General features: G+C 43.2%; 5 protein-coding genes and 3 long non-coding RNA genes across 16 annotated transcripts; 4 read left to right on the top strand and 4 right to left on the bottom strand.

Annotated features, from left to right (window-relative positions):
- The first annotated feature begins 34,185 nt into the window (after window positions 1-34,185).
- Window positions 34,186-41,615, top strand: LOC147653903 (uncharacterized). Its single transcript, XR_015284042.1, has 2 exons — window positions 34,186-34,619; window positions 37,839-41,615. It is a non-coding gene; the product is annotated as an uncharacterized LOC147653903 (long non-coding RNA).
- An 11,665-nt stretch (window positions 41,616-53,280) lies between these two features.
- Window positions 53,281-63,207, bottom strand: LOC147653902 (uncharacterized). 3 transcript variants are annotated; one of them, XR_015284041.1, is made up of 4 exons: window positions 62,398-63,207; window positions 56,666-56,868; window positions 55,857-56,237; window positions 53,281-54,189 (listed from the first exon to the last, which is right to left on the bottom strand). XR_015284041.1 is itself a non-coding variant. In XM_086879620.1 (4 exons), the coding sequence occupies exons 1-4, from the start codon at window positions 62,453-62,455 to the stop codon at window positions 54,185-54,187; spliced, it is 543 nt and encodes a 180-aa protein (XP_086735746.1). In that variant the 5' UTR covers window positions 62,456-63,207; the 3' UTR covers window positions 53,281-54,184. The 3 variants fall into 3 exon arrangements, 1 of the variants encoding a protein (XP_086735746.1); XR_015284040.1 differs by having other exon boundaries at window positions 55,857-56,058; XM_086879620.1 differs by having other exon boundaries at window positions 56,666-56,764.
- Window positions 63,208-71,217: 8,010 nt separating this feature from the next.
- PDXK (pyridoxal kinase) lies at window positions 71,218-112,523 on the bottom strand. Of its 3 annotated transcripts, none has more exons than XM_086879619.1 (11): window positions 112,183-112,523; window positions 93,475-93,529; window positions 86,903-87,007; window positions 83,842-83,925; window positions 82,134-82,180; window positions 81,177-81,262; window positions 80,345-80,390; window positions 77,843-77,954; window positions 76,717-76,853; window positions 76,091-76,157; window positions 71,218-75,362 (listed from the first exon to the last, which is right to left on the bottom strand). In XM_086879619.1, exons 1-11 carry the CDS (start codon window positions 112,267-112,269, stop codon window positions 75,250-75,252), a joined length of 939 nt encoding a protein of 312 aa, XP_086735745.1. In that variant the 5' UTR covers window positions 112,270-112,523; the 3' UTR covers window positions 71,218-75,249. The 3 variants fall into 3 exon arrangements, with proteins under 3 accessions (XP_086735745.1, XP_023779926.1, XP_023779921.1); XM_023924158.2 differs by lacking the exon at window positions 112,183-112,523 and adding an exon at window positions 107,529-107,660 and having other exon boundaries at window positions 72,646-75,362; XM_023924153.2 differs by lacking the exon at window positions 112,183-112,523 and adding an exon at window positions 97,516-98,951 and having other exon boundaries at window positions 72,646-75,362.
- Window positions 112,524-121,859: 9,336 nt separating this feature from the next.
- LOC147653901 (uncharacterized) lies at window positions 121,860-125,219 on the bottom strand. The gene is made up of 2 exons (XM_086879616.1): window positions 124,432-125,219; window positions 121,860-124,364 (listed from the first exon to the last, which is right to left on the bottom strand). Exon 2 carries the CDS (start codon window positions 124,047-124,049, stop codon window positions 122,700-122,702), a length of 1,350 nt encoding a protein of 449 aa, XP_086735742.1. The 5' UTR covers window positions 124,050-124,364; window positions 124,432-125,219; the 3' UTR covers window positions 121,860-122,699.
- LOC147653900 (uncharacterized) lies at window positions 125,183-127,340 on the top strand. The gene is made up of 3 exons (XR_015284039.1): window positions 125,183-125,274; window positions 125,988-126,044; window positions 127,138-127,340. It is a non-coding gene; the product is annotated as an uncharacterized LOC147653900 (long non-coding RNA).
- RRP1B (ribosomal RNA processing 1B) lies at window positions 127,003-149,732 on the bottom strand. Its single transcript, XM_086879615.1, has 16 exons — window positions 149,551-149,732; window positions 145,339-145,421; window positions 144,401-144,458; window positions 143,562-143,647; window positions 142,514-142,575; window positions 141,018-141,147; window positions 139,593-139,657; window positions 138,924-139,087; window positions 138,607-138,701; window positions 137,691-137,788; window positions 137,246-137,265; window positions 136,695-136,820; window positions 135,226-135,956; window positions 132,230-132,376; window positions 131,427-131,493; window positions 127,003-130,359 (listed from the first exon to the last, which is right to left on the bottom strand). Exons 1-16 carry the CDS (start codon window positions 149,681-149,683, stop codon window positions 130,169-130,171), a joined length of 2,256 nt encoding a protein of 751 aa, XP_086735741.1. The 5' UTR covers window positions 149,684-149,732; the 3' UTR covers window positions 127,003-130,168.
- LOC111927352 (uncharacterized) lies at window positions 142,537-147,754 on the top strand. The gene is made up of 3 exons (XR_002863537.2): window positions 142,537-142,619; window positions 147,286-147,361; window positions 147,461-147,754. It is a non-coding gene; the product is annotated as an uncharacterized LOC111927352 (long non-coding RNA).
- A 24-nt stretch (window positions 149,733-149,756) lies between the features above and the next one.
- HSF2BP (heat shock transcription factor 2 binding protein) lies at window positions 149,757-181,409 on the top strand. Of its 5 annotated transcripts, none has more exons than XM_023924190.2 (8): window positions 149,757-150,756; window positions 152,899-153,049; window positions 157,526-157,629; window positions 161,370-161,519; window positions 165,389-165,527; window positions 166,891-167,008; window positions 171,473-171,576; window positions 180,708-181,409. In XM_023924190.2, exons 1-8 carry the CDS (start codon window positions 150,721-150,723, stop codon window positions 180,914-180,916), a joined length of 1,011 nt encoding a protein of 336 aa, XP_023779958.1. In that variant the 5' UTR covers window positions 149,757-150,720; the 3' UTR covers window positions 180,917-181,409. The 5 variants fall into 5 exon arrangements, with proteins under 5 accessions (XP_023779958.1, XP_086735744.1, XP_023779967.1 ...); XM_023924199.2 differs by having other exon boundaries at window positions 149,808-150,756; window positions 152,902-153,049; XM_023924207.2 differs by having other exon boundaries at window positions 149,811-151,454; window positions 152,902-153,049.
- The last annotated feature ends 56,954 nt before the right edge of the window (window positions 181,410-238,363 follow it).

Raw genomic sequence — 238,363 nt, 5'->3', positions numbered from 1 at the left:
AGAGCTCCGCAGGAAGCAGCCCTGGCTCACCCACTGCAGGGAGAGCTGCTCCAGGACAGGGGAACCGCACGCTGTCCGCACCAAGAATTCAGGCACAGCCAGAGGAGCAGCTTCCCTGACTTCCCCAGCACCTTCTGCTCTCACAGCTCACCAGATTCACCTCAGGTTCAGTGCCCCAAAGGGATGGCCAGCTCCACGTTCATGCCCTCTCTTTAATCCAGGGATCCTTCGGCAGAGAAGCGCCCGCGGTATCCCCGGCACAGAGCACGGCTGGCCAGATGCCCTGCTGCCTCCAGATGTGTCCAGCTGCACGTCAGAAGATCAGGGAGGCACTGCTGGAATGGCCTGTGCTGCTCAGAGCAGGCTCAGAGAGGAAGAGCCAGCACGTTCTGACCACCTCGTGCACCTCACGTCCTTCACGGGTCCAGCCGCAATCTCATGTTGCTTAAAATATAAATACCCCTTGGAAAAGGCACACAACCAGGGTAAAGTGCACAGGTAAAGCAAACACACAGCTGCCCTCTGAACCTCTGGTGGCTTTTTTTTATGATCACAGGGGAGGGTTTTGATTCCTCACCAGTGCATTTTGCCAAGAGCCAGAATTGGCTTTTCAGCCCCGTGTCCTGCCCCACTGCCCAGCCCTGACCACAGCGCTGCAGGCACTGCCTCCTTCCCAAGCTAAATCCTGCAAACTTCACCAGCCCTGCTGCCAGTGGTCTGTCACACCACAAAGCAGCATTTCATTACAACCCTCAAACGTAATTTGAAATATTTAGAAAGCACAAACTACAGTATTACTTATCCAATTCTATGATACACTGCTGTGAGGCTCTTTGCTTTTCGATGTACATACTGGCAAACAGAATATATTTTGACCCATATTCGAAGTTGTGGCTGAATTTTAGACCAAGAAAAATAGCCAAAAATAAGCAGAATGCCTTCTGAAATCAGGCACATTAACCACTACTGCAACAAGCATTTGATGCACTTCAAAGGAAAAAATGTTACTTTCAGCAGTGTAATAACCTGGATGAAGCATCATTCTAAATGCTTGTCACTAGAGATGGGCACAAGTTACTCATCTGCAGGGAAGGTTTCTAGTTATTAATTTCTAGGTATAAGGTTCTGCTTATCACATGATTCTTAAAATCAGCCAACTCTGCTCCTTTCTCTTGGACTTAGAAAAAAAAAACTAAGAATATAAATATGTATGTAAACTCCCCCCATGCAACTTTTCCCCTTCCATTCTATGCCTTGCCTCCCAGAAGGGTATTCAAAACCAGGAAATACTTACTCAAAATACTAAACAACTGAATCTATACAGACCTCTGTAAAAGGAGCCATAACAAAAACAGAGTCTTAGTGACCAAATAACCTGCACCACCTTAATATCCGAGAGATATTCAGACAACAAGAACAGCACCATTCAGAGACTCCCTGAACCTTACCCCAGTTTGCACTGCTGATGTGGCTGCTTTCCAGAGACTGGATTTTCTCCTAGTATCTACACTCATCCCTCTTTCCACAGCTCAGGATGCTTGTCATATTTTTTGTTCTAAGGCAATTTGCAACAACAGCCCCTTTTGTAAGTCCAAATCACTCTTCAGGAATGATGACAGAATTAAAAATAATGAAGCAACTTCACTCAGGACACATGGGAATCTTGAAATCAAAAGGATTTAAACATTTATCAGAGTGTTATCCTCTGGATAACAGAGGATTGGAAAGCACAGAGGTGCAAGTAATTTTTGCTAGGGAATGACTTCTCTCTTCATGGGACAAATATTTTTCCAAAGCCGCTAATCACTGGAGTTTATTTTATTATATATATTTTTATATTTTATTATTAATTTATTTTTTCTTTTCATATTTTATTATTTATTCATATTTATTATTTTTATATTTTATTATTTATTCATATTTATTATTTTTTATATTTTATTATATATTTTATTTTGTTTCTTTAGACCATCAGAGCCACCACAAAGCTACCACACAGTGTTTAGTTTGGAAGTACTGTGTTAAAAGACAATGGCAAAGTAGTGGGAGGAAAAAAAAAAATCTCACCATACCAATCACTACCTTACTCCTTCTGCCTTGATCAGAGGAACTGTATTTCACTGAAATGGGGATAATGCTGGGGGCCAGAAACAGGGAAGACAGCAAGCAAGCAGACACTACATTGCTCAGCTGCCTATAAACTGTTTAATGCATAATAAAACTCTAGATCACAACAATAATGAAAATATTAAGTCTTACAGCACTTGCAGGTCCATAAGTATCTGTTTTTCAAGGCAAATTATTCCTACTCCGATGCACCCGCATTTTTACAATGTTCCTCTATTCCAGATTAAAATTACTCTGAAATTAAGGTCTCTGAGTAAAGTCATATAGCCATGAAATCACATCTTCAAAAGAGTCAGATAATCTCAAACTGAATTCATGCACTGACCTGTGGGTGCATTTGCATATTGGCACTTAAAGCTTTTGGCTTTGAACACATTGACACTGAGGCAGGGAGATGAAAAGGTGACTGAGGTTTGGGGAAAAGGCTTCCAGGTAAACAGGCAGAGAAAAGCTGCTCCTTGAACTTCTAACCAACACTTTTGGAAAAGAGCTGGGTTTCTAAACATAGCGCCAAGAGATGTTTTTAGATGTTTCCAAGACACATCCACAACATCCACACAGGACTGGCAGATGCCACATTAGACCATTGGGAAATCAGTGCCCTTTGAGAGTGGTGGCTCCAGGCCAGGAGAAACACCCTAAATTACCTAAAGAGACATGAGATGTTCAGCTAGACAAGCTGCCCCACAAGTCTCTACAACGTTTAATTAAAGCAGAGGTAACAATTTAGAACCAGCCTGGTCCCTCCATCCTGTCCCCTTCCAGACAGTTCATTTGGTGGACATGTGATTTCAGTGTGCAGAAAAAATGCTGCTGTCCCAGTGTAAATATTTTCAGTATTTTGCATGGTACCAGTCTGTCTGAAGAAATTTTTGAGAATAGTGACTATGAGAGAAAGAGCACATAATAAAAAGCCTGAGCTGCACAGGAGGAAAATAGAAGGGAGCAACAGGAAAGGTCTGGGCTTTCACAACATATAAAGGGATTTATAATACTGTTTCCCTCTATTACTTTGTGAGAGATCATGGCAGTTTTTCTCCCTCTTAAAAAAAAAAAAAAAAAAAATCAATAAAGCTCTAATATGAAAAAGCATACATTATCAACTCAAAAACCTCCCAAGTTTTAGATATCAGACATTAGAGATATTAACTACCTGATATGCAGTTTTTGAGAAGTGTTTTCTAACTTCATAGAGCCATCCTGTTCTCCAAAGCCACAATGACTGCCAACAGGAACCACCATAATACGGTGAACAAAGTTGACATCTTTTAGACTCCAAATACTCTGCCTTAATCTGCTTGAGTGCTTTTTAAGTTTACTCTGCTCAGTGGCAAGAACTTTAAATTTCAAGTTCATACTAGCAATGAAACAGGTCAAAACAAAATGCATCCATGTTTGATCTACAGAAAAAAACACTATGTCAAGAGGAAAAGGTTCTGTTACCCTTTGGGCTTTATTACTTTCCCCAGCACATTTCTGTTAGTCAAAAGTACATTTAATACAAAACAGAAATTAGTGTTTCAAAGTCTGAAATGAAACCATGTCAGGAAAGCCAATCATTGCCAGTGGGAAAGACCTAGTAAAAATTAGTTTGAACACTCCAATTCTTCCAACTTCTATTGTGAGCAATGCCCAGCAACCAAAACATGCCCATACAAAATGAATCAGCCCTGACTGAAATTTGATTTTTGACCCGATTACATTCTTCCTCCCAAAATAACCTCTCATTAAAGAACTAAAAAGGCTGCAGTGAAGAACTGGCCAACATAACCAGAATCTCTAGTGAGTTAGCACAGCCCCCTCCACATGCAGAAACTCTCACTTCCATCACAAGAACTGCAAAGCTGTCTGTGGTAAGCTAACAGCTGAACAAGTTTTAACATAGGATTTCTACATAAATTAGGACTGAATCCAGACCCGAGGTAGAAAACTAGGACTCCTCAAAAGGAAGAGATAATGCATCCTAAAATATGGCCAGCAGCTCTTAAATGGCTGTAAAAGCCCTCCAGAGAATAGTCTGAGCCTCTTGGCCTCTGAAAAAACAGCACAAAGTGCCTTGGTGGGACACAGGGGGGAAGAAGGAGCAGGAACAACTCCACAAGTTCCTAGTGGAGAAAATAAGGAATTTGACAAGCAGCACATTCAAGATGTGACAGAGCCCAAGGAGCAGAAAAGCAAGGCCAGAAGAGAAGTGCCACAGGAATTTAGAACAGGCAACAGGAGTCCCAGAAAGCAACAGGCTGAACAGATGATGCTGCACAGGCCCCACAGCATCTCCCTGACACATTCCTCTCCTCCAAGCCAGACCAGCCTCTAGACATGCTGGCTTGCTTCACAGCTTAAAAAACAGCAGTAGGTGCCCAAATGTGGACCTGTTACATTCAGGTCTGCTGGTTGCCTACAGATGGACTTGGCAGAGAGCAGCAGCCCCCACCCCATGGCAACATAAATATTAAACCCAAGAAAAACCAGGAATAAAGTTCATTTCCACTCCCTTCAAGCTGCTCCTCTTTCCCCCACACACAACTTGTACCAAAAAATAGAGGTACAGGAAAGAAAACTTGATCTGAGTATACTGGAAGCACAAAAATGCAACCCACAAAGATGAAGCGTTGCTAGTACAATTACTGCATCTATCACGCTGTGCAGTGCTCAGCTTACCTGCTTGTTATTGTAATTGGGCAACTGATTCTAAATGCCAAAAAAAGGGCCCTGACAAAACCCACAATAAGTGGGATGAAACAAGGAAGAGAAGGAGGAGGAGGTGAACAAGAGAAAATTATACCAAGATAAGTTGGAGATGCACAATTTCACCTGTCTGAGAAGATCCACCCTCTCCTAGAGAAGACATGCAAGTTAAAATTTCAAGAAAAAAAAACTCAATGCAGGAAAAAAAAAAACCACTTTGTAATCAGGTTGTATCCTCCTGATACTGCTGTAACTTGTTAAACACTATTTCTGTCAGCCAGGCACCCCTGCAGAGGACCTGTATCAGTGTAGTGGGGATTTTAATTTGTGTAACAATTATTTACAGCTAATGAGGACTCACTGGCTATCCAGAGCAAATATGGACTGTGGAGTACAGGTAACTGGCTTTCTGCTGCTCATTCCCTCTCTCACATGTGTAATTCCACCAGATTTGTGAACTGCAAACACTGTATTATCTGCAAAAGACAGTCTTCCACAATGGAACGTCCATTTACATCACAGTAACGTCCAAAATGCTTCCAGTGGACAGAACCCCACCTCAATGTTGTCCTGGAATCAAGGCAGAAACACAGCAGGGCTCCCCTCCCAGAAGCCCTGGGTATTTTGGAATCTGGTATTTTGAACACCAGCAAGTTGGAGATTCCCCCAACAGGTACTGAGTTATTAAATGCAAGCTCAGTTGATCTCAGTTCTGTCTGCCCTGTGTAGGCACGGGCCCCAAGGTGAGACTGAATTTCCTTGTGGTCAGGAGGCAAGTTGTGCCTCATTTACATTAGAGATACACACATTTTGGATGCTTTTTAAAACACAGCTGATGAGAGCTCAGCACTGCCAAGGTCACATGTTGGTCACTGCTGGGAAGAGAACTCCAAGAACAAGATGCTCCACTTGCACTTCCTTGCATGGAGCATCCCAGATCGCCCGTGTTTCACCAACACACAAAGACCATATGTCCTGCCAAACAATTTTAGGCTCACCACACACCAAAGAAATCAATTCAGGAAGCTGGATGGTATTTCTTTTCTGCTCTCACAGAGTGACAGACCATCACAGTCCATAAATTTTCTGGTACTTCGTCTCAGATGCTTGCTAGCAAAGCCTTCGCTGGTACAGGGAGCCAGGAACTTGACTCAGATTTTAATTCAGTGCTTATGGTTCTGCAAAACTACTTCAGCACCCACCAGCTCTCTGCAATGGCTGCAATACCAAAAAGGCAAGCAGGACTGTGCTGTAGAGAGAACCAGCACCTGAATTTAAATTCTGCCTGCACTTACCCTGCCTTTCAGCTTTTGTTTAGTGTCCTCCATGCATTCCTGTTAGCTACGACTCTCCTTTGGCTGGTCATCAGGAATTAATTGTGCCACAGAAACTCACTGAGAGCCCAAAGGCTGAAAAAAATAGCAAACTGGAGGCACCATGGTTTTTCTGGTGGCTGGGTCCAAGCACCTGTTTTGAGTCTGGTCACCACCTTCAAGGCTTTGCTCCACCTTCTCCATGGAACACACGCGGATTGCAAGTGAATTTCTTCACGTTCTCAAAGAGGAAGATAAGAAGCAGCCCCTATCTGAAAGGACCACCTGACAGAAATACCACAAAAATACCAATATCCTTCCCAGGGTCATTTGATCTGACACTCAGATAGGTCAGTGTTGCCCTGTGCTGGAATTCACAGCACGTGAGGCTCCTAGAGCAGAGCAGGGCTGGAACACAAGTCTCTCCCAATATAAAATTGCAGAGCGTGCAGCTAAAGGAGATTTCTGTAAGCCACCTAACCCAGCTGTCCCCAACCTGTGACAGCAAAGCTTCTTCATCACATTTTACTTCTCTTCATTGTGACTACTAATTTCTTGTCCCCCACCCTCTCCTAGCTTTTTGTTTTTTCTTTTTCACAACAACATAAGGGATGAGCAGGGAAGGCCAGAACTTACATTCTTTAGATCTCCCCTGCCTTTAAAACATCTTCTAAGGGCTCATTTCCCACCAGGGACCAGGCACTCCACTCCCCAGTGCAGAAATACCAAACCCCAAGTCTTCTCCAGCATTTGCCAGGATGTTTTCTTTTTGAGTTCCTTCCAGCAACATCAATTTTACAACTCCTGCTTGGCAACAGAAAGCTTTTTCCAAAGTTTTGCCGCTCTCCATTCTGCATCTTAAATCCTTAAGCTGTCCTCTCTACAGCAGGCACAGACAGCAGTTCACTCCCTTCTGCTCCTGCAGCAGGCTTTCAGGTGTTCTCTACACAGAACCATCTTGATTATTTAAACCTTCCCTTTATTACTGTTTTCTAGACATCTCTGTGATTTTTTTTTTTCCCCCCTCAGTTTTTCTTCTTTTTTACAGCTTGGTCCACAGGAAAAGGTGCCTTCAGCTGCATGCCACAGTCCAGCTCATGCCAAGGAGAACCATTCTGCAGGGGTGTGTGTGTGCACCCTCATCTAGGGTGCCTGCTTTTTCCTTCTGGAGGCAGACAGCAAGGAAGGGTTTGCTCTTCTTGGTGTTTTTTTGCAGTCTGACCTGCATTCAAGTTTCACACTTCTAAGTGTAAGCACTACATTTTTGGTTATTATCAGCCAGGTATTTGGTAGGAATATAAGAAAGGCTAGAGCTTTTTTCCCCCTTTAGATGCTTTGCCAACCTTGCTGTGTTAATAAACAGCATTGAAGAAAAGCCTCCAGAGTAAACACAGAGGCACAAATGAATGTAGGCAATGGCATCACCAAAAATTGAGGCTGTTGTGATTATCTTATTCAAAGGGAGAGTTCAAGAGTACCAGCAGACTCCTCTGTCCCAGATTAAACTGCAATCTCTCTATATATGATTGTGCCAACCTTTTTTTTCCCAGTGTTGGTATTCCTACTGCACTGGGGAAGAGCAAGGAGACAACTAGATAGGAGGTGGCCAGTTTTTATGCTCAGTGACAAAATCCTGCTGCCCAGGAATACTCCACCATTCCACACACTGGATTTTGAGGCAGAAACCTCAAAAGAGGGGAACATGGCTCTGTTTTCTCTTTAGGGATCCAGGACAGTTAATGCTGGCCAACAAGAAAGGACAGGCCTGTGAGAGGAATGGGGGGTGAAAAAAGGGAGGAAAACTCTAAGTTGGTTATTTTAGGTCACCCAGTAAAACCAAGACATCTGTGCAATGCTGCAAGGCTCATATTTAGAATTAAATTCATGAGGTTCAGAAAGGCAGCTTTACAAACACCACAGTATGCTTCAGACCATTCTTAATGCTTTTTGGCCTGAACCCATCACTTTAAAAGTCAGCAATTTTTTTTTTCACCAAGCCTACCCCTCCCACATACCTCCCTGCCACAGGGCAGCGATACAACAGACATTTCTCTCCAAATTAAATCCACTTCTTCTTGAATGAAGAGGGTCATGTGGATGAGGGCACTACACTTTTAAAAAGGACATTAAAAAATAATTATGCTAAACCACGTATCAGCACAAATTAAAGAGAGACAGTAAAATGCCTGCTTTCAGCTTGCTTAAATATTCAATTAAAAAAGCCATCTAGGCAAAATTTTATTCAAATAAATCAACGGAGGAAATGCCTGTTAAACCAATGTGAAACCACATTCTTTTGGATGTTCTTTCACTGAGAAGGAAGTCTTCACTGTCATTATCAACCTGATCATGTTCTCAAAGGCTGTGCCTTCCTTCACAGCAGCAGTGGTGTGAAGAGCAACCAGTGCTAGTTTCAAATGCAACACCAAGTGCAGTAAAGCTTTTGCTGGCCTCCCTCGTACAAAACCACATCCTCCTGCTCTCTCAGGCCCAGCAAGCCAAGTTACCCACAGATAAACCTTCACAACAGTTCATAGCTTCCTTTGGGAGCCGTCAGAGCAGGTTTAGAATTGGTGCTGGAAGAGTTAGTGTAGATGGATGTAAAGCACAGCCTTGGCATCCTTCAGTGCCTTGGAGGAAAACCAAAGGTTCAACCTGCAGACCAGATCTACTGACAAACATGATCACTGCAGATACAGAACATGTCAGAAAATGTTCAAGGTTTAGGACACTAAAAAATTGATGGAATACAAACAGCAGGAGAAAAAAGAAAGGCAAGAAAGGATTGTAGCACTTTCTTTTGCTGTAGAGAAAGGTAGGCACTCATTACCTGAATGAAGCAAGGCTCATAGTGGGTTGCATACAGCAGGTCCTGTTATTTCAAAGATGAACAGTGTCTACCTGGTTTTTACTGTGAAATATAACTGAGGTGATGCTGTGAGTGCCCCAGGACTCATCACCACCATTTGGGTCAGCTCTTGTTCTCCAGCATGATACTGCTTCTGAAAAGCCAACACACTACTCCAGCAGTGCGCTGGAATACACCAGAAAAAAACTATAGTATCCAGACAAAAATTAAACTTCTTATTGGAAAGTTGTTGGCAAAAGCTTCAAAGTTAAAAAAAACAAACAGAAGTACCATCAAGAGGGCTTTGGTATAGGCAGAGCTGCACTCAGGAGAGCTTGCCAGTAGCAGTATTCATCTAACACCATACACATACATATTTAATGGCCATGTCTTCATTCTTAGACTCTGTGCTCCAAAAACCTTTACCATAAGTCATGGTCCTCAATTCACAGCCACAGCTCCAGCTGCAACAAACGAGCTGAAGCAATGGCACTTTAAACCAAAGCTTTCAAAGGCGAGGTTAAATGGCTTTTCTGGGGGCTGAGCAGGACCCTGGCAGCAAACAAACACGTCTGTAGCAGGTCAGAGCCAAGGTCCAGCCCATCTCACAACACATCCCTGGCAGCAGACAGCAACTGATGGCCAGGGAAGAGCAGAGGAGCAAGGCAAGCACACTGTGACCCTGCTGCCCAACATCCCAGTGACCTGCACTTCCCTGCTGCTGCCTTCTAAGTTCAGTTTAAGGCATCACTGCTGTTAAGCAATGAATGCAAACTCACTCTTTTCAGAGCAGGCAGAGGGAAAGGGCTGAGTGTTTTCTAATGAATATTTGGGCAGGAAAGCTTGAAAGGAATCAGCAGTGTTTGGCAGCAATAGGTCTTGTACCATCACAGAAGACACTGGGGGAAAATGCAGCTGGAGTGTTAGGCCAGCCAGTTCAGCTTCCACTGAGAGAAACAACTCAAAACAATAGAAAGCAAACTGAGTTACTTAAAGTACATCCTACCTCATCTCAATTCCTAAAAGATTACACAAACAACATCCTTGCTACAGGGCTAGCTAAATATGATATACTTCTTTTTCCAAGAATTTGTCCTCTCCACAAGTAAGAGCAACACCACAGGCTAATTCAACGTGAAAACCTTTTACAAGTTTCAGAATAGTTGTGAGCAGAGACTGCAGAAAAGCATGGCCCTGTCCCCTTGCCATGAGTGGCCAGGAAAGCAAAAGACAAGATAAAAACCATAAAACACAAAAGCCACCTCAATCCCATGATCCCAGTGATGATGCTCCACTGGAAACAGAGATCAGTAACAACCTGCAATCTGGCCCAAACTCACATTGATACTTATACATTTAGCCAAATGTACTTTACAAACAAAGCAAGCTTTAAAAAAATTTTAAAAATCCCTGAAATAGAAAGGGGCTCAACCCTCTGTACCAAAAATAATCACAGAAAGTTGTCTGAGGAACCAGAGGCACCACCTCTGCTGTGACCACCAGAAGGAGAAAACATTGCTCAGGGCGTGATTTGGGTCACAGCCTCTTCACTGGCCTCAGGAAATGAAAACCTTTCTTTCCCTTTGGCTTCAGCCCTCTCATAATTCAAACCTGGCTAGCTATATGGTTAAAAACCCAAGGGCCATCAGCATCAGAGAGATGCAAGAGGAGAAAATTCAGCTCAGACACACTGGTAAGGAGATCAAGACTTCAGAAAGGTATTTGGAGCAAGGAGCCCACAGAAAAGAAGACACTGCAGCACAACCTTGGGTCAATCAATCACAGCTGCAACTGGGAGACGAGCTCTTGCATCAGGCATTAGAGATGTGTCAAACCTAGAGCTGCACATCCCTGCTCAGATGGGAGAACATTGACACTGAGACCTGCTGGAAGGTTACCTACCTTTGTCAAATACCCTGATTATGACTGTGTTATTTAGCAGTATGTCAGCTGTTACCACGACTTGGGTCCATGAGCAGCCCAGCCCATATCACTACCAGGAACATGAAAGCTGACCCAGCAAGAGAAGACTGAAAACTGGTAACACTAAAGCATGATATGAATTATGTCAAGAGGAAAGACAGGCTGCTTTTGAACCAGCACATAAATCACACATTTCCTCCATCGTGTTCCCCTGAAAAGACCAAATCTGCATTTGAAGTACCAACAACTTTGAATCTCCAGGGGGAAAAAAAAGCGTTCTTTGTGCAGAGTCAAGCTTCGGCAAATCTTGCAGCAGTAATTACAGACACTGCCTCCCCAAGCCATCTGCTGTGGCATTTATGACTCCTGGAAGGGCAGCAGGCAGAGCTGGTGGAGGAGAAGAGGAGCATCTCAAGTATCTCAGCAGCCCCAGCCAGGCTGCACAGGAAAGCTGTGACACTGCTCTGACCCAAACAGGAACTCATGTCCTGGTTATCCAGAGCTCCTTCAGCTGCCAGACACAGCTGGTGTTCACACAGCAGAGGGAACAGCGGGGTCTGCACCCTTTTCACATCAAAGGAGATTAGACCACCCTCAAGTCAAACTAAGCCAACCCAGGCTGGCCAGAATCTCACCCCACAAATGAGGAAACTTGTGCTTGGATTCAGTCTGAGCAGCTTTCCCGTTCAGATGGACACTCCAGCTCACAGCACAGACAACAGCCCCACACCCCTCTCCTCCAAGAGGCAATGCCAGGGGCACGGTCAGAATAACCTGGAACAAGTTAAATCCATCCTTTATCAGGACATGCAGGCTCCACCCTGACCTACACACCTTCATGCTGATGACTGCAGTACCTGCAGGTTGTTTTTATCAGCACAGGTCCAGAGAGAAGAGGCAGCAGGACAGGCTCACCCACCCTTTGCTCACACAAGCAGGAGCTCCAGCAGCAGGCCAAGCCTGCAAATCCCACCTTCCCAGTACAGCTGGAGACAATGCCCATTAATTGTTTTGCCATCCATACAAAATTACTACAATACTCACTTCATAGGGTTGTCACAAGGATTATTTAACATCTCTGAAGAGCTTTGACGAAGAAACAGCGGCTATTGTTCTCAGTACCATGGAACTGGGAACTATCTCACATGAATTTTGCATGACTGTGCATGTGTGACAGTTGCAGCACCAATAGATTATTTTTCTTCACAAAAAAAAAAAAAAACACCTCACAGAAGCTCATTTACTCTGGGCAACATTTTAGTCAGAAATGTATTTTGTTTTGCTTGTTAATATATCCTAAATAGAAATCAACTTTGACTATTTAATTAATAGATTCAGGTGCTGCTTCCAGTCTCTCTTAATTAAGGGAAACACCACGTTTTTTACAAAGAACTCAGTTTAGGCTGTCAGGGCTTCTAGAGAGCACAACTATAATTACCTAAGCAATGCTAACACACAAGAACAACAAGATGAGAAAAAAAAAGGAACTAAAAATGTCACTGGAATCTCATTTAATTTGCAGCAAATGAGAAAGTCTGCATGGAGAAGAGCTGCTACACACAGAGTCCAGTGTCATACCACTTAGGCCTGACCATTGAACAGCTCTTAGCATTGATGCAGAATATTGTAGCAGTTTAAATAGTTGGGTTTTTTCCCCTGAATCCACAGGAGCTGTTGGATTCTAAATGTTCTGCAATACACTTGGATCCACCTCATTGCTATGGAAAACTTCTGCCATTTTAGTCCAAATGTATCAGGAACCTATATGCCTTTTCTTTCTCATAAAATACAGGGAAATCAACGTCTACTTCACTGATAAGCATTTTCTTTTTTTCTTTTTTTTTTTCTGAGCAGTCTGAAACTCCAGCAGCAATCACACAATTAGGCAACAAGGTTGCAACCCAGGGCACAGCCAGTTTGGCAGAGAAAACTACCATTTCCACTTCTCCAGGCTTCAAATGATCTTCAAACTCTTTGGGACACAAAACCACATCTTTTGTTTGGAAAGCAAACACCACTTTATTGATACTACTTCAAGATAAATGACAGTATTAAGACTAGTCAGCACACCAGCTTTCATTCCCCATCCAAGTAGGAACAGAAAGCTCATTCTCTTTATTTGTGCTGGCTCTCTACAGAGGAACTGGCACCTATGGGTGCACAAAAAATTCAGCATTGCAGCAGCAAACCTCACAGAACCTAGGTCCCAAGTTCCCCAATTCACAGGGGAGGCACAAGAATTAAATTTGCTTGTTAAATGTAAAGTTTAATGTTGCATGCCTCAGAATAGCCACAAGGGCTGGGGGGGAAAAAAAAAAAATTAAAAAGATAATACCAAAAAAACCCAGGAGACAAAAAAGCAACGGGAGCAACTGGGCTGTTTTACCAACAGCAAGATGTGCTACCAATTCCTGCTTTCTCCAGGTTTGTCTCATAGAGATCAACAACTTTGGAAAGTTCAAGGTGCAAGACAACACTGACACAGAACAGGCATGAAACAGAAAGGCCACTCTGGTGTCTCCTCTGCCCATCAGTCCAGTGTGAGGTGTCCTCATGTACCCTGAGCTGTGCATTATTTCAATACCTTCCAGGGAAAAGGCCAGGAAAGCTTTATCAAAATTGCCACCCAGCACTTCCTCAGTCAATGCACTGTCCTCCTAAAACTTTTTTGGGTTTTACTTACTGCAAACAAGATCCCCATAGGCTCTCGGTTCTTTCTTGCAACACTGAATACTCATTTGGACAAGTACAAAAGCCCAAGTCTCCTGCTTCCCAAGACAAATGTCCCATCCAGCACAGTTATGCTGCTTAAACAGCTTCAAATACACTCACAGCAAAAGGAGGAGCTGCTGCAAAGGGCTGGATCCAAAGGCAGCACTTACAGATTGGTCTTCACAAAATAGACAAATATTTCTTTCATCTTTGCTATGACTTGTGTGTAACACGTCTGAGTGCTCATCTTCTCATCACTGTCACATCTTGCATACTCCTAAACGTGTCCAGACTCACAGGCACAAGGAAATGTTACAGACAAATCATAAATATATACTGACCTTGGATAAAAAAAAATACATAAATCAACAAAAAAATACATAAGCAAGGGCTTGCTTCCTTTTTAACCATTTGAAATTTAGACCTCTGCAATTAATAAACCAAGTTTGGTACACCAGCAAATTGAACACGTCCTAGATTATGCTGATTTTGCCCACAGGTGCCCATGTCCTAGTGATAATCAGTCCCTAACTTAGGTGCTGACTCACGCCTGGAATCCTACCAGGATCCTGCATCAGATGGCAAACTGATTTTCATGCAACACATTGAAGAGTTTCTTCATCAAGCACACAGCAGAGGCCTGGGGATTAGTGTTCTTTTTTCTTATTTTATCTTGGCTAATATCATGGGTAAAGAAGAGCTTTGGATAACGCCTTCAAATATCTCTCTGTTCCCTTCCTTTTCATTTTGGTAAAAAAAAAATTATCAATTACTTGTTAAGAGCTAGCAAGAGTAGACAGAGAGTACTTATTACTGATGTCTCTGCACCAGAAGGGAGTAGAACAGTCTGAGAAACAATGAAACCCCAGGTTCTCTTTGGGTTTTGTCATTTCTTTTGTTCTTTATCTCCCAGCAATCTGGGATTGCCAAGACACCTGGTCTTTGTTCAGGCACTGACTATAACCAGGCTATGCATGCAATAACCAAGTATGAGCACTAAAAACACCCAGTGAAAGAACAGGACATTTTTAGACCCTGCAGATGATAATTAAGTATCTTCATCAGTACCCTGCCCATTCTTATCAAGAATTATGTTCTCATAATCCAAAGCAGCAAGACTGAATGCAACCTTTCTTGGTTTTTTTTGTTTTTTTAATTTGCATAGAGTGTAGAAGCAGCCTCCCCAAATTTACAGCTATCATAAATTTAGAATAGGTGAACTCATTACAGTTTACAGCAATACCTTATTCACACTGATACCCCAAAATATGTAAGCCTCAAATTAATCATTCTGTAATAGTTTTGTGAGTAAACAAAACACCATTTAGGATTTGAAAACAATGCATCTTTCTGCTAACAGAGGCAGAAAGGAGAAAAAAAAAAAAAGAAAAAAAAAAGAATCCAGCACAGGACTATGCAATAATTTCATTTTGTAAGAAGATTAACACAGAGCAGAAAGCTTTAGCTCTGGCTGGGAAAAGAACATATACTTTGTGCTAGTAGAGTTCCCTGTAACTGTAAGTGGAATTTTGTCCAGTTTGTTAATGCACCTCTTCAGAGATAAAAGAAACCACAAGAGGAAGAGGAAATAACATTCTTTTTTTTCTGCCCAACATTACCTCAACTAAAGCCCATTCTGATTTCAGCCCTTGTCAGGCACAACTCGAGCACTCTCAGCGGAGCTATCTGCAATGCACTGTTAAACTGCACCACAAAGTTTTGATAAGTGGTCCTGCCATTTTTATCATGCTCAGTGGGGACAATCTGGTCAGGTGTTTTTCCTGTGCTTGTTGAATTCCAGCTATATTTGGAGACCAACTGTTCTCTGTCCTGCTTTCTCCAATTAACTGTGTGTATAAGGGTGGAGAGGTGAAGGTGGGAATTAGGCAAGAAAGAGATAATGAGACTTTCTTAAGAGTACATAAAACTGCTCTTAGAAAAGGCTGAAAACCGTACAGAAAGTAATGAGCATAATCTTAGTCATGAAGGCTCAGTAACAATAGATGTGAAAGGGAAAGAAGAGTAGAGTACACAGAAGGAAACCAAAAGTCAAGGCTCCTATGAAAGTTACAGGAACTATTAGCACATTTACGGTTAAAATCGAAGGGTCAGAACCATTCACAGCACAAGGAGCTCTGTAACAGCCCAGTGCTCAACTACAACTCCATTTAACTTCATCATCTCCTACACAGCTGCAGTCTTGCAAGAAAATTAATGGAAACTCTGCAAGTTCTACCGCCTGTAGACTCAAACTTGGGAAAAAAACCCCCACATATACCTGAGATTATGCTGAACTTCACCCAAATGACCTGTGGTTCAAGCACAGTCTCAAGTGAAGAGCATCACCACAAGAGAAAGTGCCAAGTCAAGAGGAGAGCTTTACCACTCTGCTCCCAAACACGCTTGTCACATCAGCAATTCACTGACAGCAAACATGCCATCTTGGACTCCAGCCTATTTCCCTCAGAGCAGGAGAGGGGAAAGGCCATGAAGTTTATTTTGGCCTTGAAATTTATGAGTAAGGTAACATGATGAGCTAATGAGATTATTACTGCTTTGAAGAATGAGCAGCAAGATTCCTGGGAACTCTTGACACTTTCCTTTCTCATACCACACAAGCTCTCTGCCTAATCAATGAGGAAATATGAAGATTAAAAGAGGAAAAAATACTGAAGGAGAAGAACATACAAGTGTGGCATCAAACAGGTAACCATCTCAACACAAAGATTTCCATCAGAATACAGTGTATTAAAAGCTCTAAGGGGATAATCAGCATATTTATTCATTTATATGCCTAACACCTTAATATATCCATCAACACCCTCTGAACAGGCACAACAGCATCCCATTTGCCTCTCTCAGATCAATAGGGTTTGCTCTTCTCCATTTTGCACTCGCAAGCCGTGCACCCAGGCACAGCCCGGCTCATCCGAAACGGGCTTTCCTTCTTTCTTTCTTTTTGTTTTAAACCGCTGCCCCACGTTTTGCCTGCCCATCCATCCATCCATCCATCCATCCATCCATCCATCCTTCCCTCCTTCCCTCCATCCCTCCATCCATCCTCCTCCCGGCAGCGAGCCGCCAGCCTGCGCCTCCCGGGACGGCGTCCATCTCACCCGGGATGGGCAGGATGCGTTCCAGCCGGGACCATTGTGCCCTTCCCCGCACCGCCGCCGTCCCCTCGCCCCGGTACCGCCCGGGCGCACAAAGCGCTGCCCCCGCCGGCGGCACCGGCACCGCCGGACCGAGCCGGGCTGGGCCCGGTGCGGCTCCTCCCGAGCCGCCGCAGCGGGGGCGGCGCGCCGGGGCCTTTCCCAAGGGGCTCCCGGCCGAGCCCCCGGCGTGCGGCAGCGCCGGGCGGGGGATGCTGCCCCGGCCGCCGAGGGGCCGCCGCCCGCATCCCCCCCGCATCCCGGTACCCGCGCCTCGCCGGCGGAGCGGCACCAACCTGCAGTCCCCGCCGCCGCCTCCTCCTCCTCCTCCTCCTCCTGGGGAAGAGCCGGAGCTGCCTGTGCCCGCTTCAGCCTCCAGCCCCCGGCGGCGGCGGGCTGGCTCGGCGCCGCTGCCCTCGGGAGGCGGGGAAGGGGCGAGCGGGGCGGGCGGCTGCGGGAGCGTCGCTCATTGAGTGCGGCAGCCCCGGCTGTCGCTGCCGCCGCTCCCCGCAGCCGCTACTTCCTGTGCGGCGATGGTTCAGTTCCTCCCGGGCCGCTGGGGGCAGGAGAGCCGGGGGGCGGAGGAGGAGGAGGAGAGGGGGGAGGTCGGGTCAGATAGCGGGGGCGGCAGCGGCCGCTCCTCCCGCCCGGTTCGGCTCCGCCCCGCAGCGCCCGGCCGGGGCTCCGCGCCGCCCGAGCCGCAGCGGGACGCGATGCGGCGGGGCCGCCCCCCTTCGCCCGCACCGCGCCCGCCCCCGCTCTCCCTGTGCCGCTGCTGGCCCTGGGGACACCACCCGGCCCGGGGACGGCAGCGGCCCCCGCTCGCCCGGCAGCGCTCACCGGAGACATGGCTGTGGCTGCCGCCGCCGCCCCCGGGGAGCGCGGTCCGTGTGCGCCCGGCCGGCCGGCAGCGCATCCCGCGGCACGCACGGAGGGATGCAGGGATGCGGCGAGGGAGGTGCCCGCGGGCCCGGCCCCGCCGCAGCCGCCCCGCGGGGCCGGGAGGGAGCGGGCGGCCGCCGGCTGCGCTGGGAGAAGCTCCCGGGCACGGGCGATCTGCCTGGGAGAACGGCGGAGATGGAGCCGTGGGGGATCGATGACGGAAACTCTCAGTAAGGCAGGAGACGGGCACGGAAGGGTGTTAATAAGTGGCACGGTCCCGGGGCGGGATGCAGGAGAAGCGATGGAGGGGGTGGGAGCTCGGTCGCAGGCGCTCCATGCGCTGTAAATCCGTGCCCTACCAAGGACCGGACGTGGTGGAAGCGCTCCATGAAAGGAGCAGCATCTCACCTCGGCTATTTGCTTGGTATTTGGTTGGTACAAATGTGACACCAACAGACTGACGGGGTCTTTTTGTTCCTACACATAAACATAAAGGAGCAGGTCGGAACACATCGAAGGCAGTACAAATTCGGTCCGTTTTTCAGAGTAAGTTTGAAAAGATGATGGATTTGTTTGGAATCGTACTCATTCTCCTCAGGCTGTGACGGGATTGCATGCAGGGTCTGTCCTGGCCAGAGAAATTCAGCATGAAGAGGTATTTATGGGCAATAATGAGTTGAGATAGGGACGTCTTCCTCCGCTTTCTTGGATGCAGCATAGGAAGTGTCAAAGCTTGGAAGTCAAAACGAGAAGAGAAGAGAAGAGAAGAGAAGAGAAGAGAAGAGAAGAGAAGAGAAGAGAAGAGAAGAGAAGAGAAGAGAAGAGAAGAGAAGAGAAGAGAAGAGAAGAGAAGAGAAGAGAAGAGAAGAGAAGAGAAGAGAAGAGAAGAGAAGAGAAGAGAAGAGAAGAGAAGAGAATCATAACAACATTTTTAAATACCAGTTCCTAGTTTTATCTTGCAGACACCTTACTGGTGCTACTGAATAATTAGGTATAATCTCCAGAATGGTGAGTGCATGCAGCTCATAAAGCTTTTTCCTCAAGATCACATGTGTTCATTACCTCTGAAAGTTCCAGAATACAGATTTTGAGGAGATTAACATTAGACAGTCACATGGAAAGAGGGTCATAGTGTTCTCTGAATCTTCACAATAAAGCAAATGTTACCCTCAGCAGCCATGCTAGAGCTATATAATAAAAGTAAAATAAAATGTGGATTTAACTGTGATTTAGGTTTCAAATGTTGTCCCTCTTTTGCCTGTGATAGATGACATTCAGAACATCAAAACTCCACCTACTTTAGTAAAGTACACACAAGGAATATCTAAACATTTATGTTCTGTGTTGATTTGAAGAGCCATTAAATCCCTTTATTGCTGTGCTTTTATTGCCATCACAGAACCCTCAGCTGGTTTCCAGTTGTAGTAGGAGGCAGAGATTCTGCCCTTAGGTCAGGTGGGTGTGTTGCTTTTCCTTCCCTCTCTCTCCTCCTGGCAGTTCTGATCAGCCTCAGCTAATGCTGCTCACCCCACGCCGCCTTGGCCAACCACAAACCCTTTGGCTGATCTCCTGTGCTGGTGCAGCTTTACAGGAGGCTGCCATAAATTCCAGCAGCCTCCCTGGCTTCCTGGAGAACACCACAGGTGTATTTCAGTCCTCCCATGGAATGGAGACAGGACAAAGGCAATTCCCCTGAGGTTCCTCTGAAGTGCTGAACCTCCTCTTTGTTTTCCACACAGGTATTTGCAGCTCATTTTTTTCTGCAACTTTTGTGTTTGGACAAGGATGTTTATAGAGTAGTGCTTCAATTTTTTTTTTTTTTTTTCCTCTGTGTGAATTTTCGTGTATCTCACAAGTTTTCAGATAAGAAATAGCTCATTCAGAGAAATGATCTCATAGAAGTGGTTCATGGCAGTTTGACTGCAGAAACAAAGCATGATGTAATTCTTTAGTCAGAAAAATACTCAGATTCTATCACCAACAGGACGACAGTTAAGCTTGCCTGACCTGTTTCTGGTCTACCCAAATTTTAACTACAGCAAAGTATAAATTCCCTATATTATTATATACTGGCAGTCCTACTTTGCAGTGCTTATTGTGTCCAGTGAGGGTGTTGTGCACATACAAATCAAATGATCAAAACCAAAATCTGAAAGGATGATGCATTCATGGGGTATTTTAACATGAGACAGAGAAAAAAAAAACCAAAACCAAACAAACAAAAGGAAGTACTTCTAAAGTTTAGAAATAAAAATGCTGAATGCAGAAACAGCATTCTAAAAATCCCCAAAGGTAGCACTTACAAAGTTTGCCAAGAAATGAGTTTCCATATTCGTGCTCTGCTGTGTTCTGACATCTTCTGGCAAATGACATCTCTTTTTCAGCACTTAAGAGAGCTCTCTGAAGTTCTGGCCATTACCTCTGGGGTGAAACCAAGAGCAACTGTCCTGTTACTTATCCATTGTCATCCCCAGGATTAAAATAAACTCTTGCACAGAAGAGTTTGCTGTGTGCATGAAGCAGGATTTCAAATAAAGCACTGCTAACCTTTTCAATTGAACAAAATCCACTTAACACATCAAAGCAGCTGAAATCTACTTAAGAGCATGAGTGAAGCAGCTGTTTCAGAGAACCCTGGCAGGTCTGCAGGGCATCCTGGAAAGAAAGTCTCCTGCACTGATCTTCACAGGTCAATTTTTCTGAAAGTCTGAAAATAATCAGATGCAGATTTCTCTCTCTACCTGGAGACTCTCTCAGTACCCATTTCACCTGCTCGAGCCCCTCCCTCCCCAGATCTCATTCTGGCTTCTCAAACCATTGGGTAGAAGTCACTGGAGAAGGTTTTCACATGAATTTTCAGTACTGAGCTGTGTCTAAGCCATGTTCAACACCCTGGTGCAAAGGCAGCTCCTCGTTGTATCCAGTCAAGTGCAGAGAAGTCCCAATTCCCTCCTGGGGCGAGCAGAATCGGGACAACCACTTGCTTATTGATACAGCAGGTCCTGCACGAGCTGCTGAAGGGTCAAGGAGACTTGAAGCTGACACTGAACTGGGGCTCATCCATTCTTAAAAATTCAGGGATGCTCCAGCAAGCGCAGATGCACAGCTTTGGTCACATGTGTGAAGCACGACAGCAACAACACTCATTTTCTACTGTTGACACATCCTGTCCTAAATTTAAGCTCTAATTAATTTGAGGTCTCAAGAAAAAAAACACATGCTGACACAATGCATTAACGTGCATGTGATACAAAAGATGGAGAAGGCCAGAATTCATCTCCCGAAGAGGTTAATGCTGTAAATCCAACCTAACTGAATATCCGCTTAGCTTACCAAATGTTCAGCATTGCCTTCTCCTCATTACTGCAATATTCCCTGTCCTGCTGTGTTCCTGGCAGTGTTGTGCTGCTGTTGATGACAAATGAACAGAAACCTGTGCTATGAGAGCAGCTTTCTACCAGTTACCTGAAAACTAATTGCTGTTAGAGCTGAAATTTCTTAATGCATAAAACTTTTTATTTATTTATTTTTTCATTTTTTTTCCTTTGGGAAAGTGTGGTCAGCTTTCATTTGGTCATTTCTGAGTTACACAAGCATTTAAAAAAAAAACTTCTTATCACCATAATTACAAAGGCTTCCAAGTATGGTAGAAGAAATGACTAGAAATAAAGAAGCTGCAAGCTAAAAATACATATATAGAGGGCATTTCAGAAGGGACTGCTGATTTGGAGTGTCTGTGTATACTTCAAGTGCCCAGCTTTTCAAAAGCTGTTGAGTTTGTAAAAACAGTTCCCTTCCAGATGTCTCTGGAATTATATTTATGCTTGTTATTTTTCTCTCTCTCCTCTCAGATTTAGTGTTAGCTCAATTAGGAATGAACTCAGAAAGTCTGATAGGGTTGCTTATGAGACTGGACCAGAGGAATTCCTGTTTTAGGAATGCCAGATGATTTTAGCCAGAGGTGACATCTCTAAATTTTCATCTCCATATGCAGAATTTAAAAAACTTTAAGTAAGCAGGAAACTTAGACACCTCTGTGAGGTAGAAGGTGTGGGAAGCAGCTTAAATTCCTTTTGTGCACTTTAAATGCCTAAGTGCTTTGCTGCTGTTGTGGTAGGAAATGGACTTTAAACCATATTAAATACTAGTGTAGTTTAATTTGGATTTTCCTGATGCCTTGTACATTTCTTTGAATGAAATCTTAACAAAACTACATATTGCAACAGATAAGTACGTGTATATATATTTTACTTGTCTGTATCTTTTAAAAGGATGATGAAGTTAAATATATATATATATATATATATATATATATATATATATATATAAAGTAATGTTAAACTGTGTCATTGGTCTGAACTAGGGAAAATCAGTATTGTCTCTTTTCCACTGGAAAATTAATTCTACTTCTTTACAGAAGAGTCTTCCAATACAAAAATCACATGATGCTGGGAAATAGGTCATGCTGCTCAGCAAAGAACAAAACCTTGCACAATACAAACACACACAATACACATTTTGCTGTAACTACAATCCCTACACTTTCTCTCAAAATTTTATTTGTTGTCTTTGGATGCCCTGAAGTGAATTTTAGTTCTGTTCTTCTCGCACGGCACTTGGAGCTGAACCAAACACTCTTGATTTATATTGAAATTGCTTATTTTTGCCTGTAGTCTAGGAGCTGTGTTTTGTACATCTTTTTAAGGGAAAAAAAGTACCCATTAATGTTAGTGGGAGCTTTTCTGTACAAAGGAAGCAGAATCACAGTCCTATACATAATAGAATCTGAGGAAATACTGGGAAAACACCATTTTTATTTAACCCCTCTTAGCAGTATTTATTCAGCCCCTCTCTTTGCAGTTTATTTTCAGCCTCAGGAGCCTGAGCAAGGCTCTGTGTCCCAGCCAGGCCTGTTTCCCACTGATAACACTGGAGCCCAGGGAGTGCAAACATCTGTACTTTAGATGCTGAATGGGAAATGAATCCAGCACATGCTGTGCTGTGTGGCTGCAGAAGTGTGGATCTGGAAGGGACCCTGGAGATCACTTAGCTCAGTGCTGATTTATCTGGTCCAAGTGCTACACAACCACTTTAGATAAAATCCAGGGGTCTTGAAATGCACCCATGAAGGTTTTCATTGTAGAAAGCCTTGGGTTCAGCTTTGTGTGACTCTTTACTTGGTTTCCTTTAATGAACTGATTTTCTTGTTTGCATGCATGTAGGTTTGATCCTGAGTTTTAGTGTCCTGATCCATCACCCAGCTTCTGACAGATTATGAGCTGTGCACAGTCCCCAAATCACAGAGTGAAAAAGAGCTCCTCTATGGAAAACATCTATACAGAGAAGTAGGATGTGGTAATGAAAACCCTACCAAACACATGTGATGGAGGAAACAGAGTGGAGTTCACTGGGGATTCTTAATTCTGAATTTCCTGGTGTTTGCCACAGACACAGGAAATTGATTTGACACTGTTTGAGTCTCTAAAGTAATTCTGGAAGCTTAGTCAATTGATTTCCCTTCACATTGCTGGAATGGTGGACCTGGGCCAAAATGTGAATGTAAATTAGGTCCCTCAGCTTTGGGAATGCATCAGGAGAGGTTCTCTGCCAACCACAGTACCTTGCTCTCTAGAGACACTCACACACTGCTCGGTTTTGCTGTGTTTATGGTGGTGGTCAGCACTGCAGGCAGTGCCTCCAGATTTACAGCTGAGTGCTGACAAACCAGCACACCTATTTCATGCTCTGCTCCAGTAAAAACCTCCTCACTCAGAGCTAAGCTGTCTCTTCTGGTTTTGGCCAGAGCTGCTGGCAGGCTGCCCTGCTATGTATAAACATGTAAGCCACAAAAAGATAAAAGGCTGCAGCGTGCCAGGTCCCTAATATAGATGAAAACTTGATTTCTTACCTCTGTGAGGAAGAAGTTTCTTTTTTCCTGGTTTTGGAAACATTTGAAGTTCAGTAAGCTGCTGTTACATGGAAGGGGATGTGCTTTCCCATCATGGTTTTGATTTACTTCAAAATGCTTTTCTGGAGTAATCGATTGCTTTGCCAGCCTGAAACTCAATAAACATGGTTTTAAAAGGGCAAAGATTTAGTGGTGCTGCAGTCTGCACCATAAATCTCAGATGATTTATTAATGAATGAATGAGGCCAGAGATGATTGTCCAATATTATCTACCATCATTGTTTACAGTCCCTGATTTATGGACCTGACTCCTTTTCTCAGGTGTGGTTTGGTGATGCTTCTGGAGTCAGACTGGTGTTGTGACAATAAACCCAAGAGGAAAACCAGCTCCTATTTCTGCCACCAATTAATGTTGTAGGTACAGGTACTAGATAAGCCCCCAGGCTCAAGTGGGAACTAGTGACCAAGTTGTGGCAACATTTCTCTTAGTCAGGCTTATTTATATGGTTTTCTCTGTGTGTTAATCTCTACACATGAGTAATTTTTCCCACACAATGAAATGAAAATTGAGTGTCATGCTATCTGCTTGCTCTGTACATCTGTTACTGGTGCTCTGTTTTGCAGAATGGTGAAATTCTCTGCTGTTTAGAGTACATACATATTTTATTGCAGATTTCAATGTCATTGTCACATTTCTGAGGCTAAGAGGAGGAAAGGAGCCAGTGGACATCCCTCCCTGCAGGAGCATGAAGGCATTTGTAATTCACACAGTCTTACAGATCCCATGTCTGAAGTATTGCTGTGGTGCATTCCTGCTTCAAAATCTACATTCACAAAATGCAAGTTTGGAGAAAGGCCAGTTCCACAGTCATGTCACAACCAGGGCTTGCCAGAGCTGGGAATGGTAGCAGGGAATGGCAGATTTGGTGTCATCAGCAGTGCTTCAGCACATCTACAGCTGGGAAGAAATGTTTGGTATTTGTGTCAGAAGAGAAAAGCAGCAATTACTGATAGGGAATCTCTGAGGCACATCCAAGTGCATCATCAAATGAAACAGACTGTCTCCTCTCAGATGAAAAAAAAAAACCAAAACAAACCAAAACCCCCAAACCAACCATATTTGAAAGAACCAGGGATTCTTCAAGCACTCCTAAGTATAATGCAGAATGACCAAATGCCTGAAAGGAAATGAACAATTTGTGCTTCCCAAGTTTCCTGTGAGAGATTTGGGCTGTAAAAGCCTGTTGTGATTGTCCTTGCTCCCATGTATACACTGAGAATGAAGAGGTCATTATAGCAATATATAACAGGGACTGTTAGTCTGGAGTCTAGATTAGAATGTGCCCCTTAATGCAAACATTTCCTGGTCAGAAATAGGATATCCATTAATCCAAGTGCAAGGGCTGTGACTGACTTCACAGTGAGACCTATACCTCTGTGAATTCATATATATGTCAGTATTTAGAGGATTCATGGAAGAAACACTTCCCATTGTAAATGAGGAAATGAATTTGAGGAGCTACCAAACACCCTTGTTAAGACAGGAAAAAAAGTTACTTTCAGGTCACTTCTTTGGAAAATATTTGCTATTGGTAATCTGCTGGTAAAAATGTAGCTGACATTTCAGAGCTCAAACCAAGCAAATGCAAAGCACAGAGGCAATAGATTTTGAGCAGAGCAGCATCATGGCAAAGAGCTGGCTTCTCTAGTAACACCCTGTGAATCACTGTGAGGAAAAGGACAGGCAGAAGGGAACAGGAGGCCAGCTGAAACCACCCCAGGAAATCGCTGTGCAGTACAAACTGAATCAAAGCAAAAGGATGAGTGGATATGTGCAGACCTTCCAGAAGTGTATTAATGTTCCAGGAGGGAAGTGGTAGATTTCACATGGCATTTGATATCTGCCAGGAGATACCAATAAAGGCACTGCAAGAAGCAAAGGAAATTCCTCTTCTGTGTCACACCTGCAAGCACACTGTCCAGGAGCAGAGACCTTTTGTGTGTAGCCCTATTTACAATCCAGGAGTCATCAAATTATCACTTGAGAATGGAGAAGATTCTAGTGAGAAGCTGCATGGCAAAGATCACTGTCCCAGACATGGAACCTCAATCAGACTCACCAAAAACCACTGAGAGCAAGCTGAGCTGCTGAAATCAGCACAGGAGACACACAGATGTGTCCTCCAGGATGAATGACCAAATCAACCCTCACTAAAGGCACAGAAGCCTTGGATTCAGCAATGCTGTGCTGCACTGGAATATTGGGGAAGTGCTGCTGCTTTCTTCCTGTTTTTCTGAAACACAATCTTGGGCAAGACTCCCTGCCAACAACAATAATAATAACAACAACAATAACAACAACAACAATAATACATGTTCCCTGAGGAGTGGCTTTTGGGATGAGACACAGCTTGTGCATGTTTCTGCAGTCAGCAGAGCCTCAGGAGCCCTGCTACTGACAGAATTCTTGCAGGCCTGGATGTCAGGGGAGTTCCCAGTGGGAAGTGTGGCAGTGCAAAGTGCAGTGGATGGTGCTTCTGGGCACTGCAAGACTCCTGCCTGTGCCAAATGTGGGTGCAGGTGAAGCCAGGAGACAGAGATTATCTCCAGACACTTATTCCACACAGCAGCCACCAGTGCTAGGAAGTGAGAATCTGGATAACGCTGCGTAGCGTTATTTTAATAGTTAATAGCGTAAATATTTATTTTCTATTCAGGTGGGGAGAAGAAGAAAAACAGTATTGCTGGAATTATGCATCTTGTATCATAATAGTGTCTTGCAGGGTACATCATGGGCATCCATCATCAAAGAGTAATATTCCATTTGTTTATGGAGCATTTAAGCAATGAATATTGGTACTTGTATTGCAACTTTATCTGCTAACTATAACTTTGTGAAGTTCAAGCGTTTTTGCACCAAATACACTTGTCACAGATGGGAGGAGGTTGCCATAAATACATTAATTACTAGCTGATAGACTGCTACAAAGAGAAGGTTGTTATATCTAAAACAAGCCTAAAAATATAGATGTCTCCAACAAAGCATCTTTAGAATTTGCTGCCTTCAGTGATGCCAAGAGCTGATATTTCCAAATTTGTCTCACTGGCTGTATGACCCTTAAAGAGTGAAAGAAGCAGTGTGCTCTGGCTTTGCTGTAATTGTATTGTCATCTCAACAGAATTCCACACCATCACAACATGAAACAGGTAAAAAAAGTGAATACCTCCAAAATAGTCAAATCAGCAGATGTTCAGTACTAGATTATGTGTAGTTGAAAGATTTTCTTACCCAGTAACTGAATAAAGTCTTGGCAAAATTTAAAAATATGAAGGATTCCAATTACTTGAGCAATCAGAATATCTGAAAAATACTTTCTGAAGCTTTTAAGCTTCAGGGAAAGGAGTGAGTAATCATTTGTTTGTCTAATAATTTAAATGCAGACAGGTACCAGAGAAGGTTCTAAGCAAATAAATCACAGATGTGAAATATTGACTTCCCACATATCTTTCAGTTTCATTCTTTATCAAAAGTGCTTGGCATTAGTTCATATCAAAATATTTAATTTTTTTTTACTGTCATTATATCACCCAGCACATTCAGAATGCAAAAATTAAGCATTTGGATAAATGTATGTTAGAGCAGGTAATTAATTTAGTAAGTATATACACAGATCTTGTTTGCAAGAAAAACACCTGACAATGTAAAATTATATATGATTGCAAAGCAACCTGTTTTAATGGCTTTGATGCAATAATAACAAGTTCTCCAAATGAAAATAGCAAAAAGATGAAGGGCCAAAAAAATAGCTTAAAACTGAGTATATAAAATCTGGGTGTATAAATCAGTGAATGTCCAACCACTTAAAGGATGATTGAAGTGACTATGGATTCAAAATTAGAGTTCTTGAGTACTACAATTTCCAATACATTAAAAACTTTTGCATATAAGAAAGGGCTTTTTTTTCCCTCACACAGAAATTGAAATGGGAATATTCCTGAGAGCAGAGCTTTTAAAACTCTAGTTGTTGAAATGTAAAGGTAGGATACAGGCACACACACAGCCCTGAAAATATGCAGGTACAATTTGCCTGATTCACAGCTGCCCAGTTGCAGTTCAAGGGAGAAAAAAATATGTATTTAAGTGTCAACAAAACACAAAAGAGAAGCAAATCCTTCTGGTTTAGAACCTGAAACAAAAAAAATCCTAATATTAAAAAAAATCCTGTCATAGATCAGCATGCATTTGTTGCCTGAGTATACAGACCAGCTTTCCAGTCATAGGTTTAACTGAAAGTATGAGAAAGGAAGAGAGCAGAGATTAATATATTGATTTTTCTTTTTGCCAATCAACAAGATATTACCTCCTTACAATATATTCCATCCACCACGCAGCTTACAGAACAAGTACTGATGATTAGAGTGTTTCATAAGACAGTCTGAACATGGGTTTTTGGGAAAAACTGTAAAAGTTGCCATTTCCAACTGGGAGACAGCTCATTAGAAGGCATGAGATCAGCTCAAATTATGCCAAGAGGGAGAAAGAAAAAGGCAAAAAGATCCCAAGGTAGGCTGTTACAAGTACGGATTATTTGCCTTGCCTTGAATTCAAGACATATTTAACAAAGGGGATGTTTTCTGTTACTCCTTGGAGACTTTAAAAATAAATCTTCTCTGCTTTCTGTAATTTTTCCTTGGTTTTAATTGCTCAGGACTCCGGGGTTCTGCTGTGGTAGCAGTCTTTAAATCAGCAACTGAGGCACATCAACATCTCAGTGTTTATTTACCTACCTCTGAACTCGGTTAGAGGAAGGTAAACAGCCTTCCTAGGTTTTCCTGGGTGCTAATTATTTGATTGTAAAGCACAGTGAGGTATCTTTGCCTGAAAAAAATGCCTCCTGTGCCTTTGGAGTGTAAATCCTCCCACATCTCCCCAGTGAGGCAGCCTCACTAGTTAAGTGGAAAGGCGATCCTAAATTCACTCCAGGATGTTCAGTGTGCTGAACCCACCCTGCCCTTCATTTCCAGCTGTGCCCACAGCCCTGCCTCTGCCTCCAGTCCGTGCACACAGCCCTGTTTTTTGGGAAGGGGGTTGCAGACACTCTAACCATGGATGTCTCCATGGAAGGGGTTTTTTTACCTTATTTTACCTTCATTTAGCTGGTTTTTACTCAAACTTGCTCCGTGGCACTGACTGTGATTAGGAGGTGCAGCAGGCTCGGGTGGTTTGGGTTTGGGTTTTTTATAGGTTTTCAAAGCTTCAGCAGAAATGTTGGACAGCCCAGTGCTCTACCTGTGTCAGGAGGTTCTGGCCATCACCATCAGATGACACAGAAGAGAGGAGTTTTCCTAAAGATATGCTTTTAAATGTCACCAAGATAAGGGAAAAGTCCTGCAATCTTGAATTAAAGGTTTTTTACGCTCACTGTCTCAAGATCATATGCGTTTATGATCATAATAGATAGACACACTTAACTACTGCCTTTGCAGCATTAAATTTTACAGCTGCTGCTTGCAAAATCTGCTGTTCAAAGTAGTCTGAATTTATTAAGTCAAGGGTTTAAGTGTAGCTTCTCTCCAGGAAAAAAAAACAACCCAAAACAGAACAACTAAAACCCAGCAAAACAGCCAGAAAATTATAAAGACAGGTCTTAAGAAAGCTTACTTCAGTGTAATTGCCTTGTCAGAGAGAGGAAGGGAAAGTCATGTTCATGTTGCTTCCTCTTCCCCTAAATCAAGAAATGGAATTAAGTGAAACTGATGCAATCAGGGCTCGGATTTGGCCGTGTTTGTGCAGCTGTGTCAAGCAGTGGCAGCTCTGATCTCTGCATTGCTGTGACACAGCACAGGCTGTGCAGGAGCCAGCTCCAAGGAGCTCTACACTGCACCTCTCTCTGCAGGAAATTTTCCCCCTTCTCCCCTACTTTCTTCTCCCTTTTGCCTACATTAATCACTTTGCCTGGTAGTGTTATATCCTATAATACCTCAGAAAATATGCAAAAAACATTTACAGTAAGTCTACACAGTATGTGGCAGTTTTGTTGCCATTTCCCTAAATTCTCCCACTAGTTAAAGTCAAGGTAAAGTCCCCATTAAATGGAAGGGCAGAGGATGCTTTCTAAACACCAGTGTCCTCCCAAATTCAAGTTGCAGAGGAATGAATCACAAAGAGAGGAGGGCAGGGAGGTGGCCTTGGGGACAAGGTGATGTTTTGTGTGGTGGGAGTGACCAGAGGCCCACATGCTGAGGTGGTCTGGGGAATTCTGCACAGCCAGAAGTCATTATTAGGGAGCAAATAATAACTGATGACACATTTGATCAAAAAAGAGGGGAGGGTGGTATGGGATAGAACTGTTGACTGCTCAAGGGAAACCTTGAGACCGTCATGACTCCTTTCAAAACAGCAATCTGACCACCCAAGAGAGGTGGTTGGTGTTGCAAAGCTCACTCTGTGAAAAAGGAAACCAATTTCCTTCCCAAGACAAGCACAGGGACCACAGAAAGTCCTGCTCTCCTCCTCCTGGGGCTCAGCCTCCTGCTGTAAGTCTTCCACCCAGCCTTCCAAGCTGCCCTGGTACACACCAACAGCAGTCTCACATGACATTTAGAAAATTTCAGTACCTTTGAGGAATTTGGAGGCTACTGAATAAAAATCATTTCTGAATCAGGAACAGGAGTGCAGACATGCACACCTAGCAAGTGAGGGATTCAGTTTAGATGCTCCAGCTTGCATGCAGACAGAAACCTGTGAAGAGTGGCTTCATTGCAGCTGAAGGAGAACCTTCCCCCAAAGGAAGCAAACCTGACTGAATTGTTCAGGAGGGCAACGTGGTATCAACTAATGGCAAAGAGGAACCACCAAATAAGCATTGGTTTAGCATAAATTTGTGTCTGAAGAGAAATTTAATCAAGGCACCAAGGACATGACAGGAAGAATGTCTCATTTTCTATAAATGAGCACTTGATGACTGGGTAATAAACGAGATTTGGGATTTCTTACGTAGCTCAGCCTGTTTAGCTTAATAAGGAGAGAGTGATGATTATATGATAGGCTGTAAATATCTACCTACAGGGGAGCAGAAATCTGATTAGTGAGAGCTCTTCCACCTACCAAACAAAAAAGTCCAATTGTCTAGATGAAGCTATAAACACAAACTAAAAATGACATGCAAAATCTGAAATGTGAGGACAGGTAACTATTACCAAGCTGTACTAATGCTGAATTCCCATTTCTTTAACCCATTAGAAAGCTGTAGCAATGGAATAGTGGTTTTCCTATTTCTGATAATCGTAAAACTAAAAAAAAAAAACAAAGGTTATGTTTCTTTGTAGTTTTGTTGGGGTTTTTAAAGTGATTTTTTTTCCTCCAAAATAAGTTGTTTTAAAAAGATTTTTGGGAAGAGATTGTGTTGTAGAGATGATCACCCTACATAATCAAACTCCATGTTATTTATGATCTGCAAATCCCTTTTTTGTGCAAACTCATCTTTTCAAGGTGCTTAGCAGGGTGTACCACAAAATTAAGGAATAAATTTTTCTGGGAACTTCTTGCCAAAACATTGGTAGCCCCTTAGCATGGCATCCTCATGGAATCCTCACCTTGAAATCACAAATTTGTGTGAGAAAAAGACCCAGAGCTCTGCAGAGCAGCACCGGTAAAATTACAGTGTTCTGGAGAGATTTTTCTCAAGTATATCTAAACAGAAAGGAACTGAAATGATTCACACGACAAAGGGAAATATCTGCAGTTGAAATTAACTGTCCCATCCATCAAATCTTGGATTTAAGCCTGGCACTTTACACTAAGCAAGAATTGCTTCCAGATTTCCACCAGTCACGAATTGACAGTCTGGGCTGAACAGATCATAATGTGAGCGCTAAGAGAATTTTGATGGAATTGGACAAAGGGTGAAGAGCATTCTAAAAGCTCCACATCTGGTGGCTTAGAAAAAGAAGAGTTTCAGCAGAGAAAAGTTTTATTCAGTCCTGTTATAAGTGAAGACATCTTTGGTGTGCAGTGGACGATGCAAACAGCAAGATGGACCAGCAGCACTGCCCTGTCACAGTGTGAGCCTCTCTGGGATCTGCCTCTGTTTTTAAAAAATCGGGGCAAAGATCCAATAAAAGAACATTTCTGCTCCTATTCTCCCCCTCCATCCAAGGCAGGTAGAAGAACTTTGCTACAGAGTCTGGTGCCCAAGGGTTTGGGCAAACATGAGTGACCATGGCTGGGATATGAATTATATATCCACACATAAAAGTGAACTACCAAGACCTGGAGAGGATTCCTTGGGTTATTACCAAACCTTATTTTTGCAGCTTTTCAGAGCAGCAGCAGAGTTTGGTCACTTCTAAGTAACACAAATAGCCTTCTTCTGCACATGGTTTAGGTCAAAAGCAAACTGCTTTTATTTGGTTTTATTTCTGTGGGAGAAGGATTTCTCATCTGAATTTTAGGCAAACGGATCTGAAATCTCAAACTGGAGTCACTCTCCACGAGATTTGCTTCCAGACTTTATTGATTGTGTAGCAAGGTTTAAAATCAAATTAAATGCAGTAATTTGCCCACAGGAAAATTGTGTACAAAAGATGTTTCTCCAAGCAAATCTCCTAAAGGAAAAAAAAAAAAGGAAAAAAAAAAGGAAAAAAAGGAAACAAAACAAAATAAATCTCCATTGCTTAATTAAATCCCTTCCTATGTGAAAACATGTTTTTCTCTTTAGAGAGAATTATTTTTAACTTTGATTTTGAAGAATGCTGGTGGAACAGCTCTCGTGTGAGCCACAGCAAGTAGCAGCAGTGCCAAAAGAATAGCTAGGATTTCACTGGGTTGCTGGGACAGTAGTGAAACTGCTGTTGTGTCACCTAGAAAGATAAGAATTATGCACTTTTCACAAATTCAGACAAAAATGTGATAGCAGTCGGATTTTGAGAAGGAACATTTCCATCCATTGTATCAAAATGAAGCTCATTTTCTACCCTAGTACACTCTGATGTATTTTGGGATATTTTCTAGCATATCTTTTTTCCTCATCTCCCAGGATTGCATCAAACCCATCAGCTTACAGCATTATACATCAACAGCCAAGGAGAGAAGAGGGAATAAGACATTTCTGCCAGCTCCATTTGCAAAGTTCACATGAATCAAAATCAAGCACTGTGGTACTTCTAAGCAGCCCTCACTGCTGAACCCTGGAGCTTTGAGCTGTCATTTCAACAGTGGGGTTACTGCTTGTGTAAGCAATCAGGTCTGAGCCCTCTGGAATTTGAGGAGGGGGGAAAAGTAAAGTCAAACTCCCCTTTTTCTGTCTCAATTAAAAATGCTGTGATTCCCAGGGTGAGAGCCTGTTGGGCAATACCTTAATGGTATTTTCTTTTCATTTAGCGCAATTAAAAGGTGATTTGCAGCAATCCCTGCTGATGAGGGCAAGTTCCTCCCTGCTCACTGCCCCAGATCTTGGCCTAGGCAGCATCCCTGTCTCTTGGATGCTGAGCCCCTAGAGCATGCTGCTGTTAGGGTATGAGCCATCCTTTCTCAGGGATATGAGAACCTCTGCCCCAGCTGCCAGAAAATCCCAGCTGGAAGGAGCTCTGGTGGGGAAGGGATCAGCTGGAGAGGGTTCCCACTGAGGGCAAGGCACAGAGACCTGTTTGGAGGAGGCCTTGGTAGGAGAGCTTGCCTTTGGGAGCTGATGGATAGAGGGAGAGCAGCGCATGAGCACACGAGGGGCAGCTGCAGAATCACAGAGCAGTTTGGGTTGGAAGGGACCTTTAAAGGTCAACCAGTCCAAACCCCCAGGAGGGAGGTTCCAGGAGGACACAGAGGAATGGGTGGCTGATGTGGGATGAGATTGCTGTGGCATATTAAAAAGGATGGGGAAATGCTCATGGATTGTGCCCAGAAGCAGCCCAAGTCCTTGGCATTTATCCCTGATCTGTCCCAGCTCCTCTGGGCTGTGCCCTCAGCAGGGACAATGCAGCACACCCAAGCAAAAGGCAATTAAACCTCCTTCTGTACAGCAGCAGGGACTCTCTTTTTAGCTTTAGAAAGCTGCTCTCCAGGGCTTAAATCGAACTTCAGTCTACAATTGAGCAGCACTATGGGGGCTCTGCTCTCAACTGGAGTACCTGGGAATTACTGCAATGTAAATAATAATTTCATAATATTCATGTAAGCCTGTTGCTGGATTGCAGAGTCACACGTTAGCTTTAACATGCCTGGCAGAAGGTTTGCAGAGGGTGTAACTGGGAGGGCTAAATAGCTATGAAGGGGTTACTCTGACATTTCTTCTGAGGGTGATACGGGTTTCACTGCCTACAACTCAGTAGATCCATATGGAGGATTCTGCTTTAAAACTGGCTTTTATTCAAGGCTCTTCAGAGAATATCCCTGCTTTGCTTTTCAAATGCAGTCACAAGAGGAAAATAAAAACAGATGAAAAATTTCACTTCTGTGGGATTTTTTTTCTTTATCTTTGCTATAGCTGCATATTATTTCCCTCCTAAAAAGGGCAGAGAACATTTATTTTTATTTAGTATTACTATTTACTGCAGAGAGATTATAATTTGGGTAAATTTTCCAGGTGCAACCATAGCCTTACTCTCAATAACAGCTCTCCACTGCCTTTGTGGGATGAGTGAAGGGGTGTCTCCTCTTCTCCAGAGATACTACTCAACTCAAATCTAAACAAACCTTGGTTTGACTTTTAGTTTTATGCTTGAAGGTCACAAGTCTCAGTTTTGTTTAGGCTGCACATGGACCTGCTTCTACAAACAGTGGACTTTTCTCACAAGTACATCTGGTGTCTTATCTCTGGTGTCCAGGAAACGAACCTCCTATCACATGGCTATGATGAGAAGGAGGTTTTGTAATATATTGAGAGTAAAAACCATGCAGGACTTTGTTAATTCAAAAAGAAGATCTTGCACTGGGACCATAAATAAAATACTCCATCAGGGTATAGTTCATCCTCGTGCCAAGAGATACTGAAGGACTGCTGAAATCAAAGGACTCCAGAGGACACCACAGTTTTCAAACTGCAAAATTGATGGATGTCAGGATGATACAGGTTGGTCTTTTTCTCACCTGTGATGATGACTTTCTGGTGGCAGATATTCCCAAATTTCAGTAACAAACTAGAAAACCATCCTGAACTGCAAGGACTGCAGCTGTACTTAGTAAGATTGTATTTCTACACTTTGCCTGTTTTGCATTGAAATAATTTTGCATTAATTTCTCTGGCTGCTTAACTGCTCCTTTTTCTAATGAGTTAATTCACCTAATTTGGCAAAATACACGTGCACATTCCAATTTCTACTTATTTACAGCACTGATCATATAATTCCATAAATGTCCAGCTTAATTTTGTGGTGAGTTATATGTGGTGGAGGCCACCACAAGAATTTCATGAGCCTCAGCTCTAAAGCAGTGGCAGTAATTGCTGTAAGGCTGTAAAGATTGAGGAGGATGTCATAAAAACACAGCAGTGGCAATAAAAAATGTAAATATTTTTGATACCTGGAGACCAGTTAATCTGTGCAGGCAATGTATCGTGTTCTATGTATTTGTAATATTTCTCTCTGTGCATCCTGTTGGAAGCAAGAAACTTTAAACTGCAGAGAACTTGACTCTAACTCTCAGCAGGTCACTCATCTCCAGAACTGCAGCATTAATTTGTGCTGCTAATAGTGAATCAATAGCTCCTTGAAGAAAACAACTATCAAAAGTGGAAATGTTTGAGTGGAGGCTGGGGAACAACCCACAGTGGCACTCACAGTCTTTACAAAAATGACCTGTCCAGAACCTCTCTGGGCAACCAGAGCCTCACCAGCCTCACAGCAAAGAATTTCTTCTTAATACCTGATCTAAAGTTCCCTTTCACCTTAAGGTCATTCCCACTTGTCCTGTCACTCCATGCTCTTGCAAAAAATCCTTCTCCAGCTTTCCTGGAAGGCTCTTAAGGCTGCTCTCCTTAATATAATTTGTGCTTTTCAGCAGACACCAGAATCTCATCACTCCCTTCTTTTCAAGGTGTGTCAGTGGTAGTTCTCTACCCACACTGTCCTGCACAAGCCCTGACAAGTCAGTCTCTTCTTCCTGATGCAGCAAAGTGCATCCTAGGGAAGATGAAAATGCAGGAACTTGTTTCTAGCTCCAAACTTGCCATCCTATTGCAAGACAAGCAGTCCTCTGCCAGAGCTCAAAGGGTGCCTGCACACATGTAGACAAACCTTGGTGATGTTAGAGACCAAACACCTCCATTTCAATGTGCCTCTGAGTCATCATCCCTGATGAGGCACAGGCTGCGTGGCTGCAGTTCCCTGAGCTGACAGTAAGGAAAATAAACACTGCTCTGAGAGAAGCAGAGCTGGGGAAGCTCAGTTTTCGGGAAGTTTTTAGGAAGCTACATCTTTTCTCTCTACTCTTCACTCAGTGTCCCCCTCTACCTTTGTCTCCTGCAATTCAACCTTTTTCTCTGATTACTCCAGCACCCCTCACATCTCCTCATCACTGCATCCCATGGATGTGCTCATCCTGCTTTCAACCTCTTCCCTTGCACTAAGTCAGGGGCAATTTCTGCTGTGGTCAGTCCCAAGCCACAGATGTGCTGCTTGTCTGGACATCTGACCACAGGCTGACCCTCTCTCAGGTCAAACAGACCCCGTGGCTGCCAGCACAGGCTTCCCCAGAGGACACACATGGGAGCTTCACTACTCTGTCTTCAACTCACCTCTCAAATTTGGGTGAAACTGGTCGGTTTTGAGCAGGAAATCTGCAGACCAGTGTGATCTCATGGTCTTTGGAGAAAGCAGCAGGGTTTTTGCTGTTATGGTGGTACAAGTGGGCAGCACCAAGGCCCAAGGCTGTGGGACATCATGTGGCCAAACTCTCTGGCTCTCTTTTGCCTCTCTTGCTCTCCTCTTTCCTATAAAGCTCCAGTGTCCATACCAAAACTACCAAAAGCCTCTGGGGCCACGGTTGCACAAGCTGCTCTTGATCCTCTCTCTTGCTGTCTGTCCTTTTGCAGCAGCCCCTCAGGCAGGGCTGACTCAAGTGTCCTCACGGCCTCCTGAGAGACAGAAACTGGAAACTGATCTGACTGCAGGGAAGAAAAAAAGGCAAAGTGGGGGTAGGCATGGTAGCATTAGAGATCATGGCAGTAATGCTTAAACCAGCACCACTTCTAGGAGGTCATTTATGTGATACACCCTGAATTTAGGGTAGGGGCCACTGCATCCACAGCTTGAAACTGAGGTGACAACCCTTGACAGGGGTAAAAAACAGACATTGAACCAATAAAACAAGCAAACAAAACCCAAACCCCCCCACAAAATACAGGAAGCCCAGGGACATCTTAAAACATCTTCTGGGAAATGGTAGGGAAACCAAATGTACACAGCATGTCTGCCTCCAAGGAAAAATTATTCCTATGTGGAAATTTGTAAGAGAGATAAGCCTGGTTGGAACAAAGCAGGGATGAAAATGTGGTTTTTAAATCACCAGGAAAAGAAAAACCAAAACAACAAAACAAGGAATAAAAGAGTAGCCTCTGCCAGTAGCCAAAATCAGCCAGATAGCTGTGATACACTAATGAAGGTGTTTATGCCAAGACCAGGTCTGTGCTCAGATAAAAGCACAGCTGGGATTGTTCCTCAGCAGGATCCCACAGGAGGAGGGCAACAAGATTACAGGTACCTCTAAGAATCCCAGAATAGGGAAGGACAGACAAAGCACAGCAGGTTTTGCTAACAATCATGAGGGATGAAATGAGCAAAATTCTGAGGCAAATTATTGCTGGCTGTAATTTCTGGCTTCTAAAAGGTATTAAAGGCCCATCCAAACCCAACTGGCCATCACCAATGAAGAGGAGCTGCCTGTGTCTCTTATTCCCCACGTTACACACGAGTGGTCCTTGGCCAAACTGCTTGAGCTCACACCTCTGCCTCCCTGTGAGTGACTGTAACAGGCTGTGAGTGTGGAGGGAGAAATCTGCAGTGCAAAAATCCCTTACATCTCCCTCAGACATCACTCTGAGCTCTGCTGCTCTGGTTTCCTGCGCCTGAAAGCACAGAGACAAACAAATAAAGAGGTTCATAGCTCTGAGGCCTGATCTGTTTGCAGCCCAGCCCCCTCACTCATGATTTTATGTGCTCCTGAAAGGATTGCACTTACCAGCTGATTTTTTAAATTTTTTTTTATTAGCACTTACCTTTATCTGAAGTAGCTGAGCAGGTGGAAAGGGTTTAACAGTTGGCAGCTTTCCAAATCCATCTCTCTCACCTTCCAGGTCTCCTCTTCCTCCTGCTGCTGCTGCTTTACTGGAATGGGTGAGCTGTGTCCCTTGTTCCTGCTTCTCCTCCCTGATCCCAGCTACAGACCACTGTGTTTGGGAAGTGTCACAGCAATGAGGTAACTCATCCATTTCTCCTGAGCACTTCCCATTCCTGCCTTCATCTGGTGACAGCAGCAAAAAACAGAGCACCAAGAAGCTTGAATTCCATCAAGATGACTGAAGCATCAGGCTGTGACCTGTCAAATCCCTCTGAAACCTTCTTTCATTGTCCTCAAAACAAGCCCTTCTGCAGAGTCCCTTCCTATGTTCAGAGCCTTCTCTGTTTTGACCTGACTCTTAATGATTAATGTCATTTCCAATATTCCATTCACATAAGACATGCATCCCATTTATTTGGTTATTGGCCATATTTCTCCACTTAATAGGCACAGAGTACTCAGATTCAGAGGCTCTTCTCTGTTCTTCAGGAAGCTGAAATTCAGAGCCATTAGAGACACAGCTACCATCTTGCTGGGCACCTTCCCATATTTTAATGCAAGGCATGAAAGGGCTCTTACAATGAAGGAGTTAAAGCAGAGTCATGGCATGGCTGGAGCAGGGCAAAGGTATTTAGAACTGACTGTGCTGTGCCCTGCTGCTCACCAGAGCTCCCTGGCTCCTTCATGGCTCTTTTCCCTCCTGCCTTTGGATGATCCAGGATTAACCATCTTTCTCCTCTTTTTGCTGGAACTATGCCATCTCCCCATCCTTCCCTGTGCTCTTGAAGAGTTCCATGACTAATCTGGGACCTGGAAGTTTCCTGCTCTACCTGTAAACTTAAGCTGAGGGTTCCACTTGCTGCCCAGTGGAGTACAACAGTGAGGAGATGAGCCAAAGTCCAGGCAGAAAATCACCTGTGCAAATCCTTATTTGTGTGCCTGCTTGGGGGATGTTCAGCTTTTTATCTGTGCTGCAACTTCATGAAAATAAAAATAATAGGAGCAGGGGAAAAGCCTCCTGATTTGATCCCACCATTTTCCCAGATTTACTTTGTGATTGTGTAGAATCACCTCCATCTGCCACCCCTTTGGTAAGAAGAGACAAATAACAAAAATAACAAAAGCTATTTGGTCTGCAACCAGCACAAGTGCAGAAGTGTGAGCAGCCTGGTTAAGGGAAAGGTTGTGTAATGCAAACTTACGGTTTACAGTAGTCAGCAAGAAGTGGTTTATGGCTTTACTTGCCAGGGGCTTTGTAGAAACAATTTCTGGCCTTGAAAATTCCTGTCTGCCCAGAAGGCGAGGAGCATTTCTATCACAGCAATGATAGACGTTCCTGAAAAAAAATGGTAACTTTCATGTTTCATCTCAAATATTTATATGTATGAGTGATAATGCATCACTTCAGAAGAAAAGGTTGATAAATATTATAAAACCAAGGTGTAGCCAGGGCTCAGCTTGGCCAATAATGCCTCAGCAAACTGAAGGCACTTCTACCTCCTTTTATCTGAACCCGTGTAAATTATGGAATAGTTCAGCTAAACAATAAAATTACTGAGTTCTCATCATCTGTATTATCACTTTGGATCTGTGGCAGCTCTTATGCTTCTGGCTAAACTGAGATCTTCTTCCCTCACATATTATTCATGTTGTATGGAAGGAAAAAAAAAAAATCTTTGTGCTTCTCCAATAATTTTTAGAAGGTGAGAACTCCTCTGAAGCACAAAAAAGGGAATCATCCTTTCAGCACTCACATTTCTGGAATAATAGCATGAATATTTTATTTCTTGAAACTGTTTTACACCATGTGTTAGCAAACCCACTTAAGAGGAAGTTGATTATTCAAAATATCAGAGACACAATGTGGGCTTGCTGGTACAATGAGAGACATCTTTCTGTGTCTGAGGGGTTGTTTTTTGGTTTTGTTTTGCTTTTTGTTGTTGTTGTTTGGGTTTTTGGTTTGGTTTTGTTTGATTTTTGGTTTTTTATTTGGTTTTTGTTGTTTGGTTTTTTGTTGTTTTTATGTTTTGGTTTTGTTTTTTTGTTTGTTTGGGGTTTTTTTTTTTTTTGCTTTTTTTTAACTGCCAAGCAACATTTGGATGCTAAATGGGAGAACTCTGGACAGAATGTTTTCTGTAGCTGAGTTGTTGGTGGCTTTGCTACTGTAGAAATCACAGGTGGTCTTCAGGAAAACCTGTCTGGCAGAGGGTCAGCGACATAAAAACCCAGAATACAGAGATGCTCTGCCTCCCTCCTCCCCATGTGCTACACAGAGCAACAGAATATCCCACACTCATTTGCAACCCAAATCAGTTTCCTCTCACTGGAGACTCACACAGGTGCTGCTCAATATTTTTTAATTAAAAGACTTCTTCACCTTCTGGGAAGAAAAACACCCCAAACCACAAAAAACCAAACAAGCACCTGGGCAGGATCTTTAATTTCCAGCAAAACTAAAATGCACCTATTTCTCTTTTTTTCCCCACTGATTTTTTCAGCTTACTAAAAGACATTGGTGCACACATGTTTTATTTTACTTTAAATAATCTAAACCCATTCAATCTCACCACCTTTGCACAGCCACCAGTGACCTGGCCTGAATTTACACAATTTGGCCATTTCACAGTCTGAACATTGAGATTATCAGAATATTTCTCAGAATGAATCTGTGCAAGCCACACACAACTCTCTGAAGAAAATGAGTACTTGGCTGCTCCAGCTCTCATCACCATCCCAGAAAACTTCCCCTTACACCAGCTGGGTTTCATCTATGATCAGTCAAACTGGAACCTCAGAAAAGTCACTATTTTTTGCAAAATTCTATTCTTTGTAGAGAAGATAAGGGGTTTTTTTTCAGGTAAAGGAAAATTAAGAGAGACTCATTACATAACCTCTGAGTGTTTTCTCCACTACAGATAATTTTGTCTTCTTTAAAATGCATCAGGAATTAACTAAAGCCTAGAAAATTAACATCTTTGGCATGGGGTAGAGGGACTAGCCTTATAATTTAGTTTTAAAAAAACCCAATCAACAGAGCAGTGGCAAATCATGAATGGTATTACTGCATATCATGGAAAAGCAGAACCATTTCAAGATCCTGCTGAGCTGGGTAACACCCAGCGAGGGAGACACCAGGCAGGAACCCTGAGAGCCAGCAGGATCAGCCTGATTCAGCCTCCTGGGAGAGGAAAAAGCTGTGTGGTCACATTTGCCATCATGTGAGTGCAAACCATAGAGCCTCCTGCTGGAAATGCTCTCAGGGTGACCCCTGTGCTGTGGCCCCTGCTCTGACAGCTTTTGATTCTCCAGAGCTGCCTCAAACTGGTGGGGAAAAAAGGCCAAATGTGAAGCAATGGTAAAACATTTCTGCAAAGTTTTGATAGTCTCTTGCAACAGAGGATTCCTGAAGCACTAGGCTCTCAAAACCTGTGGCTCTTGGAAGAAATTCTTCAAGACTTCTAAAACCACTTCTAAAAGCATCCAGTTCTCCCTTCAGCTCACTGCTGGGCTGAGCCACCTCAAGTCCTGTGCACTGCAATGCCAGATCATTTCTTTTTGTTTTGCCTTTGCCTTGAGGAGGGATGTTCAGAGTTGGTGTCATTCCTTCACCTACCTCAGACAGCACTGTTCCCAACTTTTCCTGGGAATAAACATGCTGAGCAACTCCTAATTTGCTTTCATCTGAGAAATTGCAGTCTTCTGCTCCCGTTCCCACCCATCACCCTGCTTTGTTCCTGTTTGTATATCTCACTGGTTCTTCTGAGAACTAAAATAAAGCAAAACATTTTTAGCATTTTGGTGACAAAATGGCTATATTTATTTCCATCCTGCCCTCACCATGTGGCAGACCCACTTCTTCACTTTCCTGATGCCAAAAGTATTTAATATTGGTTTTTTTCTGGGTTTTGTTTGGTTGGTTTGTTGTTTGTTTGGGGTTTCTTACTATTTCTATTAATATCCTTTGCAATACCTATCTCAGCTTGATTCTTGGCCATTTAGCTGTTATTCTCTCCAGCTGACCATAGCCTGTTCCTAAACACCCTTCCTCATTTACTCAGATCCAAAGTCCCCATTGTCATGAACTAAAAGATGCAAAAACTTTCGAAGCCCACTCTTGAACTGAGCTTTTAAGCACACCACAACAGCTGACTCCACAAAGATTTTTTAAATCAAAAGCCTGTTACTCCTTTCATTTAGTTTGAAGAATTCACTTGATACAAATTTAATTTCCAAAACGAATGTATTATAATGTTCTTATTTTTTACCAAATCAAAATTTCAGTGTATCCACACAATTTGTTCAGTAGCTGTGTGGGAAAAAATAGATTGATTTTCACTTCCCAAAATATTTGGGATACATAAATACCTACTAAATTACCAACATATACCTTAATGTCTCAGGTTAGCAACAGCTCTCATTAGTATTAATCCATGCAATCCTAGAGACACAATTAGCATCATCCAGGTCTAGACCTAGGGATATTTATTGCATGGAACTTCTCTAGCAAAGCCCCAGAAATTTTTCTAGCACTTCCTTGCATCCCTAGGGTGATATGGCTTAATCTGAAATTGAGTTGTTTCCTCCTCTTCTCTATGACTACTTTTTATTGAGAATTCTCCATGTTTAACATATTAGATTAAGGTCCTCAAGTTCTATTTTTTACAATATTGATACATTAGATCCGTAACTTCTCTGAGAGGAAATCATACAAACAACAAAAATCAGTGTTTTTTCTGATGTGAACTCACAGAATTATTGGAGGAAAATCTCTTTGTCAGACTTATTTTTGATTCTGGACATCCTGCAGTTCTTTCCCTGGATACATCTGAAGTCACAGAGCTCTTCAGAGGCAGCACTGGAATTTGAGAATTCAAATCAAACTTGGTTAAAACGATAACCTGCAGTGTATCTTGGAAACCCATCTGTTTCTGACTGCTCTTTGCTCCTCTCATCATGCACACAGCACTCTGTGTGCCCAAGATTAGCCTCAATCAGAAAGCATGAGCATCACTCAGTGCCTGAAAATCTGAGTTTGGACCTGGATGTGACTTCTGAGTGGCACAAATCTGCCTTTCCTTGAGCTGAACTGAGCCTCAACCCCCACTGAGTCGTGCTGATCTGAACAGAGCCCTGAATGAGAAAGGCAATTTTCAGAGTAAAGGGAAATAAGGACAGAGAGGGGATGATTTAGGTTAGAAGGGACTTTAAAGACCATCTTGTTCCAAACCCCCTGCCATGGGCAGGGACACCTTCCACTAGACCAGGTTGCTCAAATCTCTGTTTTGTTCACACAACAATGCCTCATCCCTTCCAGCTATGGAAATCTTAATCTGATTTCAGGAGGCTGAAGCAGCACAAATAAAATGTTCCAGAATGGAAAAAAAAAAAAAAAAAGAAAAAAAAAATGCAGCATGAAAACCCTCCCCCAAACTGCCAAAAAGAAACATTGATTTCAAGACTACACAAGATAGCATCTAATGACCACAAATGCCATCAGACACTCTGCTTAAACAGGATTTCAGATTACTGTTCTTGCTAAATGAACAGTCATAATGAAAGTCATAACCCACTGAACCTTAACAGAGCAAACAAAAAGATCTCCTATTCTGGAGACAACCTGCAGAAAATATTGTAATGGAAATACTTTGAGCAGCTGAAAATTTTTCCTTAGAAAACGTATTCTATCCTCACTGGGCAGAAATCACACTGAAAATATGCAGGAAAATCAGTGGTGACCCTGTAAACCATGACTTTGTGCCATGACTTTGTGGTGGTCACAGTGCTCACAACTCAACATTTAAAGCATCACTGAATTGCAAGAGGAGGAAAAAAAAGAAGATTTGGGGGGGAGAAAAAGGCCTTTGCAGTGCTGCTGGGAATGACGGTGTAAATTTGTCAGGATGGGATGCTCTGAGTGCAGGGATGTGAGTGGCTGCTCCTCTTGTTCAGGGCAAAGGGCTGACAAATTCACCCACACCTCTGGGAAGGGGCAGCAGTGTGAGTGATTCGGCTGCCAAGTGCAGGCAGAGCAGGTAATCGCCCCTGATCGCTCCTTCTGTGCTGTGTGTGATTCCACATCCCCTGTCACACATTCTCTCTCCAGCTGTCTCCATCAGACTGAACTCTCCCTGCCTTTTTCATTTCTACCCATGCAGCAATTGCTTCAAAGCTCTCACCAGCTTTTCCCCTTTTTTCTCTGATTTTTCTGGTTCTCCTGAAATCTTTCCTGTTGTGCCATGAGCAGCCCAACATGAACCTTTCAAAATGAAAGCTCATTGTAGGTCTACAGAGTGGCAAAACATCCTGCTTTATTCCCTCATTTCTTTCCTGCTGGTTTTTAATTATCCATTTACCTTTCTGACAGCTGCTGTGGGTTTAGCTGAAACTTTCTTGAACACCAAGATAGTTTCCTTCAGTGGCAATTCTTCGGGGCCCACCACTGTGCACATAGAGTTATGTGCACTGAATTAAATCTACTCCTCTGCACTTGATAACACTGACATCCAGTATTTTCTTCTCAAGCCATTCAGCACTGTGAGATCTTTCTGTAACTCTTTACAGTTAGTTTTCATTTTGATTACTCCAGGTCACTGAAAGTTGGGTTTTTTTAGGCAAATTTTGTCACCCCCAATAATTTTTCAGGTCACTTATGCGTACGTGGAGCTGCCATGTGGCCACCACGGATCCCTGAGAGACCCTGGCTAGTGACCTTGTCCTATTGTACAGGTCTTCCTGCCCTTAGCTTCCTTTCTTTAAACTGATTGCTAGTCCATAAGACAACTTTCATCCTAATGAAAATTTAGTTTATTTAAGGAAGAGACTTCACCAGGAGCTTGGAGGAATCCAAGTACGTGGATTTTACTGGATCAGCTTCATCCACGTGTGTGCTGATTCTCAAAAAAATCCCTTAACAACAGATTTATGAGCTGTGGTTTCTAAGCTGTGCTGATTCTTCTCCATTATTTTGAATTTCTCCATATGCCCACTAATTTTCATTTTCATAATTCTTCTCACAAATCCCTCTAAAATGAAAACCAAGGTTATATGTATGAAGCTGTTTGAGTTCTTCCAGGGACCTTTACGGGAGTGGGCATCACGTGTCCCACTTCCTCTGACCTTGAGGCTAATTTGAGCAAAGCCAATTTCAGCAGTAGGTTACTCACCACAGTTAATAGTTTGGCAATTTCACATCAGAGCTGCTCTGAAGCTCCTGTGTGAGTGCCATCTGGTCCTGTTGATCTGTTGTTATCTGTTTTAGTGGTTTGTTTTAAAAAGGCTTTTAATGTCACTGCAGTTTGAGACCTTTCATTAGACCTGCCCAAGTAAAGTTTTCATTATGGCAACTCCATTGACCTCTTAAATGGGAACACCAGGACAAATAATCCATTTGGCATTCCTGCTACTGCTTTGCCTTCCTTTTACACTTTGATCATTTATCAGCTATACTGAGTTTCTGACTGTGACCTTCTGTTTCTGACATGTTTGAAAATTTTCTTCTTATTATTTGTATGCATTTAGTGTGCTGCTAGCAAGAACCTTTTCACTATCCATTGCTTTTTTATGGTTTTACATTTCCTTTCCCAGAACATGTATTCTCTTCTATTTGTACCTTCCCCTCTGTTTTGTAAACTAATTCTTTTTTTTGTGGTTTCTTTTACTTTGCTTTTTACATGTCCTAACTTTGGAAGTATTTTTTGAACAAAGTACATCCCTGCTCTGAACTTCCAATGTCAGTAAGTGTGTCTATGACACCTGCGTGCATTTTACCTTTTTTAACTGTGCTGTTAATCCCTAAAATGTTTTCTCATTTGCACATTTTTGCCATTTCTGAAGCTCTGCACTGGGGTTTTTGTGGGTTTTTTTTTTGTTTCCTGTGGATATGTTGCATTTGAGTGTGCTGTGGTCACCCTGCTAAGATGTTTGTGTGACACTTGTCCACAGCAACTCTCTGCTCATGGCTCAGTCAGAACCAGGCGCTGGTTTTTCTCAGCCATGTTCCTTGTTCTGCAAAAAAGCACATACTCATGGCATCTGCCAATATAATCTCTGCCTCATCCTTTCTCATAGCCTTCACCCACTCTGCAGGACATCACTGAGACCTCCAACCTCCATTGTTTTCTGCCATTTCCCACTATCTCATTGCTATTGCCATTTCTCAGTCAAGGTCAGGTGGCTGAGAGCATCCCTCTGTCCTCCCTCTTAGGCACAGTATTTCAAACCACAGGGATTCTTCGTTACCTGCATGCACAGATGACTTATTTACCTGGTTTGATGCCAAGTTTTTTTATAAACACAGAGTAGCACAACGTAATCTGCAATTTCTTCATCAGCTGCAGCCTACAACTGTGCTATCCCATGGCTCAGCTTGTTTTCTAAGTTTCTGGTATGTCCATTGCATCAATAACTTAAAAGTCCATACATTTTAATTTTGAGTCTCTTGCCATTTAAATTTTGTACTTCCAGCTTTATAGAAAACCCAGCACTTATCTGTTCTTGGCTTTGATAAGCAAGATTTGGGTTTTTTTATTCATGACTGCTCCTTGCTGTGGCCCTCATTAAATGAATCAGAATTTAAAAAGCCCCACCTTTTTTAGTTGCTGCTGGTTTTTTTTGTTTCGGTTTTGTTGTTTGTTTGTTTGGGGTTTTTTTGTACGTAGGGATGTTATTGAGCACTGTATATGGTCAGGAAAGATCTTCAAGTAAATCAAGATTGCTGCAGGATGTTTGGCCACTGATACCTAAAAAAAGCTGGGGAGCATTCTGCCAGTGCCTGGCTCCTGCAGTGGGAGCTGTTACACTTTTGTGCTGTTACTTATTAATTAATAGCACAGAACTGGGCAAAATCAGTCACATCAAGAAGCAAACGAAGCAAAGCAAGGATACAGCTCGTGCTTTATCCTTAAAATGAGCTGCTAATGAAAACCTGCTCACCAAGCAGAGCTGTACCCCCGAGCTCTGTGCTCCCAGCAACAGAGCCTTGGAAAGCTGGCAGATGCATGACAGGGACCTGAGCAGAGCTGGAGAGCTGATGGTTTGACAGGTCATCATCCTAAACAGGAGTCAGAGTGCTTGCTCAGTCAGAAAATCTCTCTGGAGTTTGGGTCACTGAAAAATAGAAAGGATTAAATGTCCAAGGAACCCCACTTAACACCAGAGACACGATCACACAGCACTTGCTATCCTGCCAGATCTCATTGCCCCAAGGCAAAAACGTATTATTTACCCTTAGACGACAAACCCTACAGATTTTAACAGATTACTCTCTCTCCAGCAGCAGGAACTCGTTTTGTTCACCATCTGTCGCCCTCGCCTCCTGCTCACGCCGTCACGAGCACGTTACCAATTATTCACCTTCCATGTCACCACCACAGCAGTGACCCTCCCACTGACCCAAAGCCCACCACAATGGGGGCTGAATAAACACAGAATTATAGTGACAGCCTCCCCCTTCCCACCCCCCAGCCAAGTTTGCAAACTGTGAAGAATTCAGGCTTTTTTACGGGTCAGAGAACTGTAGCATGTAATGCCCTTTAAATTATGCAGCTCCTTAGCTGGCCTTGACCAAGCTCAGCTTGGGATGCAGATGGCCCTGAGAAACTCTGCAAGAGCTCGGGGTGGTTGAACCACACGAGTGATGTGGTTGTTCTGCTCAGGAGGAGCAGCAGCTCAGAGCTGGCCCAGCTTGGTCACATCACACCCAGCTGAGAGCACAACGTCCCTCCAGGTGCTCCATGGTCACACACAGGATGAGAGCAGGCCATCAAACACATCTGGCAGTCATCCCTGAAGTGTAGTTATCTGCTCCTTGTCCAGTCCATTTTTGGCTGAAGAGACTTTGCAGAGGACAGAATGGATCTGTGTGTGTTTCCTGGGCATGGTTCCTTACTGTGCAGAGAGTTATGGGGAATAAAACACATGAAGGGAAGGGATGTGTGTTTATAAACTACTGAGATTAGGTAATGTGTACCAGCAAGTATCATGACTCATAAAATTTCATTAACAATCTCAAAAGCTGGCAATAAAACAGTTTTCTATGGAGACAGAGGGGCTGAACCTGCACCTTAACAGTTTTTTCACCCTCCAATAATGAAACAATTCCTCCTTCAGGTCCAGACACTTGTGTGACCTCCACAGCTTGTGAAATTACTTACTTTTACAGAGTAAAAAAAAGACAGGGGAGAAAGAGGGAAGAAGGGGGAGAAATAAAGGAGCTGACCTTTTATCATCCCACCCATCCTACAACAGGAATACCTCCATGAAGGAAAACCACTGACTGGGAGGATTCCAGCTCAGAGCTCTCATGGGTTACCCACAGCCCAGTTGTGGTTCTGGGTGTGCAGGGACTTTCTGTCAGCGCAGAACCAATCTGCTAAGGGACCTCCTGGAGACCACAACAAGCAGGACTTGCTCCAGGCTTTTGAGCTGCCCTCTCTCCTGTGGTGAAACCTCAACCCCAGAGAGGGGCTTGTCCCAGCTCTGCTGTTGAGGGGGTTGTTTAACTGTAGGAAGATGTTAAACTTCCCTCTCCAAGCCATCATCCTCCCAAGTGCCTTGTAAAGAGACTCCACATCTTCGTTTTTACTGCCAGACGTAAGTACAGATAATTTAGAGTCTTCCAGTTATTATTTCTCATTAGTTTTTAATTCAGGAGGAGAAGCTCACACAGTCTGTTAAGTGCTTTACTCAGTGCCTTGCTGAGACTCTCCTCTGATTTACTGATGGCTTGTGAAGACCTTCTCATTGATTTTTCTTTCCCTTTCATTGTATTACTCTAATACAGGAGTAAAAAGATTAACTGGGATTGGTGGGTGGCAGGATGAATGTGCTGGCAGAGGAAAGAGAGGCCAGGCTAGGAGAAGACAAAGCAGTTCTGGGGCCACCAGGGGAGTTGTTTGAGGCACCTCATGGCTCTTATCATGTACTTTTGAGAATCCATCAGTGAGAGGTGGGAGGCACCATGAACACAAAAAATTCTTACCTCTCCGTGACAAAAAGGGAAGGAGAGAAGCCAGGGACTGGCCAAACCTTCACTTTACTGAAATAAATGATAAAAGCCTGGAAAAAAATGTTACAACCCTTTGAGGAAATAAAAATCAGAAGGCTGATGAAATAAAATTACATTCTCCCCCGCCCCCAAAAAATATACATATTTATAAATTTAAGTCTCACAGCTTTGATTCATAGCTTTGGTTGTGAGGGGAGCACAAACCATTGAAATCACCCCAAGAGACAGAGTCAGAGCACCAACAAAGGAAGAGGCAAGGGAAGGACCCACTTGGGGCACAGAAGACAAACCTGAGGCAATTAAAACAGACACTTCCTCTGCCTGCAATAGGCAGCTGATCCATACCAACAAATCAGGAAATCAGGGAAAACGGGGAGAAAGGGAGTTTTAGATGGAGGTAAATTAAAGTAAGGCAGTACGCAGCAATTACTGAACTCTCTGACCAAATAATATTGTTTTTCTAGATCAATTAGTATTCTATCTATCACACTGGAAAAAAAAAAAACCAACTCTGACATGCCCTCCACTTCAAGCTCTGTTTGGCTATTTATAGGCTCTCCATTTTCAGGAGAGCACCAGTTACAGCAGTTCTGCCACAGCCTCCGAGTTTCAGCAGAGCTGTGAGGGGAAGCTGGCCAAAACACAGCCTCACAAATCCTGCAGCCTTTGCTCTGCCTGGCCCCATTAGTGGGGGGTATATTTTATCCCAACTCTTTCCTGAAATAAAGGATGCTTTGTCCAAACCCTGCAAGGCAAAGGAGGAGACCTGTCCCCTTGGTTTTGGCTCAGGCTCTGCTCTCCAGTTTTTGCTCTCCACCGCTGAGCCCATCTGAAGGCTGCCAAGAGCAGCTGATGGGGAGACAGGCCAAGGCTCCAGAAATCTCTTTTTACTCCCCTTTTCCCTCTTCATTTCCTTGCACAGACCTAGAGATGGTGCATGGGGCCAGGGCAGCTGCTGCGGCAGTGCTTGAAGCTTCATTGTTAAAATCAAACTAAAGAGAGCTCCGAGAAAGGCAGGAATTCTTTCTTACCCATACCCCCGGGCCAGAAATTGGAAAGCATCTTGAGACACAACTGAAAGCTGTACAGAGCTTTGTGAATAAAAGCCTGGTGGACAGCTTCATTCTATGAGCATCTTGTTCCTCAGAGAAAAGCAGCAGGTACTGATTAGGGGCAGTAACACTCCCAAGGAGAAACAAAGCTTGCATCTTTTGACTTATTCATCAATAGAACTGGCCTCTATCTCAAAGGCAAAGAGCTTTGCTATAGACTCTGTGATTTAAGGTATATTCTTATTTCTTTTGCAATGTTTTTTTTCTGGGGTGGGAAATGTGCACACAAACACCCCCAGTCTGCAGACCTGTGAACACCAGTTGCTCAGCAGCACCGTGTCCAGCACGTCTTGGAGGATAAAACACAGCTGGATCTTGACTATCAGGGCAACTACTCTTTTTAGTGCCCAGAGCACCCCCAGACCTGACTGTGAACATTGGAATTAATCTTTCTTATAGTCAGTTTTTGGGGCAGCATCCCAGTCCTCACAGCAGGAAGCAGCTTGCCATGGAACCTTAGAAAAGATCACCACAAAATACGCAGCAGCAGTTCTCCAGATGTAATATTTGGCAACAGGCTTTTTTAGCATTCCAGCTCACTCCAGCCCAGAAAAATCTGAGTCCTTTCACCAAATAATTGTTAATTTGACAGAGCCACTTATGCTCACTTCATTCAGCATTTTGTGAGCTATTCACTTTGGAAAGACATTTGTCTTCTTTTTGCAGATGGAGAATCCTGTAGCCAAATAGTTCTGGATGTTATCCCAGGCCTTTTCTTCTCCATTCCTCATTCCCCTTCTTCCCTACCTCTTCCCCAGACTGAAGCAGACTTTGCACAGATTTGGAGGATTTTTAATTTCACAGAGTGTTTGAAAAATAGGAGTGACTCAGGGGATACAAAACATATGCAAAGATGTGGTGATTTTAACTATAAAATTTTGAAATCCAGTGTCTTCTTATTCCATGCCTGCATTTGTTTGGTTAGACAAGTTATATTCCTACAGATGTCTTCCCATCTCAATTCCCAAGAAGGAGCACAAATAAGAATATGAATTTTCACTCATCATTTAAAGTACCTGTGCCCATCTCAAATTTCTCAGGGCCATTTCAGGATACATTCCTTTGGAATCTTTGTTTCCCAGGTGCATTTTAATATTTAAATATTATTTATTAATTAAATAGTTATTAATTAATTATTATTAATACTTAATATTTAATATTTAAAAATAAAAATAACTGAGAAACCATTTACCTCTACATACCTCACTTAATGCCCTCCTCACTCAAATCTTTGAATATTGTATTCAACCTTGCTAAAGAGTAAGGACAAATTATTTTTTTGTCCAGTGAACAGACTCTGAAACTAAAAGCTTTTGTTTTCAACTTCTTTTTCTCTCCCTTTTTTTTTAACAGAAAATTGGCAAACCAACCAATCTAGGAAAGAACAAAAAAAAGACAAAACAAAGTGGGGAGAACATCCCAGAAGGACAAAGAGCCAAGAAAATACTTTTTACTTGAGCACAAGTGATTTTTAACAATATGTTACTGACATTCTCTAGCTCTGGCTGGAGGACTGTCAGGAGGAACTGACTGTGATCCTCCAAGGAATGCAAGCAGACACGTCCAGCATCTGCAGCAGGAACCTTTCTTGGTCAGTCCCTGACTATAACACAGTGACTGTAACACTCTCCTCACCTGTTAAAAATCATATCATGCAGATATTGAAAACCATCCCACCAGCACACAACACACCTCCTCCTCCCTCCCAAAGCTCCTAAAAAATAAAAGGTTTAGCAAATGAAATGAGTATTGCTTCTGGAGGTAGTTATTCCCACACACCTGTACAGTTTCCCCCTTCCAGAGACAAGTTTCTTCCAAAAGGACATTCCCAGATGCCCAGAAGCCAGGACAGTCAAAGCTCCAGTCTGTGCTTTCCATATTTGTTTTGCTCCCTTATTTTCACCAACAGGATAAATTCCTTTTCTTTCCCTCTTGTTACAAGTGCCCTGTCACAAAGGCAAGGTGTGAACAGCAGGGGATGGAGATTGAATTGTGGCTGGTCCCTTCCCCAGGACTCTGTGCTACATCAGGAGGTAGAAAAGAGGGCAGAAGGAAAAGAAAGAAAAAACAATTATTCTGAATTTACCAGCTGACCACTACCTGAGGGGGAGGATGCAGACAAGCAGGCTGCTCTTTAGGAACAAATCTGTTAAGTTGGTCGTGGTGGGAACCCTGCCTAAATGCCCCAAAATTTGGATAGGAAAGAGAGGACCTGAAGGTGGGTACCATTAGGACAAAAAAACCACTAGGCACTGTAAAGTCAAAAAGGATGATACTCCCATGTTTCTGTCCCAGTTTTTAAGTGCTGTAGTCAGTATTCAGTAGTTTAGAACAGAGTGTGAGTGACACTGTAAGGGCTTGCAGTGTGTGCCAGGCTCTCGCTGCTGCTGGGATTTAAGTGTCCAGGGTGGCTTCATATGGGAGCTGACAGTGGTCAAATAAGAGATTTTTAGGCTTCAGGCATTAGCTTGAGCCTGTGTGAAACTAAGTCACACAACTTTTTCACTCTGGCCTGAGAAATCATAGAGAGGAATGCAAACAGTCCTTGGTGAGAGAAAACAACCTTTGCAGGTGTTGTTTGTTCCTTGCTGTTTACCCATAAGAAATGATCAAGGGGTGTTGTTCCCAATTGTCCAGTGATGGTGATGTGTTGGTTTGATGGCCAATGAGAGTTTTACCTTTTTGGACCTTCTTGAAACTGTCTATAAAAGAAGATCTGGAAGAATAAAACTTGCTCTCTTGTGCAACCCAGCTAGAGCGTCTGTGTCGTCACTTTGCTGCTCCTAATACAGTGTGACAGCTTCATTGCGTCTTACCTGGGCCAGAAGTCACCCTGAGGAGGAGTTGTGGGGTCTGTGGCAGCCCCAAAACAGCCTCCTGCTCACTCCCTCTGAGCTGGGATGAGGGTGAGAATCAGAAGGGTAAGAGTGAGAAAACTCCTGGGTTGAGATAAAGGAACAACAGGAAGAGCTGCTGATGAAAACAAAGCAAAACAAAATTCACTCCTCACTTCCTGTGGGCAGGCAGGAGTTCAGCCAGGCCAGCAGGGTTTCACCACAGGTAACAGTGACTTGGGAAGACAAATTAATCATTCCAAACATCTCCTCCTTCCTCCTCCTCCCCCCAGTTCTCTCTGCTGAGCATGGTCCCATGTGGTGTGGGACATCCCTGGGGTCCTGGCTGTGCCCCCTCCCCTCTCCTTGTGCACCCCCAGCCCCCTGGCTGGGCTGAGGGGCAGAAAAGGCCTGGGCTCTGTGTGAGAGCTGCTCAGCAACAGCTGAAACACCCCTGTGCTATCACCACTGCTTCCAGCACAAACCCAAAACACAGCCCCACACCAGCCACTGCCGAGAAAAGTAACTCTACCCCAGCCCAAACCAGCACAGTCACGGGAAATACATCGTTCTTATCATGAGCTATCATTTCCCAAGGAAGCAGGACAAATGCTTTTACAAAAGAATTAAGATTACAGCTGAGTAAAAGGCGAGCATGGCCTGACTCCCTGTGCGCAGCCGTGGCCTCCTGGCGTGGGACAGAGGGAACAATTCTTTCCTTTATAGGAAGCCAGTGTGAATCCAAGAGTGGAGAAAGGGTCTGTGTGTGGAAAATAACTCACAGCTATTTTAATAAAAGCCTGGTTCAACGCTTGCTGAGCTCTATGCTGAGGAAAAAACAACCTTGTTCCTCCTGCATGCTGCCCACCGAGGAGCCCAGCGAGGAAACACAGGATAACAAATAATTGTTTCCTTGACCTCGAGGTTTAATGGCAAAAAATAGCTTCAAATGCATTATGCAGCCCTCCTCTTTAGTCCTGCCTTTTAAATTTCCTCAGGCATATTTATCTGCAGCTACTCCATTGATTTCAGTGCTGGGGAAAGGTGTCAGAGGGATATCTGTGGGAAACTGGGGAGCAGTACTCGTGTAGCCATTCCCTCAGTGCAGGATCAGTGAGTACCCCAAAGGAGGGATGAGAACCACCAGTGTCAATGAGGGTGTCTCACTGCCTCTGCTCACATGTTCCTTGCCTTCCTACCTGAGGTAAAAAGGAAGAATCCCAGAGAAAATCTGGCAAACAGGTTGTTTTCTCAAGGCCTGGTTTGCTGATAGCTCAGCTGCTGGAGCTTGCTGTTTGCTCCAGGGAGTCAGGCCCTGGGTTTGCTTTTGGCAAAGGTTTCCTTCATGGGTTTATTCCAGCAACAGCATAGGAATTTTCTGGAAGTTACTTGAAATGCAAATGGCTTCTATTCACCCTGCAAAATATTTTAGTAATGGAGAGGAGTATCAGAAAATAGCTCATTCTGATAATTTGTAGAATTTTCTAAGTTAATTATACAAAGATTCCTGTACCTGATCAGTCAGTTTTGATCTTTCATTGTTTAGACAAACATTCATTGAAACAGGTCAGTTTTGTGCAGTTGTGGCCACAGACACTCATGCAGAATTTCCTGATCAAGTCAGGAAAGAAAACCTCTCTTTCAGAAAACAAGAAAATGCTGCTATTGAACCAGAAATTAGGAAATGTTTTTGAAACGTTTCAAAATTTGATTTTACATTTTGTTTTGACATGCTTTTTTTTTTTCCTTCTTTTAAATATACTGCAAAAATCTCTCCCAAGATCCTCATTTTTACACATCTTAGGAGAACAGTTACCTTTTGTTCTGGTTATCCTCCAGGAGAGCTGAAGGTGAATTTATAAGAATAGTATATAACACATAAAATCAGCTTATACTTACAGTACATTTGACTGTAACCAGCTGTCTAATATGCACACAGGACCAGTTCACTTTCTAAAGTAGATGATTTATTTTGTTTCACTTAGCTAGCTCTCCCCCAAAAAAGAAAAATAATTTTGTACATTGAAATACCTCAACCATATTAAAATACAGCTCAACATTCTGACCCCACTGAATCCAGTGGCAGATTTCCACATCAGATTCTAATAGCACCAATATTTCATTTCCAGGTGGAAAAAACAAAAACAAAACAAAAACAAACCCAGCCAGCCTTTAGCGAGATAAAAACACCTCTGTTTTAAGTCAGATGCTTTTAAGGACCCAGAAGGTGGGTTAGAAGAAAAAAAAGAAAAAAAAAAAAAAAAAAAAAAGAGCAAAAAGGAAAAAGAAAAAGAGAAAAACAAGTGAATACTAGTGCATCAGATTTATGCCATATGGCAAAGTGATGAACAAAGCTTGTTGTTTCTGAGGCTGCCATAAACTTGCTCATTCACATCCCCTGGAGATGCTCTGCAGGGGCATTCCCAGAGAAGAAGGGAGGAGAGCATGTCCCCGTGTGAATGGCCTGATGGTGACACCTCCTTCTCCACAGGCACCGCGTTATTAGGAGGGCAGGTAGTGTGAAAATGCAGAAATAAGTCAAAAAAAGGCCAGAGGAGTAGATAGGGAAACCTCTCCCAGGTCTGCAGCCTGGCCAGCAGAGGTGTAAAAACCCACAGGGTTTAAAGTATGAGCTGGCAGCGAGGGAAGGAATTTTCCCCTTTCATTCTGGAGGTCAGAACAATGTTGGCCAACCACAACCAGGTGAAATGCAGTGAAATGCAGTGAAATGAAATGCAGTGAAATGAAATGCAGCGAAATGCAGTGAAATGCAGTGGGGGCTCCTGGGGAAGCTTTTGGAAATGCCATTCTTTGGGAATTTTTCAGGGCAGCTCTGGGCACAGCCTTGAGCATCACAGCTTTGGCAGCCTCAGGAGGCACTGGGGCATAGAAGGGGAGAAGGGTGGGCTGGGGAGGGGATGGGGCAGAGACAGAAGCAGTTTTAATTAAGCCTTTTTTTTTCTAGTGAGCAGCTGTCCTTGGGTTTTTGCATCTTTATGGGCTTATAAAGAAAAAAACAAAAACAAACAGGAAAAAAACCCATATTTGGGCACCCTGATGAAAAGACCTGTTATTAAACATACCAGAGGTCACAGAAAAAGGCATTTTGAAGCTGTCCAGGCTGTCCTGCTGTAAAAGCTGCCAGATTTTTTGCCAGGTTTTGCGACTGTGCCGAGGCACCACTGGCAGGCTGAGCCTCCCAAGCTCCTTGTGGGCAACTTGGCAGTGACGGGAGGTTTCTGGCAGGTAAACAAAGCTCTGGTGGTTGGCAGGCCTCTCTGGAGACTGTGGAAGCAGGGGATATAAAAAGAAGGATGATTTTGGATCAGCTGAAGTCCCAGGTCTGTGCTTGCAGAGGAGCTGCAGGTCACCCTGGGGTGGGGGAGAGCTGCTCCCAGGGATGCCAGCAGGAGCAGGGTGAGGCATCCACTCTCCATGGAGGCAGGGCTGGGTCATAAGGGGCTCTTCTCAGGAAAAAAAATAGAAATAAAAAGTTAAATACTCCTCCAAAGTAGCTGATGTACCTTGAAACCAGTTATGAAAGCACTCTTCATTTTATGTAACAAAACCTTTTACTTTAATCTCCTCGTTTCAAAGTGCCTGGGGTATAAAAAATTGAGCTATTCTGATGAATGCTTCAGATTTCACAGCAGCTTCATTGGGAATTTAAGTCCAGTTTACTTCATACAAGGTAAGAAAATTTCCAGTGACACTGGATTAATTTTGTTCCCCTTTGGTGCCCAGTCTGTGCTGTACGAGTTTAGTGTACACTGAAAGAAAAATCTCCTGCAGACTTGTGAGGGAGGCAGAAATCTTTGGTTGGAAAAGATAATTTTTTTGTAAAAGGCAGCCTTTCCCCCAGCTGAACCCTGAATCAGTTAGTGGTACTCACCATCCTCAGCTGGCTGAAGAACCCTCCTGGATGTGGGTGTATCATTGCATTTCGTTATTTCTCTGACTGATATCACGGGAAAGGCTTGGGGTTCCATCACTGAGTAAAGCAGACTGCTATTAGGCTCCTGGATATCCAGAATTCTGGGGTTTTTTCCACCTTTTTTGCTGTCTTTTTTGATCAAATGACATGCTCATATTATTCTAGGTGTGAGAAGAGAGGCAGACCAGCATCAGATGATTTTGATACCAGTTCATTTGTTAACAAAACCACACAAAATCCAGCTTTGATGGAGAAATCATCAAGTTTTCCTGCTACCAATGTTAAATATCCCCTAGCTGGCATTCCTGCCCCTCTCAGGAGGCCTATCCTTTGGGTCACAAAAGCTTGTTCAACCCCTTTTCACATCTTCATATATGTACACTTACACATCCCAACCTCCAAAAAATACTCAGCTTAAAAAAAGGTCTGCGCAAAGTAGGTTAGAATTCACAATTATTTTCCTTAACTAAACCCATCAAGTGGGCCAAACCCAGTTTGGCCAGTAAACCCTGGATAAGAGGGTTTGAACTCCAAGTCAGGGAGCCATCCAGCCTCTAACAACACTGAATACAAAAGGTCTAAGCTCTCCCCTATTAATGAGCACATGCATCAGGAGGCAGAGCAGTGGCCTGTGCTACCTGTCACTCTGACTGTTGCTAATGAACAGTCCTGATTAAAAACTGTTCTCTCCTCTTCTGTCCATATTAGCATTCTGAAGGAAGTTCCTCTAGTAAATTAAATCTTAAGTGAAATGTTTGTTAGAGGGTGTAGGTCGTTAAAGCATATTGGAAATCTGTTAGAATGGGGCTAGATTTGAAAGTACTTTTAATTCATTTAGGGTCAAATCGTCCCTGGGATGTCAAAATGGCCTCTCATTATACCCCCTCAAAACTACACTTCCAAGAGGCAGGTGAGAAAGGTGGCAGGATTTACAGGGTAACAAGTGGCAGGAGGTAATTAGCAGCTCCGAGTGTGAAGATGAAGCAGGGAGGGCAGCACACAAACAGTCTCACCAGCAGAAGGTGAGCCAGCACCGACAGCTGGGCTGTGTCTGCTCAGGTTACCATGAGCTTCTTGCTTCAAAGCCTGCCAGTAACACTCAGGGTGCCAGAAAGCTCCCAGAGCTGATTTGGGCTCCCAGCACCCTGGGGCTGAGCACAGCAGTGCAAAATGAGAGCCTTGAAATGGGAACGAGCTGCAGAGCTGACACTGCCTGCAGCCACAGCTCACTGTGCCAAGGGATGTGCCTGAGAAAGGGCCCTTCTCTTGTAAGAGAACCAGCTGAAATGATGGAAAAAGCAGGAACTAAAGCTGACCTTTCATTCCCCAACATAGCCAGCACTGCCCCATCTTCTCCAGGTATAAAGGGATGGGTTGGTACAGACTCCAGAAATCAAGCTCATCCGTCATGCATGTTTGAGATCTGAGGGAAAGGTGATTCAAATGCCTAGGTTTTTAGAGATTTGAAGAAAGTAGCTAATCCTACATTGCAGGATAGGTTCTGGGTTACCCTGGGAGAGGCTGGGAGCCTGCCTGAGTTGCAGCCCAGCGTTATGTCAAGGAAGGGAAAACCAGCAATGTCTGTCCCATGGCAGGCAGGGAGTGCTCCCATCCTCTGGTCCTTTACCCAGATAACACATTAATCACTCAGGCTTTACAGAACAGAAGGAATTCGCTTGCCTCACACTGATTATTGGGATATGCTAATGAGTTCTCAGTCATAGCTAGATAATTACAGGAAGCATCTGAGACCTTAAGAATTGCATCTCTAAAACCAGATGTTTAGATAATGAGGTCCTCAAGAAACCCAGCTAACAGTAATTAAACAGATAACAAATTTAACATTCAACAGCACCAATTACTATTTTTTTTCCCCTTAGCAAATTACCACTAAATTAGAAATCACCATTTCTTTGCCCTGTGGCTATTTTTTAACTCAAAATGACAATGGGGGGAAAAATACAGCGTCTCACAAAGCCTTTATTTCTCTCTGTTTTCACTGTGGATCCAAAGCAGGGAAAAGAGGGAAGGCAAATAAATGTCACTGAATTAAAGTAATGAGTACTGGGACACAGAGAGGAGTATGTGGAAAAGATCAAATAAGAAATTTCAGGGATGTATTAAAGAACTACAGTAAATTGGGTGGTGGTGACTCAAGGAAAACAAGATCTAAATGCTCCTTATAGGAATTACCAGTGCTTGACAACAAATGTATCCTCAGGCAAAGGTGATTGCACAAAGAGAGAAGTCAGGGACCCCTCTGAGGCTGGAGAAGCTGCAAAACACATCAGGGCACCTGCTTGGCAACAGGGTTTCAAATCCCTGCCCCTAAATACACACCTGCCCTGGTAAAGCTGGAGGGCAGCCATGGGAGAGCAGGAATATAAAAATTCAGATTTAAATTCAGAATATGTCAGCATTACAAGGGCAAAGAACAGCACTAATGCTGCTCTCTATGGACAGATAAAAGCACAACTCAGAGAATATGACTTGCAATTTTTTTCCTATTTCTGTAACTGTCTAATACTCTTGGGACCCTTCTGGGATGTTATTATATCATTGGAGGCTATTACTGAGAAGGTAAGAAACCTAGGGAATTTCAGGAATGAGGGAAAGGCTGTGCTGAACAATGGATTGGAGTTTTTGCTGCCAAATATCCCACAAAGGCTGAGAAAGAAGCAAGCAAAGGCCCCTGAGTTAATGTTTGAGTACAGCAGGGACTGTTAATTAATGCCTTTAGCATGTCATGAGCCACATTTGCTGAAATGGGAATATCAGGAGGGAATACCATGCACAGCCTGGATACAGGCAGCATTTGTACCAGCTGTGGAGAGCTCACTCAAGGGTTTAATGTGCCTGGACAGAGGCTCTCTTCTCTCCAGTTTATCTGCTCCACCAGCCCAGGATGTCATCCTGTTTGTTATCAGATTGAATGGGGTGGGGTTTGGGGCACGATTGTCCCACTCCACCCCAAGGTCCTGTAGTTTCTTCTGGTTTTATATTGAATTTGTCTTCACATTCATTTTGTTATTGTCAGGGTCACCCTGTATATTTCCATCCATTATGCAGGGGATGTTATTTCTCTAATCTGTGCAGTGTCTGGGGGATCAGGACGCTGCATATTCATCACCTCAAACTTTCCTTCCAACTTTTTGTTTTTACTCCTTCTCTTCCTGTTTCTGCAGCTGCCCAGTTTTCAAAGAGATGTAACTCAGCTGCTTTCCTGCCTTCCTTTTCTTCCTTTAGGTCCTGTCCCCTTTTATTATCATTCTTCAGGAACTGACAAGCAGCTGTTGGGTGGCTGCCTAACATTTTACAAATCATTCCATTTCCCTCCTGCGTGTGATCCCTGGCCACCTTCAGGTATTCTTCCACAGCTTTCCAGTCCTGCCAGCCATCACAGGTGCTCTCTTCTGGGGGTTCAGGACTTGGATCCCTTCCATGCTCTTGTAAGGAATCAGGGATATCACTTGCCATCCTGCCCACTCTGCCGATTTGTTATGCATTAGTGGTTTTGGGTTGCTTGAAGTTTCACCATCAAAGGTATTAGCAGAAGTAGGTTAAATATGAATTTGTAAAAGTGGGACTTAACAAAATTTGATGGCAAGGGTCACTCTATTACTTACTACACTGATGAAGCACACAAAGGAAAACTGAGTTAAAATTGATTTAGGATGATTTACATGCAGACTGCAAAATGTTAAGGGCAATCCTCCCATTCATCAGATCTTTCTAAACCCCTGATAAAGCTTAGGTGAGCTAGGTCCAGCCTTAGTCTCAGACTTCATCAACAGTTTTTATCTAAAAAACTTTATTTAGCAGCACTTAATCATTGACTAAACATTCATGGAGTGAATCAATAGGATTTACTGCAGTCACAAGAGTGATTTAATTATAGATCTGAGATTCCAATGTTTACACTATACTTGCTATAGGGATTTAAATCAATTAACACATGCACACACAAAGGGAAAAAAATAAAGAGAAATATATGTATGAAGGATTAAATACATAAAGGTATTCCTGTTAAAAATTCCCCTTGAGTTCAGTGAAATACTTCAAATGTCTTGGTATTTCTCAATGGGTGATGATGGAGCCTTGAGGAGTGAGGCATTTCATCCCAAGCCTTGTTGTCAGCTTTTGACAACCATCCTCTGAGTGTGGAAAAGCTGAGGGTTGGAGAACTCCAGAGATCTCCTGATCTCTTGCTCTTCATGCTAATCTGGCCCACATTCTTTAGTCATTTTATCATTTTTCTCTCAAACAGGGAGTTCCCAACTTCCCAGGCCTTTATCTCCTCTCTATCTTCTGGTTACCTCAACATTCTTGAAAGGTCATAAATTTAAGATCCCAGATATCCAATCTTCAACTCCCTTTGGTTTTGTTTATTAAAGCTTGTTAGGGTCAGTTTCAGCAAACCTAAGCTTTGGGTGATTTCATGATCAAAGTAACAATAAAGATCTGTGAAGAAACTGCCAAGTGCTCACACAGGCAAGATGATGTAAATTGAGATGATTTCTGGCTGCTCCATTTTCCCTCCCCAGGGCTTATAAAAGATTTCCCCAGGCTGACCTCACAATTCTGAGGTGGAGTAAGAGCCTTCAAGAAAAATGATGATGAAAACCCCAGTCATTTAATAATAAATCAAGACCAAAATGAATTTGTGATAATTGAGGCAATGAGTTAACACTTTGGATTGAATCTCCTAATTTTAGAATGGGAACCACTTTGCAGATTTTCTCTCTCAGCCTTTCCTTGGCCTTTTGCAAGCCCCCACAGGCCGTGTACAGCTAATTAAAAATGTCACTTAGGGATGCTAAAAGGATAAAAGTGCTTTCCAAGAGCCAGCTGCTCTCTTCCTGCCCAGATCTCTCATTCTGTGCTGCAGCTCCTGTGCTCAGGACAGCACCCAGCACTGTCCTGTGTCCTCAAAATCAGCATTTCAGGATTTCAGCCCATTAATTGCTGAAGCACAGCCTGAAGTTCTTGCCTACACAGCAGCCTGGGGGGAGATGTGCCTTCCCAGCACCATCCAGGCCTGGGATTCCCATGGGGCTGAAGCTTTAGACAGCTTGGTGCAGCTTTGCACAGCAAGGTCGTACTTGATAGACTCGAGGGAGCTTTCTCAAAAGGAGAGGAGCCTTTTATTTTATTCTGATTTGTCCTGCGTTTCTGCATCTCTATTACAGTGACAATTGGCAATTTTTAGATTAATTTTGTTTAGTCTGGGGCAATTTCCCCTTATGGCTGGGAAGAGTCATTCGCTTCTCAGGGGAAAACTCACCAGCTTCAGTTCAAATATTTGTGAGAGACTTTGGGAGGAAGGGAGAAGGGGTAGATGGCAATGGCCTGGACATCACTTTTAGCAAGGAGGGGAAAACTCCAGTGTCCTGCTTTGCTTTGGAAGAGTTGCCCAGCTGAGGTGCCTGGAGGGAGCTCTGAGCCCAGGCATGAGTGCAGCACTACTGAAAATGCAAATAACTCTCCTGTTACATTTTCTAGTTATTAAATACACCACAATAAATTTTAATTTTATTTTGGAAACAAAACTCAGGCTTTTCTTTCCATTTAAAACTGCCTTTTTTTTTTTTTTTCCCCACTTTGCATTTTTGTCCGACTAACACCATGGGTATTTTCCTCCACATTTCCAGTGCACCATACCCTTGTTTCAAAAGGTTTTTCCCACTCACCTTCAACAGTTCTGGGTTTCCAAGTAGGCACCTCTTGGAGATACCCACAGCCCTCCATCTCAGGCAGTGAGGAGCACTCTTCACCTCAGAGAGGGGAGGAGCAGTCCAGTATTTGGGGGGTTCCTGGGGGTCTCTGGGAAGGGGGAAACAGAGGGAGAAGTTCCCTCTCCTGGAGCACTGGGACCAAAGCAGGGAATCCATTCACTGCCAGGGTGTTTGCAGGGCTGGTTAGCCCAGGTTTGGCCACCATCAGAGCACTTCAGCAGGGCAAAGGGGAAGTCAAACATTTCCTACCGACCCAATAAATCAGCAGCTGTGCTATTTCCCAGCTATTGCATCATTATTACTTCATGCCTTCCCCTGCTCTGCAGGAAGCCATTTGACAGGCAATAAAACAGTCCCTGTGGAGTCTGGTGGGGTAAATCAGCTCCACCCAGACTCTCTCAGTATATTCCCCAAAGGCAGGGCCTGCGGGACAAGTCACCTCCCTCCTCCAGCATCATTCCAAGATCACCACATCCCTGGTCCCAAGAGAAAGGCAGGAACAACCCACTCCTTAACCTCATTTATCTGTCTGTATGAAGTGAGGACCTCACTATCTGTCATTACAAGGTCCCAAGCAATTTCTTAAATATCTGTGCCCTCCTTCCAGCCCTTTGCCCCTGCACTATTCCTGGCAGCCTGGTGGCTCAGGAACTGATCCATGTGAAAAGCAATCCCATTTTTGGCTAGCTGTGGTTTCCAGCAGGAGCAGCTCCTTGGCAGCTGAAGAGAGGACTCTGGAATGCCCTGCACTAAATCCACCCCCCCAGCTGCTTTGAACCATGTGTATTTAACCAGCAGCAGGTGGAAATTTCACCACACACCTGAAAACCTCAGCTGTGCCTGCCCTGTCACCCTGACCCATCCAAGGCACCTCAGTTGCTGCCAGTGCTGCTTAACTGTCTGCTGCAAGAACCTGAATTGTGTCAAGGAGGTAAAAAAGCCTCAAGAACACTGGAGAATTATTCAGATCCAGGGAATAATGCAGGTGACCTCTAAAGGTGGGCCTCAGATTATTTGGGGGTGTTTGCTCTTACTGACAAGGGCACCTGGGGTTTTTTGGTAGCGGTGATTTAGCAAACTGTCATTTAAATATTAAACACAAAGCTCAACCTTTACTAGCATAATAAATATAATAAAGTTATAATAGTTTATTATAAACCTTAATAAAGCTGGGTTTTGCACTCAGCCTTGCTGGTCAACAGCACAGCCCCAAATCCCCAGCTGGAGGAGCCCAGGCTGAAGAAGGCACCTGAATGTGTTGATGCTGCATCTGCAGCCAGGACCCAGCTGTGAAATGCTGGTACCAGTGCAGGGGGATGTTAAAGCACTCCCTGGTTTCCCTGCAGCTGAGGTATTGCTGACAGCAGATTTAATTGCCTTTGTCCTAGCAGGCAGCTAATGAGCATTATGAATAATGCTGTGGCTTTCCAGCCCTTCTGAAGGCATTTGTGGCACCTGACTCATAATTCAGCTCGAATCAAAAGGCTGCCAACCTTGTGTATTACCCTTCTGTTCATATTTTATGATTATTATTCAGGCTAGTCTTTGGAATTAAAAGGGGACGATGGGACTGGGAGGTGGTTTTAGCTTTTATTATTTCACCAGAATTCCTCTTGGTTATGTGGCCTGTCATGATCTCCTGTTGTGTTTGCAACTAAACTTATTTATCCAAGGAAAACAGGGGTGAAAAGGAGTCCAGCAGGGGTAACCAGCCTGTTCCATGGAGAGGGCTGGGCTTTGGGCAGTCACAGTCCATGGACAGGAACGTGAGGACTCCAGCCCCTTTCATCCCCAGCAGCACTCCTGGGGCACGGACAGGGCATGCAGAGCTCAGAGGCACACGAGACCTTTCTGTAGCAGGTAAATTCCCTGTTCAGAAGCTGAGTTACATCCAAAAATTCTCCCCGGAGTCACACCCACCTCCTAAGTCTTTTCCTCCTTGCATTTTGCTCCCCCTGGCTGTCTGGTCTCTGCAGCACCCCAGCAGCATTCAAGCCCGTCACAAGGGGTCAGCAAGAGCAGTGTTTTCCACTCAGTTCCTGATTCTCAGCTCTCCCGGCTGACTCAGGGAAAGACCTGGCTGCCCCAGGAGCATTTGTTTCCAGGAGAAACTCCTTTTCTTTCAGGACACGTGAGTGTCTCCCACCACAGATCCCCTGGGGTATGAGGTAAATACAGATAGAGACAGATACAGACAAATAGATGACATGGAATGGTTTGGGTTGGAAGGGATGTCAAATATCATCCATTTCCAACCCCCTGCCATGGGCAGTGACACCTTTCACTAGACCAGGCTCAAAGCCACATCCAGCCTGGCTCTGAACACTTCCAGACTGGACGGAGCCCTGAGCATCCTGTGGAGATGGATGGAGCTGGACAGAGCTCTGTACACATCTCCATTTAAACACTGATGTATGCATCTCTTTGCCTGTGTGCACCCATGTGAATTGACTATGGTGTCATTGCTATCATGAATCTGTAATTAAGTCACTGTTATAATTGTAGCTACTCCTATTGAGTCACTTTTTAAATGTTAAATTAGTTGATGATTAAGAGTTGCTAACCCCTTCTGAACCTTTGCCTTCTCGTATCCATATACTTTACCCCCTTACCCTTCTGCATCTCTGGTCTTTGTGTAAATCATCCTAAATTGACTCTAATCAGATTTTCTTACGTGTGCTTCATCCATGTCCTAAGTAACAGAGTCACCTTTGCCACTGAACTCTAATAAAAGTTGCACTCTCATAAATTCATATTAAAACCTGCTTCTTGCCAACTCCTCTGACAGTGCTTCTTCGAGTGGCTCAACTGCTCATTCTCACAGGGCTGTGAGACTTTCCCCTAAAATATCCAAATATTTTCAGGCCCTTCCCCAGCTGCTGTTTGTATGAGCAATAGGAGAAACAAACTGATTAAATGGAAGCATTGGGCAGCTTCCAGAGCTCTGATATCTGGTTTTGGTGAGACTTGGAATGTGTCCCACATTGGGAGTGCTGGGAAGGAGGGTACAGGCTCAGGACAGGCAGGTGAGGTGTAAGGGAGAGGTTGCACAGCCCCTGCAGTCAGTGATGATGTGGTTCAGAGCCTTGGAGTGAGAACTGGGGGGATGGAAGAGAGGAAATTTGTAGTGGGTGTGTGTTACTGATGGCCCAGCATCAATGAGTTATTCTACAGGCACTTAGGAGAAATTTCTGGATCTTCATCCCTGTGAAAGATTTCAACTTCCCAGATACCAGCTGGGAATATCATTCTGCTGAGCAAATCTTGGAAATTCCCAACTTTGGTAGGAGGTAACTTCTTATTGCAGACACTCAGTGAGACAACTCACGGAGATGCTCTCCTGGACTTGCCCTTTGTGGAGAGCACAGGACTTGTGTGGGATGTGGTGTTTTGTGGCTGCCTTGGCCACAGCGATCCTGAAATGGCCGAGTATAAAATTTTCAGTGTAATGAGAAAAAAGGACAGCAGAGTTGCTGCCCTGGACTGCAGGAGAGCAGATTTCAGGCTATGCAGGGAGCTGTTTTAGTGGAGTACACCCAGAATCTGCCTCTGAGGGTTTAGGGAGCCCACAAGGGTGGGTCAGACTTTAGGAATCACCTTTTAGAACCACTGGAGCAGATGATTCCACTGCAGTTTGAGTGAAGCATGTGGAGCTTGGCCAGCTTGGCTGAGCAGGGAGCTCCTCGTGGAGCTCAAGAGGAAAAAGAAATTATGTGAACTCTGGAAGCAAGGTCAGGCTGCACAGAAAGAGCACAGAGCTGTGGTTCACATATGTAGGGAGAAGACACAAAAAACCAAAGCTCCATTAAGAGTTAAAAGAGAAACATCACCAAGGGAAAAAACCAGAGACCCATGCTTAGGAAAGGAGATGTATTTTATTGAAAAAAAAAATTACATTTCACTTATACACCATGAAAATACTGAGTTGTGTGTTATTTTCATAAGAAGAGGTCAAGACTTGCACAAGAAAACCACATTCTTTATTACAGCATTACTCCACAAGATGAGGCTCTGGTGGCATCTGCACTGGGCATTTTCACTAAACAGTAGAGCAGGGCTAAATGTGCTTTGGGCAAAAACCCTAAATATTGGCCTCTTCCAGGTGCTACTGCCTGTTGAAGACATGGCACTCATTTGGTCAATACTGAATTATTTCTGACTTAGAGACAAATCTTACAGTTTCTCTACTCACATAGGTCCTAGGCAAATTCATAGCTATCCCTCCCCTCCACTTTTTACAATTTTGATTAATTTTTCACATTCAGCCAGATAAAAGCATGTTAAAGCAGTGTATGGGCTGCCAAACTCCCAGAAAGGAAACAACACTGAAAGGAGATGCAGCACACTAACAAACACTGACAGCAAATGGCAGGATCATTGGATGGTGCTGAATTCTCCAGTTTCCTCCCATCACTGCAGCTCCAGCAACAAGCCCAAGTTTCCTCCCCACCAAGGCATGTGTGTTCACATCCAGCACCTCTCAGGCACTGAACACAGGAGCTGTACCAAATGCAGGACAGGTGACATCCCAGTGCCATCTGTCACAGCTGTGTCCCAAGGACTGTGCTCTAAGCCAGCTGGGACAGGCTCTATCACACCTCTGAAAACCCCTTGTGAACTAGAGACCTCTTATCAATCTGTCAATGAAAATTAATACTAATGCCACATAAATTCCCAGGTAACTGCCCTTATTTATTGATTGATTTAGTGATTTTTTTTCCCTGCTTAAAGCTGGTGGGAAGGAAAAGGTCATGACCTGGACAACTCTGACACCATTCAAGTGCTGTGAAATCAAACTTGACATTTTCTCCACTTGGATCTCCCTATTATATTCCCTATTTAGAGCACTGATTTATTCAACGCTATTTTCTACTCTGCTAGACACAAGTATCACTAAGATCATGAAGAACAGCCACACCAAATTTTTTAGTATTATAGTATTTTTGTAACACGGGATGGATTGAGAACACCAAACTCTGCTGAATCGCCAGCTCTTCTTTCAAGTACTTCACTCAAAAAAATTTCTTTTCTTTACCACTCACCATGCAGCTCTGCAATTAGGTCCTGCTCACCCAGCACCTCGCTGCCAGGGGGAGAGGCAACTCCACTCTCCCTCATTTTCAGCAGCTGCATTGTCCCAGACCCTCTCTAGGAGCAGCACGGGCACTTATCTGTTCCCAGGATGAGGAGGTTAAGGGAACTAAAGAAAATTAAAACTTCAAGGGGTTTGACTGGATGAATTCCCCATTGATTTTAGCTCCTTCATGTCCCTTGTTATGGGGACAGGCATATCAGGGACAGCAGAGATGATGGGAGAGGAAGGTTAGGGTGCAGTTTTATGGTGTAGTTGAGATGGACGAGTTACATCTACGACAGCAGCTGATAATTCTCCACCTTTCTTTTCAAAAGCACAAAAGCCAAGCCTGAATCATCTGAATAACGCACTTCCAGAGTCTCTTGGTTCTCCATGGCCTGCAGAAGAAATCTAAGGGAATTATTACGCTGTGGCCAGGGAAACAGGGGGCTGTACACCAGGAGCTTTTGGGTGCACAGAGTTGTGCTGAACCACAGCCTCGGTCCAGCACTGCCCAACAAACCCAACAGCTCCCCACTTGCTCAGAGTAACTCCTCCACATTTCCCCCATGGGAGGATGCAGGCAAAACTCTGCCAACACCACGGGGATGCTGCACCCACAGATTCCCAGGGGAGGAAAAGCCAGGCACAACATTTCCCCAGCACTGCTTCTCCCTGCCACAGCCTCCCTCCTCAGCAATTCATTATTTGTCTCGGTGACATTTCTCCTGCTAACTTTGCAAAGCAAAGAAGGGCTTCTTTTTTAACACATCCAGAAATCAGGAACTCTCTGGAGAAAAACTCATGATAAATTCTCCTCTACTTTTTGCTGTGGTGATTTATTCACAAGAGTGGTGAGGATGCTGCCACGTTAATTAAAAGGGACGTGACAAGTGACCCTCAGTTTTGCCAATCACCAACTGCTCTGGTAGGTAATGACATTTATCATAGGATAATGCTCCAAAAACTCTTTTATGATGCAGACCCTTGTGCTTTTTACAGAGACCCTGAAGTTCAGCCAAAAAAAATTAATCTGGACAGTATGTGGCCAGTTGTGCTTTTGCCCTGGTCTCCCAGCCATAAGAAACAGACTCAGTGTGTTTAGCAAGATGAAAAAAAATCCTGCTCTGGTTTTGAACCTTGTGAGCAGCTTTGCCTTTTGACTGAATGGGATTTTATTAATAACTCAGCTCTCCTGTAAAGTATTTATGAATTTGAATTCAGAACAAACAACTAAAATTCTTCATTCTATTACAGCTGACAAACCACAAGGAAAAAAAAAATATTTACTTTCCCCATTTGACTATTCACCTGCCTGTGCACAGGGTTAGCACAAGCTATGAATTAGCTTGGTCAGCTCCATACAATGGGAACAAGCCATTTCTGTTCCATCGTTTGGCTTGTCCATCTATATGTCACTATTAAGCACTTTTAAGACCTCCCTGTCTTATTTAGTTAAATAAACAAACCCATCCCAAATTTTTAATCTAACCTAGATGTATTCAAAACTTCTTTCCAATGCAAAATTTCAAGCTTATGATGCAAAGCTTACCTGATTTTAAAATGGATAAGGTAGCAATATTTAGGGTTTTCTTTTTAAACAATGGTTATCTACCATCCTATTGCCTCTCTCTACAATCAAGCGTACAAGCCTTACTGCAGGAAGGATACAACTTGTAATGGCCAACCAGAAAAATACACAAACACTAGAAAGCCTACAGTTTCATCAGAAATTAAATCATTTGCTATTACACAGAACTTCATTGTTTTTCTGGCACAGAAGTCGTTGAATTACTACACATGCCTCAAGGACAATCATTTAAGATGTGTAAACAGATAACAGGTCCACCTAGTCAGTACAAAGCACCACACAAACTTTAAGTACATAGAAAGTTTGCTCATAAATATTTCTTTGTTTAACAATTCAGCACTAAAAAAATATTACTTAAAAAGGCATCTTTTATTAAGTTATTCAGTTTGTCCAGGGCTGGTGGGGTTGTACTATCCCTACTATATTACAGCCACCTGACTCTCTTTCCAAACCATTTTACTTCTCTGGAAGAAAAGGCTATGTGTGGCTGGGACCCAAAGCTTCAGCACAATCTATAAAAATATAATTCTTTAAGACCTTCTGCTCACATCCTGAAGGCCTACTCAGCCAGCCCCCCAAATTCTGTTTCCCACCCCTACCACATTGCAAATAAAGCTTCAACACACACACACACACACACACACACAGAGTACGTAAATTACACTCTTCTACACACAGATTTTTTTTCTAAACAGCAATGCAACCACGAGGGCAATAGGTAAGTGTGATTCCAGTGGTAACATATGGCACAGCCTTCTCATATTGCTGGTTTTCTCTCTCTGAATAATGTGCTGCCTTATTCACTGCTCTGCATGTTGGGGGATTTATTACCATTATTTGCACTGTGGAGGCACTGAGTCAGGAATGCACATTTAGGAGCATCCCATCTGCCTCGAGGTCCTCTGCTGCCACAGCAGTAAAAGCATCAAACTGGTGGCACTGGGGCTGTCACCTGGCACTGGTTTCCTGGTGAAGCAGATGGGAGTTTTCCTTGGCTGTTGAGTGCCACACCACATTCCTCCCTTCTGGAAATGGGTCTCTCCTGAAGCAGTGCCCTAACAGCAGCAGCCCTTTGCTCAGGGCACACTCCTCCAGTAGCTGACAGAACCTCGGGGATTTACCTGAAATCTGCTCCTGCATGCATAAACTCACTGGTTTCCTCATTTATTGACAATAATGCACTTTCAAGAGTTTTCATTTATTTGAAAGGGCTATTTTTGGGCTGTCATTGAACATCTCGAAGCTTGGTTTCCACGGCAGACAAATGTCTTTAATGGACAGGTTTTAGAAAGCTACAGAACTGCTCAGCAGGCTCTCACTTACCAGGAACATGAAGAACATGTGCTTTCAGCAAGAACATCTCTCTGGGTAACTAATCCTGGGATTCTAAACAGGAGTGGGATGACTGCAGTCAATAAACCAGTAAGGCAGCAAGGGGATGTAAAAGGGACGTGTTTCTCTTTATGAAGAAATATTTTAGTATCAGAGTGACCAAAATTTGTAACGTGTCTCAACTTTTCAAAGCATTCTTCGACTGGACAAGAACCTTTACTTGGGAGAGCTTCTTTAGTATAAAACCAAACCTGTCCAGGACACAAGTGTAATGACACAGCACTTTCTGCTCTCCTTAACCTGGATCCCTGCTCTCCTCCTGCTGCAAACCACCACCCTGGCATGGACACTGCTGAGTGCTGGCAGAAGCTCTTGTTCCCACACGAGAAACATTTGTTTCCCACTCTACAGCCCTGTGTGCTCTACCCTACACAGCGAAGGTAAAAACTCAGTGGAGTGCTGTTAAATGCTGGACAAGAAACAGATCTCAAAATGAGTTATGGTTCTTATTCCAAGACCCTCTTCTCACCTTATTTGCAGGAAAAAAAGAGCACAACACAATGAGGTCCATATAAAATGTAAGAGGAATGCAAGGGAGTGGTGAAGAATGCCAGCAATTTTCTTCCTATGAACCATCTTTAAGAAAAATAAAAATTAAGACAACAAGCACATTACTCACTTCCACATCCATATCTTACAGTAAGATGATTACAGGGCATAAATGTGCTCTCTGCCATTAACTACCCTTTCTCTATCCTAGGACATAACTAAGGAAACATTTAATTACATCCACTTTATTCAGCAAGACTATCAAACCATTCTTGTGCTGTTTAATTCTGAAATGATTAACATATTTAAAAATAGGATCTAACAATTTGTGTGTGCACAGTATAATAAATGTAGATGCTTTTATTACAATCTTCCTTGCCACATATTTTAAAATAAAATTAATCAATACAATCACCGTAACAGTCTCAGACAAAAAAATTAACACCATCCAATCAAGACACAGTTAAGATACTCAAAAGGCAGTATGAGTAGCTGGAAACCTTGGTCCTCTGATTCTTTTGTATAACACATGGATTATTCTCCCCACTTGAGATAAAAATCAGCACACAAACATTAATAATTCATACTGCAGGTTTCTGAAGTGTTTCTATCGAGTGTGAATAGCACTGCTTTTAGCACAATGTCTTTATGCACGTCTCAATTCTCAGCATGTAGAGACTAATCCAGGCCCAGAGTAGACAGTCTGTAAACAACTTTTGGTCTCTCCTGAACAGGTGGCTCCAAAAACGAGTGGACTTGAGCAGTGGCCACAGGCACTGCAAATCACTCCAGGAAAAGGGGATCCAACACAAATTAATTCCAGAATGGAGAAAGATTGTTAGGGAAGTTGAGTGGACACAAGCACAAAGCATTCACCTCTCCCATGCCTCCATGTGCTGCAGCAGGAGAAGCCTCACTCTGGCCTCACACATGTGGCAGTGAAACCACCAGTCCCCAGCTGGTAGTGCTGGACTGCTGGGTTACACCTTTCCTGCTCTCAGGATGGCCAGGGAAGATTATCCATGTTACAGACTCCACTCTCTGGGCTAAAGTGCTTGTTCTCCTCTCATCAATTAGTACCTAAGCTAGTTTGACCTTTTATGTTTAACTAAAGGTTTGCAAGTCAACAACGCTGCAAACACCAGACAATGCTGGTCAGTCTCCTCCAAGGCCCTGAATAAATAGTGGGCACTGTCTGACTGAGACGCTTTCCAGCTGCATCAGACAGCAGGAACTCAGAAAAAGATACAGGTATTATATGCAGGAGGAGAGGAGGGAATTAAATATTAGACAGGACTGTGCTGAGTCTTTGAATTTTGTTCTGCACATAAGCTTTGTGTAACTCTAAACAAATAAAAAATGTGTACCTTGACATTCAAAAATACCTGTTAGACTGCTGTGGCTACAAAATGTTAGCTACAGAATGTATTTACAGATAATTTCTGATGTTTGTTACTGGCAAGAGATGTTAAGCCCAATTCTTCACTGAAGACATAAACCTGACCTAATTTAGATCAGGTCAGTGGGAGTTTAAAACAGGCATCACATGAATAACCGTCAGGGACTCAAGCAGATGAAGCCAGCAGCCCATTGCTACAGGATCCAACTACTGTGAAATAGGAACTTTTGCAAATTGAGCACATTAGTATGAATATTCTTTTCTTTTTTTTTAAACATGGGTGTGTCACAGATTCTAAGGAAGGTGTGAATTATTGAATGGATCCATTCTCTGAGGGAAAGATTACACCTGACAGGTATAAACTGCTCCAACAAATATATCACTTTGTCTTTTATGTCAAGATCATGGCTCATCATGGTTTACAATTAAAACCTTGTTTGCAAGGTAGCTCCAAGCTTCTTTATTTCAGAGAAAACAGTCCTTGCCTTTCTCCTTATCCTCTTGTGAAGTCTCTTTATTCTAATGGCAAAATAAAATTGTGCTGTCTCACACTTACTAAAAGGGCATTGACCACTGTCTGTACAGGCAGGGAAGTTCAGGAAGTTGATCCCTTCTTCCTAAGAGGATGGCAGGGATTATGCACTTCCACATGAAATACTCTAATTTTAAAAGATTAATAAACTCATAGTTATGTTTGGAATATGGCATGCAGCACTTGGTTAATCAATGTCAGAAACAATTAAAATCCTTTTTGTGTTCAACTGTTGAAACATATCACCAGCTATAGTATTTAAATATCTTTCCTGAAAGCAAGTTTCTCAAAAGAGGTTAATTGTCCTCCTGGCACAGCCACCCAAGCAAACAGCAACTTATCTAAAAAAGGGGGGAATATCAGTATGAGTATTTTCCAGCCCATCTGGAAGTTGGTGTTGCAGGGAGAACAAAATTTTAAAATCCAGTGCTGCAAAGAAAGGCAGTTCAATGTGCTCAGAGAATCATGGAATGGCTGAGGTTGGAAGGGACCTCTGGAGATCCTCTGGCCCAGCCTCTGAGCAAACAGGGCCAAGTACAGCAGGTTTACTCAGGGCCATGTTCAGTCAGCATCTGAGAATCTTCAAGAACGGAGACTCCACAACCTCTCCGTGCAACCTGTGCCAGTGTCTGATCACCTTCACAGTGAATTTTATTTTTCTAATGTTTAAATGGATTTTCCTGTAATTTTGTGCTACAGTCTATTTATCACTTCTTAGGCACCACTGAGAGGAGCCTGGTTCCCTCTGCACTGCTTCCCATCACCCATTTGTACACACTGTCAAGGTAGTTCACATCCTTTTACAGGCTGGGTATCAGCCATGAGCTCGTATCTCTGACTGCTAATTTTAGCAGCTGTTCACAACACCAAAAATATTATTGCTAGAAAGGTATTTCATGACACTGGTTAATAAAAACTGTGGCAGTAGAGTCACATTTTGTAGATAAATTCCTGCTAATTTTTTCCCTTAAATTGTCAAGTAACATGATTTTTTTTTCACTTTTGATGCCAAATGCAGGAGAGGAAATCAATCAGAAATGCAATTTCCATCCCCTTATGCAGTCTGAGACAAGTAAAGCTCATCAATTTGATCTGGATTTAACTTCACACTAGATTTTATCTTGGGACAAGCAAGAACATGGATCCCAGACAGAAGTCCTATGGAAGTGTGAGTGGCCAATACCTGTCAGCAGACCTGCCCTGTTGCTTCAGTATGTGGCTGTGATCCATAGGACACTGAAATGATTAAAAATCCCATTTTGAAGCCTTATCAAGCAGAATTGTGAATTAAGAATAACATTAATAATAATGTATTTCTGTAATCTCTAATTGGTGTTGCTTGCAGAGACATTATGAACAATTATTCCATTTCATTGCAATTGGTAAGCCAATCCAGACCAGATCTTACTAAACCAAAAGTACTACTTTTGTCACATTGCTTCATTGCTAAGGCTGCCAGCAGTGCTCAATATTGTAAGTCAAGTGCCCATGTAGTTTGTAAGTAAATCCACCCACAATGAACAAACCAAAGCAGCCAACTTCCAGGGTAAGAGCTGCTTCCTCTTTTGCCCTTAGTTAAAAGAGAATCAAACCTGGCCTCAGAGGCCACACTCCTAACCAGTGCTATGGAATAAAGGCATGATCTTGTTAATCAAGATGTTTCTGGAGCAGTTTTTGGAGGAAAATCACGTGGGCATCCACAGACATGAGAAATAAGCAGCAGGAACCTGTGACAACTGAAACTGTGCAGCTGTTCATGGACAAGAAACAGGAGCAGAGATCAGCAACATGAATGACATCTCAAGGTCACTTCAGAGTACTGAACATGCCAAACATCTTCAAAGTACTCCTACACACAACCAGAACTGTGTGTGTAGCTTTAACCCTGCTTAGTTTCATAGCAGCTGAGATACTGAATACCAGAGTAGGTAACCAGGTACCTCCAGGAAAAGGGAGCATGGAGCCAGCTCCATTGGCACTAGATGCCATCTTGAAATACATTTTCCAGTCAGTCAAGCATTCCACTAGCAAATTCACATCTACAGTCTTTGGCAAGGCAGGAACATTGCTCTCTTGCCCTGGGTAATCACACAGACTAAGTGAATCTGACAGACATTGGGATACCTGGGAATATGCTTCAATGCACACTAACTGTTCTGTTTTTAAAACTGAGCAAGGCCAGCACATATGTTTGAGAGTGGATATCTGCCTATGCTGGGCACTATTTCATGAAAGTCAGGTTTCTGTCACAGATCTAAGGCAAATATTACAATTTACAGGAAAGAAATGAGGACATCGATACATTGTGCGTTATTGGAGACGTGGAGCCTTTATAACACGGTGGCTTTCACTATGATCTCTGGGTTTTCTATGTCCTTTTTGCTTTGGACCATTCTCAGTTCCAGCTGGGCTGAGTTTGGTTTGTTTCCTTCTCCAGCTTGCACTAAAAAGATGACATCAGAATGTCATTAAAAACAGCAGTTTAAAAAGAAACAAGTTACATTGTTGTGTTACCCCACTATTTTCTCCACCTTCCTCCCTCCCCCATTCTCCCTTACTGCTCCCTGCCAAAGGCTGCCAAGGTGGAAAATCCAGATCAGCACTGTGATTTGTTATCACCACTGTTCCACACCTCTCTCAGGAAAGAAACACAGCTCTGCTGTTAATTAGGAAGTCACACAGACATGCTCAGAGAACCCACAGATTTCATTAAGAACTGAAACACAGGAACTCCATGGGGAGAGAAGCCGAAAAAAAAATGCTCCTCACATGGGTGAACACAGCAAACAAACTATTTTGTTGATAAACCCCTCTCAGTGCTAAGCATGCACGCAGAGAGACAGTGGGTGAGCTACACTGAAGCAGGAGCTCTTTGGCACACCAAACTCAGCATCTCCTCAAGTTCTGCCAGACTTGCAGAGCTGAGTCAGGCACAGTCAGCACGATTGTCACCCACCACAAGCTAAACAGTGACATCTGCAGTCGGCTCTCGTCAGCAATGGGCTGGGAGGACACAGCAGCAACATGCAGACAAACTACCAAGCTCCCATTCTGTAAATTCTCTGCCTGCTTCTGCAGTGAGGGGATGCTTCAGGCAGGAAAGCCAAAAAAGCCCCTTGAGTATTTCTTCTGATGGCAATCCAGACAGAACACGGGTCTGAATGAATTTACCTTTTGCACTCTTAATGGTCCTTTGCAGAACATGCTGCATGGCTGACACAGTCTTTTCACATGCCACCTGCATCAACACAACATATTCAGGGTTTAGTAAAACTTCAGCTACCTACTTTAATATTACTTAATATTAATTATTTTTAAAACACTGCTATTAGAGGAAAACATGACTGACAAAACAAACATGATGATAACTATGCAATGCAGAGTTTGGGCAATTCTTTTTTTCACTTAATTCTCCCCAGACAGGTATTAGAAATCATAAGTGTATCAAGGACTTTGTGTCCTTAAGGGAAAGAAACAGAAAAATGGATTTGAGAAATTATTTTCAATACTTATTATGAAGTGAGGATAAAAAAATCTAATTATAAACATGCATACAGTCTGTCTCTCTAGAAAGTACAACATCTTATTTGGCAAAATCAAAAAATTAATCTAACTGAAATATGACTGTTTGATGTCCCTTTTGGCAAAAAGGAAACTGTGGCTTTTTCTCTGAGGTGAGCGAAAAAAAAGCCAAAACAGAAGACAGTATTTAAATAATGTCACAGATTAGAAGTTTTAAAAAAAACTCAAGAGAAACAAGGTCTAACTTGCATAGAGATGAGTAACTTCTCCCCCACCTTCAAATTGTTTGGGTGCTTGTGTGTCCATGCCAGAAGCATAGCAGCAAACAAGTCTCCTGTTCCAACAAAGACAGCATCCACTTTAGGAGACTCCACTCGAATTCTTTGTGTTATCCTGGTACCATCTGCTTTAGCTACAACACAAAACCACAGTTAAGTGACAGACCTAGCAACTAATACAATAGCAATCACTAGAATTTAAAAAGAAATGTTTTTAAAAGTCATCATCAGATTTGAATTCCTTTGCTGCTTGGAACATAAAGGATGATTGTAAACTTTGTACCAGCTCTTTTAAAAGGCACAGCCTTCCGAAACTTGGCCAGTTTGGAATAGCATTTACAACTTCTGTACTGTACATGCTCCATTTAAGAGGGAGGAGGGAGGAACCACCTTCATTTTTCATCCCTCATAACTGTGTCCTTCTCAGGTGGAAACTGTGTGACAGTGAACACACAGCGAATCCTGGTGACAGTATAGAAGGGGATACAGAAAAGAAGCAGAAGGATATTTGATAACCTATCAAGGGAGGCACAATCTGCTAACAGGACAGTGTGATTTCAGGAAAGCATTCAAACATGCCAAGCTCCTGTTTTATATCCTTACTACGAGGGTCACCACCAGGGGCTGTAAGAGTCCTGATAAACCTCGCCTAGGACATCATCCTCTGCCCAGGAGGTGCACGAAGCTCAGGCCTGGGCACAAGAATCCCTGCCTGAGATATGGTGCAGTTATTCCTGTGTACAGCCCTGCTGTCCTGATGTACTTACTGAATTTTCCAGATTAATCTCAGACCTGGCTTGTCTCCCTAACTCTGGATTGTCACTGGGACCTGTCTGCCACCAATCCCCTGTCCTGCTCACCATATTCAGGTCCTCTGGGTCTGTTCCCAGTGGGTGGGGACAGAGTCTTGCCTGTGCTATGGTCACACTCAGCTCTTGTCTTCCCTCATGGAGCAGCCCCAGTCTTACCACTCCTGCTATTACTGCAGGACAAGGTGCTCTCTTAGGAATCTGCTCCTTCCATGCACTACAGATAGGCCTGATGAAACTGCTTCTTCAAGGAGTAACTGCAAGCACAGACAGCTTTAATGAGAGCACAGAGAAGGAAGGAGCTCTTGACTTACTTTTTCTGTGGCTTCCCAGAGCAATCAGGTAGTCGTTTCCTAGAGGTGCCTGTAGGTCTGAGCTTGTTATCACCACAGTCTCTGGTCCCATGGCATGGAGCATATCCATTACCTTTCAGCATGCAAAAAAGCAGGAATCACTGACTGCAATATGTGTTGATTAAACTTCCATTCATAGTACTGAGGATTTTTAACAAACATCTTATTTTCGCATCTTTTGTAAAGAGAAAGAGACTCTATTCAAACAATCCACTTGAATTAGGGGCATTACTTTGAAACAGGGGAATCAAAACATCCACATTTAAACGTACACACTTGTTAAAATATACAAGCACTTCTGTTTGTGTTATCTTTGGATGTTCTTTTGGAAAGAATACTGTTTCAGCTGTGCTCAGAATTTTTGCCTGCATCATGTTTTCAAAACATATTATCAAAAGAATAAGAGATTAAACATACAGACATGTGCACCTGAGCTGGCATCTTGAAGCATTTACTAGAAAGACAATAATTCCAGGTCATGAAATCTTATTTAGCTACTACTTTTAGAGTTACCAAAAATTAAAAAACCTAAATCAGAGGCACAAGTGTGTCTATCTCAATTTTCTTCTCTCATTCTGTTTCAACCTCCAAACTAGAGCTGTAAATTATATACCTTTGCAGATGTATTTCCACTCTGCGTTCCTCACTTAAACTCATTAATACTGTACTTCTGACATCACAATTGGTTGTTACAGACAGAACTGATTTTGATTTCACAGAAAAAAGAATCACTTCAATAATGAGTTTAGTATAAAACATGAATAAAATATTAATTCTCCCAGAAGTGTTTAACTAAAAACCTTCTTAGGCTAGCTATGACTCATGAGCAGATGAATGATAAGGATTTATTTCTGCTATTTTTTTAATACTTCGGGTTTTTTTCATGTCTAAGCCTCCAAGTTTCTTCAGCTGTCAAACCTCTTTGCACAGACATCAGCTGGGTTTTGAAGAAGCAATAAATCCACCAGCATACACTGACACAATCAGTCTGTGCAGTAATACTAAACTGAATTTCATTTCTCAGTCACAATTCACCAGGATCCTAATCTCCACTATTCCTAGCTGTAGGACTTAGTCCTTTTTATGTTAATATTACATCATACTTAATTTTATGCTAGAAGACAGTACTGTCATCACAGGTCTTGCTAAGGAAAGGAAAGCCAGCATGAAATCATGGAAATCTATGCAAGAATTCCTACCACGTTTAAAGGAGACAAATTCCAGCATGGATTACTACACAGACCCATACATGACATGCAGCTGGAAAGACAGATTAAAATATAATATCCTGCTAACAACTTCTTTAAAAATGTTTCTATTTCTAAACATAATTCTGTCTCTTGGGGAGAGGTTTTTTGTAAAGCCCATCACAAATCAGAGCTATGGCATGAATCAGTCAGAAGACTAACTGGCAAAACTGATTAGCACATGCAACTCATGTTTGCAGCTGAAATATGCAAATTTAAAACTAATGGCTGCTCAGCTAATTATGTTCTTCTCAAGACTGGTTCCACTGGGAAGGATGAGAACAGAAGAGTTGAGCTGCAGTCACTGCCATGAAGCACAGCTCATCAGCCTCACCCAGCATGGTGGGGTCATGTAAAACTGGGGGCAGTGGAAATTCAGAGATGAGATCTCTGCTTCCTGCTGTGAAGTGATGGTGACCAACTTGTGTTGTTTGACGTTGCTGAAGCAAAAAAACAACAAACATTTGGGCTGACAGGCCCCCAGCTACTCTCCAGGATGCCACTGCAGTTGCTGCTTGTTTAAAGATTTTGTGTTCTTTTGAAGTTCAAAACTGAACTGGAGGGAGTCCATCATGAAAGTACTTGACTAGCCAACAAAACAAAGAGCTCAACCTTCCTCAAGACATCAATAAAACTGTATTTCTATTTTGTCCTTCACCACCAAGCCCTACAGCTTTTTATTTTCTTCACTTTGTGTGAAAGAACAAATCTTTACGCCTCGATGCAATATATTTGCAGGCCATCTATCAGCTCTATATGGCAATGACAGCAGCTGTCAATGCTGTGGATTTATCTGGGAGAATGAGGCAAAGCTGTCCTCACACCCAGCATTGCTGAATGTGGACAGCAGAGCCCCAAACAGTTTCCTAATGCCCAGAGTCCCCTGGGGTTTTCACCCCAGCCAAATAATATCCCCAGAGCTGGCAGTGTCTGGGTATTTGCCACGTGTGCTGTTGCCACTCCTTCACTGCAGAAAGCAAGTTCAGAGAGATGTACTCATTACCACTGCAATCCCTTAATGTGGAGCTCTTCTGGGAAGTTTCTTTGGAATTCTGACACTAGTACAGGAAATCTTTTCTGCCTGAATCGTACAAGCTTTAATGATAAACACATGAAAAGGACAGAGGCCAAAGTGACTCCAAGGTTGAAGGCAAACTGCAGCACTGCAGGCAGGAATGCAGACAGAGATGTCACGTCCCAGCCTTTGCCTACTTACCTCCAGTGCATCTTTTTCCGTGTAAATCTTCCTGCCTGTGAGTAACCTGAGAATGAAACAGAAGCTTTAAAATAGCAAGAGTTCTCCAGGCAGTGACTGTTTGTCTGCCCTTTCAAAGGAGGAAAGCTGGGACTGCACAAACAGGCCAAACCCATCTGTAGCTCCACGGTCTGCTGGACCAGACCTCTACGTGCACAGACACACAGCGCTGATGAGGTGCACTCACACCAGTCCTACCCTGCCTCTTCCAGAGATCCCTGCATCACAAAAATTCCCTCACTAGTGCTTCTCTCCCTCTCCCATGTAGCTGCTCCCTCCCATTAAGGGGACAGCCTGTGCTGCACCACCTCAGATTATCAACTGACCAAAGAGTCACAACTATGTAGACAGGACAGGCAGGAGGCATTTAAATTCTTAGCTCCTATGAGATGCTGCTGTGGTGGTACTTCTGAATTTTGGGTCTGGTGGGGGTTGAACCAAGATATTTCAGCTCTGATACTCTGGCACATAATAAAAATTTTCATAGTAATAGAGAAGGATGGGGAAGGTACATTTTTAACCTGTCCAAGAAACAGGCCTCTGGTGATAACAAGAAATAATCAAGAAAATGAGACACTGGAGAAAATGAGAAGAAACTTTTCTGTACACAACTCCTGGATTTTTTATTGGTTTCAACATATGAAAAACACCACTTGAAACTAACAGCTAAAACCCAAAACCCAACACAGACATACATAAGGCACTATATTGAGACAAGTAAAATTAATGGGTATCAGTCTTCCCTGCTTTTTTCCACAAGTTTATTTGGCTAGTAAAGGAAATAAGCACTTACTCAGCTTCAAACTGGTTAGGAGTGATTATATCTGCAACAGGTACAACTTTGTCCCTGTAGACTGGCAGGAGATCCTTGGGCACATACTGGGGATAAAACAGAGTGTCAGAAGTTGTCAGCAGTGTCTGAGATGTGGGACTGCAATTCTCCTTCCCTCAACCACCACTGCTGCTGCTGCTGAGAGACCTGACGGCTTCAAGCTCTGCACCTGCAGGGTCAGAGCATCGTCTAGCTGGGGACACTGTCACCAACAGCTGTCTCTTCCCTGGAGGTGATGCAAAGCACCATTTTTAAGCAGATGAACCTAAACTGGCAGCATTAAAAGGAAATGATGCCTGGGTGCAGAACCTTTGAGTTCTCTCTCACCAAGGTGACACAGCAGCATGAGGAAATACAGTCCCAGCTCACTCATGTCCTTACCTCCAAACCAAACTATATTGCTCATAAATTTCTGATCAAAAAGGAATGGTTTTTTGTCAGTGTGCAGCCTGGTATTGGCACCCTGACCTTTCTGTCACCCATCACAGCCCAGTGCCCAACAGCTGTCAGATCCCACATGAAATAAGACATCTTCATTTAGGTTCCAGGGCTGGGTCAATTCCCAGGAGGACTGACAATGGCAGCCAGGCTACCAGCCAGAACACAGCTCTTGACACATGATGAGAGAACTCCAGAGAGACAAGGATGGGGAGCAGGGGGATATTTCCCTGTGGACAGGGTCTGTATAGCCTCTGTAGCCTCAGGAGAGAGCCAGAAATGATCCCAGGGCTGGGAAGCTGTCATTCTTTCCAGATACCAATCTCATTCAAAACCAAGAAATCTAAGTAGAAACTTACTTGATGCTGGGATCCAAAGTCACGCTTAGGTAAAGCACCTTTGTTTTGTTGTTTAAAAAACAATAAATCTTTATATAACAAACCCTCACTACACCAAGAATCCAAACAGAAGAGTACTCACCATAGAGCCTTCTCCATTCCACTTGTCACCCATCACTGGATCACACACTGTAAAATAGTTTAGGTTTAGAAATAGGGTACAGTTATAAAGACCCTGGTGGGAGGGAAAAATTTTAGGTTATAGTTTGTAGTAGTGGCTACAGAACAGCACTGAGCACCTCAAAGCTTACACACTCTCACAGCTCTTGTAGCACACTGAAATTTGTATCTGGTGGCTGCCAATTTTGAAAGAGTAGATCATGTGTCTTAAAAAGTTGTCTGGAATGGTAGTATGGAGGGGAGAAGCATGGGAGAAGCTAACATCTCTGAAAAGAGTCCTATTTTTACTTCAGTGTATGCTGTGTGTATATTAAATAAAGGAAGTATTATAATGAAACAATAAGAAAATTCATGCCAAAGTACTTGGTGTAATGATATTAACACGTTTGGCACAGGTTCTGGATCACCAGCAGTATTAACAACACATTCCAAGTGTCCTCAGTGAGGATGGAAACAGCCTAGCATTGCACTTCAAAAAGGAACATTGTTCATTGTATTAAAAGATCTTTAGGCAAGATCAAAAAGAAACACAAATCCAAAGATATCAAATCAATGTCAGTATTTCAGGAAGTTTCTATGAGTGAAAAGAGGGCAATTTGTTTTACATTTTAAAAATATTTTCTTTACGTTATAATCTATTTATTAAACATAAAGGATCTTAGAAGCCTCGCTGTGATCTCACCACCTGACCATTTCCTTCCTGTTCTACACGGTGAGATGTCTCTTTCTGTTCATACTCCAAAAGAGACTTTGGCTTTCACACAAGGCTGTGAAGAATTCAACAATCCAATAGTATAAATAAAGGCTAAAAAGCAACAAAACCCAGACAAGATTTCTCTGCTGTATTTTGTTAATTAAGACCTATGTTTTGTTAATTTTAAGTCAGGTATCACTGCTCAGTACAACACCCTGCAAATCCTGCCAATCATTCTAGATGTTTCATGGCCACGCTGTTTACTGAAGATGACAGCTCAAAACATCATTCCTAGCTTTTTATCCCACTAAATCCTCACTGACTTTGCCCTACCACTCTGAAAGCTTTGCTAAATTCAAGCCTATGCTGGTTATGTTCAAAATTGCTGAAACACTCAGGAAAGGAAGGAAAGGAAGAGAAGAAATCTTTTCTCACAGGTGGAAGCCTGATGTGACATATTAGTGACAACAGCTGCTGGAGCCTCTTGCTCCCTGGATAGTCCTAGGGAATATTAGAAAGCACCAGAGCTAAAAAAGCCCTGGAATTCAAGGTAAATCATGAAACTTATGAGGCAAAGGTCAGGGATGATACATGAAACCATGGCAGGGCAGCATGGGAAAGCCTGTCCTGCTTTGCCTGACTTGGCAATCAAGGAGAGGCTTCATCTGTCAGTGCACACAGCCTCTGAACCAGCAGCAGCTGGCTGGGATTTTTAGCTTTTCCTGGATACAGACAACCAGTCCTCAAGGCACACTCTCCTTTGGATGGCATAATGCAAGAAACACACTGAAAGGCAGCAAAGAGAGAGAGAAAAACCCAACACCTAAAGCTGCAGTGAAACGTCACTGGAGGCCCAGCTGGCTCCAGACAGACCAGAAATGTTGTGTAACATCCGAACAGTGTTTCCATCCTAAAATGTGAAAATGATGAACATACTCAGTGAGGAAGCAGAAAGGATTATAATGCACATCCTTACCATACACGAGGTTAGAATTCTGTTGCTTCAACTCCTGGACAATATCCACCACCATTGCAAGAAATGATGTGTCTCTTGTATACCCTTTCAGGAAAAAAAAAACAAAACACCTTTGAAGTCAAATTTCATTAACATTTTTGCTGGTTTTAGTTTTGGATAGGAATGCTACACACTTCCCATTCTTTGGATAAATGCATTTTTAGAACAAAGGCATTTCAGTAGTTGACTTGGGAATAATAGGTTGGAATACAAATTGAGGCAGTGCTTGCACAACTACAAGTATGACCTTAAAAATCCATTTACTAAGAATGTTGTATATTAAAGGCTCATATAACTTCAAAATGCTTGAACATATATAAACAAAGGTCAGGCTAGAAGGAAAAAAAACAATCCTTTTAGTAAAACCAGTATTTTGATCAATATTATCTTTCATGCAGTAAACGAGAATTTTTTTAAATTCCATATACTTTTCTCATACTCTGTCTTGAAGCAATTTTTTATTTATAGTGCTCATGCTGATAGAATCCAACATATTAATGCAGTAGAGATTTAACCTTGATAATTTTAGAGTAATTTCCAAAATACCAATAAAGTTCCTATTTTTCAGGCTTAGTAGTAACATAAACTGGAAATGAGTTTTACTGTATTTCAAGGCCCCAATCACAATGCTAGCTAGCATCATATTCCTCTTTAATCATTAGTTCTTGAATTTTATAGATGTTCCTTAATTTATATATTTATGTATTAACTTTAGTTACAACATTTATGAATTGTCAATTTGACTTTAATTTATTGCAGTTAATTTCTTGGGGATGGTGCTGTGCAGGGCCAGGAGCTGAACTCGATACTTGTGGGTCCCTTCCAACTCATCATATTTTGTGATTCTGTGATTTAATTCTATTATTTTTAGCAAGGTAGCATCTTTCAATGTCCTTGGAAATGTCCACTCTATAAAATATTTTAAAGTACATTTAAAAAGTAGATTTTGGAGATTATTTTTAAACTTGAAAAATTGATCAGTTCTTGGGTGCTACAGAGAAATGGAAAAGATTTTTTGCCAAAATGCTGGATTTTATCCATGAAATGCTGATAATCACTCAAAAGATCCAAGCAAAGATTCTTTTTTTAAATGACCTGTGATTTAAATGACCAGCAGACTGGCTGGAAAACAGTACTGGGTTTGATAAACATCATGGACAGAGGTGTTTAAAACAGTTACACTGAACTGCAATTTATCTCTTACCTCAACTGTCTTACTGTAAATGAAACAAATACAAGAAGATCTACAAATAACTAACAGTCACAAAAAGTCCATGGAGTGTTACTCTGTACAAATGGCTTAAATATAATAATTTTAATCTCAGCTGAGATCCCTACAGCCATCAGACAATTAACAGTCAAATCCCACCTGCTGATAAATTGCTTTTCAGTGTTTAAATAATCATATCCAGGTTGTTTGAGGTACAAAGTAGTTGTGCACTATAGGGAATGTCTGTTTGAAGAAAAAAATCTGACTTTCGGCCCTGAATGAAAAAAAAATAATTGTATTTTAAGTTCAGCCACAGTGCAGCTGAAGACAAACACAAAAAGTGTTATTAGAAGTTCAGAAATTACTGGTCTTTCTACCCATGCCTTCTTTTTTGTTCATACTGAAAATGGCTGCAGCAAATCAGATATTAAAACAGACTTTAACAACACACAAAAATCCTATTTTAAAATGATTTTATTAATAAATATTCCCTTTTTCTCCAAAATTCCTTTTTGCTGAAGATTTCTATTTTCCTTTTTCAAGGAATCTTTTATAATCTCTTACATCCATTTTGCCAGTGACTGGAAAGGAGTAGAGGTCTTTTCCAAGAGTTGGAAGTGAAATAAAAAAGGAACATTTCAGCTAAAAGAATACTCAAATATTATTTACAAATTTTCCAAACGAATATCTCCTGAATATGACAGTGTGCTTTTCCTGGAAATGTCCTCTGAGTTCCTTCAAGAAAGAAAGGGTGTTTAGCTATTTCTCAATAACAAAGAACCCATTTTTGCCAAAATTAATTCCTTAACCTTACTTCAATCTATTTGCTATTCAGTCTCCTTTATTTTGGAGCTATTCCTTGAAAAAAAACCTTAACAATAACTCTCTGGACATGCCACACCCTTTAAGCCAGAAGGACAGCTTTGGAGTTATAATCCATGCACTTAAAGTTTCCAGTTTTCCCTGTGTATAAAAAGCTTTCCTATATGCAGAAGTCATGAAATCAATCAAATCTGGTGATGTATTTCTGCTTACCTTCAGAAAGTCCCTGTTCACTGCTGAAAGAAATTGATACTGTTATCCAAACCAGATGCACAGCTCTTACTGAGGTGAAATCTGATCAGTAACCTACTTTTGAAAAGCAGGAATTGGGTGAGAAGAAATTTTTAATAAAAACTTCTTGTAGAATCTCTCCTTTCTATGCAGTATTCTACAAGAAGTTCTCTTTGCCTGTATTTATCAACACTTAGTATATAGTGCAAACACAGGAAAACACTGCAGAACTGTATTCACTCAGATGACCTACAGAGTAACAACCAAAAAAATCAAGATACATGACAGTCAAAACCAAAACCCAACTCTACTCATACTTTACTCACTGTCCAAAGCACTAAGCCTTAAAGACCAAGTAAAAAAATCAAGGACAGACACCAGTTTATAAAATCATTCTGCAGTACCACAGAGTTCTAGTACTGCACACTCAGGAGAAAGCATTAAACTCATGTCTCCTAATAAATTTAAAAATAACACTCTGACATTCCTCATGTATTGTTCCAGTAAAGGCACTCCCAAAATATTAAGTGTGCCTGTACATGACTGGCCTGTACAAGTCTGTAAATTGTACAAGGGGATCAATTTACCTGCCCAGTTACAACCTCCTGGCTGTTCCAAATTAAACAGCCTGAGACAGTTCAGACTATAATATACAGGTGACATTTTAATTGCTTGGTTTGCAACAAGGAGGGATATGTTTTACATTTCCTTAGCCCTATTTTTATCTCCTGGGTACTCCAGGGAACAAGCTCTTCTTACCTGTGAGCACATAATCGTACCGGTTGACCATGTTCAGCTTAAGTCCTTCGTAAAGTTCATGAAGCTCATCTGAATTCAACACCTGACCCTTCCAGTGGGCATAGCCTGCAAAGCAAATAGCAGGTCATTTTTCAAGGGATGGATTTTCTGTTTCAGATCACACAGATGATACATGTGGAGGGACCATGCCAAATATCAGCACCAGGAAGCATTTTCACCTCCTCTCCTGTGAAATGCTGCTGATGAATAAAAGCTGCTGTCAGCAGAACAGTTTATGTGCTCAACTTCTCCTTAGCACCTGTGCCTCCCAAAGGAACTGGAGTGACTGCACTGCAGTCTCAGAGTGTCTATTTACCAGCAAATCAAGCTGAGCACACACAGGCTCCTGCAAGATTTCCCATGGAGCTTTTGCAACTATCCCTTTCCTGTGTGGAGGAGGAAAAACATATGCTTTAGACTTTACTGGAGGAGGGTGTCCGTATAATCTATTTTTGTTATTTTATACTATTAACAAAAAAAGGAAACATTGACAGTTAGATGACAATATTAACAGGTTTATAGATTTGTCTGGGCATAGGCCTGTACCCATCAGACACAGCATCCACTGGGACCTGCATGTCAGAGTGACCACAGCAGAACATTGCCATGGATGCTCTTTAAACATCTAGTGTCACCTGACAGACTTTCTTCCAAAAATAGCACAGCTTCAGTGCTGAGGATCCTGGAGGAGGAAAAGAGTAGCAGAAAGACGCTACAAACAGAAAAATAATATCCATATACTCATCCTTGAATGATCTTTAAGAATTGCAAGCAAATACGCTCAGCTGAGAGAAGCAGATGGAAAGTGGAAGTTACTTGGGATAAACTCAACTGATTTAAGCAAATAGAGGACCAAGGTCCATAGTAGTCAATTCCATGGGAAAAAAAGAAATGTATCTCCCTTAACAGGACCTAAACATTTGCTGAAAAATGTAAATGCACTTTGCATGTTGTCATCAAAGCCTGTCCATCTAGATGGCACCAATCACTCCTTTGTATGTAGGAATGGGACTTCCTCCAGGACATTAAATGAGGCATCCACAATTCAACTCCTTCAATCTCCATAAATTCAGAGTTTGTTAAAAAGCTTGTATTTTTATTAACTGGAATTAGGAAACATGAAAGGTTAAATGAGGTATCTTCTCCTGTACCTCCCCTGTGTAAAGACAATGGTATTTCATTTAACTTCTGCTCTTGCAGTTAGAAAATTCTGTGATGAAAACTGTTGGCTTTGATTATCACTCTAAACTGACTTATTAGAGTGACTGCCAAAAGGTGCCTAAAGCCTGGGATAAGCACAATTTTCAGTTTTCCTTCTTATGAATGAAAATACACCCACGGAATGGTGAGCAGATGGATCATTTTGCTCTCCTCAGCTCACAAAGGCCAAGCCTCTAAAACACGACTGGCTGCCAGCTGGCTGGGGGCCTGACTCACATCAGCCACCACAACTCCCTCCCAGGAAAATGCTTTTCACAAAGTCCCTGGGAAGAAGGGCACAAAGTAAGGGATTTCTCTAGTTTCACTGTAACACTTGCCCACCTTGGCACAGGCCCAGCCCCAAGTGTATGAAGAACCCCTGAGTGCACGTAAATCCAGTATTTGGTTTATTTAACAAATATTTGTTTTGTCACATCTGCAGCATCACAGAGGAATAATCTGCTCTCTCTTCTCCCCCAGCCCCTGTAGCACTGAAAAGCCAGTAAAGAAACACAACAGTGTCCTTCCATTGTGGCCATCAAGGAAATTGGGTGCACTTTTTTTACCTTGAATCAAGGCAAAAAATGCTGACATTTATCTTACACATGGCCATAAAAATAACTATGATAGATGGCCCAGGCAACCCAGATACTTTCAGGAGCCATTCCTACAGTAAATTCATTACTTAACCAGAAGTTCACCTTCCCAAGGCAAGCTGTCTTAAATGGTCAGTGCACAGGGTTCATGTTACACTGATCCTCCAATGAGGGAGAGAAATAAATACAAAAACTCAACTTTAGGCAGCAGCCCAGCTTATCTCTGGAGCTGGTGTTGCCCACATGGGGTAGGGACATTGTCTGAACTCTGCAGCAATGACTTCCACAGGTAACTTGAGGATTAATTACCCTGTAATGTGTAATACAACCTAAAGTCTAACTCCAAGACAGCCAGAGTTAAAGCCCTAGGGGAAGCTCTGATGGAAGCCCCAGCTACTGAGACACTAAAAAAAGGGGAATGCCTTCACTGGAGCTGCAGAGAACTGTGATGTCACTAGGAATTGAATCATGTACATGTAATGATCAAACCAAATCAAAACTGGCAGCTAGATGGGAACCCCCCTATGAGCTTTCCCTAGGGTAATTCCATGTAAAATGACAAACAAAAGAGGCAAACCCCAGGACCCTGCATTTATCCTACTTTCCTGGCAGAATATAACGCCAAAAAGCAGAAAGACAGAAGAAAAAGCCAATTATCCATGTTCAAAAAGGGTTTCACAAACTGGAGGATGGGGTCCCAGGAAGAGGGACTGTCTTGAAAGGGGAAAAGCAGAAAAGGAAGAAAGCTGAGTCCTTCTTTTGGGTACAAAACCACCAAATAATTCCCCTCAGTGCTGGTCTGAGAGAGCAGAGAGAACACTGCAAATCATGACAAAGCTCTTCAAAACTCTACTTGGCTCAAACTGCATTAGTCTCCCACATTTGTAATAATTTAAAATAAACAGATGAACATAAACACTTAAACAACATTATACCCCTTCTGCCTATCTGTGTTATGATCTTTTATTGCAATTACATGTTATCTATTTGCTTTTAGCAGATAAGGCAATGATAAACAAGTAAAATACAATGCCTCATCTCACTAAAATGATGAACATATTCAGTCTCCAAGGAAATGTCTTGGTTCATTCGTATGAAAAATAAACAAAAATGTAAAAAATAAAATAAAATAAAAATTAAATACAATAATAAATTAAATAATATAAAATAATATATAACCAATATATAAATATTATGTAATATTCTATAATAATATATTATATATATTATACAGTAACATATAATTGTGTATACATAATAATAAATATATAAATAGTAAATAAATAATATAATATAATGTAATAAAAATAAATTTAAATTAAATTAAATTTTAAAAAACCCACAAGAGAGGCAGTTAATACTTCACCCAAGATGAATTTACATACTTGCCTTCCTCTGCTTCTTTTTTCCCACCCCCTCTGGAATTTGTTTACAATCCTCCTATTGACTTTCAAAAACAAGGATGAAAGGAAATGAAAGTACGAGGAATATCAGAAGGAAGAAAAAAACCCAACTGACCAACACATAAAAACAAAAACAAACTACCATTTTAGTGGAGCAAAACATGTAAGATTCTTTTGTTTTCCAATCCAGAACATTCTGTTCCTGGGTTTGAGTTCCTCCTGTGTTGCTCTCTACAAAACTATTCCAAGTGGCTCCAGGAACAAAGAATTTCACATGGAAAAATGGAAGAAAGTTGTAGTGTTTAAAGCTCATGATGGACAGGCAATCTAGGCCCAGCTGTGTCACAAAATTCACATTGCAAACTCCGGCAGACAACCTGGTCTGAACACATGATTCATCTGTAGCTACCAGGAGGCCTTCAACAAAGCCAGAAATTAAGTACCAAATTCCCCACTGGACTTTTTACAGCTGGCCACAGTGTGGGAGTAAAATGCTACCAGTGTCAGGCACAAGTGGAGATCTTTTCTTTTTGCCCTGCACACACAGGGGTGAATGAATCACCTGGGTGGGCAGGCTGTGCAGAATCACATCAGGACGTAACTGTAATTTCTCATGTGTTAGACCTACCAGCCAACCCAACCACCTACTACACACCCCCTAAGTGGAAGTCAAACGTGCTCAAGAATAAAAGGAAAAGTAACATTAAAAAACCCCAGCCTGTTTGTTCCAGAGCTGTTTCAAAGGTAGGATCTGGATGGCAGAGTAAGCACATTATTGTTTAAAATTAACCTACCGATGAGGAACAAAACTGGAAATCACTGAAGAATTAAAAAGGCACCCCCACAAAAATCAATTATACAATTAAAAATAAATCTAGATTTTTATTTTTGCCCATCATATGAGGAGATGCTTCTGCAAAAAAAATATATTAAAGTACATTAATACAGGACAAAGAGCACAGTCTTAATAGGCTGCATGACAGCTTCTTTTATTTGTATGTGAAGCATGATGCCACTCAAGTGTGAGTCACTCTAATCACTGAAGTTCCTCACGAAGCAATGACAAACTATTCTCCCAGGGGCACTGATTCAAAGCACATTTTCCAAATTTCAGCATTATCAGAAACTAAAGAAAGATGAATTTTCTGAGCAGGAGTCAGCAGAAAGAGGCCTGTGGTATCTTACTCATTTGTAGACAGGGCAAAAAAAGAGCAATAATGATTCACCAAAGTCTGTTAGTCATAAATTCTCTCTGCATTTTATTTGCTGCTAATTCCAAATTTAAAAACAGGGAAAGAAGGGAAGAAAGTATACCAAATCCAAAACTCCACACATTCTTCCACCTCTGCTCCTCTGGCATTCTTTCAGAAACTAAAAGTTCACAGATTTTGAAGGAGGAGTTTGTCCACCAGCTTTAATGATGATGACAGAAATGACTCTTGTAAAATTTTGTTTATACAGGAAAATCAAGTTAACTTCACTCACAATGCCTGTGTACTGCAGGACAGTGCCAGACATGAGCTCTGCTTCCCAAAACCATGAGGTTGTGTGGCACACGTTAGGATTTTTAACAGATTTAGTGAAAAATTAAAAAAAATTTAAAAAATATATATACACAGAAAAAAAGTCAAAAAATGAAAAAATGTGAATCCTAGACATTGGGAGTAGTTCCAGTATTTTAAAGACTTGTGATATTTGAGATATTTTTGGGTTTGGGATGCTCATTTTGGTCTTCCTGTGGGAGGAGGAATCACTAATTTACGGTTCCTTCCAGAGGTTGTATGCCAAACCCTGAATGAAACACTGATACTCTCTCCTTGGCTGTGAAACTATTAAAAACAAATTTAAAATCTTCTCTCTTTTTTCTTTTACGAACCTGGTCACCCTACTGATAATGCAATTTTCCCACCTTCAGACACATTCAGTTTATGGTCAATAAAACCTCTATTAAGGTCTTTCGTGCCCTATAAAGCTGATTTGATCTTGAAACAGAAAGCCAACAAACCACACTTGCTAAGGCATTTCAAGTACCAAATAATTTGACATGAGAAAATTTCTTCATTTCTGGAAGATTACAACAGTTTTATCCCACTACTGAAACTAAACAACAGAAAATCCCAAATTGCGAAACTAAATACATTCTTTAAGTAAACAGAAGTCACACCTAAGCATTTTTGAAAAATATAAGAGAACCTTTGTACTGTGCCAAAGGGTACAAGCAAAATAAGCAAATTTTTGCCTAAGCTAGGAAAGGCCTCATTCCCTTGTTTAATTTTTACCTTTTTTGTGCCCCTCCTCAATAAGTGGAGATAGCTTTCAAGCCACCTTTGAAACACTAATTTTCTATTTCCAAGGTGACACTAAATTCCCTCCATGATAGGCATCTTACAACCTTATGAAGGCTGCATGAACTTCAACAGAGTCTGATCTCTGTTCCAAAAGTTAGTAGTTTATTAATAGAGGTGTATCTGTAGAGGTATTAGAGAAGTACCTCAACTTTTGCCTTCTTTTTTCTTTGTCACAAACAGCTTTTGCTCTTTTCCAAGATGTTAAAGCCAGAGTTTGCTCCCACATTATTTTCTGAAGACACTTAGAGATCTTCTCTATCTAGAGTAGCTCTCCCCTCAAACAGCCTGACACCACCAAGACAGCAGGTGTGTCTCCAGTGATCCAAAAATAGCAAGTCGCTTGGAGCTTCTTCATGGGTGAAAGATATCGCTAAAATAAACATAAATTTCAGCTTTCTTTTAAAAAATAGCACTGTGAGTATTAGGAAGTCTGAATGTATTAGGTGAGTGCATTCCATTCAGGCTTAGAGCTTAAATAAAAATACACCCAAATGTATCAACACCCTTCTTTCCACCAAAATGAGATTTTTGGATACTTGATAGTACCTGGATGGGCACATAGCAAGGAAATACTGCATCTACTTTCAGTATTTTTCTGATGTTTGGGTTGGTAATTTGACTATGACTCTCACAGAGCCGTAATTCACTGAAAGCCATTTTGAAGACTCCCTTATTTGCATGCCTGGCTGTGTAAATGGCTGTATTTGTGTTATTTCACTATCTGACTTAATTAGATTACTCCCTAACAAAAGAAACTCACACTCTGAAGAGCAGAAGGGGACATTAGCACCATCATATCAATGCCCCGCTCCCATATTCAGACTTCTGTAAGACTTGAATCAAAACGTGAAAATTACATTTCCATCCTATATCATGAAAATGTGAGTGAAAACGTAAGACAAATGTCCTCTCCACTACCATGGGATGAGGTGAGCCCCATGCTGAGTGAGTTCAGTGACTGTGGAGTAGTATCTGTAAAATTTTACCTGTGTGGTTTGAAAACTGGACAGAGTTCACCGTATCAACTTCAAATCCCAAAACCTGTAATAGAACACAGGAATAGGAAAAGTTCTTTTACTAACACAGCTTCATTAATACATTACCCACACCACAAAACAGGGGGAAGAACCCCTGGCTTTCCAATGCATACTTAAAAATCTTGGGGGCTGAGTCAACAAACATGCAAAATAAACAGCACAGTGCTCTACTACAGCAACAAACAGGGAACAAAAGTGCCGCTGGCAACAGCACCAGAAAAACAGCTCGGGATCCTCAAGCTGGAGTTCAGCTGGGGATAAGGGCAGAGAGGCTGGTCCAGCAGCAAGCACTGAAACCTTGAAGAAAGCCTTGGCTGGCCTTTCTTGGCAAGAAAAGAAGTACAAGGTACTAAATTAAAGCACAATATGGAGGGATGATGCTGTTGGCATTCCAGAAAACCATTTTTTCTTAAAGGAGGACAGAAGGGTCTTAAAAGGGATCGATATTACAAGCCATACTCAGATGTCACAATCAGTTCCTTTACAACTAATTGAGAATAGAAAGAAGTCATGGAGAATTAATTTGGTATATGACTGGGCAATAACAGGGAGAAACAAACACAGAATAAAAAAGCCTAAAGCATGCTCTGAAAGCCACCTGCTACACTGCATTACCAGCAATCCAAATACTGAAATACCCAATGATTTCCTAGTGCAATTAACAAATATTCTTGTTGCCCAAAAATATATAAATACGAAAATAACAGCATCCAATCAGGAGAAAATTAATGAGAATTTTTAACCTGACAATACCTGTTTAATACAGACAGGCACTGCTAGTCAAGCCATTTTTAGACATTTTTATGTGTCATGCAAGGAATTCTAATGCAAAAGTGACATTAACAGTCTGACGCCAGGTCTTTGTTTCCACATCCAGCTTGCTCTGAGTAAGAAATCTCCTCAAAAGAAGTGCTGCTATGTATGGCTCAGTGAGTCATAGTGGGAGATAACAGGAATGATGCACCACTGTGTATGATCCTCTTTCAGGCAATTTGCTGGGAGGGGGAGCGGGCGAACAAAGCTTTTCCAGTCACGTTTTCCAGTGAGACTCACGCCTCTCCCTTTTTGTCGTGAAGGCAACTCCTCTGCACAGATTAAAACCCTTTTGGGTGCCTGGTGCCAGACATCAGGCTTTCTCTGTGCCTGTACTTTCCCTGTGATAAGCCCTTTATTCCAATACCTGGCTACAAAATGAAGCTATGTGCTGTGACAGGTCATTCCTTCTGCCTGCAGGTGCTACTCTTCTGTTGTGTCACAGTTCACGTCCATGTAGATCTCCATAGAATAAATCTAATTTCAATATTTAATAAAGCATTCTGCTCCTTCCTCACCAGACCGCAAAGTAATTTCGGATTAATGGTACACAGAATGGTGGGTTACCTCAACCTGACCAGGTTCAAATTAAGCTCAGCACCTATGCTCCCCCCAGGTTCTTGTTTCACCTTGGTGGATTTTATTTTAAAGGCACAGGAACTGAATGGTTGAAAACATGACAACACTTTTATGACCTTATCCTTGATGTCTGAACATGCTCTTCAAGGAAATAAATGGGAATATGGCCTCTAACCAGACTGTCATCCCATAATCAATTACCCTCCTGTAATGAACAGACCTAAGTTGCTACTTCCTTAAAGTATCTTGGCAATAACTGTGAATTAATCTATTTCTCTGCAATATTCAGATCATGTCTCTCCAAGTGCTCAACCCCTGAGACTACAGCACACACTTACTGTGATTTACTCACTAATCAGGTTTACACTCAGTGCTTTAGGGAAGGAGAACAGGCACAGCGCTGCAGAAAGGGCAGCTCAACAACACTGGTCAGCACTGGCCCAGGCGATGGCCACCAAAATGAGCAGTCCTTATTTTGTGTTTTCCCCAGCACTAGTCATCATTTGATTTCTCAACCAAGTTTTCCACAGGATTAGGGATTTTTGGTTTGTTTTGGCCATTTCGTCTACTTCAACCAAAAGATGGAAAAGTACAAGGGAGGCCACCTCTCTTGGAGATAGACAGGTGCCAGGTTAGCTCGGCTGTACACTTGGTAAAACATAAATAAAATGCTTTGGAGAGTGGATGAAAAGCCACAGCTCAAATTCTGCAAGGGACCTTGATATTCTCACTTTTCTCACTGGTCCAAAACAGGCTAAAAAAAAAACCCCTTTAAGGTTCTCCATAAAAATCACTTACTGGTGTTAGTCTATTCTGTCACAGCTTCCAATTTCCTCCAAAGTTCTGTTTTGAATAAACATGTAAGACCGAAATCTAATACATCTAATTTTGAAACCTGATTCAACCCTCAAAATAACTCCGTTACTCCAAAGCATTTCCTTTTATGAAGGTGCTCACTAAGGCCTAGGCTTAGCATTAGTAATAGAATAATCAAAAACAACATTGAAGCCATGTCAAACCAAGTTGTGTTTGTTTTCAAGGCAAACTGCCTTGAAAAGTCCTATAGAGTTTAGTCACCAGAAGACAACCTGAAAACAGGATTGAGGTGATAAAAGCAGCTTTTCACAGCAATCACCTCTTCTAGGACTAGAGAAAAAAAACGGTATCTTTATTTTGGTTTGCATAATTCATTTTAACAACCTGATCGTTCCTAGTGGATAAGGAAGTGTTGTTTTCTTCCTCCAAATAACAATTAAAAACCAGTGTTAGTGACTGTTACGCTTCACACCTAAAGGACATTAGAGACAGTTTCTGATGCACTGAATGATGGATATTTTCCTTGCTTACAAAGGGAATTTTGTTCAAAAGATGTCTTGTTAAACCTTTTTAATACGTACTCATACTTTAAATTCTGTGGGCAAAGCTAACTAAAAGTACTGTTTTTGAGGGTTTTAATTAATTAAAATTTTCTACCCCAACCAGAGTTTAAATAAATATTAAGTGATAGTTAACTAATTAGAAATACATTATTTTTGTATGTACAGACCTAGAAAACTGAGATCAAAGCAAATTAATTGAATGACACTAATATTAAAAAGAAGAGTCAATCTTTCATATTTGCACACAAAAAAAAACCTATGACCTGAAAATATGTATTTCATAGGATATAACAATTCTCCTACTGCAATAAACAAGTAAGAATAAATTTTTTCTTCAGAAAACTAACAGAAAGTAAACATTCAAATCAGGACTAAACTCAATACATAAAATTTCTTGCTTCTATACACACATGTGCTCCTTGTACCTCTGTGTAACTAAACTGAAGCACTCATCTCATTTGGATTTTGCCTGTGGCAGAACAAGTCGTATTTGATCAACATCAGGATTGAGCTCACAAAGAAATGAACTTTCAATGTTTAATTTCTGCTTCTCTACACCAGCTTTAGTCCATACCTGTGCCACCTCCCCTGCTCCTTACAGCAAGGGCCCTGTGGTGATATTGCTGCCTCTGGTTTGAGACGTGTAGGGGACATCAGACACTGTGCAAGTGTCCAGGGGCTCCAGCTGCCAGGGACACACATCCCCTACACTGCCACCATCCCCTGACCTGCAGGGTCTGCTCTCCCCTTCCTATAGCCCCTCCAAGAGAGAACAATTCCAAGTTTCCACACTCTCCTGTCACCCTGTGTAAGTGTCATTTGCTCACAGATCTGGAAACCTTGGGCGAATCTAAACCCAACACCAGGGTGGGTAAGGATGGTAAACACTCTTCCAAGGAAAAAGATCACTGAGTCCATTCTAAATCTCTCAGCCTGCAGTCTAAGCACATGCCAGATGTTGTTCTTCTTAAGACCCAAACCATAGTTACCAGGATCACATCATACAGTGATACTTGCAACTGAAATCTTACAGGAAAAGGAGAAAATTCAATATATTTTTCAAGTATCTTCAAATAAAAGAGACAGAACTCTTAAACTTCTAAAATTAAATCACAAAACATTAAAACTGGAGGAGTTCTGTGCTCTGAAGGCATGGCTGGCAGATCGGAGTGACACATTTCAGAAAAATATTTGCAAGACTAAATCCAAGTACACATACCAGAGCAGAACACATTAGAAGAAACAATCAGCATGTAGCACGTTATGCATGACATCAAATTCAGCAGAGTTCTTCATCACAGGTAGCTGAAGGAAATGAACAAATGTCATCCAGTTCTTCCCCCAAGTGCTTTCCCAGCCTTGCAAAGAGAAAGTGGGACCAGGGCAGGGACATGGTCTAGAGAACTATCCAAATGCACCTCTTCAAAATGGCAAATACTCAAGGGAAAAATCAAAACACAGGAAAGGAAGAGATTTCAAAATTCATGGACAACCTCTAAAGGTGCTGGCTTTTTTGGAAAAAGAGGTAAAAGAGGATAGACAGCCTTGTTTTCCTAAAAGCACGGAAGTCACTTAAACTTATATCCAGCTATTAAGCCCTAAATAGAAAGCCAAGAAATTAAAATTGCCAGGATTAACACTGCACAAGAAATACCAGTTGTTTCACTAGTAGAGCAACCTAAAGGCCCAGACAGACAGAAAATGTTTTGAATTGGGTAAGTTACATAAACAGCTGGATCGTTATGGTTCACCTCTAATCATGCAACCCTTTGGACTTTGCCACTGTGCTGTGGTAATTACAGCTTTGTTTAAAATTTACAGTCTCTTCCCATTCTTTTCTGAAAACATTTCAACCACATAAACACTAAAATGTGTTACTTCATCACCACAACAAACTATTGCCTAAGATTGTTAGAAATTAAATATTCAAACATATATTCCAGAGGAAAGTCTCAGTTGTTATGTAAAAGGGAGGATGAAAAACAAGAAGAAAACTATTGCACAATATGGGAAATTGTGAGTGTAGCAACAGAGAAATGAGCAGGAAGATTTTGAAGCAAATGCAACATCTTGAATTCAGTTTTAATGATTGCCAACGTTCATATTTATATTTGTGTAATCTACATTATGTACCAATGGAGTACATTGGAGACAAATAAAGGCATTCATTTTTACCTCCTAATCCTATTTGGTATCTCATTATTAACACCACTTGAGTTACAGAACTGTTAACTTCAAAGATTAGCTCTGCCTCCGAGTAAATATTAATATAATTTCTCATTTAATAATTTTATTTACTATGAGAAATGTGAAGAGCTGTTACTGAACTGCTTCTGTTTAAATTTGTAATGCAGCTTTACTGTGTTCTGCTGGGGAAAAAGGTGTATTTCCAGAAGTGTCACACACTTTGTAGTACTCAAGAAATTCTTTCTTTGTTGTTTGTATGCAGTTTGGGAATGAAAAAAGTTTGTTTTTTTTTTTTTTTTTAAGAGAGAAATATCTTACATCTCCTAAGTGTATGAGAGAAACTCACCTGAATTACAGAAACACCTGAACTGAACTAAGTTTTAGTGGTTTACAGGATACTAAACATTAGAAAAAACAAAAAAAATTTCCCAATTTCCAATGCATTATATGCACATATTCAGAGAAAGGGGGCTTAGAGGGGGCTGAGATGCTCTGGGAATTGCTGTCATTGGAGGTTTTCAAGATCCAAGGAGGATAAACCCCTGAGTAGCCTGGGCTGAACTTAGCGCTGCCCAAGCTTTGAGCCAGAGGCTCCTGAGGTCCCTTCCAGCCTGGGTCACTCCAACATCCAGTGACACAATTACCTACAAAAAGCTCAGTTTTATCCATTGTAGAACTCCATGTGTAAAATCACACAAAATACCACAGCCCCAACCTGAAGTTCTGGCTCTAAGGATAAAGCCCAGGAGTATTCTATGTTTATTAACTACACCAGCTTTGATAATAAAGATAATACATCCTTTACTGTTAAATGACCAGTAGACCAATTTAACTAGAATGCTTTAGTTTGTACTTAATTTAAACAACCTTGGAGAACAATGACCTAGTTTTGCAAGAAAGAAATTCAATTAAAACCACCTCTCTACTCTGCAACATGACCAATATATATTGCCCTCAAAGGGCACTGGCTTTGTGCTTCCAGTGGCAATTCATTTTAAGGTTTGAAATTAAAACCACAAAGCAGTAATGCAGCTCAAGTTAGAGGAAAAATCTGGAATGAGGAAAAGGCAGAGGGGAAAAAAACCAGAATAGTGTCAGAAAAGAAAAAATGTAAAGTTTGTTTAAAACCACCGTGTGTAGACCTGCATACATGTTTCTTCCATAGTATTTATGTTCCTGATATATGTTCACAGGCTGCTACCTAAATTTCATGGAATGAAATATTTCATGGAATAAAAGACTTCCATCTGAATTCTTCAGTTCCTTCAAAGTTCTTAGTTTTGGAAAACATTAGCTTTACCATACCAGAACACATCAAAACCCATTTTCTCAGATAAGCCCCCAGATGAAACAGTTTCTAAACCACAAATCCAGGGAAAGTATCAGTAGCTGACGTTGTAAACCAAGCTCAGCCATTCATACCTATTCTTTTATTGTGAACACAAGGCATCTTGATTTTTTATGATCTGAGCTACAAATGTGCCACAGGTAAAAATCTCACAACTCTAAAAGATGAGTTTATATCTAAGGGAAACACAGTTTGACAGGAAAAGGGCACAGAAAAATGGTTAAAAGATAAGAAGGAACAAAGTTCTGCTAATCAGGAGAAGAGAACCTTTGAGACTCCACTTCTGAAAGGAGGATTTGATTTTCATGCATCCAGTTCTCCCCTAAATAAATGCAGCCTTGTATTACAACACCTAAATTCCTTGCATGTCAACTCTTCTGCTTTGTAGCAAGATACCTTTTATTGCAAGTAAAACTTCCATGGAAAAAGGATGACTCTCCTTCTAATTAATAATCAAATGATGAAATATCCAAGGCAGGCATATCCTGTCCTTTGTGCCAATAAATGGTAACAGACTGATGAATTAGTGCAAAGTAGGAGTAAATACTGAAAAAAAGTATTACACACATCATCAAATGAACCAAAACCACCCAGCTCTCTGAGCCTGTCCTTGTAAGAGAGATGATCCAGTCCTCTCATCACCGAACTGTGAAGTTGTGTCTAATTTTCAAAAATTAATAGCTGCACATAACAAGCCACTGGGCTCTATAGAAAGGAAAAAAAAAGTCCTCAGCTTCAAAAGCCAGTCATGCTTTCTAAGCACTGGGGACTACTTTGATTTATATCCTTTAAAGCACACAGCAGCTTTTTAAAAAACAAGTGAATATTTAAAAGCAAATACAAATACACAAAATACAAATATTCTCCCCCCCCCAACTGTTTTATTAACACCCTGTGAGGTTTATCCCAACTGTGGCATCAGTCAAAGGATGATTTTCAAGAAATCCTGTGGTAAGACTCCAAATTGCTGACTTTCAGCAGAGCATGTGTGCAGTTCACAAACTGAATTATCCAGGAATTTTTCATGTAAAAAATTTTGCTGTATTACATAAACCAAATCCATTCTATTCCTTCCAACTTTTTTATATATATTAAACTCAATCTTAATTGAAGGACATTAACAGAATTGACTTTACTACCACTGTTAAAATTACCTTGTCAAACAAGGTATTTCAGGTTTGGGGTGTTTTTTGCCAAGAAGTAATGGCAGCAATACTTTCCATTAAGAAAGTCTGTGTGTCAGGCCATGAATTGCTCTATGTATGAATTGTATTACAAGCTGTTTGCATTAATGTCCTAGGGTTTGGAACTTCATCTCACACAACCATCACTGCAGCTCCAGTGAACACCATTGCTCCACTGTATTCCTCTGGAGATGGCATAGAAACATGTTTTAAAAGGCTGAACTTCTGTAATCAAACTAATTTGGACTGGGAGAAAGAGAAAAATTTCCCAGTTGCAGCTTGTGCCTCTCGCTGTGTGCCAGCTCTTTCACTTAACTGCATTCCCTTCCTTTTGCTGCTGAACCAAAAAAACACACATTGTAGTGGGTGCAGAAAAGTAAAAACACTAATTCAGTTTGAGAAATAGGAACTTGGGAAAAAGAAAAGGCATGTCCTGACAATTAGCAAAGCAGGAATAATTGCTGGCGTGGGCTGATAAACCGAACTGAAACTGCTATTGACTAACAGTCTCTTTTTTTCTCTGAGCTTTTAATAAAGCACACCAAATATCTAAAGAGAACTTTGTTCTTATAATATAGTTGTATTTTAGTGCAGCTTTTGACAAGGCACTGCAAAGAAAAATCTTTAGGATATTGGGGATATTGTGCCAGGATGAAAAGACTAGAGCAAATAAACTGGGGACAGGGATGCTGGACATATTATTGATGATTTATGAACTGACCACTTCAAATTCTGAGGTTAGAAATAGAAAATTACAAAACAGACAGTAAAAAATATACACAGGATGACCTTGAATAAAAGACACAACAATGGAAGAAGGATATTAAGCTATTGGAGAACATCCAAAGGAGGGCTACGAAGATGGTGAGGGGTCTGGAGGGGAAGCCTTATGAGGAGCATCTGAAAGGGCTGGGGTTGTTCAGCCTGGAGGAGACAAAGTGGAAACCTCACTGCAGTTACAACTTGCTTGTAGGGGCAGAGGAGGGGCAGGCACTGATCTCTGCTCTGTGATGACAGTGACCCCAGGGAATGGCCTGAAGCTGAGTCAGGGGAGGTTTAGGTTGGATATTAAGAAATGACTCTTTCCCCAGAGGGTGGTAGGGCACTAGAACAAGGCTTGTTTCTTCAGTGACTCCCCTTTTTTACCTGTGATCAACTGCATACCCATTTTCAGGATTTATAAGCTGACTTCAGCACTGGACACCACAGAGGACATTGTAAAGACTCGAGCAGAAAGCAAATCCTTTCTCTTCTGCAAGAGCAGACTACAATTTTTGTCACGGTGCTCTGGCAAAATTGGTACTCACTGAGAATTTTCTGATGGGCTGATCTAGCTATAATATCATGACCAAGTGAACAGAAAAGACTAGAACAGCCTGAGACTGCAGTGAATCTCTTCTCAAATATTTTTTTGATTTTTCTGAAAAGGCTTGCAATGCAAGTACTTATTTGAATCGTAATTAGGTCAAATGCAAGATTATCCAGTAATGCCTTAAAGATGCTTTTCCAAAGAAGTCTTGGAGACACAGGGATACTTCAGAGCAAACACCACAGTGTCACTAATTTTTATTTGCACCTGGACGGACTGATTGGCATGCACTACTAAATGTTCAATGCAAGGTGCTCAGATGACATAAAATATATCCCTTTATCAAAATTCCCCTCAGCCATTTTATTCAGCACTGAGAAATTCCTCACTCTACATCATAACCATTTCCATCAGCTACTCAAACAAACAGCCTCTTGTGCCTGCAAGACACACACCCTCCTCAGCACTACTCCCTGCATCACAACAGTTCTAGTTTGGGATCGAGATGACTGCAGGGTCAAAAGATTCATGGTAGACTGCTCTACTGACCCTTCTATGGGCAGGAGGCCATTCCTGCCATCTGGAGTGGTATTAAGTGATGGATCCTCAAGACACCCATTTATAAAGGTTATGGCAAATGAAAGACATGAAAAAACTTGGTTCTGCTGCTGTTTTCCCTTTCACTCTTCCCACGAAAGGACAAACATAAAAATAGCAGAATGAGGTGGTGCTGGGGGTCTCTGCCTGCCTTCCACCCAGAAACACATTCCACCTGAGACTCTTTACTGTTAGGCAACAGTGACTTTAGATGCTGATTTCAGATGGAGAAGTAGGTTCATTGCAGATTTCAGATTCATCATCTTCATGCTGCTTCCTTCTACACTTGGATGTAATTTGACAAAAACACCATACTGTCACTGCAAATTCCTGCCAGCTGGAATCCTGCAGTGCTACACGAGGAAGTTTGCAAACACTGATAAGGAGAGGCAGACACAGACAGCAGCAATAGGTTCAACAGGCGTGGAAATGATCTCTTTTATTTTAGTCAATGGAATGGTGGAGGAGGATCCCACAGTACATTCTTTTCCTATGATTTTTACTTCATTTTTAGTCCTGCTGTTCATATTTTGGCTAGCCAGATCTCTAACCACCAGTCCATCAGCAAGGTGTGGCAAGCATATTTTGTACATCTAAGGTGGAGTTATCCTAGGAGGTTTGTTTTATCCAGCACATGATTTATGTGGACTTCTTAGGTAGACTATAAATGGATCCCATTCTCCTACCAAAGGTTTAGACCTTAAACTGCATGGTAAGAGATACTTGAATAAACACAACAGGAAACAGCTCCCTGAAGGAGGGGCCACACTATGTGAAGATCAGACCAAGACCACACACAGGAAGAATGAAGCTAATGGAGAGTGGATGTCTCACCACTTCCTTCAGAATAAGCAGATGTCTTAGAGAAGAGTACTCTGAAAAATGTTTCCTCCAGCAGACACCAGGTGCAGGAGCCTGGGGCTTGCTCCTGCCCTGACACCTCAGCTATGCCAAAAGAGCTGTCTGTGGGGCTATGTTAGGGAGCTGGATCAGGAAATTGGCTCACAAAATAAACACTCACTTTCTTCTTTTCCATTTCCGCCAAGTCATTTATATCCTGGATGACTTCTCAGAGCAGTTTACCACATGGCCTCACAAAATGACTTTCCTTGGAGCATCGAAGTGGACACAAAATAGTGCAGGTGGAACGACCAGCTGGCAGCAGTAAGGCCAGAGCAAGCGTTTCTCAATCTGGCTTCTCCACTGAAACCAGCAGATTTCAGTAGCCTAGAGGACAGGTGACAATATAAATATAAAACTTAAACATTAGCTTGCCCTGTATTTGTTTGGTTGTTGTATGAATGGGCAGAGGCACAATGTTACTTCCATTAATGACAGCGAGAACAAAACAGCTGGGTTTTTTTAAAACTTATGTTTTCATTTTTGTTAAATGCTTAGAGTTGTGTTAATGTTTTCTCATAGGTAGCATGGTTGTCACCCCTGTGAGCCAGGGACTGTATCCTGCCAGAAAAATGAGAGTAACCACAGTGAAGATGGATGGAAAAAGAGTTTTCCTTCAGTGTAACCTTGAGCAGTAGTACTCATCATACAAAAAAGCCTCATAAAATACACAGATTTGTAAGGTAGACAGATTTGTAAAATATATATATTTATTTTATCTAGATTTAGGCCAGACTTTACTAAATACATGACCACAATCTCCAGTGTACAATTCTATAAAACAGTATTTAATTTTGAGAATTTAGCCAACATTTTTTTTTCTGCTGTAACTAATTTTCTTTTTCTTTCCCCCTAGAGAAAATGGAGACAGAATTACCATGTTGAGCAGCTATAAAGAAACATGGTAAAATTCAGGAAAAAACCCAAATTACTTAGTGTTAAAAATAAGGAGAGTATGAAGGATAACAACTCTTGGCTTTATTGGCTAGTAATCTGCCAAATGAAGTAAGAGAAAAAATGTTGCTATATTTTGATATTGTGGGACAGACCAGCACTGCACTTCTCTGGATGTTTCCAATGGGCACTTGAAGACTGTCACGGCTTCCTCCCTTCAGTTTATTTATGTCATTGATAGCTGTGCCACCCTTGCTGGGGATTTCCTCGCAGATCCTCTTCTGAGAGGTAAAACATGGGTGGATCCCGCAGTGGGGAGAAGGGGAAAAGCTGTGGCCAGACTGGAAGAGCTCTGCAGGTCAGGAAAAGCATTTACTGCTGATTTTGGGAGTGCCTGCATCCACAGATCAGAAAGCCCTCCAGCTTTTGTTCTGCCACAGGGGAGAGACTTTCCATTTTCCAGTGTGTGCTCTAGCACCTCCTCAGTCCCACACATCCAGCTGGCAAGAGGTGCTTTGCATTCTCAAGACAGCAAAGTTAAATCACCATGAAAGGATTTCTACTCAGCCCAAACTACTCCATATGCTTAAAATTCACAAAGGATGACAGAGGGTGAAGAGAAGTTTGTTTTGTTTTTAAATGAACCACAGAAGAGGATTTGGTATCTCAGTTCTCTCTCCTGCTCTATGGATAATTGCTCCAGATGTTAAGGGAACTGGAGCTCGGAGGTGTCACGGATGAATTAACATGAACAAATACGAGTCCTGAACAAAGGCTTGAAAAATTTCAGGTAGTTCAGCACAGTAATATTTTTTTAGCTATGATAAGTCATCCCACTGCTGCCAAGCCAAAAGATGATGAAGTAGTCTGGTTTCTCCTGGGGCTCGTATTATCTATCAGCACAGACCTCCCTGGCATGTTTCAAACATTATGCTCATCGTATATATATATATATATATATATATATATATATATATATATATATATACATATTTCTCCCCTGTACATATTACTATGCAGCTGAACACTCTACTGCATATAGTAATTTCAGAAGAATGGACATTTTATGTCCCAAGACTAATGTCCAGCTCCTCACATTAACCTTGCCTCACCAACTCCAGCCTGTTTTCCATACAACATGAGCAACTGAAGTGGAACTTCCACTTGCATTTATTCAGCCTAAAGAAACTAAAAATACCTGCCTGGTATGTGCTCAGTCAGCCATGGATAATGCTGTATCCCTTATCTAAAATGACTAAATATGCTTTTCAAGGAAAAGTGACCATAATTTTTTGGATATAAACAGAAAAAGTGAATAGTAAAAGACAATAGTTTACTTAAAGGAAGATTTTAGAGAGCTATCAGTGACTTTGTATGTCCCCTGTTTTTCTCAAGTATACCTTTTTACAATTTGCATATATATATAATTAAAGATTAATTTTGTTATTCCAAACTACATTTTTTTAATACATTTCCATGCATTTTAACTTTAACTTGAAGCCTTTTCTTCTTTCCCCACAAACCTGATCATTCTTCACACTGTTATCTGTCCCTGTTTGTTTATACACAAAAAAATATTCTCTCATCTGGAGATTTAATTTGGAGCAGAAATAAGACCTCAAATACTGGAAAACTTTAAAAAAACCTCTAAGACTTAAATTCATAAAATAAGGCCATTCCTAACATTAAAATGCCTTAAGCAAGTAAACACTTGCCACTGAGTCTCTGAGTACATTATATTCCCCACACAAACAGTGCAAATCCACCTCTAGGCAAGGTTTTCCAGTCTTTTAATAAGATTTGCAATTTTTTGACAGCTCAATTTTTTTCCCAAAGACAGTGGGTGAATCAGGGTAAAGTATTTTTGCTTCCTCTCAAGTCAAATATTTGCATGCACTCATAGACACCAAATGGGATCCTCCTTCATCTTTTCCCTTTGCTGTGTTGAGACAGATAAAAAGATTACATTTCTGTCAAAAACTATTTGTTCACTACACGTCACTACACACACTCCAGTGTAACCATTGTGTCAAATACCAGCATATGCATCTGCATGGTTCAAACTTTCACCATTTATTATAAAAAACTCAGTGAATTACCAGAATCACCAATCATTGTAAATATTTATCACCATCTTTTTGAAAAGTTTAATAAAATGCCAACTGGTCAATTGGCCCCGTACACACACTGCACAATAACTTTTAATACATCTTAAATTGCTTTTTGCAGCTTTACAACTGTTTTATAATCAGCCTGTGTGAACATCCCTCAGCATTTCTGTATTTTCATGACTATATCTTCTGTATTTTCATGACAAAGGCTTATTTAACAAGCTGCCACTACTGAGTGACTTGCAGGAAGAGTCAGAAACAGTCAGAAACCCCACAGTCCCACAGACCTGACCTTGGATGAGGATGGTTCAGTCAGTCCCACTCTCTGTTCATGACAGGCTCTGCCCAGTCACTCAGAGTCCGCAGCACATCTGCAGCCCCAACTGCACTTCTTTTAGACAGGTCAAAATGACTAATTTTTCAAGCTGATTATTTTGCATTAGTAGCTGAAAAGATTCCATTAGGAGTTTGAAGAGAAAATTGAGGTGTCTTTGTTTAGAGTTGTGGACAAACAAACTCCCATTGTTAGGTAAAAGTGAGACCCCAGTAGCTTCAGTCTAGTCTATCTCAAAGCAATGTTAGGAGCTGAAAGTGATACAGACACCCCTTCTTGTTTTTGTTTGTTGTTTTTGTCTTTTGAGTAATAATCTACTTTCTTATCCCCTTCCAATCCTGTCCCACTCACCTTCCCTCACCGCTTACCATGCAGGTGGAAAGTCCATCTCCTGCAATCTTCTGAGAGGTTCAAAGTTCTCTCAGTGCACCTCAGCTGGCTTCATCTGGACAAGCACTTCTGGAAAGGTCTGGTAAAGCCTTTTCCCAGAAATCCACACTGCCAGGTGGGGGGAGCCACCTTGTTTGGACTTTTTGGATTACAAGTTTTTTTCAGAGCCTCACCTTGTGGAAGGAATTCACCAAACTTTTGCAGCTACATGTGCTGACATCCACATAAGAAGCAAATGCTCTTTACATAGCTTTGAACAAGCCTTCCCATAGGAGTTGTGCATTTTTTTTTGTCTTGGGTTGTTTTGGGTTTTTTTTTAATTAATTCACCCCTTATCTACCTTTCTTGAAAGAACAAAGGGAGAAAAAAGCAGTCTCCCACAAGCTTCATTTGAAGTATGATTCTAGAGCAGTAATTGTTGTTTCAGATATGCAATTTAGAACAATCTTTGGATATTACAAAGACCAAATGCATTCTTTCATCTTTGTATTTATTTTTTGTTTAAGGTTTAGGTTTTTTCAGCCTTTGAACTGTAACAAAAATAAGAGCTACCCAGTAGGAACATTTCTTATTGTTACTCTGTAAAGACTTTTGATTGATAAATCCTTCTTGTGACTCATACTATTAACACAATAGCAAGGTTTGAAAAAGAAGAGTCATCTTAAATAAGAGATGCACTTTATCTTTCTACACAATTTTTAAGCCATTTTACTGTACTTTTCAATAAAATAAAGAAAAATAAGTCTTTAACTTTTTCTTTTGCTGAGGCAGTGGATAATTAGGAAAGATCTACTGCTACTGGTTTTGGTCTCAGCATATACTGGACAAGGCAGCTCAAGACCATCCCTAAATATCAAAGAAATTACCACCTGTGCTGACCAAAGTTGTTTTCCCATCTTTCCTACAATTAAGAAGGAGATAGAAGTGTAGACTTACTATTTTCTTTCCACAGGAGAATTACTGAGAACTAGTAGTCTGAGAATCATCAGTCCTTTTTAATACCTGGAACAACTACTATCTCCATTAGCAGGGAAAAAATGTTAAAATAAAATAATTGAACAGATTTGAAAAGGCCATTTTATCCTGTATTGTATAAACTGTTTATGGTTCTACAGCTCAGGACAGACAATTTCATTCTCCAGATCCAAATAATTAATGGTGTTTGTCTCAGCTTTTAGCTCTGTCTTCAAGGTAAGCAGATATAAAAGGAAGTCAGGAATTAAATACTCGAGACAGAGGCATGATTTTCTGAAATTCTGTAAGTTTTAGGGCAGACAAAACAAACAGACAAACAAAACCACCCTAAACCATCACTGTTACTGAGACATAAGCAGGGATCAACATTTTCTGGTTTGCAGACAGGAGTGTGAACTATTCCAGTGGCAACCAAATGCAAATGTCCAGTACCCAGGTAAAACTGGCTAGGATTTTCTCATGCCACTTCCTTATACATTCAAAACTCTTTCTTAGAAGCTCATGGAGGCCCCAAGAACTGAGCACACAGACTGACACACTGATTCCCAAGAGCTGATATTATGATGGGTGCAGTATATGAATCTTAAATTCCTCTGCCTACCAAATTTTTCCTATTGGTCAGAATGAGGTACCTCTGCAAAAGAGGAATCACCTTGTCCTTCTGGATTCTCTATGGTTTGAGAAGGACTCTAACTCTCTGCCTGCCAGTTCTGCTCCCTTTACTTATTGCCACATTCTGCCTGCCAAAAAGGTGGGGCAGGAAGGGCAAGCTAAAATTATATTTAAAATTAACAGCTAAGAGATGTCTCTAAGGAGAAAAAAAAAAAAATCACATATGATAAAAGTGAAGTTGAATGTCATGGTGACAATATGCACCATAAAAACTATGACAAATCTTAGTCAATATTAGAAACATTTAGAAATTTAGAAACTTTTTTTGTATTTTTAAATAATTTATCTGGCTCACAGTAGCAACTCCCCAAGTTAATGTACAGCCTACTGCTCTTCTCTCTTAAAAGCTGGACAATCCTGAAACACTCCCTCATACTAAAAGCTCTGAATACACAGCTGTGGAATACCTTAAGACTATTTTAAAAATAATTCAGAACTACCTTCAGAACTTTTTAAGCTACTAAGACCAAGCAAGTGAAAACTATTTAAACTCTTGACAAGGCAGAATTCAAAGCAGTGCTGAGGGCAGTTCACTTCCTAGCAAATCTATGTTTCCTCTATGACCAACTACTTAATTGAGACTGTCTAATTACTTAAATGTATTTGAACCTGAAATGATGTCAAGGGTGCTAACATTTCTCATTTAGCTTTATTACTTCCATTATTATAACTGCTCTAATATATGGTCTAACTACGTTTTGCTGTGTTTGCCATATAGAAAGAGTTTACAACGCACTCCACAGAGCAAGTCCTTCCACAAATCTACATTTTAAATACTTTAGCTTTTACTCTAGTGGAAGCCTGACAAAACGCAACCAACTGATTAAAAAAAGATCTTAAGGAATTCTCTTCTGTGCAGATTGCTGGCTATTGATAGTTATGTCATAGATTTCCACCAAAGATCAGGTCATGCAAACACAAGTAATGTTTTTTGGGTAAGTCTGCAAAGAGCATGTGAAACTATGTCAGGTTTTTGATTTGGATGCTGCTGTCCAAATGCAGATTCCTGAACTGTTATGTCAGGATTTCAGCCCATCAGACCTCACAAGCACACGGACACACATATCTACATAAACCCTGCCTTGCAAACTCAATACAAAGGAACTCCAAAGGGAGCCTCACATAACTGGTTCAGAAAATTAAAGTAAAAAAAAAACAGAGAATGGGAAATAAAAAGAGTGCCAGACTTGCACCCTTCCTCAAGAATAGATACAGGTTATAATTTTCATGGCTAGATAAAAACAATATAGGAGAAAGACTCAGGTTTGTAATTCTCTTCATAGAGAAAAGCAAAATTTTACTTTGGAGCACCTTGCTCCATCTGATGTTCTAGGAAAACAAGGGTTCAGGTAACTTTCCAGCAAGCACATCCTCACTAAGGGCTGCCTACATAGGATTTCAAGTGCAGCCAGTAGTGGCAGGAATTTGGCTGCTCCCCAAGTAAATTTCTTTTCCTCCCACTCCAGAAACTTCTTGTTACACTATACAGAGGAATATTACACAGTTTGAGTGCAACAGCCTCCTGAACAAAGGAGCTACTACTCTTTAACTCCAGTAGTATTTTTTACAATCACAGCCAAGGAACTAAAAACACTTCCCAGGAACCCATTTGCCAAGTTACACAGTTCATGTGTCACAGAAAGGTTAAGCTACAGAAAAGTAAAGAGAACCTTTGACAGAGAATTAGAATAGAGAGAGAACAGTTGAAGAGACTGGAGATTTCTGGAATAAGTACTACTGTGTGCTCTTCTGCTACACAGAAATTGAAAGGGGAAGTACAATTTCGAGATAATTTTGTTAGGAAAGGAAGGACAGCTCGCCTGCAGTGCACGACAACCTTTCTGGCCTGGAGCTCTACATACTCGTATTTTTCCACAATACTTGGATTACACACATACATCATCCTTCACCACACATTAATTTTCAAGAGACTTGGTTACATTGTAACTGGACGGTGATATGGGGGTGTGACACTGGCTTGCTGCAGGCCTGATGTCACTCGCATCATTTACCAGAGTACATCTCTCCTGTCTAGCCCAATGAGTTACACCATCGTTTGGTAAGCACACCCCAAGATGAACAATGTCACAACACAGCGTGTTCTGGTAATGAGGCTCTTAGAGAGCTCCATACAGACACGCGTGTGTCAAGGCACAAGCACCTCTGGATGGGCAGGCCCCACATCAGCCCTTTTAGGGTACAGACCCTTCACAAGAGCCAACAGTGCCATATGCAAAGGTTCGCCCAATGTTTTCCCACCACCGGCGAGATCCAAGCAAACAACCCCGAAGGCAGCACATGACAGCCATGAAGGCCGAGATCCAATTACACCCTCGAGCCGTGTAAGTCAGGCAGCTTCTCTGGCCCTGCCGTGCACACGCATTAAAGTGGCCCTTACACCCCACTACAGCTTCCTCACACCATCCGTGGGGGATCACCCAGCCCTGCCGCCGCCGAGGGCAGGCGGGGCGCAGCGGTGCCAGCACAAGGACACCGCTGCCCCGGGTCCCCGGCACAGGACACTGCGATGACCCTGCCGTAAGGGGCACAGCCCCGGCTGGATGCGCCTGCTGGCGGCGGCGACGCCGCCCTCATCCCGGAGCCGGAGCAGGCAGCGCGGAGCCGAGGCACCCCACCGGCAGCACCCCCGGCTCCCCCTCCCCTGCCGAGCCCGCTCGCCGTGCCACAGCCCCAGGAGGAACCACGTTAACGGGAGCGGCGCGGAGCCGGCGGGAGGCGCAGCCGCAGCGGCCGCGGGGTGCGCGGAGCCCCGGGACGGGCACTGCCGCCGGCACCGGGGCGGGCGGGGAGGGCGCCCGAGCGGGCATCTCCCCACCGTGCCCTGACCTTACTTGGCAGGAGCCGCCCGGGCGCCGGAGCTCGCCGGGCAGCGCTGCCGTCACACCGCCCGCCCGGCTCCCCGCGCCGCCCCGCAGCGAACGGCGGCGGAGGGAGAGGAGGAGGAGCAGGTCCGCGCCCGCTCACCTGCAGGGGGAAGGTGGCCGCCTTGTTGCCCACGTAGCCGCGGACGACGTGGCTCTGGATGGAGAGCACCCGGCACTCCGGCTCCATGGCTGCGCCTCGCGCGCCTGCCCGCGCCGGGCCGAGGTGGCGGCGCCGGGAGCAGGAGCGGAGGGCGGAGCGCGGGCGGCGTGACGCGTTCGCCCTGCCCGCCTGTCACACACCCCCCGCGGCAGGGAGGCAGGCGGCCAGGCGGGCACCGGCCGGCTCCCGATGGCCGACTGCCGCCGCGCCCTCTGCCCGGGGCCGCGTGCGGGGCGGAGGGGACACGGCTCCCGGCCGCGGGCAGCCCCGGCGCGGCGCCCCCGGCCCCTCACACCCACCGGCGTCACGCGGTCACGCGCCCCCGCGGCCGCCCCGCCCGCCCGCGCCTGGCGGCGCCAACGGCAGCGAGCGCCGGGCCCGGCCCGCCCCGACCGCAGCTCGGACACCCGGAGCGCCGAGCCCCGGCCATCGCGCCATGCCTCCGGCTGCAGGGGACCGCAGCGGGTCACCGGCTCCGGCCGCCCTGCTCAAGCAGGGCCAGCCCAGAGCGCACGGCACAGGATTGTGTCCATATGGCTCTGGAGTACGTCCAGTGAAGGACATTCCATACCCTCTCTGGGCTGTCTGTCCCAGTGCTTGGTCACTGCACAGTGAAGTTCTTCCTCATGCTCAGGTGGAACTTCTGACCGTCTGTTTCTGCTCCTTCCCTCTTGTCCCCTTGCTGGGAGTCACCAAGTAGAGCCTGGTCCATCCTCTGACAGCCCCCTTTTAGATATTTATACCCATTAATGAAGTCTCTTGCAGTCATCTCCTCTCCAACCTGAACAGGCCCCAGCCTTTCCTCGTAAGAGATGCTCCAGTCCCCCACTCATCCTCATTGCCCTCTGCTGGACCTGCTCCAGGAGCTCCATGTCTCTCCTGTCCTCAGGAGCCCAGAACTGGACACAGTAAAGGAGCATTTTATACCTGAAAAGAGATTATATTGAGTTGGGGCCAGTCTCATCTCCCCATGCCTACAGTGAGAGGGCTAGAGGAAATGGCCTTAAGCTGAGGCAGAGGTGATTCAGATGTTTTTTGCAATTTTAGGGTGCTCAGACATTGGAATAGGTTGTCCAGGGAAGTGGGGGAGTTATCATTCCTGCAGGTGTTTAAGAGACATCTGGATCTGCCATTGTATAATGTGGGTTAGGGGTTGCAGTGGTACAGTGGGGTGGACAAACCATCACATCCAGCTGGAAAGCCAGGGACTGCCACAAACATCCCACCTGTGACAGTTTCCCTTCCTCGAGTGTTGGGAAAGCCCTGTGCAGTCACAGATGCCAGAGGCAGCCCTACAGGCAGCAATGCCTGGAGGTGGCACGCTGGCCCAAGCTGTGGGTGCCTGACAGAGCACCACCCTCACAGCTGGGTTCTGAAATGAGTGCAATTGTGTGTTATTGACCCAAAAGAAAAAAAACCCTTCAGAGAACTGCCAAAGAGTAAAAGAAGATGTATGTGTTGGCTGGCAAGTGCTACAATACATCAAGACTCTGCTGAGATAGGACTTGGTAATGTGTTTGGGAATTTCATCTTCCTCTGGCCATCTGTCATTATTGACTGACACAGGTTCAATCACAGCTCACAACAAGGAATGGCACCTCTTGTTCTTCTTCGTGGAAAGCTTTGAATCGACTCTTGAAATAGCATGATTATTTCTTAGCAAGGTGAAAGAGTATTTTCCTCATCATAAGTAATCTACTGGAAAATGAGGGAACATACTGTTCTCTCTTCAGTTGTCACTTGCATTAAGAAACTTAGGGCTCATTCTAGGCTGGCCTTAGTACCAACATTTGCTTCAGCCCTTCAATGCATATTTTTTTGAATCGCAGAAATCTGTCCATCTCCATGGAAGGCCAGAGCAATGAATTACCTGCATCATTTATGCTCCCTAGCTTAGAGGACAATTGCTGGAAAACAGATTTTTTTTTTCCTTTTCCCTGGTTTTCATCCTTTGCTCAGCATTAGTGCTTATGCACCACCTTGACCTTGTAAGTGAAGATACACACTTACCAGTTTTATGCAGGATTGCTACTTTCTTGCTAATATTCTGAAATGTCCATCAAAATCCAATTCCTAGAAAATTTTATGCTTTCTGCAGAGGAATATCTGAAGCCTCTCTTGATGCTTTATAATGGATTAAGGAGTAAAACCTGCATACACAGAATGTGTGTGACTCAACAGTATCCAGCCTTAACATTTTTCAAAGTATGGGGGAAGCTATATGTCTGTACACTAAAAAAGTTGCCACATGCGAAACAAAGGAGAGAAAACAATTCTCCTTCCCTTCCAGAAAGCAGCTCATCTAAAGGTGAGCACACAATTTCTGAGCTGTGTTTTTTTACAGACATTGCTGTATTTATTCTTTAAGTCAGGCCTCTCCCTCATGAAGAAGGCTATGTGTCTCAGAAAAAAGTGAAGCTAAGTTTCAATTCCATAGTGATTGTGCTTCCTACTGTGCTGTCATTCTTAAAAATAAAATAACTCTCAGGTACTCCTCCAAATTTGGGGATTACTAGGGCTGTTTGAGGAGCAAATAACTGTTCAATGGGTGACAGAAAGATTCATTAAAGAAAAAAGGCAGGGCAGGTTAGATCAAAATGTCAGCAATAGAGCAGCTGTTCTCAGCTTCCTACTACAGCTGCTTGCTGTAGAACTGCTTGGATGATACCTCCTCAATCTCCCGGCCTCCCAGTGGAATGTGCACGGAGTTCTGTGGTTTATTTTCTTTAAAGTAACCTGACCTCTCAAACCAGATCCCCTTTGTCAGAGCAGAACATTTGTTGGAAATGAAATTTGAGAAGTTTATCAGTTTGAGCAAGAAAGAGTATAGTCAAAAAGACCACAGTTCATCAACAACTGGCAATCTTTCTTCCACAAATGTTCCTCCTCCTCTGTTCTCCTACAACTCACCTGGATGTTTCTCACATCTCCCTCACTCTCTGCTCAGCCTGGCAGTGCACCACAAACACACCCTGTGGCAGACCTGAGGCAAGAATACACACAAGAGTTGTCTAGCCAGCAGTTCTGGGAGATAGACATCTTTCCCTGCCTTCCTTGCTCCTGGGCAGACAGGACCAACATCCTTCTGGGCCAGTTGTTGCACAGGCTGCTGCCTTCCTATATTTGTTGTTACCCTTTGGAATTCCAGCTCACTATGCATGAAGAAATTGTGAGATTACAGCTAATAACAAGCTTAACATGGGTCAACAATGTCACAATACTGCAATATAGGTAATCACCTTTTGGACTGCATAAACAGCAGCAGAGTCTGGCAGGCATAGGAAGCCATCCTGGACTCATCCAGTCATACCTCAGCACTGGTTGGGTCTCTGGGGAAGTACTGCCAAGTTTTTGGAGCGGTGTTTTATTCAAAATGGAACTATGGCACAATGCAAGAGGCTGTAAGGAGAATCCAAGGCTCAGGACACACAGCCTAGGAGGAAATGGTTTCTTTAGCTTAATGAAAACTCAACTCTAGTGACAGCCTGTAAATACCTACAACACAGAGCTGTGAGGAAGTAGAAGGGAATAAACCAATTTCCATAATGGAGGGCTTGCTGCCATTATTAAAGGGATTATGAAACACACAGGAAGAGATTGCTTTAAAAGATTGAAGAGGTTTCATTTTCAGTTTGTTTGTTTTTCATAACTACTGGAAGAAATATTTTATAAATATTGATAGCTGTGTGTAAGCTTGTTTTGGAACAGGGAACAGACTTTACCTACCAAGGTCTCCCAATGCCCAGATTTTCAATATAAGCACAACGGGAAAGATATGGAGCTGCCAAGAATATGATACAATGAGCTTGATAAAAGATGCATAGAGAGAGGACCTAAAATTAGATTTTGTGCATTGTATATGGATTCTATAAATCATCATAGATTTGACAAAAAATAAACATGCCATGGTTATGTGAAAATAGTATCAATATCCACTCCTTTCTTCAATAAGTCTTGAAGACAGCAGAATTGGACCATCAGAGAACAATAGTTAGAATCATAGTGTCTTTTAGGCTGGAAAAGACCATTAAGATCATCAAGTCCAGCTGTCAAGTCCACCACTAAATCATGTCCCTGAGTACCACATCACATCTCTTAAATACCTCCAGGAATGGTGACTCAGCCACAAGCAGCCAGTTTCAGTGCTTAACAACCCTTACAGTGAAGAAATTTTTCCTAGTATCCAACCTAAATCTCCCCTGTTGCAACCTGACACCTTTTCCTATTGTCCTGTTGCTTGTTGCTTGGGAGAAGAGACCAACCCCTCTTACCATTTCCTTTTAGGTGATGGTAGGAGGTAGAGAGTGATGTCACCCCTGAGCTTTCTTCATGCTAAGATAAGGTCACCCCTGAGCTTTCTTTTCTTCATGCTAACCACCCTCAGTTTTCCCAGCTGTTTCTCAAAGGACTCATGTTCCAGACCCTTTCCCAGCTCCAGTGAAGAGTGTACCAGTCCAACCAACAAGCAGCCAGGTTTTTTCCAGAAGAATTCTGTGGGAAATGGTGTCAAAGTCTTTGCTCACATCTAGACAACATCTAATTGTGCATTCCTCAGTCAGAAAACCATCTGGATTTAAGATACTGATTTTTGCTTTTCAGTTGAATGTTTGCTAAGACAGATTGTAAAGTACCTACTTATGGTTGTGATAATTGCCATAAAGTATTAGCAACATTTGAGGTAGGAGGGCACAGTTATCCTTGTTTCATGCCAAATTTTCACTTGGCTCCATTAAAGTGATTAACTTTGTCAAGAACTGTCAATATTAAGGGATGACACAATCAGAAGATCAAGCGGGCTGTGTATTTACTTACACTTCGACTCAAACCTGTTCTCTGTCACTGACTTACCAAAACTCCATATATTCTGAGCATTCTTGTCTCCAAATGTCAGGCCCAGTCTTGCAATCCTCACATCCATTGTTTTACTGAGGTAAATGGAACTGCTTCTGGGATGGCATCCAAGGGGCTGGGTGTCAAGCTGAGAGATGGGCCAGTGATGACAAAGTTCTGTTGAAAATGCTGCATTGCTGTCACAAGTTGCCACAGCTGAACAGCACTGTATATAGCTTGGCATTCTTGATCCTCATCTCCTTCAGAACCTAAAAATACAGCTTTTTATAAAAACATGCAAGACCACTGTGCTGGGCAATTCTAAGCTAAAGCACTCCTTACACTGGTACAACTCCCCATAACTACACATAAATATTTTGGCTGGTGCTGATGTCTGCACATATTGGTTCCAGTGTCCATTTAATAAAATAGTCAAAGTTAATGAAAGCCAGGAAGCCTCCTTTGCTTGGCTAAGGAAGCTAAAGTGCTTTGTATTAGCTTGCAGTTTTGTCCTGAATGCTCATGCTTGCATCCTGAGGAACCATTTTTATTGCACTTAGTATCCATTCCCTAATACTGGGGAAAAGTAACTCATTGTCAGGAGTTTAATTCCAGTTATCTCTTTTTGTCCTTGAATTATAATAATTCCTATAATAATTGAAGGGGTAGCCTTAATTTTGTCAACAAAGGTATTTCAGCAACAAAGCAGAGCCCTGCTCTGGAAAGCAAAGTAGTAGGAGATAGAAGTAATTATGGGGTGACACAATACTACATGTAGTCAGGAGGCCAGCTTTAGAGAAATGCATGCAAATGTTTTTGTTTTGCTTCATTTTTAAGGCACTTTTGGGGACAAACATGAAGAAATCTGTGATGTTTCATTGCCTTTAATTCTTTGATTTCACAGGCACTTCTGTACCTGGTTTTTGATATTTAACCTTGAAAATTGTTTGACTTAGATTTTGGGTCAGAAATTCTGCACATATTGCATATCTGTTTTATGAAACGTGATAACAGCTGGAAAAGAACAAGGCCTTTTCTGGCAATGGGAATAAACCTCTCAGCCATGAACTGCATCTCTCAGCAGTTTGTCCTGTGTGTGTCTTGCATCACATGCTGTCGTCTTGCAGTCATGAGTCACTTGCTTCAGCTCCTACCGCTCAGGGATATCGGCTTGGCAAAGCTACACAGCTTATTCCCTGGGGAAATGTGCACACAAAGCAGTGGGAAGTCAGGCCACTGCTGTGCTGGAAACAGAACAGATTTGCATTTGAGTTCAAGCTGCAGGGTGTACATGCTAAGTTGACTAATACCACATCTATTTCTAGTCCTGTTACCTGGGAAATGGTAATTTCATTTTGTTCTTTTCTGTGGTTACAAAGAGATTTCCTACTTTAAATTAACCTTTAAAAATCTGAATGAAATGCAGTAAGTTCAGACATGGGCTACATAATTTTTACAACTATTGTAATTTCACTAATTAACAAAATAGCAGTAATAGAGGACAGATTTCAGAAGGCTGAGAGATGCTGATACTGTCCCAGGCTGGAAATTCCTTCTAATTTGCTCATTTTTTTTGTCTATAATGAGGAGACAAGTCTCCCCATTCCTGTCACTTGGACAACTGTAATTAGTAACAAAGTCTAACCGATGTAGTTCTGAAAGTTTCCTGGATTTTTCTCCTTAGTACAAAAATAAAATGGTAGAATGAAATCAGCAGTCATTAGTGGCAGCAGGATTTGATACCAAACTTTGAAACTTGCATTCTCAATGATTTTTCTCCAGGACAACTAACAATCTCTACAATTAAATAAGCTAAGCTAATAAAAAATATATGAAATTTGCACGGGATAAATGGGCAAAACCAAAGAGTTGTCATCTGGTTCTGTCAGATATTTGAGCTAACATGATCAGCAGCAGTGGCAGGTTCCTTGGGCAGATAACATCATTGTCCACAGCCAGTTAGAGATAATCTGCAAAAATGTGTGTGCAAGCCCTGAACATGCCAGTGGCCAACTGCAAATTCCTGTGCCTGGCATTACAATACAGTACAATACTTCCTACTCTTGGCCAGCAACTCTGTGCAGCTCAGGCCCTCAGTGGCCAATATTTGCAGGTTGTGAACAACAAAGCAATTTCTTGCCCTCTTGCCAGAACAGATTCCTGAGTGGATTTCGAAGGGAGAAAGAGCCAGAACACTCTGCTCTCTGATGGTCTACTAAAAGGCAGTGCAGAGCTTGTGAATGATTCCTAGCCTCATTTTCAAAAGGGTTCATTAAAGAGTTGAGGGCTTTATTTTCAGAAATAAAATTATTCCATGACAATATTCTGCAAAAGCAAGTACACATTATTGGATTAGACAAGCGTTTACAGTTTTAGTCTTCATTTTCCAGTAGATGTCTCCCAGATGTTTACTGTAGCGGCAAAGCCCATGAAAACATGGGTCAGCACTGGAAAGAGATCTGCTCCCTAAACTGAGACTGGAATTAATTTCCCTGAAGAGTCTAACTCTTGGCACTTCCAAGTCATTTCACAGACTTGTCTCAGTGAGGTAGGATTTGGTCAGGGATTCTCTCCCCATCCCTATTGCTTACTAAAGAGCAAGATTTCCTCACATAGATCTATTTTAGTATTGTATCCTCTTCTGAGCAAGATCCCTGAGAAGGGTCCAGGCTGCAACCTAACCAAACTTTCACTGATTGAAAGCATTCAACAGCAGAAGGAAATTCTAAGGAATGACACATTCACAAATCTTAGTGGACTTAGAGAAGTCTGGCTTTTTTGTCATTAAAAAGATCTTGAACAACTATTTCAACATTATTGTATTCAGTTTAATTCTTTATCTAACTGACATAGAATGCATTTTTTGTGCTGTTCTGCCCACAGGAGTGCTGTGGGATTAGAGTGTGAGCTATTCCGGCAATAAGGAATTGGCTGGACGGACACAGGACTTGTGGGCAGTGGTTCCATGTCCGGCTGCAGGCCGGGGACGAGGGGTGTCCCTCAGGGCTCTGCCTTGGACCCGGGGCTCTTGCCTGGCTGCCCCAGTGACACAGACAGTGGACCCAGCTCACCCTCAGCACATTTACAGGGGATGGGAAGCTGAGCAGTGACACCATGGTGACACCATGGAAGGACAGGGCCATGCAGAGGGACCTGAGCAAGCTTGGGAAGTGAAACTATGAGAACCTCATGAGATTCAACAAGGCCAACTGCAAAGTGCTGCACCTGGGTCGAGGCAGTCCCTGTGTCACAGCATCATCAAAATTGGAAGAGACCAGCAAACCCATCCAGTTCCATCATCATCCCAGCACCACCATCACCATCCCTAAAACACATCCCAAAGTACCACATCCATCCAGATGGCCAGGTTCAGGGGTTGGGGCATGCAGGGATGTGTGGTGGTGTGTTTTTGTTTAATAAGTTTAAGGTTTGTTGCACAAATGGTTTGTTCTGTTTTCCCCTTCTGATGCTGGTTTGTTCCAAGTTGTACCCTCCTCCCTACTGCCATCAATCATTGTGCCCCAACCCCTTTATCCAGATCCTTCTGTGTCAGTCTTACTTAGCACCTACCCTTTGTTCTAGAATCCTCCCTGTCAATCATATTGTATTTGACATTCCATTGGATTCTGTTAACTGTTCCTGCCCCCCAAGCTTTCCCATTGGTTTATATACTGCAAGCTCCGCCTTAAACTCCTCCCCTAGGTCTTCCCTATTGGTTCATGATTTGTATCCTCCCCTTACTCCTCCCCCGTATATAAGATGTTGCATAGCCTGTGACTGTTGTCTTTTGTTCCTGGCTCCGTGGGAGATGAAGCTCATCTTCAAAACCTATACAAAAGACCTCCCCTCATTCTTGCCTTCACACTGCGCCTGACTTGCCAGAAGTGCCGTAGAGCTTTGCTCTAAGCCGTACCTCGGGTCATCCTGCTCCCAAGGTGTGTCCCACTCCGGATGTGGAGCTGAGGGAGAGCTAGCTGGCTCCAGCTCCACATCAGGGATGTGTGCCTGGGATGGATGGGATGGGTGGTGGGTACAAGTGTAAGGGTGCAAGCAGGGTGTGTGCAGAGCAGGAGTGTGAGCACACGTGGGGTGTGCAAGCAGGGCACTATTATGAGTGTACAAACAGGCAAGGCCCTGCTGCAGACAGCTGAAGCAGCACTGCAGCCTGGGAGTGTGCAGGGCACTGCCCTGAGCTTTGGATGTACTGGAGGGGCTGGAATGTCCGGAGCTGCAGTTGGCAAGGCCACCTGAAAGACTCTGGGGAAGGACTGAGGGACAAACCACGGGAGAAGGTGTCACTGTGGGAGGCTGCTCTTGGCCACCCAGACAGGAGGTCAATACCAAAAAATGATTCTTTAAGGAACCAGGGTTCACCTCCAGATGAGCTGCCCTTGTCCCTGTGGGGGAATTCAGGTTGCCCGGTGTGCACTGGGAACACCACACAGCTGGTCCAAACAGCCCCAGGACATTCCCCAAACAGCTGCACAACAACTTCTCGGTACAGGGACTCGGGGAGCGGCTCGGAGAGGAGCCCTCTGGGATTTGTTGCTTGTTCCCAGAGAGGCTCTCGTGGCTGACGTGGGATTGTCTTGGCCACAGCGACCGCGCAGCCGCCGAGTTTCAGGTCTCTGCTGCTTTGCCTGCGCCCGTCTGGCTCCCGAGATGGGGCAGGCACAGGCGAGCATGGCAGGAAAAGCAGCAACTTTTATCAATGTGTCCATGGCAAAGCTGCTGTCCCAAAACGGATTCTTTCACCCCATGTGCAAGAAAACGATCCAAACACAGAGTTCAGATATTTCTTTTATTTACAGTTCTGCACAGGAACAGGTGCTGGGGGGCAAATCCACAAAGCCAGCACAGCGACTATCAAAGCATTTCCCTATTTATACATTTTACCAAACAAGGGCATTCATGTTTATTGGTTAACAGTTATATGGTTCTCTTACTAATTTCACATATTATTTCCTTTTAAAATTATTGTAATATTTTTGTAGTATCATATCTAAATACTTACATATTACATGCATATATATGCAATATATAACATTCTGTATCAAATATGTGTGCTCTATCTTATGACATTCAAAGCTTATGTTATTAATAATATATATTGGTATTATAAATATTAAATTACATGGAATATTTAATTTGTATGTTATATTAGTATTATGTTTCTTCTATTTACTAAATATTAGTGTAACAGTTTTGGTTATTATTAGCTAATATTATTAACAGTAATTTATAATTAGCTAATATGAATTTCTTAATATTTTCTTCTATTGGATATAAGATTCTTTTGCTTCTTGTGCTAACTACTCTTTCTCTATGCTCAGTCTTCCTTTTCTTTTGAAGAATGTCCTTTTTTCTCGCTGGGTTATGGGGTCTCTGGGCCAGGAGTTGGTGGTCGCCATCTCCCCGTGCCAGAAGTCCCTTTTCCCCAGCTGGAGCCGATTTCAGCACAGTTCCTGAGTTGGCTTTATGAGTTTTGTCCTCATCTGGGAAGTTCTGCCAAACGTCCTTGTGGCTGTCACTCGTGCGTCCTTGGTGTCCCCTCTGAGCAGGAGCTCCTTGTCCCCAGGCTTTGTGGCCCTGCCCGTGGCTCTGACACCACTGGTGCCTTTCAAGGCCTAAGCCTCAGCCAGGCCCTTCTCCTGCCAAGGACCTGATGTCCCTGACACCTGGCCATCAAAGGCAGCCCGTGTGACAGGGGCAGGCTCCGGGCCAGCCGCCACCTGCGGGGCCCGGCCTGGCGCGGGCAGCGGGCACTGATTGTCCGTCTGTGGCCTCAGGCAGGGGCAGCGGAACAGCGCCCGCAGCGCCCGCAGCGCCCGCCTGAAGCGGGACGGGCGTTTCTTGGGGGGAGCCGGCGGCTCCCTGAGGGCCTGGGCTCCTGGCTGGGGAGCTGAGGGCTCCGGGGGGCAGCAGGGGCTGTGTGGGGCAGGGCCCTGGCTCTGTGGAACAGCGTCGGGGTCCTGCAGGAGCTGAGGGTACTTGGGGTTGACCCAGATGGTGTGGATGGTGATGCATTCACTGTCTGTCTGTGACTCCTTTTTGTCACTATCGCCTTTCTCTTGGGACACCTTTGGATATTGTCTCATTTCTCCTTCAGACAGCTCTTGGTCAATGGAGTGTTCCCACTGGGGAAACTTGTCACTGTTGTTTTCCTCTTGGAACACCTCTTGGATTCCCATGTCCAGAAAATTGAATAGCTCTTGGTGTCTGTCAGATTCCCAGTGGTACAACTCTGGGTCTATCTCACCTTCTGACAGCTCTTGGTCTATTTTGTCATCCTGTTTGTAGAGCTCTGGGACATTCATATCTTGATTTTGGGAAGGCTCCTGGTATGTCACGTCTTCCCCATGGAACAGCTCTTGGTCTCTCTCAAATTCCAGTCGAGAGATATCTCGGTATTTCTCATCTTCCCATTGGGACAGCCCTTGGTCACTCTCCTTTCCCCACTGGGTTAGTTGCTGGCCCAAGTACGGTTCCCTTTCTCTCTCCTCTCTGGCCAAGTCCCACTCCACAGTCTGTGGCCCTGGCAGATCTGTCCCCCCTACTGCCCCCTCACACTGCTCCCAGAGGGCTTCCAGCCACCCAGGACAGGGGCTGGGGGGGCAGCAGGGGCTGTGTGGGGCAGGGCCCTGGCTCTGTGCTCCTGCTGCCTTCACCTGCTCAGCCAAGGCAGAAGCTGCTGCTGCCTTGGCCGAGTCCTGGGGAACAGCATCGGGGTCCTGCAGGAGCTGTGGGTACTTGGGGTTGACCCATATGGTGTGGATGGTGATCTCTTCCACACCCTCCTCCAACTCCTCTATGTCTCTCTGGGGTCGCCTTTGGGACAGCTCTGGGTCTTGTCTGACTTCCCTTTCATACAGCTCTTGGCCAATGGAGCCTTCCCATTGGGGAAGCTCATGGTATCTCTCATATTCCCACTGGTAAAGCTTTTGGGCACTTTCATTTCTCCACTGGGAAGGCATCATGTGTCCCTCATACTCCCATGGGAACAGTTCGTGGACTACCACATTTCTCCACTGGGAAGGCTCCTGCTGTCTCTCATATTCCCATTCATAGAGCTTTTGGACAGTCTCATTTCCCCACTGAGTAGGCTCCTCGTGTCCCTCACATTCCCAAGGGAAGAGTTCTTGCACTCTCACAACTACCCACTGGGAATGCTCCTGGTATCTCTCATATTCCCAAGGGAGCAGTTCTTGCACTCTCACATCTCCCCACTGGGAATGCTCCTGGTATCTCTCATATTCCCAAGGGAAGAGTTCTTGGACTCTCACATCTCCCCACTGGGAATGCTCCTGGTATCTCTCATATTCCCAAGGGAGCAGTTCTTGGACTCTCACATCTCCCCACTGGGAAGGCTCCTGGTATCTCTCATTTCCCCATTGGGAAGGCTGCTGAAATCTTTCATATTCCCACTGCTCCAGCTCTTGGACATTCTCCTTTTCCCACTGGGGCAGGCCCTGGCCCAGGTAGGGTTCCCACTCTCTCTCCTCCCTGGCCAAGTCCCACCCCACAGTCTGTGGCCCTGGCAGCTCTGTCCCCCCTACTGCCCTCTCACACTGCTCCCAGAGGGCTTCCAGCCACCCAGGGCAGGGGCTGGGGGGGGAATAGGGGCTGGGGGGGCAGCAGGGGCTGTGTGGGGCAGGGCCCTGGCTCTGTGCCCCGGCTGTGGGGGAAGGAGACACCAGCCCAGCCCTGGCCCCCAGGCCGCTGCCTCCAGCCCCATCCCAGCTCCCTCTGTCCCCTCTCTCTCCGGGGCTGGCCGTCACCTGGGGCCTCAGGCACAGGCCCGGCTGCTCCGTGGCAGGGGGGGAGTTGGGGTTCACCTCCTCTGCGCGCGTCTCCATCGTGCTCTGCTGCTGAGGCTCTCAGGGAGCTGCTCTCTCCTGACAGAACGGCTCTCTGGGACCGGGCACCCAGGGCTCTGTGCCCCTTATATACCCCTCTGGCAGGGCGGGGCTCTGCCATGTCACAAAGGCCTCTGGGCACCATCATGTCCTGCATCAGCGCCTGTGTCACAAAGGGCCACACCCGACATCCCTTCCACAGCCGACCCCACTGGAACTGGCACCGAGCAGCCCCAGACTTGGGCACTTGGAGCCCCTGATGTGTCCAGGCCCCTGTGAGGCTTTGGACACGGTCCCACACACAACAGCCCCAGCCTCACCCTGCTGTCACCATCCGCTAGCACAAGTGGGAGTTTGTTTGATCTCAGAGTGCAAAAAGGACACCAAGAGATTTCAGTTTAAATCACAACAGCAATAATGCATCTTTACTGTAGTGCCAGCATCATGGGTTACGTGATAGATGAGAGAGAGAGGGATAAAGAGTCAAAGGAAAGAGACAGAAAAGCGAGGGCTGTAGCTACCAATGGACGTGACAGGGTCACCAGTATCTTCTTCCATGGGGAGATCTCTCTCAGAAAGTAACTTAGAAAAGTCACTTTTATGGTCTATTTCAAAGTGAGGGGCAGTTGGCCAAAAGTTGGTGAGATTTATTACTGTTGTGGTGTGACCTGTTGCTCTGAGAAGCCAGTGTCAGGTCAAGCACACCTTCAAACAATCACTTAGCAAGAGCCCACCGCAACCAGGCCAGAACCCCTGCACAAAGTCCCCAGGCGTTTTCAGGGTCTTAGTCTCTGTTCTTGTGATGGTCGTGAGGCAGATGAGGGAAACTTGGGACGGTCTCTTCCACCTGCAGAGCCCTGGCTTTGGAGGCTGGGCTGTTCGGGGCACGAGCCACTGGCCAGGTGGATGCAGCCAGGGAGTTGTGGGCAGTGGCTCCATGTCTGGCTGCAGGCCGGGGACGAGGGGTGTCCCTCAGGGCTCTGCCTTGGCCCCGGGGCTCTTGCCTGGCTGCCCCAGTGACACAGACTTGGCCACAGACTGTAGCTGTTTCATTTTCAGATCGCTGCTGGTTTCCCTGGCCCCATCTGACTCCCACAATGGACCGACCAGGCACAGGTAAGCACTGTTGGAAAAGCAGCATCTTTTAATGTGTCCATACTGAAGCCACCCTCAGGATGCTGCAGGGGCTCTGGGCCAGCCTCTTTTACACTTTTGTCTCTGTTGTTTTACTTGAGGATTCATGGTTTAACTTTACTCGTTTCAAAGTTTTCTTTGAATAATTACTTTTGGATTCCTGAAAATTAAAACACCGTGATTAATTTTAATTGATCCTGAGCTGGTGCAGGGCCTGCCACTAGCTGAGGTGGGGTTGTAGCACTCTGCAGGGTTTCTCTGTACACGAATTCTTATGGATGTGCTGCTGGTAACAAGCAGGCCAACAGCTTTCCAAGTGTCCGTCTCTCACCTATCCTGGCACTCTGCAGTGCACATCTTGCCAAATTACCACTTTAGTTATCTATTTTAATCACCAAGCAGTGACAGGGTGTGATCTACACATTCACCAAGGGAAATACAGGTTGGATATTAGGAAAAATGTTTTTTACAGAAAGAATAATAAAGTACTGGAATGGTCTGCCTGGGCAGGTGGTGGAGTCACCATCCCTAGATGTATTTAAATAAAGACTGGATGTGGCACTTGGTGTCATGGTCCAGTTGTGGTGTTAGGGCTGGGCTGGACTTGGTGATCTTGAAGGTCTCTTCCAGCCGGTGATTCTGTTGAATTCTGTTGTTGAATTCTACTAATTTCTCCTGAGCAATCTGTTAGGTGTTGCTATCTCTGACCCAGTTCCAAAGGTAAGAAGCTCAAGGTGTATGAACAGCTATGTCCTGTCCCAAGCCTATTCCAAAGGCATCTGAGTCTTCATCAGTTTGGGCTCTCTATGCGATCAAATAAAAGGAAGATAGATAGCAGGTACATGCTAGCAAGAACAACTTTCATTGTGCCTTCAAGTATTCTCCCAGGTGTTACCCTCTCCAAACCTCCCAAATTCACAGATTTACCCAAAACACAATGTCCACAAAAAATATGGTTTATTGGACTAGGTGTTAAATGATATAATGCTTAGACATTGTATTTGTATTAACAATGCTCTTGCAGAGGAACATAAAATTAAACTTTTTTCCTGCCTCTCGTGAAATCTCACTGCAGGTAATTCATGACAAACGGCACTGGATACTTTCCAAGTCGCACAGCTTTGACGAGACTGTAAGAGATCTTGCACATCCAAAAGCTGAAATAGAATTTCAACTTTTTGCCTTGCTGCATTAATGTTGTGCTTTTGCGTTCTCTTGAAGCTATGAAGAATTATAAACTATTTAACCTTGATAAGTTGTTCAGATTTGTAACAAAAATATAGAGACAATCATTAAAAACCACTGTCTTTTAAAAGTTAGGCCACATTATTCTTGACTCAGAGCATGGCTGGCAGCTAGATCTGGAATAACACTGAAAAAAACCATGAAGTGACATCAAACAGGTCAGATGAGTTTTCCTCTTTTCTTACCAATACATTTCTCCTCAAGAGTACCACTGTGTCTGTGCAGTGGATATTGTGAGTTACATTTCTTTTTTCTTTCTTTTTTTTCCTTTAATGTTTATTGGCATTGTCACTACCCAAATACTTTGGGTAATGTATTCAAATGTAACCCAACAATGCTGAATAAATTGCATTGACAGTGGTTGGGTTTTGTTTGTAAAGTTATCCTGAATGAAATTCCAGACACCACTGAAGGCAATACCCACCTCACAAGTATATTTACAAAGCACTGCACCAGATTCATGGCACAGATGGATTATGGATGCATTGCAACAAGCAATTACATCACTGAAATTTCAGATAGAAACCTGACTGCCATTTCTGCCCTATTTAACACTGTGGGCAATAAAATAGTTGGGCAGGCATCAGGTTCAGTGGATCTAGTCAACAGAAAAAGATCCAGACAATTCAATACATTACCATAGTAAGTTATATGTATTAAAATCAAACCAAATCCCAGTGTGTCTGGATCTTGAATTTTTCCGTGCACACCAGATTGACCGAGTGATTGTTTGCATCTCTATCCTTGGAGGAATGTGGCATCTCCAAACAGGCATTCACAACCATGCACATACAAATGGTTTTATGCATATTCCACAGGAGACTTTTCACCCACAGGACAAAGTAACAGTACAACATATTGAACAGGCTGTTACACCCTATTTACCATCATCTTGTCAACAAAATCCATTATGCTAATATACAGTGAGCTTTTTTAAGCATAAATGAACAATGCTTGCATAAACAAATATCATTAATTTATCAGTGTATTCTCCAGAGTTCTTTATTGATCACAGAAACAGATACAGCCTAGCCCAATACCAAAACCAAGTGAAATTCATTCCTTCACTGTAAATGAAAAGAGACAAGAGCAAAATTAATTTCTGGCAATACCACAAATCATTGACTGTCACAAACTTAGTGAGAGAACTGGGACGGATTAGAATTGATCAGCTGAGACCAACCAGCCATTTGGAAGGACCCCAGTGTTTTGAAGCAATTGTAGATGAGCTTCAAAAGAACTGTTTCAATACAGTTCCTTCTGAGGAATAATCTCATCTTCCTGGCAGAGGACAGACAACATTAAGGACTGGTAAAAAGCAGCACTGAAGTGTGCAAATATGTCACAAAATACAATTCTATTGGCTGAAGTAGCTAAATAAACATTTATCATTTTATTTACTTGATAATTCACTTATCCTAAGACAAGGTAATGAAGAAGGTTCACCCTCTTTCTTGCAGGATCACAGGAATAACTGGTGTGAAGCTTCATGAACAGCTTTGCTCTAGCACCAGGCTGTGCTTCCAAGCTGAGCTCTAATGTAGAGATCTGCTGAAAGCCTTTGCCTCATTCACATGAGGAAAATTTCCAAAGAAAGATTTCAAATCTTCTAATTGTATCAAAAAAGGATTTATTTTGATTTAGTCTCCCCCTCCTCACTGTACCCATTCAGATTATATAAATGATCTCTTGCAGCAATGCACCTCAATCTTTATCAAAGAAGCAAATTATAAACAAAACATGCAGAGTAGTAGTAAAAGATCCAAATAAAAACTGAACTCCCAAGAAATGCAAAGTGGACATCTGATTCTACATCAAAACCAAAACCAAGCTGCATGGGCTGTAAAGTTTCACCCTGTACTGAGAGGCACCAAAGCTTTCAGAGGGATGTGTCCTATCCCAAGATGAACTACACCCATTGAGCTCACTTCAGTCCAGGCAGAGATTCATGCTCTGAATGGGGGCTGAGTTCTGGCACAATCTGGTGACACCAGCTGCTAAAGCAGTAAAAACTGGGAGTCTTGTCAGACCTCCAGGAAAGGCAACAGAGGGGGCTGGGGAAAGACCTGAAAATATCAAAGATTTCTCCTGCGCAAGAAGGAGAATTTGCAACTGCGAATTTCAGTTCAGTGAAGAGAAGGAGCCAGCTCACAGTGTGACAGGCTCAAGCCAGCTTTGGCACTTGTGTTACTGAAAATAATGTGGTGACTTGTCCCCAGCTCAACAGGCAACCAGCTGTGCAAGTTTATTTGCACCAGTGACCACCTGAGCAACAGCTGGGGGTTTCTTATGCCAGGGAAAACTTGCTTGCTAGCTGCAAAGCCACCCAAGTCCAGCTGTTATTAAACACAGACACGAGGTAATCATTATTTCCAGAAGAATTAACAGGATGCCAGGAGTGACACATGAGAAATGACAGAGGAGAATTTTAAAATACATGACCAAGTAGACTTAAAATTTGCATTGCCTTTTTCCAATTTAAACTTTGTCTAATGAAAGACAGTTTAAAAGCATGAAGTGCAAGTTGCACTGGCTCAAAAAAAAAATAAATCACTGGAACAATCAAACCCTGAACATTCCTAAATTAAATGGACAAGTCTCTTGGGAATGACTTGGGCAGAGACCATACTTTTCATAGACCAAACCTGAGCAGAGATTGGATTTTGTTTCTTTTCTGTAAAAAGACAAAACAAGTATTTCAAGGTAGAGTTGGTTTCAAAATAGCAATGAACCAGGTCATAATCAGAGTTTTGTATATACAATTAGTATTAACTTAAAAAAATAAAGAAGTTCAAAATACCTCCAGAGAACATTCTAGGTTAGCAAAATGTCCTGTACAAAAGTAGGCCACATTTGTTGGTTTAAAAGAAGTCCACAGCAGCTGGTCTCTTCTTAGCTGATAAAGTAAATGGTCTCTTAATTTGGGGCTCTTTTGCTGGGGTCACTGTGGGTGACTTCAGCACTCCATGACGAGGTTTCTGTTCAGGATTGAATGCCACACGGGAGGGTCCTTCTGGGCTCACTAATATACTTTTGTCAGTCTTTTTAAATTCTGTTGAAAAACAAGCCAACAAGTTAAAAAGAAATGCAACCCCTGGAATAATTGTGCCTGTCAATCAACTGGAATTTCCCAGCACTAGAAGCCTGAGTTAGATCCCAGCAAGGATCAGAAGTCTAAGCCTTGGTTTAGAGAAAAGAGATGGTAGCGAAGCACATCTCTCAGCAGAGCCCCTTGGGGAACAGGGTCTGCTGCAATCCACTGTGAGCCCTCCCTGTGGTTCCACAGAGCACCAGAGACTCTGGGCCTTTTCCTCAGACACAAATGTTCCAGTTATCCTGAAAAACACCACACTGGACTTTAAAAGATGATAGTGGGTAAGCAGTGTCTACTCTGTCTGCTGAACAACTCTAGATCTAGACTCTTGGCCATCCCTCCCCAGCAGGGAGGCATTTATTTTTCATTTTGTTCAACTGTGTTATATTAACATGAAGACATTTACCTGAATACACTGTTCTCAATTTGAACATGACCTTTTGCACACCTCAGAGTTAAAAAGTAGCTAAATGAATACATGGAATATAATTCTATGCTATGGAGCAAGACATTTATTTAACAGGGAAAACACCACCTGCTTACAGAAGAGAAGTGACCTTTATCTACTCATGACCATTAATAAACCACAAGCAGCCAAGATAAAAAGCAAACTTTGCTACTACAAAGTCTGATTTTATCAGCATGTCAGCACCTTTGCCTTGGGAAACAGAAGTGAGCAATGAAGACTGTGAAGTGCCCATGTTGCCAGAGTGCAAACAGGCAGCTCAGGAAGGCAAGTTCATCACCCTGCTGCAGTTTTCCATCCACGAGGCTCCTTCTGCAGGTCACTAATGCAGCACCCTGCAATTGCTCAAGTCTAGCTGCAGGGCTGAATGCCCTAAACTTTACCATCTCCTCTGGAAATAAACCTGAGGAGGGTTTGTAAACTAACTACAAATATTGAGACAAATAAAGGAACAGAACCATCCTGTTTATAGGTGTTCCAGAGGTGCTGAGTGTGTACAGCTTCCCCATTCCTCAGCTACCAGAGAGACCGTGGACACACACACACATCTCAAACTCACCTGCAGTCATGTTTTTATTCAAGCCAAATGTGACTTTTTTGGAGCTGGGTGTCTGCAGTTTGTTCAGCTATAAAGCAAAATAAAGGCATGAAATAAGTAAGATTCCTGTGGCAATGCTTTGAGTTTCTTTCACCTGCACCCCACTGATGTAAAGCAGCCTACTTTTTGTTTAAACTGCCCCAATCCTCTGGTACTGACTGCTGCTGAGACAGCACTGTTTCCCTAGCCAAAAGCAAATGTATTCCATTTGTACAGAAATCACCTACTCTCCTTAATGTCATTATGTAATTCAACAACAAACAAAAAGACATTTGTGTGTTAAGCAGATTGGTCCCACTGCACTCAGCCCTCAAACTGCTAAGAGGACTTGAAAAGCTTTAAATGTTAAAAAGGTCTAGAGAAGAGGGCAGTCTTTTGAAGTCCTGCACTGTTGCCACTCTCCACAAATGAGAAGAAATGGAGGCTCAAAGTCCCTTTCAAAGATTGAAATCAGTTTATGTTTTTGCTTTCATGAGAAATGAGCAGATTTAGGATGGTGTGTGTTCAACAAGAAGGCTGAAAGCAAAGGGGAAGGAAAAAAAGAGATTTCAGAGCCATCTATAACTCATTTTCTGAAACTCTGGAGTCTTGTGTGACTCTGTCTACAGGGAAATGCATCAGCATTTCCAGTTACATCTGCTCATGTTAAGAGACTAACAGGGAATGGAAAAGACAGCATGAGTGAGGTCACACTCCTTGCTGGGGAGCTTGCTTGGGAAGACATTTTTCCCTAGACTCAGATGCCCTTTGTGAGATCACCTCACCTGCATGGATGTCCTGGTAGAAGAGATGGTGCTCCTGGCTTTCCTGAAGAACACTGCCTTTGGTACAGTTGATTTTTCAAACTTCACAAAATCACTTCCTGGTTTCGCTTTCTTTTTCTTTAATGGTGACAGAGCAGTACTGCTTTCCTGTGAAGGAGGGAAAGGGAAAAATGCTTCAGCACAAAGTACTGCAGCTAATTAATAACTGTAGCTAATTAATAACTAGTGCTGTGACCAGTGCTGACCACACACTTGCATCAGTTAATCATCATATTTAATCATCACATTACCTCCCAGCAGGTAGTTTTGCAATTAGTATGACTGAAAGCAGAAGCTGAAGGCAAGTTCTGTGCAGAAATAGGGAAGTCATTGCAAAGCACAAAAGGAAGAATTTAATAGATTTGCCCAGCCCAGCAGAATGTAAACAAACACGTTTTCTCTATGTGCATGAGGATACTTGGCAATTGATCCAGCTCTCCTGCACACAAGTGATCATTTCTTTTCCTTCACCATAAGCAAAATCTCTTTTGTGGTACCTCTGGATGAATAAGATAAATAACTAATGAACAAACACAGCTTTGGGCTAAGATGGAGACTTTGAAGAAAAAAATGGAGTATGAATCTGACTATACATTTAGGAATTCAGTTATTGTGTAGTGCTACTGGTTTCCTGCCTAAAATTCGTACTTCTGTGGCATTTAAAGCAATTCTTGTCTCCAGTACAAGACAATTCTTAGGACTTGCACTGGCAGAGCTTTCTACCCTGCTGTGTGTGGACTGTGGTGAGGGGAAGTTCAGTTATGGTTCTCATCAACCTACAGGCATGGAATTCCAAAGGCATTCACTGACAAACTGTGGAAAATGTATAGCAGATATGGCCTCTTTTAATTTGAAAATCACTTCAAATAAAAGGAAAAACCACAAGGCTTTTAGTTTTCTGAATTGTGGAGACAACTCTGAAATAATGCTGATCTTGTCTGTTTATTTCCTCTTCTCCTCCTCCTCTTTCCTCTGAATATTTGAAGCTAATCCTCTGGAGGTGTGTGTTGTCCTTGAAATCAAGAATCAAAACATGCCCCTCATTTCTGGGCACAAGGCCAGGATTACATAACTAAAATCAGGAAATAAAACAACATGTTATTTCTCAAGCAATGAAAACAAAAATAGCAAAGCTTAATTTCCTCCACATTTCTGCTTTTTAGCTTTACCCTGCCCTCTTCTTTCTTCCATCAGTATTCTCCTTCTCCTGACTCAACTTTCAAGTATCTTTCCTTGTCTCCATCCCTCTCCTCCTGTTTAACACACACACTCTCACACAACTACATGGACTGAGCAAGAAAAAGCAACTGCCATGATTTCTTTGGAATTCCACATGAGTTTTGACATGACCAGTAGCCCATGCCCTGAGAGCCAACAGGGCAGTGCTGGGGTTGTGCTCCCTTTGCCTCAGTGCCCACACTATGCTGTGCCAACAACTCATTTCCATCAAGTCTGCAGGAACTTCTTATCTTGAATCTATCACAGGTCTTGGAACCTGTTGGTCACCTGCAGCAAAGTCTTACAGAAAGATGGGGGTGTCATAATCGTACTTTCTTAGAAATCAGACTTTAATAGACAAAGAAAAAACAGGTGTGAAACATGGAATATTGAGGCAACAGGAGACAAAGCCAATGGTTCCTACTTTGGAAGCCCCACAGTGAGAGAAATGCAGTTTGAATAGTGGGGAGAGAGAAACCTTTTGGTTTTCCTCTCAGCACTTCAACATCAAAAAATAGAAAATATCACTTATTTCATTACTATCAAAGCAAAGTTTCAATATGATTTTTTTCTCCTGTGAGGGAGTGAGTAGTTATATCTCCATATACAAGGCTGCACTACTTAACTAATCCTACAGTTTTAAAATTAAGTCAAACAGAAATGAGCTCATATGCTCATAACATGCAGGTTTAAAGTCTTTTTTGCACTCATCTGTGCTTTATGAATTTTTTCCACCAAAGTGAGACTGTCAGCAAGACTTCTAAGAATGTAACTAAACCCCTGAATGTGTTAGGGTGAATATGCACATGGCAAATGAGCAGTCAAAAAGAATTTCAGTAGCATGAGAGGGAATAACACCTGTACTCTCTTTCTTAGCCACATTATCAAAACTATACAGTTTCAAATGCTTTTTTGACTCTCAAATCACTGAGAAAAATCAACCCTATTCTACCTATTACAAAGAAGAAAATGGGAGTGCAAGGTAGAGAGGTCAAAAAAAATATAAGTTGTTCCCAAACTGCAAAGCATACACTTTTGAAGAAGACACCAGACCTTCCTACTGAACAAACACAGTACAGTATTGTCTTTATAAAATACTGGACTATTCATAAATGTGATCACACAGTCATAGATGACATTAAAGGTCACAGTGCCATATTCTCTATTCCAATGTTCCAATGTTTATTCTCTTTCCCCAAATGCTTTTCCCAAACAGTCCTATCAGTTTTTTTAAGATGGAGCAGTGAGTGAGCAGAAGCAGTCACTCCTGGAATTGCTCTGGGCAGTTTCACAAGGAGCTGATACTAATCTTTTGTGCTGCTGCTGCTGCAGAAGGGATGTTTCATCTTCCCATCTCTCACTGTTTTGCCAAAATATGATTCTCTTTGTGAGTATGCTGAAAGCTCAACCACAGACTCAGTGCAAAGGAATAATTAACCCAGGGACCACAGGAAAAAACACAAGAAAGGACAACCCCATCTTGGCCTAACATCCCATTTTTCAGCTAGATGGGTTCTTCCAGCTGAGTGTCTGGCACAGGATTTAGTGTCATTGTACAGGAGGGTGTGACACTGTAGCAGTGTGTGGATTTCTGGGGAATCAAGTTCTTTTTTGGTGACAATGTATGATGACATCAGGAAGCAGCCCAGGCAGTCCCACACTCAGAAAGCTAAAGCCAAATTTGAAAATGAGCCTGGCAGTTCCTGAAGCAGGAAGAGAAAATAATGAGATGTACATACCACCTTCCTGCTTTTCTTGCAGACAGTCTCCAGAACTCCGTTGGCTTCGACAGAGTTTAGCACCTCTTTCACTTTTCTCTTCTTTTTCAGAGTTGCTGCATTCTGACTGGAGCCTTTCATCCCTTCCAAACCAACTAACTTTGTCTGCAGTGTGACCTTTCTAGAGGGTGCAGATTCAGCCCCTGCCTTTCTTGGCAGGGTCCCCAGCCAGCCTTCCTTGCTGGGCTTCAGGTCAGTTTGCTGCACAGGGGGATCCCCATTCACCAGGACAGCCCCTGCTTTCTGCTTCTTTTTCACAGCCTTAGGAGGTAATGGTGTGACAGACGGACTGACATCCTCTGCTGCACTGGCTGGTCCGTTCTGACACGCTGGTTTTGCAGGAACATTCTGCACTTTTGGATTCATTTTCTTCAGCTGTCTCTTTTTCCTCTGTTCTGTGTCAGTCAGACTGTTCTGCACACAGATACCGTGATTTTCTCTGGTGTCAGTTGCTACATTTGTGGTCTCACTGGCCTCTTTTACTAGCAATTTCTTTCTCTTCCTGTCCTTGTTATTTTCTGGCACCTTTTCCTGGCTGGAAGCATTGCATCCAGATGTTTCAGCTTTTCTCTCCTCACAACTTCCATCAGCTCTTCCAGAATCAGCACTTTGGCTGTCCCTCTTCTTCCTTTTTTTTCTCTTCCTCTGGGGAACTGATGGCACCTTCACACTTGACAGCTCTTCTTTAGCCTCTAAATCCATCCCAAAAAGAATGCCATAACACATGTGTGAAACAACTGAATTCTATTCTATTTTTGTTGTTTTATTTTAAAATTACTTTAATAATAATAAAAATAATAAAATTATTTTAAAATTAAATTTTATTTTAAAATTTTATTTTAAAATTACTATTTTAAAATAGTAATTTCCTGTTACCAGCCTGCACAACAGTTTCACTGTTACAGCTGCTCAGGACACTGCAGTCTGATGATGTCTGGCCCAATTAATACTTTGCTAATTTTGCCTTGATCTAAACCATTCCCTGTGGCAACCCTATTTTTCATAGCAACATCCCTAAAAAGAATTGTTACTACCCACCTGTTAAGCCCATCAGAAGGGCAACTCAGGGGCTCAGTATTCCAACATCCCCAAATTCTTATATTCTAACACTCATCCTATTCTAAGATGGACATGTTTCTGCTTTCCTACAGAGTAAATGCACCTGCTCAAAGGAGCAATGCGAACAGCTGCTTCCAGCTCTGCTTTTGACTGAAAATTTTAAGGTGATGCTTGCCTCAGAACTGGGAAGGGAACTCCCCCCACTTCAAAGAGAATTTAATTTCACATTTAACGTTTATCACAACAGGATACAAATCAGCACATCCTAACCAATAGTGCTGCCTTCCTCAGAACAGCTTTTATCTGACACTTTGCCAAACTGCACAAGTCTCTGCAGATTGTCTCTCTCCCAAATATTGATCTTCCCTTACCTTTTACTTTTTCCGGCTCATTTTGCTGCCAAGGCTTGACAGCTTTTTTCTTTCGCTTTCGCCTACCAGATTCATCGTCATCTTCATCTGTAGAAACATCTTCAGGAATATCTTGGGGGAAGATTCCTGTTGAGGAAGGATAAGGTATCAGAAAACTGAGAGTCCTACTTCTATGAACAGTTATGCTGTTCCCATACAGCATGACTCCCACAGAAAGAAAAAACAACTCCTTTTTCCCCATCCAACCTTAAAGAAAAGCATATGACCAACTGCTATCTGTTTAAGCAAAAATAATCATCTTTCATTTAAGGACAAAGTACAGGGTTGCTCAAAGTGTGAAAGGAATTTGGCCATCTCACAAAAATTGTATCATGTGTCTTAATGAGATTTTGAAACCCCACAAAACCCCCAATATAACATTCTTGAAACACACATTAAAAAAAGAGAAAAAAAAAATTCCAATACACGTTGTATGGGAACATTGTATATAATTTCATGGAAAATAACTACTGTTATTTCTACTATATCTCTATCTGCTGCTCAGTCCTTACCTTCTGCTAAGTCTTGGAACCTGCAGGTGAGAGGAAGGGAGAAAAGAAAAACCAAAACATTATTATTCATTGAGTACCAGTAACAACACTGGCAGCACAGCATCACTGTACTCACTATGGTTTTGTCAAAATAGGAACAACATATTTTTGCACAGGAAGTTACAAACTCCGTAAGAGATTTCCCTCAGAAACCCCCAAACTCACACCAAGTCATTGAAAGTATTGAGAAAACAGCAATTTAACACTTTTCCTGTATCTGTTCTTTGCATCACACCCAGCCTGATGTCACATCCTGCAGTTCAAACCCACACTGTGCAGATAAGCCCCAGCTGCAGTTGTCTGGTACCAATGAGGAACAGCACGACAACGTCACCAAGACAAGAGAGGCTGGGCAGAAAGAAAACCAAAGTTATCTTAGGACAAGGTTTATTTCAGCAGAACTCACTTTTTGACCAGCTTGTACAACCGCTTTCTGTTCAGGGAAGGTATATTTTTCTTGCTTGCAAATTCAAAGATTTTGTCAGCAACCGCCTTGTAATCAAACTGTTGAAGGAAAGTACAACACAGCTGTTCTCAGTTTATCCATGCAGGATAACCCAGTGCAAGTGGTGTTATGAATATAGCAAATATTAAGTTCAATAGGTAAATTGTAAAGATACACATCTTGAAACAGACACTTCCTTTAAACCCGAAATGTTTTCCTCTGTTGAAATTTACGCCCCCTTCACACACGGACTTGTACAGATGGCTGCTTCATTAACAGAACAGCTGAACTCCGTATCACTTTCTTAAATGTTCCTAACCTTCATTCTTACTCAAGAGAGAAGCCAACCCACTTCAAAATTCCCACAAATGTTAGCTAAATATCAGATTTAAAGTGTGCCATGTCCTAATTCTTGCTTAAAAGCCACAGATGCATGAAGTGTATCCACCTGTATGTGTGTTTGATGGGAGGATGTGTCAGAATTACTACACTGCACTGGCCCTGGGTCCAGAAAACCCAAATTGTAACATATTACCCTCTCTCCTACATATCCCATCATCCATGTTCAATGAAAATAGGCTGATTGCTTCACCACCCTCTCTGATTTGGCTTTTAGCACATACATTTTTTAACTCTTGAAACAGGAAAGGAGGAGCAGAAAACAGAAGGTATGGGAGAGAGGAATTTAGACATGGATTTTTTTTTACTACCACTCCCAGAATACACATTACATAAATACCACCTTACAATAAATCAGAAGGACATTAAAATTCTGTAACATGTTTATCCATTAACACCCTTTATTTCTGCACCTTTTGAAGGGGATGAGAAAAAAAGAGAGCAGAAATATCAGTAACAGAACAAAAGAGCCACAAACCTGAAGAACAGCCCCGATCCCATCATCATCATTTTCATCAATATCCTCTTTTTCTTCAGAGTTCTGTGCTGATTTTCTTGATGGACATCTGTCTCCTGTTATAGAAAAGGACTGAATATTAATGCTTTGTCTGAGATAGTGACTCCAACAGAACAAGCCTTATTAAGCACATCTGAAGGGTAAGACAGGAAAACACAGTTATCCTTACAACACCCTGAACATGTGTTTCTTTGGTTCAGAGCAGAAATGTATTTTCAGGAAACAGGTTCTTCCATCCTTGCAACTCTTCCCAGGGCAATTTAGAGTCTCCTCCTTACCTTTAGTTTTAAGCATCTCTTCATTTTCCTGTTTGTCTTCTTCAGATACATCCTCGTCATCACTGTTGGTGCCCAGCTCTTTCATCAGGTCCTCGATGGCGAAGGGGGACTGATCCACGATCATCTCAAAGACACCGGCGACCACAGCATGGAGCACATGCCGACTGTGTCACAGCAGAGCAGGTTGAGACCAAAGGCAGACCATAAACACCCTCCCCTCCCATGTTAAAAAGGTGGGAAATTGAGGGAAAATGAATGAGAAAGTGGAAGAACACCAAACTCTTCAGATGATGAAAATTAACCTGTTACTCCCTAAACAGAAGTCCTTTAATCCAAGCAGTGTCCTGATAATGTGCCCCACTTAAATTTAATTTTAAATGTTTAAATGCTGACCTATATTACACTGCAAAGAAGCAGCTCAGCTGCTCTATGCATTAAAGAAATAAAATAACTGGACAAATTAACCAGCAAAGGTAATACAGTTCTTATAAATCCATGGAGATTATCCATAGCTTTATTAAACACAAGTTATCTTCAAATGACTGTGCACATTAATGGTAAAATATCCTTCTTTCCCTACATCTGGAAATGATGACTCTTTGATCCATTTATTACCACATTCAGAGATCTTTAATTCTTAAAAAATATTTATCCTTTCATTAAACTTACTCCTTTGATTTGGCGGCAATTTTGCAGAAAGGTTCAATGAACTTGAGATTCTGGTCTGCTGTAAGCTGTTTGATTAGAAAGAAAAAAAACATGAGTACAGAAAATGCTGTTATGTGTACACTGAAATTCCTTGAATATTGGTGTTTGTACAGGAATTGGTGTTGGGGATTTTCTTTAACAGTCTTTCAGTATATTATCTAATTCCAACTGGCAGAGGTATCCAGGGCTTTTTGTTTCTACTGCTACCAGTAACTTCCAGATATTCCCCAGAAGTATTATTAAAACACTGACTGCCTTGCAGAATTTATTCTGCTGAGTACAGAAATACATCAAAGATTCTTACTTTAGATAAGGAACCATGAGGCAGAGAAACTTAAATAATTTTGTGTACTGTCCCAAAGGTCTGTAGCAAACAAGAATAAGATTTCGGTTTCTCTTAAATGGGCTGCTTGCACCAAAACCCTCTCAGCTACAGAAGAGTTAACGACCCTTCCCTTCAAAATCCAATTTATGTGCATCATCTGTGATTTCAAATAGTCTGGGGGACTCACTCCCCTCTCCAGGCTTCCAGTGAGTGGCTTAGCTACAGTTGCGTGACTGTGGAGCTGCAGAAATGATTTGCACTGCAAGAGCCCACACTTCCCTGGTGCAGACTTCTCTCTCTTGATCCACAATACAGATCTCAAAATCTGCAGGCAGGATTGGTTTGAATACTGACTGCAAGGAATAGGAATGGAAAACTGCTGACAGCTTTGTCTATTGCAAAGAGAAATATCAGAGGCCAGAGACAAGGGGAGGTAACTGAGGAGGAGCCCAGGATAAACGTGGGGCAGCAGGAAGGGTGAAGGGACAGGAGAGATGCTCCTTGGCTTTGCTGCTGCAAAACTCTGCACCACTGGACCAGCAGCCCTTAATTAACTGTCACAGCAACACACAGCAGAGCAAGACATGTCACCAGCAAACCAAACATCTGGATGGGAAGCATAAACTGCACAATGCACTATAAGCAAATATTAGACAACTCACTTAGAAAGCTCACTTTCCTCCTCTATTTAGGTGTTACACAACGAGCCAAGAGCAGGCTTTATGTCAGCCTTTGCAAAAGCAAAGACTGGACAACATGTTCACACAAGGGAAATTACACTGAGTCCCCTCTGAAACAAACAAATGAAAATAGTCTAACTTTTCTATCACTATTTTTCCAACCAGTTTGGAGCAGCATAGCAGTACTCAGGAACTTGATAGAAACTACCATATTCCCACTGTCAAAGACCTGAATAAAAGTAAAAGCGTAACTTGTAGTAAGTCACTTTCTTCATGCTTACTCAGTGTTGTTATACATAATCTAAAAATGACATTTCTTCTAAGATGCTTCATGCCACAGTTAACATCAATCAGGAATAAAATTGTGAAGTAATTTCTAACCTCCTTTGCACCAACTTTAGCCAATTCATCCAGATAGATATCAATGAAGTGGAATTTTATCCCAGTGGGAGAATTGCTGTCTGGGTCCATAACTTCTTTCATTAATAGCTGCAGCAATGGTTCAACTAGACTGAAAAAAATAATAAAGAGGAAAAAAAGAACAAGATATTCATATTCAATTGCTCATGTCTTATTTGCCTTGAAAACAAACTCTTGTCTTGAAAACAAACTCCACTTCTTTACAGTTATGGACAGCTATCCAATTTGAATTTTTTTTCTTCTTTTTTACCCTGAGACCTATCATTGCTATCTTTCAGGAAAGTGAAATTTTGTATATACCAAACTTTCTCCCCTGGCATTCTTTGGGACCTACTGCCATTTTGCCCAGAACAAACATTTCCAGTCCCAAAGAGAATTCAAAACATTGAAAACCTGTAAACATTCTTTCAGTTTTACTTTAATACACCTTTCTTCAAAAGCATTTTAAAAGACAAGAGGGAAAAAAGTCATGTTAGGCAGCTTCTTGGCTCCACTCAGGAGGGAAAAGCAGTTGTTTAGCTCTCTCACTCTGCAAAGAAAGGAATCATGATCCTCTCTTCCCACACTGCCTCCTTCCAGTGAAAGATGGAGGCCAAAGCCATAAGAAACTTTGTCAGAGAACAGTTTGGGTGACCATGTGTGTGGGAAGAAGGGCTCCAGCTTTATCAAACCTCCTCCCACACCTTCTGCTCCTGTCAAGGAACATTTTCATCTCTTCAACCTGAGGGCATTTACCCAGAGCAAAATTAAAGTGGAACAGGAGGGAGGGATGGGGTGTCCTTTATCTCTGTATTCCTTTCTGTTTCCACAAACATGCCTGTCTGCATCCCACATTTCAGAGGGTGAGAGAGAAAGGATAACCTTAAATTGAAAATAATTGAGCACTTTCAATTAAAAGATTTAAATCTCTTCATCAAAGACAAACTTAGAAGTAGCACAAGAGTTCTAGACAGAACAAATGACTGCAATTATTTGCCTTTTAATAGAATATGGAAGAAATACAACCAGAACTACTGATGAAACAAACAGGAGACTAGTTTACAATTAAGGGGTTCTGTCTTATGAGAAGTCACCATGATAAACCTTAGTAAAATAAATACTTATAAAAAAAAAGTCAGAGCCAATCAGAAAACCATAAACAAACAAAAAATGCCTTTGCTGTATTTTTTGGGATGCAGGTTCCCTGTCTAGTCTTGCTGTAGGTGATATTTCATTGATAGCTCTTCTGGCTACATCAGAACATTAAATACATTAAATACTGTATTTAATTTATGATGTGCAACACCTTACTATGTTACTAAACAAAGTGATATGAGTAACAAATATGCCTTAATGTTAAGACTTCATGACACTGGCATCTGTGGAAAGAAAGCAAGAACCTATTAAATGAAAATATATTTTAATACAGGTATATTGGGTGACTTGTTTATGTCAACAACAATCAAAAATCTGCTTACCCCTCATCCCATTCATTTCTTTTCAGCACTTCAAAGGATTGCCTCAAAATCAGACGCATCAGCTGCAAAGCACAAAATCCATTAAGCATGTTGTTTATGAAAACAGGTAAAGGAGTCACTGTGACTGTAAAATGAACAGATTTCTTGATAAACCTATATAGTTCCTCTCATGAACATTTTGACAGATTTTCTCTTGTGTAATGCAACAGAAAGTTGCTGTGAAGCAAAAAAAACCAACAAACTATCTTCATATGCTAAGCTCAAAAAATCCATGACCATTTCTACTATAAAGCTTTCTCTTGATTCATGCCCCTGATTTCTTCATTAAGTGCTGCCTTAATCTAAGAAAAGCCACAGCTTAAACGGGACACAACAATATGGGACAGATAATAACAATAATTTCATTTACTTGAAAACTGCGCTAAGAGACGGTCACATGTAAAACACCCACATTCAACTGGCTCAAAACACTTCACTTACTGAAATAACTTTTATCTGCTGATATTGGGAAAGAAAAAACACCAGTGAATTTGCCTGCAATTAAATTATTTCAAAGAAGAAGATAGTGGAATTTTGTTCTTTATAAAGGTATGCTTTTTAAGATTTAAGTTCCTGTTTTAATAATCTGTTTTCCTATAGAAAGAATTCTGACTACTGAATGTATTACAGTGGATACTTTACTGGTGGAAAGTTTGGATTCTAGTGCAGAGTCATAAAAGAGTCTTTAAATAGTCTGATCTAAACAACTGATGCTGATACATGTCCATTGAGACAGTATTTATATTCCAGTATAGAAATCAATGAGAAAAATCACTGTGTTAGAAGGGAAAGCAACTGAGCACAATAGGAACTGTACTGGCTTTTAAATTCACACAGTGATGAGTGAAAGCCTTTAAAACAAACATCTCTTACAATGTGTCAAGAAGACGATACCTTGTCTTCTCTTACAATACACACCAATCAATGCATGTGCAGGCAGAGCTGCCTTCCAGCACAGCAGCACCACACATTTTCTAGGAGAAAACACCACCCAGACAGGTATAACTACCATGTAGTACTTGTCCAGACGCAGATTGTCAATCCCGTTCCATTCCCGGTTCATCGTCTGCCAAAAAGTCTGGATGAACAGGTGTTCTGCAAGGGAGCATGGAAAAACATCTGTATGAATGGCACAGTGGGCTACTCTGCTAACCTGAAAGAATCTCAGGAAAGGGATGCAGTGCCCTCGGATTCTCCTAGTGATGGGGTCAGAGCTGTGGGAAGACAGGCCTGACACTGGTACAAGAATCAATTAAACTTGAGAACAATATAAGAAAATACACGCAGCTACTTTTAAAAACCAGTTTAATTACAGGGACAGATTTGTATCTATTTGGTGTTATATACACACAAGTTTGAGCAAAATATCTATTCTGCACCCATTTCTATCCATGCACTTTTGGCACTGACTGAATACTCTATTTCATAAGCATTTTGAATACCAGGGGCTTAAAAGTTCATGAAACAAGGTTGGTTTTCAGCAGGAAATACACAGAACAGTCTATGCAGAATGGAGAAGTAAGGGGACTAGTTTGTTTTGCTACCTGGTTTTCAGCAGGAAATACACAGAACAGTCTATGCAGAATGGAGAAGTAAGGGGACTAGTTTGTTTTGCTACCTGTCCTGAAAAATCTCACTGGAATCACACTGTGAAGACACAACTCTTCTCCTGCAGCAGCCAGAAAAAACCTGCATCTCATGACTCCCCTAATGCAATCATACAGACCAGCTGGACAAAGAGGGAAGAAAAGCCCCTCTATCTGTCTGTCTATATTCTGGCACTGTGATAGTGGAATCACCAAAGAGGGAAGTACCCTACAAAGCATTAGGTAATTAAATAGTACTTACGAGCCTCTGTATTCTGAAACATGTGGATAAGCTGTGAGATATTCGCTGCAAGTTCCTCCTAAAAGTAAATAAATATAATTAATGTAGCAGGTTTTAGAGTTTGGTCTCCTCACATGACCAGCAAACAGCAAGAAGTATGAATTTCATGAAATGGCTCTCAAAATGAAATATATTCTCTCAACAGCTGCTTTAGTACTGCAGTGATCCTTGCACTGAGACTAGGTCAGCTGGAAGAGAAGTTTCAAGGTATCAAAACCTATTCATTTTACCAGATCTCTGCACAATCATCTTTCTGACAGCAGACAAAATTAAATTAGGATGAGAAGAACGCCATGTATTTGAATTAATAAATGATGCAAAACTTAAGGGGCACTGCTCTCATACAGGTCTCTGTGGAGGGGTGTGAGCTGAGTCTGAGATAAACCTTGTTCATGCAGACAAATGATCTGAAAATTGAGGAAGTTACTGAGAGCTGGTACTCCAAAACCAGTATCTTTAGAAAGTAAGGAGACAAACCAGTAGAAGTTGACAAAAGTATGCAGTAGGAACAAAGTTGGTAGTAGAGGAAGTACTACTGAACTAACAAAGGAAAAGAAAGTGTGGAACTTTCACATTAAAATCTGCACAAATGTTGCACCTGCAGTTAAGGGCAACCTGCTGTTACTGCTTTAGTTACACAAAATCAACATTCCATGAGGCATTTATTTTAGCTCTCCTTTTGCAAGGTAAATAGCTGCACCTCAGAAGGTGACTCCAGAGATGACCTGTTCATGTTCAGATCACTGAGTTACAGTCACCTCTTCTGCATGTGCCACAGATGGGCTGCAGGGGAAGGAAAAAAATAAAAAATAAAAAATTTCCCCCATTCTAAATTAGTATGTCCCTGGAGTGTATTTTGGAGGGATTCCCTCATGCAAATACAAACTCAGTTACTATACCTGAAGCAGAGGTTTATCCTGCATCCACATACAATAGAAAAGGCCCTTCCATATTTTCAGCATCTCCTCCTGACTGAAGCCACCTATGGTACAGAACAAGTCTGAATGAAAGGAAAAAACCAGACATTTCCACCAAAATATTTTCATGCAGTTCCCTCTGCTCCCTACTTCCTTCTTTGTTATTTTCTCTGGGTTCCTACTGAAAGCACATTAATTGGAAGGCAATTTGGCATAGAACAGTGATTCAGTGACTGTAAGCTTCTACCATGTACTGAAACAACAAAGATTCCAAAGCAATCACAGGTGAATGAATACCAAGATAATTCTGATAAATGTCTCTGGAATATTTTTAACACCAAGTATGAAAGAAATTTTTAGTGAGAGTATCAGAAATAGTTTTACAAGAGACATGTTTTTTGTTTTGTTTTGTTGTTTTTAACAAGTCTCACTTTACTTTACTTTTATTCCTTACAATAGGGGTTTGTTTTGATAGAATAAACTTCTAGCAATCAACATATTTATTTCTACACTAAACTTTACAGTCAAAGAGCCTGAGCAACTGTAACAAAAATATTTCCAATAGTTAATCTTGGGATGTAGTAACACCTGAATTTTAACAGCAAAAAATATTTTCACATTCCAGAAGTAAAGTACTACATGGAAAGTCACCAACACCTGCTCAAGAACTGGATTTTTCCTTACATCAACTAAATTTCTGTTTAGTAAAATTGTAACAGTACATTGTTACAAGGCAGCTACAATGACCTACCACAGCTATTTTCAAATGATGCCCTATTAAATACTGCCAAGCAATCTCATGAAAAATCACTTTGAAAAGGTCACCATCTTCAGTAAGCTTAAATTTGCTCCATAAAGATCACTGTCTCAGGGGTCTGCCAGTCAAAAAGCCTGAGACCCAGTGCAAGACCTAAATTGTGCACCTTCTTCTTGGACCAAATTATTTGAAAGCAGTTATCACTCAGACAAAAACACCTGCAAACACAGTAGTCCTGATTGCTTAAAAAGAAAGGAAGTGAAGAAATATGCAAAATGCTATGTAGGAAGCAATGTGTCCAGTAGTATTAAGCATTAATTTTAAATTTAACTTATATTTGACAGTATTGTTATGATAAAATATGAAACAATTTAATTCACTGATTTAATATTCATTGCAATATTAAAATTAATAACTCTCTTAAGGGAATTATATGTGTCATACTGAGGGGTAAGAAGCAGTTTTAACCTCACAAGCAGCATTAACCCTACAAAGGCATCACCTGCTACCTATAAATGTGGCTCAGGAGTTCACAGAATTCTTCAAGTTGGAAAAGACCTCTCAGATAATCACTGCCAAGGCCACCACTAAACCATATCCCCAAGTGCCACATCTACACATCTTTTAAATCCCTCCAGGGACACTGAATCCACCACTGCCCTGGACAGCCTGTTCCTGTGCTCTGGGGGAAGAAAACACAGACTTTCATGGGGTTGCTTTTCATACACACAGAGCTTTTTTAAGTGTCCTAGGCAATCCTGTACCCATTTGACAAAAGATTCTTACCAAAAATGAGAGCAATTTTCTTATCCTCAAAAGAGTAATTTCAAGTTTATGTTTTCTGTTTTTCAACTTTATGTGTTGTACCCAGCCACAAGTGGCAAATAATAACCATTAAAGTAAGGTAATTTTAAAAACTGAATGCATTGAATTAGCAACCACAGCACCCACAACTGAAGGCCTTCTATACCTTAATCCTATCCTGAGAAGGATTTTGGCTTTAGGGCTTGAACTGTAACTGTCCCTATGCACAGCAACTTTGTTCTGTGTATTGTGGGAGCATGTTACAACCACTCACAGCTACTTTAGTGCAAGCCTTTTAGCATTTGTTTGGGAGTTGGGCTGCTTTGACACAGCTATCACTGACTTTGTTACATTTTTTCCTATTCTAGATACTCTCAATGGACCAGATCCACACAGGCACATTTCAGTGGAAATTACAAAAATCCTGTAAAGATCTAGGCCCAAGTAAGTGCAGTTCTGTCAGACAGGAAATCCCCCAGCAATCTTCCCTCTTTTACTATGAATTATTTCTGTTCACTATTCTTTCATTGATTCATCTGGTAGTTCAGTGCCTTCCACAGAGTTTAACTTCTTGCTGAAAATTAAGAGCTCTGGCACTCTGAAGAAGCTTCCTCAGCCTTAGCACAGACCACACAGAGCAGTCCTGTCTACTTCTAAAACACCTGACAGCCCTGAACATCAGGTCAACTCCAGCACTTCTTCCAGAAGTCAGCACATTCTCAACTCCTCAGGTTAGGGCATCTTACCTGGGTTGCCTGATCTGTGAGCCTCATCCCTCTCAGAACACTGAATGGGTATAAAGCTGCTAATTAATAAATAAGTTAAAAAAAAACAAAACCTCTCTCCTGAACATTTTTTTTCTCCAGGCCCAAAGAAGTTAATCTTTGTTTCTTTCAGTTTAGATAGTACCTAACAGCAAGTACATCTAAAGGCTCTAGAGATTAGTCACCCTTGTTTCTTACTCATTTGCATTCCACGGTGTGCTGATTTTAACATGCAAAAGGTTCACAGCCCAACGGAGCAATTTCCCTGCGATGGTTTCACAGTGTCTTAAAGCAGTGCCTGAACCTGCAGCCTTCTCCCTCAGTTATGGGCACTCCTGCCCTTCTTGTGGCTCCTTCCACAAACTGCAAGGAATCTGCACTTCGCAGTGAGGTGTACAGAGCACTGCTGAGCAAAAAGAGTCCGCCTTAGAAAGTCTCCAGTGCTAAGAAATAGAAAGTACTTGGGAGGTACATGATGTACACCATCCTAGACCCCAGGCAGTCCCTAGATCTGTGTTAATTATCAGGAATGGGATAATGACTGTTTGCCTCCCTGGCTTGACCCTCTAAGGCTGTTCTAGGTGTCCTTCCCTCCGTCAGATGCGGCTAATGGGTCAAATACTACTCAGAAAGGCAAGAAACCATATTCATTCTACAGTCTTTTCAAGGAATTCACTGCAGTCCAACCAACACTCCAGCTGCAGCTTAGCTCTTGGGTTCAGCTGGTTCCCCAAAGCCATATATATATAATATACATAAAAAATACATACTAATAGATAAATTATAGATGTAATATGCAATAATGTATTATTTAAATATGTGGTAATAAAATAATGTATAAAACAGCTCATAAAATACATGTTTTGTATAAATGAAACATAAAACATAGATTATGCATTATATTATATATATATGGTATAGGAATAACACGCATCCATGTGGAAACTGTGCAATGAGGCACTTTCAAGTGCAGAGAGCTTCAGACTGGCCTTGCCAGCCCTAAGCTGTCTCCAGGGACCCCACTGAGCTCCTAGTTCTAAGGTGCCAATATACAGCTCCAAGTAGAATTTTTGGAAAAACGTAGAAAAAAAATCTTTTGATATACCATGAAGTGGAGGCAACAGGGAACCCAAATGGGTTACACAGAATCAGCTGCAACCACACAAGTGCTGAAACATAACTCAGCTTTCTTCTATTCCCTCTGATGCTCCCGAGTATCAGTCATGGAAACACAGACATCACCTCACAGAAATAACAGAACATAAAACTTTATGCTGCATATACCGGGATGTTTCCACAACAGAACATAAATCTTCATGCTGCATATACCGGGATGTTTCCAGCCTGGATCAGTTCAGTGCGTTTACACCCTGTTCCTTGGGAACGAGAGCACACAGGGAATCCTGCTCCCATCCCGGATTTGCTAATGGGGCCAGCAAGACCCTCCCTCGATCCATGCTGATCCTTCCCGAGCGGGGATCCACGAGTCCCCGGGCCCGCGGCTGCTGGGGCTGCGCTTGCGGCAGCACCGGGGCCATACGTGTGTATTCACGGTGAAATATATGCGTAAAACAAGAAATAAATCTTAAAAAAAAAATTTAAAATAAAGACAAAAAGTAAAGTAAAAGATAAAAAGAATTAAAGAAAAAAATAAAAAAAGCCGGAGAAGAACCCCCGAGGAGGCGTGTCGTGCTCAGGCGCACACGTGGTGCTTCCTTTCCTCCCCATGCTGTCCATCCGCCGGTGCCGCCGCTCCCCCCGGTTTGGCACCGGCACCTGTCCCCATCCCTGTCCCCATCCCTATCCCTATCCTCATCCTTGCCCCCGTCCCTGTCCACCCCCCGGCCCCCGGCCCGGCCCGGTCCGTACCGGCGGGGCGCTGGGTCCGCACGCCGATGTAGCCCCGCAGCTTTTTGAGGGCGCGGTCCCGGATGCGCTTCTCGTTGGCGGCCAAGCGCTGAGCGAACTGCACCTCGGGCGGCTGCACGGCCGCGGGAGCCATGGCCCGGCCCTGCCCCGCTCCTGCCCCGCCGCCGGCCCGGCCCGCCCGCGCCGCGCCGGCTCCGCCTGATGACGTCACCGACGCCGGGCTCCGCCTGATGCCGTCACCGGCGCCGGGCTCTGCCGTCACCGCGGGGAAGGCCGGGCGCGGGCAGGGACGCCGGGATGGGTGCTGGAGCGCCGCCGAGTGCTCGTCAGCACCACCGGCCCGGGCACCCCACAAATCACAGAGTCATTAAGGCTGGAAAATAACTTCTGTGATCATCGAGTCCAATCTGTGACCGATCACCACCCTGTCAACCAGCCCAGGGAACTGAGTCGTCCTTCCTGAGGCCCAGAACTGGACACAACACCTGAGGTGTGGCCTCACCTGTGCCCAGCACAGAGCCATAATCACCGCCCTGGTCCTGCTGGCCACACTATTGCTGACACAAGCCAGGTGCCATTGGCCTTCCTGGTCACCTGGGCACAACTGGCTCATGTTCAGCCTCTGTTGACCAGCACCCCAGGTCCTTTTCCTCCGGGCAGCTTTCCAGACACGCCTTCCTCAGCCTGGAGCTGCAGGGGATTGCTGTGACCCAAGTGCAGGACCCAGCAGTTGGCCTTGTTGAACCTCACACCACTGGCCTCGGTCCTTCCACCCATCCTGTCCAGATCCCCCTGCAGAGCCTCCCTGCCCTCCAGCAGATCAATACTCCCTCCCAGCTTGGTGTCACTCCTGGAGCCTCCAGCCCCAGCAGCACCACAGCAGGGCCGGGCTGCAGCTCCCCACAACCCTGCCTTGCTCTGGCCGTTCCCGGCAGCCCGGTATTGTCCCGGTGTTGTCCCGGCGTTATCCCAGTGTTGTGGCGGGGCTGTCCTGGGGCCGCTCCGGGCGGGGCTGGGGGCGGAGCCTCAGCCCAGACCACGCCCCGAACGCCACACCCGGTGTGGGTGGGCGTGGCCACAGCGGAGGCGTGGCCATCGCGTGTTCCTTCCCGCCCTCACGCGCTCCCCCTCCCGCGCGACGCCGCTGTCGCTGCTGTCGCCGCTGTCGCGATGTGGCGCAGCGCCGGCCTCGCTGGCGACGCGCAGGTATCACGAGCGGCCCGGGGCCACTCGAGGCTGGCTCTGAGGCCGGGCCCGGCCCGGGGGCCCGTGTGGATGCCCCGAGGTGCAGAAGGAGCGGGGGGGTTGTGTGGTGGTCCTGGGCCTTGTGGGGCCCTGAGGGGGCGATGGCGGGGCCGCAGGTAGAGGGGAACGCGGTGGGAGCTGTAGAGCGGTGCCAGAGGCACCCTGGGCTGGTGGGGCGTGGGTGGGGAGCGGGCTGGCAGTGATTGCTTGCTAGGGCTCCATCGCCAGCTGGGAGCTCTGCCCTGTTCTGGCAGGGAACTGGGATTTCCTTCACTGGGCTCACAGCAGGCAGGACATGAGCTCAGGTGCATAACATTTCCCTGTGAAAGAACTCGCTGAAGCCAAATTTCCTACCTCCAGCCACCTGCTGTTACTTCAAGGACTGGACAGAAAACTCCTGTTCTCTCCTGTCTGTATTTGCCTTTAACATACTCATGTAGTGCAGAGAGATGTGGAGAAGCTGCTTAAAACAGAGGAAATAAAACTTGTCTGCTGTACTGCTGCACTGCAAGGACCTGTGCTTACAGCAGGAACCACAGATGAGAATTTTCTCCTTACTGCATATTTCATATCTCAACACCAATGATTCACAGCGTGTTTTATTTGAATTCAGCTTCTGCTAGTGAACAGAGCTATTTTTATGTACCAAATTTTCCTCTGTAAGTCTGAGTGATGCTGAATTCTCTCTGTCATTCATGGTTACTGACATGCAGATGGCATTCCTCTAAAGACTCCTCTTCCTATGTGTTTTTTCCATGCTTTCTTGAGACCTAGATGAGTGGAATTTTTCTAGACTCGCGTGGTGTGGTGCTACTTGGCCTTATCCACCTTGCCATAAGCACTTCCTAGAGCAACTTGGAGCTTACAGTTCAAATTAAACCAAAGTCTTTATTCCATACCTTTATTACAGCAATGAACCTGCAGAGGTGGGATTGACCTGTCCCAAAACTCTGGATTTGAAAGATGGCTGGGAAAGAAATAGAGTAGAAAGCAAAACTGAAAGGAAACGTTCAAATCTGGGGAAGTAGGGAAGCAGAAATAATTGTAGGGAATGGTTGGAGAGGATGAACTTCCATTTGTGTTGTGTGCCTGCTCTTGGGAGGGCTGTGGGGATGGCGCATTTTGAACCTGTCAGAGATGAGATTTTGGTTTGTTAGCCTCTTTCCTCTGGAATATGATGTGATACATAAAAAAATGTCATTTTGTCAGCACTGTTCTCAGTGCAGTGCAAAGCAGTACTATGATATCTTTGCTTTCTGAAAGTGTATTAAGTGAATGATGTTTTAGTCAAAACATGTTAAAACTTTGTTGGTGTGTGTGTATCAGCCTTTTTAACATCCAGCAGAGTACACTTGTATGTACATCAGAAACTGGACTTTATGGGGTTTTTTTTGTACAGAAATTTTAAAATTAACACACATTCTACTGGAATATTGAATGAAAATTGTTCTAAAAAACAATTCTAAAAGTAAACTTATGTTCTAAAACTTTTTTTCTAAAAAAGTTCAGCAGGAAAGGAAGCTAGTAAACATTTCTGTCTTACCTCGGGATTAAATTATTTACATGAGGTTGGGTTGCAGATGGCTGCAAATAATTTTTGCTCTTCACAAAAGATAAATTGGTTTTATACAGTTTCCTCCGAAAGAGTTGTTGTAATTTAGGACTGAGGGTCTTGCAAATGTTTGAATTAATTAAAATGCTGAGTAATTTTATACTTTAGGACAGTCATGAAACAACAGCTTGGCATATGCTGCTCACATTTTAAAATGTGAGTGTTAGTTTTTACAGTGTTCTCAGATGTATTGCACACACATTTGGGGTGAAGAAACACATGCAGAGGGGTAATACTATTTACTTTAGACCAAAATTAAGATTTAGGCAAAAATTAAGATTAACAGTCAAGGGGTCAACCTCAGAGACTTTTGGGTTTGATTGCTGGATAGTTCTCTTAAAGAGTTGCAAATTTCTGAAATGACATCATAGAGAGGAATATTTTTGTCCAATAAAAGAAATTGAAGCTGCAAACCACTACAGGACTCTAACAGTGTGTTTGGTTGGTTGTTGGTTTGTTTGTTTTTGTTTTGCTTTTTTGTTTTATTTCAGAAGGCTGAGACCAAAGAGGAATTTGTAAAAGTTAGAAGGAGGGATTTGGAAAGGCTGACAACTGAAGTTATGCAACTGCGGGATTTCTTACCCAAAATAGTAAATGGAGATATCTTGGGGACATTCCAGAAGCTGGATGCTATTGAATCAAGTGAGTAGCACCATCTTACAAGCTCTTGCAGTTTCTGCCAGAACTGCTTAGAACAAACTGTTGTGCCCCAGAAATAGTTGTAGAGTTTGTGGAGCTGTTCCAGATTCAACTGTGTTGTTCAGTGACTGCTTCAGTAAATTAATGTGTTTGTAGTGAAGAAAATTACAGGCTGCCTTAGGATAATCAGACATGTCAAATTAATCTTTAAAAATATTTTACTGTAGATAAAAACATATGTAGTTCAGGCAGTAAGGGAAGCTGTATGAGGAAAAAAAAGTGTTTACCCTTTGAGAAAAGGCAAAAACATTTCGTTTTTCAAAAGGTCACTTTGCACAGAACAAAAACCCCCAACAAAATAATGGTAAATAACAGTGGGTAAAATTTGAAGGAAGAGTAAGTTAATCTTGTATTTGGCTTGTCTTGTTTTTTAGCTTGTATGCTTTACTAATAAAAAAAAAAAAAATTCTGTAATAGAAGTATTTTTCCTGCTGTCCCCAAAGTGCAGTTTTTCAATGTTGTGTTTCTCTGTGCATTACTTTTTTTCAAAAATTACCTCACTCCCAACAAACCACCAGGGCCAAAGAGAAGTCAGCTCCATCCCTAGCCCATAGCTTATCTGCAGCTGTACAATTTACCTGGATTTGGGTTTGCCTGAAAAGACATGGAAAAAGCACTGAGACAGATTAGAGAGAGTATGTCTCATCTAGAATACCAAGTGATAAATGGGAAATGAATTTGAAACAGCCAGCTAAGAAAGAGCAGGACAGGGCCTCAAAGCCTGTGTCTGACAATGTAATATATTGGGGCAGAGCTTCCAGCTGCCTCAATGATCCACTCTTTGGGAAAGTTCTTCCATGTCACAAGCAGTGGATACGGTCTGGAAGTGTCCTCTTTATGCTGTTGCAAGGCATCAAGGGCTGTTTCCAGTTGGGTTAAGTGTTCAAGATCCTCAATTAGTTTTTACCTACTTATCCTGAGATTCCTCTCACTGATCCTTCTGACATTCCTTGTGCCAGACATCAAGGAGACACTGTCAGGGCCACCCACAGCAGGCTTATGGCATCAACATGGAGATTTTAAAACTTCCTGAAATGTTCTGCTGGCTGCCCAGCATTCTCTGGGTCCTCTAGAGCAGGACCTGAAGCTGAGTCAGCCTTTGAATTCTCTTCAGTCTTTCTCCACAGTGGAGATTTCTCTTGCAGGTGATGAGGTCATTTGAATATTTATTCAGGCTCTGGCCATCGTGTGCCCCTACAGCTGGACAAGTGAAGTGGAGATTTTTGCTGCTCCAGTCTTCTCCTACCTCTGCAGCATGAAATAAGGCAGACTGAAAGAAGTCTTTGAAGCATATGCATCACTAAAGATTGGACATCACAGGGACACAAGCAGCCCTCACTCTCAGAATGGTGCTGTTTGCTACGTACAGCCTCTTGGTGTGGCATGTGAAGCTCACAGGAGTCCTGGCAGCTTCTAGAGATGTCTTTTCACGTTGTTCCTACAGAAGCCTAACATGTGATTTGTACATCTCCAGACTTCCATCAGCTGTTGCAGTTTTTTGGGTACTGTTGAGGTATGCTTGAGCAGAAGAGTCTTCTGCTTCTCAAGAAGTGCAGATTACAGTCAGAGGCTTTCAACACCTCTGGCCCATTCAGTTGAGAGGCTGATGGAGTCTTGAACAGCTTTGAGAAACCTTGAGATCTTTACACGTTTCACTGGTGTGTGTAGGTCAGTAGAACACACCCATTTCCTGTGGCTTCCCAGGGGTGATGTCTGAGATCTGAGCTGGTGGTGCTCAGTGCAGCCAACACCTACTTTTCAGGCTTCTGTCAGGGTCTTCATTAAGATTTGAGCCAGGGTAGTTTTCATTTCAAAAAGAGGTCTCTGGTTTTTTCTTATTACCCTTCTCGGGAAGAGTGCTTGGCACCAGGAGTCTTAGAAAAACAGCTCCAGAAGTCTTAGAAGTACAGCTCCAGCAATTTTTGTGTACTATTATGGATCTGTTTCATGCAACTTGCTCCACTTGGGAAGCGTTAAGAAGTAGCATTTGACTTTGATCTAGCATTTGAATGAGCAGAATTTTAATTCCATCACTTCTTGGTATTCATTCCTATTGTACTCAGTTCTCCACTTTCCAGAGTTTTGAGATTAGAACTCTGATCCAGAAAATCTCCTGCTATGATCTATAACTTTCTGTGGATGAGAATGAGTCTACTTCACATCTGAAATGGGGGCCTTCTCTTCTTTCCTGTGCCCAGTGCCTTGTTCTGCTTTTGAGTCTCCATCTTGGGAGCAAGTGCCACTTCTTCCCAGAGTCTGATATACCACTGGAGTGATGAAGTTACATATTTCTTCTTTGTGTGAAGGTGCCATTTCATTTTTTTTTTTGCTCACCCAAGTTGGTAGTGACAGCTGCTTCTTTCTCTTAAGAGAAAAGGCACAGCTGGGAAAGCTGATTTGTCATAGCAGGGGAGTTTCCACAAATGAGGGACAACTAGAGCAGCTTCCACTATTGTCCTTTTTGGCCCCTTCTTCATAAAACATTGTGACACCTTCAGTGACATTGACACATACTTCTTTTATCTGAAGCCCTTTAAAAAATCCAGGTTATGTTGTGTTAACGCTCAGTAGTCAGTGTTATTCTTCTGGCTCAGGTTTGGTTCCAGGACCTTTGAAGTTTGCTGGTGAAGGACGGGGCATCTTTGTGTGTCTTCTGGCTCGTTTTAGGTTGGATCCATCCTCTCAAAGGCTGGAGGTGATTCTTCTCTTTCTGAAGAGCTTGTTTCCTTGCAGGGACAGAGATTTTCACTGGATGAGTTTACCTGGAATAGCTGAACAGGTTCTTGGCTTGCTGTTGGTAAGAGCATGTTCTGCTCCTGCTCATGACATCTTGCTGTCAACTTCTTAGGACTCACACCCACACAGTCAGAAGTGCATGAGACTGAATTTTTTCCACTTGACAGAAGGAAAGTTTCTTGCTACTGACCAGAGTTATCCTCAAATACTCAATTAACCCATTCCTCCCTTCATTCTTTTCCTTTGGACTACAGCTTGAAAAGGAGTTACTAACAGAGCATGTCCTGGCACAGAGATATTTCTCAGCAGTGAGCCCTTGCCTTGCCTCTTTGCTTTCTGCTAAAAAGTGCTGCTGGCTTGGAATCACATGAGGGCTGAGTGGAAATACATTCTACCTCTTCAGATAAATCAGCCACAAACAGCTTTTCTCCTTTTATATAGGCTACTCAAAGCAGTGTGTGTATATTTGAGATGATAAACTTGACAATTAGCACAAAAACAGGAAGTATCACTTTTCAAATCATGTAGAATTACTTAATAGAATGCCAGAAGCCAAGTCCTTTGTTTAATAAGAATGTATTTGGATAATTTTTAATGATGTTGTCTTTTTATGACAGAATTTGATATGATTTTTGGTAATTACATTAAAAAATACTGTCACATGTTGAGGGAAGTATTTCAAGTGTGTTAAGCCATCCACCAAACTGTCATGTTCAAAGGTACAGTGTTTGAAGTGGGGTGTAATTTATTATTTTTTAAACTAACCAAGGTTACAGTAGATGCTGTTTGGATTTTACTTTTTGGAGCTACTTAAACATGTTTCCCTTTTTCAGTACAAATACTAAGCATCAAGGATTGTGTTTTTTTAAAGTAAAATACAATACACAGCTATTGTTAAAACTGTCCTTCAAAAAGAATTTTTTTAAACAGGCATCATGTTGGTGAAATGGAATACTTTTAACTTGATTTTTGTGCACTACAATAAAATAAAATGCTTAAGTTAGAATGAATTTCTGATAACAGAAATTTCTGATAACATCAGAAATTAATTTTAGAAGGGAATCTTAAAATTTGCTTGTAACTGAAATATTGGTTAAATAGTTTATAATCACAGAATCACAGAATGTGTTGGGTTGGAAGGGATCTTAAAAAACATCCAGTTCTAACCCCATTGCCATGGGCAGGGACAACTTCCACTAGCCCAGGTTGCTTATACTAAATTATAATAGTATTATTATTTATAAAATACTATTTTAAAATATTTGGAATAGTTGCTTTTAATTCTTGCTATCCATGTAAGTTGTACTTTTGACTACTGTTGGTATTTTTCTTACATTTTCAATATAGTCACTGACTTGGGTGAAATTTCACTCACGGATTTTTCATGGAAACCAACATGAAAACAAAGTAGAAAACTGAGTAAATGTTAAAAAATATTTTCAACCCTCAGTGTTTAACAGCTAGATGTGATTCTGTTAAATCGGATGTGTTGGTTTGTTTTCTGAGCTGTTGCCACACAGCAGATTGTGGGATTCCCGTTTAGCCACGGGGAGGTGATCTCGCACAAGCAAACGGCTGAGGCACCTCAGTAAAGTCACACTTGGTGGATTCTCTTTGCTTTAATGCAGGCCCAATGACCACAATGTGTTCCTTCTTTCTTTTACCTGATCTATGCTGTCACAGACCTGGAGAAAAAGGAGGAGGAAATAGAGCAGCTGAGAATGGATTGTGAACACTACAGAGCCCGTCTGGAAACGGCCCAGGCAGATTGCATGAGAGAAAAGAAGGTAGATTTGCTGCCATGAAATTGATATCTGTGTGTTTGAGTTTTAGTAACAAAAGGAGTAATGATAAAATTTTCATTTTCATGTCACAAATTGAATCCTCAGTCTCAAAAACAATTTGAGATTTCTATCCAAATAGTCATCCATAACCATATGAACACGTTAAAGTAAAACATCGGGTATTTGGGAAGATTGTGGCGTAGCTGGAATCAAAAGGTCCTTCACAGAATCAGTTCTTGTGAATTTAACATTGCTAATTGTGAGTTTAACATATTTGCAAAGAGGACAACAGAAGATAGTTTAAGCAGTGCAAAGTACAAAATGAAAGCAGCCTCTCTTGGTTTGCTGTGAGATGTGGACTTTTATTTAGTGTTAATAGTCTTTCTCCAAGCACCTATTGATCCAATTGCCATGTACAGCTGAGAATCAAAGAGCAATTTCAGGGCTCTTCTTTGTCAATATTGTATTAAATGATTATGAGAGGGGAGATTCTTAACAATTAAGGAGTAGCAAAGACACTGATTTCTCAGACTGTGAAGCCATTTGAGTTCAAATGAGTCTCTGTGAGACTCAGTGGTGATTATTTGCTGCAAAAGTTCATTTCCTTGGAGCCATCTTCAGTAGTCAGCAGTTGGGGTTATACAGCTGGCATTTGCCAGCCTTGGGATTGCACAAAGACAGATGAACCACAAAACTTACTTCAGTTTTGAAAAGGAGTAATGAAGAGTTCAGAAATGCACTTTCAGTGACATCTGCATAGACAAGACACTCTGGAATGAAATTTGTTATGATGGAATAGTTGCCAATCTGGATATTCCTTATTTCAAAATAAATATCTTCTGGGATAGGTGTTGCAGTTTAGCAATAGGTACAGAGTTCATACTGCTGTGCACTGAGGTCTTCAGTTCCAGGATAAAATCCCTGTAAAATTGAATGTTGTTGCTTTAGATGTTAATGAAGGGAGTCCAACCATGATTCTTGTTAATACTACAAAATAAAGGGCAGGTTTTGTTTTATGATTTCTTTTGGATGCGTTTTACTTAAATCATGGATAGGTTACTAGGAGCAGTTGTTTTAGTGTTTCTGCTCAAATCTCTTCTCTTCATGACTTTGTGCAGTGTGGGGCAGTTGTCTGTCTGGGTTCTCTTACATGACAGGAAGGTGTATTTCAGTGGACTGTGCTCATGATGTTGTGAAGTCCTTTAGCTCTTCAGGATACAACAAGATGGTGTATGTATATGAGTGATTTTTGCTCCTGTTAATCACTTTTCTGGTGTTTTTCATTTGGTTGCTCTAGGCATCCTTGTGTAGAATTTGTGAATTATTTTCTACATATTTATCTTCTGAAGGAGAAAAAAATTATTCACTGAAACAAACATGAAATAAATGCATTTCTGGTTGAGCAGTGTCGTTTTCTGAGGCTGTCATAAATCAACATTTTGCATTCCAAATTCTCTGTGCAGAGCTGTATCACTGATGAGGGAATTGCTGTGCTTTCTGAACCTGAGCAAAACTTGAAGTGCACATGTTATTCTTGGCTAATGTCTCCTTTGTCTGTCTTTTTGCAGTTCCATACTTGGTCACTGCTGTGTTTTTGTGCCTTGACCTTTTCCTGAAGATGGTGGTGTTGGATAGCACAGGCATTGCTGGGTGATGTGAGCTCTTAGGAGTGTTGCTTCCAGCCAGGTTATTTGCTTTTGCAGGCTCTGTTTATTTTCCTGGCTCTTGAATGTACTACTTTGTTTTCCTTGCCTCATATCTTTGTTCTGATGTTGCTTTTGATCTACTAAAAATTCTGGCATTTTTTTCTGCTGGCTTTGCATGCTTGATGGGGGATCTGGATTTGGTATTACTGGGTTTTATGTCTTACTCAGTATAAGCATCCAAATGCAAATAAAATGTATTAAAGATACATTTCCCTAAGACTAGGACAGTGTGGAAAAGACAGGGAGAATACAGGGATTAGACAGGAAGATGCCTGAGGACATTTTGTGGATGAACATGGTGGCAGAAAAGCTGATAGGCCTGGCAGTGAGTCATGTAAAAGATGGAATTTAGCTAATTTGCTTAAAAACGATCAAAGTATTAAGCTATAAGAGACTTTTCCTGGGAGATTATGCCTATGGAATCAGCAGCAAGTGTCGTTCTTTTGCACATGTAGGTGAGACAGACTTCAGAGAGTAAATACACACAGAAGTCTACTTGAGAAATTAAACCTGAACTTTACAAATCCTCACCTGTGTGTTGCATCAGCAGCAGTGCAAATCAGGCTGGTAGGTGTGATCAGGAGGCTCAGTAGGTAGTTGGTGACAAACTTGCAGCTTTGTACTGGTTGACACCACATAATGTAAATTTTCAGATGAGTTAGTATTTCTATTCTTTCCAAACCCTCAACATGAAGCACTGAGGTGAACCCCAAAAAGCAACAAGGTACTTAAAGTCTTGATGACAAAACATGGTTGAAAGTCTTGTTCTGTTTAGTTGCTTTCAAAATTGACATAGAAAAGATTCCTTCTCATTTCCCCATACTTCATCCTGACAAACACATTGGGAAGGCTGAGCTGAGGAAGGTGCTTTCTGCAGTGCATTTGAAAATACCATGTCTGTAAATGGGCAAAGCAAGAGCCTTCTGGTTTTTGACATTGTGCAATCTGTGATTCTCTCTCTTTTAATACTTGAATTAGCATCATTTTTCTGGCCTGGCCTTGGTCTTTCCCTGCAGCACTGTCTAATACCACCCTACCTGGGGTTAGTTGGGAGCCCCCACCCACCCTGAGACATGGACTGCAAAATCCCTGCCTTGATCTCACTGGCTTTAAACTGAGAAGTGCAGCAGCTTTGCTACTCCTGTGGCAGCTGGTAGAAAGCTAGTGAGACCTAGAATCCTGCCCAATTCCATGATACTCTTCTAGCCAGCTTCCCATGTGATTGGAAAAATGTACTGCCAAATGGAAGTTGTGCTCTGGTTCTGTAGGGTTGATTTGTTCTGTCTTTATGCTTTGTGGCAAGATCCACTCAGCAGCTCACTTAAGTGGTCACAGAATCATTGTGTCACACAACAGTTTGGGTTGGAAGGGATTTTGGAGTTGTGTTACCTCATTCCATCCCCACTGCTGTGGGCAGGGACGACTTTTACTAGATCAGGTTGCTCAGAACCTCATGGATGCACAGTGGTGCCTCGGCTTTCTTGCAATGGAAGGTCCTACAAACTTCAAACCTTAGGTGTGTTTTTTGGGGACTCTGTCTTGCTTTGCCACTGCTGCTCAGGACTACGCTGACAGAAAAGAGTTGGAAGAGAAACATTTTTTATCCTAGGTATCCAGCAACTTTCCATGCTGGCTAGAGCAGATGCCTTTTTTGAAAAAAAACCCCTCCCCTCCTGTAAGATGTTTCCTCTATCTTTTGGAAGGTGTCAGGGAATGCTGGCCCCTGATGCTGAAATCCCCTCTCTCTTGAAGAGACATGGAGCTGTTTGCTCAGGGGGAGGTGTCTCCTATCAGGCTTCTCTAGGTGCCACTCAGTCTCAGTGGGTCACTTGGCTTGACCTTGTGGACAGTTCCTGGTTTCTTTCAGCCTGCACTACTTAGAGACCGCTCAGGAGAGAAGGAACATGTGTGCAACTGCTCTGGGTTACCCTCCATTTCAGAGAGGGCCATGATTGTGTTTCTTGTTCTGACCCCCTAGCCTAGAAACTTGGTGTGGGAGATATGAAGTGCAACCAAAATTTCCTTACGCTGTTCCAGGAGAAGCTGGACCTGCGGCAGCAGCTGAGCGAGGCCAAGCAGCAGCTCCTGCAGCAGGCAGAGTATTGCACAGAGATGGGAGCAGCCGTGTGCACCTTGCTCTGGGGGGTGTCCAGCAATGAGGAGGCTGTGAAATCCATTCTAGGAGGAGTAAGTATGGCAGGTGAATACTGACCCCTGGGAGTGCTCTCAGGCCTATGAAACAAGGACCTTTAAAATAAGTGCTCTGCTGTGGAACACACTTTAAGGATGTATTTCAGAAGCTGTCTGGACAGCAAAAGTGTTTTCTGGTTTTCCTGTTCTTTGGGAACCATCCATTTTTGTTTTAGAAGCATTGGAGCTGTGAAGTGTTATGAATAAATGCAGTAATTATTTCTTTTGTTACAAATGAGGGTTATCTGTTTTCCACCACACACAGTTAAACTGGAAGCAAGGCTACAGTTAGCACAATGTAAATATCTTCACAAGCTAACAGGAGGACAGAATAGTTCCTGGGCACATGCAGGAGTTTCCATGCCTGTGGAGAGCTTGGAGGAGCTATTTCCGTGGAGAAAAGATAGATCTGTTGATTCCCAACTTTAAATCTCTCTGCTGCCTTAATACGTGAATGACTCTTGGAAAGTCTTGGAACTCTTCAGAGATCCTCACTGCTCGTGGATCATATTAAATCATCAATGTTAAACATTGGCAAGTAGATTATTTGAAAAAAACAACAATAATAACAAACCACAAAACCAAAAGAACAACAGTTAATGACAGTAGTAATATTGCAGCTATCACTATTTCACTGCCAAGTGCAGCTGATGGAATTAGGAGGGACTAGGGCAACAGGCCTGATAAAAATACGATTTTCATTCTTGACACAGCCAGCATGAGGAGGAATTGCTGTATTTAATCTGAATGAACTGATGCCACAGTTTCTTTTGCCTTGATTTTCAGCAGCATAATGAACAACTGTGTGAATAGGATTAGTTCATTATAGTAAGTGGTAAACCAATGTGTTTGTAAGAATTGTTCTAGTTGGATGTTCCAAAATACAATTACAACTTTATATTGGATATTAGAAAGCTGTACAGTGGTGCCTTATTAATGATAACTTCTGATGTTTCCAGATACAAGCAGCAGCAGTTACTAGGGAAAACATCTGTAAAGCACTTTATAAAGCAGTTAAAATTTATAGAACAAGGCTGGTTGTTGAAAGCAGTCTTAAGTATTAATATTCAGTTGAATTAGTTAAAAACAAAACTGTTGCCTGAAGATTTGTTTGAAGGTAAAAAACCCAACTGTGAAGATGCAATACTTTGGGAGTTAGGTTGGTTTGAAATGCAAAATACTTCTAGTCATTTCTGCAATCATTAAAGCCTGTTGAGCTGCTGTACTTCTGGTGAAGATGAGAGCAACATTTGGGGGCATCATTTTCTTGAGATGGTAAGAAACGTGCCTGGGCTTATGACAAGACTCCTAGGAAAAGCATAAATGGATTGTGTGGCATAGTGTCAACCACAGATTGCAACTGGCAGTGAGTCAGGTCATTAAAAGATGATGGAGATTTGTCATACGACATATTTGGTTTGGGTTATTTTGGGACAAGTTGTACAGCTTGTAGCTTCTTCCCTCCTCCCCTGAGAAGGTGCTGTGAACTACAGAAATGTATGAGAACATCAAGGGTGCTTTGAAACTGAAGCACATGGGGAAGGTGGCATCAATTCAGAATCATGTCGTGCCTTAGGGAACAATGCCCAAGCTTTTTTCAGTCCTTCAAGCAACACAGGAGTAGGTCTTTCTTCCAGTCCTGTAATGCAAATGGACTGAAATCATGTTAGTGACCAATATATGTTTTGTGTCCATAAGGATTGGGAAAATCAGAACTTAAGCAGCAGATTTGAAATGTGATACAGGTAGTTCTCAAGGCAGTAGGGGAGAGATGCCTGCTGGTTTTGCCCATGTTCCTGGAGAGAATTTGAAGAGGCATCCAGAGAAGCATCATGAGAGAGTTTTCAAGGTTTCCTACCTGCAGCTACCAAAAAAAGAAGTAAATTAATTCCCATGAGATTGTTTTGGACGTCTTTCAAAAAGCTTCAGTTAGATATGACAGGCTTCTCACATGGAAATACAACCTGGAAGTTTGATTTCAGAACAGCATCAAGGCTTGCTTCAACTTGAGAAATTTTTGATCCTACAAGGTGTTTTGCTACTTCAGTTGTCTGATACAGTGACAAATGACTTCATGTTTTGTGGCAGCAATTTTTTCATGTTACCTGGAGCTTTCACACAGGATTTCCACAGACAGCAGAGGGTTCATTGCACCATCTGAGCTCAAGCATCTTAATGGCTGCTTTCAGAACTGGCCTTATCTCAACGTGTGTGGGTGAGACATTCTTCAGTCCCATGAAAATGCCGTCAAGTTAATAAGAGATTGTGCAGAGTGTGCAGTGTTTGCTATTTATAAACCTGATGGGTTTCTGCTGGAGCTCAGCACTAGTTAAGCAGTGGCTGTCTGGAAAGGAGGATCAGCAGAGAGGACACCAGTGAAACTTCAAGAGGTTGGCAGATGGAAGATTTCTTCTGTTTTCTGTGCAGCATACCAACTTCTCAGAGTGCTTAGTACCTTCATGTTCCCATGTGAATATGTATTTTCATAATGACTTGTTGGGCTCCTCATTTTCTCTCACACCCCCTTGCTTCTGGAGCTATAGTCAGTGCTTGTGTTAAAACTCCTGTCTTTGAGGAGTGGTGTCCATATAAAAACTACATCCAGCACATGCACTTACCTTCCTCCTCTTGCTCCATGATCCCTTCATTCCTGTTCTGGGGCCACAGCATCATTTGTGAAGATACTGTGTTGACTGAGCCTGCTTTTTGTCCCCTCTTGCTGAAGTCACCCCACAGGAACGATACATCTTTAATGTGGTGAATGTGCAGCAGTAGAGGAATAAATAAATGTTACCACTAGCTTTGCAACAATTTTGCAAAAGTATTAAGATTTTCAGTCACTTTACAAAATGAATAAAAGTTCAGGCATTTCTTCAACTCTCCCATTGGGTCAGTGCTGGGAATGACCAGAAATTTCAACTGCTTCATGAAACACCTGGAAAAATTATTAAAGACACTGGGAAAACCTAGCATTATGGGCTTTCTGCCACACTATTTTGGTTATGAAAGCCTTCATCCTCTGTGGGAAATAGAGTTCCAGCAAAGTTTTACTTTGTCAGAATTACCAATACACAGAAACAGGTCTCTCCATCCTTCTTTGTGGACTCTGCACCTCAGGCCAGGCTCTTTGACCAGCCCTTAGCTTTGTACCAGGTGGTGCTCCCTCAGCTGAGATACCTCCAGATGGAGCAGGATTGCAGCTGAGGGGAAAAGACTGTTCCATAATTACAGCCTGTGCTCCTGTTCCTATGCTCTGCTGTGGTGATTAATTTTTCTCACGTGATGTGGTTGACTTAAGTTCAACCTGTGACTCAGGAGAGACCTCCATTTCCTTTTCCAAAGAACTCCTGCATAACTTGTTAATCTCCATGCTGTATTGAGCAATTAATGAGTCCTATTAGGATCCATTTGAATTCTGTTTTTTTTTCCTTCATTGTTTTCTTAGGAATTTAATGCTAAGTCTCCAGTCTTCAGCTGATTTTGACAAAAGCTACTGTAGTAGACCAGGTAAATGTGAAACACCTGGTGCAACTACTGCAAAACAGAGATAATATTTTTACTTCTGATAATAAGCTTTAATTCTGCTGGTTGATTATATATAATTGTGTGCTTAGGAGGTAGATATGCTGTAGTTCAGTTTTATTAATAAATGTAGCATTGAGTAGTTTCCTGTTTTGTTCTAAGGTAATGGTTTCAAATATTAGGGGATCAAACATGTCACTCAATGAATACCTGGTATTTTCTGTTGTTTATTTGAAGTAACTGGATGTTTTAATAATTTGGAAGATTGACCAGTTTTTACTGTAGCATCTAATAATTATAGTTGCTGTAGTGTGTATAATCTTTCTTCTCCTCCATACTTGCAGAGTAAAGCAGTAAAGTTTTTCACAATCACTGCCCAGACCATGGAGAGCTTTGTGAAGTCATTAAGTGAAGACATGAAACAGCAGGATTTGGATTCTGAGGAAAATCAGTTTGTATTAGCTTTGGCAGGGATTGTAACAAGTAAGTTAGTGTTGTGTCTCAGAATAGCATTCCACACCTACTGGGAACTTGTACTGCCTCATAGAAGCTGCAGTAAATACAGCTTTTCAAAGTTAAGTTGTCAATGTTGATATCTTGGGTGACTTTCTGGTTTTCTAAAGGTCCAGCAAATTTTGTCACAGACACTTCTGGTACAGAAGTGCTCTTCAATTTCAGTTCTGTTACACTTCTGTGCTGCCTGGGACATCGTTAAGGATCAGATGGGTAGGAGCCATTGCGTTCTGAAATTCCCTGTTGCATCCCTCAGTCTGAAATGAAACAAGGACCATTGTACCAGCCTTGTGTGCTCACATTAGTTTGTACACATTGAGCAATGTACTTTGTGAATCACCAGTGATGCCAATATCTACAAGATTACAAATTGCCAATGGTGCAAATAGATCAGCCCCAGCTTAAGGCATGGACTGAGGATTTTGAAAGTGCTTAAAAAAATGGTTATTGTCAGATATGCTGCACTTTGACTGTATAAGAGAAGTAAAAGGTTATAAACCTGACTTCCATACTAAGTGGTTTTCTTTAGGGCCAGAAAATAAGTAAAAAGCCACATATCTGTTGTAGAATAATGTGCTTGGTTTGGGAAGCTGTGAGGCACAAGGTTGATACATCTGAATTTCTGTGAAACTGTAACTGTCAAAATTACACTAAAGACATGATGCAAGGTAGATGAAACAGTCAATATTGATACAAATAAATGAATCTTGAATGAACAGCTTTTCTGAATGTGGGATTTTTAGCTGTTTGGATGTCAATAAAGATAAATAAAATAAAAAAATTATTAGGTGATGCATTATGCTACTTGTACTGAGTAGGGGGCTGGTATAAGGGAAAATAATAAAGAAAAGTCTGCTTTGGAACAGTAGCCTTTGAAAATAATTTTGTCTTTTGGTTTGTGCTTGAATAATGCCACACTTCCATAGAGGCAGGAATTAACCCCTTTTTTTGGTTATGTGATGTGCCAGGTATATTGAATTGAGTGGTTGTAAAACTCTGCAATCCTGTTCCTTTAAAGTGGAACCTATAATGGTCAGCTTTGTTTCAGTCACACATTACCTGTGGATGAATATAGCCTTTTGTTTCACAATTTACTGTGCTGCTATTGGGACACTGGGCATTTTGAATAAATGCTTTGGTTGTCAATGCAGAATTTTGAAGGAGCTTGACCAATGTTTGTTGTTCAATATTTGCTGTACAGCCTAATGTAGTCTGAGGTTTATATCAATGCCATAGTTCATTCTTCACAACTGACCTATCTTTTTAGTGGTCCTGATAATTAGCATAAACTTCTGTTTGAAACATGATTTTTGGTGATGTTTTGTGCTTTCAGATGTGGCTGCGCTGGCGTGTGGCCGTGAGTTCCTGGTCAGTTCCAGTCGGGAATTACTGGACACGATGATGCATCTCCTGGGAGACATGAAGCCAGGACTCTGTAACAAATTTAAAGTGTATGTTGACTTTTTTGCCCCTTTCAGGTGAAATGCATTATCTTGCAGTGCAGTTCAAGTGATGACAGCAGTTTTCCCACTCTCCCATTATCCCTTTCCTGGAGAGGAAACATAATTTTTGGAAGTTCTTTTCCCAGTATCATTCCTTGCAGATATACTAGGGTTGACTACAAAATTCTATTCAGGTTTTGTGTCTCTTGGGAAGTCTCTTTAGCACCATAATATTGTAAAGGTGAGCAGGGGTGCCCTCTTCTAGCTTGGGAGGGGGTCATGAGTTTGGCATGAAGTAAGGAGGGTGTGAGGTCAAGTTTTACAACAGAGAAGATGTGGGAAATGTGAACTCATTTTTATTCCCTTCTGATATGAAGTGTAAAATGTCACATGTCCTTAGTGAAGAAAATGACTTATGGATCTGCTAAGAGCAAAAATGAAATCATTTCAGGCTCTTTAGCAGCCAGACTCACCACGCACTTCAGTTTGTAAGACACAATGCCTGTAAAGTGACCTTGCAATACAGCTTTAAAGGCAAGGCCCTGTTACACAGTTCAGCTACTGTAAAAGTGCTTTTAAGCTGATGGAGAGATTAAATAAACAATTGTCTTTGCCTTTTTCTCCAAAACCTTAAAATCCGAGGATATATGGGTTTCACTGGGCAAATTACTGTGGCTTAACAAGTGGCTCATCTGCTGAACTGTGGGCACTGGTCCTGTACACCTGGTTCATTTGTTGATGAAGGTGGTTTGAGCCACTGTGGTGGTTTTTTGATAAATACACAAACAATTTATGCCCCAGGTAGCTGTCCCAGCTCAGCTGACAAACAGCAGCTCTGTCAGCTACAGTAACCTGACCACATCCAGGCACACATTTAAGCAGGTTGGATGTGATAGTCATGAAAGCAGGCTTGGTCTTCACTTTGGAGAGGTTTTACCTTGCCTAACCTCAGCTGTCAGAGAGGGGGATGTCAGGAATTTGCTGACTGGGCTCCTTCCCACAGTCACTGGGAGGAGATGGTGCTGTCAGGTGATTGCTCGTGTGAGGGGGAGCAAGTTGTCCTCTGGAGGAGTTTGCCTTTCCATGTTGGGTGGTGAGGGGAAAGCTGAACAGCTTGTGCTGCAGATAGTGACTTGATGATTTGAGATCAGTTATTTACTCTGTCAAGCTTTGGGATTGAAGGTCAGTGCTAGGGTTTTTTTGATAACATCCCAACTGAAAGAATTGTGTGAGAAGCTCAGTTTATGAAAGAAAAGGTAATTTGTGCCTTCATGTGTATAAAAACATCAAGCCAAACAAACAAACAGAAAAAACAACACTGGAAAGGGAATCCATACTGTTTCAGAATCTGTAAATGGGATAAAAAAAGAGGACTTTGAGAGGAGGAGGGAAGATGTTCCTCTGAATTTCAGGTGGATATATGTCTAGGGTCCAGATAAGCTATTAAATTATAAACTATTATGGATCATTTAATATTGTATTAATGTGACTGGTTTTGAGACCCTTTCTTTTGAGTTTATATCTTAGGTTGCTTGTTATTATGCTTCAAAATCTGCCTGCTTTGCAGAAGAGTTACCCAGGGTGGTGTAAAGTTGGCTGCCAATACAGCACTGCTGGTAAAATATCCACAGAGCAATCCCATGAGGTGGCAAGGAATTCAACAGGGGCCAGCTTTGTAGGCTAACAAATGGAGGGAGGCTTGGATAAGAGGTTGCTCAAGGTGGTTGATAAGTGAGAAGTATTAAACATGTGATGCAATAGCTTGAATGCAGTGCAGTGATGATATTTTCTGATATCCCACAGAACCAACATTTTTTTTTCCTTACTTTGAACTTGCCATTGGATAAAAAAAAAATAAAAAATTGCTGTATGCTGACATTACAGCAAATGCCAGAAAGGACATTTCTTCATGGCCTTGTCAGAGAATGAAGTAGCCTAATTTGCTCAAATGTTTTAGTGCAAAATGTTTCCCTTTGTTTATCTTTCATGTCCATAGTAAAAAAAAAAAGTCCTTTTTTTTTTAATGATCTCTGTATGTGTCTTGCCACTGTTCAGTTTGAAGAACCTGTTACTAACTAACACTAGATTTTTCTCTTATCCTTTTGGGGAGTTTACAGAAAAGAAGGGTTTTGGGGGGTTGGTTGATTTGTTTTTAAATTGTTCTTTGCATGTAAGGTTTTTTAGCTGCTGGTTAACCTTAATCAGCATTTTCATAAGCAGATGTTTCAGAAGAACTCCCTTTTCTCCTCCCATAGGAAACATAAGCCAGGACAAAATGAAAGACAACTGTGAGACAAGGATACAAAGGTTGCCATAAATTCTAGTGCTGTTTCAAAGTTAGGTGAAGATGGACTCCAGAATCATGATAAATAATGTTTACAGATACATTTATATACAGATACGTTTTTAAAACTGCACCTCACAGATGAAAATGTCTATTCATTATTCTGGAAATGCAGTTTATTAAAGCATCACCGTGGTGTTACATGGGAGGACATCAACTTGCAATTCAATCAGTTGAAGAAAAGTTTAGCTTTTAATTTTAAATGCTATGGTTGGCTTTTGCTTAGTTCTGAGGTTTTATTATTATTTTCTATCTTCTATGTTCAAAAATATTTTTCATTGCTGTGTTACAAATCATGGGAAACTGTGAGTCCAGTTCTACACCCAGCAGTATCAAAGTGAGCTGATAAAGAGAGGAGTTCTCTTTTCTAGTTCTAGCAGTCCTGTGTTCTATTTGGATGAATATATAAACAAAAAAATTACAGGGAGAACCTGTCACTTACTCCAAAATTGCTGTGATATCCACTATAGTCTATGAGTATGGGATAAAATATATCCCAGGCATCAACCTGAGCGCTGAGACTGAAATCTCAGGGGTGTCCTTGCCTTTCTGAAATAGCAGATGTGAAAGACTTTAGGTTTCCTTCTCACTGGTGTAGGGTTTGTTCAATGTTAGTAATTGCTACAGTCAATAAACATTTACATAATTGTTTGTGGCTATAATTAAATGGTTAAGAATATGCAACTTTGCTTTTGTGGCAGTTGAACGTAGCCAGTAAAGAGAGATATTTAAACATAATAGTATATTTTATGTACTAATCCCATGTATTAACAAGACAAGAGGGAGCTTTAGCTGTGCATTTAGTTCTAGATTTTAAAGAAAGCATTGACAGATATAGTAGTACAAGATGTTAATTAAATTTGGCTTGTCTAAGTAGGAAGATTATGAAATGCATAATTAAGACTCACTCCACATTTTAGAAAAAAACCACCTGAAAGTATTGTTTATCCAGTAATCAGTAATTTGTGTCAGGTTTACTTCAATGAGCACTTCTGCAATTATTATTGCAAGAAATACTTATAAAAATGTGCTGATACTGGAGATAAAGGTGGTTATAAAGGGCCTGGAAATGCACCTCTGTTGTGCCTAGGTGAATGTGTTTAATTAAATATGCTGTTATATATTAATATGCCACTACATTGGCTTGTGGGGTATTCCAACACTCCAAAAACCTCAGCACTTCCCTGGATCACCACCACCAGTCCCTGCACAAAGCAAACAAGTGAAATAAAAATACAAACACAGCAGTGCCTTTTTACGTCACTTTATTTCTAACTGCAAATGTCAAACAGATTAAGGGTGCAAGACATTCTCAAGAAATGTTAACATTGCCATTATAAGATGATGGGTTATTGATCATTTCCATTCTGGCTGATTATAGGTAGTGTTGTGCTCTTTTGTCAGGGCTTGTTCTGGAAGCCCAGAGAGCTGGCTGAAAAGCAATGTATGAGCTTTACCAGCTGCAGTTTCAGATCCAGAGCACCTCTCCCTGCTTGGCAGTGGCAACTGGTGCAGTAAATTTAATAAATGTGCTCTTCCTTCTTTCTCCTCCTTAATAACCAAGGTGATCAAACTCAGAGCACATAAATGACACCTCTTAAAATTTGGTTTAGCCTGCAGCGGGTCACTGCCTTTTTCTGCTTTCTGAAAGTGTCCACAAAGTATCCAAAAGTCTGCTGGTGGCATAGGAGCTTAAACCACGAGACCTTGTTTGAGAATTGGATGTGAGGTGTGAAGTGCATTTGGAATTACCAATTCCCTTTTGTTTGGACATGGTGGCAGTGCAGTGACATGCAGGTTTATCTCAGGCATGAGGGAGAGCAGTAGCCAAGCTGGCTCCAGAGCAGAGAACATTCCAGGCCCTCCCTGGGACCTTCTTACTCTTTTCCTTGTGTTTGTAATATGTGATTTAACAGTAGGAACAAAGGTTTGCACAGCATGGCTTGTATATATATATATAAATTGAGATTTCTCTCTGTTACCAAAATATAAATTATTAGCACAGGAATATTTATATAATTTGATGCAGATAATAATCTGCATCAGTACATGTTTGACACAAATGTCAAAAGTTGCTGAAGCATGCAAAGAAATCAAAGGCTCTCACATCTTCTTTCTTTCAATTCTAGGCTAATGCTAATGTCACTTTACAATGTGAGTATCAACTTAAGAGGCTTGAAGTACATCAGTGAAAGTCCAGGTTTTATTCCCCTGCTTTGGTGGCTGTTGAATGGTAAGTTGCTCTAAGAACCTGGTGAACTGTGACTTTCAAGATTTTGTAGATTTGCAATAGATGTTGCAAATAACAAAGCAGAAATTTATATCTGTAACCTGATTAGCTGATATTAGAATAAAAGTAAACATAAAGGACAAATAGCTGGAGGGCAAAGATGTGCATTTCCCACAGAATTTTTGCCACTGTATGTAATATTCCATTAATGTAAAGTTTTAGGGTGGTAGATTTAAGAATAGGGATTGGAGAAATTTGATGGAGTGATTTATAAAAACAGCCACTTGTGTCTTCACATACAAACTTTAAAATAAACCTTAAGGGGAAACTACATATCTGTTCACTACAGTGAACAAAGGAAAATGTACACATTTGGGGGGAGGAAGCCAAGTCTGTAATTTCACTGACCCATTGCAAAAGTGTCTCTTTCTGAAGAGAGGCCTTGTGCTCTAGTAGGACTTGGGGCTCCAGGGCTGGAGAACTATTCCCAGCTATGCCTTTGGCCAGTGCAGGACTCCAAGGACGTCAAGGACTTGTGTTGTCACTGTCAGGAACATGAGTGACATCAAGGCTCTGCTCTTTGGGAGGCTTCAAATCCCTGTGCAGGAGCCAGCAGGGATTGACGTTGCCAGTGTGCGTTGGACTGGGCTGGCAGCTGTGTGCACAGCTTGTGAGGGACAGCAGGGGGACAGAGCTGTGACACTGCCCTGCCTGGGCTTTCTCAAGATTTATGAGGAGATTTTGGTGTGCAGATAGGACTGGGGAGGTTAATTATCCTTCTGTGCTGCTAAAGCCCTGCTAAGGTACGACTGCTAAATACTTGGAGCAGCTGAAATGAGAGAGATTGCATCTGCTTTTTCCAGACCTTATTTTGATGCTGATTTTTTGAAAAAGCTTTGGTTAGGGTTGGTAAACTGAAAGCTATTTGTATAGCTCATGGTTCCTTTAATTATTTTACAGAAAATGTAGCTGCTCAAGCTTTTCATCAAATAATTTCCTGCTGTGGAATGCCACAGGCTCTCTCTTCCAAGGTCTCAGGAAATTAAGTAATCCTTGTAAGGGAAAACACCATTTCTATAGGAGTTTTTAATATATTTTGATAAAAAATGGGATCCTCAGAGAACATCAAATACATGGTCCTTTGTTCAGCTGTGTTTTGAAATTTTACACATCTTAGTCCAGGTTTTCCTTTAATTCATGATGGCTAATATTATATATATAAGTTGTTCTAGCAAAAAATACCAACCCAAAACATGCTCAAAGAATCCTGTCAGACTATGAGTTCACAAATATGCCCTTCCAATTGTTGTGATAAAACAAAAAATATAACAATTTGATGCAGTCTGTTGTCTGAAAAAGGTTCATAGGTCAAATAAGAGGATGAAATGGGCAACATTTATAATTAATTTGCAGCTACTAATGGAAACAAGAAATGGAAAGGCTACTCTGCAATTTGGAAGTGCTAATTGTTTATGGCTGGGTTGTAGAAAGAAGATGATCATGGCTAATTCCTTGACTTTTTGATAATAAACTTCTCCAGTTACAGCAAAGGAGGAAGGTTTTCAGATAATGCAGTTCTGCAGGTTCAGATTCCTTTGGAGGAAGTCTGCTTTCTGTCAAGAGAGAGCTGACTGGTTTGGGTATCAGATGAGGGGTCAGATCCAAGACCCGATCTTGTTCCCATCATTTTGTGTGAGATCTCTGTAGTTTTCCAACGTTTAACCTATTTCTAAATGTCTCTACTTGGAAAATTCAGCAGCTTCCTCCCACTTTTACTCCTCTCCTCTTTCCCTGACCAGCATCTTCATGTTCTGCTAGCCAAGATTCAGCTCATAAACACCTGGAGCTGCTACATTATAAGGTCTTGTTTTTTCCATGCAGGAGAGTAGAGCACTACCCTGTGCTGGCAGAGTATCCTGGATGTTCTGCCTGCCTGCAGGAAGCTTCTTCAAAGCCTGTTTTGTTTAAGGCTTATGACATGACTCAGCTTTCCAGTTTTGTATGCTTTTATCACCATTCCCACTAAGAGAGGCCCCAGAAATCATCCTCTGATATTTTTTTTTATTTTCAGAGAATCATCCTGTTTGCTTTTCCATTGTCAGTCTCCAAAGGTCCATGGCCTAAGCCTATATGCATCAGCCCATCTTTCTTCCATTTGTATGCAGCTGATAAATCCCTCACATTCCTTCTCTGAGTTCTCAGTCTCTGCCCATCCTTGTTCCCTAAAGAAAAATATCCTTCCCATTAAATGAAGAGAGCAAATAATTGACTTGATTGTCTTTATTTCCCCTTCTTGTATTTGAAGCAAAGATGGATTTGATTCAAGTTGCCTCACAGAATTTTTGAAGAGGCAGAAACATGCCTTGATGTTGAATACACTGATTGGAAGAGATAGAAGGGAAAAAAATCTATTAAAGGTTCCTAGTGCAGTAAGAATGTTAACAGCAAACTGTCCTACTGTCTTTGGGAAACTTGGATGAGCTGGTGTGACTTCATGTTCACTAACAAGAATTCTTAATAGATCTTTCTGCTGAAGGCTTTACTGATCATAGGAGAAAACCAAATGTTTGACATAATTTTCGAAGATAATTCAGGTCTCTGTAGTTTAATACTTCATGAAGTGGACTGTCTTTTTCTTCCTATGTTTTCTGCCAGTTTTAAACCTTCTAAATGATGGACACCCTTTAATAACCAACACAGATCACTAAATCTTCTGTGTAGGTATCAGCTGTGCCTGCCTACACCTTCCCAGCCTGGTGCCAGCATAAAGCACATGAATGATGACTCAGATTTCTGTCTGTGGAGCAGCTTGTGGGATCAATGGAGTTCTCCTCTTGTGGAGCACCATGTGTTTGCAGAGCAGCTGTTCCCATCTTGGACAAAATAGGCAGCTTTAGTTTCCTCCATCAGCTGCTATCCCTGTGCTGGTGTCCTGGCTGAGGGTTTCACATAACTTTCAGATTTAAAGAAGCCCTGTCCTCAGCCACAGAAAAAGAAGCCTGTATCATATTGAGTGGAAATCCACCTGAGATTTGTCAGTATTTTTTTTCTGGTGTTTTCCATCTAAAGATGCAATAAGACCTCCACTCTGTAACTCCCAAAGAAGTGGATTGAAACATTACTTTACCAAGGATCTCTTGAAGTATAAGAACTAACAATCAGCTCAGGTATTAATATTAAAGACTAAATTATTTTTCATTTTTTATCATTCAGAACATTTGCCAACAAATGAGAGCTGGAGAAAAGGTGTCTAGGCTCTTCTCTACTTTCTCTGTTTGGTTGAGGTTTTTTGGTTGGTTGGGTTTTTTTAACATTGTGTGTCTTTATTTTCTCTTCTTTTCCACTTTCCTTTTCTTTGAATGCAGTTTAAAAAATTTGTCTCTTTGGATACTTGAGAAAGCATGGAATTCAGAGACACTTGGTTAGTGATACGTCTTGTCCATAGCTGGGAAATTGCTCCAGGTACTTCATTAAACAAAACACAAAAAGAGACATAGGACTAATTTTAGATCTTGCCCTTCAGTTTCCCCCACCACTGTTCCATGTGGAAATCCAACCTTGTTTATCCAAATTCTTTGCAAATTATGGTCTCTACTAGAAATGCTTGTATGAAGCACATTCTCACTTTGCTGCCTTCACCCTCAATATTTGCTTTTCATTACTAACTCTGAAGGTTTCTAATGCCTTGTTCTTCTGTCCAAATTTGTTATGGTTGTGAGAGCTTTTGAAATTTCAGGTTGTTTGCATGGCCTCATGTTTAAAAAACATCTGGACAAACAGAACCATCATATTTATAAACCGATGTCTGTATTAAAACAAATTCTGCTTCATAAATCAAAACCACTTTCAAGTGCTCAGCAATTTCATCCTCTTGTCATAGAACCATAGAATATGCTGAGTTGGAAGGGGCCCATCAGGATCATGAAGTCCAACTCCTGACCCCACAGAACATCTCAAGAATCCACCATGTGCCTGAGAATGCTCCTTGAACTCTGGCAGGCTTGGGGCTGTGACAGCTTCCCCTCCCTGGAGCTAATTCTAGTGCCCAGCCACCCCCTGTCTGAAAAACCTTCTGATACCCAGCCTAAATCTCCCCTGACTCATCTTCATGCTGTTCTTCAGATGATGAAATTAATCTTAAGGAGAGGATTGCCCTTTAAGACCACATCCATTTGGGTGAATGCAGGGATGTCAGCTCTGACGCAGAGTTCCCTGAGCCTCAGGTATCTGGGAGGCTGGAAGAGTGGCCAGGGCAAGTCTCTTGGAATGTTTGCCCTTTTCCATACTCATACTTTTCCATACTCAGCTGCTTGCCTGGATGGAGCTCTGGGCTGTCCTTGCCATCTGAGCAGGAGCTCCTTGCCCTGCCTAACAACTCATGCAAATTGATGTTCTGTGAGGAGCAGTGTTACCCAGCAGCTACAGAGCTCTGTGCAATCTCCTCTTCATTCTCATCCCCTCAGTAGTGGCCAGGCAAATTGTGATTGAATTGCTGCTTCAGTTTGAATCCTGGGAGTCTCTCTCAAGGATTTCCCTGAGAAAAGTATGACAAACATGTCTGTAGGAGAGTAGGGAATTCTCCTTAGCTGAACTCCATGTGGGAGCAGCCACCCAACCAGGAAGGAGCTGACAGAAACCCAGCTGGAATATAGGAGCTGTGGCAGAAATATTGCAGAGAGAAAGTGCATTTGTTTCTGTAAGAATTGCAGCAGCAAAGCTTGGTCTTTTTTTCTACTTTGGTGTTCTCCCTGCTTCTTCCCCTCAGAGCATCTTTACCACAACATTTCTTGTCTCCTCAGACCTATCAACAGTATCGAAATGTCTGGAAAATTCTGCTGCTGCAGGTGCTGCCTCAGCCTTGCCAGCATTGGCAATGTAAAAGGATCTTACAGGGGGAAGCCCTGGCCGTGGCTGGCTCTGTTGGATATGCTGTGAGCACAGATAGTCTGACAGGCTCATTATAAGGAAAGACTGAGAGGCAGATTGCTCCTTCCTGCTGGAATCAGACAGGAATTGAATTGAATAATACCTACAGCAGTGGTGAGAAGCTTTTGAAATGATAAAGTCATGGAATAGTTTAAATTGGAAGGAATCTTAAAGAGCATCTCATTGCAACCCCCCCTTCTGTAGGAAGGGACATCCTTCCACTAGACCAAGCTGCTCAGAAGTCCATGCAACCTGAATTTGAACACTTCCAGGGGTGAGGTATCCACAGCTCCTTTGGTCAACCTGTGCCAGTGCCTTATCGCACACATAGTGAGGAATTTCTTCCTAATATTTAATCTAACCATCCCCTCTTCCAGTTTTAAGCCATTGCCCCTTGTCCTGTCACGTTTCTTTGTACAAGGTCCCTCTCCAGCTCTCTTGTAGCTCCTTTAGGCACTGGAAGAAGCTTTAAGGTTTCTCTGTAGCCTTCTCCAGGCTCCCCAGCTCTCAGCCTGTCTCTATAGCAGAGGTGCCCCAGCCCTCTGATCATCATAATGTCCCTCCTCTGGACTCATTCCAGCAGATCCATGTCTTCCTTATACTGTGAGCTCTGGGGCTGGTGGCAGCTCTGCAGGTGAGGTCTCACCCGAGCGAGGCAGAGGGGCAGACTTGCCCACGGTGCTTTGGATGCAGCCCAGGACACCTTTGGCTTTCTGGGCTGTCAGTGCACATGGCCAGCTCATATCCAGCCTCTCATCCACCAACACCCCTGAGTTCTTCTCCTCAGGGCTGCTCTCAGTCTCCCAGCCGGTACTTGTGCTTGGAATTGCCCCAACCCATGTGCAGGACCTTGCACTTGGCCTTGTGAACTTCTGTGCTCTTGTACACAGGCACAGCTGTAAGCAGTGTGCTGGCAATAAATCTTGCATTCAGGTGGCCAGGGGATGGTGTGGCCACGTGTAAATTGAGTTCACACAACTCTGAGCCAATTGTGGATAAGCTGTTCAGCATTGATGTAATGCAATTACTTAAATACTGCTGTAGGGGACAGTTCATCTGAGAGCCTGGTGCTAATGACAGATGTGACTAAAATCCATCCACGTTATCAGCTGCCTTTTGTCAGTGACTGAAAGCCAGTGACATCAAACTGAGCTGGCAGCTTGCAGGACGTCAGCAAACTCCAGCAGTTTCAACACCTTGGTAAAATTACATCAGCGCTGTACGATGGTGATAGGTTTGTGCTATGCCTGTGATCCTGGCTGAGGCAAGCAGCTTGATTTCTCTCCCTCTTCCCCAGAAATAATGGTGATAGTTTTGAAATTGTAGTTGGAGATGTGTGTGCTGGTGGTTGGGAGGATGTGATGCACTGATTTGATTACAGCTAAAGGATTTTTTTTTGATCTTGTACAAACAAAATGTTACTCAGCTAGTGTAGAAATGACTAAATCTGGAAGCTGTTGACATAAATATAATGCTGAATAATGAAGATTCCTTACATTTCTCTGAGTGCTTTGTAGACAAGGCTTTTAGAAAACGTCCCTAATGATATTGGAGACAAGAGAAAGATTTCTCTGGTATTTTTTTTAAATCCTCTTAGGAAACATGATTATCCTCAATAAGTAGTATTCTCAAAACCACATGTAATCCTCAGGGAGTGTATTTTAAGGCATATGTATTTATTTAACTCAGAACATCTCAGAATGCATTCAAAACAATGGCAATCTGAGGTTAAATGTGTATTAAGTCATCTTCTGGTGCAGGATCATTTCCTTCCTTTGCTGGATGCCCGCGTGCCTAATCTGTTCTTCATTTGAGTGACTCAAGCTGTTGAGCTTCCCTGGCTGCTGCTGGAGATTCTTCCTAGAACCTCTCTGCTCTTACTGGAAAATGTTCTTGTTCATCAAGCTGGAAATCATTTCCTGATCTCCTACAGATCCTCATTTTCTTGGCTCCCCTGCTAAGGTTTCTCCCCTGATCGATTCTTTAATTTCTACAGCCTTTAAACACTTGCAGATAATATTAATATTGATTCCTGTAACAGTATTAATAACAAAGCTCTTTTCATCTTACATATATGAAGCTTCCCAGCAGTACTGCAAGCCATTAAAAGTATTAGTGGCTTTATTTCATGGAGGAATAATGTCACACAGAGGAAAATTGTAAATGAACTACATAGATTTCACTCCCCAAAGCTTCTTTCTTCTTACCTATTTGGGCTGTAGTTTGTGGCTGCTATTTCCAATGATTAAGTGTAGAATAATACTAAGAACAGAAAAAGGGGGAGGTGATCTGTGCAGTTGGAGCAATATATCAGGCAAAAATATAGGCATTAAAAAATACACAGTGTGGAAGGCATGGAGGCAGAAAAGGAAGGCAAGAGAGGGCAAATTCAAGGCTTCTAGTCATATTTTGATTAGGTCAGAATAAGTCTGAAAACCAAAACTTGTACCAGGTTTTTTCAAAAGGATTCACTGAAGTGTTGCTAGCCTGGAAATAGGACATAAAGTCTTGCTGTCTGTGAGGCTGAGCTGCAGCATTTCCCCAAGAGTTACAACTGCTCATCACTCAAAGTTGCACCTGCAGGTACTGCTGGAGATGATGATGGAAAGAGACTCCTTAGAGCCTTCAGCCTGGGTGTCAGCAATACTACTGGCTGTGCCATGGGTGTACAGCACTAATCACAGGACTTTTATTGATCTGACATGTTTAAAATTGTCCAGCATACCCAACAGCTAGGATTCTCGTTGCACGGAAAAGGAGAAAATGCACGTTGTTTTTTGGGTTTAGACAATACCTGTGTCCTCAGATTATAGCCCACCCTGCTGCTTTTCCAGGAGAAAGTAGAACTCCTTTCTTAAGAGGTTAACACCTGCTTATTTCCATTTATGATGGAAGATGGGGGAAGAGAGAGAGAGAGTGCCTGGCTTTTGGGTGTAGATCAGATGTCACAATCTTTAATATTGTTCTTCAGCCTTGTGCTGCTGGGAATTACTTAAAAATCCCCATCTCAGCAGTGAGTTTCATGCTGAAATCCAGAGTCTTCTTCGGTGTCCATCACATCCTGTTCTCTGGCCCCCCTGAGTGCTTTCAACCCTTATGCTTTAATGAATAATTCTCCTCAGTCCTTTTTCAGGTCACCAGTGTTACATGTGAAATAAGCCAGGAAAGGAAAGAACTTGCCTCAGCCCCACCAAATGCCTCCTCCAAGCTCAGTGCACTCTGGTTCACCACTGCACTGGTTTTATGCTCCTTCAGTGAGATTTTGGTCTCTCTGGTGATTTTGTGCTCAAAGTGATCTGAATTAATTTTCTCAACCTTTCTGCACAACCCTTTTTCAAAAGCTTGCTGAAGACTAGGTATGCTAATGAAAAACACATTAAAAATGCATGGCACGTGGGACAAATAACTGCTTCAGCTATAAAAATATATTAGATGTTTTCATTTGGAATATGCAGAATAGGGAAGTCTTTCTACCACATGCTTTTGATAAAGCTGTAAACCACTAAATGCAAATGGGCCGTTGCAAATGATTAAAATGTAATGCTCCTAATGTTTCAGTAATTAAAAATGCATTCTGTGTTCTTAGCAGTGGAGTTATTACATGTCTTCCTGGCTTAAGTCAGTCAAAGGTCTTTGCTGCATTTCCCTGGCACATTCCTGAGCAGCAGTGCTTCAATACCCATTTCAATTTTGTGCAGACTGAATTAAACACTTGGAAGGTTGATACGTGGTTGCTAGAAAGTTTTATAAAGATTAATATTTTATTGAGCTTTGAGGAAATCTGAAGCCTCATATAAAAAGAAATTAAAGAAAAGCCTAATGATTTACTGCAGATTTGATTTGTTAGTCTGTTTTTAAGTCTGAATAATCACGGGATATTGTTTGTTCATGGCAGTTTGTTCTGCTCTTAAATTGGATTGCATCCAACAGTACATCCTGGGTACTGACTGGATAAATTCAGGGTGATAAATTCCCTGCTTCACAGCAGTTTCAACATCTGGAAAATAAGAGAAAGGTTCCTGGTTATCTCTCCCTCGCAAACACTGCTGGGCAGAAGCTGCTGAGGGAGGACAAAAATGTGGTTTTCAGGTACCTACTAGAGCCAGCCAGCCACAGCCAACAGCACTGGGAATTAGGACACTTCCGTTATTCCCTGTCTGCCTGGTGGATCCTAACAAGCACTGGGTGCTTTTCTTCCCTGCTTTTAGACCCCGACACAGAGGTCTGCCTGCACGCCCTGCGCCTGCTGCAGTCGGTGCTCCTGGAGCCGGAGGTGTTGGCCAGGTCGGGCGCCGAGGTGCGCGAGACGCTGCCCTTCCAGCGCATCGTCGCCCTGTCCCAGAGCCGCAATGCAGAGCTGCAGGCGCTCGCTAAAGAACTCCTTGAGGATCTTAAAATATTTGAGTACGAAGCATAGAAGAGCTCTACGACACCAAATGCTTACGTCTTTCCTATATTTTTATGCTGCAAGAGTTGTTGGAGATGGGCTTGACTGAAAAAAACCCCTCTGCCTGAGTTCCTCTGACAGAATCCTTTTTGGGAATTCGAATTAACCCAATGAAAATTGTACTTCTTGGGTTTTAGATGCCCAGATAAAACCTTGGGTGATCTGGTAGAGATGGGACAGGCTTAATTTCTTTGAGCAGAATTTTATTGATAACGGGTTTCCAAAATGGTCTGTGGTTATTTGCTGTCTAGGTGGGGTAAAATATTCTCATTCCTTGATAACAGTTCATTGAAGCGGTAAATAATCCTTTTGGTCCATCCTTAAGAATTATTGTACTGTGAGAAAAAATCTGTTGTCTTTTCTAGCTCTTCTGTGTCAGAATGCACCCCAAGTTCCAGTTTTATTGTTATTTCTCACTTCTCTCTGTTGTAATAAAACAAAACTGAAATTCTGTAGCATGTAACAGATTCTGCTTTCAAAATCTGTATTCAGATTCACTCTTAACTGCAAGTCAGGCTGGTCTGTGGCTGCCAGGCATGCTAGAAACTGGGCTATTGTTTTTAGAAAAGCCCTGAGACTGGAAATAAATTGCTGTTGTCTGTGGTACCCATTTGTGTGCTGAAGAGGCTAAAAGGAACTGCTGCTCTGTCATGAGCAGCATCACATGCCCTCACAACCTTGGGGTTTGTTGGAGCTTCTGAGTACAGCTTGCTTACCTCAGGGGTAAATACAAACACTTGGTGCTGGATATTGGTAGAATTTATAACGTTTTTAGAAAATAATAGCACTCATTCCTGTGATGTCAGAAACAGAGCCAGTTAAGTGAGGCTATTCAAAGGAACAGCAAATGAGAAGTGCAGTGCTGTGGTAGCACCTTTTTCCATACTAAAGTTATTGCACCTCACCTGGGAATGCAGCATGTTAATAAAACACAGTGTGAACTTCAAATTACAAAAAACACAAAGTAAGCTCCATAGGATTTAAATATTATGATTGGCAGACAGCTTTAGAGGGAGAACAGTGTAAAATGTGTAAGTTAAGGTATGGGGCATCTCCCTTTAGGCTGTTTTCAGAATGATGGATGTTCAGAGTTAGAAATGTAATAAATCAGCTTGAAATTACTTGGCTCAGATGTTGCAGATGGTAACAGTCTGGCTTGGGGCTGTAAAATGAAGATTGAGATCTCACATTCCGGTGGGTTGCACGGGGTTCTGCATGTAAGCACAACACTGAACTTACCAAGCACAGATTTGTGGAAGGCTTTAAATCTTCTGTAAAGTGTGCTTTCTTTGGATTTGTTTTCTTATCTTGCTATCCTAGTTAATCCTCCTAGAGTTTAATCCTAAAGGGATCAAAATGATAATTGGTAGTTTCCTGGAATATCAACTCATGAAAGTGTTTGCTTTTAAGAAACACTGAAGGGCATAATCTACTTTGCATTGAATTATCTGCTCACAAAGGTCTTTCATCACACTTTGGAAGCCAGTAAATAACAGAAAAAAGTAGTTCTGCATGCAGAAAAGCTGATGGAGCCTCATGTCCTGTGGATCTGAGATATTTCTTGAAAATTTCCCTGCCCTTCCCAACCTGCAACTAAGACCTTCCAAGGGTCAGTGTGGTGTGCACAAGCTGGGGGTGACACAGGTGCTCACCACCAAGTCAGTAAACTGTGGTGAAGGGACAAATTCAACCATATGAGAGGGACTGGCAGTGCATCCACACCTAATTTCCATGTGAAATCTGGAAACAAAGCAATCAGGACCGTTCGTCTTAATTGCGCGTCCGCTGGCATGGTCAGCCATGCTCAAAGTGGTGATTTGAGATTCAGTTTTCCCCAGCAAGCTGCTCAGATCTGATGATAAGTTCTTTCAGTGTCTCCCAGATGACTGTTTTCAGGTGTAACTTGCCAGGACTGGCAAAGTTTTGGCTTCTTCAGAGCCAAATCATCAATGACCCACCAACCTCGAGACAACTTTTTCTGTACAAAGTGTTTCATTAAGCAAGCCTGGAAAATAAGAAAAAGTCACCTCATCTGTGAAATACAGTGTATATTTACAAATTCTGGAGAAGAAAAGTATCAGAAACATTGGAGAAGAACCTGTGTCAAACAGTTCTCTAGGAAAGTCCGTGTGTTTTCCCTAAGCTTACTTTTTCGAGGTGTTAACAATTAATTGAGTTCATGGAAGATAAAAAGACAACATTTGAGGGAAACTTATTGCAGGGAAGCAAATGCATAATACTTTTTTGCTTAGAAAAATAAGTGTCACTGTAGTAAAATGATGCTGAAACAAGGTGAGTGGATGAAAACCAGGGATAAGCCTGACCCTTTAACATTCCAGAGTACTTGTAATGTTCAAGGTTTCTCATACTTAGATGTTTTAGTGAAATTAAATGTACATTAGTAGTTACAGATGGCATAATGTGCTGCTAGGTCATTCTGCTGTTTTTCGGGTTCCTTTCTTCCCTAATCCCCCATTTGATGGGGCCTGGGACCAGCCCCTCCTGCTCCTCCACAGCTCTAGGGCTGTAAACAATTAGTTGAACCTTTTCACCATGGAGTGAAACCTGCAGCTTTCCCCACAGGAGTCTGTTACACCTCGTGCACACTCTTGGATATGTCATGGTGGGATTCTCCCAGACCCTGGCATCTGTCATATACTCTTCTGATGTGCCATAAACTGTTCTGGTGGGGGAGAACTGATCTGTTCTCTCCCACCAGCAGCATCAAGCCTTCTTTACTGTTCCTTTTTCCATCCTAAAATAGGAGGGAATCTCATGCCATGGGCTGTAGAGGAAGCCGCAGTGACTTGTTGTGATGAGATGCCAGCTATTTAGATAGCTAAAATTAGGTGAGGTGAATCCTGCCCTTTGGTGTCTATTTTGCAATAACAGATAAGAGTAAGTTTTCAGATTGCCCTACTGTTTTCAGACAGCATTTTATAATCTTGTGTGTTGATGAGCTTGAGAGATCCCTGTTGGAAAAGAGTGTCTGAAGGCCTAATTTGTCTTCATGTGGTCGGTGCTAGAAATTAGGCTATTAAGTGACTGTGGATCTCCTTTCTCCAGAAAGACATCTCTTTTTGACAGGTTATGAATAAATAAAGTCTCTGAATAGCAGAGACTCCGAAAACTCAGTGTGCCAAAGCTTTATGAAGTTGAACAATGGGTGCCGCACAGGACATGGTGTGACACAAGGGGCTGCTGCAATTAAAGACTGGTCAACATGCATTGTAAATCTCAGCTTTTATTTTGCTTCAGATTTACTTAATTCTGAAATTCAGGATCGTTAGGGAGCTTTATTGGTTTAAAGTCAAGAGTTCAGCCTGGATTGTAAAAAACACCGGCTTTGGAGTGTCGCTTTCTTTGGATCTTTTTGAAAAGTTGGGATTCTTCTGTGTAGTAATTGATTAACTGAAGTATTAATTGATTAACTCCTTTACTTGACTGTTTTGATAGCTTACAGGAGTAAAGGAAGTTCACACAATCAAAGCACAAGCTTCAGTAGCTGGGTTCAAAGTCCAGACTTATTCCAGCTTTGCCATTTCCTCTGTTGCACAATCTCAGAGTTTCAGTGGAGGAGAAAACGTGACTTTGGTGTTGCTTTGAGATTATCAGTTACTCTGGACTTCAACCCACACAACTGAAAGTAAAATTTGACTCGTAGGCTAGCCTGTCCCAAAAGATGAAAAATCTGTTTTAACAACTTGTAGAAGATAGTTCACAGTATCAGCTACACAATTAAAAGTGAACTTGGCTCCTTTCAGTCTGTATACACCATACAGAGCCCTGGAATGATGCCTGTTTGCTGATGCTCCAGGGAGATACTGGCTCTTTATAGTTGACACAGGTGGTAAACTAGAGGCAGAAGAAAAATAAATGAGGATTCCCTAAACTTCCTGCAGCTGAAGATGTTTAGCTGTGTAATGTACTGCCCCACCAGTTCTTTGTGTGCTGTCTTAGGCTGGTGTTCGGGCTGGACCACGATCTGGCTGGAAAGAAACTGGCAAACCTGAGTAGAAGCAAGCTGGTGGCTCTGTACCCTGTGCCAGGCATGCAGCAAGAGGGGTCTGGCATCTCTGAAGGGCACTGTGAGAGCTTGGGTAGGAACAGCAACCAGCTGTCCTGAGGGGAGGTGGTGTTTGGTTCCCTGAGGACACTGCCCATTCCCAGCACTCATGAGAAAGGCAGTGAACTGGAGTTCAAGGCACATCATCCTGTTATGGTTGCTTAAGAGAAGGAAATAAGTCCCTTTTAAGGAAGAATTGGAGGAAGAATGGGAGATGTGACAATTTGGTCTCGTGGCCACAAGTGAACTTTCAGATGATTCAATTTCAGCTGGTTGCACCAGTCATTTAGCTGCTCCTTTGAGTTATCATTTGCACTTGCTGTATGTGCTGATTAGCACAAATGGGCTTTCAGAATTGATAAGATTTTACAAGTCTTGCAAATATTGTATGATTCATCTCCTCTACCGCCTCCAGTCTTGTGAGGACACTGGAGGTGAGGAGAAAGGAGTTTTCCTGGGGAATTAGGAACCCCTTCTTTGTTCTGTTATCCCTGCCCAGTGCTTCTACTACAAGTTATGAGCTATGCAAAGCATAGCTGCCTCTTCATTCCTCTTCATAGCATTTAATTTGCAGCTGCATCTGGCCCTGTCTGTGTTGTTTGGAATTTTCCTGGTTTCTATGCAGGAACTTTTGCAACTGCTGGTTGCTGCTTGAATATGTGAGTTCCAAGTTACAGCTGATAAAAGTCACTTGAGAGCTCTCAAGGTCATAGAGATTTAAACTTCTCCGATGCTTTACGATGACCTTCACAACCTATAACTTGTTCAGTCGGAAACCTTGAAGACTTTGACCAAATTGCACTTGGCACATGCCATTTATGGGAACTATAATTTTTACTGTGGGTGTGACTGCAGTGAAACAACTTCAAATGCCAGGTCCTTCCAAATGCACGTGTTTGTGCTGTTGGGGTGAAGGTGGGAGAGACAGAAACCACCGTGGGCAAGGCTGGCATGGACTGGGGTTCAGAAGGGGTTGTGTGACCTGGGGTGGATAGAGAAGGTCAGCTCTGACTGAGCTGCCTAAGTGGCTTTCGTGCCACCTGAGTCTTGCTTTGAAGTTGTTTGAAAAGTTTGAACTTTGAGTCTTGCTTTGAGGCAGGGGATTGGGTTTGATGTTAGGAGAGCAGGTGAGCTGCTCAAAGCTCTCTGCAGAGATAAATCCCTCCTTCTGTAGCTGTATCACCACCAGAGTCAAATAAAGTGCAGCAGTCACCCTGTACTAGCACAAAAAAGAAAATGGGCAATGTAGGAAAAAAAGCCCAGTTCTTGGATCTTCACACTTTCCTCCTGAACAGGATCTGTGGTATCCAGAATCAGTTTTGTAGAATCCCAAATGGCTTGGGTTGGAAGGGACCTTAAAGATCATCTCATTCCAACCCCCTGCCATGGGCAGGGACACCTCTCACTAGACCAGGTTCTTATTCAGCCTGGCCTTGAACACTGCCAGGGATGGGGCTTCCCCAGCCTCACAGTAAATAATTTCTTCCTAATGTCTAACTTAAATTTCCTCTCTTTCAATTTGTACCCATTCCATCTTGTCCTATCACTACAGTTTCTGACAGAGTCCCTCTCCAGCTTCTTCCCTGTCAGACTGGGCCCTGCTGCCCGAAAATGGGCTGGGAGTCATCACTAACACGGAGTGAGGTCTCTGAGGCTGCTGGAGGCAGGGCTGAGAGGCTGGGGCAGACATGCCCAGGATTGCAGCAGTGCTCCAGGCTCTTCTCCCAGCAGTTTGTGCTCAGGCTAGGGGGCACTGGGATACACGGTCCTGAGTGAGTGTCCTGAGCTGCCTGACTTCAGAGAGGTGACCAAAAGCACGAGGGCCTTTCTTGTGCCAGGAAATGGTGCTGGCATTTTGTGGGATGCCTTTTCCAAGGAACAAACCTGGGCAGAGGACAGGGTGGCCAACCTGAAGAGCAGCCAGCCACTGAAAACCCAAGCGCAGGCTCTCTTGCTGGCCCTCCCCATGGGTGTCCTGGCAGCCTTTGCTGGCCCTGCAGGTGTTTGGGCAGAGCTGCTCACAGGGAAAACGGGACTTCTGTGGGATCTGTAACACATAAGGGACCCACAGTGTGGGTGGGCAGGTGGTTACCTCCGACTCTCCATTGGGCTTGCAAGCTCCCCAGCAGGCACACACAGGAACACACACATGCTCTCCTCACTGTATTCTGCACTCCACAGCCTGGCTGTTTTTGGAAAAATTTGGAAAATGCAGTGGATGCATCATCCCGTGGCTGACACAAAGGGATGCAGAGCTCTCCATGCACTCGGAAATTGTTTAGCAGCAAGAAGCTACCAATAGCAACAGCTCTTCCCAAACATCCTCTCTCCTCTTAATATTGCAGTAACTGTTTTTTCCTAGGGATTTTCACACACATCATCACTGCCCTGGTGCAGCAGGAGCGTGATCTCTTTGAGAGAAGAGCAGCTGAGTGTGGTGAGTCACCCACATTCCTGCAAGGAAGCCCCTTCAGGAAGCCTCTCTAGCAACGATCCTGTGCAGCCCTGCTCAGCTCTAACAATGCTGACAGAGTGTAACACTGCCCCGGAGACCTGCCGAGATTGCTTGTCAGGCACAGCAATCTCCAGTGCCCAGGCAGCTCAGCCAGCAGCAGACAGATCCAGGGTAAGGAAGCCAAGGGAAAGGAGGTGCCCTCTTGGCTGTAAATGGCAAGGGACCAAACGGTGCTGGAGTCGTTTCGTGAGCACTGATGACAATCTGGAGCAGAGTCAGAAAAAAAGGGATGGCTCTGGGGATCCTGAAGTCAGCTGAAAAGCTGAGCTGTTAAAAACAATAGTGCTGCTGTCAGTGGCTCAGGGAGAGACGAGGTTTCAAGGGCAGATTACAAGCATGAGAGCACAGCGACACTGATGAGGGAGCTGCCACAGGGCCATGCACGGAGCCTCTAACGGAAAGCGTTCGGTATCCCACAAGCTTTTGTCCCCGGAATGATACTCATTTCTCAAGATTAAGAGAGGGAGAGAGTGTATCTGCCATTAATTTTTAATTATAATGGAGTGTTCTATAGTGATAGGGAGCTTCTACTGTACAGGCTGTCTGCGTCAGGGGTTGACCCACTGGCAACCTTTTCACTGATAAAGCTGTTACAGGAGGAGAACAGAGGGAAGGGCAGGAAAGTGCTACTGAGGCACTGCTATAATGCCACAAAAAAGAAGGGGAAGCATTACTACACAAACCAAGCATTTCCTCTGAAGTGCCCTGCTGCTATTAAATTTCAATTTCTTAGACTGCATTCCAGTTCCTGTGGGCACAAGAAGATTGTACAGTTTGTGCTCCACTGGTGGCCAGGAGATGTTGTCTCCAAGGCTCCTGTTGGGGCAGGAGATGCAGCCCTTGGGCCTGAGATAAGCTGCTGGGCTTATCTTGGACTTGGGGGATGTAGATTCAGGTCCCTGTGCAGACAAAGACCTCTTGTGTACACTGGTAAACAATGTGGAGCAAATTTGCTGAGGGACTGAGCTTCTGTTTGAGCATTCCTGATTTCAGAGGGAGCATGCTGCAGTGTTCAGTCCTCCAAAACAGTATTCTGCTTTGGTTCTCTTTTCATGTGACTCCCCTCCTTTCTGCCTTGGCCTGGTCACTTTTACTTGGATTGCAAAAGTCTTTGGGATAAGTAAGTAAAGTGTCTGTCAGGCACAAGGGGGATGATACTGCAGTCCAAGAAAGGAGTGGCTGAGAGAAGAAGAGGGGGCCTGGGGTGTTGAGGATAGCCCAGTCCTGCTCCCAGCCAGTTGTGTAGCTGTGACATGGCCTCTGCTGTCCTGATAGTCCTCCTGTGGCAATGAGTGAGACCCCTGCAAGCTGCTAAAAGGACCCATCTCAAGTCCTACAAGTCCCTTCCAGCCCAGGAGATGTTGCTCCTGCCAGGTTGCCAAGAACCCTGTGGAAAAAGAGGCCTTGGGCTTTCAGCTCCTGCCTATCTGCAGCCCAGCTTGCTCACAGCAGGCTCAATTTGTGTTAACTCTCTTTGGCTCATGCTATGAAAGCTTAACATGGAAGAAGCCAAAAGCAGCAGCTCCTCTATTGCCCAGAGTGTTCCTGCTCTCACCACCATGAATTATGGAAGGGAGAAATGCTCCTCTGCCTTTTCAGAGGGGAGACTGCTAAGATCCTAAATGAGGATCCAGAGATCCAAAACTAAATGCTAAAATCCTAAATGAGAACAAAACAATCCCTCCTGGAGATCTTGAGGGAAGACAAAAGGACAAAGGGCATACTGGAACTTAGAGGAAGAGAAAAAAAGAAGCTTGCTTCCAAGGACTCAGCCCTTAAGCACAGTGACGTAGAAAGAAGGAGATTCTGTTTACGGAGGAAGTGAGAAAGGAAATGAGGGTGGGGGAGCAGTTAGCCAAGGAAAGCTCGTCCTTCGGGACAGGGCAGAGAGGTAGGCCTGTTCCCTAGGGAGCTCTCCCAGGATCAGAAACCTCTGTCAGTGGCTGCACTGCCTGTGGGCCAGGCTGTGAGGAGACCTCTGTGCTGTGCTCTCATTCCTGCTGCAGCACAGGCTGAGCTGGCTCTCTTCCCTCCCCTGGGGGAATGGATCATGGCTGGATGCTTTCGGAATACTGAATCTGTTCATTCTTGAAGAACTCAACTTCCCTGGAAAATAAAAGGTATAGTCAAGGAGGAGGCAACCTGAGATTTGGACTGTGTCTTAGAAACTGGAAAATGACTCGTGTTTTGTTTCTGATGCTAGTGGGAGCCTGGAGAAGCTGCTTGAGTCTACAGCACTGTTCTGCCTGTGGATGAGCACCTCCCAGGCCTTCAGGCAGGCACAGCCTGTGTTAGTGCTGCTCCTACACCTCATCCCCCGTCAGGTCTCAAAACATTCCTCCCTTCCTTTCACAAAGAGTAACCTCCCCATCCTGCTGAGCTGCTGGTTCCTTTGGGCTGTGTCTGATCAGCTGCAGGGAAGCTGCAGTGATGCTACCCCTGAGGGGCTGCAAAGTCCATCTTAACCAACCAGGCTGGTATTTCAGCTTCTCTGCATCAGCCACGAGCACGGATTGCAGCAGGGGAAGAAGGAAAACAGCAGCAACAGCACCCAGAGTGCTGCCTAAAGTTACCTGGCCTGTCTTGAGCAATAGGGCCAGGGCACCAGGAGCTGCTCAGATGCAGAAAGGTGCTTTCTGTCTGCCCCATGGCCACAGCCTGCAGGGGGGAAGGCAGGGAGACAGGTGAGTGCTGTGAGCTGCTGTTTATTCAGAGCCTCCCCAAGGGCTCACTGTGGTTCCCTTCCTTCCTCTGCCCTGCAGGGGATGCTTTGTTTTTTTTACCTTGAAAATCTCGCTGTCCTTGAATTCAGAATAGCAGCCAAGGCCAAGGATACAACAACAGGGACAGGGAAGAAGGTCTTATAGTTATCTGATGATGGGAATATTTTTGCAATTCTTGCCCTTTTTACTCTTTCCCATAAAGACAAGCATCTTCCTCTCTTCTGTTCTCTTTCCTCCCATGGCCATTAAGCACTAGAAGATATGGATGAGCCTTTGTATTGGAAAAGGCTGAGAAATGCTGTGTTGGCTCTTAGCAGCACCTGATGCTGGTCTGACTTGGAGCTGTGTGAGGGGCTTGCAGAAAGCACCTTCAGCATCATGCCCTGCCAGCTATCAACTGCAGGGCTTCAGGACCCTGTGCCACAGGGGGCCAGGACAACATCAAGCATGAAATGCCACAGAAGTAGCATCTATTATGTCCTGTTTAATAGAATTTCTGCCTAAAGCCAGAACTAATCTGCAGCTGAGGAGCAGGGGAGCTGTGTGCAGGCTGAGTTTGGGGGTGACTCAGCTTGCTGAGCATGTGTGCCCTCAGATCTGGTCATTTCCCACCTCCTGCTTGACTTCTCTATCTTACAAAAATATTTGAAGAACTAACTGAAAATATGTACTCAACAGCATGACACAGGGTATGAGTTTCTGTGAACAACCCAGGTTTTCTCCTGAGAAAACCAATGTGAAATATTTGGGGAAAAAATGTTAGATTAGTTTTACTCTTTTTTACTCATTTGTGGTATAAGACTTAGGATACAGAGCAAAGCCAACAGCACAAAAGGACAGAAGTGTTTTTTGCCAACAGAGAGCAAAATGTAACCTCAGCACTGATGATATCATTTTCCAGATGAGAAGCACTGAAAGGCATTCCCAAGCCATTCCCGAACCTCTGCTCCTCACCTCTCACTTAGGCAGAGCCAACCCCGTATGTGAGCACTGCAAAGCAAATCTCTGCCAGTGTTCCTGCTGTGCCAAGGGTTCTGCATTTGCCTGTGCACCCTGGAGTGTATCTCTTAGCTCTTGGAGCTGGGATGCTCTGGAGTTCACTCCCAGGCAGTTAAAAGGAAACCTGCCTGTCCTTCCAGGAGAGTATCAGGGAAAGCAGTGGGAGGTTTTGATAACTGATTTCTTTCCACGCCTTCTCTGTGCAGAGCAGCAGCTCAGGGCATCTCTGTTGCCCTTGACCACACCAGCTAGTGGAATTTCCCTGAGCCAGAGTCCTTCTAGATGAAAAGGTAGTGGATGAAACTAAGAATGAAACTTTTGTGTCTACAGAGAAGACAGTTACTGGTGAGAAGTTCACCCTTTGATGGGCTAATTTTTCCCCAAACCTGGCTCCTTAGAGTTTTTCATAGTATTTAAAAATAAAAATATGTCCCTGTGCAATGAGTGCAAATGGGCTTCTTGCACCTCTAAGGTACCTCTCCCTGAAGGTAAGAATTTGAAGGCTTCTCTAGTGCATCTCAGTGAGGATGTGCCACTGATCCTTGCTCTAGCAGAATTAATATTTGCTTCATCTATTTAGAGATGAATAGGAAATTCCAGCAGCTGCCATCTCAGAGGAGCACTGCAGAAGGGTATAGTTAAATCCAGCATTATGTGGAGCTCCTGGGAAGGCATCTCTCTCCTAATGATGACATTTTTTAAAACACTCTAAAGGTTTGATCTTGGTCCCATTGGGCGTTTTGCCATAGATCTTAATGGCTCTGTGGCTGATCTCTTAATCTCCAGTGCACCTGTGCAAACTTGACAGTTTATTGCAATTTCATGCTTTTTGGAAATCGTCTCACACTAACACCATCAGAGAGAGCAATTTTTAAGGTCATTAGCTCAGGACATAACAAATAAGCACTGAGAGAAAACAATCTGTAAATGTCATATTTGTTTAACACACAAAGTAGCTCCTGAAAAGCAGTTATCCTTATGTCTAGAGACAGCATGAAAATTGCATTCTGTGGATCTGTTGAAAGAGAGAGGAGTATATATAATATGGCTGTTTGTCTTCACTACTCTCTTCCCTATCTCCTCATTGTTCCTCATGCATCTCTTATTTGACTTGTTCAACAATATTCTTAAATTTTTGGACTACAGACCAGGTCTCAAAGAATAAATAAAGACCTTCAGGTTCTGCTGCTGAGATTTTGTAATAGTTGGGTTTCTTTGGGGTTTTTTTTGCTCAGAGGATAAATAGTACTTTCTAACTGCTATTCCCAATAAAAAGAATTGTGGTGAGTGGGAAGTGTTGTCCCTTTTCCACATTAGTATAAAGGTAAGGTCCACTGATGTAACCTGATGTAAATGCTCTCTGAAAAAAAAAAAATATAAAAAAATGAAATTTTTGTCAGCTGAATCAAGCCTGTGCCATTAATAACTCTACTTTCTGTACTGTGTTATGATTCCCAGGAAAAGAGGCTTTGTTCTCTCTGTCACCATCTACCCTTCCTCTCTCCCATTCTCAGCACAGGATCCACTTCCTAGTACTGGAGCATCTGCCTGTGAGACATCACAGATTTGCTAATTTAAAAGGAACCCTGACTTTTTTTCTGGGTAATTTTTGGAGTATCTGTGGGAAGTCACTTACAGTGACTTTCCCATTGGTGAGACTGGAAGAGGGCGACAAAACCCTCAGCTCCTGAGATGAATATTTAGTAAATACTCACCCTACTCTGCTTTAGCCATCTGACTTGATATATTTTTCAGCTCTACAAAGACTGACTGTAGCCCCAAGTGAGTAATTTGAAGCACCCAAGTGCTTCTTGGTTTATACACTTGGGCCTCCTAGGGATTAAATACACTGGTGTCCAAGATAAATGGGGTGAAATATGCGCTGCTTTATGTGCTACAGGAACTACCAGGCTATCAGCAAGCCCAGATAAGCTTCAGTAGTGGATAATTATTACAAAGCATTGTGCCACACTTGGGTTAAGCATGACAAGAATTTCCCCAATGTAAGAAGATGTCAATGTTTGCTGAAAGTATGTGCATTTTTCTTGTCTGCTTAAAATATTTGTTTGTTCATTCTGGAGTAGGTTAACACTGTAAATTGACATTTTACAATGTAAACATTAGCCCACTAGCTAGTTTTTCTTTTTTTTGGCTAAGTTCCTTTAAATATTAGCAACATGTTTAATGGTTGCTTTATTCATTTCAGTTTCATACATTCCTCTAATTAATCTTGTAACTCAACAGGGTGGTTGAGGTTTGAAGCAGGGCTTCACTCCCGTTATGATGACATCTGTTTGCTTTTATCAAGCCCAGTGACTCAGTTTCAATTGATTTGTACACCCAGAGTTTCAGCCACTCTAGAGTGTAGATGCAATTTCAAATTAAGAGACACAAAATGCAGTGACTATAGAAATGCCATCAGTTCTGTCATGGCGGGGGATTCAGCCTCTTTGAATATTCAGCTTCTGCAAAAGGCTTGAAGTTTTGTCCAGTGGAAGTGTGAAATGCCAGGATTGGCTGTTCAGGTGGCAGCTGCAAGAGGTCAAAACCCTCTGGATGCTGAACAACCTGACACTCTGCCATAACCCTCCTCAGCAGCAACACAGACATTCCCACCCAAAATGTGCAGTGGACCAGCACTGAGACACCAGCAAGAGCAGTTCTTCCACAGGCAGGTTGTTTCCATGTGGTGGGACTGTGCAGACAGGCACAGCTGTATCAGGTGGAACCACAATAAGCCAGGTTTCCATTTCCACCAGCTGCTCTCAGGGAGAGTGCTGAAAGTCTGGGAAATAGGTACTTTTCTTAAGGAGAGGAGGATAGGACACTTCTTCCTGCGCCCTGTTGTTTGCTCTGGAGCATGAGCTGGACCCTTGGCTTTCAACAAACATTCCTTGGCCACTGCCTCACTCTCTGCCAGGAGAAGGCTCTGCAGTGTCCTGCCCCAAAACAACCCCACCATCATGCCCAGAGTGAGTGATGCCTTTTCAGGGTACCTAAAAACAGAGGCCAGACAGAATTAAGGGAGAAAACCGCAGTTATATTTATTGAAGGGCCTTCGGGTACACTTGAAGCAGAGGAACCGCCCCCCCCCCCCGGGGCTACACCCAAAAATGGATGACAGGTTATGGGTTTTCACACTTTTATAAGTTGGGTCCATTTGCACATAGGGGGCTAATCTTCCAATTACAGCTTCAGGTAATGAAGTCATTTTTTGAGTTTGCTCACCCTCAACTCAGTTTTGTTTACATTTCTCAGGGCCTGAGGCAGTGAGGTGTCCTTGATTCCCAGGATTTCCAGGCCTAGAGAGTAATTGTGTTGTCTGACCAAAATGAGAAAGCAGGAGCTGACACTCAATATGGAGTTTAGAGTTATAAACTGAAGAGTTTAGGGTTATAAACTGAAGATTGCAGGATTACAAATGCATAAAAAATAGAAAAGCTAAAATCCTAAGGCATCATGAGGGGCCTCAGCAGGGCCTTGTGGAGGCCTGCCAGGAGGCACAGGTGTCTCTGTGCCCTGCCCAGGCCCACCTCTGCTGTTCCACCCCATGACTCGGTGATGGAGCAGCTCTCTCCTTTAGGGGGGTGTTGTAGATGCTAAGGGAGTTTGTGGATGTGGATGTGGATCCAGGAGGAGCTTAAACACCTTTGCGGAGGAAAATCCACTGAGCGTCACCAGAAGGGTTGTGGACATTGCAGCTGGCTCAGGAAAGCTGGGGCACAGGTATGTTTTTAGGCCAAAAGGGCATTCAGGAGAGGCACCGAGTACAGCTGCCCTGCTCACGGTGGGCCAGGGGAGCTCAGCCAGGCTGTGCTTTTGCCCTGTGGCATCCTCAGCAGCACAGCCAGTGGTGGATGCCCTCAGCTTCTCACCGCTGCCTCCTCCTCTGCTGCCCACCTGCTTTTGTCCAGCACTGCCTGGGCTGGGTCAAACCCCAAGGATTCTTTGCTGTGGGTACTCTGTACAATTTCCCTGCTTGCTTTTCTGCTGGATCCATTCCTGAAGCCAGTCCCAAAGGTGGCCCCACAGACAGCAGTGCTTGGCGGTGTGAGGGAGCGGCACAGGGGACAGGAAGGGAGGGCAGTGTCAATTGTCTGAGCCAGAATTGCTGCTGATGGCTTTGTGTTGTGAAATCCTGTAAGGCCTGCAAGTCCTGGTGCCCTTGTGTCCGAAGGAACCTCTGCAGATGAAACTACTGATGGTAACACCTGCCTGGTAAAGTTAGGAGAAGAGTTCTAATTTGCAGCAGCAAGCAGTGATTTTAGAGAACATCCCATTGCTCCAAAAACTCCACATCAATCCTACCCAGCCTGAGAACAGGTTGCTGTCCTGTGGCAATGAGCTCTGCAGGCTGCCAGAGCTGTGCTGCATCGTTTGTAGTCCTACAGGTACAGATCTGAAAAAATATTTTTTTCTTTCTCATTTTGTCTCTCTCATTATTCACATGAATAAAGCTAAAAATCTTCAGTTTTTTCAGATTTGAATTCTATGTTTTTTAAATGCCTATGGCTTTTTTAAAATTTAATTTCTCTGTTAAGGAAAAAAGAAAGTAGAAAATATATTCCTACATATGTATAGGCATGTGAAAATATGTTTATATATAACTGCTGAGAAGAATAAGTCCTGCTATCGTAACAATTTTAAGCAAGAAATGGCTCTGTGAAAAGCAAAAAACAACACATCAGTGAAAGAAATGCTGGTATAAAACAATTGCACAGATTCCTCTGTGAGCTCTGATTGCTGTGCAGCTTTCTGGGAATTCAATATAGCCAGAAATTCAGCTTATGGATGGCATTTTATGGCTCAGAACAGTCACTCTGAATGTGTAGCTGGATTGGTAAATTCGTTCCCATAAAATGCAGAGATTTTTCAAGTGCTGAGTGCAGCCCCTGCTGCTCACAGATCTTCCTGTGTGTCCTGTGGAGACCACAGCAATGGACTGGTGGCATGTGGGAGCAATCCTGTGCAGACTGTGTATCTGTACACTGTGTACACCTCCCCTTCTGCAGCCTGGCATCCTGTGATTCATTGACCCCCTTGGGGCAAAATCTCCCTCTGGAAATGGAGCAGCTTTCTGTGCCTCCAAAATCACCAGTCCCTCTAGAAACCTGAGAAGTAGCTCGCTGAGGACAACACAAATGTAGGTCTGAGGTGTTTGTTGCACCTGAAAACCCCAAACTGTAACAGTGGTGGGCCCAGTGTAGGGGGACAGGGTGGGACTGACATCCTGGCAGTACATTCCTCACTGAATTATGGGCCTGAGGCAGAGACCTCATTTTCTCCAGATGACTCTCAGGAAATACCCTCCCCATCAGCTATTATTGCTTAAATAATAGGGAGGGAAGTGCAACTGGCTTGAGCTATATCTGAGGTACTCCACAGGGCACATCTCAAATCTGGTACAGGGCAAGGCAACTGAGACAACTGATTGTAAAGTCACTCAGTGGGCGTACACAGTTCCCTTTTTGCCCCAGAGTTATGAGGTCATGTGGAAAAATACAGATACTTGTTTAGAAATGGGTAATGTGCTGAAAAGAAACGTTACAAAATCTGTTCCCGGTCAACATTTGTGCATTGATCTGACTTCAATGATGGGGCCTCTAGGTAGGAAAACACACATACAAATGTTTGCAGGATTAGAATCTTAAATGTTAAGTTTCCAGAAAGTCCAGTCCAGGAAGGGAAAAGCCTGTTGAGGGAGAGGTCTGCTGGGATTTGATTTATGAACAGGACATCCTGCTTAGTTCTGAGATCTTGCAGATACAATTCTGGTGAGGCCGCTGGGTTATTGTCATGGCAAAGAAAAGGAGCTCACCCTCTCCCTTGTCTGCCAAAGGCACTCAAACCTGTCTGGGCATCGTATCAGTGCTAAACATTTGGCATTTTTTATCTTGTTTCATCACCACTGTTTACTAAGCGATGTTAAAAATGCATGGCATGTGTGCAGCTCCCTGCTGAGAGGCTGACATGGCTGTCATTAATTAGTGACATGCTGTCATCTGTGCAGTTAAGATCAGGGTTGGTTCTATCACCCAGCCACAGAAGGTGACTGGTCAGAAAGTTGGGGCAAAAGGCAGGATGAGATAGAGCTCTTGTGAAAGTGTGAGCAGAGGTAGGGTTCTTAGGATCTTTCCCAGCTCTTCTGGATCACTGCAGCTGCATCTGCATTTTCCACAGGCTGTGACATGGATCTAGCTCAGCCTGTGCACTCAGATTTCCTCTGTGTGGGAACCAGGGTGCAGTGGGGATGTGAGAAAGAATGTTTCACTCCCACATCATTCTCTAGTAGGAGATAAGAGATCTCCAAGATGTGTTCTGGGGCTGTGATGTTGATACATCTTCAGAAAGCTGCTCTGTTCTTTGGGATGCTCCAGCCGCTGAAGGGCTGGCTGTCAGGGACTCCCTGAAACTGTCCCCTGACTTTGGCTGGAGCTGCAGCACTTCAGCACCTTAAACTACTTCTCTGCTACTTAATTAAATGATGCCAGAGTCCATTCATTCCCAGACTTTAAGGCTGAGTTGTCAGTACTCTCCAAAGCACATCTGTGATCCTTCAGATGTTTCCCAGGCACAGCTTGGAAGCCAGCAGAGCCTGGAGACCATTCTTGGTAGACACTGGAGATGAAACTGCCTTATTTTGGATGATGAGGAAGTTCAGTAGCCTGGAAGCATCTCATGCTGGCTGGCCTTGGTGCCAGAGCACAGACCTGGGCATGTCTGAGACACTGTTCTGGACATGGTCTGGGTGTCTCCAGCCGCCTGTCCTTAGGATAGAAGGCTCTTTTGTCTACAGAGTGTTTGGAAAGGATTTTATGGTGCTTTAAAGGTCAGTGCTGGAGCTGCTCTTAACTCAGGATTAGACAGTGTAGCTTGGTGGGAGCTGGCATGGAAGGAACTGGGTAAACTCACTTGTCTGGCTGCTCCCTCATACACCAGGGAAGGAAATATCTGCATTGGTAATGTGCTTACCTGTGTTTCGTTCTGGCCTTCTGACCACTGACAAAGTGAACTTTTTAACTTGTTTTATTCCTGATAAGTGATTTATTCACCTCATTCCTTTCTACATGGCCCCATGACCCCACAGACAAGTGCTGAATATTGTACTTTATTGGACACTGCAGAAAATCTTGAGCCCACCCTGTCGACAGTGGGATATTGGGAGGCATAATTCATCCAGCTGCAGATGAACAGAAGAGTCCTCCAGGGAGAGTATCCTCCCTACCTCATTCATTACCTTGTCACTGGCTGAATCCCTGCAGTTCATCTTTGTGCTTTGTCATTTTCCTGGGAGTCCTGGCACTTCACTTTTACCTCCAGATGAAGGGAGACCAAAGCAGAAACCCCAAGCACATCCCTCCTAGCTGCCTTCTGGAGCTCTCTCTGTCTTCCCATTGCCAGGGTCCAGTTATAGCCATGTCACCTCTGGAATGAAGAGACTCAGGGTGGGTCTGGCTAGCCACAGTTTTCACTTGGAAATCCCCTGTTTCTAACCTTGTAAGTAGCCCCAAAGGTATGTGGGGCTGCTAAAATTAAGAGTCTGACCCAGGACTGGGACAGGTGACATGACAGCTGCAAAGTGGCCTTTGCAGAGGTTGTTAATCTAACGAAGGATGATTGAGCTGTGTCAGCCACACACACATATCACAACTGCAGTAGTGCCTGCTGGGGGTGTGATCTGAGACCCCCTCTCTCAGTGCAGGGACCCCTTCCAAGGGCTGTGTCCAGCATGGGCACAGCCTCAGCTGTGGGGCCGTGTGTTGGGGAGGTGGCAAATCTGGGTTTGGAGCACTCTGTCCTGGGTGAAAGAGCACTGCAGCCAAGTGACACAGAGTGCTTCACAGAAATAACATTTCTTGGCTCTGTCAGAGAGGTGTGAAAAATTCAAGCTGGTGTTTGCACTGCTCTGTCCCTTCAGGGCTCTTGACTCTTCCCTAGAATTTTGCTCAGTCATCTCATCTCCTCTCATCTCATCTCATCTCCTTTCCCTTCTCAGCTCTCCAGAGCCATGGCTGCAGGAGTGGCCCACACTCTTTAAGCAGGTTTGTGCTCATACACATCTTCTTCCACTCAGGTGCTCCTCTGACTCATGTAATTCCTTGCTTCCAACTGTTTTGTGCCAGCCTCCTCTGCAGCCCAAAACTTGGCTCTCCTGCCACTTGGTCTCACTGTACTGAAACTCTGGGACATATTTTGGTGTCTCTACCCAAATGTAGGCACAGGGGTGCAAACCACCTATGCTTTCAAAGCTCCAAATGGAGCTTCACACAGTGAATTGGGATGGGGCAGGTCCCACCAGGGAGGGCCCTGTGTTCCCAAAAGTGGATGCATGGGAGAAAGGGTGGATGAGAGGACAAACCGTGGTGTCAGCACTGGGAACAGGCAATTGAGAGCCAGAGGGCTCAACTGTCCTCCCCAATCTCACACAGGGAACCCGTGGCAAATTGAAACAGCAACTCAGACTTCTCATGTCTGGATCCCAACCACAAAAGAACAGCTTTTGGTGTGATGAATGAGGAGAAAGCCCAGCACATGTGCTTTATCAGCTGTCTCTGTCTGGGACAGAGCGGATCTGGCCCCACACAGGACGTCCTGGGGCAGTGTGCGTGGGAGATGGTGTGGGCTGGGTGGGAGGCACCGGCCACTGGCAGGGACACATGTGACTGGTGACAGGCAGAGGAGCTGCCCCTTTTTGTTCACAGGCAATTTCAAGGTGACTTTGAAGTGGTCTGTGGGATTTTGAGCAGCTTTGTCTGATTTCTGAGAAGAAACTTAAAGTGTCTGCCAGTGGAGACTCCGGAAGTGACATGATATGCCCAACAACAAAGCTCCCAAAACAGATCCCCTGTGGATGTAAATCAGCACCATCCCCTTGGTCTCAGCAGAGCTACTCTGGCTCCCATCCTGTGCTCCCAGCCATGCTCCTAGGCGGTCAGCAGCACTGGAACAAATTCAGGTGTAATTGCTTCTCACAGGAAAAAAAACCAAAATTGTAAGGAAAGGCAGCTAGCTTAGTGAGGACCAATCTAGGTCTCACTGTTTTCTTTTCCTTGAAGGAAAGCAGAACTGTGATGCAGAGGCAGCAGGACAGGAATGCAATAAAACAATCAAATAATGGTGGAAAAAGCTTGCCATCTCACAGTCTTCTTTCCCCTATGCCCTCCTGCCACACAGCAGCTATCCAAAGAGACTTGAAGAAAACCAGAGGGGATGGCTGCCTGAACAGCCTTTGAAAGAGCCTGGGCTAGTTCTCACCATCATTATGTTGGGTTTTTTTCACTAGTGCTACTCCACTGATTTTCACTGCAGTGGCACAGCTGTGAAACAGGCTTAATGTAGTGGAGAATTAAACCTTATGTATCTGTATTTGTTTTTCAGAGCTGTGCTTTTCCTACAGGGGAAAAAAAAAAAAAAGTGCCTCGAGTTTAAAGGTAAGCTCCAAATCTTCACCACACCATGAAGATTTGCAGATATAAATCCCATTTAGATGACTTTTATAAACCACTGAAGTGCTCCACAGCAGTAGGATTTAACCTTGGGATGTTCACTTGCTGTAATGTGATTAATGAGCCTTTCCCCATGCATAGCAGATATCTAAGCAATTTTTTGTGTATGGAAGTGGAACAATTGTCCAGCTTTACGCAAATGAGGAGCTACTTCAGTGACTGCCCTGTGAAGAGACTTCAGTTTCAATGGGCTTCAAGATTGCACTTTTGTGTTAAGTGGAGCTATGATCTTTTTCCAATGAGTGTTGCTATGCAGGGCCAATTTGTGACGTCCATTATTCTAAAATAAGTAACTTCTGCACAGCAGAAATATGCTCCACTTGCACTGCTAATCTCTCACACAAAGGCGTGTTTGGAAGAAAAGTTATTTATTGCAAGTAATAAATGCAGGTTCTCAAAAGCATTTATAACTTAGTTTCCAGAGCACTCCAGTTTGAAATAATTTCCTTTCAATTTTCTATATTTTCAATCTCTTTCCTGGCTGTTTTAGACCATATATTGCATACTTAATTATTCTCCGAAGGAGAATCTCATCCATTGAAAATGGGATGTGCTTAACAAAATTCTTCACGCAAGAATCTTTTCTTCAGGATTCAACTATGACCTGTTATAGAAAGGCAAACGTGACTGTGTTAAATATGAATGCTGTGAGGAGGTCTCCTGACTCAACTACAAATGCTTAGAGATCTCACCTGTGTAGTTTATGAGCTCTTCTCAATCATTGATATAATTGTCCTTTAAATGTCCTCTAGTGGAAAATCCAAACTGTAGTTAACACTCACCCAGTTTTTCTGAAATTACAGAGAGCTGGGGTGCAATGGGATCTGCAGTCAGCTCATCTGGTTTTTTATATGTTGTCTTTCCCTCTAGATAAACTGCATCACTAAAAACAGAATGGTTTAAATTTGTCCCAGAAGGACACAGAAACCTTAATTTCATTGGAAACCATGTGAGTTACCAGCTACTGAAGACTCCACTTACTTGAGGAGTTTGCATGGGTTTTTTTCAGGCTCTCCTTAAGCAGGTGAAATGCAAATGTATCAATATTTTGGAGAGTTTCTATGATTATTTCGACAGTTCTTTGTAGCTTTGACCATCAGGTGCCATGGGACTGGGAAGTGCAACAGAGTAACTTGATGGCAGCAAAAAAATGAGTTCCTTGCAGTCCTGCTTATCTCCTGTATGAGGCTGGCTAAGAGATCCCGACCCTTTTCCCTGCCCTAGCAGCAGCTGGCTGTGGCTGTGCAGCTGCACAGCTCTTGCAGTGGGACAAGGGCTGACTCCATCCTGGTTGTGCAAAGGGTTTGCATACTGGATGAACTACAGCTGCAACCCTCTCTTGTTTCATAATCATGAACGAATTTATAGTCATCCAAGTAGGTCTGAGGATAATTAGCCAAGTGGAAATGAATGTTTCTAGCAAATAATTCATGTGCTTAAAATCCCTACTTGTCCCGTGTGTTTGACTTGCTGATGCCCCTTAGGAATGGGAGGAACTGCAGGTGTTCCTGTCATCTCTCCGCCTCTGGAGGGAGGGAGAAGTGAGATTTCAAAGGGGGAGTTAAACCACTGGTTATACTAAAGTCACAAAAAATCTGTGCCTGTAGTGGAAATATCCACATTTCCCTCTTATTTTCAAAATCCTTCCAGGATTTCATTCTTTCTGGCAGACTGTGTTAGTCAAACGAGGTTTTTCTCTATTCTCTGAAAGATCTTTTGTTTTACTGCTCTGTCATTTGAGGAAAAAACACTTCTCCATAACAAGTTTTCCTTGAATTGGTTTGGCTTGATTTTTACTTCATCTTCAAACCCACAACAAAACTTTTACCCCAGCATAACCAATTTTCACGAAGTTCCCTATGAAATACAGGGCAAGCTGTGTTGTCTGCATGCTGTGGGAGTGGGAAATGGAAGACAGCCAGTCCTTAGCAAGGTCTAAAACCTGTGTGGGACTCAGGTTCAGCAGCTGAGTTCGTGGAGTGCACTGTACTGTGAGATGGGAATTGTCCATAGCAGGCTGTAGAGCACAAATTTCCATCTGCAGCCAATTCCAAGGCGTCCATACATTGCTGTTTCAGCCCGTTCTAGCATGTGTGATGTAGCATGGCTAGGATTGCTTATGGAAGCTGCTGGGTGCCTTTGGAAGCCAGATTTTTTTTGGGATCGTTCCTTCCCCAAAAAATCACAACTTTGCTCTGATCAAAGTTTAAAAGGAGACTGCAAAAAGCTGTGAACTAATCTGTAAAGTCGTGGCTTGCTTCTCTTTCACCTCCTTGCTCGGGACACGTCTCAAGTGTGAAGCTGGCATTTGTACGTGTAATGCCTGTGCCCTGCGGGAGGCATCCCTTAAGTGAGTCAGGAATTTGCTGTGTGCCTGCTTAGCACACTGCAGCCATGCTGCCCGCTCCTGCCGTCCTCAATTTCCATTCGTGCCGCTGGGAAGAGAGAAGAAAGCTCTTCCCCTGGTGCTGTCACAAGTAATATGCTGTCCAGACTGGCTGCATGCAGGAAGAGAGGGAATGCCTCCCCTCCCCAGGGCTTGTGCCATTCCGTGGGGTGCTGATCAGCATCCATGCTGACCTGGATACCTGGGAATGACACAGAGGACATGAACTGAAAAAAAACCCTTTAAGCGTCATACTGTGGTCACTGGTTGTTCCAGGAGTGGTTGGAACCCCGTGAGCAGGGATTCCACACACCCCCATGAATATTTACAGAATTGCTGAGTTCCCTCATGCTGCCAAAGTTTGAAGGTAACTCACCAGAACGTTTTTAGGCTTGTTCTAGAAGCTGGAAATTCAGCTACACTCCCAGAAAGCTTGAACTCATACCTGGGGGTTGAGTTGGCAAGTATAAAGAAGGGTTCAAGTTAGTTGGCTGATCCATTGGAGAGGTGCTCTGGTTTTTTACAGCTATTTATGCAAGAGTGTGGACACATGTATATACACATAAAGAAGAAATATGGGCTGTTCCCTTGGCCTCATCCCACTTTCCATGAGCAGAAGTGTTGCCCTGGAAGCTGTAACCATTCACGTCTCACAATCTGCCACCTGTCAAAGCAATCTGAGATTTGCTGGTGACAACTGAGTGCTGATGTCTGCCATCCTTGCCCTGCAAATAGCCGAGGCATTCCAAGTCCCAGGCCCCTGGCCCTTGCGTCAGCTCTCCTCCCTGGGATTAGTTCAAACTCAGCCAATCACCCAGTGGCCATTTAGAGTGATTCACTCTTAGCAGTATCTTCAACACTCACTGAAACTTCAGGGGGAAAATGAGTCATTTCACATTATAGAAAGTCATATCTTGCTCTTGGTATTTCTATGTATACGTGAGTGATAATCATTTATTTTTAGATCGATTTCTACAGCATAAATGCTGCTTCCTTTGATAAAGGCCGTCTTGAGAGCCACTGCTAATATTCTGCTTATTGCAGAAAAGCTATAGGAGTTCATTTATTTATTCATGCGGTTGAATGACAGGGAGCCACAGCAGTGGCTGATTGTTGGGAGCCAGCCTGCAGACAGGGGCCCTGTTGCTAGGCTTATCTGCCCAATATGTGTTCAATAATGCAGTGAAATCATCCCCTTTCTGGCATTTGCTCACTGCTTGAATCACTCGGGTCTGCCTCCGAGAACGTCTGGCGATGACGCAGAAAATCCTGGCTTTTCAGGGAGAGCCATTAGACAAGGTATTTGTCACGGTGTCCTGGAGAAGATCTTGGCACTGGATAACCAAGACCAAGCAAAGGGATAAAGCAGAGCCTCAGGCCTCATTAGCTGCTGTCAGCATCCCAAGGAGCCAAAGCGTTCACCACAGCAGCTGTGGGTGGATGTGGTTTTGGTCCAAGCGCACCCACTGTGCCTGTGCCACCCACAGCCCGTCTGTGTTGGGACCTGTGGCTGGTTTGGGATGTGCCAGGCCTGATATTGCACCCAAAACTTCATCTGCAGCACCCTCTAGGAAACAGCCTGGCTCTTTCTGTGTCTAATACAGCAGCACTCCTGCCTTGGGGTCACCTGGCCTTGCTTCACCCAGTTTCACCCGTGGTAGGTCCATCCCCTGCCGAGCCTGTGTGAGGAGGGCAGCACAAATTCCTTGGTAATTCCCAAGGGATCCAGCTCTTGGGCAAGCACAAACTTCCATCACCTTCTCATACATCGTCAGAGAAAAGCAGGGAATTCCATCTGGCCAAGAGAAGCATTTCAGAACCCTGCCTGAAGGGACATGGGACAACTTTCTGCTGCACTTCAATATCTTTACAAAAAAATCTCTTGAGTTTTATACACATATGTGTGTAAATGTATGTTCCCATTCCAGATAACATGCAAAATTATATTTAAAAATCCAAATGCATAGCTATGTGTCACAGAGAGGAATTTTGCAATTTGTTGAGATTTTGCTTGCTGCTCCCGCACCCCCAAACTGAAGAGGATTCAGTATAATTCCACAGTGAAGCAGCTTTCAGCCCAGTCTGAGGTAATTTTATTAATGAACCTAAAATAACAGCAACCTTTACATGAGGGGATCTGTGTGGCTCAGTAGCCAGTCACTGAACACCCGGGGGAGTCCCCCCTGTGCCCATCTGCCCCCTCAGCAGCCCCTCTGGAACAGGGATCAGTCCCTCCAGGATCCCATCTCACAGACCCCAGCAGGGAATGTGTTCCCACAGTTTGAAGCCTGGCCCCTGGGGTTTGGGCTGTGTCCCTGCAGAGGAGATGTGCAGCGTCCTCAAGCACAGAGGGGCGAGCAGGGGGAAGCTGTGGATGAATTCCTGGCTTCTCCCAGGACAGCACAGTGGGTGGAGTTGTCTCCTGTGCCAAGATTGGCCCTGTGTCCTTCTCATTTGAGCCTCCTGCCCTGTAGCATATATTTTTTGGGAAATTCCAAGTGCCTTTGCCCTTCTGTATGGAGATGTTTTTCCCTCCCCACTCCTCTCGTGCCTCTGCCCTGGCCTGCAAGGCCAGAGTTCATCCCTGCTCTGGAGCCTCTCTCCGGGTCTTGTTCTCCAAGAAGCTCCCCAGAGACAGTTCCCTCTGTAACCAATAAAACCTGGTCCAAACTGTGACTTGCCTTCCTTCCCATCCTCCAACTGTTAAATGCAATTTTGGATATAAACTATCCAGATTAAAGAGACAACTGAGACATTTTACTATCATGCTGGCTCCTAAGTTAGATAAATACTATAAATTGTGGAGCCAGACTCAGCTCTGACTTGAACTTTCACATAAAGCTTTAGTTTGATGTTGAAACAAGGTGACACTCCAATTTCAAGAGTACTGATTTATCCCCTATTGGTATTTATGTAAAGAGAGTTCAGCTCATGGCCTTCTTCCTGCATCATGGAAATACTGCCAGTGTGACTCCAAGTGGTGTTTTCCTTCCCTGTCTTTCACTGTTCACCAAATGTTTGCAGGGAGAACGGGGCTCAGGCAGCATCTGTGTAGGAGCTGTTTGAGCACAGATGTTACACCACTTTGGCTCAGGATGACAGATAATTCTGATAATTATCAGAAAACATTTCTAAGTAACAGGCTCATTGTCTGCTCTATTTAAAATGATTTCTGGCAAATGATCATATCACAGGCAAAAGACCAACCATCTTCCTATGGCAGGAGAGATGTGTGTGATGAATATGCATGGGAAGGGCCCAAGCGAGGATCAAGTCTGGGAGATGTCTGTCTCCTTAAAGTGAAGCTTTCTTGCTACCTTACAGAGAAAATAAGGAAAACCAAGGGAAAAGGCAGGCTGTGTATGATGGAAGATGTGTGCCTGAAATGTGGCATTCAGCGGTTTGGCTGTTTTTACTGCAGCAGCAAAACGTTCTCAGCTGGCTTAGGAGAGGAAATAAGGCAAGTACTTTGCATGCCTCCATTAGGACATATTTATGTTTTATGTGACTGGATGACATAAACCACTGGTTCTCATCTCTTTCTGGAGCTGTGAAATCTGGCTGTGTTCATGCTGCACCAGGTCTGCTGGAAGTCAGCACATCAGTGAGGATCTCTGTTGTTTGGCAACCATGGCCATAGAAATTACCAAAACAGACAGCACAGTGTAGTGCTGCTTGATATTTTCCCTGCCTGCAGTCCAGCTGCAGAGCACACTTTCCCATTCTCCCTCTCCAGAACTTCTGGCAGAGACAAAAGCTTTTCAAATCTTTTAAATTATTGCTTTCGTAGTCTTCAATGTTTTTAAATCCTTCATGCCTGGAACATGTTGCCCAGAGAGCTGTGGATGCTCCATCCCAGGAAGTGCTCAAGGCCAGGCTGGCCAGGGCTCTGAGCAACCTGGTGGAGTGGAAGGAGTCCCTGCCCATGGCAGGGGGCTGGAACTGCATGATCTATATTCCAACCCAAACCATTCTATGATTCTGTGATGATTCTATGATTCTAACATCACCTTGCTTGACCTTTGTATGATGGAAGACTTTGAATTTTATCCTCCAGTTCCAAAAACCAAGTGAGCTTTTGGTTGAACAGCATCTTTTGTGGAAGTTTTGCCAGATGTAAAGGAATCGAGTAATAGCCTTGCTAATGAGTCCCTTGACTGACTGTGCACTGTGTTGGATGTCTGCCAGAACAGTTTTCCTCAGTTCAGTTTCTCTGCTCCCTTTACCAGTCCTTTGCCTGGTTTGATAAAGAACTATCTCCACTTTGTACAGCTCCCTTGGCAAGGCACCTGGACACTTCCCTCTGGGGAGCTGGTAGAGATCCTAATGGGTGACAACCTTTGACAGGACCTATTCCCACCACAGCTTGACAGATCCAGGTGTGCTTCTGTGACTGGAATTCCACAGAAGGCGCTCCATGGCCATGTGCAGGCTTGTGTTCTTAGGGCTGGCCCTGGGAGGTGCTTACCTTGTCTGTGTGGTGTGAACATGCTCACCTCCCATCAAAATATCTGCTGGTGGAGGACATTCCGTGTCCCTCAGGAAACTTTGGATGATCAGCTTGTGTAAAAGGAGTTTCCTGACACCTGGAGTGACCTGTCCCTTCCTGGCAAAGGGCTGCTGTGTTGCACAGGCCACCCCAGGGCTTGCCTCTTGGCCAGCCAGCAGACAATCTGAAGATAATTAGGGAATCCTGGGCAAACTACAGATGATTTGTTGGGCAGGTGTGATGGAGTAATATGAAGGAAATGGAAGGCAGGAAAGAGGACAGTATGCACTTGGAAATCATTTGTGTTATTTATTTAAGTATATCTTGTTTGTTGATTTTTGTTGTTTGGGTTTTTTTCTTTAAAACAACTCTGAAAGTCTGAAGTGCAAAGAAGCATGATGTATTTATCAACTGCAGAACACAGAACTGTTTGTTGACCTGTGGCATTTTTAGCTTCTGCTCCCTCAAGCTGCTGCTGAGACATTGAGAAATACTTGTTTAGTGGCCTTAGAGTTGTGTAAATCATTTTAGTCAACAAACTTGGCTGCTCTGTCAAGTTAAGGTGACCTTAAAATGCAGTAACATTAGACTATTTGTTTTTGAAATGTTAATGTAAGTACTTTTGCATATAAACAAGAAGCAGCTATAAAAAAGACTCAGTCAGTCCTGAGTGTGCAATAGTGCCCTTTCCACAGGGACAACATTTTCCAGAAAAAAACCCTAAATTACCATCTGGCTGAAGCCTGTGGAAATATTTCCATTTACTTCAACCAAACCAAGATTTGGCACAACACCAGAATAAGTTTTGGGTGTCCACATTACCTATCTCTCCCAGATGCACAGACATGAATGTTGGCCCTCTATATTTATTATTAACGTAGATCCCCAAGCACTCTTAAACTCTATAATCAGAAAATGAAGGTGAAATCCCTAAAGCTCTCCCATTAGTTCAGATCTCCTTTTTCTCATGAAAGACAATTGCCTGTGCCATAGATGCATGTCAGCAGCTTCCCTGTTGCTATAATTTGCATAAATATCCTTAAGTTTAGGTCTCTTTTCCCATTAAAGCCCTGAGAAGAATAAGAAGAAGGAGAAAGACGAGGAGGTCTCAGGACTCTAGTGGCCTGAGCAGAAAAACAAAAGCAGAAACAAAACAGGGAAATCTATTTCCCAGGGAAAATGACCAAAACTTATCCTGATGCATCTTTACTGACTGTTGAGATAAGAGGTGTGTGTGTGTGTGTTGAAGACCTTGGGAGGACTGGGGTAAAAACCAAAACAAAACACCAAAAAGGAAACAAACAAAAAAACCCCAAATAACAACAACAAAACTAGAAAAACCCACTAAACAAACAAACAAAAAGCCCTAAATATAAAAACCATAAAAAGCTATATGCAAATTACTTCAGAGCTATTTGTGACACTGACAACATTTCTTTACTCCTGAAACAATAATAGGAATAAAGGGGGAAAGTGGGAGGAAAAAGAGGAAATTAAGTGCAATTTTGGCAGTAGAACATATCAGGAGCACTTAGGTACTTTTGAAAATGTTATTCAAATTTCCCAAGTAGCCGAGGCCATGGCTCAATGAGATCATAAATAACTTTCAGGGCACTCAGCACTGACCCAAATCCATTACAACCACACAGCACAATACATTGAGCTGCTACTTGAATCCCTTTGCTGCATCTCATTCACCAGACAACACAGCTTTGGATGGCTTAATGTCATTAAATCAGCTTTCAAGCAAACCAGGTGCTCTGTGTCCACCTGAAGGTGCAGGAGGCCAGGGTGACAGGGTAGAGCTGGGCTGTGGCTTATGCAATGGAGAGGCAACAGTGTGAGAGTGATGGCTCAGCTCAGCTTTGTCCTGCCAGAGGAGAGCAATGGGGCTTTGGGAAGCTCCTTGGTCCCCAGCCTCCACTGAAATAAGTGCATTGGGAAAGTGGGATCTTAAAAACCCCTCTGGATGCCCTCACAAATGTGTCTCATGGTGTCAAATTCTCACTAGAAACCACTCAAATTGTGAAATTTCTCCATCATTTCCACAGACTTGGACATCACCTTCCCCTGTGGTCCATGCTCCATTGGGCTGGCCCAACCTGCTCATCCCCTGGGGATGCTTTTAGCTAGCACTTTGGAAGATGCCATGAAGAAAACTTAGGACTTCCTTAATTCAGAAGGGCTTCCAATTCCCAGGTTCTAAGGATTTTCCTGATGGAAGGGATGAGGAAATCAAGAAGCTGCACCTGACTAAACCCCACTCTTCCCTGGCCCAGGGTCAGGGCTGTGGAGCACAGGGAAGGCACCACTGGCAGAACCTGGATTCAGATGTGACCCTTCAACCTGGAACAGGCACTGTGGAGCCTCATGGGAGCTCAAACAGGAAAAGGAAGAGCCTTTTTAATACCTAGCAGGAGGTGGGCAGCCTCAAGGTTTCCTTCAGCAATCTCTAGATCTTGGAAAATGGTAGGATGAGTTTTGGGGTGCTCTGCAGAGCAGTTATGTGATGAAAGGGACCTTGGGGTAGGAACTTCAAACTGAAAGAGAGTAGGAATTCTAGAATGAAAGAGAGTAGGTTTAGATACGATGTTAGGAAGAAATTCTTCCCTGTGAGGGTGCTAAGGCCCTGGCACCGGTGGCCCAGAGAAGCTGTGGCTGCCCTGTCCCTGGAAGTGTCCAAGGCCAGGTTGGGTGGGGCTCTGAGCAACCTGGGATAGTAGAAGGTGTCCCTGCCCATGGCAGGGGGTTGGAAATGGATGATCTTTGTGGTCCCTTCCAACCCAAACCATTCTATGATTGTATGATTCTAACTTGGTTGCTGTGAGAAGCTCCAAGGACAGTGAGGCATAGAAAGAAAATACCTCCTTCTGAGGAGTTTTCTAAGGTGAAACTGAAAGATTTTGCACTACAACAGGCCGAGGACTTTGAAACAAGAGTTTCAAGGCAGGAAGCAAAAACCCCTGAGGTCAGCTGAGGTCCACAAGAGACATTACTTGTGCTGTGTCAATGTGGCAGTGATGCAAGGTCAGGTGAGGTTGGCTCTAATGGCACACAGCTCACAGGATGCCTGGGGAGCCGACGTGAAAGGGGCACTCCAAGTTGCTAATGCCTTCATCTGGGTCAGCAACTAATAGTCAGACACTGATTCACAGAACTTCCCTTCCCTCAGAGGTCCTGTAAATAGATGTATTTTTTTTAAACTGTGAGGAAGTGAGCAGCCCTGCTGAGGATTAAGTGCTCCCCATGTCTGACCTCAGGCATGCTGGCTTTGCCCCAGCCCAAGCTGCCTCAGGCGTTCCTCTCCGGCTTTCTCCACATTTCCCCCTCATCCTTTCCCCAACTCCCTTCTCCCTTCTCCTCCCTCCTCTCCTCAAGTAGGGGCTATCCAAAATTAAATTCCTGCTGGAGTAGGGAACAAGTGTTGAAATCTGTTTTTTTTCTTTTTTTCTGTGAAATGCAATTCTTGCTCACTGGTCATCTTATTCTCAGAATATCCCCTGCTGGATGGACCCCTTGCCCCTTTCCCCAGTCCTTCACAGCTGCACAAAGAGGTCAGTGAAGTTGCAGGAACAACTTTTCCCCCAAGGCTTGGTCTGGCTCTGAAGGTCCCTCACTGGTGCCAGTTCCTGTGCTCAGGAGATTCCTGCTCACCAGAGCTCCAACTGGCTGGTTCAGAGGATGGCTGGAGCCCACTTGCACTTTCTGGGGGCTATTTCAGTTAAGACTTTAAATACTACAAAAGATGCTCAACAAATTTCAGCAGAATCCTTTAATCACAACCATGAAATAGTGGAGTTTTCAGTTCTTGAAGAAGTAGGGAATGGGATCGGCAGAACTGCCACCTTGGATTTCCAGAGGACAGGCTCTGGTCTGTTTAGGAGTCTGGTTGACAGAGTCCCTTGGGAGGCAGTCATGAGGGCCAAAGAGGTCCAGGAAGACACAGAGGTTCTTAAGAAGAAAATCCTAAAGGCACAGCAGGAGCAGGCCATTCATCCCCATGTGCCAAAGGACAAGGGGGAGAAGGACTGGCCTGGCTCAGCAGAGAACTTTGGCTGGAACTCAGGGAATAAAGGAGCATTTATGACTTCTGGAAGAAGGTGCAGGCAAGTTAGGAGGATTACAAGGATGTCATGAGGTTGTGCAGGGAGAAAATCAGAAAAGTCAAAGCCCAAATAGAACTTAATCTGTCTACTGCTGGAAAAGACAGTAACGGTGTTTCTATAAATACATTATCAGCCAGAGGAGGGTTAAGGAATCCATCCTTTCTTGGATTTGGGGAGAAATATAGTGACAAAGGCTGAAATACTTAAGTGTTTCAGTCTTTCCCTCAGTCTTCAGTAGTAAGACCCATAATCCAAGGAGAAATCACCACCAACCTACTACAAGACATACAGACATACACGAGTCTGTACAAGATTCATCCAAGGATGCTGAGGGAGCTTTCCATGCCACTTCCCATAATTTACCAGCAGTCCTGGTTAACTGAGGAAGTTACAGTTGATTGGAAGCCAGTAAATGTGCTGCTCAGGTAAAAGAAGGACCAGAAGGAGGATCCTGGGAACTACAGGTCTGTCAGCCTGACCTCAGTGCTGTGAAGGTCAGGAGGCAAATCATCTCAAGTGCCATCATGTGGCATGTGCAGGAAAACCAGGGGATCAGGTCCAGCTGCCATGGGTTTGGGAAGGGCAGGTCCTGCTTGACAAACCTGATCTTCTGTGACCAGGTGACCTGCTTAGCAGGTGAGGGGAAGGCTGTGGATGTTGTCTTTACTGGACTTCAGTAAAGACTTTGATGTCGTTTCCCACAGCATTCTCCAGGAGAAATTGTCTGCTCATGGCTTGGGAAGGTGCACTCTTTGCTGGGCTAAAAACTGTCTGGATGGCCAGGTCCAGGGGTGGTGGAGAAGGGAATTACATCCAGCTGGTGACCAGGTGCAAGCTGGGTTCCCCAGGACTCAGTACTGGGGCCAGTTCTGTTCCATATCTTTATTAATTGTCTGGATGAGGCGATTGAGGCACCCTCAGTCAGTCTGCAGATGACTCTAAATTGGGCAGGAGTGCTCTGCAATGCAGGAAGGACATTGAGGGGCTGGAGTGTGTCCAGAGGAGGGCAGTGGAACTGGGGAAGGGTCTGGAGCACAAGTCTGATCAGGAAGTGCTGCAGGAGCTGGGGGTTTTTAGTCTGGAAAAAAGGGGGCTCAGGTGAGACCTTCTCACTCTTCTCAAGTCCCTTACAGAAGGTTGTGGCTAGGTGGGAGTCACTCTTGTCTCCCAAGTAACAAATGAGAAGGAGAGGAAATGATTTCAAGTTGTGCCAGAGGAAGTCTAGGTTGTATATGAGGAAAATTTTCTTGATGGTCAAGCACTGGAACAGACTGCACAGGGAAGTGGTGGAGTCGCCATCCCTGGAGGTATTTAAAGGATGTGTAGATGTGGTATTGTGGACATGGGTTAGTGGTGGCCTTGGCAATGCTGGGTTGATGGTTGGACTTGATGATCTTGGAGGTCTTTTCCAGCCTACACTGTTCTATGATTCCATGATTTAGGTCTCACTATTTGCTTCTCATCCCCAACCTCTGTCCTTCAGAGCCTGGCCATTTCTGTAAAGGACATGTCCTTCAGGCCAATATTTTATGCATTTCTTGATGTCTTTTATTTATCCATTAATGTAAACTCTGTCTGTGACCGGCTTTTAGCATGACTGTTTCTGTGATAAGTTGTTTACTTCTTTTTCCTTTGGGTTTTGCCTGTAACAAAAATGATTTACCATTGGGAAGCCTTTCCTTGCCTGTTTTTTATCCCAAATTTTCTGCCTCTTGTCATCTTTTTTTTTTTCCTTTTTTTTTTTTTTATTTCTCCTAGACTTACATCTTTGTGCGTTTGCCACTGTATTGGTCTCCTCAGCCAAGCTGACATTTTTCTGGGCAAAAGTGATTATCTCCCAAACCAGGTTAGGTGTGGGAAGTAAGTAAGCAGAGTAAGCAGAATTTAGACCAGCAAAAGAACACAGCTTTATTTTATTCAGGGAGAACATTAAGATAAATCTTCCAAATCGCCCTCCTCTAAATATAAGCTGAGTTTTCTGATATAAATCAGCCAATTTAGCTGCTGGTAAAGGCTTTGTAGTGTAGGCAAGTGCTCCTAAGTGGAGCTGGCTGAAGTGCTGGTGGTTTGACTCAGTTGCTGCACATCAGGTCAATAAGGTCACTGCTCCCCTCATGCAGCTTTCTGCAGGTTCATGCAGATCCCCAGGGGAGAGATGCTCTTCACTGAACCTTTCTGCATTTGTTGTTCTCACATCCTGGGTGTCTTCTGGCAGCACTCATCATATGCATCATTGCTCAATTCAAGGCTCTTGTGTTCTCAAGTCTCTTTACAGGCAGGGTGGGATGTGGCTGGTGGAGCTCAGGGTTGTCTGGGCTTGAGTGGAGTGAATCATCCTCCCAGAGTAATCTCCCTCTCCCTCTGATGCTGAACTGCTGCAAGCTGTTCCTACTCAGCAAAGCACATAAGCCAATTTCTGGCTCCATTTCCATTCAGCAGAACATTTAACTGTGAATTTAATATTAAACTCATGCTCAAATCCCCTAGCTTATTAATGGGTTTAGGTGAATGTCCACTCTGCATCACTGAATAAGGCAGGGATTAATTACAAAGAGAGAGGAGCTCGCCAGATCTGGGTTCAGACAGAAAACTGGTGCAGTCCCACCCCAAGGCTTCTCTCCCCACCAGCTGTGCATCCAACAGTTTATTCCCAGGGTACAGCGTTGATACTTTAATCTTGCTCATCAAAGGATATTTTTATGGCATTGGATCTGCCTGGTGAAAGAGCCTGTGAGGTGGCTGAGGACCTTGGTGAGCCTCTCAGCTCTGCTGGTGTGGGAAGGGTGCTGGCAGCTGGGTGATCTCACGTGGCATTCAGAGGCCTTCCCTCTACACACCTGGCTCTTCTCATCTCCAACTTCAGACAGCAGAGGAGGAGGATGCACACAAAGCACAATGACAGCTTTCCCATAGCAGATGTCACACGAGCTCAGAAAGGGTAGAAGCTGCAATACTCACTTGCTGCATGTGTTTTCACAGGGGAGGAGGTGACAGCTCCCTTTGTGCACTGCACAAAAACAGATTGGGCACCACGTGCCTGCTGGTCTCTGTGAAGAAGATCTTCATTTCTGTAAAGGAGGTTCCTCCCTCACTGTTTACTCATTGTAGAAAATGCTGAATTTAAGATGCTTTTAGAAGCATGTTGTATTCAAAAAGTCCTATAATTTAGAAATATCTCTTCCTCTGTTGCAGGAGATGACATAATATTTATGAAAGCCCTGGTGCATGTTGTCCAGATATTGTGAATGCCCCATCCCTGGAAGTGTTCAAGGCCAATTTGGATAGGGCTCTGAGCAACCTGCTCTAGTGGAAGATGTCCCTGCCCATGGCAGGGGGCCTGGAACTGGATGATCTTTGAGGTTCTTTCCATCCCAAACCATTCCATGATTCTTTAATTCTATGGTTGATGCTGTCAGTCTCTGAGTGCTGACAAAGACTACAACTCTGTGGACAGAAATCAAGCTCTCAGTCCTTGTAGCTCACTTTTCCCACCTTTATAATGGGAATCATAACAGTTGTTAACCTCACAGCAGTGTGGTATCGGCTGTGTTTAAGCAGAAAGTCTGAGCACACTTGGTGAAACTCCATTTAATTGCTCCTGGATTTAAATTTGGGGTTTCCAGTGTTCTCCTTCTACCCATTAGCCTGGACACCCTCTGACATGCAGTGGCAGTAGGGGACTGATCTGTGACTTCCAGGTAACAAGGGATGGGGTGAAAGGGAATGACCTCAAGTTGCACCAGAGGAAGTTTGGATCGGGTATGAGGAAAAAACCCTTTACTGTGGAAGGGTGGCCGGACATTGGAACAGACTGTCCAGGGAAGTGGTGGAATCACTATCCCTGGTAGTGTTAAAACATGTGCTGCTTAGGGATTTAGTAGTGGACTTGGCAGCACTGGGTTGATGATTGGACTTGATGATTTTAAATCTTTTTCAACCTTAATGATTCTCTGATTCCAAGGGTGCAAATGAGAAGCCTTTCCTTGAACTGAGTGAAGTTGTGCCATTGCCAGGCTATGGTAAGGAGAGGATGTTTATCGCAGACTGTTTTGATTTGTAGAGTAAAAACACAGAGCTTAGTCATCAAAAACAGGGGTTAGTCATCAAAAACAGTTTACCTTCCTCTCAAAATATGAAAAGGCTTAAAAGTTTGGTGAGGTTTACAGGGCATTAAACAAACACTGCTATTACAATTGCCGGTGTTAATTCTCATCAGGTAGCCTTCCTTCCCCATTCGAGGGGGGACTCAGAGCTCCTTGTCTGCTGCCAAATGCTGTGACCCTGGTGCCCATAAAAGGTTTCTGCAGTAACTGTCTTGTTATCAGCCCATCAATGTCCTGACACTTCCTAGTGATTAATCCTGTGTTGAAATGAAATTAAGTTTCCATATATTTGGCCAGTGACCCCAGGACTTCCTATTTGGGGAATACAAAGAATAAAGCATCTGTAGCCTACAGGAAGCCAGAGTCTCTGATTTCCTGCAGAGGCAGAACAAGAACAAACAGGGAACACATTTTTCACCACGGCAGTCGAAAGCGCACGTAAGAGCCCTGTCGGCCCCCATGATGAAAACAATTGGAAGGGGGAACATCCCTGGTCCCAAAATTATTTGTGGGTGTTTTGTTACGTACACAATATGCCATTAGAAAATAGATGTAACTCAAGTTAATGTTATTTCCAGGTGACTATTAAAGTTTCATTTGGCATAGGTCTTTTGGTTTCCATCAGCGAGACTGTGCTTGTCAGGCAAGTGAGTTTTACTTTGCCTTTTGCTGCACTAGGCTCTCTAAATCCATTTGAGATTAGGAAAATGTAGGGATTTTTTTTTCATGGCTTTGTTTAAATGAGCCAGGCCAGATTCAGGCTGATGTAAAAGCCAGTGAAAGGGGCAGGAGGAGGTGATAAGGCAGCAAATCCTCCTTGCAGCCTAACTCTGACTGGTGATGAAAGGTATGGGGGGAAGTAGAGGCACCAGCCTGCCTCCTGAGGATCCCTGAGGGAGAGCTGTTGCTGCCTCTACAGTCCAGTTCAGCTGCTCTATACCCACAGAAGGAAACACTTCTGATTGCTTCCAAATTGCTGGTTATGCCTTGCACTAAAGGGCATCATCAGCTTGGAATTGACCTCTCTCTGAATAATGCTCCAACCTGAATACATGTAATGGCACAAGTGCATCTGCAGATAGAGATGTGTGTGTGTGTATGTGCAGACAGAGAAAAAGCTGTTTACCCATCACCTGGTTGAGGTTGTTTTGGTTGATGTGTTTCACCCAGCTCTCTCAGGTGGGTCTCACTCCCCTTTCCCAGGGCTGGTGGTGCTGCTGCTACTGGTTCTTGTAAAAAGAAATTGCCTTGTTTCTGTCCTGCAGGGGTACTGTATTACCATAACCACTGTGTTTGAGAATACCTTGTTTCCTACAGTTTTCCATCAGTAAAGCCTCTTCTCATCTTTTGTAACCCAGACTGGAGTGAAAGAGGAGACTCAGGCAGAAGCTGAAGGATGTTGAATTTGGTCTGACTGGTGCCTGGCTAACACAGCTGTCCTCCAGCAAATGGAAATGGGATTCCCTGGAGAGTTGCTTGTCTTGGCATTTTTAATAAATTGCTGCCTAGAGGGAAAATGCAAAGTGTTGCTCTCCATGAAACCATGGGGGACTGGCTTTGAAGGTTTGGACCTAAGAGAAGGCTCAAAGTCTAACCATGATATTTGTCTGAAAGGGGATCTTTAACATTTTGTTTGAGTTGTCAGCCTTGGAGTGGGAATTCCTGTAGCCCTGAGAGCACCAAGTGCCTGAGGAACAGGGGATGTGGCTCATGACCCAGGGATGGGTCCTTACTGTGGTGACACTGGGATGATCATGTTATATTAAACAAGTCCCAGGAGAGCTACAGAGAACTGTGAGTGAAGTAAGGACAAATTTAAACCACAAAATGCTTCTCACCACTGGAATGCCAGAAACAGTGGGAATCAAAGCTGGTCTGCAGCATTGACTGGATGCAGTCTAGACACATTGACTTGGCAAATGCCTGGAGTTAATCAGCTCTTTTTCTTAATTCAGGCTGTTGTCATTTGACCTTTGTTTACCCTACAGTTTGGTAGAAAGCTCAAGGGGTACCTGTTTGTGCTGAAATCTGTAGGGATGTGGGAACATAGCAGAGAACATGGACATTCACAGAGAAGGACAATCCACAAGATTCTCAGACTGAAATTCTGTGTCTGCAGTGAGCTGGGCTGCACTACCTTTTCATTTTGTTCTCTGCCCTGAGTTTTACAAGGCACTGTATGTCTCTGTCTATGACAGTGAGCTGGTTAAGTCTCTTCTAATTATTCTAGAATGAATATTGAACAGACAAATCCAGGCAGTGCTGCCAGCTCTTGTGATTTTGTCAGCCTTGCAATATTTGCTTTTTGTTCTCATGGCTTTTGCTCCTAGATTCATGCAATGAAATTCCACTTTCCACTTGCAAACAAGGGGCAGAAAAAGAAAAGCATTTCAGGTCCAATCTACCTGGCAGGGGAGGAAAGTCAGGACCCATGACACAGGAACTCCCAGGCTGTCAGAACTGGGCTCAGACACATCAGCCCACAAGAGCTCCATCACTGCACCATGGATATTGCAAATTATCTCTGCTCAGTAAATCAGACTAACAAACTACTGCTCCTCTCTCTCACTGCTGCACATCACCATCCACATTATCTCATCACTCTCCTTTCTTACAATTTTCTTTACTGCTGAGAGCTGCTTGTGGTTTTCTGTTCTTCCAGGGGAAGGCTTGCAGGGAGAGTGCTGCCTTCCCTACCCAGAGGTGCTGGAGCCAGATGCAGCGGGGCCCGAGCCTGGGGAGAGCAGCCAAGGCACAGCTCTGACCTCCTTGGCAGCTCTGGTCTGCAGAGAGCCCAGGAGAGAACCCAGGGATACCAGATCCAGACAGGATCTTTCCTCAGGAAACATGGGATGCTGCCCTGGGGGTGGACAGGTCCCCCTGGGGTTCCCCAGTGCCATGGGTGGGACCCACTGCTGGTGGCTCATCCTGCATGGGAACCACACTCTGCTGCTTCTAGCAATGGTCATCTCTTCCCTATCAGTCAGGGCTAAGCCCCTCAGCCACCCCTTCCAGCACAGATTTCCTTTACTGCACTCTCAAATCCCATGTCCTGCATGAGAAGCACATGGGACACAGCTTTTCTTGGGTTCTTTGGCCATCTGGCCATTGCCTGCAGCACAGGCTCTCTCTGCACATGTGACTCAGCAGCCCAGATGTTCCAGATGTTTGCAAACCCTTCCAGCACCCTCCCCTACCCTGAGCCTGGTGCACTTTCTTCCACAGCCCCCAGGCTGGTAAGGCTAATCCTTATCACAGCAACATTTCAGTTTTGGTCAAAAGGAGCACTAGCTCTCATGGGAACACCTTGACCCAAAGGTTTAAAGAAAGATCTTTAAGGAAAAAGTAGTTGGGTTGCAAAGGTTGCTGTATACAAACTCAGATTATCTTGTTCAGAGTGTTTATTCTTGCTTTTATTCTTCTCCTTCCTGTTAAAACCCACCATTGTCAGTGAGTTATAGATATGATACATGTCTGGAGATGGAGAAGTCATTTTCCTGCTGCTTCTGTTGGTTAAACCCTGCTCTTTCTGTAAGCACATCAGGTATAAGCATCCCTTTCCCTTTCTCTTTCACCAGCACCAAGCTCTCCTGGCTGTGGCTTCCAGCTTCACCTGATCAAACACAGAAATCTGAGCTCTCCTGCTTCTCTTCTGCACAGGGATAACCCCATGGAAGTCATCAGCACTGGTATCTAATGCGCAGCACGGATGGAAAATGCTGTAGTTTTTTTCCAGTGGTGTAACTCTCCTGATGTAATCATTACACAAGGATTTCACCAAAATCACTGTTGTCTTGCAAAGGTGTCAGTAAACACAGAATTTCCCTGACATGTCAGAGGTGATAACATTTTCCTGATACAGCACATAAATTGCCAAATAAGTGTTCTCCTCATTTGCATCACTTTTACCCCAACACAGCTCCACTAATTTGACAGCTGCAGGAGGGGTGTGGATCTCCCGGGAGGAAGCTCACCTTTGCAGTTCTTGAAATTGATGATCTCTGGGTTTCCAGCCTCTGAGCTGTTCAGCAAAAATGAGCTCTACACAGAACTGATGGAGCTGCACAGCAGCAGGGTCATTAAGAGGCAATGAGCAACCAGATCTTGTTTGCATTGTTTCAGAGACCATTTAGAGTTGGAACTGCACAAATCAATGACAGGACCCTTAGAGGAAAGAGTGGGTTAAATTTTCTATCCTTAGGCAGTCTCTAGTCTGAGCAGTAGTAGAAATTTTAGGTTCTCTTTGATCCATCCTCTGCCCAGTGGCAGAGAGATCAGCTCAGAGGAAGGTCTGGCCTTGTTCTCTTATCCTACCCCTCTTGCAACACCATGCAAGTGACATTTCTGCTTTGTCTGTTCAGTGTGTGACCATATCACTTGCACTCATTTTCACACCCCTTGGGTCTGAGAAGAAGCTGAGATGTTTTGCTTGCAGTTAGAAATCTGTAGTTCACTTTATAGCTTTTATCCTAGAAAAATGTGCTCTAGGAGCCAGAAAGGTTGCTGGCTGCTTGTAGTTTATAAGATGCCTGATGCAAATTGAAAAACTCTGACGTTTGAATAGGGAAACTTTTGGTCTGCACTGTAGGTTTGGCTGATAGGAAGCCCTTCTGTGCTTCAAAGCTTTCCTAAGATGTCAAACATTTTGAGTTAATTAGGGTTAGGAGCCATTTCACTGTTTGAATTTGTGACAGCAGAGAGTTAAATAAAGCTTTGCTTACAAAGTCTCTCACTTGGAAACACACACAAAGCTGTTCAACCTTAATTCCCGAGTTTGCTTTATGGTTTTTGGGTAAACATTGTCTCTTCTCTCAACTTCTGTGAAGGAGCTCTTGCAGGTCTTTATTTGCCTTCCTTTCACAGCAGAGTTTGTCTAGGCTTGGTGGGGATTGTGCTAACTTTGCCACCAAGTCTGCAGGAAGACAAAATGCTTTCTACTTATTCACCAGCCTTTTGAGATGACTGCTAACAGAGGCCTGGGGCTTCAAATACAATAGCAGCACTGAGATGATGAGTTAAGGGTTCACAGATGACTTCTGACAAAGCATTCAGAGCATTAAAGGAGGCTCACCACTTGGAAGTTGAAAAAAAGAATTCAGGATTGTCACCTGAGCAAGGTGGTGGTGCCTTGGTTAGGTTTATTCTTGACATTTTCAGTAACCCTGTAAGACTTTTGCAGAAAAGAGCTGCAATCTTCAGGATTTTGTTAGGATGTAGAACATTCCTCCTTGCTTTGCTTTTTTTATTTGAATAATCACTGAATGAGAGGTTAAGGTTTTATCTACACTGGAAAAAAAACACAATAAACTGTTTTTGTATCAGAGAGCTTCATGCAGACTCTACAATACAACATTAGAGTCTTTTACCAATTTCACTTATGTCTCTTGGCAATAGCTCACATTTAAAGTTAAATATAAAAGGTCATTTTTATACTGGGCTAGGGGTGTTTCCATGGGGAAAAGATGATGGTGTAAATGCACCAGATATGTTATAAGTAACTTCTAACACTTTGATAAGTAGACAAGGTCTTTGAGATTGCATGAAGGAGTGATTCCAGACCTAAATCTTGGCCCAAAGACAGGCTAGAGGCTTATTCCTACACATCAGGGCTCAGGTCCTCAGCTGGGGTGAGCTGATGCCTCTCTATTGATTTCTGAAAAGCTAAACCAATTTCCAGCAGAGGAGAATCTGCTCCAGATTTCCCAGCTGCCCTATCAAAAATCTTCTCAGAGCATTGACTGGGGAAAGAAAAAAAGGCCTCAGCCTGATTTGAAAGAACATAATAGACCTTTAATTTAATTGACTTAATTTTATTGGCAGCCATTGAATGATGAAATGAAAACAGATGATCTGGATGAACAAGAAAAGGTTAGATGGGAGTAACCCATTAGTAAATATCAAGGCATCATCCTATTGTCCTCATTTAATAAAGGAACGGGTCAGTAAGTATAATCATAAACATTTTTACATTTTAGTGAAGATTTATTTGACCTCATTACTAGCAGAGAGATGGATTCTTGGAACAGCAAAAGATGAAACAGTCCTAATAGATGAGAAGTTAGTTCCTTTAGCTGGCAGAGAATGGCACAGCTCTACAGCCTGACCTATTTAATTCCACCTTTTTAGCAGCTGAGCTATTACTTTGGACTGCTGTGGGACAAATGATATTTTTTAAGAGTTTTCTTTGACAAATCTTCCATGCTTACATCTTCTCTTGCCGATTTGGCATTGCTCTTGTGGGTTCCTCAGAGCCAACTAGTCTGGAGTGGCTGGACCATGAAGTTGAACACACGACTCTGTAGAATGGGCCAGCAAAGCAGATTTCCCACAGCCCCCCAAGCCCAGCAGAGCAGGGAAGGGGTGGGCTGCTCTGGAAACCTGCACAACACAGCTGAGACCTTGTCTGGAGAGGCAGCTTCTCCCCATAGCTGCTCCTCATCCCAACAGTCCTATCCTGCATTCCGTGCAGCCAAGCTTTCAGCTGTCTAGGCTGCCTGGAAGTCCATCCAAAAAGGATTTAACAGCCACACTAAAACCTCATCCAAGGACAGGAGTGCCCTGAGGGGTAGAACAAATATGATATGATGTGAAAGAGAGAAAATTCCAGTTAGATGCAGGGAAACCAGACATGACTCCTCAGTCAGTTTCTTATAATTCACTAGTGGTGGGTGCCTCTTTTGAGGGAGTTTTAAAAGAACATTGTCCAGATCAACTTTGAATAAACTTTTCTGAATTACTACCTGCAAATAAATAATTAATCAAACCCTAAAAGTAAATTTTTTTTAAAAATGAAAATCTTAGATTTTTCTTCATTTTAGATGGAGCTGGTTAGAAATATAATATTCTGGGAGTGCAGACTTCTTGCAAAGATGGGACTGGGTTACCCAACCTGGAGCTCCCATTGAGGTTCACCAGCCTCACTTTCCATCTCTGGCAGCTGCCCGAGGGCTGCCCCACTCCCCTTGCTTGTAGAGACAGCCAAATTCTCTATGAGCACCCTGGGCACTCAGGAAATCTGCAAAACCTTACACCACCCCAGCTTGCATTGGCTGCCTCAGTCCCACCAGCGGGACGATGGATGCTGCTCTTGTCCCTGTGCCAAAGGGAATGCTTAGGCTGTGCTGGTTTCTGCCTTGATTTTCTTCTGCCCTCTTTCCCCAGCTCCACTGAAGTGGCCAAACCTGGCTCTGTGCTGCATCCCCAGCCAGACCCGAGGGGCAAAAAGGCAGAGCCACCAATGGTAAAGAACAGGACAGCCCTGTGACTCCACACAGGCTGGGATGGCACTCCATGGAGCTGATCACACAGCACAAACTTATTTTTGCAGTGCTCCTGTCCTTTCTCCCAATATTTTTCACTTGGGTTTACTAAGCAGAGCCCCCCCAGGCTTCACAGGTCACAAAAATCAGTGTTCATCCTTTGGTGCCATCACCAGGACTGAGCAGAGGATATAAAGGGTTCTGGTTTTGGGGAGGGACACAGGCAGCTCCTCTTGTCCCAGAGCAGTGGTGAGTTACAGGCATATCCTCTCCTCCTGGAGGGAAAGACTTCTGAGGGCAGAGTCTCTAATACTGTACTCCCACAGGGCACAGCCCAAACCACTGCAGGACACATCTGCTGCTGTGAGACCAGGTGTCAGAACAAACCAGTTTCACCTGAAAATCCAAACACTTTCTCTAGACATAACCCCAAATCTTGCCCAATAAAAAACCCCAAATACAACCAGCCCCATTCTAAATATTTTAGTTTTCAGCACTTTTCAACAACAACAACAAAAGAGGTGAAAAGAGGTTTTCCTGGGAAACCAATTCTTGGTGAAAGTTTTTTGTTCTGGTCCAGAGCAGAACATCTTGCAGGGAATCTCCCTGTTTGAATTCTAGCACCAGCACCAGCCTGTGACTCAGAATCAGGACTGCTTTGCTTGGCTCCCAGGGCTCTTGAAATCTGTCTAAGCACCACAGACCGTGCCTGGGATGGGGTGGGCTCCACAGAGGGAGGGCTGTTCCCTGCACTGAGCTCTGCAACAGAGGAAAAGCAGCTTGTATCTTAACACATTTTGTCTGGCAGGCATTTCAAAGGCTTCTCCTCTGAATCAGGGCTGCAGGCATTGCCTACATTTCCTCTTCACAAAAACTGGCAGGTTGAACTATGCAAAATTCCTTAATCCTGTTTATCTGCTGTCTCCTTCTGAAGAGGCACAATGATCCTGTGGCCTCTCTGAGCTTTCCTCTACTCAGAGTTACAGTTGCCCATTTGAAGGCCAAACACAGGCAGGATGAGAGCAGGGCAACCAGCAGCCCCTCAGCACACCAGAATTTGGGATTTCAATGTGCAGTAAGGCAGGCAAGTGCAAAGCTACCGTGCCCATTTCACCTTTTCTGGATTAATGAAGTCTACAGTGTCCAGAGCAGATGCTGAGCACATGAAAATTATCCATTCTGAGCTACAAGCTCAAAACTATGACGTCAAGGGAGGAGTAGTGGAGGCCACACTCCTCCTTGCCTGTTCCTCCTGCCCTGCAGTCCTGATGGGGCAGGAGGAAAGTGAAAATGCAGGCAGGGGAGCCAACATTGCCTGTCTTGTGGGCCAAAATCTTGATCTCACTGCTCTGAGCTGCTCAATGCAGGGATGCTGTTCTGTGCAGCTGAACACAGCTTGTACCCCTGAGGGCAAGGAGAAAATAAATCAGCTCTGTCCTCAACTTTTGCACAGGGAGAATCACTTCTCTGCTTGCCAGGGAGGAGCAGTGCTCTGGTCCTCAGGGGTTCTGCTGGACTGGGTGTCCATGGGGGACAGAAAGTGACCTTGGGAGCTGAGCAGGGCCCAAGGTGGGAATGGTGATACTGGGTCTGGCTGCAAAGGTAGGAAGTGAGGCACTGCTGGAGTGGAGGAAGAGGAAATGCTCAGGTAAAGTGTTAGGCCTCAATCAATCACCTTGATGTGCCTTTTAAAAGGGCTTAACAGTGGTTCATGTACTCTGAGCTGGATGCACCAAAGAAATATCAATGAGCTGTTCTCAAAGGGTCAAAACAACACAGAAGACTTTACTGACAAAATTCAGAAAATCAGGGAAAGTTTGGCAAAAGGTTTGGTACTTCAATCAACATAAGACACTTCTCATAGCATTAACTTGGCCCATTCAGCTTAGCAAACTTTGAGCCCATTTAATGTTAAGTTACTCAAAATATTCCAAGAAGAGGGAATTAGAAGAGGGAAAAAGAGAGAGAGACAGAAAAGATATGGCAAAGCACACATACAGCTACCAACTTCTGGGTTCCAGTCATGATAGAGGAGAGGTAGGGTCCAGATAAACATGATGTCCTTGAGTTCAGCCTTAAATAAAAAGCCTTAAAACCTTAAATACCCCTTGGCCTTCACCAGCCCTTCTCCCAGGTGAGACTTCTGGTCACTTTGCCCCTCAGGAGCTGGGTCAGGGCTCCAGACGGGTGGGATATGAGGAGCAGGGCACTGCCCCACCAGGACCAGGCCCCACCTGCCCCTGCCCCACACACCTGCACCCAAAATGTCTCGAGGCATCAACCTTTCCAGTCTCTGACACAAGGGCAGCATAAAGGAGGAGGAGGAGGAGAGAGGAGGGTCTCCCTCTGGGGAATGGCCCAAGCCCTGTGGCACTGGGAGCAATGCTCACCTCCTTGGCTGGGACTGGAGTGACGAACGTGCACCGAATGCTGTGGGAGAAGGCGTGTGATAGCCCTTGGAGTGCTCCTGTCTCACCCCTCTCCCCTCCTGCTGTGTGCAGGTACCCCTCACTCCACCAGCTCCATGATGGGGGTCCAGTGATGCACCTGAAGGTCTGGATCCTGCTGCTGAGTGCTTCAGGGGCTGGCACACGGCTGTGGAGCGGTCCCAGAGCAGGGCTGGTGGCACACATGTGTCTGGCCGATGTTGGTGCCAAAATCTTGGCTTTGCAAAGTTTGTGTGTGGGTATTCACTGAGCAGAGGTCCTGCCTGGATATGATTCACCTTCCTTCCCCCTCAAGGCATTTGGGGACTTGTGACCAGGCTGGCAGCCACTCTGAAACACTGACTGTCTCCTGTGGGGCTAAGGAGGGAGGTTACCTCAAGCTCATTTCCAGAGTCAGCCTCTTTCTGTTATTTATGACATAATTTTGCATAACAAGGGTTGCTCGTGAGCCTGTTCTCTAGGATGGCAAACTGAAGGACCATATGTCATGGTTTGGATTGCCAACACATCAACATTGCAATCATTTGCAGACTGTTTTATATTTCTTTGATTTGGGAATCTGTGTAATTAGCTCCTCAGAACAGCCGGGTAGAGGAAACGCGGTCTGTTATTTAGGCAGAATTAACATCCTTGTTCTCTGCATTGTGATCCTTAGTTTCCTATTCCTGCTGCCAGAGCTGTGGAGAGATCAGTGCTGAGACATTTGTTCTTTGAGTCTGCCTTCATTGCAAAACTATTTCTGCTCCTTTTCTAGGCTATCCTGATGACCTACAACTGGCACAAGATGTGCTGATGCTGTAATTAGTAAATACCCTCTGCAAGTGGCAGCAAAAGATTTATAGCCACCATTGGAGGCTTCGCTTTCAGCAAAAGGAAAAGCACCAAAGAGTTTGCTTCTGTTTACTGCATTTTTCTGCAAACTCCCAGCAGGGTCCAGCCAGCATTTTGTGCTGGAGGCCTGGTAAATAAATCTTTACTGTCCTGTTGTGACAGAAACCACATACGAATGTGCTGGTAGGGCAAGAGTTGTTATTTTAGTAGGTTAACAAACCCATACAGGCTTCTGCACTGTTAGCCTTTGGCCTCCTACCAGGAGTATGATCATTCTGTTACACTTTCCATTCCTGTCCCAGTGGTTTATGCAGGTTGGTTTTGAGCAGTGCCTATGTACAGCCAAAAAGCAGGAGAGCAGCCACTCCAAATGGCCTGCCAGTCACTTGTGCTTTGGGGGCAGGAGAGGGCTCTGCCTGCAGAGAGAAGGGGAAGGAGTGAGAAGGAAGGATATCAAAGACAATTTCATTCCCATATTTGCCCTGGCATTGAAATCTGTGGGAGCTTGTTTTCAACGTTTCAGGTAGCATATCTTCCAAAGAATTTACCAGCTTTGTACTGTGCCTAGTGCTCAATCAAGAGAGCTTGGCCAAAGCTGTTTCTGATGTTTGGACACCTCTCTTGCTCTTTTTATTCCTCACCCCTTCAGAGCCTTGTGCACCCATGGATTCTCTGTTGCTCAGAAAATTGTGAGGTTATATTGGTCTCTCAAATACGAAAAATTCTCTCCTTTGCCTGGCCTGACAAACTCTTACAGGGATGATGTCTTTGATATCATTGCCTCTTAATAAATTCAGTCAAAATTGGCCCATAAGTTCAAAAGGTATTAAAGTCAGGGGGAGGGGTGAAAAGTTCTTTGTTTCCATAGGAAAACATGCAGAAGAGGATAATTTCACAGAGGAAAATGGAAATGATAATTTGCAATCTCAGCATGTTGTAACCTGTCTCCCCTTCCATATCTTCTCTTCCACATCTAATACAAATGTTCCAACTGATCATTTTGTCTTCCTATCCACCATTTCTGCTGCCTTGGCCAGCTCCACAGGCAGCATGGACAGACTCCTTGGGTTGTTTGGAATGCCTTCCTTTTCCCAGACACTTTTTCTTCTTGGGATGCCCACCCTCACTGCCAGAGGGACACACTGGGTTCCTCAGCTACAAATGCAGACAGGTTAGAAGAGGGGCAGTTAGTCAGGTACCCCCTCATGGCTCCTGGCTCACACTGCACCAGATCTGCTCTCCCAGTGATTCCCCTGTCCCGCTGAAAGGCGCTGCAGCCCCGCTGGAAGGTTGGACACAGCACTGGGTGCGACAGCCGGGGACAGAGCCAAAGCTGGGTCAGCTGGATGAGCTGGAACACGTCCCCTGGGAAGCGCCTGACTCGGCTGCAGTAGCTGGCCCGGAGCTGACCCTCAGACTCGTGGTGTTTCAGTTGGGGGATGCTATTTTGATGATGCTTCTGCAGATTCAATGTCATTTTGGCCTTGCTCCCATTGACGCTGTGGCCGTAGGTCTGGACACCAGCTGGCCACAGCCTCTCCTCTTGCTCACCTCCTTTCTGCTGCCTTTTGCCTCGCTGTCCTCAGCCCTGGGCTTTGCTTTCATTTGGGAAGGGGCTCAACAACCTGCTTCTGCCTGCAGTTACTCCACCTCCCTTCTCTCCCTCGTGTTGCTATTTTGGTTCATAAACTTGAGGTGTTTTCAGACTTCAGGGTACCCTTTTGTTATTTTGTTCTGTTTCTAGAGGTGTTTTGAGGAACTTGAGGTGATGGAGCTTGAAGAGCTTGAGCACTTCTCCTGCTGAGAATTATTCTCACCTTCAGCCATCAACCCTGTTTCAGTCCATTTCTTTTCCATCTGGCTGCCACTTAACCATCCAAAGGTTTTGGCAGCTGTAGTGGTATAATCAGGCATGAATTTGATTCCTAAAAAGCATTTGGGAAGAATTGGGTTTTGGGTTTATTGGGAATTCAGTTGATCAGTAGAATAGGAAGGGGAATTACTTGCTCTCACCCAGAGGATGGCATTGTGATTGTAAATAGTGTGAAAGGTAAAAAGCATTAATTGTAATGCATTAAGCTGTTTGGCCAGAATCTGCTTGGAAAATATAGAGGTTATGGTAAGATTTTGGGAAGAATGAGGCTGCTGCTGCTACCTGTTTATAGATGACTGTGACCCTGAAGGTTTCTGATAAGATGTTTGCAAAGCCACTGATATGAGCATTCATGTAAATGAGTTGGTATTTTCCCAATGATAAAAGTCCAGCTCCAATATAGAATCATAGAATTATAAAATCATTTGGATTGGAAAGGACCTTTAAGATCATTGAGTTCATGCATCTGATCTCTTTCTGACTACATGTTGCAGAGTATTTGCAAATGAACGTAGAAAATAGATATCTGGGGTCATAAAAGGGCATGTTTGAGAGATTGCTTCTGGGGCTTTTCCCAGAATCCCAGTGATACTTGTCTGCCAAGCAATGGAGACTGTGAGCATGGAGCTGATAGCAACTCACTAATATGGTTTGTTTTGTAAAAAAGGGCCCCTTTAAGTCAGTGGTTAAAATGCTCTCTCTTCCCTTGGCTTCTGCTGGAGTCAGCCTGTGACTTTCAGTAATAATTTTTATCTGTGTGTTAAGAATTTAACCTCAAAAGCATAACTGCACTGCATTAATTAGGCTTTATCTAATCTCCAGCTAAACTGACAGTCAACAAACAAACAGAGCTTTCTCAGGATGGCATTGCCTTGCATTTACGTGATTCACAGCACAGTTTCACCTCTTGGGCAGAAAGGTGTTCCCAGTCATTTTGTGGTGCACTTTCTGGAAGGAATGCATCCCCTCATTACAGCTTATCTATATCAACCACAAAATATCTCCAAGCCTCTTGTTCCAGGAAATATGGGGGGCAAAAGAGATCCTTTTGGACTGCACAGCATCCTCCAAGCATCCACAGGGTGTGACACTTCATAAAGTGCTCAGTTTGTAAGATCTGGTCTTATTTTGCAATTTTTTATTTCCCTCGTTGCTGCATCTACTTGCTCAACATGCTGCCTCTTTGAGGAAGGTATGGATGTCCATTTCCATCATATCCAAGCTGGAAAATATGACTAAATCCATGTCTTACACAGAGGTGTTTACAGAGAGTTGTGAGTACATCCCCAGGACTGATCAAGACTGAAGTTGGTTTGCTGTTTGTTGGCAACGTGGGCCAGATGGGCATTATGAATTGAAATGGAATGAAAGACAAGAAATGAGGTAGTGACTATTAATATTTACATTAGTGGGTGCCTGTGCAGGTTTTCAAGGAATACCAAGGTGCTATCACAACTGTTTTCATTAAAACTAAGCCCATCAGGATGTTATCTTTTCACAATAGGATTCTTAGGTTCTTTTCTCTCTGAGACAATCTCACTGTTGTCCACATCTGATTATAAATATCCCATTCCAGACTGATTTTAGAAGGAAAGACATGAAAGATCTGCTTAACTCAGGTGTTCTCACTGTCTGTGTGTTCCAGTGAGGCAAAGGCATCAGGTCTTCCCCTGGCTCTGGAGTCAGAACTGAGCATCCCCGCTGCAGAGAGACAAAGGGAAATGTGCAATAATAAGGCCCATGTGTGTTAAGAGAGCTATGAGAGAAGCTGAAATCATAGATGAAAAATCTCTCCTGATTCAGGAGGAGATGCATCACCTTCTTCCAATGAAACCTTTCATGGGAAGAAACACAGAAAGAAAAACCTTTTCACTTGTACATAGTGGGATGCCAGCAAGTGGCAGCAGCTCCCTGCCTGGCAAATGGGCTGTCCACACCTCGCATCATCTGCCTGCTCTCTTGTTTATCTGAAAACAAAGCAGAAAAAAAAAATGTGCACGTCAGAAGCTCTTCTGACACTGCTGAAAGCTTAGTCCAGGTCTGGCTTGAGGGGCTGCAAGAGGTGAACAGAGAGCTGAGGGAGAAGTCCTGCTCTGATCCCTTTGTGGAGAGCTCCAAGGAGATCAAGTAGGGTGGAGGAAAGGAGGGAACTGGGCTTTGGGAAATGCGGAATTCCTTTTTTGCAGGAGGAGCTCCTGTTGCTATTCTGGTTTCTGTGTCTTCAATCATCAAATGCAGCTTTTGTCTTTTGATAGGACAAGGAGGAAAGTAGTGTACAATGGTGTTCTGACAGCCTGGCACACCCCAAATCTGTGGTTTAAAGCTTTCTTTGTGCTGAATTTGTTCTTGTAGTGCTAATGACCAGGTTGCCATAAATAGCCACTAAATGGGTCTGACATGGTAAAGGAAAATGAAGGTCAGTGTTGGCTCTTGTGTTGTATTTTAGATCTCTGTATCAAAGAACTTCATAAGGAAGGAGAAGGTGCATTTTCAGCTTGGGTTTCCTTTTAGATACAGAGGGGGAAACTGAGGTATGAGCACGACTTGTCAGAGCAGGATGGGGATGAGAATGGAGGTGGGCTCTGCCTGGTGTTCTACAAGGTCACAGCCAAGCAACAAATTACCACCATACAGGGCAAAATTAACTGCCCATTGAAATCAAAGGTAAAGCTGCCACGGAATTCAGTAGAGGTGGGGCTTTGCCTGCAGCCCAGCTTGAGCAGCCTGAGCTTTGAGCCAAGTATCCCAAACTGAATGCCTGTGTGGGGAAGTATTTGTTTTTGGGATGCTGGGATGAAGGTGCTGTGCTGGCCATAGTGGCTGCAGGAGCAGGAAAGGAAGGGGACATGGAAGGTGCTTGTGTATGAAAGCAGGTGCTAGACTGCATGGCCCATATAGAGCTGATACCTCATTTTAGGGTCCCAGCACTTGACAATGTGTTTTCTTGATGGCTTGGTCACGAGCTTGGCACCCTGAGAGGACATTACCCTTTCCATGGGTGCCAAATGGGTGAGAAATGCATCCCTGTGAGAAGCCCAAGTGCCCTCCCTCTCTGCCTCACTGTTGTAGATGCCTGTCTTGCACCTTGTGTGGGGAGGAAGTCATGGGGCATTTTTAAAGCTGGGCAGTGCCAGAGGTTTGGTGGCTGCATTTCCTTAACCTGCCCTAAGCTTGGTTTTGAATGCTACAGCTTGAGCACTGAACCACACATTCCTTGGATGTACCAGACATCACTGCTGGCCACACAAGCTCAGTTATGGCCCCAAACTAGGGGAATTTAGGATGTGCTTCTCTTTTTCCTCACTGCCACAACAGTGAGACCATCAGGTCTACAAGTGTCCAGACTGGTAGGCATTTACTGAGTGGAGATAAGCCAGAGCCTAGCTTGGATTCAATCCCTTAGTAAGACTCTGGTTGCACAAAAATAACAAATTAGGCTGGGCAGAATCCCTCTGAGACTGGAAACACTCTTCTGGGTACCAGTAGTTGGATGGAGGGGAGAGCAAGACCCAGTGCAGCACCACCAGGGACACCAGCTCTGCTCCCAGTGATTGTGGGTGCCAGAGGGCTCCTGGATATCTCCTGCAAAATCAAGTACAGTTCCTGCCAAGGAGGTTTTGACTTCAAGGCTGTGTGAAACTGTTCTAGGTTGGCAATGCTGGCACATGCCCCACTGCCACACTTTGGGGACCACATTGGCACCATTCCCCAGGGCTTCATGGGGCTGGGCAGAAAGCAGCTTCACTGTTGTTGCTAAAGAAGTGATATGGGTGGGCAAGGGACACAGAGCTCTCTGGAGCACTGGCACTTGCTTTACTACATGGTAAGCACATGGTAACCAGTTTGTACTGGCAGGAGGACACAGATATGGCAGGTTGCATCCATGGGGGCAGTGCTAGACACTGATGGCACCTGCCAGCCCCTGAGGATCTGAGTTTAGTTCGCAGCAGCTCAGGAAAGTCTCCAAAAAGGAGACAGGGAGTTGTCCTGCAAGAGAGGCTGTGGCTATGCTAAGAGGGTCGAGCTCATTTCTGAGCTACTCTTAGCTGCCACTTCAGTTCATGTGCTTGTGAAGCACCCTGTGCTGGCTGCCAGGCCCAGAGTGACATGTTCCTCTTCTCTTTCTAAGAAATTACCCCTTCCTTTAGACATCTCTGTTTTTCCCTACCACCTGTGCGTGCCTAGAACTTCCCTGCCTGGCATCAGCCACTGTTGGGGGCTCAGGTGACAGAAGCTGAGCCTGAGAAGGCATTTTCCAGAACAAGCCACTGCCCAGGACAGAATCCTCTTTCCAAGTAGGACAGGCTGGGTTGGAGCCCAGGGAATGACCTTTTCTATGTGGCATTCTCCCACGTAGTGTGACTTGATGTCACTCAGCTGCCAGGCAATGTTGTGACGTTGCAATCCTCCCCCAAATCCAAATCCAGGCACTGCTGGTAAACCGCACAGGATGCCAACCAAATTTTGCCATTTTTCACTTAATGTTGCTTAGGGTAAAGTATTTGACCTTAAATTACTCTTTTTTTTTTTTTTTTTTTGAGAAGGGAGCTTGTTTCTCAGGAAAGATGGGGTTCATTCTTTGGTTTTGGAATAAATCTGGTATGAATCCCCACATGGTTTCATGCTGCCTGTCCTTCCCACCCAAACAGAGGCACTTCTGTAGTGGCTGTCATCAGATGTCTGTTGTTCAGGTAGAGAGTCTGAACCCTGCTCTGTGCTCACAGATTGGGTTCAGGCAGCCACCCAGGAGCAGGGACACTCCTGGCTGCAGAGCAATACAGGCTGTGTACCCAGGGTAAATGGAATTTACCACAAGCTGGTAAACAGCTCTGTTTAGCACGTCAGCTCAAGTGGGAGACAATCCAGTGTGAAATGCTTGCACTGAGATGAAATCACTTCTTTTCCACTATCTGGCTTCATCCTGATACTACTCAGCCAGGCTTGAGTCCGTGCTAATGTGTAGAGAGGGTGAAATGCAAAGAGGTAGAAAATAAAGCTCTGAATCTGCCACTGCCACTGCACTCCCTGGCCTCATCTTTTACAGGCTTCTTGCTACCAGTGCAAAGAAACAGAGAAGAATCACAGAATGGTTTGGGTTGGAAGGGATCTTAAAGATCATCCAGTTCCAAATCCCTTGCCATGGACTGGGACTCCTTCCACTATCCCAAGCTGCTCCAAGCCCTATCCAGCCTGGCCTTGAACACTTCCAGTAATGGGGCATCCACAACTTCCAGGGCAACCTTTCCCAGTCTGTCACTACCCTCACAGCAAAGAATTTCTCCCTAATATTGAATCTAAACATAGTCTCAGTTTGAAGCCATTCTCCCATGCCCTTGTCAAAATTATCCCTTTATTTGTAGGCTCCCTTTGGGTACTGGAAGGCTGCAAAATGTAAAATATATTCCTCCTAATCTCCCTACCTGACTTGTGCTTTGTCACACAACAGGTTTCTTTTGCTCTGGGCATTAGAGAAATAAGATGGAAATGACAGAGATCTTTGATAGAAATGTAAAGATGGGAATACCCACAAAATCAGCAGAGTAGGTCAAAATTCAAAACAGAGAACTGCACTCAAGAGTTCCGGATCTGTTGTTGCTCTAGTCAAAGGTAAGTTTTTTGACTTAATAAAAAATAAAACAAAAAGGGACCAGCTAAATAAAATAACATGACTTTTGGAATCTGTGTGGTCAAATGATAGTATTCATTGTTGGTATTTTGACCTAAAAGAAATCTATGAATAAATTTATATATATGGCAAATTTCTAGTATTTATAAGTCTTGCTTTCCAAAGTCAGTTCAACTATTGGGAAGAAAGCTTGCTTGTTTTTTTTAATTTATGTCTGCTCTACCTTGTACAAATTCTATCTGCAGCTTTTTTACTTTTCAGTGCTAATGATGGCTCTGTAAGCAACCTGGCTGGGCTCTGAGAATGCAGGTGGGGTTTGTACCAGGAGCAGTTTAGCAGACCTTCCTCCTGACCTCCTGATGCAATTAGCTGTGGTCTTGCTGTGCTCAGAGAATCCCCTCTGAGTGCAGCTGCAGTGAACAAGCAGAAATTTCTGAGGCAGCACAAACTTGCAAACCCTTCCACAAGATTATCAAATGACAGCAGGTTGGAAGGATGTAATGAGAAGCACGGGTTCACTGACTAAGCATCCCTAAAGGGACTGCTGCTTAATCCTTTCGTACATGGTGCCCTGTCACCCTGCTCTGAAGGAGCAGGAGGAGGCAAACGTGCTCTATAATTGAGAGGAAGGTTGATTTACTGCTAAATTAGAGTCATATGGAGTTTGCCTTCTTACTGATCTGCCTACAGAAGATCAAGCAGGCCGCTCTGTACAGTCCTTGATTTGTCCCCACTGCTCTCTTTTGGGAGGCCAGGGAGAGCTCCTGCTCAGCACACAGAAGTGGGAATCAAGCAGCTCCTGCACCTAAGCAAGCCCATTCCTCTCAGGATCAGCAGCTCTGGCTGTCACAGCTCCTCAGCAGGACATGCATGTGAGTGCATTAAGGTAACCCTGAGGGTTTTCCATGTAGACAGCACAGGGGCAGGGGACAGTTTGAGTACCAAAGTCCTGTCCAGGTTTGTACAATCCATGCCAACAAGATCATGTTAGTATTTCACTGATATCCCTATCCAGGATAGAGATTATGAGACCAACATGTGTGTAGGTATGGGGCATTCCATCACACCTCCTGCCTGCAAACATCACCCTGGCACCGTGCCAGTGCCTCCCTGGAATCTCCCTGGCATCACCCCTGAACCAGCCTGCCATTCCAGTCACTGCACAGGACTGCATTACTTCCCTGGCTGCTGGGAATGTCCTGAGAGCTGAACGGGTGGCAGCTGCTTTGGGGTACTGTAATTCCTCCAGCTAATGTCCTCTTTTGTCTCCTCCCTGCCCTGCCTCACCCCTGCCCCTGCCCTCTTGTTCTGTGGCAAGGAGGATACATAGGCATCACACGGATTTGTTTGGCAGGTTTGCAATGAGAGGAGTGTGATGACCCTGCACATTCATCAGATGGTTGTTTTCAGCCTGGACCCATCTGTGATGTTTTTATTATTTTTTTCCTCCCTCTGCTCTGCTCAGGCTGCTCCGGGAGAAGTGGCACGTAGGCACATACGTCCTTGCGCACACTATACTTGTATAAACTCCATCAGGAAGTCATCTGGCCAAACTTTCCAGAGCTCTGCTTTTAACTCTTCCCTAGGCAGGCTGTCCTGCCAGCCAGGGGATTTCCAGGGAGCGTGGACACGTGCATTCATCCCTCTGTTCTCTTTACTGATTCCCACTGCTCTTCTTCCTTACCAGCCCCGAGCTACACGTGGATGAGCAGCTTTTGCACCCATCCTACTCTGAGTTCCCACCAGAAAAAATCCCCTTTAGCTCTGCTCATGCACTCATGCACCCACAGGGCTTTGCAGTCAAACACTGCCTTGGCTTTTCTGGAGGGTGAAGTGGCAAAATCAGTCCAGAAAGTGCCCCAGTGGGGCAGGAGGAAGGAGTGTTGGTGGGATAAGGCTGTTGGCAGGGGCAATTCTCCCCTGCAGTTGTTATTAGCTAGTTATTATTTCTGATAGTTGCTTCAGAAGTGTGTCCTTACTAGGCACACAAGTAGCAGAGGAAGTTCTCACAGCCCTTAAATGTCTTCTGTGGTCAGGGAATGATTAAAAAAAGGCAGGCAGCCCCTTCAGAAGTGACCCTGTGTTCAATGAAGACGTGTCTCACTGTGCGTCCCACTCTGCACAATTAAACACCCACCACTGTGCTCAGAGATGTTTCAAAGGGCTGAGAAAATCCCTGTGAGGTGGCTCACGTAGCAGAAAGGCTGCTATTCCTCCCCAAGACATGTGTGGATTAATAGCTAATTGTTAAATGCAAAATAAGTCATCCCATTTTGCTAGTGACTGTTAACTACCCACTGACAGCTTTCAATGGCTCTAACAAGATTTATCCCTGGAGGTGTTCAAGAAATGACTGATGTGGCACTTAGTGCTGTGGTTTAGTTGACAACGTGGTGATTGATCAAAGTTTGGATTCGATGATCCCGGAGGTCTTTTCCAATCTTAATGATTCTGTGATTCTGTTCTATTTTGGAGCCTACTGCACAGGAGTGAATAACTGGAATTGCTGGAAATGTTATCCTCTGCAACTGGGCATGGAGTTGGGCAAATGGGCGTGTCTGAGCTCATTTGCTCTTTGGCCAATGGCTCCAGCCACTTTTTGCTCATTCTTGGAATTTTGAACACAAAATGTGTATCAGATCAGCACTGGAGATGTGCCACCAGTGGTAATGCTGCCTCTCTTGACTTACACCACTACTTACAGCCCAGAATGTAACCATTTATTCATGATGTTGTTCACAGGCTTTGTCCCTGCTTAACTGCGTATTAATCTTCTCCAGTGTTACAAAACCAACACATGATAAAATAGATAGTACAGGTCTTTATTTTTCTCCTGGGTGCATAGGTGAAAATAAAAAGTGTCTTAATTGAAGTTAATTTAGTTATCCTGGTGTTAATTTTGCCTTCTCTATCAGATTTATGGGCATTTGTATGGAGTAGAGGGGTGTGAGTTTACACTCAGCCTGGCTCAGACAGCTGTGGAACAGAAGGGATTCTACTGCCAGAAATTCCCAAAAATTTAAGTATGACTTTTATGACAGACTTGTTTCTTTTCTTGAGCAGCTGTTTGTGTGCCATAAACAGCAAAGGAGCCTCTGTTTGTCAGACTCCTGAACTTCATGAGGTACAAACCACGACTGCTCACCCACTGGAGTCAGGGGTATTTAAAATTTTCCTTGGTCACCTCCTTGCCTGCAGTTGGAGGAATCAATCAAGCACTCATGGTCCCTCAATGAGGTGGAGAAGCTGAAAGCTGAGGAACAAATAGGCTTTTGACCATGCACAGTGTACTCCTTTCCTCTTAATTTCTTTCCTCAGGTCATTTTCAACACAATTTATTTGCCTGTCTCCTCATCTGGAGGATCACAACTCTAATTTCTGCACTTCTACTCCTGGGAGACCCCACCTGCATCCAGCTCTGGAGTGCTGAGCACAAGAAAGACAGTGACCTGCTGGAGCGAGCCCCAAAGAGGAACATGAAGATGATCAGAGGGGTGGAAGAGTTCTCCTATAAGGAAAGGCTGAGAGACTTGGGGTTATTAAGCCAGGAAAAGGGAAGACTTTGGGGTGCCCTTATTGCAGCCTTAAGGGGCTACAAGAGCATTGGAGAGGGACTGTTTAAAGGGCTTGTAGTGATAGGACCAAAAAACAATGACTTTAAACTAAAAGAGAGTAGTGTTAGATGAGTTATTGGGAAGAAATTCTTACTGTGAGGATGGTGAGGCACTGGAACAGGTTGCCCAGAGAATCTGTGGATGCCCCATCTCTGGAAGTGTTTGAGGCCAGGTTGGATGGGGCTTGGAGCAACCTGAGGAAATACCTGTAATGAAATGGTTGATGGTGCTCACCAAGGCCCAGATTTTTGTCTGATGGGAAGGAACAAAGAAATTATTCAACACCTAAATTACAACACCTCCCTCTGCCACCTTAGGAGAGCCAACACTCACCAAGTGAAGAGCCTAAGGCAGCAGAGATTTGCCTTCTGATTTCAATGCACTACATATTAATCATGTGTTAGGACTGTGAGATTGTTCTCAAAATATCCAGCAAACAAGAGAAACCCGTACAGCTCAGGGAATTTGAGCTGCATTGGCTGTGAGTTGACAATGGCACCTTGTGTGACCCCTGGCCACAGCTGGGACCACCACCCTGGTCACCCAAGGGTCTGCTTGTTTAGTGTGTCTCAGAACTCACTTAGATAAGTCAGCAAAAGGATAAATTCCTTCTCACCAAGCTTTGAACCTAAACCTCAAGCCAGAAGAAACTGCCTCACATCCCATTTGGCTGCTGGGTTTTGTGCTCAGGGGTAATCTGACAGACAGACTGGAGAGAAGGTATCCTTGTAGGTGCATCTCCAGCTCCAGGACAGAGCCTTTGGGATTAAGTTTCCAATATTTAGGACACAAAAGGATGTACAGTGCTCAGTCCTGACCTTGCTGTAACCTGTGGAGAGGCAGCAAAGATTATCTTTAACCATGTATGGCATAA

This window comes from Cyanistes caeruleus, chromosome 3, assembly GCF_971803275.1.
Source record: "Cyanistes caeruleus chromosome 3, bCyaCae1.hap1.1, whole genome shotgun sequence".
NCBI lineage: Eukaryota > Metazoa > Chordata > Aves > Passeriformes > Paridae > Cyanistes > Cyanistes caeruleus.
This window is presented reverse-complemented; position numbering and strand designations above follow the sequence as displayed.

Coding starts and splice junctions, on each gene's coding strand:
- PDXK (XM_086879619.1), bottom strand. CDS start 112,269: ATGGAGCCGGAGTGCCGGGTGCTCTCCATCCAGAGCCACGTCGTCCGC. Junction 93,530..112,182: donor CGGCCACCTTCCCCCTGCAG/GTGAGCGGGCGC, acceptor GTTCTATTACAG/GTTTTGGGATTTGAAGTTGA. Junction 81,263..82,133: donor GGAATGGAGAAGGCTCTATG/GTGAGTACTCTT, acceptor TTTTATCCCCAG/TATGTGCCCAAGGATCTCCT.
- LOC147653901 (XM_086879616.1), bottom strand. CDS start 124,049: ATGATGCCTTCCCAGTGGAGAAATGAAAGTGCCCAAAAGCTTTACCAG.
- LOC147653902 (XM_086879620.1), bottom strand. CDS start 62,455: ATGGAGGGCTGTGGGTATCTCCAAGAGGTGCCTACTTGGAAACCCAGA. Junction 56,765..62,397: donor GAAACCCAGAACTGTTGAAG/GTGAGTGGGAAA, acceptor TGCTTTACTCAG/TGATGGAACCCCAAGCCTTT. Junction 56,238..56,665: donor TCTTCAGCCAGCTGAGGATG/GTGAGTACCACT, acceptor TTTCCTGAGAAG/AGCCCCTTATGACCCAGCCC.
- RRP1B (XM_086879615.1), bottom strand. CDS start 149,683: ATGGCTCCCGCGGCCGTGCAGCCGCCCGAGGTGCAGTTCGCTCAGCGC. Junction 142,576..143,561: donor GTCTGGACAAGTACTACATG/GTAGTTATACCT, acceptor TGTGCTTTGCAG/CTGATGCGTCTGATTTTGAG. Junction 137,789..138,606: donor GGATCGGGGCTGTTCTTCAG/GTTTGTGGCTCT, acceptor TTCCTTCAACAG/TTTGATTACAAGGCGGTTGC.
- HSF2BP (XM_023924190.2), top strand. CDS start 150,721: ATGTGGCGCAGCGCCGGCCTCGCTGGCGACGCGCAG. Junction 161,520..165,388: donor TGAAATCCATTCTAGGAGGA/GTAAGTATGGCA, acceptor CCATACTTGCAG/AGTAAAGCAGTAAAGTTTTT. Junction 167,009..171,472: donor CTCTGTAACAAATTTAAAGT/GTATGTTGACTT, acceptor TTTCAATTCTAG/GCTAATGCTAATGTCACTTT.